This window comes from Schistocerca piceifrons, chromosome 8, assembly GCF_021461385.2.
Source record: "Schistocerca piceifrons isolate TAMUIC-IGC-003096 chromosome 8, iqSchPice1.1, whole genome shotgun sequence".
NCBI classification, from domain to species: Eukaryota; Metazoa; Arthropoda; class Insecta; order Orthoptera; family Acrididae; genus Schistocerca; species Schistocerca piceifrons.
The window spans coordinates 118,972,465-119,260,822 of NC_060145.1; positions in this window are offsets into that span (position 1 = coordinate 118,972,465).

The window sequence follows — 288,358 nt, forward strand, 5'->3', positions numbered from 1 at the left end:
TGAAAACAAGTATCAACTACTTAGCCAAGTATTTGAGGACAATGAAAGTGACAGTGGGTCTGATTCCGATAGTAGTGGTAATGATGATAGTAGTGGTAACGATGACAGCAGTGATGAATGCAGCAGTGATGACAATGATGTATTTGAATTTATAATTGATAATGATGACAATGTGTTAAGTGAAGATAGGATAAAGGAGGACAATGTTAGGCCTACTGAAGAGTTAGAGCTTGAGAGTGGTAACGAGGAAGAGAACCATGCTGTCATTTGACTGTGTCTGATAATTATTTTAGTAAGCAGGAGGATAGTTTTTCCAGGGAAAAGGTTAATAAGGATTTGTTATATGAAGAAGATCACATGGTAAGTAAAAAGGAAGTGTGGCACCCTGCAATAACAGCAAGTGTATAAGGTATACATGTTAAGTGTTTACTGGTCAGTGGTAGTGATTTGATTGGCATTTCACAGGCATTGTTTTAGTGTATTAGGAACACAGAGGTTGTAGTAGTGATACATGTTTCTGGAACAAAAATTATTGGTGCTACTGGTAATCTATCAAAGAGTTTGAAACAAGAGGTACTATTAACCGTGGAATTGGCAGGACAGCTGTTGGAGTTAAATTTCTTGATAATTCAAAATCTCAGCATTGATATAATATTAGGGACTAATTTCTTGTGAAAATGGTGTGTAAATATTGATTTTGTCAGTGGTAAGTTTAGTTTTAAGTGCAACGGCGATAGGTACAAAGTATCATTTTTGGAAGGTATGGACAAGTGTGTGCAAACTGAATTAGACTTGTCTTTAAGAGTTTTGGCCACCAAGCAGGTTACTGAGGAAGAAGAGGAGCAGAGATTAAGGTTGGAAATAATAAAGAGAGTTAAGGATATTGAAGGTATTACAAATAATCAAAGGGGGGAATCAAAAGGTATTCTCCTGAGCAACTTTAAGTCATTTTTGAGAAAGGCCAGGTTTGGTAAAAGATTTTGAGTGAAAATGAAAGTTTAAGAATCATTAACCATTTTTCAAGAAGCCTTATGAAGTAACAGGTGCAAAAATGTAGCTCTTTTGAATTGGTTGTGAATAAATAGTTGTCACTAAGTTCAAATCCTGATGTTATTCCGTTTTCAAAAAAGAAGTGGTGAGAAAAGAAATTCAAAAGATGGTCTCATGGGGGATTATTGAAAGGCTAACCAGCATGTATAATAACCCACTTGTGGTGGTAAAGAAAAAAATGGTGGTGTCAGGTTGGTTCTGGATGCCAGGAAGTTAAATAAAATTGTGGTAGTAGAGAGTGACTGGCCAACTAACATAGATGAAATTTTGGAAAAGTTCCATGGATGTAAATTTCTGACTTCTTTTGATGTGACTTGTAGCTATTGGAGTATCAGTTTGGTCAAAGGAATCTAGGCCATGTACAGCATTTTTACATGTAAGTAAGTGTTACCAATACTGTGTGTGTCATTTGATCTGAACTTGTGTGTGTGTGTGTGTGTGTGTGTGTGTGTGTGTGTGTGTGTGTGTGTATGTGTGTGTGTGTGTGTGTGTGTGTGTGTGTGTGTGTGTGTGTTTATCAGAGCTATTGACAAGGTGCTAGGTGAGATATTAACCAATGAAATAATGGTCTATGTAGATGATATCCTAGTAATGAGTGCAGAATGATTCAGGCACTGTACGATTCTGAATGAAGTACTGGGAGCTATGTATAGGGGACGTATGAAACTAAAATTAAGTAAATCTGAATTTGTAAAGAAGGAAATTTCATTTTTGGTAACTGGATTAATGAGAAAGATGTACAGCCTGTTGCAGAAAAGCTTGCTGCTATTGCAGATTTCCCACCCCCCAGGAACAAGAAGAATATTAAAGCTATGTTTGGCTTTTTTGGCTTCTACTGAAAGTTCATATCAGATCAGTCTGTAACCGTCCTTGCTTTGGTAATTTGTTGAAAAAGAATGTTTTGTGGAATTGGACAGAGGAGTGTGAAGAGGCATTTCAGAGTTTGAAAAAAGAATTAGTAAGTAGGAAGATGTTAGGGCATCCCACTTTTCCGCTTCCTTTCTGTATGAGTACTGATGCAAGTTTTTGTGGTTTGGGGGTAGAAATTTTCCAATTAGTACCTACTGAGATGGGGGTTGACACAAAACTATTGCTTTCACAAGTAGACTTTTACAGCCACATGAAAAGAACTATTAAATTTCAGAATTAGAAAAGTTGGCAATTATTTTTGGATTTAAAAAGTTTTAGTACTATTTGCTTGTGCATAAGACTATAGTGTATACAGATCATAAGACTTTGAGTTATCTTCAGAAGTGCAGGCTGAACACACACCAGGTTAACCAGGTGGGATTTGTATTTGCAACAATTTGATTTCGAGGTAAGATATGTAAAATAAAAAGACAATTTTGTGGCTGATGCATTATCTAGGATGGCAGTATGGAAAAAGGATACTGACAGTATTGATATCTGTGAAGAACAAGTAAGGTTGTTTCATTTGCAGGGAGTGAAGGATGAGAGGCTTATTAGGAAAATTTGCAAGCAAATGAGAAGGGAGCAGAATGAGGATCCTAATTTAAGGTTGGTTAAGCAGTATTACAATTCAGACAACATGCCAAAGGTGAAACAGTACTATACTATACACAAAGGGGTGTTGTTTAGGAGGAAAAGTCGGAATGATCGGGACTGGAAGTTATACTTTCCTGACCAACATGTTGATAAATTTATTGACAACTTGCATGAGAGTTATGGACATTATGGGACCAGGAAAATAGTAGCTAAGAGACAGGAGACAGTTATAATCAACAACTTGTGGAGAAGGGGTAAGCAGAGACTAGAAAGGTGTGATCAATGTCAGAGAGTAAAGACAACTGGTGTGGCATCAAAAGGCTTAATGCATTCTGTCCTTTCTAGTGAACCTAAAGAACTTATAGCAGTTGACCTTCTAGGAGCATTGCCTGCATCTACAGGAGGTTGTAAATATATTTTCATTGTTTTGGACACATTTTCAAAATATGTAAAACTGTATACAATTAAGAAGTCAGATATCACTACTATAATTGAGAAGTTGACATCTGAATACTTTTGCAATGCAGGGACACCAAAATCACTTTTAACTGACAATGGTCCTCAATTTGTTTCAGAGAGGTCTGAACATACTATGGTAATACACTAGATAAAACACATAAAGATTTCTATCTATTTTCCTCAAGGTAACATGAGTGAAAGGCGTATGAAGGGGATGAATAGTCCATGCAGGACTTATTACACTAAAACACGCTGCTTGGGTGGGTCATATTCAACATTTTGAAAACATTATGAACAACTTGTGGAATGAATCAACAGGATATGCCCATTGTGGGCTTATGTTCAAAGAGAGACCCAGTAACGTCTTCATGAAAGAAAAGAATTTCCCTCACGTAAGTGAAGTAGCGCAGGATGAAAAGATCAGATTGGCTAAAGGGATGATGAAAAAGAAAGCAGCAGGAAGGAAGAGAAGGTCTGACAAAGGAGTGAATCTGACTAGTTTCAAAGTCGGTAACCTTGTTGTTGTCAAAACCAAAGAAAAATGTAGCAAAATAAATGATGAGATCAAGAAATTTTTGCGTGTGTATCATGGTCATTTCAGAGTGGTATGCATTGCCCATGACAACTCTTATGAGTTGGCATTCACAAAGACTAACAGGAGTTTTGGATTAAAGAATATTATTGACATGAAACACTATGTATCACCGATTAGATGTTTGAATATCAATCCATGACAGTTTAAAACGTTTCTAAGCTTGGGTAGTATTGATTTTGTTAGGAGAATGGAGTGTGCATTGAACCAGAAGTAAGACCTACAAGCAAGTAGGGTGTTCAAAATTCTGTGTTGAATTCATTGTGTGGCGATAATTCTTAGCCCTGCAGTCTGTTTCAGTTTTTGTGTTTCCTGAGACAGTCAGACTCTTCTCCTATCCTATATGTAGATTGTAAGTGAATCAGAGACATTCTGTCTTCGACTTTCATTTGATTTTGTACAGCAGGATACTTTAGTACAGGAATATTTTAGAAAGGGTTTCTTGAGTGTATCTCTATATATTATGTTGTGTTAGTGATAATTAATGAAATCATAAGAGAAAGGAAGAAAGTAAATTGGTGTCATGGTTAAAGAATTTCTGTCAAACAAGCAGGTAAGGTACACAGAAAATGAAAGATGCCAGCATATGTGGAAGAGAAGGTGCAGATTATCTGAAAACTATAATTGACATCTGAAATAATCAGCTCATGTGTGAAATTAGTATTATTTGGTACAGCAACAGAGGCAGTATGCAGTAAAAACCATCTTGAATACTAGGCCTTAATATTAATTGTGACATAGTAGAAAAGTTCGTGTTCACTGCAAGCAGTATATTGAGATAATTATCTACATATAGAAGTGTGTTGTGGTAAAGCCTTATCTAACATTAAGGAATTACAACTTTAAACATAGTTGCCTGGAGTAATGTGTGGAAAGAATAAGCAAGAGTTGTATGTATGTTGCCTTGCAGACTAGAATCTTAAGCAATTTGATGGGATACAATGAAATAATAGATTTTCTAAGTGATAATTTTGTCTGATCAGTAATGAGATTTAAGTTTGCCTTAGCATAAGGATCTGTTACTGTGGAGTGTTTTCAGGAAACATCAATTTTGCATTGGATCAGCAGAGCAGATATTTATTTATTAGTTAATGCAGTAATAACAAAATAATAAAATAATGAATAATATTAGGGTCTTAATAGTTGGGGAGACTGTCTCTGGAGTAAGGATATTTTTTGAGAATACACTCCAGTAGTCAATGAGATAAGTAAAATAATGTAGCTCACAGACATGATTGAGCAATGAAAAAGATAAATGTATACAAACAAATGTGGAAAACTTCTATTTGTGTTCTGAGGAATTATGGTAATACTGGAACAAAGAAAAGTAATTTTGCTGATTAACTGATACCTGTGGTGCTAGACTGATGTGAGTATCTTTGACATGTAAACTATTAGGTAACATTTTCTGAGGATTTAATTTTCTGCTTGAATGAGAGTGGTGCTCAGAGTTGAGTGGAGAAGTGGGGTAATGATTTGGTACAACTTCCATCCCCTTAATTTTGATTTGAGTAATAATTAAGTTATGTAATGGTAACTAATTTTTTCATAATGTAATAACTAGTAAATCTATGCTACTGCACATCTTGAGTTTTTGCAAGAGGTAATGTACATATTTTAGACACTAAGGCGATATTTTGCAAACGGAAAAGAAACCCTAATCTTCCAAGTTTAACCACTTTCAGACAGAGTTATGACCTAGAATAATGTTTTGTAGTGTAATGTGCACTTGACTTTAAAAATTTTACTAGTCCCCACCTTCTGTACTATAGTCAATTTTAGTGCTAACTGTTGTGATGTTAGAAGACTTATGTAATGTATTTATTTATGAGGAAATGACTGTGATTTACTATTAGTGTGAAACAATTTTTTCCTTATACTTAGTTAGAAGTAAAAGTGAGTGTACTAAAGCAGCGTATTTTATCAAATTTTTTCTTGTACTGTGTCAGAGGAGAACCACCTGCAAGGGAACTGATAGCAGTGCATTTCCGTACTAACTGCCACTTGGACCTGTTGAAAGTATGAACAACCTGATGAGAATGTGTGTTAAAGCTCATTAAAAGAGTGAAAGTGCAGGTGAGAAATACTAAACATTGAAAAGTGAAATTTTATGTCTGAAAATGGACCGTAATGTGCAGTGCAATTTAACTTTTTGCAACCCACGATGATTTATTTATTTTTTTCAAGTAAGACAGAACTAGTATGAAGTGATTTGTATCTTAGAATGCAAGTTTGTTTATCCAAAAAGGACATCACTTACGATTCATCATAATCTTTATTAAGAATATAACTTGTGGATATTTTTTGCCATTATACAGTATGCAGTAGGCCTATGTAAATATTTTGTATGGGGATTTTCATATGTCCAGTTCATATAAGTAGGAATTTGAAAACTATATGTACTGTAGTTTTTGATAAGATTTCTTCTGTAATATTTTTGTGTGTAGATTTTTAAACACAATTTATGGGCTCACGTGCTCATTGCATTGCCCACTTAGGTATTTGCAATATCTCTATCTGTTCAGTCCAATGAGGAGGTAATGTGACAAATCAAGCTGGAGTCTTTTTACTTCCTCTCTTGTTTTGCCATCTGCCTCCTTAAATTCGTTTTTTCGCCTTTGGGTAATTATTATTAACATACATGAGTATACTCTCCATTTTCATAAAGCAGGAAGGCTGGCCCTCAGGCATGAGAACTATAGTAGCAGATCTAATTTTGTGCTTAGTTTCGTGTGTGTACTCAATTTCCTAATCTATTTTGGCTATTCCTAGTTAATATCTTTTGTTATGTGGTGGAATAATTAAATATTCCATGACTTAGATTCTATTTTTCACTTGCAAACAAATATAAATTCTATATTAATTATAAACATTTGGAAGAAGTAGTACTAGTATTCTTAAAGTATTTATTTGGCCCTATTCAAAAATATATTAGCAAAGCCAGCCCTTCATTAATTCAAAAGTAATTACGCCTACCAGGCTTGCCAAAAGCATTGTTTGTATAACTATATCTATTAAATTCACCATTTAAACAAATAATTCAGCCTAACTCTTGTAGTAGAAGAAACTGTTAAAAAGAAGGAACTTTTCTACATATTCAGTTAATTGAATGAATTATCTTTTAATTGTAATTCCTGTAACTTAAACATCAAACAACATATAGTTTCAGTAACTATTATTGTGATGATATATAAAGGCACAATTTTTGGTCCCAAGACAGTCAGTCCATAGCCGAGTTTCAGACACGAAACCTGTGTTGGTTAGAGCAACAACAATGCATCAACTTAACCATGAAATAAGTGTAACACACATGGTCTGTGTATTGAAACAATGGCAGTGTCTGTTCAATAGTGCCACACGCAGTGTATTATTCTGCAGGAACTGTGTGGTTATGTTTTTACTTCTCATAGATGTTCGACGGTAAACTATTATAGCAGTGTGCTGACATATGCATGCAGACTATTAATGAGGTTTATCAAAAGTTAATCAATAGTGAACTGGCCATATAACTGCGTAATATTGGGGAGTTTTGAACAGTGACAGTAAAGAACTGTGAAACGCAACTGTGCAACTGTCAGCTACATCATTTACAGTAAGTCAGTGTTAACCTTCCAACACCCATTTTTCAGCCAGTACAACAACACAGTGCGCCAACACCAAGGGCTATCAACAAAAAAAAAAAAAATAAATAAAGCAGGTGAACATCATGTAATATTAACCCGTTTAAAAAGTTGTAATTATTTTTGGTATCGACTACTTCTGTTGAGGAAAAGTCATGCTAGATGAGGGTGTCTCTATTTCAATATCCCCATCACAGAATTTGGAAACAGTGTGTTTACAATACATATTTTGTGACAAACTATAAGGTTTCCAAATGGAGTACAAAATGATGCCAAAAGATAGAATACAGATGTATAGAAGTATCTGATACATAACATATTACAGAAAAATCTCTACTATACAAGTCATAATTTTACATATATCAGGACACGCCATTCAGATTTTCTGATCCGTGCAACATACCATCCCAAGACAAATAATACAAAGTCAAAACTACAACATTAAAACACTAAACTATAGAAATAAATTGAGAGGCAATGTAAATTACTAGAATCACAAATTGTATGTTTACAATCATAAAATCACACCTTCAAAATCCTCAAAAGAGAAGAGAAAAAATTCAGAGCTTAAGCGTACGACTAGTTAGCCGACTCGAGAAACTCACAATGACAGGTACAGACCAGAAGAATATACTCAATCACAAGAAAGAATAAAGCACAAAATCAATCAGCCCCACAAACCAGATTATTTAAGGATATGTTGACTCATGAAAGGGCAAAATAATGAAAAAATATTAGGGACTAAGCTTACGATGTGGGGAGTGACCCATGAATCCAAATCACACTGGGTAGAAACCAGCAAAAAAAGTTTCGGCACCACAAAATGAATAAGGTTTGTAATCATATCAGTAAATTCAATGATATGTGAAGAGTAATTATAGGAAGTGTCTAGCCTCAGTCAATATTTGCATGCCATCCTTGAGTGCACATATGCAGTCACAGTGACCAGGGGTACCCAAAACAGTGTTAAGCATGAGTTTCCCTACAACTCAAGTTCCAATCAGATACAATATTTCAGTACTCAGGATAAATACAGGTAAACAGAATCATAATTAGCTTTGAATGATGACATAATCAAGTAGCTTGAGGACTAATATCAGTGTATGGAATCAGATATGTATACATTTTGTTATATTGTCTGTATTAGTAAATGTATTCCACACTATTTGCTAATTGTTCATACAAACTAACCTGCATACATAAAGGCTTAGAAAATTCATTTACAACTGCTAAAAATGACCATACTGATTTAATGTTATATGATGTATTTGGAAGTTAATCCCCTTGCTCGAAAAACATACTTTTATGTGGAATAACACTGTCTTTGAGAGTCTTGGCTAACATTTTACAAATCTCAGTCATGACACTGATGTAGTACACATATGCTTGAGTACATTAGTCAGCACCTATGATCTCTTGTAAGTCGACTGGTCCAGCAGGGAACAGCCATACAGCAGGGTGAGGAGCAGATTTACCCACATCTTTCAGTTTCCTCCCTAGAGTTCTCATCACATGCTCCAGTGGATAGGTAACTTCCTGTCTAGCATTCACATCAAATCCTGAAACATCATTTTGTGTAGTAAATATTCTGTTTAATACCTTCCTCAAATCACATTAATTTATATTGCAAAAATAATTATGTAAGATTTACATCAAATGAGATTAAAAAGTGTTCACATATGAAAGATTAATAAACAGTGCTGAATGAAATGCACAAAGATACACTAAGATACTATTCCTAATTTTTACAGTACTAATTATGAACATTTTCCCATTCCAAAATTGTAGAAGGCTCTATTCATTTAGTCTCATGACATTTATGTATCAAATACTAAGGCACAAATCTATTACAAAATATGGTTATATAGTGTCATAGATTTAAATTAAGTTGATATCATCTGACATACTACATACCCAACAAACAAAACACAATTATATAGTCTTATGAATCTGCAAACAAAGTATATATTTCCTTCCAGACTAGGAGTCATTATGCATCCATGTTCAAATCTTATCTTCTATACTAAAAGTTTACAGTACTTGACATTCTACCAATTTGCTTTGCTTCCTACTAGCACTTCTTATCTTTACACCTACAATAGGCATTTCTGTAAAATTCTTGCTATACTTAATCTTGTCTCTAAATTGTTCAGACATACCAGAAATCAGGCTACCACTACCAGTCAAAGAGTTACCTTCCCACTGATCAATATTAATCATAGTGTAAGGACACCCAAAATCTGAATCATCATCTCTGTTATTAGACACTTCAAGATCACATTCAGTTTCATCAAATGCTACATCCACACTGCTTTCACAGGTTTTATAAACTTTGTTGGTATCACAGCATTACTTTGGTTACTCATGTTGTCAGGTAAAGATTGAATACAGTGAATGGATTCCATAGCACAACTAACATCACTTATTACAGAAGAAACACAAAACATATTACTGTCACAATTACACTTCCTGCTTAGACCTTCTTTCACTTCATGCTGACAATTTGGATACAAATTTTGACTAACCATGGCTAACTTAATCCAGAATGCATATTTATCTACATTATCATCAATTTGGTCCCAAACAAATTTCAAAAAGTTTTCACCTTTATTCTGTAGGCGTACAGATAACTCACCTTTACTGTTTGGATCACTACTGTGCATGACATCAATGAAAATCTGCTTTGACTGGACTGGTATTCCATTACTCTCACTTACATCATCACCTACATCATTTACCTTATCTGTATTGTCAACATTGTAACTCTGAATCTTCATTATTCTTAAATTCCAAAATATCTGATACTCATCATCATCATCATTGTTATCATCATCATGATCATCATCATATTCGTCCAAACTTACTTCATCAACAACATCATTAACACCATGTCTCATCTCCATTAAAGTCACTTACCTCACCTACATTCATTTCCAATAAGCTATCAGTCTCAGACTTGAAAATTAGAGAATTTGAAATAAACACATAAGCACTCAGTGTGCTGAAAATCAGTTAAGACAAATGAAGATGATGATAACACCAGGCTCCAATTGGGTTGCTGTCTCAAAGGGTCGAGGTGTCTCAAAGGGTGGGGTCAACAGAGGCGTCCGATCCTAACCGTCGGCTTTGACCCGTGATGTAAGGGTGTTGTGGTGTGTGACATCACAACGGCGTGAAGTTAAGTTTATGAGTGTTTTGTGTTTTCAGATGTCATCTTGTTGCAGTTGGTGGTGTCCTCTGGTGGTGTGTGTATGGTCCGCGTGTTATGTGGTGTATTGCGTTCATTTGGGTGTCAGTGCTTGAAGTGTGCATTTATCGGTCATGACTGCTATAGAAGAATGGAAATTAGTTTCAGTGAGTTAAGAATTAAGTTTCCATTGTGTTTATGTCATTGTGCTGTTGTTTGATGTTATTGTTTGCTGTTTGTCACATGGTAAGTTGTTTAATTCAATTTGTGGCTTCTTTTGTTAGGTATGGATATGACGTCTAAGTTTAATAGTGCATGTCTGTGGGCTGAAATGGGGGACGACATCTTGTCCATCTGTTTCTGCAATGTTTTGGGCTTGTGGCGGAGATAGTTAAATGCGGCATATGCAAGCAGAATATGCGAATTGTGTATTTATGATTTTTGTGTGTGTGTGTGTGTGTGTGTGTGTGTGTGTGTGTGTGTGTGTGTGTGTGAGTGTGTGAGTGTGTGTGAGTGAGTGAGTGTGTGTGTGTGTGTGTGTGTGTGTGTGTGTGTGTGTGTGTGTGTGTGTGTGTGAGTGAGTGAGTGAGTGAGTGAGTGTGTGAGTGAGTGAGTGTGTGTGTGTGAGTGAGTGTTTTCATGCGTTGTTGGGTCAGTGTTATTTACTGCATGTGTTGGTGGTTGATATTTTGGTATCGGCACTTGTGACTGATTTATGTATCTTAGGTAAAGTACTCGATTTCAATTTTTTTTGTATCATCAGTTGTATTTGAGCCATATAGCTCATGGGAAGTGACTGATTCCAATTTGTCGTCGTAGCTATGTGTGTTTTGATGTCGTGAGCTGTTGTTGACATATAGGTCAAGGAAAGTGTTAGATTCCAATGTGTCGTCGTAGCTATGCGTGTTTTGGTATTGTGAGCTGCTGTTGACCTTTTTAGGTGTTGGTTTTGTGGTATCGACAGTTTCAATGAGATTATAATTGTTGGAATAGTCGGTTTTTATTCTGTGGTATCGACAATTGCGGTTTAGCTATGTAACTGATGGGAAGTAACCGATTCCTGTCGATATTGTAAGTGTAGCGGAATTTGGGAATTTTGTGGTGTTTTTATGTCGTCGTTTTGTGTGGTTTGGGATCGTAGTGTGTCTGTATGTGTTTATATTTAGTTTGTCTCCATCCAAAAACTCCCAATTTCCCGCGCTGGTCCCGTTAGTTTGATTATATTTTTGGAGGGAGATGTATGTGTTGGTTTTATATGTGTTTTCGTGTTTGTTGTATTTATGTAATGACATCATAGGCGCCATTCTGAAGACGTTGAGAATGGTCGTTTCCGCCATATTGGTGACGTTGTGGGCCAAAGCAGACGGGTGGAATCGGACGCTTCTGGGGTCGAGGTGTCTCTAACGGTGAAGGTCAAATACACGACGGGGATAGACTTAGGGAACATCGGTATTATAGTTATAAATCACCGTAGCTGTGTTGAGAAAGAAGCAGAGCTCCAAACGCTCGCAGGAAGCACTGAAGCAGAAAAAACTGCATATACCGAAAGCTGGCTAAAACAGGAGGTAAGCTCAGCCGAAGTTTTTACTAAGGGCCTGAAAGTGTTCAACAAGAATAGATAAAATTCAATTAATGGCGATGTATACTCGACAATCAGATCTCGCTGCTCAGTTCTCGTTTTGCGGAAAGATTGAAGCAAAATTTCAGTCTCATTTTGAATAGGTACCGACTCATACAAACAAATATGGTTCGTGATGAATAATCTCCCTGGATATGTTGGCTGAAATACAAGTCAGTAATAGTGCTAAATGCTTTCCTCGGAAATTATTTTGAGCACATAGTTCAGGAGTGATAATAGACCAGTCTTCCCAGCGAGAAACAGTCCGGAAGAAATAGAGAGCGCATTGACGGATAGTGGAATTAGTGACTACAAGATTGTTGTATCGAAACTGAATACCGTAACACCAAAATACTACGAAAAATAAACACAAAAATAATTATTTAACACGACAGATCGAGTTCGCTCGTATTTTTCCAAAGAGGCAGTCTCCACTTCTTTCATAGTGTCCTTTCTGATGTTTGTTAGAGTATCGCGTAAAAATTTGATGTAAATCGGTTAGCAACTTTTCGAGATTTTTTGAAACAACTCATTCGCTTCATATATTAGCATAGATCTAGGAGACAATTTGAGCAGCCCTCTTAGACTGTAAGTAATGCTGCTGTTTACCGTTTAGTGATGTCATCAGAGCATCGAATGGAACTGCAAAATGATTTACACAAGATATCTACATGGCGCAAATAGTGGCAATGGGCCCAAACAATAAAAAGTACATGAATAGGAGAATGTTTCAACTGCAGGATAGTGCGACTTGGAACGCATGACGTTTCGTGGTCGGTTTTGTAGTCTAGTGAAGTGAAATACTCTAAAGACCGCCATGAGCAGTTTCCAGCATTTTCTACTGTTTCTGTTGTGAGACATGAGCTTGTGTTTTGTGTGGTATTTGTAAATATTTTGAGTTCTGCCCTTTAATTACTGCATAATATAGTAATCCTAATTGGAAGATATTGTTAATTCTTCAGTTATGGTGTTAAGTCTTCAGTTATAGAATGTAAAACTGCGTGTATTTCTAAGAGTGGTTGTACACTGATCAGCCAGAACATTATGACTACCTATGCCTAATAGCCGGTATGGCCACCTTTGCTACGAGTAACAGTGGCGACTCATCGTGGCATGGAAGCAATGAGGCATTAGTAGGTCGCTGGAGGGGATTGGCACCACATCTACACACACAAGTCACGTAATTCCCGTCAATTCCGCGGAGGAGGGCGATGAGCTCTGACGCCACGTTCAGTCACATCCCGGATGTGTTCAATCGGCTTCAGGTCTGCAACCAATGTACGATACTCCTTGGCCGTCATGGTGCCTTGCACAAGGTCCACTAGACCCGTCGATACCCAGGTGAATGCTCCCCAGAGCGTAATGGATCTACCGCCAGCTTATCTCTATCCTGCAATACAGGTGTCAAGGAGCTGTCCCTGGAAGACGACGGATTCACGCTCTCACATTGGCATGATGAAGAAGCTATCAGGGTATATCGGACCATGCAACGCTCTGCCACTATGCCAACATCCAGAGACAACGGTAACGCGCCCATTTCAGTCTTAGTAGTCGACGTCATGGTGTTAAGATTGGCACATGCATGGATCGTCGGCTGCGGAGGCCCATCGTTATGAGTGGCTGGTGCACTGTGCGTTCAAACACACTTGTACTCTGTCCAGCATTAAAGCCTTACGTTAGTTCCGCCGTAGTCCACACCCTGTCCTGTTTCACCAATATGCTCAGCTTATGAAGTCCAACATCTGTAATGAGGAGTGGCCGCGCAATCCCATAGCACTCGGACGTGGTTTCACCTTAGTTTCGCTAAGTGTTGAAGCCACTTACCACAACACTCCTCGAACACCCGACAAGTCGTGAAGCTTCGATCAAACTCAGATAGATCGCGCGCTTTCTCCATTCTATACACGGACAGCACGCTTACTGATACGAGGTGCATTCAAGTTCTAAGGCCTCTGATTTTTTTTCTAATTAACTACTCACCCGAAATCGATGAAACTGGCGTTACTTCTCGACGTAATCGCCCTGCAGACGTACACATTTTTCACAACGCTGACGCCATGATTCCATAGCAGCGGCGAAGGCTTCTTTAGGAGTCTGTTTTGACCACTGGAAAATCGCTGAGGCAATAGCAGCAGTGCTGGTGAATGTGCGGCCACAGAGAGTGTCTTTCATTGTTGGGAAAAGCCAAAAGTCACTAGGAGCCAGGTCAGGTGAGTAGGGAGCATGAGGAATCACTTCAAAGTTTTTATCACGAAGAAACCGTTGTGTAACGTTAGCTCGATGTGCGGGTGCGTTGTCTTGGTGAAACAGCACACGCGCAGCACTTCCCGGACGTTTTTGTTGCAGTGCAGGAAGTAACTTGTTCTTCAAAACATTTTCATAGGATGCACCTGTTACCGTAGTGCCCTTTGGAACGCAATGGGTAAGGATTACGCCCTCGCTGTCCCAGAACATGGACACCATCATTTTTTCAGCACTGGCGGTTGCCCAAAATTTTTTTGGTGGCGGTGAATCTGTGTGCTTCCATTGAGCTGACTGGCGCTTTGTTTCTGGATTGAAAAATGGCATCCACGTCTCATCCATTGTCACAACCAACGAAAAGAAAGTCCCATTCATGCCGTCGTTGCGCGTCAACATTGCTTGGCAACATGTCACGCGAGCAGCCATGTGGTCGTCCGTCAGCATTCGTGGCAGCCACCTGGACGACACTTTTCGCATTTTCAGGTCGTCATGCAGGATTGTGTGCACAGAACCCACAGAAACGCCAACTCTGGAGGCAATCTGTTCAACAGCCATTCGGCGATCCCCCAAAACAATTCTCTCCACTTTCTCGATCATGTCGTCAGACTGGCTTGTGCGAGCCCGAGGTTGTTTCGGTTTGTTGTCACACGATGCCTTCATTAAACTGTTGCACCCACGAACGCACTTTCGACACATCCATAACTCCATCACCACATGTCTCTTTCAACTGTCGATGAATTTCAATTGGTTTCACACCACACAAATTCAGAAAACGAATGATTGCACGCTGTTCAAGTAAGGAAAACGTCGCCATTTTAAGTATTTAAAACAGTTCTCATTCTCGCCGCTGGCGGTAAAATTCCATCTGCCATACGGTGCTGCCATCTCTGGGACATATTGACAATGAACACGGCCTCATTTTAAAACAATGTGCATGTTTCTATCTCTTTCCAGTCCGGAGAAAAAATCGGAGGCCTTAGAACTTGAATGCACCTCGTACTACACGCGCCGTGCGCATGTCTAACTGGCAGTCATTCCTCTCCAGATGACGTTGCTATCGCCTAGACCGATTTATATCGATAGTAAGCCAGTGACCATAATGTTCTGGCTGATCAGTGTGTAAAGAGTGGACGTTTAAGCTGTACTTCATCGATAGTGCTCCATTCTGTACTTTGAAAAGGAAGAAGATCTTTTACCATGGAACATGTGATATTTGCAAACTTACTGAGTTTGTTTCATCTATTTTCAATTTTACTCTTCTTGTAAATGAAAATATGTATTAGTTTCCAACAGCTAGTATTTCAAATTTATTTAACTTGTAACTGGTTTTTGACAATACATCTACTTAATTTGATGTCTCTTACTTATTGTTGGTGTGTAATAGAGTATTATTGTAACAGATAGACAATTAAATACAATATTGACAAGCTTCTCTTGATTGCCATGCTTTTAATTTCCAATAGAATGCATGTTGCTATGTATAAGATCATGTTGTACGTTGTCCGCCCCGGTACCTGAGTGGTCAGCTTGACAGACTGTCAATCCTAAGGGCCCGGGTTCGATTCCCGGCTGGGTCGGAGATTTTCTCCGCTCAGTGACTGGGTGTTGTGTTGTCCTAATCATCATCATTTCATCCCCATCGACGCGCAGGTCGCCGAAGTGGCGTCAAATCGAAAGACCTGCACCAGGCGAACGGTCTACCCGACGGGAGGCCCTAGCCACACGACGTTTCCATTTCCATGTTGTACGTTGGAACATTTTTTCACATTACTTTTTGTAATTTCAGAAGCCGTTGCAAATGTGAAATGCTGTACATTAATAACCAATGCGGCCACCAGAATGCTGGAAGTAAGCGTGCAAGTGTGCATGCATTATGTTGTAGAGTTGCCGCATGTGAGTTTGTAGGCTGGAGTCCCATGCCTGTTGCACCTGATCAGTCAACACAGGGACGATTAATGCTGTTTGTGGATGATGCTGGAGTTGTAATCCGATGATGTCCCATATGTGCTCGATTGGAGACAGATCTGCTGATCGAGCAGGCAAAGGCAACATGTAGACACTCTTTAGAGCTTGTTTGGTTACAACAGCGCTAGTTGGGGGAATGTTATCCCTCTGGGATGCTGTTCATAAATGGCAGCACAACAAATCGATTCACCAGATTGACGTACAAATTCGCGGTCAGGGTGCATGGGGTAACCACGGGAGTGCTCCTGTTATAATACGAAATCACAGTCCACATAATAATTCCTTGTATAGGTCCACTATGTCCAGAACGCAGACAGGTTGGTTACAGGCCGTCAGCTCGCCTCCGTGTAACCAACAAAGATATCATGGGCACCGAGACACAACCAGATTTCATCAGAAAACGTAACAGATCTCCATCTTGCCCTTAAACGAGTTCTCTCTTGACGCTACTGAAGTCGCAAATGGCAATGATTTGGGGTATGTGGAATGCACGGTACAGGGCGTCTTGACTTAGAGTTTTCTTGAAGCAACCGATTTATAAAAGCTCTTTGTGAGCTGCCAACTGCTGCTTAAATTGCTGCTGGAATAGGCAGTACGATGCGCCAGAGCCAAACGCCGAACACAATAGTCCCCTCTCTGTAATGCCACGCGGCCGTCTGGACCTCGGTCATCTTGCGACCGTACATTCTTGTAATAACCGCTGCCAACAATCATGTACTGTGGCTACCTTTCTGTAGTATCGCAAAAGGGACGTCCATCTTCTCGTAGCCCTATTACACGATCTCGTTCAAACTCAGTAACGTGATGCTAAAAGGCGTCTCCGTCGCCTTAAAGGATCCTTGACTAACATCAACTCACTGCTTCCAAAGATAACCAACACACATGACCGTTAAAACGTGTATTTAAGGCAGACCTGACTTACATCCTCATAGTGGCGCTACTAGCGTCACTCTTATGTGACTGGTTTCGAAATTTGAGTAGACGTTATCTTTCAGATTGTACTGGTTGTTGTCTTACTCGTTTCTTAGAAAACTGAAAACTGGTTTCTGGAATCTTATACAATATATTGTGGTAGAACAACACTCTCACCGCGTGTTTTTGAATGGGAATAATACAACCAGTTCCAGCACAATTTCAGCAAGAATTATTTTTTTAGTAGCTGCTGAAAGATTACACACTGCAGATCTCGTTTGTCTAGGTGGTTTCCATAGTTTTGTCTGCAAAATAATCTTTCCAACATCAAGCATGGCCTGGGTGTTCTTCTGTTTAAAATAAACTCCACCGGATCTGAAATACTTTCAGCTAAGAATTATATTTATTCGTACTTTTTGTTAGGAACTACACCATTTTCACTATCAACATTGATAATCTAAATCCATTATACTACACTTGTTACAAAAGCACGTCCGTCTTCCTCCAATACTGACAAAGAAGTGCAGGGCGAGGCAACATGTGTCCGGAAGTTGCAGATATTCCTGCTTTCTAGATTCTTTAGTTTACTGACCTTATAAACTCTAAAGATGTAGCACTTAACATCTTAAACAAGTCCATTATTTATCATAAATGAACATATTCATAATTAAATAAATTAAACACGTTTTCTGGCAACATAATACAATAATGAAATTACCTTTACTCTTTACTGTGGGCATCATACTTTTCGCTTCAGATAAACCTTATCTCCGACGCTCGATTACATTACAAGATGTAGAAACACGTCTACCAACTTTCGTTGAGTTCTAGAGATTCCTTTCGCTGTTGCAATTTTTTTCCGTCGGTGGATATTAAACTTCTTTTATAAGGCTGGGAACGATAAGTGACATAGAAAATGTTGTGGAGAATATGGGCCAAAGAGTGCGTTTTATTGGAAGAACAGTACGCTCTTCCGTTCTCTTCTAGAGTACTGCTGTGCAATGTTGGAGCCTTGCCCCATTACATCAAAAAATTTCAAAGAAGGGCAGCTTGTTTTATGTTTTCGGGAACGGGTGAAAGAGTGTCACGAATATGATAGCGAGTTGGGGTGGCAATCATTAAAACAAAGAAATTTTCGTTGCGGCGAAATCTTTTCAAAAAATTTCATTCTTTAGCTTTCTCCGGCGAATGCCAAAACATGTAGTTGGTTTCCTCGTGCATAAGGTGAAATGACCATCGTAATAAAATTGGAGAAATGAGAGCTCTATTTGATATTTTAAGGTAGAACGAACAACAAATAGTCTGAAGCGGTTTTACGAACCCTCTAACAAAAAATTTAAGTGAGAATTTTAGAGCAGTTATGTAGATGTATTCTCAGATTTTGCGTTTGGTACACGGTGGAAGTAGCCTCCTCCTCTTTCTTGTTGTTGTTGTGGTCTTCAGTCCTGAGACTGGTTTGATGCAGCTCTCCATGCTATCCTATCCTGTGCAAGCTTCTTCATCTCCCAGTACGTACTGCAGCCTACGTCCTTCTGAATCTGCTTAGTGTATTCATCTCTTGGTCTCCCTCTACGATTTTTACCCTCCACTCTGCCCTCCAATACTAAATTGGTGATCCCTTGATGCTTCAGAACATGTCCTACCAACCGATCCCTTCTTCTAGTTAAGTTGTGCCACAAACTCCTCTTCTCCCCAATTCTATTCAATACCTCCTCATTAGTTATGTGATCTATCCATCTAATCTTCAGCATTCTTCTGTAGCACCACATTTCGAAAGCTTGTATTCTCTTCTTGTCCAAACTATTTATCGTCCATGTTTCACTTTCGTACATGGCTACACTCCATACAAATACTTTCAGAAACGACTTCCTGACACTTAAATCTATACTTGATGTTAACAAATTTCTCTTCTTCAGAAACGCTTTCCTTGCCCTTGCCAGTCTACTTCGACCATCATCAGTTATTTTGCTCCCCAAATAGCAAAACTCCTTTACTACTTTAAGTGTCTCATTTCCTAATCTACACTCCTGGAAATTGAAATAAGAACACCGTGAATTCATTGTCCCAGGAAGGGGAAACTTTATTGACACATTCCTGGGGTCAGATACATCACATGATCACACTGACAGAACCACAGGCACATAGACACAGGCAACAGAGCATGCACAATGTCGGCACTAGTACAGTGTATATCCACCTTTCGCAGCAATGCAGGCTGCTATTCTCCCATGGAGACGATCGTAGAGATGCTGGATGTAGTCCTGTGGAACGGCTTGCCATGCCATTTCCACCTGGCGCTTCAGTTGGACCAGCGTTCGTGCTGGACGTGCAGACCGCGTGAGACGACGCTTCATCCAGTCCCAAACATGCTCAATGGGGGACAGATCCGGAGATCTTGCTGGCCAGGGTAGTTGACTTACACCTTCTAGAGCATGTTGGGTGGCACGGGATACATGCGGACGTGCATTGTCCTGTTGGAACAGCAAGTTCCCTTGCCGGTCTAGGAATGGTAGAACGATGGGTTCGATGACGGTTTGGATGTACCGTGCACTATTCAGTGTCCCCTCGACGATCACCAGTGGTGTACGGCCAGTGTAGGAGATCGCTCCCCACACCATGATGCCGGGTGTTGGCCCTGTGTGCCTCGGTCGTATGCAGTCCTGATTGTGGCGCTCACCTGCACGGCGCCAAACACGCATACGACCATCATTGGCACCAAGGCAGAAGCGACTCTCATCGCTGAAGACGACACATCTCCATTCGTGCCTCCATTCACGCCTGTCGCGACACCACTGGAGGCGGGCTGCACGATGTTGGGGCGTGAGCGGAAGACGGCCTAACGGTGTGCGGGACCGTAGCCCAGCTTCATGGAGACGGTTGCGAATGGTCCTCGCCGATACCCCGGGAGCAACAGTGTCCCTAATTTGCTGGGAAGTGGCGGTGCGGTCCCCTACGGCACTGCGTAGGATCCTACGGTCTTGGCGTGCATCCGTGCGTCGCTGCGGTCCGGTCCCAGGTCGACGGGCACGTGCACCTTCCGCCGACCACTGGCGACAACATCGATGTACTGTGGAGACCTCACGCCCCACGTGTTGAGCAATTCGGCGGTACGTCCACCCGGCCTCCCGCATGCCCACTATACGCCCTCGCTCAAAGTCCGTCAACTGCACATACGGTTCACGTCCACGCTGTCGCGGCATGCTACCAGTGTTAAAGACTGCGATGGAGCTCCGTATGCCACGGCAAACTGGCTGACACTGACGGCGGCGGTGCGCAAATGCTGCGCAGCTATCGCCATTCGACGGCCAACACCGCGGTTCCTGGTGTGTCCGCTGTGCCGTGCGTGTGATCATTGCTTGTACAGCCCTCTCGCAGTGTCCGGAGCAAGTATGGTGGGTCTGACACACCGGTGTCAATGTGTTCTTTTTTCCATTTCCAGGAGTGTAATTCCCTCAGCATCACCCTACTTAATTCGACTACATTCCATGACCCTCGTTTTGCTTTTGTTGATGTTCATCTTATATCCTCCTTTCAAGACACTGTCCATTCCGTCAACTGCTCTTCCAAGTCCTTTGCTGTCTCTGAGAGAATTACAATGTCATCGGCGAACCCCAAAGTTTTTATTTCTTCTCCATGGATTTTAAACCTACTCCGAATTTTTCTTTTGTTTCTTTTACTGCTTGCTCAAAATACAGATTGAACAACATCGGGGAGAGGCTACAACCCTGTCTCACTCCCTTCCCAACCACTGCTTCCCTTTCATGCCCCTCGACTCTTATAACTGCCATCTGGTTTCTGTACAAATTGTAAATAGCCTTTCGCTCCCTGTATTTTACACCTGCCACCTTCAGAATTTGAAAGAGAGTATTCCAGTCAACATTGTCAAAAGCTTTCTCTAAGTCTACAAATGCTAGAAACGTAGGTTTGCCTTTTCTTAATGTTGCTTCTAAAATAAGTCGTAGGGTCAGTATTGCCTCACGTGTTCCCATATTTCTACGGAATCCAAACTGATCTTCCCCGATGTCGGCTTCTACCAGATTTTCCATTCGTCTGTAAAGAATGCGCGTTAGTATTTTCCAGCCGTGACTTATTAAACAGATAGTTCGGTAATTTTCACATCTGTCAACGCCTGCTTTCTTTGGAACTGGAATTATTATATTCTTCTTGAAGTCTGAGGGTATTTCGCCTGTCTCATACATTTTGCTCACCAGATGGTAGAGTTTTGTCAGGACTGGCTCTCCTAAGGCTGTCAGTAGTTCTAATGGAATGTTGTGTACTCCCGGGGCCTTGTTTCGAGTTAGGTCTTTCAGTGCTCTATCAAACTCTTCACGCAGTATGATATCTCCCATTTCATCTTTATCTACATCCTCTTCCATTTCTATAACATTGCCCTCAAGTACATCGCCCTTGTACAGACCCTCTATATACTCCTTCCACCTTTCTGCTTTCCCTTCATTGCTTAGAACTGGGTTTCCATCTGAGCTCTTGATATTCATACAAGTGGTTCTCCTTTCTCCAAAGGTCTCTTTAATTTTCCTGTAGGCAGTATCTATCTTACCCCTCGTGCGATAAGCCTCTACATCGTTACATTTGTCCTCTAGCCATGCCTGTTTTGCCATTTTGCACTTTCTGTCGATCTCATTTTTGAGACGTTTGTATTCCTTTTTGCCTGCTTCATTTACTGCATTTTTATATTTTCTCCTTTCGTCAATAAAATTCAATATTTCTTCTGTCACCCAAGGATTTCTACTGGCCCTCGTCTTTTTACCTACTTGATCCTCTGCTGCCTTCACTACTTCATCCCTCAAAGCTACCCATTCTTCTTCTACTGTATTTCTTTCCCCCATTCTTGTCAATTGTTCCCTTATGCCCTCCCTGAAACTCTGCACAACCTCTGGTTCTTTCAGTTTATCCAGGTCCCATCTCCTTAAATTCCCACCTATTTGCAGTTTCTTCAGTTTTAATCTGCAGTTCATAACCAATAGATTGTGGTCAGAATCCACATCTGCCCCTGGAAATGTCTTACAATTTAAAACCTGGTTCCTAAATCTCTGTCTTACCATTATATAATCTATCTGAAACCTTTTAGTATCTCCAGGGTTCTTCCACGTATACAACCTTCTTTCATGATTCTTGAACCAAGTGTTAGCTATGATTAAGTTGTGCTCTGTGCAAAATTCTATCAGGCGGCTTCCTCTTTCATTTCTTAGCCCCAATCCATATCCACCTACTACGTTTCCTTCTCTTCCTTTTCCTACGGTCGAATTCCAGTCACCCATGACTATTAAATTTTCGTCTCCCTTCACTATCTGAATAATTTCTTTTATGTCATCATGCATTTCTTCAATTTCTTCGTCATCTGCAGAGCTAGCAGGCATATACACTTGTATTACTGTCGTAGGCGTGGGCTTCGTGTCTATCTTGGCCACAACAATGCTTCACTGTGCTGTTTGTAGTAGCTTACCCGCATTCGTATTGCTTTATTCATTATTAAACTTACTCCTGCATTACCCCTGTTTGATTTTGTATTTATAACCCTATATTCACCTGACCAGAAGTGTTGTTCCTCCTGCCACCGAACTTCACTAATTCCCACTATATCTAATTTTAACCTATCCATTTCTCTTTTTAAATTTTCTAACCTACCTGCCCGATTAAGGGATCTGACATTCCACGCTCCGATCCGTAGAACGCCAGTTTTCTTTCTCCTGATAACGACGTCCTCTTGAGTAGTCCCCGCCCGGAGAGCCAAATGGGGGACTATTTTACCTCCGGAATATTTTACCCAAGAGGACGCCATCATCATTTATCCATACAGTAAAGCTGCATGCCATCGGGCAAATATTACGGCAGTAGTTCCCCCTTGCTTTCAGCCGTTCGCAGTACCAGCACAGCAAGGCCGTTTTGGTTAGTGTTACTAGGCCAGATCAGTCAATCATCCAGACTGTTGCCCCTGCAACTACTGAAAAGGCTGCTGCCCCTCTTCAGGTACCATACGTTTGTCTGGCCTCTCAACAGATACCCCTCCTCTTTCTTAGCGTCTACTTTTTTTTTCCCAAGGATCTCTTGCGCAACGCATCGTTGCGCGTGAATGGAAAAGAGTGCAGGATACTCGTGATTTTATAATGGTAAAATAATGGTAAAAGAATGCACATAGCGCTAAAGACTACTAGCCCTAACTCGTACCTGCTGCAGGATCCTACTGAATTTTCTAAGGTCCTGGAGGAGCAGATACCTTTTACAAACAGTATGATTTCACGAAAACCACTAGTATGTAGCACATCTCGTGTCATTCACTCAAGTTATTCTTCAGGCATTCGGTTCAGTTGAATAGTTAAGATTTTATCCTCCTAGATTTCTGGGAACGTTCGAAGCAGGGCCATACTGTCGTTTAATAATCACGATATGCTCCTAGAGAGTATCTTCATAAATATATGATTTGCTCTAAGAATGAGGACTAATCAAAACCAGTGCGTTATCCTGAACTAAACGTGTTAAAAAGAAGCAAACGTAACATCGGATAAGCTTCAAGGTAGAGTCATAGGACTGCTAATTTTTTTTATAGACAGAGAACTACACTCACTAACGACAGAAAGTCCTGGCGCGTCTGACTGAGTTACGACTTGTAAGCAGCACACAGATTGTTCGTTGATGTTGCTGTTGCCTAGCGACATGTATCGTCGCTGGATGATAGTAAGGAAATGCGGAACGACACAAACAGTGACTGTAATTAGTGTACTAAATGGTAGCTCTCCTTAAATATGGATAAATGCAAGATGACTCTCACAAAAGAGAAAAAAATACTGATAATCACACAGGATAAAAAAGAATCACCCCCAGCAACTACCAAGCTAATACTAAGTAACATCACCTTTAGCTTCTTTAATAGTCTTAATTCGGCGGGGAATAGAGTCCACAAGTTTCCCCGCCTACGCCACATCCAACTGAAGCCACAGTTAGATGATTACATCCCTTAAAACTATCAGATTGGGAGTATGTAGAATATTTGAATGTTAACGTCTCACCCATTGTTTTGATAGTCTATGGGATTAAGATCAAGTTACTTAGCGAGTCAGTCGAGGTGTGCTAGGTCGCCTGAATGTATGTTAGACAAAGAACTACTTGCCCCACCCTTGTCAAACTAGGTCTGAAAGTATGCAAAGGCCTTTATATATGAATAACATTATTTTTGTTATTCTTACATTGCAATACCTAGACGTAACTAATACCCTTGTAAAATGATATATAAATGAATAAAACTATTACTGAAACTTCCTGGCAGATTAAAACTATGTGCCGGACCGAGTTCAGGTCTCGGTCCGGCACATAGTTTTAATCTGCCAGGAAGTTTCATATCAGCGCACACTCCGCTGCAGAGTGAAAATCTCATTCTGAAAACTATTACTACTACTACTACTACTACTACTACTACCACCACCAGGTAAGTATGGGTGCAGCTTATGCCGTGTTACATGGCTACGAGTGGTACACCATTCCTTGTAGATACTTTGGACAGTCCACATTCATACACAAACAAATCGAACAAATCGGGCAACTTCATCAGCGATGCAGTCATGAGCACTTTCAAACACGATAACTGCCTTCTGCAATCGTGCCACGTCCTCATAGTGATCCATATTACTGCACCGATTCCATATAACCAAATGTCACATACACACCACTGTCATCACTTACGTCACCAGTGGAGGGTGACATGACCTGGTACAGGTTCTACACCTTCTATAACCCAACAAAGGAAGTAGTGTGCTCTCTTAAAGGGCTGACTAACATATTGTTTGGTGAGCCTAGTACCTGATTATAAGACCATTGGTAATTTCTACAGTTTTTGACATTGCTTACGTACTGAGGGTTAAAATGTCAGCAAATAGAATGATTGCGTGAAATCTGTGGTACAGATGGTGAGTGGAAGCCTTGCATCTGTTGGAAGAACTCTGGGAAAGTGCAGAACATGAGTTGGAGATACCCGACACAAGACCTTCGTGCGAGAAATTGTAGAGTACAGCTCCAGAGTATGGTATCATAGATCGATACGACTCCCACCAGCGCCTTACAGCTCGCAACAGAAGCGCACTTTTCCGACAGACGCCGATGGCGGATGAGCTGGAACCTGCCGGACCCAATGATCCGCGCCCACTGAGCCACGCCTTCCGCTGTTCCGACTACAAGCGCCCTCTTCCGCCGTGATACAGGTTTGCCGGCAGCAGCTACATGTCCTCGTTTCAGTCGCATTCTGCGACAGTCTTCAGTCTTAGTCAGACTTCGATAGTTCTGTCATGACTTAGTACCAGGGGCCTCACACTGCACGACACTCTTTTGCTTCTTGTTGCTGTTTGCGCTTTTGTGAAGTTTCTCTACAGCGCTAGGAGGAAGCTACAAGTTAAGTAACACTTCTGTTTACTCTATTCACGTGTTCGCTAATCATTTCTACTCCTGTCCAGCTTCCCTACGACGACAGCTTCTGGACCACTCTGTAGCCCACCTCTCCTTACCATTGCATGATACGTAGTGCACAACATAGACCTTGGAGTGTTTATCAAGTAAGCTTGGCATGAGGAACCGGACTAATTTAGAAATGCAGTGACAGGATCGTAACAGCACACTGCAGTCCACACGAAAAGTGTGCCAGGTCTTTGGAAAACTGTTAGGTACTGCACAGCACAACAGTTCTACTACCTTCATCGCACTCAGTGCATAGGGACCACGATAGCGAATTACGAGAAAAATTTTACCGTTTGAGATATACAGACACTCATTTATCCCTAATGCCATAGGTGGATGGAGAAGGATATGAAGTCACTTACACCCTTGCCGAAGATTTTCTTCGTTCGGGGACTGGGTGTTTGTGTTGTTCTCATCTTAATCACAAAGACGATTAAGTCGCCGAAGAGGTGCCAAATACATTCTCCACTCATATGAATTCACCACCTGTCGAAAGCCTAAATAACCACCTTTTGCAGTGTATACCACAGTGAAACGTGCATTAAGAAGGTCAGTGAGGTTCTGGAAGTTACTGACAGGGATGATGAACCATGCCAACACCACTGCCATGGCCAGCTGTGCTAGGTTTCTCTGTTGAGGATCCTTCAAGCGAACGGCCCAGTCGAGATGGTCCCACCCATTCTCGATTGCGTTTAAATCTGGGGAGACTGGTGGCCAGGGAAGTACGGTAAACTCATCCCGATGCTCTTCGAACCACACGTGTACACTGTGACATGTGTGAAACGTTGCATTGTTCTTCTGGTAGATGTCATCACCCTGGGAAAACATGAATTGCATGTTGGATTGGACATGGTACCCAAGGATGGATGCATACTTGCGTTGATGCATTGTGCCTTCCAGAATGATGAGGTCACCCACGGGATGCCATGAAAACATTCCCCAGACCATAACGCTCCGCTCTTATTTGTTTTCAGACGCTTTAAGCCGTACGCCTCAACAGCCATCTGTCTGATGGGGCAGTTGTGGTAATGACTTGCAAATTCTAGTATTCATCATCAATGAACAGCAGTCAGCATCAGTGCATGAACTAGGCGACTGCTGCCGAGGCCCATACGTAGCAATGTTCGCTGAACGCCCGTTGAGGACACACTGTGTAACCTCCCCCTTACTAATCGGCCTATCTTTCTGATTTAATAAGGTTATCTCTCCCGAAGAAGTAATACAGATAAGTAGGGGAAAGTGTACAACCGACCCTTCTGATGGAAAAGTCTACTAAAAACATAAAAAGGAAATAAACCGAACAGGGCTATCATTTGGAAAAAAATTAGTTATTTTGTGCATTCACTCACGAACAACACTGTGCAGAAAAGGGGTACGATGGTCATGAATCCAAAAGTTCCGCTAATGACCGTAAAGGAAGCAATTAACGGTCGCGAGCCCACTAGGGCAATTTACGTCCAAATTCCTGTACAAGGTGATGGGAAAGAAAAGACATATATTATTAAACACTGACGTGGCAAGTGAAGGTTGTCACTTTTTTTACACTAATTTTCAGTGAGTATGTAATGATAAAGAAACCTGAGAAGTCACTCATACGTTATGTTTGGCATTAAATTTTGAAAAGGGCAATCGAGTAATGATTTGAAAATATGCACTTAAACTGTGTGTTAGCACTGAACTTCGTTACGTGAACAATGACTTCCAGCGACCTCAACATAACGTCATGAAAGAAATTTAGAAAAAAAGCAAGTACTTTTTACTTTGCAGTTACTTTTTTGTAAATTGGATTTCATATTATTGTCTGAACAACTGAGCCTTTTTTATTAACTTGAACAGAATTAAATACTAGAATACGTACCAAAGCAAACAGCCATGTGCTCCAAGCTATATGTAAAATAAATAAAACTTCCGTACGCTACTCTTAATCTGTGCATTTCTTTAGATTTAGATTTTTTTCCAGTGATTGATTCTCAAACTTGAAAAATGGAATTGCTTTACTTTAGTCATATACTGAAGCCTCTGTTGTACAACAGTTAATCGAAAGTAGACTGAGGCTAAAATTCTTAAAAGTGTCATTAATAAACTGGCCATAACTATTCAGTTTGTTTCTTATGACACCCAGTTAGCATTGTTGTTTGTTGTGGTCGTCAGTCCTGAGACTGTTTTGATGCAGCTCTCCATGCTACTCTATCCTGTGCAAATTTCTTCATCTCACCGTACCCTCTGCAACCTACATCCTTCTGAATGTGCTTAGTCTATTCACCTCTTGGTCTCCCTCTATGATTTTTACCCTCCACGCTGCCCTCCAATACTAAATTGGTCATCCCTTGATGCCTCAGATCACGTCCTACCAACCGATCCCTTCTAGTCAATTTGTGCCACGAACTCCTCTTCTCCCCTATTCTATTCAACATCTCCTCATTAATTATGTGATCTACCCATCCAATCTTCAGCATTCTTCTGTAGCACCACATTTCGAGAGCTTCTATTCTCATCTTGTCCAAACTATTTATCGTCCATGTTTCACTTCCATACATGGCTACACTCCATACAAATACTTTCAGAAACGGCTTCCTCACGTTTAAATCTATACTCGAAGTTAACAAATTTCTCTTCTTCAGAAACGATTCCCTTGCCATTGCCAGTCTACATTTTATATCCTCTCTACTTCGACCATCATCAGTTATTTTGCTCCCCAAATCGCAAAACTCCTTTACTATTTTAAGTGTCTCATTTCCTAATCTAATTCCCTCAGCATCACCCGACTTAATTCGACTACATTCCATTATCCTCGTTAGCTTTTGTTGATGTTCATCTTATATCCTCCTTTCAAGACACTGACCATTCCGTTCAACTGCTCTTCCAAGTCCTTTGCTGTCTCTGACAGAATTACAATGTCATCGGCGAACCTCGAAGTTTTTATTTCTTCTCCGTGAATTTTAATACCTAATGCGAATTTTTCTTTTGTTTCCTTTACTGCTTGCTCAATATACAGATTGAATAACATCGGGGAGAGGCTACAACCCTGTCTCACTCCCTTCCCAACCACTGCTTCCCTTTCATGTCCCTCGACTCTTATAACTGCCATCTGGTTTCTGCACAAATTGTAAATAGCCTTTCGCTCCCTGTATTCTACCCTGCCACCTTCAGAATTTGAAAAAGAGTATTCCAGCCAACATTGTCAAAAGCTTTCTATAAGTCTACAAATGCTATAAACGTAGGTTTACTTTTCCTTAATCTACTTTCTAGGATAAGTCGTAGGGTCAGTATTGCCTCACGTGTTCCAATATTTCCACGGAATCCAAACTGATCTTCCCCGATGTCGGCTTCTACCAGTTTTTCCATTCGTCTGTAAAGAATTCGCGTTAGTATTTTGCAGCCGTGACTTATTAAGCTGATAGTTCGGTAATTTTCACATCTGCCAACACCTGCTTTCCTTGGGATTGGAATCACTGTATTCTTCTTGAAGTCTGAGGGTATTTCGCCTGTCTCATACATCTTGCTCACCAGATGGTAGAGTCTTGTCAGGACTGGCCCTCCCTAGGCTGTCAGTGGTTTTAATGGAATGTTGTCTACTCTCGGGGCCTTGTTTCGACTTAGGTCTTTCAGTGCTCTGTCAAATTCTTCATGCAGTATCATATCTCCCATTTCATCTTCATCTACATCCTCTTCCATTTCCATAATACTGTTCTCAAGTACATCGCCCTTGTATAGACCCTCTATATACTCCTTCCACCTTACTGCTTTCCCTTCTTTGCTTAGAACAGGGTTTCCATCTGTGTGGTCGTCTTTTCTCCAAAATTATCCTGTAGGCAGTATCTATCATACCCCTAATGAGATAAGCCTCTACATCCTTATATTTGTCCTCTAGGCATCCCTGCTTAGCCATTTTGCACTTCCTGTCGATCTCATTTTTGAGACGTTTGTATTCCTGTTTGCCTGTTTCATTTACTGCATTTGTATATTTTCTCCTTTCATCAATTAGGTTCAATATTTCTTCTGTTACCCAAGGACTTCTACTGGCCCACGTCGTTTTACCTACTTGATCCTCTGCTGCCTTCACTTTTTCACCCCTCAAAGCTACCCATTTTTCTTCTAATGTACTTCTTTCCCCCCATTCTTGTCAATTGTTCCCTTATGCTCTCCCTGACATTCTATACAACCTCTGGTTTAGTCAGTTTATCCAGGTCCCATCTCCTTAAATTCCCACCTTTTTGCAGTTTGTTCAGTTTTCATCTACAGTGCATAACCAATAGATTGTGGTCAGAGTCCCCATCTGCCCCTGGAAATGTCTTACAATTTAAAACCTGGTTCCTAAATCTCTGTCTTACCATTATATAATCTATCTGATACCTTCTAGTATCTCCAGGCTTCTTCCATGTATACAACCTCCTTTCATGATTCTTGAACCAAGTGTTAGCTATGATTAAGTTGTGCTCTGTGCAAAATTCTATCAGGCGGCTTTCATTTCTTAACCCCAATCCATATTCACCTACTACGTTTCCTCCTCTTCCTTTTGCTACTGTCGAATTCCAGTCACCCATGACTATTAAATTTTCGTCTCCCTTCACTATTTGAATAATTTCTTTTATCTCATCATAAATTTCGTCAATCTCTTCGTCATCTGCGGAGCTGGTTGGCATATAAACTTTTACCACTGTAGTAGGCATGGGCTTTGTGTCTATCTTGGCCACAATAATGCGTTCACTGTGCTGTTTGTAGTAGCTTATCCGCATTCGTATTTTCCTATTCATTATTAAACCTACTCCTGCATTACCCCTAATTGATTTTGTGTTTATAACCCTGTATTCACCTGACCAAAAGTCTTGTTCCTCCTGCCACCGAACTTCACTAATGCCCACTATATCTAACTTCAACCTATCCATTTCCCTTTTTAAATTTTCTAATCTACCTGCCCAATTAAGGGATCTGACATTCCACGCTCCGATCCGTAGAACGCCAGTTTTCTTCCTCCTGATAACGACGTCCTCTTGAGTAGTCCCCGCCCGGCGATCCGAATGGGGGACTATTTTACCTCCGGAATATTTTACCCAAGAGGACGCCATCATCATTTAACCACACAGTACAGCTGCATGCCCTCGGAAAAAATTACGGCTCCAGTTTCCCCTTGCTTTCAACCGTTCACAGCACCAGCACAGCAAGGCCGTTTTGATTAGTTTTACAAGGCCAGATCAGTCAATCATCCAGACTGTTGCCCCTGCAACTACTGAAAAGGCTGCTGCCCCTCTTCAGGAACCACACGTTTGTCTGGCCTCTCAATAGATACCTCTCCGTTGTGGTTGCACCTACGGTACGGCTATCTGTATCGCTGAGGCACGCAAGCCTCCCCACCAACGGCAAAGTCCGTGGTTCATGGGAGGTGGTGGTGGGGGGGGGGGGGTTCAGTTAGCATATAAGGAAAAAAAAGGAACAAGGACCCTACTTGGTAATAATTTCTGGGGGCAATGAGGACTTAATCGCCCTGAGTTTAGCTGATTATTATATAAATAAATTTTATCAATCAAATCACATTCAGTTGTACTGCTGGGTTAGCTGTTAATACTTTCTACCAATGAACAGTCATACTTCAGTGCTGTGCATACGACGAAACTCGGAGCCGACAACGAAATTGTGTTGCTGGAACTGCTGCTGTTGTTGAAGATGGTAGCATCTTGTGGAGCCACGGCTAATTACAGGAACGGGCAATCCTAATTAATACAGACTCTTCCGCCCGTCCACTGTCCGTACTCCTGCTACTAGACATCTGGCCGTCGCGCGTACATGATGCCGCCAAAAATGGTACTCTCTTGAGCGAGAGCGCTAACACTATACTTACGCACACTACAAGCACTGGAGCCCGTCTCCCTCTCTCCGCGCGCTTTGCACAACTCCCTACCCAAAGATTTTACAATGCAAAAACACTGCTATTATCGTTGCTAGTCGATGCAAACAACATTTCCTTTGGCTTATTCCCAGAGCTTATAAGTTTCATAGTAAGACGTAGATAAATACAATGAAATGTCAACAGACTTCTACCTAAATTTACACATACAGCGAAGCAACGTCCTTAGTTATTAAAAGAAAGCTTTTAAATTACTAATATTTACATATACTTCAGCACAAAAAAAAAACATTTATGTATCGGTAGCAAGTGCCATGCATCCTGCATTTTCGATGTTACATCTGTTGGTAGGCGCTTGTTTCATCTGAGGGATCAGCTGCTCGACGGATACACGTCTATTCACCCGTACACATTTCTGCAGGCGTCGTTCATTCCTATCATCCATAGCCCCTGGTGCACCACAGTTGCCTCAGAACCGGTTTTGGACAGCACAATTTTGCCATGCACGGTATACTTCAACCACAGTGCCACGGAACTAGTTGACAAACTCACCCGTTTCGAAAAAGGTTCCACCATCGACCAAGAAACCAATGATAATGTCTTTTTGGACGTCAGATGAATCACTCCATTTCTGGATTACGACAACGACTGCACTGTCTTCTGCGTTTTCCCGATAGGCTATACACACCGTCCATTTCTGCAGCAGCCCGCAACCGTCTGTGAGTGGTTCTTACACGTTGACGTCGAACATAGTCGGTGGTCACATTAATGCGAGTGGACCGTGTAGACTTGCATCAGGAGGCGGAACAACTCCGAAGCGGGCCTCTCGGCCAACCGTGTCTAAGGTCACTTAATTGCATCTGCTCTGATGAGTCAAAACAAAGAAAGGGCAGATCGTTGCGGCCTGGCGCCTGGGGACGAGCATCTCAGGGACGGCGAAGCAGTTCGGCTGTTCACGTGCTACTTTCGTGAGCATCTATGGGAAGGGGTTGGAGGATGGTGAAAAAACGAGCTGATGACAATGTGTTTCACGTCCATGCTTCATCACAAAAGTTTGCCCATTCTGTAAACGAAGATAGGTGGCGATCCGTGACAGATCTGATCACAGAATACATTGCTGGCGTAGACACATGTGTTTCTAAGAAATCTGTTCAGCGCACTGAAAGTGGAGCTCCGCAGCAAACGACCCCACGTGTTCCCATGTTGACCCAAGGACATTGACAATTACGATTGTAATCGGCACCTGATCCCCGAAACTGGACTATGCCTTAAAGGAACCGTACTGCCTGCTATGATGAACCACGTTTCTTGTTACTCCGAGTCGATGGTGGCGTCTGGATACGTAAAACTACTGCTGGAAATGTGCACCACATAATGGACAAATCCCAAGGGAGGAATATCGTATTATGAAGGATATCCACCTGGCCTCTATGAGACCTCCAAGCAGCTATAAATGTTGAACCTGATGATATCCACTTACCCTGGTCCGGGAAAAGATCTGGAGACAACGTTACTGGAGCTAACAACGCCGCCCGGAGCCGTGGAATTAACTCATTCACCGGACCGTCAACACTTTGACTTCTGATTGTAAGCTCATATTGCAACTGGGCCTTCATAAGTAAGTCTAAACTGGTAATGATCGTGCCATGATCGCTCGGTGTTCCTGTATAACACACAAAGGAAACTATAAGCAAAAAACGTTCTCAACAAACAAGAGCAAATGGTTCAAATGGCTCTGAGCACTATGGGACTTAACATCTGTGGTCATCAGTCACCTAGAACTTAGAACTACTTAAACCTAACTAACCTAAGGACATCACACACATCCATGCCCGAGGCAGGATTCGAACCTGCGACCCTAGCAGTTGCGCGGCTCCGGACTGAGCGCCTAGAACCGCGAGATCACCGCGGCCGGCAACAAGAGCACATAAATACAATTAAAAAAAATATCACATTCACACTCCACCTACACAAATTAAGGCACCCATGGTCCGGGAAGGAAGGTGCGCTGCTACCACTGTTGTGGTTTACCAACACAAGTACAAGGATAGCGTACCAATAGGGACAAGAAAGGAGGCATGAAGGGCGCCAACAGAAATAACAATCATCCATTTATTGCACCATTACACACGCACATCATGATATATGAGACATTATGACAAACAGTGTGCATAATGAAGGCCGCACAAAATTAAAGTGTCTTGAAGAAAATGTTTATGAGAAGAACACGACGGGGCCGCAAGGGAGGAGGCAACACAATACTTAACTCAGATGCACCAAAACAAACAACGGACACCAGGTCGCGCTAACAACGGACACATAAGGCACGCAACAACTCTCTCCGTTGCGGTTCCGCGCGTTCCACCCAAGTAATAGCTACCTGAAACATTTTAATACTTGGAACAGTACACCAGTGATCAGCAAATATAAAAAACAATAACATGACATAAAATACAATAATTTAAGAAAATCACATCATATGAGTATGAGCTTAAGGTCTTTCGGTAATTAACAGATTACGAAAGGTAAAGGGCATGTGCCACTATTAAGTCTTGCGTAATTACACTACTAAATCTGTCAGTACCCAAGTTGCAATTAACGCAACAAGAATTAAATCACTTAAGTGATAATGTTACTTTAAAATAATAATAAAAATATTTCATACAAAGAAAACCAAGAATGGTCCGATCAGTACTCCCCAGTGAAGCAGTTCACACAAATGGTACTCCACGGCTCCTAGCACACAGCCCCATACAGAATGCAACACAACCACAGCAACCCGGCGTACCACCAGAACTGCCAGGCAGTAAACCAAAATCGTACTAAGCCAAAACAAGGACCGATCTTTAAAGTAACGAGACCTAGCCCGAGCCGGACAACAGACCAAATCCCGGGAAACCCATAGAAAACCTCAGCCAACTTAATACCGAAACAACAATTTATGAACAATATGCAAAACATAAGACCTCTCCGTCCAAAGGCTTCCGTTTAGTCGCGAAGGTGGCTCCGACCCGCCTGCTGAGGTGCCAAGCATCGTACGGTGTGCCGAATCAAGCTTAACATTCGTTGACGGAAAGCGGAAGCACCACAAGACAAAATAAACTCCAGTCTAACTGCGCAAGGCAAACTCTAAGGAGTGCCAGTCGAAGACAATGCACTTGGAGATCAAACATAAGGCACCCAGACTAACGTGCCGCTGACCGACGCACTTCCATCACCAGCGTCTAGTAGAGTACGGAGAGCAGCGTAGCCCATCGATATACATCCATGGGACGGTAAACGAGGATAGCAATCCCAGCGACGGAGAGACAGGAGAACGAAATGACATCCCGCCGCACATAGAAGGTATTTCAAACTCAGGCTGAACAAACTACAACAGGCGAGATTTTGCTCCTCTTGCGAATCAAGTTAAACGGCACACCACGGCGCTGTCCACACTATTAACCGTAAAATCACGGTCCGATCTTCCCATCGGGCCCCACTCGGCGTCCAGACGCAAACAACCCCAGCCGAGCCGAACTGTCTTCACGCCAAGGCAGCCAGCTCTCACCTCCTCACACGCCTCCAGCTAACCCAGGCCAGCGATCACACACGGAAACAGCCGCCTAACGCCAAAGCGCCATCTGAGTGAAAACTCAGCACTAGATCGATACGGACCTGGAAATATGCGAGCACCGTAACAACCAGCAACGTGTGTTTTGAGGATCACGACAGAGAACTCACGCTCATGACTTGGCCACCAAATTCACCTGTCCTGAACCCGATCGGGCGCTAGCTCCACAACCACAAATCACCTGTCATTTACGGGAATTGCGTGACCTGTGCATAGACATCTGGTACCGTCTACCTTTGGGAACATGGTATTTGTTCTTTCGGACATGTCCGAAAGAACAGATACCATCGGTGACCATGCAGCTATCTTAGAATGAAACGATAATTAAATCAAGACCGTAAACTGTCGACAGGTGTTGATGTACATCAAAAGGGACAGTTGAAAATGTGTGCCCCGACCGCGACTCGAACCCGGGATCTCCTGCTTGCATGGCAGACGCTCTATCCAGCTGAGCCACCAAGAGCACAGAGGATATTGTGACTCAAGGGATTTATCCCTTCCCGCGTGAGATTAGCCGAGCGGTCTAAGACACTGCAGTCACGGACTGTACGGCTGGTCCCGGCGGAGGTTCGAGTCCTCCCTCGGGCATAGGTGTGTGTGTGTTTGTCCTTAGGATAATTTAGGTTAAGTAGTAAGCTTAGGGACTGATGACCTTAGCAGTTAAGTCCCGTAAGATTTCACACACATTTGAACATTTTGAACATTTATGCCGTGAGCCCCACATTCTCTACTTAATGTCCACACACTACATTGGTAGTGCTCCTCGCTGCCCATGACAGTCATTACTCGAGCAGACAATTTTACCGAGTCCCGTAACAGTTCGGGCAATCCGTGTGCATCCAGCACGGAAGAAGAAGGTCAATGGCCGGTTAGCCTTAACTATATGAAGAATTTCGGTGGCTCAGATGGATGGAGCGTCTGCCATGTAAGCAGAAGATCCCGGGTTCGAATCCCGGTTGGGGCACACATTTTCAACTCTACCCGCTGATGTATATAAACGTCTGTTGACAGCCTAGGGTCTTGATTTAATTATCGTTCCATACCAGGGAATTTTTCAAGCCATATAACTATGAATCGCTGCTGTATTGCTTTCGAAAGCTGGGCCAACATGCCACTAAATAGAAAACTGTGAACAGAGCGTGCGTGATACTGAGTCCGTCCGGCACACCATCGTAATATGTCATGAAAGTTGTCCACAGAGCTCTTTATTGAAACAGTCGCCTCTTAGATTAAAACTGTGTGCCTAGCCGAGACCGCCGCGCGGGAGTAGCCGAGCGGACTAAGGCGCTGCGGTCATGGACTGTGCGGCTGGTCCCGGCGGACGTTCGAGTCCTCCCTCGGGCACGGGTGTGTGTGTTTGTCCTTAGGATAATTTAGGTTAAGTAGTGGGTAAGCTTAGGGACTGATGACCTTAGCAGTTAAGTCCCATAAGATTTCACACACATTTGAACTTTTTTTTTTTTTTTCGAACCGAGACTCGAACACAAAAATTTTCTTTTCCCAGGCAAATTCTCTACAGTCTGAGCTATCCAAGCAGGGACTCACAGTTTCCTCGCACAGATTTACTTCCACCTATTCCTCTCTGGAGAGTATCTGTGTGTGTGTGTGTGTGTGTGTGTGTGTGTGTGTGTGTGCCCTTGTGCCCGGCCGCTGTGCGGTTCTAGGCGCTTCAGTCCGGAACCGCGCTGCTGCTGCGGTCGCAGGTTCGAACCCTGCCTCGGGCATGGATGAGTGTGATGTCCTTAGGTTATTTAGGTCTAAATAGTTCTAAGTCTAGGGGACTGATGACCTCAGATGTTGAGTCCCATAGAGCTTAGACCCATTTGAATCATTTGTGTGTGTGTGTGTGTGTGTGTGTGTGTATGTGTGTGTGTGTTCGTTTGTGTCAGTCAACATTGGACTCCTGGTATGGTCTGGATAACATAGTCTGTCAGTAGAAGATATGAGAACATTCATATGCAGTTATTCTTCTCTTCAGTACCGTTTTTATCTGAAACACACAGATCAGAACACTACACCTGATTGAGCGTGATTGCTTATCTACTCTCTCTTTCGATGTTGACACAGTATAGCGATAAAAAACATTCCTCATGGAAATACCTGGTACTATCTAGAGGTACAAACAAGACGTGTACGTTACAGGTACACAGTAGCGCCCAGTCACGGGGAATTAAACATGTGTAAATTACTGCACAAGCCACGACAGAAACGCCAGCCTTTCCCGAACTTTTTTCCGACGTGCCGCAAGAAAAGAGATAGTGTTACGGCGGGGTAATTGTGCTGGACTGCCGGCAGTCACGGTCCGTTTCCTGTCTGCGTCGTGTGCTCGTGATACTCCGCACCGGTAGTGGGTGTGGTCCTACAGCAGAGCCGAGCCGAGCCGTGGCGGGGGCACCGCCCCCGCAACAAGAGCCAGTGGTCACCGCCGGGAGGTCCGCGCGGCTCACACGACCGACCGGCCGTCCTGACACATTTATGTTCCGCAAGTCACTTTTCGGTGAGTGACGGAGGGTACTTTGTACAGCTCTGTCACGTTCCCTCTCTGTTACAGTCGCGAATGATTCGCGGGAAGAACGATTGGTGGTAAGGCTCCTTGTGAGGTTGAATCTCTTTAATCTTGCCTTCAAGGTCTTTTCACGAGATGTACGCAGGAGGAAACAGTATATTGGTTGACTCTTCTCGGAAAGTGGGCTCTCGGAATAGTAACAGTAAACCGCATCGTGGTGCAGATCGCCTCTCGTGCAATGTTTGCTGCTCGAGTTGACCGAGCACCCCCGGGGCGCTTTCGCGTTTACTAAATGAACCTATAACGAAATGCGCTGCCATTCTTTGGATTTTGTGTATTTCTTCTTCAATCGTATCTGGTACGGATCCCAGACCGAGGAGCAATCTCATATATTATTTCTCAAGTCAACATCCCTTTTTATCAACACATACTGATCGTACAAGGCTTCTGACAATGCATATCGGTTTTGCGCTAAAACTTACTATTTGTGGAAAATTTTAACATTAAAGAAACTTTTAACTACCACAGGCAAATGGGAATGATAGATGCCCAGCTTCCATATCTACATGGAAACTCTGTAAATCACATTTAATTGCCTGGCAGAGGATTCATCGAACCACCTTCACAATTATTCCAATCTCGTATAGCGCGTGGAAAGAATGAGCACCTATATCTTTCCGTACGTGCTCTGATTTCCCTTATTATATATTGGTGATCGTTCCTCCCTATGTAAGTCGGTGTCAAAAAACATTTTCGCATTCGGCGGAGAAAGTTGGTGATTGGAATTTCGTGAGAAGATTCCTTCGCAACGAAAAACTCCTTTCTTTTTCTGATGTCCATCGCAAATCCTGTATCATTTCTGTGACACTCTCTCCCATATTTCGCGATAATACAAAACGTGCTGACTTTCTTTGAACTTTTTCAATGTACTCTGTCAGTCCTATCTGGTAAGAATCCCACATCACGCAGCAGTATTCTAAAAGAGGACGGACAAGCGTAGTGTAGGTAGTCTCCTTAGTAGGTCTGTTACATTTCCTGAGTGTCTTGCCAATGAAACGCAGCCTTTAGTTAGCCTTCCCCACAACATTTTCTATGTGTTCTTTCCAATTTAAGTTGTTCGTAATTGTAATACCTAGCTATTTTGTTGAATTTACGGCTTTTAGATTTGACTGATTTATCGTGTAACCGAGGTTTAACGAGTTCCTTTTAGCATTCATGTGGATGACCTCACACTTTTCGTTTTTTAGGGTCAACTGCCACTTTTCGCACCATTCAGACATTTTTTCTACATTGCTTTTCCGTTTGTTTTGCTCTCCTGATGACTTTATTAGTCGATAAACGACAGCGTCATCTGCAAACAACCGAAGAAGGCTGCTCAGATTGTCTCCCAAATCGTTTATATAGATAAGGAACAGCAAAGGGCGTATAAAACTACCTTTGGGAACGCCAGAAATCACTTCTGTTTTACTCGATGACATTCCGTCAATTACTACGAACTGTGACCTCGCTGACAGGAAATCGCAAATCTAGTCACATATATGAGACGGTATTCCATAAGCACGCAATTTCACTACTGCCCGCTTGTGTGGTACAGTGTCAAAAGCTTTCCGGAAATCCAGGAATACGGAATCGATCTGAAATCCAATGTCAATAGCACTCAGCACTTCATGTGAATAAAGAGCTAGTTTTGTTGCACAGGAACGATTGTTTCTAAACTCATGTTCACTGTGTGTCAATAGACCGTTTCTTTCAAGGTAATTCATAATGTTCGAACACAATGTATGTTCTAACATCCTGCTGGATATCGACGTTAACGATATAGACCTGTAATTTAGTAGATTACTCCTACTACCTTAATTGAATATTGGTGTGACCTGTGCAACTTTCCAGTCTTTGGGTACGGATCTGTCGTCGAGCGAACGGTTGTATATGGTTGTTAAGTATGGAGCTAATGCATCAGCATACTCGGAAAGGAACCTAATTGGTATACAGTCTGGACCAAAAGACTTGCTTTTATTAAGTCATTTGAGTTGCTTCACTACTCCGAGGATATATAATTCTACGTTACTCATGTTGGCAGCTGTTCTCGATTCTAATTCTGGAATATTTACTTCGTCTTCTTTTGTGAAGGCATTTCGGAAGGCTGTGTTTAGTAACTCTGCTTTGGCAGCACTGTCTTCAATAGTATGTCCACTGCTATCGCGCAGAGAAGGCATTGATTGTATCTTGCCACTAACATACTTAACATACCATCGGAATCTCATTGCATTTTCTGCCAGGTTTCGAGACAATGTTTCGTTGTGGTAACTGTTATAGGCGTCTCGCATTGAACTCCGCGCTAAACTTCGAGCTTCTGTAAAGGATTGCTAATCTTGGGGATTTTGCATCTGTTTACATTTGGCATGTTTGTTTCGTTGTTTTTGCAACAGTGTTCTAACCCGTTTTGTGTACCAAAGAGGATCAGCTCCGTCGTTTGTTAATTTATTTGGTGTAAATCTCTCAATTGCTGCCGATACTATTTCTTTGAATTTAAGCCACATCTGGTCTACACTCATATTATTAATTTGGAATGAGTGGAGATTGTCTCTCAGGAAGGCGTCAAGTGAATTTTTATCTGCTTTTTTTGAATAGGTATATTTTTCGCTTACTTTTCGAGGATTCGTGTCTATATTTTATGAAGCTAACTTATTAATCAGGAATAAGAGACTCCGTCTTCATATTATCTTCTTACAAACTCCATTTTATTTGTTGTAAATTTGTTATTGACTGGATAATTTGCATAGAGCATTGACATAATCGTGACCTCTGCGGTAGTCCATTGTCTCTGCCCATCGTACAAGCTGACTTTTCAAAACACACTTTCCAAAACGACAAACGTATTTCTTATTGTCGCCTTGAACTGTGATTTACCTATTGCTACTACGGCCTAACGTGGTTACGGTAACAGAATTTTCTTCAAAATTACACTGCTGGCCACCGTAAATGCAACACGCTGAAGGAAGCATCCGAATCAAGTGAAATTTACACCATGGGTTTGCAGCGATGAGATATGCAACTGATTAGAATTTCAGCGCAGACGCACATCACGCGCGCCTGTGGCGCCACCTCATAGCGCCATTTAAGGCTTGGCGATTTCGACGAGTGTACGTTCGGCACGTGTGTTTACCTTGTGGTTGTTTCACAAGACGATCAGTTATGCCTCGTAGACAACAGCGAACATCGTTTGATCAAGTATCCGAGTTCGACAGAGGAAGGATAGTGGCTTACCGAGATTGTGGATTATCATACAGAGAAATCGCTATCGTGTTGGACGAAACCAAACAACTGTAATGCGGATATGTGACCGTTGGATGCAGGAGGGTACGATGGACCGACGTGGTCGATCGCATTCACCTCGGTGCACCACTGCACGTGCTGATAGGCAAATTGTGCGCATGGCAGTGACGGATCGCTCAGTGACATCCCGAACCATAGCACAGCACATTGCGTCTGTAACGCATCATCCAGTGTCTGCGCGCACCATTCGACGCCGTTTACAGCAGAGTGGTCTGTCCGCAAGACGTCCATTGCTTCGTCTACCATTGACGCAGAACCACAGACGCCTCCGTCGCCAATGGTGTGATGACAGACGGATGTGGACGGCAGAATGGAATGACGTTGTCTTTACTGACGAGGCACGCTTTTGTCTGCAGCACCACGATGGTCGGATTCGAGTGTGGAGACACCGTGGAGAGAGGATGCTGGACTGCTGCATTATGCACCGCCACACTGGTCTTGCACCGGGTATTATGGTATGGGGCGGTATTGGATATTACTCTCGCACGCCTCTATTACGCATTGCCAGTACTTTAAATAGCCGGCGCTACATATCCGAGGTGCTGGAGCCAGTTGTCCTTCCTTACCTTCAGGGCTCGGCCACAGCCATATTTCAACAGGATAATGCGCGACCACACGTGGCACGCATTGTCCAAAGGTTCTTCGTCAATAGCCAGATTGAATTGCTTCCCTGGCCGACTCGCTCTCCGGATCTTTCGCCGATAGAAAACATGTGGTCCATGGTTGCTCAACGAGTGACCCAGATTACATCCCCAGCTGCCACACCAGATGATCTTTGGCAACGTGTGGAAGCTGCTTGGGCTGGTGTACCCCAGGAACACATCCAACGTCTCTTTGACTCAATGCCGAGACGTGTGGCAGCGGTGATCTCCAACAATGGCGGCTACTCTGGCTACTGATTCTGGCAGGAACCACATGTCACAGACATCTGCAAACGTAATCATTTGATACTTGGTCAACATGTTATCTACAAAATAAATTTTGTTGTGCTAGCTCTTGTCTTTCTTGGTGTTGCATTTACGGTGGCCAGCAGTGTATATCCTGAAATGTATATACAATGATGTATCATAAATTCATGATTATTATTTCACGTCGTTCGGTTCATTTTTAAAGATGTTTTCATTCCTACAACTCTTACCGCAACGACTATACTTATTGCAAATATTGTCATTTACAACTATAAAAGCATGAATGTTTCGCTTGGGTCCCCTGTTTACAATTACTGCTCACCTATTTGAGAGAGGGAAAACTCCACAATGAGATTTTCGCTCTCCAGCGGAGTGTGCGCTGATATGAAACTTCCTGGCAGATTAAAACTGTGTGCCGGATCGAGACTCGACCTCAGGACCTTTGCCTTTCGCGGTCAAGAGCTCTACCGACATTTTTTTTTGTTCGCTACATTTGATCGGGGGTGGACGTTCCATTACATCCATTGAAGTTCTTTGTTGATCCATTCACTCAGTTTTTTTTTTTTATTACAGAGGGCAGCTAATACTCTGACCGAACACACTGAGCTACCGCGCCGGCATACCGTCTGAGCTACCCAAGCACGACTCACGATAGCCCTCACAGCTTCAGTTCTGCCAGTACCTCGTCCCCTACCTTCCAAACTTCACAGAAGCTCTTCTGCAAGCCTTGCAGAACTAACATTCCTGGAACAAAGAATACTGCAGAGAAGTGGCTTAGCCACAGCCGGGGGGATGTTTCCAGAATGAGATTCTCACTCTGCAGCAAAGTGTGCGCTGATATGAAACTTCCTGGCAGATTAATACTGATAAACGTAACGCCATATGATCCAAGCATGTATTTTCAATTGACAAGAAGACAGTCACCCGTTAAAACTGCATTTGCGATCGCTGTAAGCAAGTCGCAGTTAAAACGATCCAATTAGCATAATCATATTTACCAAATGTGGCAAATTTTCGAGGGTAACTAAATCAACTAACATATTTGTATCCATTGAAGAAAATACGAGTAAAAAAAAATAATCACACCGAGGTATTCTAGAGCCCTGTAAAGTATTTTGTTCAATAATTGCGTGTGCAAAAATGGATATACGAGGAAGTATCATAGAGTCATGATTATTATTTCACGTCGTTCGGTTCATTTTTAAAGACATTTTCTTCTCGTAGCTACAACCACCCTTACCCCAACGACCACACTTATTCCAAACATGCCGGCCGCGGTGGTCTAGCGGTTCTAGGCGCGCAGTCCGGAACCGCGCGACTGCTACGGTCGCAGGTTCGAATCCTGCCTCGGGCATGGATGTGTGTGATGTCCTTAGGTTAGTTAGGTTTAAGTAGTTCTAAGTTCTAGGGGACTGATGACCACAGTAGTTAAGTCCCACAGTGCTCAGAGCCATTCCAAATATCATTATTTAAATTTTTATTTAAAATTGTAAAAGTGAGAAAGTTTTGCACGGGTCCCCAGATATTCAAGTACTGGTGAAGCGAAGGTTTCGTAAGCTTTCTTCATTGTGTGTAGGCTGCATTTTCTGAGGATGCTTCCAATGAATCTTATTTTCATATCGTCGTTCTATTTTAAATCGCCGCGTGCGCATACTCCAAGATATTTTGTGGTTGTGCCTGCTTCCAGTGGTTGTTTTGCAACGGTGCAATCGTACAATAATGGATGTTTCTGCGTATTTATGTGCAGTACGTCAAAACTCTTTTTTTTTTTTTTTTTTTTTTTTGTGGGACAGCAGCCAATCCCTGCAGAAAGCATCGACACTCTGCGCGTCTTTCTACATTTAGATAAAATTAATCAGCGTTCTGACTTCTCTGTATACATAGCATCAGCTGGGAAACACCTCATGGAAATTTGGAAATTTGCAGTAAGTTCCTGTGGGATCACACTACTTAATGTAACTTAAACTAACTTACGCTAAGGACGACACATACACCCATGCCCGAGGGAGGACTCGAACCTCCGACGGGGTGAGCCACGCGAACCGTGTCAAGGCGCCTGAGACCGCGCGGCATAGCTCATGGAAGTTTCGACGTGTTCTGATCGGGACTCTGGACGTGCCAAAACTGATGAATTTTGCTGTAGAGAAAATACTCACAACCTTAAAAATCAATGTAAGCTCGTGATCGGCTAAGTTCACGATCTTGACGATGCCGTGTCATACGCTAGACCCTCATCCGCGAATCATAATGAATAATTACGGATTACATTTCTAAAATCAAAAGTCACTTAATATCCACCATGAAACATTTTAATAGATCTGCCAGATGATGGCCTCAAAGACTAAACCAGTTGCAGATTGGTAAAATAATGTCTTTGCATCTTGGGGTGGTTATTTGCCACCAAAAAAATCTTTTTTCAAAGCTGTGAGGCGCGATTTAAGAAGATAAATTCTTAAATTCTTAATGTGTTTCAATAGAAGGACCGATCGAGATGGCGCAGTGGTTAGCCCACTAGTCTCGCATTCGGGAGGTCAACGGTTCAAATCCCCGTCCGGCCACTTTTAGATTTTCCGTGATTTCCGTCAGCTGCTACAGGTACGTGTCGGAATGGCTCCTTTAGAAAGTTCACATCCGATTTCCTTTCCCGTCCTTTCGTAATCCTGACTTGCGCTCCGCCACTAATGATCGCACTGTCGACGGAACGTTATGTTCCATTCTGCCTTCATTCTTTCCTTCAACAGGCGGATGCGAAACACAGTCGATGATGAAAATAAATACGTTGTGAGAGTAAGCCCAGATGGCTAGTGTAAATCCATTCGAGACAAGAAGAATGGGAAGACACGTGGAGATGATGGCGTTTCCACAGAAATGACTGAAGCTGGAGCAAAAGAAATACAAAAGCAGCTTGCAAAAGGCGGTGAACAGTTTCCGAAAACTTGAACAATAATGTAATTAATAAAGGAATACATTGTCCGTTGTAGGCTGTATATACTTTATTAAAATCATGCAATTAGCTAATTTCGGTCGTGAGCTATGATCAAGCACATGTGCTATGTTATGCCTTATACACTACTGGCCATTAAAATTGCTACACCAAGAAGATATGCACATGATAAACGGGTATTCATTGGACATATATATTATACTGAAACTGACATGTGATTACATTTTCACACAATTTGGGTGCATGGATCCTGAGAAATCAGTACGCAGAACAACCAGCTCTGGCCGTAATAACGGCCTTGATACGCCTGGGCATTGAGTCAAACACAGCTTCGATGGCGTGTACAGTTAGAGCTGCCCATGCAGCTTCAACACGATACCACAGTTCATCATGAGTAGTGACTGGCGTATTGTGACGAGCCACTTGCTCGGCCACCATCGACCAGACGTTTTCAGTTGGTGAGAGATCTTGAGAATGTGCTGGCCAGGGCAGCAGTCGAACATTTTTTGTATCCAGAAAGGCCCGTACAGGACCTGCAACATGCGGTCGTGCATTATCCTGCTGAAATTAGGGTTTCGCAGGGATCGAATGAAGGGTAGAGCCACGGGTCGTAACACATCTGAAATGTAACGTCCACTGTTCAAAGTGCCGTCAGTGCGAACAAGAGGTGACCGAGACGTGTAACCAATGGCACCCCATACCATCACGCCGGATGATACGCCAGTATGGCGATGACGAATACACGCTTCCAATGAACGTTCACCGCGATGTCGCCAAACACGGATGCGACCATCATGAAGCTGTAAACAGAACCTGGATCCGAAAAAATGACGTTTTTCCATTCGTGCACCCAGGTTCGTCGTTGAGTACACCATCGCAGACGTTCCTGTCTGTGATGCAGCGTCAAGGGTAACCGCAGCCATAGCCTCCGAGCTGATAGTCCATGTTGCTGCAAACGTCGTCGAACAGTTCGTGCAGATGGTTGTTGTCTTGCAAACGTCCCCATCTGGTGACTCAGGGATCGAGACGTGGCTGCACGATCCGTTACAGCCAAGCGGATAAGATGCCTGTCATCTCGACTGCTAGTGATACGAGGCCGTTGGGATCCAGCACGGCGTTCCGTATTAGCCTCCTGAACCCACCGATTCCATATTCTGCTAACAGTAATTTGATCTCGACCAACGCGAGCAGCAATGTGGCGATACGATAAACCGCAATCGCGATAGGCTACAATCCGACCTTAGCCGGCCGTGGTGGCCGTGCGGTTCTAAGCGCTGCAGTCCGGAACCGCGGGACTGCTACGGTCGCAGGTTAGAATCCTGCCTCGGGCATGGATGTGTGTGATGTCCTTAGGTTAGTTAGGTTTAAGTAGTTCTAAGTTCTAGGGGACTGATGACCTAAGATGTTAAGTCCCATAGTGCTCAGAGCCATTTGAACAATCCGACCTTTATCAAAGTCGGAAACGTGATGGTACGCATTTCTCCTCCTCACACGTGACATCACAACACCGTATCAGCAGGCAACGCTGGTCAACTGCTGTTTGTGTATGAGAAATCGGTTGGGAACTTTCCTCATGTCAGCACGTTGTGTGAATGCTCTGAAAAGCTAATCATTTGCATATCACAGCATCTTCTTCCTGTCAGTTAAATTTCGCGTCTGTAGCACATCATCTTCGTGGTGTAGCAATTTTAATGGCCAGTAGTATATATCGTGCTCATCACATTCTCTTATGAACACGATATACAATGTATGATATTGTAAATATACTTGACAATGGATCACCGCCGAAATTAGCTTGTAGCACGATTTTAATTATGCATAGTACAGCCTACAACGGTCAATGTATTCATTTAGTAAACACTTTGAGGCTGAGGATCCCCACGGCAGCGGCAAAAAAAGTAATTATTTTACTTCAGAAGAAGGGAAATAAATACGAAATAAAAGCAGGTGCAAAACCAATAACGTAAATACCGAAAGTAGAAAGAATTGACTATTAGCGATTCGTATTTTCACACAAAACGACGTTATCCAGCTAACAGACGCTCAGAAAGGGAGGGACCGTCCACACAACATTTAGATATCTGTATCTCTTTGCAGAGTAGACTCAGTACTGGCCACCTAATGCTATGTTCCATTGGCTGTCTCCAACCTAATCTAATGACACATTGCCAATATGTACGCTATTCCGCGACCAACCGCAGCATGTGAACGTCCCTTTGTAAACTTTATCTCAGAATTTTGGCTGTAAAACGAAGTGAATTAAAAAGTAAGTTGTGGTATAAATTCGAATTCCTTATGGTCACAAAGCGGCTGCAACTCGTGAAATACTGCTCTTGTAAATATCTCTTAGATGACCAGTACCAGAGAAGAGTAGTTGTGGAAATTTATTAGTCAACGACAATACATCAGAGCGCGGAAGAATCCACATGAGGCGACGCTGTGTGAGGGTCCAGCTAGAGTTGTCCAGCCTTCCAGAGGCTCCAGACGGTGGACGCAGAGTCACGCTCCAGCGGACAGCGTCGGCGACCCTCGTTTCGCCACCAGACTGTGCTTTCCTTGGCCGAGTGGGCGGCCGTCTCGTAGCTGGACTGCCCCGGCCGTCACGCGTCGCCTAGCAACCACCTCCTCCCCTGCTGCAGGCCGCCTTACGCAAATAACGGGAAAAATCGTGCGCAGGGTGCGGTCGGAAGGAGGTCGATTGCGTACGCACGCACGGCGTAATACAAAAGTAAAGGTGCAACAAAATGGTTATGGCGCCGTTGGGCACTCTATTAAAATCCGGCAATAAAATCCGGCGGCCAACAGAGCTACGAAAGCCAGTATGGACAATGACGTACCCACTATCGGATCTCGTCTGGTACAAGCAGTCACTCACGTGAGACGCAATGGAACAGAACTACGAAAATCAACACGGACTGTGATACTGGAGTAACGAGCAACCAGGTCATGGAAGACATGTTTTGAGAATATACAGGTTAGAACGTAGCATTCAAAGAAATTTAGATAGTTCGCGCCATAAAATCGAAAGTATTAAAAAAAATTTACTTTTATTATGATGCTACACTTGCGTAATTTTTTACTGCAGATTTATAAGCCAACGAAGCCAGTTAATCAGCTGCAAAATGATGCACAGTAAGAGAGGGACTGAAATACAAACATCATACTCCCGACCAAACATTTAGTAACAATGATACATTGATCGACATTTCTTGCCCGACAACATACACTGATAACCCAAAAAGTTATGACCACCTGCTTAACAGCATGTTGGTGCGCTGTTAGAACGCTTTAACCCAGCGGTTCTTTGCGGCACGGATTTGACAAGTCCATGACAGACTTCCGGAGGTTCAAGGGTCACTCCAAAAGAAATGCACACTATTGTTTTTAAAATCCATCTTTTATTCTACATGTTTGAAAGTTTTTCAGTTTGTAGATACATCCTTTAAGAACAATATTTTCATTTCTCCGCATAATTTCCGTGCCTCTCAAAAGCCTTACGCCATCTTGGAACCAGCGCCTGTATACCCAGACGGTAAAATTCTGGACCAACCTTCTGGAGCCACTGTTTGACAGCGTGTACAAGGGAGTCATCATCTTCAAACGTTGTTTCACGAAGAGAGTCTTTCAGTTTTCCAAAGAGATGATAGTCACATGGAGCAAGGTCAGGACTGTAAGGTGGGTGTTTCAGTGTTGTCCATCCGAGTTTTGTGATCGCTTCCATGGTTTTTTGACTGACATGTGGCCGTGCAATGTCATGCAACAGAAAAACCTTTTTTAACGCCAACGCTTTCAGTATTCTTCAAACACTTCCTTCCCCTATTCCAACGTAGCGCGAAAATTCATTCACTGTGATGCGTCTGTCAGCAGTCACCAAATCGTTAACTCCTTGCAAATTGTCTGGAGTGTGTGCAGTATGAGGCCTGCCGCTGCGAGGACAATCCTCAATATTGCCGCACCCGCTTTCATCACATAACCTGCTTGCCCACCGACTATCTGTACTGCGATCGACAGCAGCATCTCCATACACATTTTTCAACCTCATGTGGATGTTTCCCACTGTCTCGTTTTCACAGCACAGGAATTCTATTATAGCTCGTTGCTTCTGACGAACGTCAAGTGTAGCAGTCATCTTGAAGACATGCTCTGACGGCGCCACTCACGGGAACAGATTGAACACATCTACACATTGTAAAACTTCACACATGAAAACTGTATTTTTACAAAAATAGTGTGCATTTCTTGTGGAATGACCCTTGTATGTGGTACCAGATGTTTGGGCACAGGTCAAGCAGTTCGCTTAAATTACAGGCCTGTGGTTTGTGGGCGTTAAACTGGCATCCGATTCAGTCCCAGATGTGTTCCATCAGGTTCTGATCAGGTGGATTTGATAGCCGAAGCATCAACGTGATTTCGCTATGATGCTGCTCAAATCGCTGTAAATCGATTCTGGCCTCATGGAACCGACAGTGATCCAACTGAAAGATGTCGTAGTCGTCGGGGAAGGCGAGGAGGAGGAGATTAGTACTTAACGTCCTGTCGGCAAGGAGGTCATTAGAGACAGAGCACGAGCTCGGATTACGAAAGGATGTAGAAGGAAAGTGGCAGCGCTCTTTAGAAGGAGCCGTCCCGCGATTTGCCTTAGGTGAATCAGTGAAATCACAGAAAACCTACATCAGGATGGCCGGACAAGGATTTGAATCGTCGTCCGCCCGAATGCGAGTCCACTGTGCTAACCACTGCGTTAGCCAACTCGGTCGGACAAGACATCATACATGAAGGGATGCAGGTAATCACCAATAGTGTTCCCGTAGTCCATAGCTGAAAAAGTGCCGTTGGTCACTGCGACAGGTCCCGCAGAATCTCGGGTGAATGCCCCCATAACATAACACTGGCCCCACCGACTGCGTCCGCGGCGCGGTGCACGTTTCCGTCATTTGTTCATTGTATCCAGACATGACCATCGACCTTGTGTAATGTGAAACGGCATTCAACCAGGCAACACGTTTCCACTGATCCGCGGTCTCGTGCCCACTGAAATCGTAACTGCTGCAGACATGGGAACATGTAGGGGCCCTTCATCTACATCCATGTCTACATACATATTCCGTAAGCTACCTACGGTACGTGGTGGAGGGTACCCTGTACCACTACTAGTCTAGTACTTTCCTTTCCTTTCCTGTTCCACTCGCAGACCACTGTCTATATGCCTCCGTATGAGCCCTAATTTCTCGTATCTTACCGTCGTGATCCTTACGTGAAACGTATGTTGGAGGCAGTAGAATAGTTCTGCATTCAGCTTCAAATGCCGGTTCCTAAATTTTTTCAACAGTGTTCCTCGAAAATAACGTCGCCTTCCCTCCATGGATTACCATTTCAGTTCCCGCAGCATCTCCATAACACCTGCGTGTTGCTCGAACCTACCAGTGACAAATCTAACAGCCCACCTCTGAATGGCTTCGACAGCTTCCTTTAATCCGACCTGGTACGGATCCCAACACTCTAACAGTAGAATGAGATTTTCACTCTGCAGCGGAGTGTGCGCTGATATGAAACTTCCTGGCAGATTAAAACTGTGTGCTGGACCGAGACCCGAACTTGGAATCTTTGCCTTTCGCGGGCAAGTGTTTTACCAACTGAGCTACCCAAGCACTTCTGCCAGAAGTAAAGCTGTGAGGACGGGGCGTGTGTCGTGGTTGGGTAGCTCAGTTGGTAGAGCACTTACCAGCGAAAGGCAAAGATCCAAAGTCAATCTGTGAGGACGAGGCGTGAGTCATGCTTGGTTAGCTCAGTTGGTAGAGCACTTGCCCGCGAAAAGCAAAGATCCCGAGGTCGAGTCTCGTTCCGGCACACAGTTTTCATCTGCCAGGAAGTTTCACTGTAACAGTACTCGTCGCACTAGCGTACTATATGTCACCTCCTTTGCGGATGAACCAAACTTTCCTTAAATTCTCCTAATAAACCGAAATCGACCATTCGTCTTCTCTACCACAGTCCGCACATGCTCATTGCATTTCATATCGCTTTGCAACGTTACGCTCAGATATTTAAACGGCATGAGTGTGCCAAACGGGATACTACTAATGCTGCATCCGAAGATGACGGGTTTGTTTTTCCTACTCATCCGCATTAACTTACATTTTTCTAGAATTACAGCTGGATGCCATTCATCTCACCGACTAGAAATTTTGTGTATCATCCTACAGTCACTCAATTACCTTACCGTACACCACAGCATCATCAGCAATAAGCCACAGATTGTTGCTCAACCCGTCTGCCAGATCTCTTGTGTATATAAAAAATAACAGCGGTTCTACCACACTTCTCTGGGCCACTCCTGACTATACGGTGTCTCTGACGAACTGTCGCCGTCGAGGAAAACAAAATGGTTCAAATGGCTCTGAGCACTCTGGGACTTAACTTGTGAGATTATCAGTCCCCTAGAACTTAGAACTACTTAAACCTAACTAACCTAAGGACATCACACACATCCATGCCCGAGGCAGGATTCGAACCTGCGACCGCAGCGATCGCGCTGTTCCAGACTGTAGCGCCGAGAACCGCTCGGCCACCCCGACCGGCGGGACAACAAATTAGGTTGTGTTACTTAAGAAGTCTTAGAGCCAGTCACATATCTGAGAACGAATTACGTTTGCTTGTACCTTCGTCAAAAGTCTACAGTGGGATACCATGTCAAATACTTTTTCGGATATCTAAAAATATGGAATCTGCCTGTTGCCCAGCTCTTATAGTTCACAGTGTATCATGTGAGAAAAGGTCGAGCTGAGTTTCACACTAGCAGTGCTTTCTAAAACCGTGCTGGAGCAGAGCCACGTTTTCACCAATGTGCGCTGAATAACCTTTGCGCCTGCACCATTAATTTACTCCGTCGTTAGACCTGTCACAGATCGTCGCCTCTCCTGGTTTGCAGAGCGGCCAAGCCTCTGACCTTTGTGTACTGTCACGCAACGTAGACGTCCAACACGTTGTCGCCAATTCGTGGTTCCACCGTCCTTCGATCATTTTCCATAGAGGCTGACGGCCGCAGCCTACTAACAATTGACCAGCTTCGGCGTTTCTGAGATTCTCGTTCCCAGACGCTGGGTCACAACACTCTGCCCTTGTCGAAATCGCTTATGGCAGCGGATTTTGCCATTAGCTGCTCATATCGACACCAGAATGAATTCCCACTCGTCTTTGCTCGGCGTGTACAGAGTGGTCAGAAACAGTCTGCAAAGCTTGTAAGGGTGTTGCACGGTAGTTTGCGCTGAAAAATAATTGTTAAGAAAAATTCGATACGCTGTGTCGTTTCCGAGTTAATTAGCTTTGAAGTTAGCCAATCAGGCCGTTGCGCACCCCATTTCAAGCGGGACCCAGCTACAATTAGTGTCAGTTGTTCTCATAGCGTAGATAATAGCGCACGAGACTGCTCAGCCTTTGCCGCGCCTTACCACTGTTCGTGCGGCTTCCCCCGTCGGAGGTTCGAGTCCTCCCTCGGGCGTGTGTGTGTGTGTGTGTGTGTGTGTGTGTGTGTGTGTGTGTGTGTGTGTGTGCGTGTGTGTGTTTGTGCGTGTGTGTGTTTGTGTGTGTTGTCCTTAGCGTAAGACAGTCAGATTACATTGTGTGAAAGCCTGGGGACCGATGACCTCATCAGTTTGGTCCCATAGGAAATTACCACTACCACCTGCTCAGCCTTTGACTCGGGTTCGATCCTTACTACCCCCACACGTCCAATTTTTGTATCGCGCTCTTGTTCGGTCTTAGGAAATCAAACGAGAACACATTTAGCTATACCATCTCAGACAGGACTCTTGAATTTGCGCACACAGTGGCCTGACTGACTAAATTCAACGCTAATGAATTAGGAAACGTCTGAAGGTATCGAATTTTTTCTTAACAGTTATTCCTCAATACAACCAACCCTTAGAAGCTTTTAAGACTATTTCCGACTACCCTACAAACTTTTCTTACCGCGTCGCATGCCCGCATCGTCACCAAGCAGCTTTCAGTCTCGCAGTGGGCAGTGGTAATTAAGTCTTGTTTCATGAGTGTAGGTTCTTTGCCATTACTTATTCAAAGCGTAATTTACGTGATGCATAAACCTGTTCAATAAAAATATAGCCTGTTAAATTGAAAATCCAGTCCAAGCAAAACTCGGTAGCTAAGAGAGAACAGAAATCTGACACACACCAAATTAATTTCAAAGCTGTTCAGTTAATGCAGGAGCACTTAACAGAAACTTTAATAACGATTTATAGAATAAATAATACTTTGGAAATACCAGGACAATGGTTCCACATTTCCCAACCATTTACAGCAGTTTAATCATCATCAAAATATACGCGTTAAAGCATGATAATTAGCAGAACAAATAAACGTCACAAATATCTCTCAAATATCTTCATTCAATTAGTGATTTTGTCTGACACATAATACGTTTGGTCCAGGGGGTAGCAGACGCTGACTCACCGTGATTTATAGAGCAAGGAGTTAAGCATTTGATCCATATTTGTCAGCGAGAACGTTATCCATCAAAATTGTCTTATGTACGCTAGGACCAGCTCTATGTTTTGGTTTGGATGATACAACGTTATTGGCTGCATTTTTTCAATCACTAGAAATCGTATATCAGAGCCGTGGTCCTAATTATGACGCGCTGTCACTGATAAAGAACCGGATTGTTATAATTAAACTGACGGTGTTTCGAGTGCTGTAGTGCAGGCTGCATATATCATAGGACATTGAAAAAATGGTTCAAATGGCTCTGAGCACTATGGGACTCAACTTCTGAGGTCATTAGTCCCCTAGAACTTAGAACTAGTTAAACCTAACTAACCTAAGGACATCACAAACATCCATGCCCGAGGCAGGATTCGAACCTGCGACCGTAGCGGTCTTGCGGTTCCAGACTGCAGCGCCTTTAACCGCACGGCCACTTCGGGGACATTGAAACATCTAAAGTATGTTAATCAGTCGGTGCAGTCACGGACGTTCTTTTTTTTTAATTTTTTTTTAATGTAGTTCCACTTTTCGTCACCAGGTGAAAATTTGGCGCAGTAAACAGCCATCGAATTTCGTACGGGAAACTTCAACCTTCTTAATCCTTCCACCAACAGTCCCTTCACAAATTTAATGAGCATACGTCACCAAGCGAAAACAGCTTACTGACGCCAAAAGAGAAGGAAGGGAGCAACGATCAAATAAATGATAACGGTATTTTTGGCATGTTTATGAGGATATGGCAGCAAATTGCAACATGGGTTGAATATGGTCTCTCTACTCGGCAACATGCTGCATCTGTAATATGGCGTGGCCAACAGTTGCTTGCAGGATATCCAATATATTCAGAGCGATATATCATCGTATGCTATCCTTAAGATCAGGAAGAATTCCGGTATATACCTGATAGACATGAGCTTTCAGATATCACCACCAAGCGAGGTGACTCAGTGGTTAGCACATTGGACTCGCATTCGGGAGGACGACTGTTTTATGTTTTCGTGTCTTCCCTAAATCGCTTCATGCAAATATCGGGATGGTTACTTTCAAGGGCACTGCCGACTTCCTTCCTCATTCTTCCCTAATCCTATGGGACCGATGACCTCGCTGTTTGATCCCCTCCCCCAATCAACCAACCAACCATATATCCCCACAAATAGATGGATTTAGGTAAGGGGATCTGGGAGGCCACGCATCCTGAAACTGCCTAGAGATGATGCGATTATTACCGAAGGTTTGTCGAAGCAAATCTTTCACCTGGCAAGCAGCGTGTGGGGTCGCCTCATTTTGTATAAAAATAGTGGTGGGGATACAGTTGCGTTCTTGCAAAGCTGAAATCAAGTGTAGCACAAGGAGGTCCACGTAGCGCGCAGGTGTCACTGTACACTTAACAATCCCATGAGGTGTCATTTCCTCAAAGAGAAACGGACCGATAATTAAGGATCTCGTGACACTACATCACATAGACACATAAGTTGAGTGCAGTGGGTGTTCCTGCACAAGTGGCAGATTAGAACCCAATAAGCGACAGTTCCGTGAATTTACGACACCGTGCAGAATAAAATGAGCCTCGTCCGTTCGAAGAATATTCCCCCGCCACGTATCAACCATTTCCACGGACATATCATCGATTTCCACACGTGCCAAGAAACGAAAAGCCAAATCACAGCATTGTAGCCTACCACGGGGCCTTATTTGGTGCACAGTCTGACTCTTCTAGGGATGCCAGTGTAAAATACGCCGCAAAACCTTGTGACCTTCTGACCAGTGGAGAGGCAATCCCGATAACACAGTTTGAGCACTGGCTGCAGAATTTGAATCATATACTGCATGGTCAGCTAGAGCTACAGTAACTTTGTCAACAACTACCATGGGAATGAACCATCTCCCTGGTTCTGTTGTGCCATCTAATTCACACGTTTCTTCATATTTGTTGATCATAATCTTTGGTCCTTTTATCGAAATAGGACCTCTTCGCAGCTTCTTCTGTCGGCGACATTCCTGCAATGCACTGCTGCTGCCGCTGCCGTTCTGTTAAAATAGCTTCACCGGCAGCACATGTTCTTTCTTCTCAATAGCAATCGCGTTTCGTACGGGAAATTTCAACCATCTCAACCCTCCCGCCAACAGTCCTGAAATGAACATTCCTCGGCAAGCAAAAACACCTTCCTGACGTCGAAAGGGGAAACGTTTCACCTTCCGACTGCTTACAGCGCCTTATTTTCAACTTGTGGCAGAAAGTGGAGCAATTATTTTTTGTAGCATACTCCGCAAGAGCACCAATTAATGAACATACCTATTATCTATCAGCGTCCTGCAATATTTGGAATCCAAACTGCAGCACTTGTAACACCGTCAGATAAATTGTAATCACCCGAGACTATGTGAGAAACCCTACATTACCTATATACTTATTTCTTACAGTTGTCTATTATTTTATCTGCTCATTCCGCCCTCTCTCTCCACTCTTGCTCTCCCCCTTTTATGTATCTCACCCCATTATCACGCCCACCCCCACAACAGTAAGAGGTTGGCGGTTTTTACCCCCATAGTATTTCTGTCCAGATAGCAAGCAAATAGCACGCGGCTTCTTTAAAGAACTCGCTTGTATAAAACAGCTTCTAATTTATGATTAATTTGAAACTGCGTTAATGTGTTAAATATATGGTGTCCGACATGAAACCGAGAAAAAATATAGAAAGGTTTGAAATTATGTTTCAGGTCTGTTGGAAGCCGCTAACTGTTCTCATTATCAAACACTCAATGGATATATTCTCGGTAATTTGCGCTCTATTTTGAGCAAAAAACTAGTTTTTCAAGCATGCTGCACTATCTCCTGAACAATGTGTTGCACAGTCTTATAATTGTGTAGGTACGTTCAGTGGTATAAGCGGAGACTGTCTGCGAAATGTGTTGCAAATAGAGTGAGTAGCAACGAGGCGAGGTGTCCAGAAGCAAAATGCAGTGAGTGCACTAGAACATTTATTCGGTAAACAGAAAAACTTCTTCCTTTCTTCAAGTGGCGGGTATTCGAAATTTCATTTCATCGTACACTACTGGCAATTAAAATTGCTACACCAAGAAGAAATGCAGATGATAAACGGGTATTCATTGGACAAATATATTGTACTAGAACTGACATGTGATTACATTTTCACGCAATTTGGGTGCATACATCCTGGGAAATCAGTACCGAGAACAAGTCTATGCAGACTGTACCGTATTCCATAGTCAGGAACACGGTTTATACCGCGAGAATTGGGTACTAATGCAGCGGTACTATAAAAAAATGCATCTAAAGCAGAACTGGTTGACGTTGAGAAGGACCGTCAGCATCTACTTTTACAATGGCCTTCTATAGATGACTACTAGCTTATGGATTCGGATAATCAGAATGGATGTGTGCGACTGCATAACGTTTGAGAGAAACGTTTACATCTTCCTCAGATAAAAAGGATCTGGTTTTTAAGCTCTGTTATATAACTGTGGAAATGAACTGTTCGAATTTGACCCTGTATAAATGCTACCGATGCAGAAGTACATTTCAAAAATCAGTGTGGCATGTATATGGTACCGAAGACTAGTTTTAGTGGAACATTTGTTAATTATGGAAGGCCTACACAGCATCACTGAGCTTATATAGCCCTGACAGATCGCTTAGAGATTTGGTTACACACATCTCATTCCATTGCACCGCTGGATTACTGGGTATTCTTTTTTTCTTCTTAAGCAAGTTAGGTTTCGAAATCAGGAGGGGATAATATTCATGTATATGGCATGGAAGCCTGCAATTTTAACGACGCATTTGTTAATGGCAGGAGGGAGCACCACAAACAGGATCATCTTATTTAAACAGCCCTGGCAGATGTTTGGTAACTATGTTATAGACATCTGATTCCATTGCTTCGCTGAATGGGTTGTATTTTCATCGTAAGCAGATTCAATTTCGAAATCAGGATGCATAGGCGTACTACCCAAGTGGATATACTCTGTTCTACACATGATACAGTATCATAGTAGTTCCACTATCTAACACCGTATCTCCTCCTATTCTTGCAGTAGCTTCTAATTCTACTGTAGGTGTGAGGTTGTTGCATCAATGTAAATGATCCAATGGATAGAGGTATGCACCACTTAAAAAAAGTGTGCTATATTTCTCACAAAACATCATGCTGTCAACAAAGACTGACACCATTACATTGTCGCATTTCTTAATCATAGGAATGCGATAAAGAAAATGGGGACATGTACAGGGACATATTTATAGACAATCATTCGATATCGATGCAGATGTATAAGATTTTCTTTGTGCATCCCCCTGTAGTAAAGGTGCAGCAGTAATGCTTCCTTGGCCATAACAAAACAGTGATAAGTGGGGGAGTAGATAACCGTCTAACTAATGGAGCAATGCTGTCCGAACGTGATGGAATTTCGAGAGAGTTAGTGGGGGTCTGTGAATTGGCAGGGGACAACCCTTATTTGCATTCAGGTGGATTCGAATGCCATATATCAAAGAGTGGAATATTTGTCAGAATATGGCCGGGGGCGGGGGGGAGGGGGTGGGGGCAGTAAGCGGTACTCTGACAAAAGGGGAGCTGAGAAGTGAATTCTATACCGCCTCTTCTAAGTGCTGCATGCAAACATATTACAGCCTTGCACATACGATTCGTGAAGTGACTGCAATGAGAAAATTACGGGCTAATACGAAAATTTTTACTGAGAGAGAATCGCCAACAGAAATTTTGTCTTTTGTTTTCTCAAGAAATAACAGATAATATTTGTCCGTGAGTTTTGTATGTCTATAAATGGGTGGAGTGAAATCTTAGTAGGTAGACTAAACTTACATCTACATTGTATACATATTTCTCAATCCGTCGTACGGTGCACGGCAAAGGGTACTCTGTGCCATTACTAATACTAGTCACTTTCTTTCCTATTCCACTCGCAAACAGAGCGAGTGAAATGACTATATTCCTCTGTGTGAGCGTTAATTTCTCGTATCTTATCTTCGTGGTCCTTCTACAAAATGTATATTGGTGACAGAACAATCCTTCTGCAGTCAGCTTCAAATGTTGGTTATCTAAATTTTCTCAATAGTGTTCCTAGAAAATAAACTCGGTCTACCTTCCTGGGATTCCCATTTGAGTTACCTGGCGAGTATAACCCGACTGCAGGAAAAAAAACGTTAGTCACGGTGCAAAAGCGTTCTCATGATCAATTTCATTAATTATTGAATCAATCTTATATCAGTGACGTGCTTCTGGGCGTGTGGAGGTGAGGGAAAGAGTGCCACTGATATGGTTCGTGAATGGGAGCTTTAACCAGTTGTTTTTTCGCTGTTGTGATGGCTTTTAATGAAATTTCAACCCTCCACCTACACAGGGAGAGGTGATCATGGTAACAAAATCTGCTATTTTATCGAATTTATAGAGTGGTACATCGACGCTGAGGCGGGTCTTCACGGCGCAGGAGGCAGCCGTGGGTCGCCGAAGCGTGGCCAATGCAGAGCCGGCAGGGAACCACTGAGTCCCTACGAGAGGCCCTCATGGAGGACTGACTCACATTCGTAGTCTCCTTATTGGCACGCAGTTGGTTGTGCGTACTGAGACTGTGCCATTCCGTCTCCCAAAGCCGAAAAACATGACGACGTAAAAACGAACGCAGGTAAGTTGTTGGAATGCCGATCTCCATAAGCGGTTACCGAGTAGCCTGTTTGGCCAGCCTGTCAGCAAGTTCGTTGTCTGGGATTCCGACGTGTCCTGGGGTCGACACAAACACCACTGAACGACCGGGCCGTTCCCAGGCATAGATGGACTCCTGGATGGTCGCTTCCAAAGCATGACGAGGGTAGTACTGGTCGATAGGTTGTAGGCTGCTCAAGGAGTCAGTACACAGAAGAAAAGACTCCCCAGGGCATGAACGGATGTGCTCAAGAGCACGAGATACAGCCACCAACTCTGCAGCGAAAACACTGCAGCCATCGGGCAAGGAAAGCTGTTGAATATGTCCTCCATGGACAATCGCGAAGCCGACTTGACTATCAGTCATCGAGCCGTTGGTGTAAACCACTTCATGGCTTCCGTACACGTCAAGAATCGAGATGAAGTGACATCGGAGAGCCGTGGGATTAACTGAGTCCTTTGGGCCGTGTTAAAGGTCCAGGCGAAGCCGTGGCCTAGGTGTACACCATGGAGGTTACGTGACTGGACCTCGAGTATAGGCGGTAAAGGCAAGGATTCCAGTTCAGACAGAAGGGATCGGACGTGAACTACAATTGGAAGCGCTGACCTGGACCGCCGATGCGGGAGATGAACCACCGTGGGTGGGAAAAGGAGACGGTAATTCGGATGCGCAGGAGAACTACGAATGTGTGCAACGTGACTGGCGAGCAGTTGTGTACGCCTGACCTGTAATGGAGAAACTCCAGCCTCCGAAAAGGACGCTGGTCACTGGACTCGTCCTAAAAGCTCCCGTCGCTAGTCGAACTCCACAGTGGTGCACTGGGTCGAGTAAACGCAACGCTGGCGGCGCCGCCGAACCATGAACCAGACTCCCATAGTCAAGGCGGGAATGAACAAGGGCTCTGTATAGCTGCAGCAGCGTAGAGCGATCTGCACCCTAGTTGGTGTTGCTCAGGCAGCGGAGGGCATTGAGGTGCTGCCAGCACTTCCGCTTAACCTGACAAAGGTGAGGAAGCCAAGTCAATTGCGGGGCGAAACTCAGTCCTAGAAGTCGACATGTCACTACTACAGTGAGGGGATCGTCAGTAGGGTAAAATTTTGGTTCCGAATGCATGGTATGACGCCGTTAGAAGTGCATGACACACGAATTTGCGGCCGAAAACTGAAAGCCATGGGCTAGAGCCCATGACTGCGCCTTGTGGATGGCTCCCTGTAGGCGCCACTCAGCAACACCAGTACTGGTGGAGCAATATGAAATGCAGAAGTCGTCTTCACAGACGGCCCTACTACTGCTGGTAGACCGTTAATGACCACTAAAAATACACACTCAATACAGAGCCCTGGGGGACCCCATTCTGCTGGATATGGGGGAAGCTATGCGAGGCGCCAACTTTGATACGGAAAGTACGAAGCGACAGGAAATTCTGGATAAAAATAGGGAACGGGAGTTGGATACCCCATGAGCCATGCTGCGGCTCGCGTTGGTGCTGTTGCAGGTTTCCGCCCTCTGTTGGAGGCCAGACTAGTTTAGTTGACATGGTTGCAGTTGTTTGTATTCTTCTTGTGTTGACTGGCGCCACTTGGTTTCACAAGCGTTGTCTGTACGCGAGTGGCAGCAGCGGCGTTATCGATTTGTAGTAACTGTGGCCCTATCTTTGGGGCGACGTCGTCGTTCTTCCGGGTCGTGTGAGTGAGGAGTTCGGTTGGGGACTCCGAAGGAGCCAAGAGGGCAGTGTGGGAACACGCCGGGACCACTGGCGGCACGCATGCACTGCCGGATGGAAGGGCTGCGGTCGCGAGGGTACACGACCTCGTCGTCAACCGGATCCAACAAGCTTTAAGTTTTAATCCCAGCAGCGAAACCTCCACCATTGTGAGATCTCGCGATTCTCCAGTGACTTGGGTTTGTGTTGCTGCTCGCAGTGTCGCCGAGGCGAAGAGCAGCGAGTGGAATGCTTGGGGAAGGCGGATCTAATTTGCTTTCCTCGACTTCTTGTTACTAATTGCTGCATTCTATGTGTTACTGTTTGTTAAGTTCAACCAGCGGTATTTTTCCTGTCTGGTGGCCGCTAACACCCCAGTGACCTGCTCTTGAGGTTAGTGTATCTAACGGCAGTGTACGTTTCCTTTCCTTGCCGCTGCTGTCCAGTAAGGCGTGTAGTTTTGACAGTTTCCTTGATTTGTAGGTCGTTTGGTGCTTCTTCCATTCTGGTAGTAGTGGTTCCTTTCTTCTTTCGGACGCTCTAAACACAGCATTCTGAGGACGTAGTGCTGACCGCCGGTTCCGGCTTTGGCGTCGTGTTCCATCGTTGCCTTGATTATCGGACGTTAGGTAGCTTCAGTAGATTATCATTAGTCATTCGTTAGACTGCCACTAGTCTGAGTTACCATCTTGTGAAGTGAATGCAGCTCTTGGCTGCCTTTCTCATCGGTCGCTAAAGTGTTTTTGGCCTGACCTACTCAGAGGTCCATTCGTGGAGCACCATCAGTGAATAGTGTTTTATTATTGTGATATTATTTTATTATTGTATTACTAAGTTACCATCATTTGTCTCACCGGTTTGGTAATCAGTTGCTTGTCCTTTTGAATTTACCTTGTTATTATATCTGCTGTTTTATTGTATGTTCCTAAATTTTTTAATATAATTGCCATTCTTGGCGTTCCAGCAAGTTTAAACGGTTGTTCTACCAGGTTTACTATCATTTTGTCTCACCTGTTTGGTGATCAGTTGCCTGTCTTTTAAATTTACTTTTGCTAGTGCCTTCCTGTTTGACAGTACGTTTGTTAAATTTTTTTCAGCCGTGACTTTCGCTACTTGTCTTAAAATTCTAATGAAGCAATTGTAGATTAGCAGTTAACCTTTAAGACCTTAGTGATGTGTCTTCAGTATTCTAATAACTGTAGTTCTTAAGTTGCAACAAGTTAAACATTATTAATTCATTACCATTAAGGCCTTCAGCTGTGAAACAATTCTTAATTTATTGCCATTAAGGCCTTCAGCCGTGAGTGTCGTTACTTGTCTTAAAATTTTAATTTGCCAATTGTATTTTTGCAGCGAGATTTAAGACCTTGGCCACTTGTCTTTTATATTTTAATAACTGTAATTGTAAGTTGCAGCAAGTTTAATCAATTCTTAATTTATTGACATTAAGGCCTTCAACCGTGAAATAATTCTTAAATTATTGACATTATTTTAATTTGTTGTTGATTTAAATAAATTGCGTGTGATTAAAAGAAAAGCCAACCAATAGGAACGGATTACGGCCCCGTCCACAAACGTAACCCAATTCTGCCTTCCTTGACCATCAGGTCTCACCCACTCGTACAATGCACCAAGGATATGACGTCGCCAGGTGGTGTAATACGCTTTTCGTAAATCAAAAAAGACGGCAACGAGGTGTTGGTGTCTGGGAAAGGCTGTTCGGATGGCAGACTCGAGCGACCAACATTATCAGTGGCAGAGCGACCCAGGCAGAAGCCACCCTGGCATGGAGCCAGTAGACCACGTGACTCCAGGACACAACCCAACTGCTGGCACACCATACGTTCCAGCAGCTTACAAAGAACGTTGGTGAGGTTGATGGGCCGATAGTTATCCACATCAAGCGGGTTTTGGGCGGGTTTGAGAACTGGTATAATGGTGCTCTCCCGCCAGTGCGATGGAAAGACGCCATCGCACCAGATCACGACGAGATGTCGCTTGTAGTCAGACGAGAGATGTTTAATCATCTGACTGTGGACCCGATCTGACCCACGAGCTGTGTTGGTGCAATGTGCAATGGCACTGAAGAGCTCCCACTCTGTAAATGGGGCGTTATAAGGTTCACTGTGGCGTGCAGTGAACGAGAGGACTTTCTCTTCCATCCGCCATTTGAGTATGCAAAAGGCTGGGGGTAATTCTACAACGCAGAGGCGCGAGCATAGTGCTCAGAAAAGTGCTTGGCATTCGCGTTTGCGTCGGTAGATAACACGACATTTCTGTTAACACCAGGAAAAGCTGTTGGGGTCTGGTAACCAAAAACTCGTTTGATCTTTGCCCAGACTTGGGAAGGTGACGCATGGCACCCAATGGTCGACACATACCTCTCCCAACACTCCTGTTTCCGCCTTTTGATAAACTAGCGAACGCGGGCACGGAGCCGGTTAAAGGCTATGAGGTGCTCTAAGGAAGGGTGCCGCTTATGCAGCTGTAGAGTTCGCCGACGCTCCTTAATTGCCTCAGCGACTTGCGGCGACCACCAAGGGACTGTCTTCCGCCGGGGGCAACCTAAAGAACGAGGGATCGCGTTTTCCGCCGCAGAAACAACCGTTAAAGTTACCTGCTCACCCACCACATTCAATGGTGACAGTAGAGGTGAAAGTTTCCCAGTCAGCCTTGTTTAAAGCCCATCTGGGCAGATGTCTGTGGGCCTGACGCCAGGGCAGGGACAGGAAGATGGGGAAGTGGTCACTACCTCACAGGTCGTCATGTGCTCTCCAGTGGATAGATGGAAGAAGGCCAGAACTGCAGTGGCCGAATATATGCCATGCGCCACACTGAAATGTGTGGCGGCCCCAGTATTTATGAGGCAGAGTTCGAGTTGTGACAGTAAATTTTCGACATCTCTGACTCAGCCAGTAAGAATTGTGCCACACCACAAGGGGTTATGGGCGTTTAAAATCTCCCAAAAGTAGGAAAGGTTTAGGGAGTTGATGAATAGTGCAGCCAATATGTTCAGTGGTACTGCACCGTCTGGAGGAAGATATACTTTGCAGACAATTATTTCCTGCGTCGTCCTTATCGTGACAGCCACAGATTCAAGAGGGGTTTGAAGGGGCACAGGTTCACTGCATACTAAGTTCAGGACATAGACGCTAACTCCACCTGACCCTCTATTATAGTTGCTACGGTTCCTGTAATATCCCTTATAGTCATGGAGGGCAGGGGTCCACGTTGCTGGGATCCAGGTTACCTGGAGAGCTATGCAGAAAGCAGGTGTAAAGCTTAACTGTTACCGTAGCTCAGGCAAGTGGTGGAAAAAAAAACAGCCGCAATTCCACTGGAGGATGACGTTATCGTGAGGCTGGGGAGGCATGAAGTGCGCAAGGAGGCAGGTTATTCCACAGGGCCACATGGTACCTCCGACTGAGTGTTTGCATCCATTTGTATGGTTGATGAGGCATCAGTGAGATCTAGGTCCGTAGGGGACGCTAAGATCTCGACTGCATCCTCAGATGCAGAATTGATAGGGAGTGGTGGCGTTGGGGCCACCAGAGGGTCCTGTTTCTTAGCAGACTTCTTCTTAGTTTGCTTGCTCTCTCGCTTCTCTTTAGGGGCTTGCTGGGAAGATATCTCCGAAGCAGCTTCAGGCATGGAGAAAAGCCGTGAAGCTCTTCGTCCAGCAACTTTTGGCACCTTGAGCCACTGGCGAGTGTCAGCCATGGCATTAGTGGAGACCTTGGGTGAAAGCGCCCCAAGGGACCCCTTCTGCATGAGAGGAGCCAGAGGAGCTCTGGCGAGGGGGGAGGGCACCGTTGTCCCCTGCATTTGAGGGGGGGGGGGGGCTTGCTCCTGAACTAGGTGCTCTGGGAACAACATAGGAAGATTTGGCCCCTACCACCAAGGGGGCGGGAGTATCCTGGTGGCCTGGAGGGCCCACTATTCATGGCACAGAGTGAGGAACCACTGGCACTTGGGATGGTGAAGGTGATGTAGCTGCAGCATATGTCGACGTCAGCCAAATGAGGTGTAATCTTTCGAATTTAGTTTAGCCTCTGTGTAAGTCAACTGGTCCAGTATCTTGTACTCCATGACTTTACACTCCTTTGAAGTACTGGGCATTCTGGCGAGCAGCGGGTGTCACTCTCGAAAGCTGATGGAAGTGGGAGGAGGTGCACATGGTGTATATGGGTGCAGTGGACGCACACAATCTTAACATGTGCCTCTGGAAGTGCAGCAGGAACACCTGTGCCCAAACTTCCACCACTTAAAGCACCGCAAAAAGGAGGGGACGTATGGTTTAACGTCACAGCGGTAAACCATCATCTTGACCTTTTATGGCAAGAAGAAGGCCAAGAAGAAGGCACCAGTAGCAACCCTGTTGTCTTTTGGTCCCCTGTAAAGGCGCCAGATGAAATGAACTCCCTGCTGTTCTAAATTGGCGCGGAGCTCGTCGTCAGATCCCGTGGACCATGTTGAGGCTTTTACTGAGAGTGATGGAAACAGGAATATCACCTGGCTTGTCACAGGTGAGTAACGCTCGGGATTGGGCTGGGGATTCTGTCTGAATCAAGACTGCGTCATTTCGTATCTTGGACAGCGTTGTCACTTCTCCAAACATATCCTCAAGGTGTTCAACGAAAAATTGAGGCTTCGTCTGCAGGAAAGATTCCCCACCAGTTCTGCTACAGACTAAAACCGAGGCTAAAATGGTTCTCTCCGTTCTGTAGCTCTACGTTCCTCCCATGGTGTAGCGAGGGAAGGAAACGATTTAGGGTCATGCGTGTCGGCATTTTGTTCTATCTTGCCCTTCTTAGAGAGATGACTTAGTCCGCTTCATTGCAGGTCAGCCGCCCTGATCCCACCCACTCCGATCAGGGCTCTCCCCATGGGCGCCACCCAGCCACAGCAAAGGCCAACTGGCATGCTGGCCATTGCCGGGAGTCCTGATGCCCCAGAAAGGCAGGCATCTACTCCTTGGCATATGTGGCGAGTTTACAGCTAAGGCATCAGCAGTGCAATCCCTGTGTTGTCAGGGGGGATACCACCAAATATGAAAGCCCCACCACAATGGAAAATGGTTCAGATGGCTCTGAGCACTATGGGACTCAACTGCTGAGGTCATTAGTCCCCTAGAACTTAGAACTAGTTAAACCTAACTAACCTAAGGACATCACAAACATCCATGCCCGAGGCAGGATTCGAACCTGCGACCGTAGCGGTCTTGCGGTTCCAGACTGCAGCGCCTTTAACCGCACGGCCACTTCGGCCGGCCACCACAATGGACTGGCTATCCTGCTGGATATTGGGTGCAGAGAAATTCAGATACATAGTATTAACCTGATATTTACAACTCCTCTCTGCTGTTATTTGGATACCTCAATTGACTTCACAGATGATGAGACATTTGACTACCGTAAGAAAGTTTGAAAGTGAGGTGGAATCCTGTGACAGAGTAGAGCATGCTCGTAGCACTCTATTGTGAGCCAAAAATGAGTTTAATATTCAAGTGCTGTGACGCAGGATATAGCAGATACACTCCTGGAAATTGAAATAAGAACACCGTGAATTCATTGTCCCAGGAAGGGGAAACTTTATTGACACATTCCTGGGGTCAGATACATCACATGATCACACTGACAGAACCACAGGCACATAGACACAGGCAACAGAGCATGCACAATGTCGGCACTAGTATATCCACCTTTCGCAGCAATGCAGGTTGCTATTCTCCCATGGAGACGATCGTAGAAATGCTGGATGTAGTGCTGTGGAACGGCTTGCCATGCCATTTCCACCTGGCGCATCAGTTGGACCAGCGTTCGTGCTGGACGTGCAGACCGCGTGAGACGACGCTTCATCCAGTCCCAAACATGCTCAATGGGGGACAGATCCGGAGATCTTGCTGGCCAGGGTAGTTGACTTACACCTTCTAGAGCACGTTGGGTGGCACGGGATACATGCGGACGTGCATTGTCCTGTTGGAACAGCAAGTTCCCTTGCCGGTCTAGGAATGGTAGAACGATGGGTTCGATGACGGTTTGGATGTACCGTGCACTATTCAGTGTCCCCACGACGATCACCAGTGGTGTACGGCCAGTGTAGGAGATTGCTCCCCACACCATGATGCCGGGTGTTGGCCCTGTGTGCCTCGGTCATATGCAGTCCTGATTGTGGCGCTCACCTGCACGGCGCCAAACACGCATACGACCATCATTGGCACCAAGGCAGAAGCGACTCTCATCGCTGAAGACGACACGTCTCCATTCGTCCCTCCATTCACGCCTGTCGCGACACCACTGGAGGCGGGCTGCACGATGTTGGGGCGTGAGCGGAAGACGGCCTAACGGTGTGCGGGACCGTAGCCCAGCTTCATGGAGACGGTTGCGAATGGTCATCGCCGATACCCCAGGAGCAACAGTGTCCCTAATTTGCTGGGAAGTGGCGGTGCGGTCCCCTACGGCACTGAGTAGGATCCTACGGTCTTGGCGTGCATCCGTGCGTCGCTGCAGTCCGGTCCCAGGTCGACGGGCACGTGCACCTTCCGCCGACCACTGGCGACAACATCGATGTACTGTGGAGAACTCATGCCCCACGTGTTGAGTAATTCGGCGGTACGTCCACCCGGCCTCCCGCATGCCCACTATACGCCCTCGCTCAAAGTCCGTCAACTGCACATACGGTTCACGTCCACGCTGTCGAGGCATGCTACCAGTGTTAAAGATTGCGATGGAGCTCCGTATGCCACGGCAAACTGGCTGACACTGACGGTGGCGGTGCACAAATGCTGCGCAGCTAGCGCCATTCGACGGCCAACACCGCGGTTCCTGGTGTGTCCGCTGTGCCATGCGTGTGATCATTGCTTGTACAGCCCTCTCGCAGTGTCCGGAGCAAGTATGGTGGGTCTGACACACCGGTGTCAATGTGTTCTTTTTTCCATTTCCAGGAGTGTATTAAGCTGATCAGATATTTTTTACTGTTGAAGAGAATACTCTTGAGAGGAAAAATAGCCTACGCCATACTGATGTAGTTTATTTTCACACTAAGAAAGATGCTTTAGAGATATGAAAATGTTTGCGTCCTTCGATTTCTTCTGTCTTCGAAAATAACACATGTAAAAAGGAGAAATCTACATTTTGTGTGAGAATTTCGAGGAGTATGGACAATAACATTCCCATCTCAGTTTGAGTAAAATGGATTTTTTAAAATGTTGAGTCTATGTCATTGTATTGTAGGTTGACTCTACGTCCTGCTTGTCTCGCAGTGTGCTAGGAGTTACCTAGGCCCATCCATGGGGAGAGTCAGGCATGGTCACAAGGGGTCAGCCAACTGAATGCTGTGGCTTAGCCTCTTGCGACTGGCGGACAAAGAGAAATGCTCCAGCTCTTCTGGTACACAATACACTTGGTAAATGGCGCTGGTCTAGAATGGACACTTTTTTCGTCTTGGGATGCCGTTTTCAGGCAAGGTAATGAGAAGTGTGCGCATAAAAATATCATACAATGTATTTCCCACATTTCTGTTGGTTAGGAAATGACTCCTGACTCAAAAATAGGTATAAATGTGTTTCATTCCTCGGTGCTGCTGCTGAATGACTCTTGTATATAGGGGCAAGGTCTTATACTAGCACTTCTGGCTCCAACTTAACTTCCATCGCTCCACCATTTTTGTTTCCTTCAACCTCCAAAATGCCTACGACCACGTATGGCATCCCAGTCTCCTCTTTAAACTCAAAACTTACGCTCTGTCTATCAATTTTGCCCACCTGGTCGCTTCCTTCCTCTCACGCCGTCCTTCCTATGTCACTCTCCACACCAACTCCCATCTCTTTAATCCCACTTCTGGGATCCCCCAGAGCTCCATCCTCTCCTCTATCTCCTGTACACCACCAATATGCCTAAGCCATCAAGCCACCACCACCACCACCACCTGTCCACTTCGTCCAACATGCTGATAACACCGCCTTCCTGGCTCTCAACCCTAACCTTCAATGGCCCCAGTGCATCCTCTAAACCCATCTTGACCAGTTAACCACTTGGTGTAACCAGTGGTTCCTTCATATCAACCCCTCCAAAACCCAGGCAATCATCATAGGCCACACCACCCACTTCTTCCGTCTCCATGATTTCTGTCTCACCACTTAAAGTCATCCCATCCAGCTCACCCCCACCCTGAGATACCCTAGCAACACCCTTGACTGTCACCTCATGTGGACCCCTCATCTCCTGACCATCCAGCAGGAAGCCTATTCCCACTTCTGTCTACTGAAACTCCTGTCTGGCTGGACACGGGGACTGCATCCTTCCACCATCCACCACAAATACAAATCTCTCATCTGTCCTATCCTTTGTTATGCCAACGTTGCCTGGATCTCCACCCCCCCCCCCCTCCTCTTTTATAAGGCACTCTAAATCCTAGAATGCCACGTGCTCTGCCTTGGATTCCATATCCGCCTTCCTTCCGCCACATGACTCTTGTATGACCTCATTCCCTTCCCCCACCTCCTACTTTTCCTCCAACATCTTCACATCCTTTAAGCTTTCTGCAGGCTTGCTCCCCCCCTCTCCAACCCCTGGTTTTCTCCTTCCTCTCCACCCCCTGTCCATTGCCACGTCTTTATCGCTGTATCCCTCCCTCCCTCCACCTCCACATGCTCCTTCATCAGGGCAATTTCCAGCACCTCCCCCTCCCAGATGTTGAACTTCACCTTGAGATCTACCCTTCCTACCAACTGTAGCTGGACCTTGTTCCCCTCTCCCCAGGACCCCCCTTTTCCTCTCTTCTCCTTCTCCCAGACCGGGTTTTCCTCCCTCCCTGAGTCCCTGCACCCCCTCCTCTCATGTCCCTTCCCTCCCCATCTCCCCTTCAGTGGCCCCCCACCTCATGCCCCTTTATGTCCCCTCCTTATCCCCTCCTTTTCCCTTCTCCCTTGTCCCCCAACCCTGGCAGATCATCCTTGGTTTTTATTCATTATCAAGTGTGTTGCATTAGTGTTGTGTTCTGTGCCATTATACAGTGTCATCAAGTGATGTGGTTTTAATTATATGCTCGACCTGTATATAGTCCATGATTTTTCATGTGATTTTTTTGTTCTGTGGCAGACTTTTTAACTCGTGGTTGACTCCAGTGATTTTAAGTGTGCAACGAATTGCCAGCTGTGTTCTTTTAACTTTATGTCGACTTTTTAACTGTCCACCAGTGCATGTCCCCGCATTGGTGTATATTTTAACTCCCAACATCTCCATTTATTACGTTTCTTATATACCTCTTTCATCCCAATTTTTATGTAAGAGTTTCCCTTTCATGTATTTTTGAAAAGCCATTTGGCTGAAGTGTGGTGGACTGTACTGCTGCGAGCGCAGCAGGGGCATGAAATTACGATAAAGAAAGAAAATAGTAGCACTGACCCCCCCCCCCTTTTGGCTTTTTCCTCTCCTTCCCCTTTTTTTTGCCTCATCTCTTTGCTGCCCCAACCCCAATCTGCCTTTGGCTGTGGTACATCATTTTTGTGTCTACTGTTTAGTGCAGTGTATAGTGCATGTTAAGTGTTGTGTGTCTTTTTTAAGTGTTGCAAACAGAAACCATACCGTCACTAGGCGTGATTTCTTATCTCTTGCCAACAGAAACCAGACTGTCACCGTGTTTTTTAATTGTCTGTCTGCTTACTGTGTGTCTTAATTTGAATCACTAATCCTTAGTTTTCTATATTTTAACTTCCACAACTTTCCGCTATTTTATAGTTTAAAACGTCACCGTTTTTATCGCCAATTTTTATTGTATATTTCCTTTTATTCTGCTTTTCAATATTCTGTAGGCTGAAGAGCGGTGTACTAAGCTGCTGCCAGCCCACCTCCCTCCCCCTCCTTCCAGGGTGAATCGAAACCCAAGTAGCAGCACTAGATCTGCATTCTGACTACTCCCACTTCCCCAAAATCCTTGAATGCGCTATACCTCTGTCCCACCGCTCGACCCTCATTTCCAATACTTGGATCAGTTACACCCCTCCTACATCAACTGCCCCATCACTGCACACAACTTCACACTCGTCCTCCACTCCAAACACTTTTATCCTGACCTGTGGAAGACTTCCTGTGTCCTGCTGTTCCCTAAATCAACAAACCCTCCTGTGACACCTCTTCCTATCGTCCCATCTGCCTCACCTCTGTGTTCAGTAAGCTCTTCGAGTCCATCCTCTCCCACTGCATTCATCGCAACCTTACCCAGCGCCACCTCCTTCCCCTTACCCAGTATGGCTTCCAACCCTCCTTCTCAGCTAATGACCAGCTCTTAACATAACCAATCTCTTTACCCTCCAACTTAATTCCCATCGCTCGGCTATCTGTGTTTCCCTTCAACTCTAGAACGTCTACAACCATGCATAGCATCCCGGGCTCATCTTCAAACTCCAGACCTACGCCCTCCCTATCAATTTCATCCATCTCATTGCTTCTTTCCTCTCCCATCGTCCCTCCTATGTCACTATCCACAATTTCAGCTCCTGTACTTTCCGTTCCACTGCCAGCATGCCCCAAGGCCCTGTCCTTCACCCATGTCGATATGCCCAAACCTCTAATGTCTGTTCATCTCCTCCAATTTGCTGATGACATCGCCTTCCTGGCCCTTTATCCTACCCTTCAACGGTCCCAACATATCCTCCAAACCCACCTTGACCAGTTCATCATTTGGTGCAACCCCTCCAAGACCCAAGCAATCATCATGGGCCACACCACCCCCCTCTTCCATCTCCATGATTTCTGCCTAACCATTTATGGTTGTCCTATCCATCTCACTCCTACCCTAAAATACCTTGGCCTCACCTTCACTGCCACCTCACCTGGACTTCCCATCACCTTATGATCCAAAAACAAAGCCCACAATAGACTCTGCCTCCTGAAACTCCTGTCCAGCCTGGCATGGGGACTGCATCCTTCCACCATCCTTCACACCTACAAATCCTTGATCCACCCCATCCTTTGTTATGCCAGTGTCACTTGGATTTCCGCCCCTCCCAGATTCTATAAGGCCCTCCAAATTCTGGAACACCGTGCACTCCACTTTGCATTCTGTATCTGCCTTTCATCTCACATGTGCATCCTCTATGACCTCATCCCCTTCCCCCACCTTTTCCTCAAACACATCTGCTCTCTGTATATAGTCCGCTGACTCGATCTCCCCCGCCCCCTGGTATCCCCCTTCCTCTCCACCCCCAACCCATTGTCGCGCCTTTACTGTTGTGTCCTGCCCTCTATCCGCCTCCACACTCTCCACCTCCTCTCCCATCGCAGCTTCCAGCACCTACCCTTCCCAGATGATGAGCTTCGCCTGACATCTACCGCTCCCTACCAACTCTAATCCCACCTCCTCCCCCTGCTCCTCAGGGCTCCCTCAACTCTCCCCTTCCCTTTCCCTGGGCGGTTTTCCTCCCTCCTACACCCCCTCCCTTTCCTGTGCCCCTTCTGTGTCTCTGCACTCCTTTCTGCCTTGTCTTCCCTCCTGCCCTGCCTATCTCCTGCCTCATGGTGCGCCCCCTGCCCCATTTTCCTCTTCTTCCCCGAAGACCCCCACCCCAGTGCACTGTCTTCCCCTCTTTTTTTGCCTCTCCAGCATTCCATCTCTCGGCAGGTCCCTACCAGTGGTTTTTATTCTTTGTGTGTGCTCCGTCTTTTACAGTGGTACTATTTATGTGTCTCGCTCTGTGTGTTTTTTATACTGTAGCCAGCTTTTAACTTGAGTTTGACTCCAGTGTCTTTTAAGTGTCCCAAGAATTGCCAGCTGTGTTATATTAACTTTATGTCGACTTTTTAACTGTTCCCCAGTGAATGTCCCCTTATTAGTGTATATTTTAACTCCCATTATCTCCATCTACTGTGTTTTGTATATCCCCCTTTTTCCCCCATTTTATGTATGAGTTCTCCTTATAATTTCTTTTTTTTTTTTTTTTTTTTGTAAAGCCACTCAGCTGAAGAGTCGCTAACTGTACCGCTGCCAGCCCTCCCCTGCCCAACTGGGACAGGGGCATGAAATGACAATGAAGAAAAAAAGTTGTAGCACTGGTTAGGCAAAGCCCACAGTAGATTCCACTTCCTGAAACTCCTGTCTGCTTAGAGATGGTGATTGAATCCTTCCAACATCCTTTATACCTACAAATACTTGATCCATCCCATCCTTTGTTACACCACTGTCATCTGGGTCTCTATCCCTCCTAAATTCTGAAAAGCTATCCAAATCCTCTGCCTGCTTTCTCTGTCCATCTCTTATCCCCCATGAGCATCCTCTAAGACCTCATCACCTTCTCACATCTCCTTTTTCCTTGAACACAACTGTATCCTCTACACTAACCACACCTTGATCCCCCTCAACTCATTGTGTCTCCTTTCCTCTCCAGTCCCCCCCCCCTCCCCACCTGCTGCTGCGTCTTTACCAGTGTGTCCCACGCTCTCTATCTCCACACCCTCCTGTCTCAAAGGAACTTCCAATGTCTCTCCATTCCAAACGACATGCTTTGCCCTGATATTTGTCCTTCTTCCCAACTCTGTCTGTCTTTTTCCCTTCCCTTCCTCCCTTGGGCTTCCTCTCCTTCCCTTCCACCTCTGCTGTTTCCTCCATCCCACCCCTCCTCCTTACGAGCATGTTAATCATGCCTCTTTACTGGCTCAGGTGGTGGTTTGATAATTTGTGCAAGTATCGGTCCGTGTGTGCCGGTTTTCGATACATGCTGTGTCTCACGTTTCCGCCATTCCTTGTGATCGATCAGCACATCTGAATATAAAGCGCAGCAAGCGCATGTGAATTTGCATATCATTGTCATACATTGCAAATCTGACCTTTTTTGCAATGAAAGAATTGATACCTAGCTGCTACCACATTCTCACTTCTACTTTCCCACTTGCACTCCCTCCTCAGCTGCTCCCTTCCCACCCTCCCTATCCCCTGCATTTGGTCTGCTACCAGCTCCCCATTCTGCCTGTCCCTGCGCCTCCTCCTCCACTAAGCCTACTTCTATCTTTCCTCTCTCCTTTCTGTCTGACCTCCCCTCCCTTGGCAGGCCCTTCCAACTTTAATCCAGTTACATAATAGTGTTTTGGTGCTCACTGTGCATGTAAGATCTGTGCAGTGTGTGTTCAGTGTCGTCTTGTGTGGCTCTCATTACTGTGATCGCCATTTTTAATTGTGCGCTTCGTGTCATCAGTGTTTATGTGCTCCATAAAGGGGAGGAGGGGAATTCCACTGCATCAATATGCTGGGTTGACAATGTTTCATTGTGGCAGTATTCCCAAGATGATAAAATAAAGAGAACATCGTATGTCCTTCCACACTAGCATTATACAAACAGAATTTTTATAAATAAAGAATATATTATAAATTATTTTTATTGTTATTGTTATGTCCTCTGCAATGCAGTGTAATTAGCATTTGAATTTACCTTGAAATTCGAAATTACCCAAAAATTGGAATTTCCTGCTGATTTTCAATTTCCCTCGGATTTTTTAATTTCTCGCCATTTTTCCAACTTGTGAAGGTTAGAGAAGGTTGGGGATTTCCTGGAGGAGGAGGGCCCTCCTAAGGGTTAGGGATATCACAGAGGGGAAGTGAGGAATTAATTGATCAATTTAATTAATTAGTCAATTTGTTATGAAATGTGTTCCAGAATCTGCAATGGGAAGGAGGAGGTGTGGCGATTTCCCACAGGGGGAGGGATGTAATTAATTGACGAATTTAGTTAGTCAATTGGCCTCAGTGCAGGCTGCACCAAAACGAACTTTACTCCACTACTAGCATCATTCTATTGAAATGGGAACTATGTATGCATTGTAGTTTCGGCCTTGTGACTGTTGATCAGAAAGAGTGGTGTGGTCTTTAATGTCTTGCTTGGCTCCTTGTATGCGAATGTCATGACAGGCATTATTGTATCCCAAACTCTCTGTCTGACATCAACGAACATCAAAAGCATGTCTGCTAGAGTCCTGTTTGACTGTTCTGTGAGACCATTCATCTATCGGTGGAGGCAGTTGTTATCTTGTGGGTTACATTGCAATGTGAAGTTATATCTGACAGTAGTCTCGATTACGAAACTTTTCCAGCAATACGAGATCACCACATAGAGTGTTCTGTAGTTCAAAGACATGTCTTCTACAAGGAACTTTGCAGTTTCTTGAGCTTCGCCAGTAGGCACAGCTTTAGTGACAGCATAGCAGGTCAGTGCAGATTGTCCATCGACTGCTGTTTGTCGACTTCTAGATCCTCCTCAAGAGCTCAAGTACAATTCGTGGAATGCGGTTGATGCATTTGGAATTGCTATCAGATAACCCAGAGGTAAACGTGATCGTGGTCCTGTCGTTGGAATTCTTTACAGTGACTCACGTAGTATTTAATAGATTGGTAGAGACATGGGCAGCGATGTCTGCATCTGATTCTGTCAGTCTTCACATACACCAGGTGATCGGAGGTTGAAGCCTTGTAGAAGAAGTTCAGGATAGCTGCTCATAGATGAACTGGGTTAATGGGCAACAATTTCTGCCCCATTGGATCATAGTTCTTCTACAGTGCTACATTTTTTAATTCGAGTTCTTTGTTCCGTTCCTCCACCTTGAAGGCTTCTACCGTTTTCAACAGTGCGAGATCTTCTCCCTGATCAGCAGCAATGCCATTTGATGTAGCGATGACTGGTATTTCATCCACACTGCTCTCTTATAGCAAAGGATTCCCTTGAAGGCAGTCAGCGCCCTTGGGTTAGTATAGACATTTGCATACCAGTGTGACATTGTATCCTTGAAGCCTCAGTGCCCATGTTCCTAGTTGACTCGACTTCAGGCTAGTCAGCCAACAAAGATAGTAGTTGTCCCCCACAACAGTGAATGATTTGCCATGCACATACAGCCAGAACATGTTGATGGTCCGTATTAATTCAAGACACTCTATCTCAGTTGCAGAGTCGTTCATCTCGGACTTTGAGAGTACTCTGCACGTATAATTTATCAGGTTTTCAGAATGTTCCTGAATTTGTATTAGAACTGCATCTACCCCCAAATCGCTAACGTTGGTATGAAGTTCTGCCTTGGCATTCTCGTCATACATGATGGAACTGGAGGATATATTAGCGTCTTCTTCAGGAGAAGAAAGGGAAGGAAAATTTGGAGTCTCCCTGCAGTAGTTCTTGGAAGAGACGTGCCTTGATACAGAAGTCCTGTATGAATCACTGATGTGACGAGCACATTCTGAGAAGATGTGAAATCTGCGATTACTCTTTTTTATTCTGCATCAGAACGATCTCCATCACCATTCACTAGCTGACTGAAGATTTTTATTTCTTGAGCAGCGAAGAGGCACTTTTTCAGCGTCACACGAAGACCCGCAATCTAGTAACACTTCAATACGGTTATCTGGCTTCAGAATCACACGAAGAGCAGCAATCTAGAAACTCTTCAATACGGGTGTCTGGCGACTTAGATGCTCTTCAAAAGTTTTCGGAAAAACGACAATGTCATCCGTGCAGCAAAGACAAATCGTCCATTTAAAGTGTCGAAGCAGGTGTCTATCGTAAGTTCAAAAGCGGCTGAAGTATTATACATTCGAAACAGTATAATTTTAAAATCACACTAGCCTCAGGATTACGAAGACACTTTTGCAGACAGCCTCTTGAGCCTCATTTTGTCAGCAGCCAGTCTGTATGTCCATAGTTGAGAAATACTTTCCTCCTTGCAAACTGTCCAGAGTGTCGTGAATGCATGGCAATGGGTAGACATCTTTGTTAGCAGTTTTATTTAGTAGTCGGTGTTTGACACAGAAACGCAATGTGCCGTCCTTCTTCTTTAGAAGGCCCAAGGACTCTATGAATGTTCAGTGGCATAATCCTGTAGCATCTTGTCCACTTCCTTGCGGAGTATCCGTTCTTCAGCTGGTGACACACTATACGGGTGCTGGTTAACTGGTGGATGATTCCCAGCGTTATATGGCGTTTTACAATGTGCCACTTAGTCTGCCTTTTCTCTACTCTTGATTTGAAACTATCCGAAAACAGACAATGAATGGCTACCACTCGTTGATGCTGGTTCTCAGTCAGGCCGGATTCGACAGGACCTTCCTGCGCTGCATTATCTTTTGTGTTAGCAGATCGTGATTCTTCATCGAAAATATTAAGCTGCCCTTCCAGGATTAGTTCGCGTGCCTCTACACATAAACCTTCGGGGATGAGTTGTGGCTGCTCGTGACAATGTGTGATCGAAAATTTCCCTTGACCATTCATGCTTATGTTCGTTGGTGGCATTTACATTCCTTTTGTAAGTCTGAGTAGCTTTATGCAATCGAAAAACGCTCCACATTTTAAGTGAGTATCGCGATTGACGATTGGAGCTCGTCTCTTTGATGAGAACAGAGCAACAATGTCTCCAACAGCAAACAACTGCCGCGGATGACTATTCCTATGCCCTCCATGCGGGAGTGTGTACGACTATCAAACGACGGTACGATCCTCCTGCATGAGTGACTTCTTAAATGTGACATTTAAAACTTCAGCTTTCCTTTTGCTGTCATCTATTGAATACCCAAAAGGGGCGTCGAGTGACTCGATAGAAACCTTCGATCTGCTTTGCGATTTTATGTAGAAGCAGAGTTTTCTATGATTCCCGGCAAGACCTTTCCTACGGTATGACGGTGGAAGTTGTACGCTTCACATATTGACCTGTTTACAGATGCTTGAGTTTCTACTAACTTTTATCTGGTGCCGTTTTCGTGTTCTTTTTTGAACCGAGAGTGCAAATCCTCTGCTTCCTTTTACTGTCCTTAATCCACTTACTCGGCCCATACTTCTACAGATGGCGATTTACAATTATTTTAAGCTTTATCCATAATTCGTCCACGTCCGTTCGTATTACAGTTAAATGTCCACTCATTGGCCGCCCCCGGTAGCTGAGTGGTCAGCGCGACGGAATGTCATACCTAACGGACCGGATTCGACTCCCGGCTGCATCGAAGATTTTCTCCGCTCAGGGACTGGGTGTTGTGTTGTCCTTACATCATTTCATCCCCATCGACAGGCAAGTCGCCGAAGTGGCGTCAACTCGAAAGACTTGCACCAGGCGGGCGGTCTACCCGACGGTAAGCCCTAGCCACACGGCATTTCCATTTCCATGTCCATTCAATGTATAAGTGAGATGCCGGCAACGCTTGCTTTTTACTAGCATAAATGCTCTCGTAGCTTTCTTGACAGATTTACTAACTGTAGTAATCATCGTCACTATGATGACATCATGCTCACTAATCACTGTCTCTCTGCTGACACTACGTGTAGTTGGTGGAATAGCTTCGTCAGTGCGGAGATCTGATGTCCCACGGTCTATGACAGCTTCTTATGTCTGCAAGAAGCCCCATCTGGGAATAACATTGTGACTACATTGTGGTAAATCGACAAATTCGACGGGCATGTGTTTGATATTTATTCTTCCAACGTATGATCCTGTCGGCAGAACTTATTTCCCTTGCTTTTCTATCATACAGCATAGTCTTCTTTAGCTGACGATGATAAACATTCGACATTCCTTATCATCGATGTAACTACAAGATGCGGCAAAAGCGTCAAAGTCTGAATCAGGGCCAATCGGAAGTGGTGAAAGCGCGTCCGCATTACCAAGTTGCGTTGTAGGACGATACACGATACACTACAACAATAAAGCTCATCGTTGCAATTTTTGGGCAGTTCGTACAGGAACCGGTTTCGTCGAATGAAATAAGGACTGCAAAGGCTGGTGATCGAAAGCTATAGGCCTGTCTTTATCACCAATTCTGTGTCAAACATTCCACCGATTGAGTAAGAGGAAGTGTCAACTTGCAATACATCTGATTTGCCTGGATCAAAGTGAACTAAGCATCGATCACTGAGCAATGCATTTTTAACTTTTTGAAAAGCTACTTGGCACTCATCTGTCCAAATAAAGGGGATATTCTTGCGTCTCAAGCGATGCAATGGAGCCGCAATTTGCGCAGCATTCGGTATGAACCGATTGTAATTGTTCATTTTCCCTAAAACTGACTGGAATTCTGTGACATTGCGAGGAACTGGCAAATCGCGTATGGCTAACAAATGCTACTTAAGAGAATGTACACCTTGACTGTTTGTGACATGACCAAGGTACTGCAACTCAGGTTAAAAAAATCACGCTTATCCAGTCTGTGCTTTAGTCCTGCATTAGACAACACACGAAACAAAGCACGTACATTTGCAACATGTTCTTCAGGTGTATGACATGTGACGGCAGTATCGTCCAAATAGTTTGAACAGATTGGTACTGGTGCGGCCAGCTGTTCCAAATACCTTTGGCAAATGGCGGGTGCGGAAACATTGCCAAAAGGCAAACGCAAATTTTTAACAAGCTCACTTGAGTATTTGCTACACACACTTTTTGAGATTATTCATCGAGCGCTATTTAAAGATATGCGTCGCGCAAATCAATTTTTGAGAAGTAGCGTCCAGCGCCTAATTTGTCCAGAAGATCTTCTGGGCGTGGCAATGGATAAGTGTTAGTCACAGTTTATGGGTCTACTTTAGACTTAAAGTCAACACCGAGCCGAATGCGACCCGAAGGTTTGGGGAGTAAAACCAGTGGACTTGTCCATTGACTAACTTATATGGACGCAATAACTCTGCTATCTTGCTTCCTTAAATTCAGCTGCAACCCAGTCCCGTTATGCAATGGGAACAGTTCTGGCACTGCAAAATTTCGTCTGAACACTGTCTTTCAGCGTAATACGTGCAACAAGATTGTTAAGAGAAAAGAGTTCCGGAAATTCTTTTAGCAAGCTAGCTACACAGTCTTTTGCATTGAATGCAGACACCGACAAGATATTGTCCTGCATATTAAAGCCAAACAAAACAGAATAATCAAGACCAAAAACGTTCTAACAATCACATAATTGTAGCACTGTAAAAGTCACTGTTCATGTGTTATTGTTGTTGTGGTCTTCAGTCCTGAGACTGGTTTGATGCAGCTCTCCATGCTACTCTATCCAGTGCAAATTTCTTCATCTCACCGTACCCTCTGCAGCCTACATCCTTCCGAATGTGCTTAGTCTATTCAGCTCTTGGTCTCCCTCTACGATTTTTACCTTCCACGCTGCCCTCCAATACTAAATTGGTGATCCCTTGATGCCTCAGAACATGTCCTACCAACCGATCCCTTCTTCTAGTCAAGTTGTGCCACAAGCTCCTCTTCTCCCCAATTCTATTCAATACCTCCTCATTAGTTATGTGATCTACCCATCTAATCTTCAGCATTCTCCTGTAGCACCACATTTCAAAAGCTTCTATTCTCTTCTTGTCCAAACTATTTATCGACCATGTTTCACTTCCATACATGGCTACACTCCATACAAATACTTTCAGAAATGACTTCCTGACACTTAAATCAATACTCGATGTTAAAAAATTTCTCTTCTTCAGAAACGCTTTCCTTGCCATTGCCAGTCTACATTTTATATCCTCTCTACTTCGACCATCATAAGTTATTTTGCTCCCCAAATAGCAAAACTCCTTTACTACTTTAAGTGTCTCATTTCCTAATCTAATTCCCCCAGTACCACCCGACTTAATTCGACTACATTCCATTATCCTGGTTTTGCTTTTGTTGATGTTCATCTTATATCCTCCTTTCAAGACACTGTCCATTCCATTCAACTGCTCTTCCAAGTCCTTTGCTGTCTCTGACTGAATTACAATGTCATCGGCGAACCTCAAAGTTTTTATTTCTTCTCCATGGATTTTAATACCAACTCCGAATTTTTCTTTTGTCTCCTTTACTGCTTGCTCAATATACATATTGAACAACATCGGGGAGAAGCTACAACCCTGTCTTACTCCCTTCCCAACCACTGCTTCCCTTTCATGTCCCTCGACTCTTATAACTGCCATCTGGTTTCTGTACAAATTGTAAATAGCCTTTCGCTCCCTGTATTTTACCCCTGCCACCTTTAGAATTTGAAAGAGAGTATTCCAGTCAACATTGTCAAAAGCTTTCTCTAAGTCTACAAATGCTAGAAACGTAGGTTTGCCTTTCCTTAATCTTTCTTCTAAGATAAGGCGTAAGGTCAGTATTGCCTCACGTGTTCCAGTGTTTCTACGGAATCCAAACTGATCTTCCCCGAGGTTGGCTTCTACAAGTTTTTCCATTCGTCTGTAAAGAATTCGTGTTAGTATTTTGCAGCTGTGACTTATTAAACTGATAGTTTGGTAATTTTCACATCTGTCAACACCTGCTTTCTTTGGGATTGGAATTATTATATTCTTCTTGAAGTCTGAGGGTATTTCGCCTGTCTCATGCGTCTTGCTCACCAGGTGATAGAGTTTTGTCAGGGCTGGCTCACCCAAGGCTATCAGTAGTTCTAATAGAATGTTGTCTACTCCCGGGGCCTTGTTTCGACTCAGGTCTTTCAGTGCTCTGTCAAACTCTTCACGCAGTATCGTATCTCCCATTTCATCTTCATCTACATCCTCTTCCATTTTCATAATATTGTCCTCAAGTACATCGCTCTTGTATAGACCCTCTGTATACTCCTTCCACCTTTCTGCTTTCCCTTCTTTGCTTAGAACTGGGTTTCCATCTGAGCTCTTGATATTCATACAAGTCGTTCTCTTATCTCCAAAGGTCTCTTTAATTTTCCTGTAGGCAGTAACTATCTTAACCCTAGTGAGATAAGCCTCTACATCCTTACATTTGTCCTCTAGCCATCCCTGCTTAGCCATTTTGCACTTCCTGTCGATCTCATTTTTGAGACGTTTGTATTCCTTTTTGCCTCCTTCATTTACTGCATTTTTGTATTTTCTCCTTTCATCAATTAAATTCAATATTTCTTCTGTTGCCCAAGGATTTCTACTGACCTCCGTCTTTTTACCTACTTCATCCTCTGCTGCCTTCACTATTTCATCCCTCGAAGCTATCCATTTTTCTTCTAATGTAGTTCTTTCCCCCCATTCTTGTCAATTGTTCCCTTATGCTCTCCCTGACATTCTGTACAACCTCTGGTTTAGTCAGTTTATCCAGGTCCCATCTACTTAAATTCCCACCTTTTTGCAGTTTGTTCAGTTTTCATCTACAGTTCATAACCGATAGATTGTGGTCAGAGTCCACATCTGCCCCTGGAAATGTCTTACAATTTAAAACCTGGTTCCTAAATCTCTGTCTTACCATTATATAATCTATCTGATACCTTTTAGTATCTCCAGGGTTCTTCCATGTATACAACCTTCTTTCATGATTCTTGGACCAAGTGTTAGCTGTGATTATGTTGTGCTCTGTGCAAAATTCTACCAGGCGGCTTCCTCTTTCATTTCTTAGCCCCAATCCACATTCACCTACTACGTTTCCTTCTCTCCCTTTTCCTACACTCGAATTCCAGTCACCCATGACTATTAAATTTTCGTCTCCCTCCACTATCTGAATAATTTCTTTTATTTCATCATACATTTCTTCAATTTCTTCGTCATCATTGTTTACTCGTTTTGGCTAGCCAAGCTGCCACCGCTGAATGGGCCGTTCGAAACTAAGGGACTCAACCCGACAAATAACTAGCTGCTCAAATTTATGAGCCAACAAGGCACCGGAATCGTACTCATCTAGTATTTGCACTACCTGCTGAAATGATGGATTGAAGTGTTTCAAAATTTGTTCTCCGATTTTGACATCAGGTACATTGTACATGATCTCATGACACAATATAACATCTGAATATAAAGCACTGCAAGCACATGCGAATTTGCATTTCCTTGTCATACCTTGCAGATCTGACTGTTATTTGCAATGAAAGAATTGATACCTTACTCCTACCACATTCACTTGTTGGTCATAATCGTTTATTAGTGACGTTAATACTTGGTCTTAAACAAGTTCACTTGGAGTGGCGTTAGGAAAAAGTGTTTGTATGAGCCTAAAAACTGCACTTCCTATTGTTGGTAGGAGACGGCGAAGTTTCACAGTACCTGGTACATTGTGAGCTAGTATATGGGCCTCATACTGCGCCAACCACTCGAGTCATTCCTCGTCTTGTTCACTAAATTGTCGAAAAGGTGGTATAGCAGCTGTAGCAGGTGGTGCTTGTTCTGTAGGGAGTGCAGTGTTGGCGAGTAGCTGCGGTCTAGAAACGATAGAGACGTAATAACAAGTAACTGATGATGGTCGGGTCAACCAGCGCCAACCAGCGATGCTAATCACTACATCACACTCCGTGCGCTATAGCTCACTCCAATATTAGTATTATGGGTTGTATTAATAATGTTAGTGCATGAATATTAATTGTTAAGTTGAAAATAACATAATTTTGTTTAGAGAACTACTTCTGTAGAACATTTAATAGTTAAAAAGTGAGTTTTCAGGTGATTTTTCCGTTTTTTCCAAATGTAGGGTCGTAAGAACACCACTTCCTCTTCTTCTATTGGCCGATATCGCACACAACTCATTTTAGTGCAATAGATTCAAACCAACTGGTTGGTTCAAATGGCTCTGAGCACTATGGGACTCAACTGCTGTGGTCATAAGTCCCCTAGAACTTAGAACTACTTAAACCTAACTAACCTAAGGACATCACACACACCCATGCCCGAGGCAGGATTCGAACCTGCGACCGTAGCGGTCGTGCGGTTCCAGACTGTAGCGCCTTTAACCGCTCGGCCACTCCGGCCGGCTAAACCAACTGGAAAATGAAAGATAGCCTAATGCGAATGTCTGAACATGAAGCCCCTTGTCCTTTGAAATCCGTTTCAAACAGTAAATAAATAAATAAATACGGCTGACGTATTCTAACACCTAGACTGACGACTAGTTTATTTTCTATTGATATGTAGGTACAGAAAGAAATTGATCGCAAATAGTAGAAGAAATGGAGTGATTTGAACTTAAAATTATAATGAAACACAGTGAATAGTTTTCACTCTCCGTAATAAGCGGTACCTGTATTCTAATCCTAGGCAGAAGAAGAAGCAGGTGGTTACAATTATTATAACTGTTCAATGAAATTCATTCAAAAACCTCCGAAAGTTGATATCAAATCGGTACCTCAATGAAGATGAGCTGGAGATATACGATGCAAAAAAAATGAGCGCAACTCCTCACAAGATGACCGTGGAGAAGCAGCGATAGACGTAGCGAGGCCCGTTTGATGAATGGAAATCTCACACGCACATGCGTACCTCATTACACACAAAGAATTGCACGTGTTAGATACTCCGACAAAATGCTTGTCACCATGGAGGTCTCGTCTTTTATTTGACAAAAAATGTTTTCCATTAATTCTGGAGATCAAATATTGTGAAGGATGAAAAGTGCTTAATTTGTAAGTGTCATGTTGTCAGTGATCTATGTAGTGTTGGTGGGAATGAGATTGGACTGGTAAATGTGGCATTTTGCTGCTGTCTATCGTTAAAAGCATATTTAAAGCCGTTTAACAGTGTGGTGGTAGTCCCTTGTTGGTAAATTAACGAATGAACAAAAGGTAACTGCATTTACCTCACTATTAACTGCCTTACTGGTAGACTGCACATATCTCTTCCATTTAAGAACTGCTGGTGCTTGTGGAGTGGGGATTCACTGAGTGGAGCCATTTGCCACACATCCACAGTATATTTTGCAAGGTGGGTGTCAGTATGTCTGATGGAATAGGAATAGTACTGTTTAAGTCTAGAGCAGTAATATGCTGTAAATCATTGCTTGCCTTGTGTTGAATAACACCTAGGCGACCTGTTTCTGCAACAGAGAGAGCCAGTCTAAGCCTCTGGGTCTCTTCAGATGTTGAGAAAGCTGAGGCTGGCTTGATGTATGTAATAACCTCAAGCTGCCAAACGTATTCCAGTCATTGACAGTGGGTGAAATGAAATCGACAAGGTGCAATCAAAATTGACAGCATGTTACTCTTGCGGTAGGTTCTTCAGTGTGGTAGACAGTTGATAGATCTAGCTGTTGACCGGTTTTACATAATAGCTCTTTTAATAGCGGTTCAAATGGCTCAAATGGCTCTAAGCACCATGGGACTTAACATCTGAGGTCATCAGTCCCCTAAAACTTAGAACTACTTAAACCTAACTAACCTAAGGACATCACACACATCCATGCCCGACGTAAGATTCGAACCTGCGACCGTAGCGGTCGCGCGGTTCCGGACAGAGCGCCTAGAACCGCTAGACCACCGCGGCCGGCTTTTAATAGCGGCAAATACTCATTTATTAAACTGAAATTAGCTCCATTATATAAACAGGTCCACAGTGAAGTTATTTTGTCTGGATAGGAAATTCTGGGGATATACAGTCCGCCTGTAAACTGGAAAGCGAGCAGCGTTCAAAGTGGGGGAAGTTGTCTTACATGAAAGAACAAACAGCCGCCTTACAGGATGCCTAAGAATCAATTTCCAGTCTAGCGGTATAGACCAACATGCAGAAATTTACGTAGATTCTGCTGCGTTAATACTGTTAGTAACTCATACCTATATTCCGTGGTGTGTTCACTCATACTTGTATTCCGTGGGCATATCTGCGCACGTCGTCGCTATTGATTCATAAGGCACGCTGCGGAAGGATCGTTGTAACTTTGCGAAACATCCTGTGACATTTTTTGTGATGAAGTGAGATAGACTCAGTGGAGAATCGCCAGGTCGCTCTTCAGTTTGCAGATCTATGAAAGTGGGAAACACATGACCAGGATCCAGCTAACTGCTTTCCCTCACAATTTTATCTCCATCTCTCACTTCATCCTGTTACACCCGAAGAACAGAATTTATCCCTCAATACTGCTCTACAGCAGTTAGATTATCTGCTCTTAAAAAATAAACAGTCTAACGTTTTACAACAAACATTAATTTTATGCAACTAAAACATTATTTTTAATAATTGCGTGGCAGAGGTTATTGGTCTTAGAGAAAAAAATGGATATGAGCTTTTGTTGTAAATTCAGTGAGGTTTAATTCTGTATTGAGTTATTTAAGAAAAACATAAAAAAGTGACCTTTAAACGTCCCCTCACCGCCACATTCACGCCCCTCTGTCAGGACTTTTAGTATGTTGGTCATGGCACTCTCTCTTACCACTGTACAGAAGTTTTGACTACATGAATCCTTCCCCTAATTTTCCTACGTTGATTGCATCAAAGTCCAGAGAAGCATTTAGCTGTTTACGATAGAATGTTATTGCACGTAAATCATTGCGTGTGACTGGGAACTTATGGTACACAGTGCGTAAGAAAATGGTTTATTAACATGTGGCGACGACTTTTTGTCGAAGAAGGACTGGCTAACAGCATGTTATCAGTACTCACAATTTCCCACATAAATTATGTCTATCATGAAAGCGAGTGCAAATTTCCCTTGCTCAAAACATTACTTCCTTTCTAATGACTAAAGAAGAACAGTTGATTTGGCAGACTAAACGTTTTTCCCAAAAGAAAAATACTTAACAGGAGTCTGGATTGGAAATTTAGAACCAGGGTTAAACCTCTTTATTTATTAGCTTACTTCAGTCGTCATGGTACGAATGCCACAACAGTTCTTAAAACGGAGGCATTTCTGTATAATGGTTAACGCAGAATGAATTAATCCAATCCATAGCCGCAGTTGATTGCATATTTTTACTTTTTGCACGTACACATTCGCACCAACACACTAGGCACACAGAACAAAAACAAAAACTTTAAGTTTGCCGCACCTATAGGCAGAAGAGCTAATGGAGGAAGTCGTAAGTGATAAGGAAATGAATTATATTGTGCAGAAGGCACATATTTTTCTTCAGCCACTTTGACACTACGAGTGCAACTTTAATTTTGACACAGTAACCCTAAAATGTTCTTTAATTTAGTGGTTCTTAAAGAAGGAAGAGACTATCTTATCTGAGCCTTGTGTCAGAGGGCGAGCGGTCAGCAATAAATACACACATTATCTTGAACAAAATAAGCCCGTAAATTCTTGTGACAGTAGTACGACAAGTGAAAACCTCGTTACGAGCGGGAAATGAGTCTTGCTGTACTGTGGTCTGAAGGGTAACAAAGACATAAAGCTGTTGTTGAATTCTCGGCAAAAAAGAATGGAACACTAAGCATAAAATATGCACTCTACACGTCGCTCATATGTCGAGAAGGAATACAAAACATTAAGGAATAAGGCAGCACACACCACTCTTAACTAATTGTAAAAGTCATTGCGGCAAATGGTTGGTTACAATATAGCTATGTTTCAGATCAGTTCATATAAACGTTGCCAATCACAAAAATTTTACGGGCGAAGAAAAATTCCGATTATGTACTTTTTGCAAAAAACCTGGATGGTAATCAGAATGAGACAGAACAGCAGTAAAATGTGAGCCATAGACATCAGCACCGGAACGATACATTTGCCAACGCTCTGCTTCTAGTGTAGAAGCATAGATGTCAAGAGTGATAATTATTACAAGAAGCTAAAGTGAAACACTTTCTGACATCAAAATACAGTATGTCACACTATTGTGCCTTACTATTATTCTTCTTCATCTTCCCTTTATCCTTTTCTACTACGGGGTCGCTATTGTTATATGGCTTGAGGCAATGTTAATGTGTTAATGGTTAAGCGGTGGCCGAGTGCCCTTCTTGAAGCCACCATTGCGTATTTAATTATCATGGCTTTTATTATGAATTATAAATATTTGTAAGGGCTGATGAGTCAAAATCAACAACAGTAAAGGTTTCTTTCTGCGCCAACCTTGCTATAATTTTCAAATAATTATTTACAAGACTTGAATATAGATTTGTAGATCATACAATGACCAGTCACATCTGGGTAGCGCGCACGTTTTGTATAAGAAGAGATGTATTTACACTTGTTTGTTTGTATTTAACCAGGAACCTAGAAACGACGGAGAGGCTTCGTCCCGCCGCAGTGCTCAGTGATTCACAATCCAACAACAGGCCACAGCAGTCCATCTACCCCACCGACGCCCCACACCGAACCCAGGGTTATTGTGCAGTTCGGCCCCTAGCGGACCTCCATGGGAACGTCTCATGCCAAACGAGTGTAGCCCTAAATGTTTGCGTGGCAGGGTATTTATGGAGTACCCGTAAGTGGAAACGAAGTTCCCACAGCAATCGCCGACTCAAGGCAACTGAGGCGGAATAGGGGAAACCAGCCCACATTCGCCGAGGTAGATGGAAATTCGCCTCAAAAACCATCCTGAGGCTGGCCGGCACACCAGACCTCGACACTAATCCGCCGGGCGGATTCGTGCCAGATACCGGCACCTCTTCCCGCTCGGGAAGCAGCGCGTTAGACCGCACAGCTACTTACACAACAGTCCAATAGTTTTCTTGGGCTCAATTTTACCACCCAGTGTTAATCATAATATGTATTCTGAGTGAGATATTCTGACCTCATGTGTATGTTGAAAGCGAGTCGGGTCAAATGTCACGTAGTGACCAGCGGTCTTACATCAAAATTGGGAGGAAGCATGTGGCTAGCGACCTTCTGCGGCAGAGAGGCTGCCGGCTAGAGCTGCGGCGTGAACGTTGCGACCGCCTCAGCAAGCGCGGCTCCATCAGCAGGCGGCTGTTACACCCGGAAACTCTCCAGCGTAGCACTGAATGTGGGCAGCGCAGGTGATGGTGGCGTGCGTATCCAGCCCGGACATCACGTGCATTTTAAAATGAAATTGCAGTTGTTCCTATTCTGTCCTACGACACATACAACGTAAATATTTAACGTGACACAATTTTAAGCTGGTATTTTAAACTTAAGACATGTTTCCATCTTGGTTTTTATACTTAAAGCACAATTTGTGTTGGGTTCGAAACGTAGCGTAAGTGACCTGGCAATCATGCAGGCCATCCCAGTGAACTGTGACGTCACAGTTTTTAACTTAGAAAAAGTGGCCGTCTTCCATCTGACAAGTGGCCAGCTTGATTTCTATAGAAAGCAGAAGTGAACTGACAACCATACAGGCTGTCCCAGTATCCCCTGGTCAGCCATATTGGATTTGACACGTGGCTATCTTGGATTCTGTACTTGGACTAAGTGACCTAGCAGCTGTGAAGGCTGTTCCAGTATCCGCGGGTCCTATATCTTGGATTTGACGAGCGGCTGTCTTGGATTCTGAAGTCACGGGGGTAAATCCAGTAAGACTGGGTGCCTGTATTTGCCATATCACATTTTATACTGAATGCAAGTGACATAATTCCACCATCATGGATTCTTTGAATTTCCTGCCAGTTTATACGTTGGACAATTGGGCTGGGACCACTATCTTGGACTTTTTAATTACCTGTAATTTTTTTTATTTCACGCCATTTTATACACAGGGCAATTGGCCTAAGTCCATTAAGATGTGAAAGCCTTGAAGGGAGATTTGTGGCGAGGAATCTGCTGATAACGAATGACGTCAATGAGTGACATCATTGATGATGTGAGAGGCATGAAGCACAGTGATTTCCCTACTGCAGCTGTACCGATTACGAAATGGGAATGAGCGCACGGCATTGAGGGCCGGGACTACCACATTCGGGGAAGTTCGGAAACCGAGGGCAGGTACTCATTGCATTAGACGTCACATTGGGCGACTTACGCGTCGGAGATGATGATAAGCCGAGAAAATCTCCTGCCTCAGCCGGGCTGAGTAGTCGCTTCATTGGTGAAGCCCTTAAATCATAATCCACTTCATCGTATATGGAGTGCAAATATAACATGTTGATGGGGTCCCTACAATTCTTCATTCGAAAGTAGACGATGTGAAATACACTGATGATTTATGACCTCCACTGAGACCCAAATCAGAGATCCGCAAGAGGTTATGGATAAGAAGTTATGAATTGGGAGGTACGCTTTCTTCCCAATATATCCACTGTTTTCTTGGGGGTCTCCACCACCAGCTGAGCATTGACTCTACCAGGGACGAACGTACACCCCCTCTAAGCTAGTCTGGACTTTGCAGAATAGTCAAAATTAGGCCCAAGAACTGTTTCGTTGAGAGGCTCCATAAGACGCCTGCATATTGGAACTCTCATGCACTGACGTACCCGCCTCCGTGCTTAGTGTACACTTTGCAAGAAATCGTGTAAGTGCTAATAGACGAGACATTCCGTACCGAATTTGATGTGCTCTCTACTTCATACCCTACTGGAGAGGCGTAGGGCGATAGCTGTGTGGCCAATATCCACATTCAATATCCAACCAGAATTTCACAAACCCACTAGGTTAATTAAATAATTACACTAAAACATATGTTAAACTACACAATCGAACGCTAACTGAAGAGCTTCGAGGTCATAACAATAAAATAACAAATTATGTGACTGCAATTCTGCAGACGCCATCAAACCACAATACAAAAGTGGCCGAGCGGTTCTAGGCGCTTCACTCTGGAACCACGCTGCTGCTAAGGTCGCAGGTTCGAATCCTGCCTCGGGCATGGATGTGTGTAATGTCCTTAGGTTAGCTAGGTTTAAGTACACTCCTCGAAATTGAAATAAGAACACCGTGAATTCATTGTCCCAGGAAGGGGAAACTTTATTGACACATTCCTGGGGTCAGATACATCACATGATCACACTGACAGAACCACAGGCACATTGACACAGGCAACAGAGCATGCACATTGTCGGCACTAGTACAGTGTATATCCACCTTTCGCAGCAATGCAGGCTGCTATTCTCCCATGGAGACGATCGTAGAGATACTGGACGTAGTCCTGTGGAACGGCTTGCCATGCCATTTCCACCTGGCGCCTCAGTTGGACCAGCGTTCGTGCTGGACGTGCAGACCGCGTGAGACGACGCTTCATCCAGTCCCAAACATGCTCAATGGGGGACAGATCCGGAGATCTTGCTGGCCAGGGTAGTTGACTTACACCTTCTAGAGAACGTTGGGTGGCACGGGATACATGCGGACGTGCATTGTCCTGTTGGAACAGCAAGTTCCCTTGCCGGTCTAGGAATGGTAGAACGATGGGTTCGATGACGGTTTGGATGTACCGTGCACTATTCAGTGTCCCCTCGACGATCACCAGTGGTGTACGGCCAGTGTAGGAGATCGCTCCCCACACCATGATGCCGGGTGTTGGCCCTGTGTGCCTCGGTCGTATGCAGTCCTGATTGTGGCGCTCACCTGCACGGCGCCAAACACGCATACGACCATCATTGGCACCAAGGCAGAAGCGACTCTCATCGCTGAAGACGACACGTCTCCATTCGTCCCTCCATTCACGCCTGTCGCGACACCACTGGAGGCGGGCTGCACGATGTTGGGGCGTGAGCGGAAGACGGCCTAACGGTGTGCGGGACCGTAGCCCAGCTTCATCGAGACGGTTGCGAATGGTCCTCGCCGATACCCCAGGAGCAACAGTGTCCCTACTTTGCTGGGAAGTGGCGGTGCGGTCCCCTACGGCACTGCGTAGGATCCTACGGTCTTGGCGTGCATCCGTGCGTCGCTGCGGTCCGGTCCCAGGTCGACGGGCACGTGCACCTTCCGCCGACCACTGGCGACAACATCGATGTACTGTGGAGACCTCACGCCCCACGTGTTGAGCAATTCGGCGGTACTTCCACCCGGCCTCCCGCATGCCCACTATATGCCCTCGCTCAAAGTCCGTCAACTGCACATACGGTTCACGTCCACGCTGTCGCGGCATGCTACCAGTGTTAAAGACTGCGATGGAGCTCCGTATGCCACGGCAAACTGGCTGACACTGGCGGCGGCGGTGCACAAATGCTGCGCAGCTAGCGCCATTCGACGGCCAACACCGCGGTTCCTGGTGTGTCCGCTGTGCCGTGCGTGTGATCATTGCTTGTACAGCCCTCTCGCAGTGTCCGGAGCAAGTATGGTGGGTCTGACACACCGGTGTCAATGTGTTCTTTTTTCCATTTCCAGGAGTATAGTTCTACGTTCTAGGGGACTGATGACCTCAGATATTAAGTCCAATAGAGCTTAGAGCCATTTGAACCATACAATACAAAATCTTCTAATAAACAGGAAAGTGAAAACGAGCCAGTTGTCATTTATACGGCGGTAATATGTGTTAAACTCTTGTATAGAAACAAAAGCGAATACTACACAGCTCAAAGGCAGACAGTCGAAAGAAATGACCTTACTGGCGTAAAAAATTGAATAACAGTCGCGACATGTTAGTATGTGGCTGTGCTTCAACCCTTAACTATGTTCTTAAGCTGTCTTTCATGAAAAATCGATCAATCGAACAGGTTACACCATTAGCATTGCTGTGCTCCATTGCAAGGCATAAACGACAGAGTTCTGAGACGTACACTCAGAACCGCCGTACAGATGTGTTTTGAATAGTGAGAAGAACGAATACAAACACAAATGGGCTTACTTTGAAAACAACCACTACAAACTACATTTAAGTGGTAAAATGGTAAATACAAAAATTTGTGGCCTCTCGCTTCTTTTGTCTCAGACCTCGTACCCGATGATTTCCGGTGGAACGAGACGACACGTGTACAGTCCACGTATCGCCCACTGCCGCTCCGTTGATCACTGTTGAGAAAACTTGAAATGCCACAGCTTTAGGACATAGTTTGTAAGAAATTACTGTGGGGTTCTGCTAAAATTGGAACCAGCCTTCCAGCTTCTCTGTCCTGACCGTGGCCTAGGCATTAGGTTTCATTCCCAACCGCCAGGACTAATTTAGCACATACTTTGGATTAGTCACAGTTAAAATAATAAACTGTGCTATTAGAAGTCCTGGTGGGAGATTATACCGCTACTGAGATAAGAGCTGTATTCAGACTCATTTTAGCTAAATACATTATCCCGACTAGAAAGCATTAAAGCGATTAAAATGATTGCTCATCAGCACTCAGTAGTTTTCCTTAAGGTTCTCTGCCTTCAGCAGTCAGGTAAACTTCTACAGACATGGTACCTAAATTTCGGACTGATTTGGCCTGAAAGCTAACTACATTGATGATGGAAGCATGTGTTGCTCCCTCGAATAAGAAAAAGGAGTTACTGTGGCTGTTTTTCTCGGGTGCTATTTAAAACACCAACACCCAAGACAAGACGGTTGACCGATCACTGTGGCACTACGTAGGTTTCCAGGTTCTGGCGACACTTTACTTCAGCTTGCAGGTGTAATCCTGTGCATGGTTGCAGGCGAGTTATTACAAATACGTTATTTTAGCTGAAAACACTACTTTGTCAATAATTTGTACCTTAGTAATGCGTTATGTCTATGCTCACAAAAATCATGAAAAAATACTCCTGTGGAAGACCGTTATATTATTGTCATCTCTCAGTCGTCATTAAAATACACACATTATAACTATGCAAATGCCAGCACTAATTAATTAATAAACAGTTTACATTAATCTGTAACGTCGATAGTTTCTAACAATCCAAACTATGAAACTTAGATATCGTCACACTTTGGGATGTGGTATTACCAGTAAAATATCGAAAAAATATGTCTTGCACTCATACGTCTTGGTAAACAGCCGATTACTAACACGAGCAGCCTTGATTCTTTTTTAAGAAGGCAGAATAAAAAATGAAAGGCGATTACCTGTGCAAAAAAAAGAGAAACACTCCACTGGGTAGGTAGTACCTAAAACATCTGATTTTTCTATTTTTCCAGTTTATGTTATGGATAAAGCTTTGAAGCAAACGTATTCAATACTTTAAGAGCAGAAGCCGTTATTATATGTAATTCGATCTACAGCCATAATACATGGGGTGAAAAACTGAACGATCGTATCCGATGAGTTTAGGTGGAGAAAGACATGCAAGACATACAAGGTGTGTCAGAAAATAATGAGACTGATTTTTTTACCTTCCAAAGTTTTATTGTTTTCGAACAACAGTTTTGATCCTTTTAAAGTGGTTCCCTTCGGCAGCTGTACACAGGCGGAGTCGTTGTTTCCAGCGCTGAAAGGCTTCAACCGGTAGGACCTTCAACATGTCGATCATTGTCCAGAAATGACGAACTTTTAAGATATTTTTCTATTTCGGGAAAAGAAAAACGTCAGAAGGACTCATATCAGGTAAACGAAGGAGCTGTGGAACAACAGGAATGCTTTTGAGGTCACAAATTTTGTGATGGAAGTACCCATTTGACATGGGACGTTGTCATGACGCAGCATCCACATGTCTTTAATGTCCGGTCTCATACGATCCACCATTTTCCTGAGCTTTTCAAGGACATAATTTTAAAATACTTGGTTGATAGTTTGTTCTAGAAGAAGAATCTCTCGAGAACACGACCAAGTTCGAGGTTTTCATCGGTTTTTGAAGTTGAAGGTTTCCCTGGGCGAGGTTCAGCTACAGCGTGTTCTCAGCCATCCAAAAATGATTTGTGCCAGCAAAAAACTTGTGCTCTTGTTGTATAACGAATCTTTCCCATAGTTTTCGAAGACCGCCCCCGCCGAATCCCGTAGTTTATCCCAACACTTGACTGCGTTATGATAAATTTGCAAATTTTATAACAGTGAAATACACTGAAAAGCCAAAGAAACTGGTACACGTGCCTAATATCGTGTAGGGCCCCAACGAGGACGTATAAGTGCCGTAACACGATGTGGCATGGACTCGACTAATGTCTGAAGTAGTGCTGGAGCGAATTGACACCATGAATAAAGAGCACAAGGTGTTGGAGATCCCTTCGGAACAGCACGTTGCAAGGCATCCCACATATGCTCAATAGTGTTCATATCCGGGGAGTTCCGTGGCCAGCCGAAGTGTTTAAACTCCGAAGATGTTCCTCGAGCCACTCTGTGGCAATTCTGGACGTGTGGAGTGTCGCATTGTCTTGCTGAAGTTGCCCAAGTCCATCGGAATGCACATTGGACATGAATGGATGCAGGCGATCAGACAGGATGCTTACGTACGTGTCACCTGTCAGAGTCGTACCTAGACGTATCCCGGGTCCCATTATCACTCCGACTACATACGCCCCACACCATTACAGAGCCTCCACCTGCTTCAACAGTAACCCGCTGACATGCAGGGTCCATGGACTCATGAGGTTGTCTCCATACCCGTACACGTCCATCCTCTCGATACAATTTGAAAAGAGACTCGTCCGACCAGGCAACATGTTTCCAGTTATCAACAGTCGGGCCCAGGCGAGGAGTAAAGTTCTGTACCGTGCAGTCACCAACATTACACCAGTGGGCCTTCGGCTCCGAAAGCTCATATCGATGATATTTAGTTGAATGGTTCGAACGCTAACACTTGTCGATGGCCCAGCAATGAAAACTGCTGCAATTTGTGGAAGGGTTGTACTCCTGTCACGTTGAGCGATTTTCTTCAGCCGTCGTTGGTCCCTTTCTTGTAGGATCTTTTTCCGGCCGCAGCGATGTCGGAGATTTGAAGTTTTACCGAATTCCTCATATTCTCGGTACACTCGTGAAGTGGTCGTACGGGAAAATCCCCACTTTAACGCTACCTCGGAGATGCTGTGTCCCATCGCCCGTGGGCCGACTATAACACCACGTTCAGACTCACTTTTGATAACCTGACCTTGTAGCGGCAGTAACCGATTTAACAACTGTGCCAGACACTTGTTGTCTTATACAGGTGTTGCCGACCGCACTGCTGTATTCTTCCTGCTTACATATCTCTGTATTTTAATAAGCATGGCTATAGCATTGTCTTTGGCGCTTGAGTGTTTTACGGTTTAGTCTCCTGCCATCACAATGAAATGCCATTAGCAGCCACGGACATGCCCTACAGACGGCAACGCAGCTACTTATGTTTAAAGTTCCGCCAAATCATAAGTGGGAGGATAATGAAACGCTAAAAGTTTCCATCGAAGCGGACCTACACATTCGATGAGACTGAAATGGTTCCGTATCTTTCGATCAGCAACAGCAGGAGGCGGACTGCTAAATATAACAGGTAATTCCGATCGGCTGCCGGCGTCAGGCGGTGCTGTCGCTGAATGAACAAAGACTTCCGCCCAGCTGAAGGCCGGCCAACGGTCCGCGACACCAGACGGTACCGCAGCTACTGGAGGCCGCGACACGCGGTGACGTCACCCACAGAACGGACCTACGGAGACTGACCACGTAGAGGTGCACAGCTACCCCGTCACCAGCCATTTCAGACAGTTCCCGACTTTCGCCATCACTGATGCCTCCATGTAACCCCCAGATACTTTTCGTTTGCAATCTTATACGACCTTACACTGACGCAAATCGTTACACCACAAATACGTTGATCGAAAGCTACCAAAGATCATTATTTCCATACCTATGGGTTAAGTTAGTGAAAATTTCATTCTTGTGTGAGCTCATTTTCAGTATTTTCGATAGAAAAAAAGCCCTTTCTACAGATGAAGATTGGTGTGATCACGTGGTAGCTACTAGGGGTTCATCTACGGTACTGGAAATTTTCAGCTGGAATCGCAACCCAATTGTCACACTGCTCACATATCGGGGAGCAATTATGCCAAGCGATATGAAATGGCACAAGTACAAGCTGTCCGAGGCGCACCTCCTTAATTAGAAACACTTACACTGAACATAATAAATTATCCAGACTATTTTGTTAGGTGTTAGATACTAAATTATCTGTGGCATTTTAGTATTTATAATACCTGGTAGGTAGGTGCTCAGAGAGTGCACAAAACAAAGTTACGATTGTGGAGGGGCCGTAAGCAGTTACTTTGAGTTGCACAATCAAACACACAACTTCATTTTTGTAAGAACCACTTATTTACACATTGCTTTAAGAGATCAAAATTAGACAATACGGATGAAGGCCTAGTTAAAGAAAACTTGAGATGCTTTCTGGGCTGAAGGCCCAAAACCACCCCAAAAACAATAACGGCTGAAGGCCTGGCTTAGAAATAAAAAGTAATTAAAAATAGAAGGTAAAATTTAAAAAAACCATGCAATTGAAAATAATTAGAACTGAAGGCCTACACCACACGTCAGAAGGACAAATATAATTAAAACACATTAATAAATAATTTTTCTAAGCAAGAAATTTCTTTTTCAACGAAAGCCTAATTAAAGAAATATTAACTTATTGCATGGCTGAAGGCCACAAACAAATTTGAAACAACGGCTGAAGGCCTGAACAACAAGTCAGACAAACAGTTTAAAATAAACCCCTTCCTTCTTATAAAAAATTTTCCTTTAAAGAATACACATGGCTGAAGGCCTTGCTGAGAGGGGTTCACGTAAATCCTTGGCTGAAGGCCACACATTACACATCGAACAACTAATGACTTAGGGCCTGGATTACAAACAATTTCAGATAGAACAAATTTTAAGGAAATTTTATTTAAATAAAATCAATCTTCAAAATTTTAATTTAAAATGGCTGAAGGCTTTTATTTAAAATTTAAAGAGAACTAAATTAATAAACAGCCGAAGGCATTGCACAATACTTCAAACTAAACTGAAAATCAGAATGTAAAACAAACAGAACAAGTGGTGCTCAGAAGTGTTCCAAGGGTCGGCCTGAGAAGGTAGCTCAAACGTAAGGGGAGGTGAGACAGGCAGCCAAGAGTTGAAGTTAAATAATCCGATGGCAACCCAAACTAGGGACGGCCCAAGGGCCAACGAACAATTTACCAATTCCCTTCCGTCCCACCAACGGCACAACGATGGAAAATATCGACCGAGGACTAGGGTACGAACAGCACTACGTCTTCAGAAATTGGCGTCTAAAAACACCCAAGGGAACAATAACCACTTTAAGAAAAATATGAACCATACAACTTACAAGGTTGTCGAACTACATGCCGTGCCAGACAGCATCAACACGAGAAGGAAAGTTACAATGTCGGAAAACTAAGCTAGCGACCAGGGCAGGTAACTGGGGCGTTAACTGCGCAGAAAATACCGCTAGTGCAAGTAACAGTCAATTTAATAACTAATCAAAATATAGGAAGATTTCGCGGACTGCAACACATCATACGTTGCTGCTAGCCCGAACGGCCCAGGGAGCAACAACCCGCAAATGAACGAAGAGATGTCACAATAGTTGAGGTTTCATAACAGGTTAACTGATCACTCAACTTCAGTGTCCAGGTTGGGTGGGCAACGAACTTTATCGCTCTCGCAGCTAGCGCTTCACAATCCGACAGCGCGCGCACGCCGCCAGCAGTCTCGGTCTGGCCACGAGCCACGGAGACTTCCTCGCTGCTCCGTCCCAACCGACTGACCACACACACACACACACACACACACACACCACCACCACCACCACCACCCGGAAATACTAGAGGTCACACCAAAGACAGTACGACAGTACTCAAGGAGGCTAGACAGCAACTTTGTTACGCCAGTAAGTAACGAAGAAACAAGACGCCACTCGATGTGACAAAATGCCAAAGAACAAACGGCATGAACGCTATCCGCTCACTGCTCAGTATCAAGTTAATGTTTTTTTCATGAGCTGAAAATCCGAAGAAACTGAAAGATCTCCAAATAACCGAAAATCGCAACGAACGCTTAAAAAGTATAAACCATATGGTGGTATGCAGAACTAGGGTCCATTACTAAAGTTCATCATTTTCGTACAGAACAGCACAGAAACCTGCCCCTCTCCTCAACCCCCAATGTCAAGAGAATTTATGCATGGAAAGCAGCGTTTCTACAGAAAGGATCTATCCCTAAAAGAGATGGTGGATTATCAAGAACATCAAGGAAGACTGGAAATCGCGTTTCAGGTGCGTTTGGAAGAAGTCACAAGACATCCGTTCGTATTGCGTAACCCGAGCTTGGTGTCCCAAAATCAACTATACACGATGTGCAACACAAGAGCCTAAAATTTTATGCAGACAGAGGACAACTGTTATATGAGGCGAAACTCGACGATAAACCCAAATGGGAGCGTATGCTGAAGACATTCTTCAGCGCATCCGATGAGGCAACCTTTCACCTCAGTGGAAAGTTCATCAGACACATAGCGTCAATTTGTGGTAGTGAACGTCCTCATGTGACCATGGAGTATTTGCGAGACAACCCAATAGTTGACATTTAATGTGACTTAACGGAGGATGAAATTTTGGATCATCATCTTTACAGAGACAACTATCACTGGTAACTCGTATCTTTATATGTTAGTTAATTTTGTATCGCCTCAGACACACTGTCATTTGGAAATATCATAATGCATTGAGTGACGAATTCCCACAAAGTTGGTGTGGGAGATCTGTGATTCCTCTTCTTAGAGATGTCCATTCTTCTCATGAAATACATACTGTGTTATTCCTTAATGCATTAGCCACGTATTTAGCGAACGTCAAGTACGTCTCATCCTTCCTCAGTACTTCAGTATTTCACTTCCTTTCAAATTGATTCTTCTGTAGAAACTACTTCTCATCATCACTAAATTGTGATCTGAGTCTATATCGGTTCCTGGGTAGCCTACACCTTATAATCCAATTACTGAATTCGGTGTCTCTGTCTTACCATGCAATAATCCAACTGGAATGTTCCCGTGTCTCCAATACTTTTCCACGTATAGCTGCTTCTCTCTTCTTTTTTTTTCCTTACAGAATATACGCTACTACTAACTGAAATTCATTGCAGAACTCAGTCTTTCACCACACTAATTTCTACTAACAAGCCCATATTTTCCCGTAATCCTTTCTTCTACTCCTTCTCCTAAAATCGCATCACAATCCCCCATTATTTTCATCTCCCTTTACATTCTGAACTGTCCGTTCAGTGTACTCATAATACTTTATCTCTTTCTTCATCTTCTACTTGAGGTGCCGGCATATGTACCTGAACTTCTGTCGTCAGCGGTGGTCTGCTGTCGATTGTGATGGAAACCACGCAGTCACTGAATCGTTCACAGTAACTCACTCTCTGTCCTACCTTCCCCTTCATAATGAACCCTACTGCCGTTTTCTGCAACTGTTTATGTTACCCTATACTCATCCGACCAGGAATCCTTGTCTTTTTCGCGCTTCACTTCGCTGAGCCCCACTACAAATATATTGAGACTTAGGGATTCATTTTTCGTATTTTTTAGCTTCCCTACCACGTTCAAACTTCTGATATTCCAAGCTCCGACCAGTAGAATATACCCTTTCGTTCATTATTGCATCTTTTTTTCATGGTCACCTCCCCAATGGCAGTGCCTTCCCAGAGATCCGAAAGGGGGAATAATCCGGAATCTTCATCGATGGAGAGATGATCACTACACTTTTTCAGGTCACATATCCTTGGCTACACATTACGTCTCTTCGATGAAGTGGTTTCCATTGCCTTTTACATCGTCATGCTGTTGATCATTCCTGATTCATCCGCCTCTTAGGGACAGTTTCCCACCCCAAGGGCAAGAGTGTGCCCTGGACCTCCGTCCGCCAATGACACAAAAGGCTGACTTCTTATGCCGTAAGTCTTCGGCCGTAATTGCTAATAATATTCATTCAGGATTAAAGCTGTGAGGACCCAGTACATATTGATTACTAGTCAAAGCCACTACCACTTCACCACTGGTCCAACTCCTTCAGCTTTCAGCTTAAGGCGACAGATTTAGATGACAAGTACCATAAATGGTGTTAAATTTTTAAAAAGCCAGAAAGAGATATCGTGATCGATAAACCGGTAGTTATAAAATTTTGAAAGAATATTGGTGTACATGAATACTGGGATATAAACTTCTAGGTACACGGTGATAATAAAAACACAATTATCGCGATGTATAGTCTTCTCTTGTCGTGATACCACCTGAAGCACGGAAAATCACTCCAGCAGATGGCGGTCCGACAGGAGAGATGGTAGTTTATTGTGTATATTCAACATAATCCGCTCTAGGTCGCTATATCCCGAAGTATCTCGAAGAAAATTAAGAATCGGCTTGACATAAATAATCCTTGATCTTTCCGTTCTGAAATACTATTTGGAATGTATGAATATTGGATCTAGATCAAGCGTTTTGAAATTCTGTGAAGATCTGCGTAGCCTTATGTGTTCCTATAGGTCTTTTTTTCCTCAAAAAAGTTCTCAAAATGATTTCATGTGTCTGATGTCTGCAAAGTAAACACATGCGATCTTTTTTTCTAAAATGATTTCACTCAAAACATGCATCTTAAAGTGTCCATATTTTACGCCGTTTTGTCAAAAGCTAATGTTTTAACATAGAATAGAAAACACTGTTCAGTTACACTTTCATTGACAACGTTGTCAGTTCTTTTCCGTATTGCGTTAAACCACCAAAATATGTGTAGGATTACCAATTCCGAATGACTAGTGGATCTTCGTCTTCTTTCATTTTCATATACATTTACGTGAAAATGTATATTATATGTATGTAGAAACGTAATGTACTGAATTATTGTATTTCACATGCGATTCACTCTCGCCTCTTCACGCCTGGCGCTATTTGCAGAAACGCCCTCTTTGAGACATAACTGGTGATCAGACCCATGGATGCACCCTGTCTCGCCTTTTAACTGTTGACTGATAAAAAACTTCTGATCAATAGTAATTATATTCCCGGGATTACCATACACGATGCCTCGCATGGAATTGATGGCATCTCCAACAAAGTACTAAAAGCTTGTTCCTGACAGATAAGTGGGATTCTCAGCCACATATGTAATAGCTCACTGAAAAGGAATATTTTTTCTGATAACCTAAAACATGCAAGTGTTCAACCATTATATAAACAGGTGGTAGGTCTGATGCCAGCAACCATTTTACTTCTGACACCGTTATCCCAAATTGTTGAAAAAGTATTGTATTCAAGAATAGCTTCACATATTTGTAAAAAAATAAAGTACCTACTAACAAAATGTAAGTTTGGTTTTACAGAAAGGCTTTTCAACAGAAAATGCTGTATGTACTTTCAATGATCAAATATTAAATGCTCTGAATAATCGAACATCAGCCATCAGAATTTTTTGTGATCTCTCAAAGGCTTTTGACTGTGTGAAAGCTTAAGCATTATGCTACAAGTGGGACAGTGCACAAACAGTTTAATTCATATTTAACTGGAAGAAAGCAAAACGTTCAAATTAACAGAACAGATAGTCTGAAAAAATCAGTTGAGTCCTCTAATGGGGGAATTATCAAGAACAATGTGCCACAGGGCTCAGTCTTGGATTCCTTATTGTTCTTAATATATATTAATGAACTGTCACTTGTATTCACCAAGTTGCGAAGCTAGTTCTTTTTCCTGTTGATATTAGTGTAATCATACTCAACAAAAAAAGGAAATTGTAAATAATGCCTTTCAGAAAATTATTAAGTGGTTCTCTGCAAATGCGTTCTCATTACATTTTGATAAAACATACTATATACAGGTCTGTACAGCAAATGGCATAACACCATTGATAAATATACAATTTGAACAGAAGTCTGAAGCTAAGGCAGAGTACTCCAAATTTTTGAGTGCGTGCTTGATGAGACACTGAACTGGAAGAAACACACTGGTGATCTGCTGAAACGTTTGAGTTCAGCTACTTATGCTTATTTCTTTAGATTATATCTTGCAGAGAATCAGGAGAGGCTTCTCTCACTTAAAGAAGTTTTTCTTAATCCAGGCCTATCACTCTATTACGTGCAATGACACACGTTGTTAGAGAAATCTAACGCCTTCCTTTGTTTCTCCGTTTAGGAGTTTCGAGCACGACATAAAACCTATATACAGGGTGACTTTGCCATTTGGAGTCAAACATCAACATTATGTCATTTACTAGCTATTTCTCTCAGAGTGTTTCATTTTCGACTACTTTATACATTGTCTTCCTGGATGTCTACATCTGTTGTTTCGTTGACCACAAGACATTTGTGTTGGTGTGGTTTCCAGCTTCCGAGCTTTCGTGCTAATGGCGTACGATGTTATAATCAGCTCTGCCCCACAAACTAAATCAGATTATCGTTGATTACAGTTGATTTTTAATGAAGCCTTCAGAAGTAGTTAATTGCAGTAACGCTCGCCTACCTCTACCCACCCCTCCCCGTCTCCTCACCACACCCTCCATTCCTTAAGGAACTGAGTCTAGTGCATAAAATGTCACATATTCCAAAGATATAATTTTGCAGGTACCTTTAGTGGCATCATGGGCGGTGTCTGCAAAATGTGTTGCGAATAGAGTTAGTAATAAAGAAGAAATAAATTGAAACGTCATGCCTCAAACGACAGTTTTACTGCATGAACAGCGAAAATGTAGTAAGCGTTAAACATTTTTCCTTTCATTATCTTGTGGGTGTTTCTTCGAGAATAAGTATCAAAAAAGTTTACAGTGATGCGTGTCAACGGATTCATACAGTTTATAACATAAATACTTAACTTACATTTGTTAAACCTTTAAGTTTAGATTGTACCTCTTAATGAGCAAGTTATGAAAGCATTTCAAGTTTTTAAGTTCGTTCGATAATTATATTAAATACTGAAAACGAAATTTTTGTTGGCGGTGACGCAAGGAACACTGGGACTGGACGAACGAAGAGTGGAGTCGCGTGTTCTTTTCAGATGAGAGCAGATTCACTCTGAGCAGTGGTTTTAGACTTATCCTAATATTGTGAGACGTTGGAACACGTCATGCACCCAGGAATATTGTCGACCATGGTCATCTTAGTAATCCAGGTGTTATTGTGTGGAGATGCATAGTGTAGTGACCTCCAAATGTCTGAATACGGTACACTCAGCGATCAACGTCATCCTGATACTAGACTCCTTCCCTATATGCACCTTTTCAGGAGCGCACTCGGTTCTCCCGTCATTTTTATGGATAACAATGCGCGGCCGCTTCGAACAATGCAGGTGGATCAGCGCTTGCAGCACGAGGATATCTGCATCTAAATCTACGTGGGGGAGTTGGAAAACAAATTTCACCTGTCAAAATGGCTCTGAGCACTATGGGACTCAACTGCTGTGGTCATTAGTCCCCTAGAACTTAGAACTACTTAAACCTAACTAACCTAAGGACAGCACACAACACCCAGCCATCACGAGGCAGAGAAAATCCCTGACCCCGCCGGGAATCGAACCCGGGAACCCGGGCGTAGGAAGCGAGAACGCTACCGCACGTTTCACCTGTCGACTGTGGTTAGAGTTGTATGTGAAAGGAAAAAATAAGAGAATGAGACATTAAAAATAATACATATCTTTATTTTTCTACGTAATGTCCAAGTTCATTGAGGCATTTGTCATACCGCTTTACAAGCTTCAAAAAGCCTTCAAGGAAAAAAATCAGGGCGTTGCATACGGAAGAAGCGTTGAACAGTTTGTTTGACGTCAGCATTGCTGCCAAACTGCCTTCCTCCGAGAATCTTCTTCAAAGCAGGAAACAGAAGGAAGTCACTTGGAGCGAGATTCGGATTGCAAAGCTGATCTTAATCAAGGCTCCCAACCAAGAGTTGCAATATGGTTTTGCGTTGCCGTCGCCGTGTGTGGTCTCACATTGTTATCCAGCAGCAGAACGCCAGATCTGAGAAGGCCAGGCCGCTTTTTCCGAATCACTTCTTTCATTGTCAACAGAGTGGCACAGTACAGCACAGCATTGATGGTTGCATCCTCTAGAAAGTCCAGCAGCAAAACTCCTTTGGCGTCCCAGAAAACGGTGAGTAGCACTTTACCTGCAGACGGAGTGCTTTTGAACTTCTTTCGGACAAGTGATGACGGATGTTTCCACTCCATGGATGCGGTCTTCGATTTGGGCATGTGGCGGTGTACCCACGTTTCATCCCCCCTCACAATCCGAAACATGGTAACGCACGAGCTGTTCCAGGCTGAACGTCATGTGTTGTTCCATGTGTGTTGGGGTCAGCTGGCGGGACACCCATCGTGCTGACACCTTCCTGTATCGAAGAATGTCGTGGATGATCTTGCGAGCTCGCTCATGTCCGATTCCAAGTTCTGCCGCAACTCCATCGATGGTGATACGCCGGTTCGCTTTAATCATGTCATCCAGCTTCCTGACATTTGCATCTGTAGTGGCCGTGCGCGTCCGTCCAGGTCTCGGTACGTCCTGCACTTGCTGACGTCCATCACTGAATTGCTGGCACCATCTCCGCACCATTTGCCTCGACATCACACCTGACCCATACATAACAAGGCGAATATGAACTTCTGTGCCTGATACTCCACGTGCCCATTCATAGCGGATAACAGCACTCACTTCCGCCATTGACCACGACTCCAAAACGCACCTTCTCTCCATAGCTCCGGGAAAAGATTGAGTGGCTGACCTACGCTTTGCGCCGGCACTGCGACAGCGCCATCTGCTTGATCGCGGTCGGCCTCTACTCAATGGTGTCTCGGTGTCTTGCACGTGCACGTTCACCTGCAGTGTCGTCTTTCGCCAGTATCACACAACTCTGCCCACAGTCGACAGTGAAAACTTACTTTCCAACTCCCCCTCGTACATAGATACTCCGCAAGCCACCGTACGGTGCGTGGCGGAGTGTACCCTATAGCACTGATGGTCGTGTCCTTTCCTGTTCCTTCCCCAGACACAACGAGGGAAAAACAGCTATCTGTATACCTCCATATGAGCCCAAATTTCACATACCTTGTCTTTTTGGTTCTTACGCGAAGTGTACGTTGGCGGTTGTATAATCGTTCTGCAGTCAGTTTCAAATGCCGCTTCTCTAAATTTTCTCAATGTGTTCCCCGAAATGAACGTCACGTCCGTCCTGGGATTCCCATTTGAGTTCCCGAAGCATCTCTGTAACACTTGCATCTTGTTCGAACCTACCGATCACAAATCTAGCAGCCCGCCTCTGAATATCTTCTATGCCTTCCTTCCTGTTGCGGGTATTTAAGAATGGGCACAGTAGCGTCCTGTATGCAATCTCCCTTACAGATGAACCGCATTTCCCCAAAATTCTCCTTGTCGACAATTCGCCATCGCTACCACAAAACTCACATGTTCATTCCATTTCATATCACTTTGCAACGTTACGTCCAGATATTCAAACGGCGTCACTGCGTCAAGCAAGATACTACAAATGCTGTATCCGAACTTACGGGCTCGTTTTTTCTACTCATCGGTATTGACTTACATTTCTCTACATCAAGAGTAAACTGCCATTCATCACACCAACTATAATTTTTTGTAAGTCATCTTGTAACAACTACTGTCATTGATCTTCGACATTTTCCCGTAAGCCACAGCACCATAATCAGACAACCACAAGTTATTGCCCACCCCGGCCGCTAGAACATTCGTGTACGAGTATGTAGGAAATAATAGCGGTCCTATCACAGTTCCCCTTGCACTCAGCCTAGCGATGCCAATTGAGGAGCTACTCGACCGAATAGTAGCGGCTCCGGTCACAAAAAACCATCATAGCGACCGGGAGAGCGGTGTGCTTACCACACGCCCCTCCTACCCGCATCCTCAACTGAGGATGACGCGGCGGTCGGATGGTCCCGATGGGCCACTTGTAGCCTGAAGACGGAGTGCTTTTTTTTATCACAGTTCCTCTGTGTGAATGGACTGGCCTGCCTGTTCCCCTCCATTTAAATCCCGTCGACCACGAATGGGATGCAGCGGGGAGATGTATTTCTTCACGTACACGTGCACCAAATGTGGTGTCCTGCCCCGTCGCCACGTATAGGGCGCCTAAAGGATGCTGCTTTCTCGGATAGCTAAACAACAATTCAACCAAATCACATTGACGGTTTTTATTACAATGTGGCTACGGCCTCCACTCGAGTCGACCGTTCGCCTGATGCAAGTCTTTCGAGCTAACGCCACGTCGGCGACTTGCGTGTCGATGGGGATGAAATGATAAGGACAACACAACACCCAGTCCCTGAGAGGAGAAAATCTCCAAACCAGCCGGGAATCGAATCCGGGCCGTTAGGTATGACATTCCGTGGCGCTGACCACTCAGCTACCAGGGGCGGCTTTTATTACAATCAAGTAGATTGACAATATAAGCAAATGGCGACACGCAAATAATCAATGTCTTTCGCTGTATACAATGTCCATACAAGTAAATCATAGAAGGTCGAATGCATCACTAATGACGGCTGCTCTAGTGCCGCTCTTCTAGTGCGTGGTTTCTAGTCCGAGTCTGCTACTGCGCGTCTGCTAGTGCCCGGCTTCTACTGTCCGGCCGAGGCCTTCTTTTTGTGGCAATGTACTATTACACAGTGTCACCGGTTCAGATCCCGTCCAACCGTCTCAGTGAGCAAGTAGTAGGAGACTCAAAGAAACGGCTGAATAACAGCCGAGCACAACATATATCGAGAGGTTGTAACAATGGAAAATTGTACTGAAATGCAGGAGGATCTGCAGCGAATTGACGCATGGTGCAGGGAATGGCAATTGAATCTCAATGTAGACAAGTGTAATGTGCTGCGAATACAAAGAAGGAAAGATCCCTTATCATTTAGCTACAATATAGCAGGTCAGAAACTGGAAGCAGTTAATTCCATAAATTATCTGGAAGTAGGCATAAAGAGTGATTTAAAATGGAATGACCATATAAAATCAATCGTCGGTAAATCAGATGCCAGACTGAGATTCATAGGAAAAATCCTAAGGAAATGCAGTCAGAAAACAAAGGAAGTAGGTTACAGTACACTTGTTCGCCTACTGCTTGAATACTGCTCACCGGTGTGGGATCCGTACCACATGGGGTTGATAGAAGAAATAGAGAAGATCCAACGGAGAACAGCGCGCTTCATTTCAGGATCATTTAGTAACCGCGAAAGTCTTACGGAGATGATAGATAAACTCCAGTGGAAGACTCTGCAAGAGAGACGCTCAGTAGCTCGGTACGGGCTTTTGTTGAAGTTTTGAGAACATACCTTCACCGAGAAGTCAAGCAGTATATTGCTCCCCCCTACGTATATCCTGCGAAGAGACCATGAGGATCAAATCAGAGAGATTAGAGCCCACACAGAGGCATACCGATTGTTCCACGAACAATACGAGACTGGAATAGAAGGGAGAACCGATACAGGTACTCAAGATACCCTCCACCACACACCGTCAGGTGGCTTACGGAGTATGGATGTAGATGTAGATGTAGATTTGTGTTACCTAGGACGATATTTAATATTTTAGTCATTGGAGTTATTGCAGCGTTTTTGCTTAAATCATCATAAACTTCTGCCCGTGTCCACTTTCGCTGTTGATTTTGACAATGTGCATGCAAAAATGTGTTTCACATCGCTCTATGGTCAGCACATGTGAATAAATGCAATTTCAAACTATAAGTGTACTTATAACTACACGGCTACGTCAACTCTCACCTCGAAGGAAAACAAGAGCATACAGTCCTCAATAGTCTCACGCCTAGAAAAAGCAAAGCGTATTCTAGCCAACTTTCGAGTTGTTGACTGACTTAATAGATTTTCTAGTTACGAACTTGACGTCACGTAGTGTTTCAATGACCCAGGCCTGGCTTTCGTGCCTGGTGTGGGCCCCGTATTATGTAACTGGGTGGATGGTCCGCGGACGGATCTTCGCCTGGCGGTGTCGTCTTTGACGCAACCTCCCAGCTGGTCTGTTATGTGTTCGCCCGTCCCGCGACCGCTACCAGCGCGCTGCGCAATGTGTTCAAGGAATTCTCGACCCGCCGCAAACGGTATATCACGCTCTACTTGTTCCCCGCGTTATCTCGGCAATACCTCACTTCCCCACTTACCGGCAGCAGGCCGAAATTAGGGCAAGTCTCTTGCTACATTTTCCCTCATGCCGAGCCTGTTTCTTGGTTGGGTGTCACGTACTCGACCAGCAACAAACACAAACATACATTTACAGAATACCAAATTGTGAGAAAGTAACTGAGATACTCGAAATAGCTCCCTCAGCACTACTAGTCCTCTGTCTTCTACATTTAGAACATTTATATCTGAACTACTGAGAGCTTGGCTTAACAACAAGCAGAAGTCGATCCCTCCTAGAGGAACCTTTTGAACTGGAAATAAAATGGACTGCAAGACCTGGAAGAACAAAACCTTCTTCAGAATCAAATCGGTGTCTGTAACTGTGAGAAACAGTAAACAGTCCAGAACTTCCACTCTTGTGCATTGCCCTCTTTTGCCTGGAGAAGATACTGTTGAGATTGGGGCTGGAGAAAATGCTACTCAGATTGCATTCTCTTCTGTGAAAGCCTTTCAGATGAACATTAATAATTGAGATATCTAATAATGCTTTTATTAATGATATTAACTTCCTGTTTGATCATGGTGATTTGAATATTGAGTTAAGTATCGTTTTTCCCGTAAGATTTCGCGTCACAATGGCAGTGACTCTTACTAAAAAATGTAGAAGAGGTAGGAAGATATATTTGCTCAGCAAGGGTAACAGGCTACAAATTTCAGAATATCTCAGCAGGCAGCATCAGTATCCGGTGATGAGGACGAAGATATGGAGAACAAATTGAAGAAATTCAAAGGTATCGTTTAATATGCCCTAGAGAAGTATTTTCAGAGTGAGGTTTTAAGGGATGGGAAAGATCGACCATGGTTTAATAGCCGTGTTAGAAAAGCGCTGCGTAAACAAAGAGCACTTCATCTCAGATTCAAAAGAAGTAAAAACCTAGCTGACAACCATAGCTGAACGAAGCGAAAATGAGCATAAGGAGAGCAATGAGAGAAGCGCTCAATGATCTTGAACCGACTTCAGTAAATACCCTAAGAGATTTTTGTCGTATGCAGAACCAGTAAGTGTGTCAAAATCATCTATTCATGCTCTCAGCGAACGCACCGGCACCGAAACGGAATATAACAGAGAGAAGGCCGAAATACTGAACTCGGCCATCCGAAGTTGTTTCATGGCGGAAGACATTAATGCTGTCCCTTAATTCAATCGCCATACGAACGTCGAAATGACAGATATTGAGATAACCGATCGCGGAATTGAAAAGCAGCTACAATCGCTTAGCAGTGGAACGGCTTCAGGACCAGATGAGGTACGTACAAGATTCTATAAAGATCATGCGAAGGAACTTGCTCCCGTTCTAGCAGCAATTTATCGTAGATCGGTTGAGCAACGAAAGGTACCTATCGACTGGAAAAAGGCGTAGGTCATTCCCGTTTTTAAGAAAGGCGGTAAGACTCACAGAATTATAGACCTATTTTGTTGACGTCAATCTGTTGTAGAATTATGGAACATGTTTTATGCCCAAGAATTATGACGTTTTTGGAAATGAACATTCTAAGTTCTAGGGGACTGATGACGTCAGAAGTTAAGTCCCATAGTGCTCAGAGCCATTTTGAACGAAATTCTAGCATGAGAAGTTGTACACAGATTCCATCTCAGTGTCACTTGGCTGTAAGCATCAAGCACAGCTAGAAGGAACTTACCTGGTGAGTAAAGCGGTTTCTATGTGGGAAAGTCTTAGGAAAAGTTACCAACGAGTGTATGAGTGGAAACAGAAACATTCAGCTGCGAAAGACTGAGCGCTGGCGATGTAGGTAATACGTACAAACAAGCTGGGGCAAGTTCTTAGCGGCGGACTGCCCACACATGCTGGCGCGGCCAAAGTCAGGAGGAAAGCTTGCACAATCACGTACTGAGCACTTCCAAACTTTAGATTCCAAGTTATTAACAGTGAGATGAGAATTAATCTTAGACGCACTGTATAAAACATTATTGCTTTTATTTCCTCATCCCTTACGTAAAAAGGAAGTCTTGTGGAGAAATCTTCCGAAAATATCTGACTATAGTTCTAAGGTGAGGAAATATGCAGAGTAAGCAAATTATTAATGGTACCATTAACTGCACCTTAGTAGTAACTTATTATTGTAATTTCTTGTGGTTGAATTTATTTGACGTGAAAGGACAAACTTAGCGATGTTGCAGACTATTGATTTAACATTATGTAAGAAACAATTGAGTATTCACAAAATGAGTAACATCAAATTAACGTGCGTTTTGGCACATTTCATCCAGGATGGAGTGCGGTAAATTCCTTTTTTAAAATTCACTTTCCGGCGACACTGTTGGTCGAATCGAGGGGAGAGTGGCAAGCTTTATAGTGACCGACGGGAGGTTTCTATTCAATTGTTGTTCAGCTGCGATAATGCAATGGACACGTGAGAAACGCTCATTTTATGTTGAAGTGTATTTCTCGAATTCCCACGTGATCATTGCAGTGCAGCGTGCTTTTCGTTTGCGATTTGCAGTACCCCGCGTGGACGTGTTCCTGGATGGCAATCAATTTTAAATTGGGTAAATGCATTCAGAACAACAGGGGATGTGTCACGTGTACGAAGAGGACCATAGAGAAGGGCTACGACACCACAAAATGTCGAACGAGTTAGAGCAGCAGTATTGCAACCTCCGAAACGCTCAGCTCGGAAACACGCACTTGCTCTTGGCATTTCAAGACGTTTTCTCCACCGGATTCTTCATAACGAACTGAATTTTCACACGTACAAAATTTGCATGATCCAGCAATTGTCAGTACCAAATCGTGTAACACGAAGAACGTCTTCTGAAGACATGCTTGCAACCATACCCCGTGACGCAAATGTGTTCTTTTCTGATGAGGCACATTTTCACTTCGGCAAGTGTGTAAATAAACGGAATATGCGGCATTTGAGCGACACAAACCCCATACAAATTCACCAGAGACTCCTACACTCAGACTACGTCCCTGTGTGGCCCTTACTTTTTCCAGGAAACTCGTCGTGCTGTAGCTGCGAATTCGGATCGTTACTTAACTATGCTGCAAGCTTTCGAGGTAATGCAATTACATGATATCTGGTCTCAACAAGACTGTGACACTGCACACACAGCGGGCATTACTATGAATTTTTTGAGGCAAACGTTTCCTGGAAGGCTTATCTCTTGATTGGGGAATCTCAATTGGCCCGAACGATCAACGTAATTAGCCCCATGCGATTCGTTCTTTGTGGATACCTGAAATCTAAGGGCGTATTGCAACCGTCCCAACGCCTGGAAGACCCACAGAACAATATTGAGGCTGAAATTGCAAGAATACCAGACGACATGCTTGAAAGAGTGCATGAGAATTTCAGAAAACGACTGCGGCAGTGAGTGTATTGTGAAGGTACACATTTTCCAGGTATGCTGTTTAAACAACGCAATTACCCGGCCGCGGTTCTAGACGCTTCAGTCCGGAACCGCGCGACTGCTACGGTCGCAGGTTCGAATCCTGCCTCGGGCAAGGATGTGTGTGATGTGCTTAGGTTAGTTAGGTTTAAGTAGTTCTAAGTTCTAGGGGACAGATGACCTCAGATGTTAAGTGCCATGTTACTCAGGGACATTTGAACCATTTTGAAACAAAGCAATTAAAAACTTCCATTATTGTCCAATATGAGAAAAATAAAAATGTACATTTCTAAGTGTTCATTATTTTGCATTTCATTCCCAAATCAGCAATTTACCGCGCTCCACCTTCAAATGGCTCTGAGCACTATGGGACTTAACATCTGTGGTCATCAGTCCCCTAACTTAGAACTACTTAAACCTAACTAACCTAAGGACATCACACACGTCCATGCCCGAGGCAGGATTCGAACCTGCAACCGTAGCAGTTGCGCGGTTCCGGACTGCGCCCCTAGAACCGCTAGACCACCGCGGCCGGCAATCGGTCAATAGGATCGAAAACTGTCAATGCAACATTATATTAAGATGCTTTAAAAGTGATGGTGCGGCTGGAAGGGAGGCAGTAAAAACAACAGCCAATGACAGGCTAGATAGTTATGGTAGTGGGGGAACATGCAGGATGGGGGAGCTGGAGGAGAGTTGTTGTTGGGGAATGAAAAAGGAGGTGGCAGATGGTGGGATGAAGACTTCATGTGGCGACACAGGACAGACGGGATGGTGCCCTTCCTTAGTCGAAAGCCACAAAGTTTGTGAGAGAAATCATTCCGGGCTTAAATATTTTTACAATGCAGAACTTAAAAGCTTGCGTCAGGCATCGTGACTAAAGGAGTAATAGGTGAAGGAAATAAACCTGTTTATTCATTTAGAAAGATATGAATGAAGCAGCTTTTAGCCGCAAAACGACGTGTTGTCTTTTAAATAAACATTTTGAATTGAAGCTATGAACTGATTCCACCTTCACACTGCGTGAATCCGCGATGATGTTTCAAAGTTTTAGGGATGATGGTGAATAGTAAATACATCAATTTACGGCAAAGGATCCTGGTCCAGAAACGCTCACGTCGAAGGTTATAAACGAAAACTTCCTGATACCTCTGACTGTAAAATACATGTACCGGCACTGTTTCCTGTGACTGCAGAGTGGGCACCTTTCAGAGCTGGTAGTGTGCACCATATCAAGAGTAAAATGTCTAGTAAACATGGGTTCACCCAACAAGTGTCCATAGTTCTAAGGTAAGCATTTCATGGCCCATATACAGGGTGGTCCATTGATCGTGACCGGGCCAAATATCTCACGAAATAAGCGTCAAACGAAAAAACTACAAAGAACGAAACTTGTCTAGCTTGAAGGGGGAAACCAGATGGCGCTATGGTTGGCCCGCTAGATGGCACTGCCTTAAGTCAAACGGATATCAGCTCCGTTTTTATGAATAGGAACCCCCATTTTATTACATATTCGTGTAGTACGTAAAGAAATATGAAGGTTGTAGTTGGACCACTTTTTTCGCTTTGTGATAGATTGCGCTGTAATAGTCACAGTCATATGGCTCACAATTTTAGACGAACAGTTGTTAACATGTAGGTTTTTTTTTAATTAAAATACAGAACGTAGGTACGTTTGAACATTTTATTTAGGTTGTTGCAATGTGATACATGTACCTTTGTGAACTTATCATTTCTGAGAACGCATGCTGTTACAGCGTGATTACCTGTAAATACCACATTAATGCGATACATGCTCATAATGATGTACGTCAACCTCAATGCATTTGACAATACGTGTAACGACATTCCTCTCAACAGCGAGTAGTGCGCCTTCCGTAACGTTTGCACATGCATTGACAATGCGCTAACGCATGCTGTCAGGCGTTGTCGGTGGATCACTATAGCAAATATCCTTCAACTTTCCCCACAGAAAGAAATCTGTGGACGTCAGATCCCGTGAAAGTGCTGGCCATGGTATGGTGCTCCGACGACCAATCCACCTGTCATGAAATATGTTATTCAATATCGCTTCAACCGCACGCTAGCTATGTGCCGGACATCCATCATGTTGGAAGTACATCGCCATTCTGTCACGCAGTGAAACATCTTCTAGTAACATCGATAGAACATTACGAAGGAAATCAGCACACATTGCACCATTTAGATTGCCATTGATAAAATGGGGGCCAATTATCCTTCCTCCCATAATGCCGCGCCATACATTAATCCGCCAAGGTCGCTTATGTTCCACTTGTCGCAGCCATCGTGGTTCTGCCCAAAAGTGCATATTATGCCGGTTTACGTTGCCGCTTTTGGTGAATGACGCTTCGTCGCTAAATAGAACGCGTGCAAAAAATCTATCAGTGTAGCGTAATTTCTCTTGAGCCCAGTGGCAGAACTGTACACGACGTTCAAAGTCGTCGCCATGCAATTCCTGGTGCATAGAAATATGGTACGGGTGCAATCGATGTTGATGTAGCATTCTCATCACCGACGTTTTTGAGATTCCCGATACTCGAGCAATTTGTCTGTTACTGATGTGCGATTAGCAGCGACAGCAGCAAAAAAAACACCTACTTGGGCATAATCATTTGATGCAGGTCGTGGATGACGTTTCACATATGGCTGAACACTTCCTCTTTTCTTAACTAACGTAACTATCCGGAGAGCGGTCCGGACGTTTGAATGATGTCGTCCAGGATACCGAGCAACATACATAGCACACGCCGGTTGGGCATTTTGATCACAACAGCCATACATCAACACTATATCGACCTTTTCCGCAATTGGTAAACGGTCCATTATAACACGGGTAATGAATCACGAAGCAAATACCGTCCGCACTGGCGGAATATTACGTGATACCACGTAGTTATACGTTTGTGACTATTACAGTGCCATCTATCACAAAGCGAAAAAAGTGGTCCAACTAAAACATTCATATTTCTTTACGTACTACACGAATATGTAATAAGAAATGGGGGTTCCTATTTTAAAAAATGCAGTTGATATACGTTTGACCTATGGCAGCGCCATAAGCGGGCCAACCATAGCGCCATCTGGTTTCTCCCTTCAACCTAGACGAGTTACGTTCTTTGTAGTTTTTTCGTTTGATGCTTATTTCCTGAGGTATTTGGGCCGGTCACTATCAATGGACCACCCTGTATACTGGATACTTTTTTCTTGTTTTGGTCCATACTAGCACCTCTGAAAGTTGGCTACGCTAAAATCTTAGCAGCAACAGTATCGGTACATGCATTCCACCGTCAGAGACAGGACGAGGTTGCGCAGTGGTTAACACACCGGACTCACATTCGGGTAGACGACGGTTCAAATCCAACTCCGGCCCTCCAGATTCAGGTTTTCCTTTATTCCCTTAAATCACTACAGACAAATGGCGGGATGGTTCTTTTCAAAGGGCACGGTCGATTTCCCTCCCCATCCCTGACACAATCTGAGCTTGTGTTCCATCTCTAATGATCTCGATTTCGAATGGACGTTAAACCCGAACTTCCTTCCTTCCACTATCAGAGGTATCCGAACAATTTTCCCTTGTAGCTTTAGACTAGGTCCCTTCCTGACCAGGGTCACTTACCTCAAGTTGATATAGTATATTTACCGTTCTGCATCAGCCCTGAAAATTTGTAACATCATCACAGAATCACCCTGAATATATAATAGTAGATACCGTCTGCATGAAACCAGTTGGCGTCTACCGGATCTTATAATACAGTATATCCTACGTGGAGTTAACCGGCAAGGTATTTTTCATTTTTCAGTTTTCTTCCATTCTAGACATTTGGTTCTGTACTAGATTATTATTTTTGGGATAATATTTCCCATGTACTTACAGTACTTTCTCTAGTGTTAGTTATGTTTAGGCATTTTATCCCAGTCCACAGCAATTTCCATTCATTATTAGTTTTCCCCCGGCCTGGCTAATTCAGCAGTCATCCTTTGTACATTTTTACAAGCATCTTGGTTGGTTGGTTGGCTGGTTGGTTGGTTGATTTGGGGCAGTGGACCAAACGGCGAGGTCATCGGTCCCATCAGATTAGGAAAGCGTGAGGAAGAAAGTTGACCGTGACCTTTCAAAGCAACCATCCCGGCATTCACCTGAAGCGATTTAGGGAAATCACAGAAAACCAAAATCAGGATGGCCGGACGCGGGTTTGAATCACCGTCCTCCCGAATGTAAGTCTAGTGTGCTAACAAGCATCTTTTGGGAGTAGTCAATTTTGTTATGATAACCGATTATTGTGGTTTGACTTTTAGCGTGGAAAACTTCTCGAATTCTGGGACTTCGTAATTGTCCATTTACGTTTTGGAAATATAAACGTTGTGAGTAATCGTCATTGTTTCTTGTTGAATGACAACATTACGGTCTGTATTTCTACCATTTCAAAAATTTCATAAAGTTATGTATATTTTTGACAGATAAACCAGAAGATGCGTGTGTACTGACGGGATACCTGTAGTTGGAAACAGAGCACCTTCATACAGCTATGCGGCTTTTGGAAACACCTAATCACTTTTGGATTTTTATTTGTTGTAATTTTTGCGATATTTTGAAAGGTTACTGAGTGTTGAGTGTTTTTATTGTTATTCATAATGTCTCTGAGCTGTGGGTGCCCTCTCCAGAAAGTTGTTTGTACTTATTAGTGGACTTTGTAATATTGGGTGTGTTCACATTCGTCGTTTATGAAGACTTCAGCTGTGATGGCGGCACTTGCAACGAAGTATTTGAATATCCGTGAAGTAATGGTAGTCCATTCTTCCTCAAGAGCAGAAACCGTCGAAGGTGATGCTGTTGGACCCTGGAATCTGGATCGATGTTTGTAACTCATCCTAAAGGTATTGTCTGGGGTTCAGATAGGGACTGTGAGCAGACCAGTTCGTTTAAAGTATGTTACTGTCTACAATCCATTCCCCGAAAGATGCTGCTATATGATAGGGTGCAATTTCACGGCGATGCGAACTATCATCGCCACCGAAATGCTCCTCTACTGTCATCAGTGCACAAGGCAGTAAAATATGTTCTTATGCTTATTTTTAACTGAGCGGAAGAACGGGGCCACCTCCTGACGACGAAAAACAGCCCTATACCGTAAAACCACCTCCTCCTTTCTTCACTGTTGACACTACACATGATGGCACGGAAAGTTCTACATGCACTGGTGAAACCCAAACCCTTCCTACTGACTGCTGTAGGGTACAGCGCGGGTCATCACTCCAAATCATTCGTTTCCAGCCATCCACAATCCAACGGCGTCGCTTTACACAATCTCAAGCGTAGCTTAGTATTGATAACAGATATTTCAGACTTACGAGGAGCTGTTCCACTATTGTAGCACACTCTTTTTAAGTCCATACGGACAATCATTATACTTGCTGGACAGCTGGTATCACTTTGGAACTCACGGGTGATGCCCTGAGTGCATTACATATGATTTTTTACAGCCAACTTGCACGATGCCCGACAGATCCTGTCCGTCAGTAGATGAGGTCCACTTGGTGCTGGTTTAGCTGTTGTTGTTCGTTTGCGTTTCGACTTCACAATCTCAACACCAACAGTCGGCCTGGGCAGCCTTAGGGGGGATGGAAAAATGGAAATGAGCGTTTGGCGACATTGACCGGAAGACCCCTTATGGGGCAGGTCCGGCCGCCTTGGTGTAGGTCTTGTTACATTCGACGCCACATTGGGCGACCTAGGCGCCGGATGCGGATGAAATGATGATGAAGACAACACAACACCCAGTCCCTGAGCGGAGAAAATCTTCGACCCAGCCGGGAATCGAACCCGGGCCTGTAGGAGAACAACCCGTCACGTTGAACACTTTTTTTTTAATCTCATTTTGTTCGCTTGTGTTCGTTGAATCTGCTCGGGGTGGACGTCGTAAGACATCCGTTTAAGTTCGTCGTTGATCGATTAACTCAGTTTTTTTTTTTATTACAGTGGGCAGCTAACCCTCTGACCGAACACGCTGAGCTACCGTGCCGGCTTCCACTCAGCTGTCGGGGCGGACAAGCGGGATTAACTGTCCCTAATGGATTCATCACGCAGGTAGAGTCCAATGACTAATCCAACATCAAAGTAACAGAATTTTCCTGGACGATCACTTCTGTTGTTATTCCTTTTCTACTGACAACACGTATTCCTCGCCTCCTTTTAGTTTGGTTGTTGCGCCTCTCTTGACATATAATGGTCAATTCCGCGTCATGTAGGAGTGTCTGGTTACTTTGCATCAGACAGTGTGCATTGACAAGATAACGTAGTACTGCAGGTATTTATTACAGGTCAAGAAACATTTCTCATTACATCTGAAGAGCAACACGTCGCGCAGTTTTCCTCGAGTGCCGCACATCGAAAAGAGTGAGTTAAGGCTGAGAGCGATTTCGCGCGAGTCTACGGAATCTCCAAAGCACGGATCTTTCAGGAGGTCTAAGTACACCCATGCTCACAAATTAAGGATAATTGCAAAAAATGGTTCAAATGGCTCTGAGCACTATGGGACTTAACATCTGTGGTCATCAGTCCCCTAGAACTTAGAACTACTTTAAACCTAACTAACCTAAGGACATCACACACATCCATGCCCGAGGCAGGATTCGAACCTGCGACCGTAGCAGTCCCGCGGTTCCGGACTGAGCGCCTAGAACCGCTAGACCACCGCGGCCGGCGGATAATTGCAGAATGTTGTGCCACACAACGTGGCATTAAACAAAACTGGCGCTAATTGCATACGCACATAGGTAACACACACGACACGGGTCTGTAAGTCCAGGGTATTGGTGATGAACAGAGAGAACCGTCCCGAAACACACGTGCTTCAAAAGCGCCACTGTTTCCTGCGCATATAACCCGACATCAATATGGGATACTATCACCTTGCGCACGTACACAGGCCGTACAACTGGTTCGCATACTCTGGATCAGGTGGTCGAGCAGCTGCTGGGGTATAACCTCCCATTCTTGCACCAGTGCCTGTCGGAGCTCCTGAAGTGTAGTAGGGGTTTGAAGACGTTCAGCGCTACATCGACTGACGGCATTCCAGACGTGCTCTATAGGTCTGGAGAACAGGCAGGCCACTCCATTCACCTGATATCTTCTGTTTCAAGGTACTCCTCCACGATGGCAGCTCGGTGGGGCCGTGCGTTATCATCGATCAGGAGGAAGGTCAGACCCACTGCACCCCTGAAAAGGCGGACACACTGGTGCAAAATGACGTCCCGATACATCTGACCTGTTGCAGTTCCTCTGTCAAAGACTTACAGCGGTGTACGTGCACCAATCATAATCCCACCCCACACCATCAAACTACGGCCTCCTTACAGGTCCCTTCAAGGACATTAAGGGGTTGGAATCTAGTTCCTGGTTCACGCCAGATGAAAACCCGGCGAGAAACACTGTTCAGACTATACCTGGAGTCGTCCGTGAACATAACCTGGGACCACTGTTCCAATGACCATGTACTGTGTTCTTGACACCAGGCTTTACGGGCTCTCCTGTGACCTGGGGTTAGTGGAATGCACCTTGCAGGTCTCCGGGTGAATAAACCATGTCTGTTCAGTTGTCTGTAGACTGTGTGTCTGGAGGCAACTGTTCTAGTAGCTGCGGTAAGGTCCCGAGCAAGGGTACCTGCAGTACTCCGTAGCGTCTGCGGGCACTGATGGTGAGATATCGGTCTTCTTGTGGCGTTGTACACTGTGAACGTCCCGTACTGTAGTGACTGGACACGTTTCTTGTCTGCTGGAATCGTTGCCATAATCTTCAGATCACACTTTGTGGCACACGGAGGGCCCGTGCTACGAGCTGCTACTGCAGTCGCCCTAGTATTCTACCCCTCATAACGTCATCAATATGTTTCTCTGAGCCATTTTCAACACACAGCCACCATTAGCACGTCTGAAAACGTCTACACACTTACTCGCTGTACCGTATTCTGACATGCGCCAACACACCTTTGCGTATGTGGACTGCTGCCAGCGCCACCGTGCGACGATCGCAGGTCAAATGCACCGCATGGTCATACCCCGAAGTGATTTAAACCCGCAAATTGCCCACCAGAGCGTTGTTTCACGATGTATCAGCATTATCCTTAATTTATGAGCATGAGTGTAAATACAGCCTAAGAGGACAAACGACACTTTCATTTACTAAATTAGTGGATGTGGTGCCCAACAAGAAGACGACCTTTTAATCCGCCGACAGATGCCACCTAATAGACGTATCCACAAACTGAGAGCGGTCTCTTATGCTGACAGTGTCTCCGGCGGTCACGTTGCTTTCATCAGGTTGCCCGTGACCTCGCCCGCGCTAGGGACGGCGACGCTTGACAATCAAGGACGCGCGTCCGGCGCTCCTTACGCAGCGACGCAGGTGCGTGGGCGGTTGCGTGCGCGTGCTCGTGCCGCACGGTGGGGAAAGTGAATTAGGGCGATGATTGTCAGGTGGCGGGCCACTGCTTATGGCGACGAGGAGAGAGCGCGTTGCTTTCTTCTCCTTGTTGCCTGTAGTAGTCCTGTTTTGTTCACGGGGAAAGGAGGTGCGATATGCGCTACCACTTGCATAGCTAATCTGACGAGGGCCACATGGGAGCCATGAAATACTCGCCAGTGCCGATTACTTCAACAACTACTTGCTCTGGACACCAACACATTGGTTCAGATGGCTCTGAGCACTATGGGACTTAACGTCTGAGGTCATCAGTCCCCTAGAACTTAGAACTACTTAAACCTAACTAACCTAAGGACATCACACACATCCATGCACGAGGCAGGATTCGAACCTGCGATCGTAGCGGTCGCGCAGTTCCTGACCGTAGCGCCTAGAACACCAACACATTCTTTTATAGTACAGGGTCTATAAGACCTTACACTTAGAAGGGAAGAAAAAAACATAATAATGTTACCGGTCGAGAAAGTATCTATTTCCTTATCACAATTTATTTTCCACAAATCTTCATAGAGGACAATGGATCAGTCACCCCCCAGCAGTCATAACGCTAACAGTATGTAACTACCGTCTCTACCCCTGATAATTGGACGACGGTTCAATCCCGCGTCCGGCCATCCTGATTTAGGTTTCCGTGATTTCCATAAATCGCTTCAGGCAAATGCCGGGATGGTTCCTTTGAAAGGGCACGGCCTACTTCCTTCCCTATCCGATGACTTCGCAGTTTGGTCTCTTCCCCAAAATCAACACCCCCCCCCCTCCCCCCACTGTTAATGACCTCAATTCGGATAGGAAGGGAGTCGAGAACTTTACTCAGATGCACTATATACAACATACTACCTAACAACACAATATTTTGTATATTGTCTCGTACCTTTGTCATTGTATTACCATATCAGTTACGTCCTATGTTCAGGCTTTCTACATCTACATGTACATGGTTACTCTACTGTTCACAATGAAGTGCCTGACAGAGGGTTCAATGAACCACTTTCAAGCCGTCTCTCTACTATTCCACTCTCGAACAGCGAGCGGGAAAAACGAGCACTTAAAGTTTTTCCGTGCAAGCCCTGAGTTCTTTTATTGTGATGATCATTTCTCCCTACGTAGATGAGTGCCAACAGAATGTTTTAGCAATCGGAGGAGAGAACTGGTGATTGAAATTTCATGAGAAGATACCGTCGCAACGAAAAACGCCTTTGTTATAATGATTGCCACTCCACGTATCATGTCTGTGGCAGTATCTCCCCTATTTCACGATAATACAAAACAAGCTGCCTTGAACTTTTTCAATATCATCCGTCAGTCCCACCTAATGCGTATCCCACACCGCACAGCAATACTCCAGAATAGGGCGGACAAGTGTAGTGTAAGCAATCTCTTCAGTAGATCTGTTGCACCTTCCAAGTTTTCTGCCAATGAATCGCAGTCTTTGGTTTGCTCTACCCACAACATTATCTACGTGATCGTTCCAATTTATGTTACTTGTAGTTGTAATTCCTAAGTATTCAGCTGAATTTACAGCCTTGAGATTTGTGTGACTTATAGCGTAATCGAAATTTAGCGGATTTCTCTTAGTACTCATGTCAATAACTTCACACTTTTCTTTATTCAGGGTTAATTGCCACTTTTCGCACCATACATATATCTTATCTAAATCATTCTGCAATTCGTTTTGGTCATCTGATGACCTTACAAGACCGTAAGTGACAGCATCATCTGCAAACAATCTAAGACAGCTACTCTTTGCGTCCTATGTCGTTAATATTGGTCAGCAACAATAGAGGACCTGTAACACTTCCTTGGGGTACGCCGGATATTACTTCTGTTTTACTCGATGATTCTCCGTCTATTACTATGAACTGTGACCTTTCTGACAGGAAATAACGAATCCAGTCGCACAACTGAGGCGATATTCCATAGGCACGCATTTTGGCTAGAAGACGCTTGTGAGGAACGGAGTCGAAAGCCTTCTGGAAATCTAAAAATATGGAATCAATTTGACATCCTCTGTCGATAGCACTCATTATTTCATGAGTATAAAGAGCTAGTTGTTTCACAAGAACGATATTCTCTGAATCCGTGCTGACTATGCGTCAATAAATCGTTTTCTTCGAGATACTTCACAATGTTCGACACATTATATGTTCCAAAACCCTACTGCAAATCGACGTTAGTGATATTGTCCTGTAATTTTGCGGATTACTTACTTCCATTTTTGGGAATTGGTGTGACTTGAGCTGTTTTCCAGTCTTTAGGTACGGATCTTTCTGTGATCGAGCGGTTGAATATAATTGCTAAATATGGAGCTATTATATCAGCATACTCTGAAAGGAACCTGACTGGTATACAATCTTGGCCGGAGGCTTACCTTTATTAAGTGATTTAAGCTGCTTTGCTACACCGAGGATATCTAGTTCTATGTTTCTCGTCTTGGCGGTTGTTCGTCATTGGAATTCAGGAACAACTTTGCTTTTGTGGGACTGTCATAAGTGATTTCACCGTTGTTATCGCGTAGTGGAGGTATGGATTGCGTCTTGCCACTGGTGTGCTTTATGTATGACCAGAATCTCCTTTGGTTTTCTGCCAGATTCCGAGACAGAGTTTCGTTATGGAAATTATTAAAGCATCTCGCATGAAGTACGCGCTATGTTTAGAACTTCTGCGAAACTTTGATAATCTTGGGGGTTTTACGTTTTTTAAAATTTGGCATGCTTTTTTTGTTGCTACCGCAACAGTGATCTGAGTCACTTTGTATACCATCTTGGATCAGTACCATTTATGTGGTATATACCTTTCAACTGCCATCAATAGTATCTTTTTGAAATCGTTCCACATCCTTTCTACGCTTACGTGATCAGATCGGAAGGAGTGAAGACTGCCTCCTAAAAAGACATTAAGAGTATTTTTAGCAGCTTTTTTTAAATAGATATACTTTGCGTTTCTTTTTGATGGTTGCAGGTGTTACGATTTTGAGCCTAGCAGAAACTGCCTTGTGGTCGCTAATGCCTGTATTCGTCACGATACTCACTATTTGTCCAGGATTATTTGTTGCTGAGAGGTCAAATATGCTTTCGCAACCATTTACGCTTCGAGTGGGGTCATGAACTAACTGTTCAAAAAAATTTTCTGGGAGAGCATCATCAATAAAAGTAAAATAATGGTAATGGAATGCAGCTTACTCATATCAGAGAATTGTGAGGCAAATTAGGAAAGAATATACTGAAAGTGGTTGACGAATATTCCTTTCCGGGGAGCAAAATAACTGCCAATATCTAAAGTGAGGAGATAAAATGAAGACTTGCAATAGGAAGAAAAATCTTTTGGTCACAGAGAACATTTAACAAAATTTTGAGTGTTAAGTAAACTGTCTGGAGTATAGCTTCGTGCGGAAGTGAATCGGGGATGATAAATAACACCATCAAGAAGAGAGCAGAAGCATTCGGAACGTCGTACTACATTAGAACGTTGAATCTTAGATCAGCAGGTCAGATAACTAATGAAGAGATGCTGAATCGAATTGGGAAAAAACTATAACACATCTCGACAAAAATAAGTATTTAATTGATAAGTCACATTCTGAGGCGTGAAGATATCCTTAATTTGGTAATGGAGCCAAAGGGCGGGATAATAATTTGTAAAGGGACACCAACGTTTGGCCACAGTAAGAAGGTTCTATTGAATGTAGACAGAGTCTAGGAGGGCTGCATGACACCAGTCTTCGGAAAGAAGACCAAAAATATAACAACACATTTTGAGGAATCTAATGTATTATGAAGCTGACATATCGAGGTGTCGGGTCTTCTGCCAGATATCAGGGTCGCTCATATAAGATATTTCGACAATGTATTTCATTATTTTCATCAAGGGCTATTTGAGACTGCTCGTCGACTGGAAGGACTCCAGTATTTATACCTAAGGGCTTCCCCCTCCAACGTCGGTTCCAGGCGATCCGTCTGCAATTTAACCGCAATAGTAGCGTTCTCAGGCATTCCCTCCTCGGACCGCTGCACCACGTCGAGCGCTGGCGTCCCGTTTTCCGTCCGGTGGCGTCCGTGTGGCGTCGGTGTGGTCCCAGCTGTTCCCTCTGCTGTCCGCTTCCGCTAGACACGTTGTTAGGCGCTCCCTCTTCGTTCCAGTGTAGTTGCCCGCACGCTGGTGTTCCACTTTCGGTCTAGTGGGGTCCTAGGTGTTTCCTCTGCGGTCTGCTTCCGCTAGAAGCATCCTGCGACGTACCATCTTGGTCATAGAGCTCTTGGTTCCCTGCCTGGGATCCGTTTCCCATCTCCACACTCCAAGTTCTTCATTTTGTGGAGCTCTGATGCTGTCCCCGTTGCGTTTGCAGCAGCTCCAGTGCAGGATCCCAAACTCTACTGAGTTGGTGGTGAGTGTCACGTTTCGTGGGGTTTTCCATCACCATTATCTCTAAAGACTGTCTTATAACACTGTCCCAATATTTCGCATGCTGTGCCGGAACTCTCGTTTCATCATAGTTCATATAGTGATTGAGTTCCAGACAGTGGTTGGCACGGCTGATTTAGTTGCCTGTCTTAGTCGGGTGTGCCTCTGTCATTATTTGTATCAGATGTCCACTGTCCTAGTTGTTGGGGAAATATTTGGTATCCAATATTGGCGAGGTATATTATAAATACGTGGTTTTCGAAGTCCGATTAGTCCTCTTATTTTGGTAGCTGGACAGAGCGCAAACCTGATGTCATTCTTCCTGAGAATTTTTCTGACTTTGGCACAAACCGAACCCACATATGGCAGGTATGCCACAGTCTTTGCTTCATCTTGCTCTTCTGTTAGATATATGATGGAGTGCCTGGTTGAATGGCCTTCTGAATCTCCTTGGCTGTGTGGCTGTGTATTCATTCTTGCATAACGCTGGTCGTAGATGCTCTATTTCTGCTACAGAACTATTTTTGGGATCCGACGAGGTGTGTACCCTTGAACTGAAGTCTCCAGAATTCTACTCCTCTGCGCTGAATGGTGACAGCTGTTGGCTTGCAGGTATAAACCAGTGTACATAGATTTGTGATACACACTGTGGCCAAACGACCCATCTGGTCTCCTTTTCACAAGTGCATACAAAAACGGCAACTGGCCATCCTTATCCAATTAAATGGTTAACTTAACATGTGGTGGCGTCAGTTAAGATGTTCTAGAAACCCAACGAGCCTGTCCCTACGATGAGGCCAGATCACAAAGGTATCATCCCCACACCTGAAGAAGCATGTGGGTTTGCATGTAGCCGTCTGTAATGCATCATCTTCAAAACTCTGTATGAACATATTGGCAACTATTGGAGACAGAGAGCTGTCCATGGCTCCTGTCTGCTCGTAATATCGGCCCCCATACAGAAAGTGATTACATGTCTGAACGGATCCAAGAAGGCATTAGTGGATCAATGCTCACAACAGCCAGGTATTTGAAGGAAATGCTGTCCCCGTATGTGGGTAAGAGAATTCAATACATCCGCAACTGTGAGGACTTCTTGCAACATCTCAAGCAGCTATATATCGGAGAACCTGATATAATGGTCAGTTTCATTATTGTATCACTGTTCAACAGGATGACATAGCAACACTCACTGGAACTCTTTGCTGAGAAATTTGACGATACTCTGTTAGACCAGTTCAGGCGTATGGTGTCCTCAATTTATTTTCTGTATGGTGGCCAATATTACGAGCAGACAGAAGAAGTAGCCATGGACAGCACTCTGCCTCCAGTGGTTGCCAAAATATTTATGCAGAGGTTTGAAGATGGCGCATTAGAGACAGATAGACACAAACACACATTCTTTTTCAGGTATGTGGATGATAACTTTGTGATCTGGCCTCATGGTAGGGACAGGCTCACCGAGTTTCTGGAACATCTTAACTTCCACCACCAAAATATTAAGTTCACCATTTAACTGCATAAGGATGGACAGCTGCCACTTCCATATGTGCTTCTCAAACGGAGGGCAGACAGGTCGTTTGCCACAGTGTGTATCGCAAACCCACACACTCCGATTTATACCTGCAGTCCAGCAGCTGTAGCCACCCCGCATTGAAGAATGGAGTTCTGGAGACTTTGGTCCAAGGGCACACACCCCATTTTGTAGCACAGATAGAGCACTTACGATCAGTGTTATGCAATAATGAATACCCAGCCAGAGAGATTCAGAAGGCCATTCAATCAGCTGCTCAACCATATAATCTCATAGAACAGCAACAGGGAGCAAAGACTGTTGCATACCTCCCTTTGTGGGATCAGTTTCTGCCAAAGCCAGAAAAATTCTCAGGAAGAATGACATCAAGGGTGTGTTGTGTTCAGCTGCCAAAATAGGATGACTAATGAGGAATATGAAAGATGCCCTGGGACTATGAAGACCTAGAATTTATAATATACCTCGCCAGTGTGGCATGTCATCCGTTTCCCCAACAAATGTGTATGTTCTGTTCAGCTACCAAAATAAGAGGACTAATGAGAAATGTGAAAAATGCCCTGGGACTATGAATACCAATAATTTATAATATACCTCGCCAACGTGACACATCATCCATTTCCCCAACAAGTAGGACAGTGGACATCAGATGCAAATAACGTCAGAGGTAAACCTGGCTAAGACAAGCAACTAAATCAGCCATTGACAACCTCCGTCTGAAACGCAATTACTCCACAAACTGTGAAGAAACGGGGGTTGTGGCGCAGACTACCAGACACTCTGACGTGTCATAAGAGTGTCTATAGAGACAAAGGTGATGGAAAACCTCATGAATCATGAGACTGGGTACCATCTCAGTAGAGCCTGGTATCCTGCACTGGAGCAACTGTATACGCAACGGGGGTAGCAGCAGAACTCCACAAAATGAAGAACTGTGGACCCCAGACACACCCGGCCGAAAATGGAACGCCGCAGGACGCTTCTAGCGGGAGCGAACCGCAGAGGGAGCACCTAGAATCGCACCGGACCGAAAATGGAACACCAGAGTGCGGTCGGGTACACTGGACCGAATACGAGACACTAGTACCAGACCTGCTAGACCGGACCAAAGAGGGAGTACTTGAGGACGCTGCTAGCAGGAGCGGACTGCAGACAGAACGCCTGGAATCGTCCGTGGAGGAGGAAGGCCGTACGTCTAATTCTGGACCCATTCCACTTGACGATGAAGATAACGAGTCATTTAGCCGATGTGTGGTGCATGAACGACGCTGATGTCCGGCAGAAAATCCAGTACTTCAAGATGTCAAAAGATCGCCGAGGAAGTCTGTTAGGAATTATACTATGAAGCTGTTGTTAAAATAGTTTTAAATAGTTTACTTTTCTAGGATGGTGTTGAAAATTGCAACTGAAATTTCAGTCGTGGACTTAACAGATAAATAAACAGTTCTTTGTTAAAAGGGCAAATGTTCATTAGAATGAATTCTCCCATTCTCCCATTCCCATTCCAGAACACAGAACTGCCACTCTTAATGAAGGCGGTTGATCTGATTTCTCTTGATTGAGTAGAATGATAATGATAATACATTTGAAAAATTTTGGGTTTGTGCCCTTTAAATAACTTTTGAAAAAATGAGAAACTTATAAATTTGAAAAGAACTATTTTATTGGCTTTTTAATGCTTCTACGTGACCCCACTTACTTATTAAGCTTGGAAAGGGAATTAAAAATAAAATCGTGTGTAAAATGTTCATATTATTTCTCAAATTCGGTACTTTCTTCCACTATAGCGTATTTCAGACTGTTTGCATAAAATTCGCTGCAGCTATCTTCTTCATACTGAATTATCATGTGGAAGTCCTCTGTCTTCTGCTTCTTTAGGGCACTTTACCAGAAGGACAGCATATGTTTCTAGGTATTTCAACGTGCTGACTTAGGCCAACATGAAAGGTGTGTTTGACCAGACGGTTGATGCATAGAATAGTGAACTTACGCAGAAATGAATTCACTCATTGCTCTGTGTGGATGAGGTGCCTAGGATTCCTCTTGTAGAATTTAGGACATCAGTGTTTCATGTTCAAACCATCATTTGAACAGTCTACTTCTTTTACTGTGATATTTTGTGTGGTGCTACCTTGCATTATTAATTTAATCTCCTATCTATAGCATTCTTTTCACTAGCACACTGTCATAGGAAAGAAAACTTTGACAACTTATGGGGAAAATGTGATGAAACTTTTTAAATGTTTTTGTCTCGATAATGCTAGGAACATTATGGACAAAGGGTGATTTCATTTTTATCCAGCACAATTGTCACTGAGCAAGCGGACTTCGTCAATATAAATAGACACTTTATATTGTAAATAGTCCAGTAAAAAGGAACAGACTTTATCAGGGACCATCTTGGTTAGTCCTTTATGGTATAAGTAAAATACATATTTGTTTTTCATTATATCGGGTAAGCAGAAAGAAATTGACTGTTGTCTTTCTGAGACAGAAGAGCTCTTCGACTGTAACTTTTGGAAGTGTAATGTTCATCATAAAATCAAATGACAATGGAAGCACATTTGCCTTCTTCCAGTAATTTACCGTTAAGTGCGGTGAACAATTTTTAACTTTTTCTGTTATGCACATCAAGTTGTTCTACAGTACGTTTAGCTGATGCATCAATATGGGGAGATTTTATTTTAAGTTTTTAATTCTTCGCAAATGCAACAGCAAACAACTTAGGTTGACCAAATTTATAGTTGAAATTCTCCATAAATATTTTACAGAAGCCGCCGTCGCTGAGTTTGACATCAGGATATTTCTGCCCAAACATCTCATACATAATTTTGACATTTAAATCTGCACTTTGATGATGATGTACTTTTCCACTGTAGTGAGTTTCTTTCCATGGGAATGAGTTTATATATTCATGCAGTTTTAGTTTTATAGCCATAGGTATGTTTATCTCTGTTGTCTGTCGGGCTCTGTCCATTAAGCTTTAAATTCCTCAGTAGTCTAATTCGCTTCGCTGTCACAGCATATAGTGAGAGAAATGACTTAAAACCTGCCTCATTCCGTTCAGTACCCATTAATGTATGATATTTAAATGTGTTACTTCTACCTAGTTTTCTTTCTCCTGGCACAATTGTACCTGTGCTGTCAGTCAACAAATGGAGACAAATATCTTTTCGTATTTGTTTTAAAAGTTTACAGCTAGTTAAATAATTCAGATTTGTTACTGTCTCCTATAGTTCGGGTACATTTCATTCTGCATCTACAAAGAGAATAGCAATACCTACAAAAATTTACTAACACTTTTGCTTCTATTTACACAATCATCAAACTGATTTGACTTATGAGACAAAACTACTAAATAATCTGAAATTACCTGAATTCTCCTCCAATTATTTTGGCATCTACATTCTTTTCAGAGTAGTTCTTATAATTCACTTCTCTCTGCCTTGCTTGCTTTATTATATTTCTCTTATAGCTTTGGGGATTTGATTTTATTTTCCTCCAAGGACACAGTTACCTTCATCTGAAAAAAGCATGATGCTTATTGTGCTTTCAAAAAGAAAAATTTATACACAATAATTCAGATTTATAATGGTTTGGTGTGGTCTGAACTAACAGGGGCCAAGTGTTGTCAACTACAATGCATTTTTATGCTCTTCACTAACAGATGCAAAAATATATTGCCGACTCGATAACAAGGCAGCATGAAGTATTTTGTTGAAAAGGCAGATATCAAGGACATTTGATCTTTTAACAAAGTACGAAGGAAATAACATGATTTTAAACGCCGGCCGCTGTTACCGAGCGGTTCTAGGCGCTCCAGTCCGAAACTGCACTGCTGCTACGGTCGCAGGTTCGAATCCTGCCTCGGGCATGGATGTGTGTGATGGCCTTAGGTTTAAGTAGTTCTAAGTAAGGGGACTGACGACCTCAGATGTTAAGCCCCATAGTGCTCAGAGCCAGTTGAACCATTTGAATTTAAACATACTTGCAATTAAGATATTGCTGTCCTTTTAACATAGAAGTTGAATGTGACATAGTACCGAATGCAGTATAATTCCGCAATGGAAATTTTCTTTCCTAACAATGAACGTTTCCAAAAAAATTGACACATCACTGCTAAATAAAAGTATTCAGGGTGTGTTACGTTAATGTATGATTCTCTGAAAGACCTCCAATGAATTGAAATTCAAATGTTGTCACTGCGTAGATTATTTCATCAATATGTACGCTCCAAAACTTCGATTTCTCTACGTTTTGGTAAAGTACAGTACTTTCAGATGTTGAGTTTCTCTTTTTTGCTCAAGCGAACAGTGCATGACAGACATACACTAATGAGCCAAAACATTATGACTATTTGTTTAATAGCATGTTGGTCGACTTTTCATAGTGCAGCACCCATTCTGCTTGGCATGGATTCCGCAAGTCGTTGATCGGTTTCCAGAAGTATGTGGCACCACATGTCTGCTCACATGTAACTCATTTCCCGCAAGTTACGCGATGGAGGTTTGTGGGCACGCAGCTGGCATCCGATATGTGATCCAGTGAGTACAGATCAGGAGCATTTATTAGCTACGACATCATTGTGAGTTCACTATAACGCTCCTCAAACCACTGCAGCACAATTCTGGCCTTTTGTCCTCCTCGAAGATGCCCTCGCCATCAGAGAACACTTCAGCTGTGAACGGATGCAGATGGCCCACAATAATGTTCACGTAGTTCGCCGCTGTCACGATGTCTTCGAGTACTACCATAGGTCCCATAGAAGGCCAGCTCAGTGTACCCAACAGCAAAGTTCTGGTCTCGCCGGCCTGCTTCTGTGGCGTGGTGCTCGTTCCAAGAAGCCATGTGCCTGGATGACGGCTTAAAATAACCCAGTCATCGACGTGGTATAACAAGAAATGCGATTCATTCGACAGACGACATGTTTCTATTGATCCACGGTGAAAACTCAGTGATGCTGTGTCAACTGCAATCATGAGTAATGATGTATTTGGGTCGTCTGATATGGAGCTCCATGTTTAACAATGGCCTTTGAACGGTGTGCTCCTAAACACAGATTTCAGCCTGTCCTGGATTACAGAGTAGGGGATCCTGCAACCTCTATGTTTCATGATGAGATGTAAATGTCCAGTACCATATGGCCTACGTGCTATTCCACCATCCTTCAACCGTTTTCCATTGGTGCCCACGAAAGTAGTACGCAAACAGACGACCGTGTTTGCCGTTTCAGAGATTCTAATTTCCAGCCGCAGCGCCACGACAATCTGCCCTTTGTCAAAACCGCTTATGGCAGTGGATTTCCGAAGTTTCGGCCCCTACCTTCGCTATAGTGACTTGCCATTCGCCTGCGTCCTGTGCCCACAAAACCACCAGGAGGGATTCAATCTGGCGGTGGGCAGTGGTCATGATGTTTTGGCTCACCGGTGTATGGTGGCGCAATGCCGGCAAGAACCCTAGAATGGCGCAGTAGCAGTACGTATGTGTTCTAGTCTAAGGAAAACCGCAGTTCTAGGAATATTCTGAAGAAGTCTATGTTACACAAGAGCTCAAAGTAACTTGTAATAACCCAGTAATACGATTTTTAATTACCGAATGGTAAGGAACACGTTCATCAATTGGACTCCTTGCTTTTAGTTCAGGACAATTAACAGCAATATTAAATTGATTGTAAACTAGGAATTAAAAGAGTAACAGATTACTGTAGTGAGATTGACTGCCCTAAGGCATTGCAATACGTGTGTTTACGTCCGTTCGTCCATAGAGATTCCATCAAAGCTGTGGTAGTCGCGTCTGCTTTGGCTACCTATCATGAACAATCACACAACGCGATTATGTTTTCGTTTCTGTAGCAACACCACAGAATTGTCACAGTTCTAGCCGAGTATGGTTTTCAATCAGAGTTTTGATCCGCTTTGCTCGAAAAGTTTGTATATATGTATTCCATGGATTCTGTAGGCGAATTTGTTTATGTTTATCGTAAAAAAGGCCACCTGTGGCACAGGGAAGACGAGGTCTTAAAAGAAGCTACGCTTTAAGGTAAATGCTCCAGTTTATATATAGACTTACGCCTATACTTCGAAGGGAACAATGGAAGTTCTTTGATACTAACTAGTAAAGTAATCGATAGTGTGTTAGAAGCACTGAATATCTCTGCAGTAAAGAGAGAAAAGTGAAAGCAGATTGCAAATTCAGCTTAAGCTCTGTGTTTATGACGCCAGGAGAGACAAGGTCGAGGTAATGTACTAGCTCTGTGTTTATGACGCCAGGAGAGACAAGGTCGAGGTAATGTACTAGCTCTGTGTTTATGACGCCAGGAGAGACAAGGTCGAGGTAATGTACTAGCTCTGTGTTTATGACGCCAGGAGAGACAAGGTCGAGGTAATGTACTAGCTCTGTGTTTATGACGCCAGGAGAGACAAGGTCGAGGTAATGTACTCGCTCTGTGTTTATGACGCCAGGAGAGACAAGGTCGAGGTAATGTACTAGCTCTGTGTTTATGACGCCAGGAGAGACAAGGTCGAGGTAATGTACTAGCTCTGTGTTTATGACGCCAGGAGAGACAAGGTCGAGGTAATGTACTAGCTCTGTGTTTATGACACCAGGAGAGACAAGGTCGAGGTAATGTACTAGCTCTGTGTTTATGACGCCAGGAGAGACAAGGTCGAGGTAATGTACTAGCTCTGTGTTTATGACGCCAGGAGAGACAAGGTCGAGGTAATGTACTAGCTCTGTGTTTATGACGCCAGGAGAGACAAGGTCGAGGTAATGTACTAGCTCTGTGTTTATGACGCCAGGAGAGACAAGGTCGAGGTAATGTACTAGCTCTGTGTTTATGACGCCAGGAGAGACAAGGTCGAGGTAATGTACTAGCTCTGTGTTTATGACGCCAGGAGAGACAAGGTCGAGGTAATGTACTAGCTCTGTGTTTATGACGCCAGGAGAGACAAGGTCGAGGTAATGTACTAGCTCTGTGTTTATGTCGCCAGGAGAGACAAGGTCGAGGTAATGTACTAGCTCTGTGTTTATGACGCCAGGAGAGACAAGGTCGAGGTAATGTACTAGCTCTGTGTTTATGACGCCAGGAGAGACAAGGTCGAGGTAATGTACTAGCTCTGTGTTTATGACGCCAGGAGAGACAAGGTCGAGGTAATGTACTAGCTCTGTGTTTATGACGCCAGGAGAGACAAGGTCGAGGTAATGTACTAGCTCTGTGTTTATGACGCCAGGAGAGACAAGGTCGAGGTAATGTACTAGCTCTGTGTTTATGTCGCCAGGAGAGACAAGGTCGAGGTAATGTACTAGCTCTGTGTTTATGACGCCAGGAGAGACAAGGTCGAGGTAATGTACTAGCTCTGTGTTTATGACGCCAGGAGAGACAAGGTCGAGGTAATGTACTAGCTCTGTGTTTATGACGCCAGGAGAGACAAGGTCGAGGTAATGTACTAGCTCTGTGTTTATGACGCCAGGAGAGACAAGGTCGAGGTAATGTACTAGCTCTGTGTTTATGACGCCAGGAGAGACAAGGTCGAGGTAATGTACTAGCTCTGTGTTTATGACGCCAGGAGAGACAAGGTCGAGGTAATGTACTAGCTCTGTGTTTATGACGCCAGGAGAGACAAGGTCGAGGTAATGTACTGATTCATGTTGAATGTTACTTAACTTAAGTTTCTTCTGCCTGCTCCATTGATGAATGAATGCGAAATTTTAATGCTTCACAAAATTTATTCACATTAATTGACATCCGAACTGCACACTCGTCATGTAAACAAAACACGGATAGACTTCACTGATTTCTTTGACTTCCAAAAGTAACTTCAAAACTGACCTGTCGCAGCATCGCTACATTGCTTTATATAGAATTTTAACAATATCTTCCAAAATAAAGCACTATTAATTTTGTACAATTTTGGTGTTACAATTAAAATTTACAAAACGTAAATAAACTGATGTTACAGCCGAATAAGGAATAAAATACAATATAGAATGACAATCTTTTACATTAATATCCTTAGTTTTCCATGAGAAAATCATTCTGAATTTTAATTACAATAATGTCTCTCGTATTTTTCAGTTACTTAATTAATTACAGGTTGGATTTGGTTACTAACATACAGTGGTAGTACAGAGCTGGTGCTTTATCCTATTACATACAAAAAATGCATATTTAAGGCCTCAAATTCTGGAAATTGGAAAACTGTGAGATGTAAAAAATTGGAAAGTTAATTAGAAATGTAATTACAAAGTATATTAATTGCAGAGGAAGACTTAAAAGTAAATAACAAATGAAAATTCATCTCTTGGTAATAACGTTTAAGCTGTTTCTCAAGACAGTGTGGTCTTCTATTACTGGATTCTTAGATTACCATTTTGTTAATTAGAAGCATTGATTTTTCATGCTAACATCTCTGCAGTCTCTAGTTATTTATTGCTGAGGACGTATTACTTCAATTTCTTGATTAGTCACTTAATTTAGTGTATGTACATAATTTTATCAATGACTACAATCCACCGGTAATTATGACAACTCACGTCCTTCCAGAACATCCCACACGCCTTCGCAATGAATACCAAGTTTTTTATCATATAGGACAGAATTATATATATTATTATTATGTGCGATTGGACCCATATGGATCACGCAAAGCTTTTCCGATTCAATTTTTTAATTCTCCAAACTTCTCTCATTCTTTCCCCATGAATTCTCTTTCTTTCCTCTGTCCATTTTGTCCCCTGTCTCTTGCAAACTTCATTCTCGGGTTGTACTTTCCAACTATTGATTTTTTGCCTGTATACATTTCTGTTTATAACTTCTGAAGAATTTATTTGTGCATTTGCTAGATCTGTTTTGGTTTCTTGTATCCAGGGTATGGTTTTCAATTTTTCAATGTATATTAAAATTTGGTGGGAGAGTCTGGGTGTTGGGAGTCTGTGGATATGACTGTAAAATTTTAGTCTTCTTTTCCGGATGTCTGCGGCGAGGTTAGATAATTTTTCTGTTGTTTTCCGAGACTGTAACCTGTATCCATCTTCAGTGCTCTTTGGGCCAAGAATCTTTCTGATAATTTTGCGTTCCTCTTTCAGGATGCCTTCCAGGTCGCCTTTTCTATGGAGTGTGAGTGTTTCGCTGGCATATAGTGCTTCGGGCTTGATTACTGTATTGTAGTGTCGTATTTTTGAGTGAATGGAGAGACATTTTTTATTGTAGATGTTGTGGGTTTTCCAGTATGCTCTTTTCAGTTTTTGCAGTCGAACTTTTTGTGCAGTTTTCTCTACCCCTGTGGGTTCTAGGACCTCGGCTAAGTATTTAAAGAATGGAACTCTCTCAATTTGTCCATATTTTGTAGTCAGTTTTTGAGTTTCAAATTTTGAGCAGATGAATTTGGTTTTTTGGAAGGAAATTTGTAGCCCAACTTTTTCGGCGCATTCTTTGAGAATGTCTATCTGTTTAATTGCTGTGGTCTCGTTTTCTGCTAGAATGGCCACGTCATCTGCAAATGCCAAGCATGAAATTTTAATACCATCTTTAGATCTTCCTAGTTGTATAGGCTTCCAGTAATTTTGATTCTTCAGTTCTTTTCCCCATTCTCGGATGACTTTGTCTAAGACAAGGTTGAAGAGGAGTGGAGACAAGCCGTCACCTTGTCTGACGCCGGTTTTGATCAGGAAGGGCTCTGATATTTCACCCAGGAATTTTATCTTAGAAGTTGTGTTTGTGAGCGTTTCTTTGATAAGGTTTAGGGTTTTCGGATCGAGTCCTAGCTCCTCAAGGATAATAAAGAGAGATTGCCTATCGATTGAATCATAAGCCTTTGCGAAATCAACAAAGGAACAAATGATCGGACTGTTTCTGACTGCTTTGTATTTTAGTGTTGTCTTCAAATTGAAAATTTGTTCTGCACAGGATCGGTGAGGGCGAAAGCCAGCTTGGTATTCACCAATACTGTGTTCGAGTTGTTCTTGTGTTCGTTGAAGAAGACAAGCTGAGAGGATTTTATAAGTGACTTGGAGAAGGGAGATTCCTCGATAATTGTTTATATCTGCCATGTCTCCTTTTTTATGCAGTGGATGAATTAGGCCGCATTTCCAATCTTCTGGTAGTTTTTCTGTCTGCCAAATGTCTGTGATGATTTGAGTGAGTTCTTTGAGGGAATTTGGTCCAAGATTTTTAAGTAGTTCTGCAGTGATATTATCTTCTCCGGATGCCTTGTTGTTTTTCAGTCTATGAATATGTCTTTGGATTTCCTCTAGTGTAGGTGGTGGGGATTCTGGATTTGTGTAGATGGCAGTTTCTTGAGGGAATCTTGAAGAAGGTTCAGGGCAATTGAGGAGTCCGGAAAAGTATCTTGCCAGCTCCTCACAATTTTCCCGATTTGTGAGCGCTAGTTTTCCATCTTGTTTTCTGAAACATAGATTTCGTGAGCCGTATCCATTGATTCTCCCAGCAAAGGTCTTATAGAAGTCTCGTACATTATAGTTACGGAAATTTTCTTCAATAGACTCACACTGTTCCTTGAGGTACTTCCTCTTGACTTGTCTGATTGTTTTTACCACTTGTCTTCTGGTGTTGTGGAAGTGATCTAGATTTTCTGGGGATTTTTTACTGTTATACTTCAGAAAGGCTTTCTTTCTTTCTTCCAGCGCTTTTCACATCCAGAGTCCCACCAGGGGTGTTTTGTGTTCTTTTTCAATGGGATCAGTTCTTTTGCCTTCTTTGTAATTTTTGTTCGAAATTTTTCCCAAGAGTCAGCTGGTTCCTTTTCCCACTCCTCCTTCAGATTGGTTTCTTTGATTGTTCGTGTGTCAAATTTCATCATGTGTGTTTTCCTCGGATAGAATTTTTTTGGGGTGAATTTCACTTTAATGCGTGTTAAGTAGTGGTCTGAGTCAATGTTCGCCCCTCTGCGGACTTGGACATCACGGATCTCTTTCTGTATGAAATAGGAGATGGCAATGTGGTCAATCTGATATTCGCCGATCTCTTGTATGGGGGACCTCCAGGTCTTTTGTTTTCTAGGTTTTTTTCTCAAAGATGTAGACATTATTTTTAGATTATTTTGTTGGCATAGTTCAATAAATCTCAGTCCGTTTCTGTTGGTGAATCTGTGTGCTGGATATTTTCCTACAGTTTTTTGGTGTTCTTTCTCTCTGCCAATTTGTGCAATGAAATCTCCCATTAAGATTTTGATATCATCCCGGGGAATTTTGGCCATGACATCTTCAAGTTCAGTCCAGAATTTTTCAATTTGTAGTTGGCGTTTTTTGTTGTCTATGTTTGTGGGTGCATGAACATTTATCAATGTGTATTTCTTGTTGGCGCACTGGATACGCATGGTCATGAGGCGATTATTTATGGAAGAGACCTCTCTAATTGAGCCTAATATATTTCTGTGCACCGCAAATGCCATGCCCAGGAGTGGCGTACCATTGGCAATTCGTTTGTCAGTCTTGCTCTTGAAGATGCGATAGTTTCCATAGTCTATTGTATTTTCATCCGTGAATCTAGTTTCTTGTAACGCTAAGATCTTAATTTTTTGTTGGTCTAGCTCTGTTACTAAGTTGTGTAATTTTCCAGGTTGAATTAGGGTCTGAATGTTAAAGGTACCAATGTACATGGGAACCTTGGGACGAAGTTTGCTTGAGAACTCTGATCGTGATGGCCCGGGTTCCCCAGAATCTGAAAACCCAGTTGTCGTCTGTCGACGAGTGGATTGGTTACCACCTGGGGTAATTCTGTCATTACTCTCACGAATCATGATAGCTTGTAAGTTTTGGTCCAGTGTTTCCACTGGGTGTTTAGAACCAGGGATTGTCAGTTCCTGGAGCATATAATACAGCCGCACCTACTAGATGAACAGACGCTGACCTCGCTGCCGCTCGACTCGAGTACAGACGCATTGAGGATTTGGAATGTGAGATTTTTTTTCAAGGTTTTCTCCTATAGATCCGCCGTGTTCTGCGTTAACAGGGTCACCTCGTGTAGGATGTGGCTCTTCACCACGCACGGACGGTCTTGGACGTAGCTTCCTCAGAGGCAAAGGTCTTGCATACCTCCTCAGCTCATCCCTGGGGTGGTGAGGACCAGTACTGAGTCAATCCCAAGCAAAGGTGCTACCTCTACCAACCACCTTGACCCCAGAATTATATATATATATATATATATATATATATATATATATATATATATATATATATATATATATATATATATACAAGCATACAAGGCCTTAGGAAGCACTAAATTGTCTGATAACTATCCGGATGCATGCAAAAAAAGGTTGTATCGGACATTTCATATGAGACCTGGGGGATTCTGTACAGTTATAGTAATAAGTATTCACAGCTTTGATGAATGAACCATGGACCTTGCCGTTGGTGAGGAGGCTTGCGTGCCTCAGCGATACAGATAGCCGTACCGTACGAGGGGCGTTCAGAAAGTAAGCTCCGATCGGTCGCGAAATGGAAACGACTATGAAAATCCGATAAAGCTTTGCACAGATGTGTTGGGTAGTGTCTCTAGTATAACCCCAGTTAGCATCACGTCGCTCTTCTCATTTCTGAGCCCGCAGTGAGTGCGTAAAGATGTCTAGAAAATAGTGTCTGCCGCCAAGTACGAGGGCCTGGTGAGAAATTTCGCCTGAAGCTATGCAGCTAACATTACATAACTGTCGTGCTGTTTCTTCTTCAAGACAATTCTCAGCCGCATTCTGCAGGGGCAATGAAGACGCTCCTGCATCGTTTTCAAATGGAAATGTGAGATTACCCACAATACAGTCCGCAATTGTCTCCCCCTGAGTTTCATCTCTGGTCACATGAACCGCTGTCTTTGACGACAACATTTTGACACAGACAACGAGGTGTAGGCCAGCGTGGAGAATTGGCAGAAAGCACTGGCGGCTGCCTTCTATGATGAGGCTATTGAAAAGTTGGTACAACGCTGTGACAAAAGTCTAAGTCAGAACGGCGACTACGTAGAGAAGTAGCTGAAAGGTGTAGCTAATTGTTACAAGTAAAACATTTCTGATGTTCACTGTGGTTTCAATTTGGCAATCAATCGGAGCTTACTTTCTGAACAGGCCTCGTAGGTACAACCACAACGGAGGGGTATCTGTTGAGAGGCCAGACAAACGTGTGGTTCCTGAAGAGGGGCAGCAGCCTTTTCAGTAGTTGCAAGGGCAACAGTCTGGATGGTTGACTGATCTGGCCTTTTAACAATAACCAAAACGGCCTTGCTGTGCTGGTATTGCGAACGGCTGAAAGCAAGGGGAAACTACGGCCGTAATTTTTCCCTAGGGCATGCAGCTTTACTGTATGATTAAATGATGATGGCGTCCTCTTGGGTAAAATATTCCGGAGGTAGAATAGTCCCCCATTCGGATCTCCCGGCGGGGACTACTCAAGAGGACGTCGTTATCAGGAGGAAGAAAACTGGCGTTCTACGGATAGGAGCGTGGAATGTCAGATCCCTTAATCGAGAAGGTAGGTTAGAAAATTTAAAAAGGGAAATGGATAGGTTATAGTTATAGTGGGAGTTAGTGAAGTTCGGTGGCAGGAGGAACAAGACTTCTGGTCAGGTGACTACAGGGTTATAAACACAAAATCAAATAGGGGTAATGCAGGAATAGGCTTAATAATGAATAGGAAAATAGGAATGCGGGTAAGATACTACAAACAACATAGTGAACGCATTATTGTGGCCAAGATAGATACGAAGCCCACACCTACTACAGTAGTACAAGTTTATATGCCAACTAGCTCTGCAGATGACGAAGAAATTGAAGAAATGTATAATGAAATCAAAGAAATTATTCAGATAGTGAAGGGAGATGAAAATTTAATAGTCATGGGTGACTGGAATTCGAGTGTAGGAAAAGGGAGAGAAGGAAACGTAGTAGGTGGATATGGATTGGGGCTAAGAAATGAAAGAGGAAGCCGCCTGGTAGAATTTTGCACAGAGCACAACTTAATCATAGCTAACACTTGGTTAGAATCGTCAAAGAAGGTTGTATACATGGAAGAACCCTGGAATTACTAAACGGTATCAGATAGATTATATAATGGTAAGACAGAGATTTAGGAAGCAGGTTTTAAATTGTAGGACATTTCCAGGGGCAGATGTGGACTCTGACCACAATCTACTGGTTATGAACTGCAGATTAAAACTGAAGAAATTGCAAAAAGGTGGGAATTTAAGAAGATGGGACCTGGATAAACTGACTAAACCAGAGGTTGTACAGAGTTTCGGGGAGAGCATAAGGGAACAATTGACAGGAATGGAGGAAAGATATACAGTAGAAGAAGAATGGGTAGCTCTGAGGGATGAAGTAGTGAAGGCAGCAGAAGATCAAGTAGATAAAACACGAAGGCTAGTAGAAATCCTTGGGTAACAGAAGAAATATTGAATTTAATTGATGAAAGGAGAAAATATAAAAATGCAATAAATGAAGCAGGCAAAAAGGAATACAAACGTCTCAAAAATGAGATCGACAGGAAGTGCTAAATGGCTAAGCAAGGATGGCCAGAGGACAAATGTAAGGATGTAGAAGCTTATCTCACTAGGGGTCAGATAGATACTGCCTACAGGAAAATTAAAGAGACCTTTGGAGAAAAGAGAACCACTTGTATGAACATCAAGAGCTCAGATGGAAACCCAGTTCTAAGCAAAGAAGGGAAAGCAGAAAGGTGGAAGGAGTATATAGAGGGTCTATACAAGGGCGATGTACTTGAGGACAATATTATGGAAATGGAAGAGGATGTAGATGAAGATGAAATGGGAGATACGATACTGCGTGAAGAGTTTGACAGAGCACCGAAAGACCTGAGTCAAAACAAGGCCCCGGGAGTAGACAACATTCCATTGGAACTACTGACAAAACTCTACCATCTGGTGGGCAAGATGTATGAAACAGGCGAAATACCCTCAGACTTCAAGAAGAATATAATAATTCCAATCCCAAAGAAAGCAGGTGTTGACAGATGTGAAAATTACCGAACTATCAGTTTAATAAGCCACAGCTGCAAAATACTAACACGAATTCATTATAGACGAATGGAAAAACTAGTAGAAGCCGACCTCGGGGAAGATCAGTTTGGATTCCGTAGAAATACTGGAACACGTGAGGCAATACTGACCGTACGACTTATCTTAGAAGAAAGATTAAGGAAAGGCAAACCTACGTTTCTAGCATTTATAGATTTAGAGAAAGCTTTCGACAATGTTGAATGGAATACTCTCTTTCAAATTCTAAAGGTGGTAGGGGTAAAATATAGGGAGCGAAAGGCTATTTATAATTTGTACAGAAACCAGATGGCAGTTATAAGAGTCGAGGGACATGAAAGGGAAGCAGTGGTTGGGAAGGGAGTAAGACAGGGTTGTAGCCTGTCCTTGATGTTATTCAATCTGTATATTGAGCAAGCAGTAAAGGAAACAAAAGAAAAATTCGGAGCAGGTATTAAAATCCATGGAGAAGAAATAAAAACTTTGAGGTTCGCCGATGACATTGTAATTATGTCAGAGAAGCAAAGGACTTGGAAGAGCAGTTGAATGGAATGGACAGTGTCTTGAGAGGTGTATATAAGATGAACATCAACAAAAGCAAAACGTGGATAATTGAATGTAGCGGAATTAAGTCGGGCGATGCTGAGGGAATTAGATTAGGAAATGAGACTCTTAAAGTAGTAAATTTAGTTTTGTTATTTGGGGAGCAAAATAACTGATGATGGTCGAAGTAGAGAGGATATAAAATGTAGACTGGCAATGGCAAGGAAAGCGTTTCTGAAAAAGAGAAATTTGTTAACATCGAGTATAGATTTAAGTGTCAGGAAGTCGTTTCTGAAAGCATTTGTATGGAGTGTAGCCATGTATGGGAGTGAAACATGGACGATAAATAGTTTAGACAAGAAGAGAATAGAAGCTTTCGAAATGTGGTGCTACAGAAGAATGCTGAAGATTAGATGGGTAGATCACATAACTAATGAGGAAGTATTGAATAGGATTGGGGAGAAGAGAAGTTTGTGACACAACTTGACCAGAAGAAGGGATCGGTTGGTTAGACATGTTCTGAGGCATCAAGGGATCACCAATTTAGTATTGGAGGGCAGCGTGGAGGGTAAAAATCGTAGAGGAAGACCAAGAGATGAATACACTAAGCAGATTCAGAAGGAACTAGGCTGCAGTAGGTACTGGGAGATGAAGAAGCTTGCACAGGATAGAGTAGCATGGAGAGCTGCATCAAACCAGTCTCAGGACTGAGGACCACAACAACAACAACAACAACAACAACATTGATTGGTTGGTTGATTCTGTGGAGGGGACGAAAGAGCGTGGTCGTTGATCCCATCGGATTAGGGAAGGATGGGGGTAGGAAGTCACCCGTGCCCTTTCAGAGGAACCATCTCGATATTTACCTGATGTGATTCAGGGAAATCACGGGAAACCTATATCAGGACGTCCGGACACGAATTTTAAACGTAGTCCTCCGGAATACGAGACCAGTGTGTTAACCACTGCACCACCTCGCTCGGTTGACAGCTTTGATGGAAATGTGATATATAAACGTTCTAGAACAGGATATCTAACTCGACAAACGGAAACCTAATAGTTTGATAGTCGATAAGTGATTTTTGAGATAAATTCGCTATGGATGGAAAACATTCTCAGCGTGAAACCCTTTAATGAAGCGCAGAAACGTGATGGGGAGGAGTCATTTTCTTCGTGGCGTGCCAGTACAATTAGAAACAGCGTGCGTACATGCAATCCGACGCGTGGCCAGGAGATGCTCGTCATAGAATAGTGAGCAAGGCGGACAACTGTCACGGTCCATGCGTACTCTAAGAACGCTTTTGTGCCTCGTGCTATTACTATTTCTCAGTCAATAATAAGTGTAAATTACCATGTAGTGATGAACGCTGATGGCAGTGAAACTTTTTATTCTGTAAGCGCAGTTTTATTTTTATTTCCATATGAACAGTAAATGTCTAGGCATCCTGATACTTGTTTTTGTGACAAGTGTTGTTTCTTCGTTGATATAAATTGGGACACAAACCTAGAATGGTGCTGCTGCTTCAACTGATATCCGTGCCGTGAAATGCCATCGAATATTTATGCTTGGCAATGGCTTAATCTTGAAATTATAATTAAATTCAGACGCAAATTAGTCCCCTACTAAGAGAATGAGAGTAGGGGAGCAGATGTAGGAGTCTTACACCTCAGTTCTAGATAAGGTCCTAGTGGAATTGATTCGCCATGCTGTAGTGGTAGGGGGGTCAATTCTAGTGTCCGATGCCACCCATCGGCTTTGACTAATGACGTAATGTGTGATGTTATTTTGTTTGTGCCGCAGATTGCTGTAGATGAACGCTAAATGATTTCTCTGGATTTCCTCGTTACGCTCGTATATTAAAAATTCGATGTAGATTGTTTTGTTTTCATTTCGTAATTTGTTTTTAGGCATCTTTTGTTAATGAAAGTAGTCATGATGTATAAGTAGTACTGATTTATAAGGTCTTGATTTCTCACGCTGTTCGTTATGGATGAGTCAGTTGTTTTTACTGCGAAAATTGTTCTCCAGAAAATGACTGACCGTAAATCAACTATAAAATTTTTGCAATCATTTTCTGAATTTTGCAAGTGCTGTGTCAGTGGAAATTATATGGTTTTGACGAAGGTTACGTTATCACAAACTTCCGACAACTACATGTGGAGGTGTAGAAAAATAACGTGTGGAGATCCATATGCTGGGGGACGTGGTTTAAAGATCGAGGCTGAATTTAGAAGTAATTGTCATGCTAACCTACTATATTTGCTATGAATATTCTTGCAAATCTGTCATGAACGAAGCAGGGGTTTCGTGTGGCTCTGTAGTCGACTCTTTCTCGTTTTGTAGAGAAGTCTGCGGGGAATTTATGAAGTATAGATGGTCATTGGGGGGGGGGGGGGGGGGGAGGGAGCCAGGGGCTATAGTTGAAGTAGGTGAGTCACTTTTTGGAAAGAGAAAGTATGAAATGGAGCACGAGATTGTTGGGTGTTGGGGTTTTGGAGTAGTAGTTTCTGGAGTAGATTGTGCTGATGTTGTATTTAGAGTCGTACCAAATTGGACAAAGGAAGTCTTTACATCTTTAATAGAAGGATGTAGAAGAAGGTTCTGTAGTCATGTCGGATGGGTTTGCTTCGTACAAGGGGTTATCATCATTTGGTCGTCAATCACAATATTCACTTTAAAGATTATAAGACGGGGGCATGTATTATACTATCGAGGGGTATTGGGGAGCTGTAAAATCTGTTGTCGAGCGGGGAAAGCGAAGGATTTCAGTGTTGCAAGGCCATTTAGATGAATAGCGTTGGAGGAAGAGTATTGCTAAAGGTTATTGTTTATTTCTTGCATTTATGATAGTAGTCAGCAAAATGTACAAGCCTCGGTTTGTTAGTTAGGTGTTGGTGGGTCTGATACTTTTTTCTTGTTTTACGTTGCGTTTTTTTATGTTACTGTATTGTGCGACTGCTACTTTTTTGCTTTCTCTGGAGGAAGGTTTGTCTGTCGTTTTAATAATTTCTGGTTACAATGGTGGACCGAGGGGTATTGCTGTGTCTTTGCCGGAGGGTTTATGTGATTGACTCGTGGTTTCATTTTTTTAATTATTATTTTAAAATTTTTCGTCTGATCGAGGGCGGGTGGTAGCGGAGAACTGATTAGGGTGATACCTCATTCATGCCTGGCAGTTTGTGTTTCTTACTATTTTTTATTAGTTCTTCATGATTTTGCTTCTTCCGCTACAGTTTGACCTTCTAACAGTATTATTTCTTGTTATGTCCTTATTTCGTACTTGTCAGGCTCGATCTTTGACTCCTTTGGAAGTTCGTACGCGGTAAGTTTCTTTTTATGTAGCCATTGTTATGTTTTCCATTTCAATGTTGCTGCTACACTTCTCTTATTTTTACTGCCACTTCCGGTATATCGATTTTACTGAGTGTTACTTTAGCTACTGTACCTGGTGAGACTTTCCTGTAGTGTAGTAATCTGTTGCAAGCTTTGGTCATTTTTGCGTTTTATTTCTTTGCGTGTGCAGTAATGTGTGTAAAGATTTTCGGTTTTTGAAAGTCTAGTCGTATTCTGTAGTTCACTAACAAGATCATTCTCAACCACGTTTCTGATATGTTACAAGATTTTTGCGCACCGAACAGTAATATTGGAATCGGTAATTAGAAATGACCTCCAGCATAGGTTGCTTCTTGTTACCAATTCCAGCTATTCGACGGTTCATTATTTAGATCGTTTTTGCAGAACGTGTGGAAAATATAGTATATGCACTCGTAATTGCTCGCGTGTTCTTATTTATTTCAGTCATGTTTAACTCGTATAAATGAAATTCGAGCGTAAATAATAGTCGCGTTAAATGTATTGTTTTACGTCATGCTACATTCGTTTGCTTACGAGTATGACCCGTTCCATTCATAGACTGTCCATTGCAGCATCTTTGCCTCACGTGTGACGTCATTGGTCAAAGCCGAGGGGTGGTATCGGACTCTTGAATTTATCCGTGATAGGGAGCGGGCAGGTAGTAGTAAAATGCTGGAGTGACTCTAAATAACTCACTTTGACAAAGATTTTATTACATTCAGTTTCAAAACACAATAAAAATATTATGAAAACTGGGAAAATGATAGCTTTAAAACATTGTACAAAATGATCAAAGACTATCCAAAACCATTGACCTGAAGATTCAAGCTATCTTCCTTACAATGGAAAACTTCGATACTCTATTCTTAAGTAAGCATAGTTTTAAGAAAATAAATTTAAAAAATTCAGTTTAATGTGGCCAGCCGTAGCTTGGAACTCAAGGACACAGCTTGTAAATCTAATGAATCATCAACATAACCTGAAATTCACTTAAAATTTAAATATGTTTCTATAAAGCCAATCTGAAACTGTAGTTACGTAAAATTTCTAGATTTTATAATTTTCGACGACATCCTGAACCAACACTACAGAAATGTGCTGTTCAGCTGTACCAAATTTTAATTTCGACACAAGGCTTGAAACTCAGTGACATATTCTGAGAGTAGTTCACAATAATTTATACAAATACCTGCTCCTGAAAGCCAAATTTTATTGCTTAAAGTTAGTATCAAGACCCAAGCAAACAAAAAATAGGTAATGATAAGAATTACGTAATTACAAGTGAGGCAACTCGCAAGAGAGTAAATGAAGTTAACAACAAATTACTCGACTTATGTAGATTGTATCGTATTCAGCCATTAATGGTACGGGAATCGCCTTGTATTAAAGAGGCCACTATCACATACTCTGCCGCGTTCTATAGCGCAGACTGAAACTGCAAAATTTTGCCCAGAGCGAAACAAGTTTACAACAAATTCCTCCAACATAAAACAATTGCTACAAGCAACTAATCATAAACCATAACATGCAAGAAACATCATTTACAAGTTTAGCAAGAGCAGGCATTGCCTGCAGGGGGAGGGACTGTTAAAATTAAAATTTTGGAATTTAGCGGTTTCGCTCTTCAAATGAACGAGAGCATCATCAGAATACATAGTTTAACGCTGGCTGACAGCATTAAAAATTGCGTTTAAAGTAGGTCGACACTTCTAACATTGAACTCGCTGTACTATAGAACTTAAACTTACGTTCAAAGTACGATGACATCGGCAGAGCCAAAGATAATATTTCATCTTTGGGTGCTGTCAGTGCCATCATTTACTACTGTGCTTTAAACGTTCTTTAATCTTTACAGCTATCAGTCAACATTACACTGTATATTCTGAGGATATTCTTGTTTATTTGATGAGCGAAACCGGTGAATAAGAAATACAAAGTGTGGCTTGTGGCTATTTTCACAGACTTACTTACAAGTTTAAAACGGAATCTTAAGTTATCCGCAATCCTGTATTCGCAACAGCTCAGTTTATACTAGAAAAAAAAATGAAGTGACCGGCAAGCAGGTTACTGTAAAGTGAAGCACTACTTAGAACACTGCAAGTTATACTACTGGCCATAAAAATTGCTACACCATGAAGATGACGTGCTACACACGCGAAATTTAACCGAGAGGAAGAAGATGCTGTGATATGCAAATGATTAGCTTTTCAGAGCATTCACACAAGGTTGGCGCCGGTGGCGACACCTACAACGTGCTGACATGAGGGAAGTTTCCAACCGATTTCACAAACAGCAGGTGACCGGCGTTGCCTGGTGAAACGTTGTTGTGATGCCTCGTGTAAGGAGGAGAAATGCGTACCATCACGTTTCCGACTTTGTTAAAGGTCGGATTGTAGCCTATCGCGATTGTGGTTTATCGTATCGTGACATTACTGCTCGCGTTGGTCGAGATCCAATGACTGTTAGCAGAATATGGAATCGGTGGGTTCAGGAGGGTAATACGGAACGCCGTGCAGGATCCCAACGGCCTCGTATCACTAGCAGTCGAGATGACAGGCATCTTATCCGCATGGCTGTAACGGATCGTGCAGCCACGTCTCGATCCCTGAGTCACCAGATGGGCACGTTTGCAAGACAACAACCATCTGCACGAACAGTTCGACGACGTTTGCAGCAGCGTGGACTATCAGCTCGGAGACCATGGCTGCGGTTGTCCTTGACGCTGCATCACAGACGGGAGAGCCTGCGATGGTATACTCAACGACGAACCTGGGTGCACGAATGGCAAAACGTCATTTTTTCGGATGAATCCAGGTTCTGTTTACAGCATCACGATGTTCGCATCCGTGTTTGGCGACATCGCGATGAACGCACATTGGAAGCGTGTATCCGTCATCGCCATACTGGCGTATCACCCGGAGTGACGGTATGGGGTGCCATTGGTTACATGTCTCGGTCACCTCTTGTTCGCACTGTCGGCACTTTGAACAGTGGACGTTACTTTCAGATTTGTTACGACCCGTGGCTCTACCCTCCATTCGATCCCCGCGAAACCCTACATTTCAGCAGGATAATGCACGACCGCATGTAGCAGGTCCTGTACGGCCTTTCTAGATACAGAAAATGTTCGACTGCTGACTGGCCAGCACATTCTCCAGATCTCTCACCAATGGTGGCCGAGCAACTGGCCCGTCACAATACGCCAGTCACTACTCTTGAACTGTGGTATCGTATTAAAGCTGCATGGGCAGCTGTACCTATACACGCCATCCAAGCTCTGTTTGACTCAATGGCCGGGCTTATTAAGGCCGTTATTACGGCCAGAGGTGGTTCTTCTGGGTACTGTTTTCTCAGGATCTAAGCACCCAAATTGCGTGGAAATGTAATCACATGTCAGTTCTAGTATAATATATTTGTCCAATGAATACCCGTTTATCATCTGCATTTCTTTTTGGTGTAGCAATTTTAATGGCTGGTAGTGTAATTAATCTTTCTGAAGTTTTACATAAATAAATACTCTTTCACCAAGGAACATAAATAGTCTATCAATATACAAGGTGTTACGGAATCAATGTTACACACTTCTAGAGGTTGTAAAGGGTACTTAGTACATCAAATTTTACGTAGAAATCCCCCTCCGGAAACGTCATCCAGTGACGCTCTACGGCGTTAAACTTATAGGCTCAAGTGCCAGTATACGTATGTGATATACAGGATGATTCCGTGATGAAGTTACAAACTTACAGGAATGATGGAGAGAGATAAGTGTATCAATGAGAGGTAATGGTCTCTGGTTCAGAAACGAACGAGTCGAAAGTTAAAAGCGAAATCTCAGACGGTGGATTACTTGTACTGGTACTTTTGTTGCTAAGAATGTATGGTATGAAACTTTCAGAGGTGATAGTATGGACCAAAACAAGAAAAAATGGGCTCTAAAATGGATACCTGAGTAGCTATGAGCCCTTGTTCATCTTCATTAGTATGAAACACATCTCCTCTCTCGAACAAGTACTCATAGCTCTTAAGGTATACATTTTAGAACACATATTTAGTAAACATTTTTTTCTTAATTTGGTCCACATCACCACCTCTGAAAGTTGCCTACTCTACAATTTTAGCAACAATAGTATCGGTACATGTATCCAACTGATAACTCGTTCGTCATCAGTACAGGGAACCTATCCCCAGGTTGATACATTTATCGTTCTCCGTTGTCCTTCAAAGTTTGTAACATTATTACTGAATCACACTGTATATACATTCATTCACAGGCGCCGGCGTCGGCGCCTGTAACTTTAGCGTTCTGTAGCGTCGTTCAATGACGTTTCCGGAAATGGGATTCAACGTAAACCGTGACCTACATACTACCCTCTACAACCTCTAGAAGTGTGTAACATGGATTGTGAAACATCCTGTAGAACGATTATTCACCGCTTGTTGGTGGATCAGAATATTGCGGAACACAGTTTGAATACTACATTCTCCTCTTACTGTAACTATAACAACTTCGTGGCGCCATATTACCGGAGCCAGGAAGTAAGGTCACGTCTCCCGTGATTATCTTGTCAAAATGTTGAGAACGTGCCACAGTTCTGGTCAGAATTCATCTCTGATGTACGAGATGACAATTATTGAACTACATGGAAAAGAAACGTGAATTAATTACAAACTACGCAGTGCACACACTTTATTCAACATGTAAACATCACTACAGATATTCAGATTTAGGTTTTGACATGTTCGATTTGTCTGCCATCATTGGTGACGATGTGGCACAGACGAAAAGCGAAATTCTGCACGACCCGCTTATGTGTAGGAACATCGATGCTGTCGATGACCTCCTGAACGGCTGTTTTCAGCTCATTAATGGTTTTGAGGTTTTTGATGTACACCTTGTCTTTAATATAGCCACAAAAAGTAGTTGAATGTGTTCAGATCCGGAAAACATGGTGGCCATTGAGGCCTCTGTGATACCCCAGAGCTAGAATGCGGTCCCAGAGTGCTCTTCCAGGACTCAAACACTCTCTTGCTTCGATGGGGTAGAGCTCCGTCTTGCATGAACCACATCTTGTCGGAATCAGGGTCACTTTGGATGATCTTCCAAAACCTTCACGTACCGTTCGGCTGTCACTGTGCCATCAAGGAACATCTCACCCATTATTTCGTGAGTGGACGTTGCACACCACACAGTCACCCGTTGAGGATGAAGAGACTTCTCGATCGTGAAATGCGGATTCTGAGTCCCCCAAATGCGTCAATTTTGCTTATTGAAAGTGGGCTCCGTTGCTAAGCGAAACCATACAACGCATACTAATTCCCATCATGCGCAGCGGCCAACGCTGCGGTTCGAGTGTCCTAACGCAAATCGTCCGGAAATTATGACGATTTTATTCCATAAAGTTCAATAATTGTCAGCCTGTATGTTCGAGAATGACGGCCTATCCGCACAAATGCGACTCACAGCGCTGTTAGGGCACCACCGAGATACGTCCACCATTCGCATGTGTGAAGACTACCCTCAATATCACAACAGCTTATATTCGCAGGCTGACACAAACATTGCGGTCCAACGGTACCGCCATCGGTAGCAAACTTGAGGCCTTAGCCGTGTTACTTATACAGCGTAATGCTGGGTTTGTGTTGTTATGGATGGAGGAAGAGATAGATGAAACCTGGTGCCAGCATACAGTCAACTCCTATTGAATAGCCCCGAGAGGGCTGCCGAGCTTAATGTACCCATCCGACTGACAGACTGGCATCAACAGTGTCTCATGCCCGAACTCCACGAGTCACTGTGGAGAAGTTTCGAATTTACGTCGGATATTTTCGCAAAGACTGGTGATCCGGGACTGTACGCTACTATCTGTTCTCGACTTGCCGTCCAAATACAGACTGTGAAAAATTTCCACCACCAGGATTCGAATGAGTTTACCTCAAAGTCGAGAGCCACTGCATAGGTGTGCATGAGCGACCTCTGTTAAGGAGGCGGGTGAAGTTGCAATATCGGAATAAAAATAGCCACCATCGGACAACGACGTCCTTTAAATAGCTTATTCGTGCTGTGGATTCACATTACAAGAAGTTGGTTAAAAGACTCTTTCATTATTCTTTTCCCACCATGTGTCAGTGTTTTCGTAATGGGTAACGCGCCGCAGCGCCCGTACTGTTAAATAAGGAGCTTACTGTTTCTACAAGGAAAGATAAAATTTTGTTCTAATACAAGGAAAATAATTAAAATTAGGAACAGAATACGCGAACTGCCTAATCTTTAGAAAGCCACAGAAAACGAAGTATGTAATTGGTTCGTTAGCATAATACCGCAGCTACAAAGTTATAAGGTTTTTTTAGTCGTACTAGTGCCCCTTGAGAGCCTTGATCGTAATTGTAAAGCAAAGCTACTGCATTCTTTTATTTGTCGTATTTCATTCACTTAGAGCTGAAAGGGCTGAGGTCCTTCTTTTCAACCAAATATACCAGAAGGCTTGCCTTAGGGCAGAGGAGCTCCCAGTCAGGAGCACTTTGGAGAAGGAGATATCCATTTCAGTAAGTCGTCTAATCATCAAGCCAAATCTCCAGAAAACCTTGGTCGGAGCCATATGACTGCGACTTTTGTGTTTACAAATATGAACAAAAGTCGCAATAGCAAGGAGCTGTGCGACAAAAACGAAAGTTGGAAGGCGTGTTTTTACATCTGAAAGATCATGTCTGTTCAAATCTTGCGCCAGTCGCATAAGATTGGCGCCAGTATTGCCCCTATGAGAATGATTTAAATACGGGCTGTACCGGTCGTCGGCGTTAGTTACCTTTGAGACCAGACCGGAAATGGTGAGTTGCTGACGGTCAAGAGTGCCTTTCAGACGACAAAGACGCCATTATTACGCCACTGTGTTCGAAAGAGGTTGTGTAATACGGCTACGAGTTGCTGGATGTTCCTCCTTTGATACTGCAGAAAGACTTTACAGGAATGTAGCCACTGTACATGCCTGCTGGCAGCGGTGGTCACGAGAATGTAAAGTCGCAAGAAGACTGGTTTCCTGACGGCACCGTGGCACTACCGAGAGAGAAGATCATTGTATTCGGCGTATGGCTGTGGAGCATCGTACTGCATCTACAGCAGCAATCCGAGAAGCAGTTGGCACCACAGTGGCAGAACGAACTGTTGCAAATCGGTTACCTCAAGGACAGCCCCTAGCCAGAAGCCCTGCAGCGCGCATCCAGCTGACCCCAAATCACCGCCATTTGCGACTCCAGCGGTGTCAAATGAGAGCTCATTGAAGGGGAATGTGGAGACTTGTTGTGTTTTCCGATGAAAGCTGGTTCTGCTTCGGTTCTAGTGATGGTCGTGTGTCGGTTGGAAGGAGGTCAGTTGCAGGTCTGCAACCAACCTGCCTGCGTGCTAGACACATTAGAATACACCTGGATTTATGATGTGGGCTGGGAATTTCGTGTGACAGCAGATGCACTCCCGTGGCTTCGGGGCTACTCTACAGTAGTTATTTTTTGGAGTTGCGATTTTTTTCTCTGTCAGTGTGTTTCTGGGACAATTTTCACGCCATAAATTAAAATTGAGAGTGTGTCTGTGTATGCAGTGTGTGTATGTGTGTGTGTGTGAGAGAGAGAGAGAGAGAGAGACAGAGACAGAGAGAGACACAGAAACAGAGAAAAAGAGCACACGCACGTGCAACAGATTACTGATCTTGTTTGCGCTCAGATTAAAGCAGTGTCGCGCATTTTACACTTTGAGAGACATACAGACTGTTGTACGGCGACGTCAGAGGAATGGCTCCGTATAAGTTACAGAACGACGTGAACCACGCTGGAATTATATCAAAATATCGAAGAGACAATAGAAGGGAAGGAACAATACCAAATAGAGTAGTTTCCATAAATTAGGACAAATGCAGAAAAGACAGCGATACCAGTGAGGTCGTGATAACAGAATGTTATGACGACGATATTGGTTTTCCCATTTTCCCACAAGAAAACTGAAGGTAAGTTCTTCATTCCTAACTTCCTAATATTTGTGGATTGTAGATCTCTGTATTTTTATTTTCTTGTGAGTTTTGAAAAGCTATTTTGTTTGTATGACTAGGCGTGTAGGGAGTTGGGAGTCGGAGTGTGGTGGGAGTGGCTGCAATGACCGAAGCTCTATTAGCACATGACAGTTTCATTCGCAGACAATTACCTCGACACTGTCGTGAGCCTTCTGCAGTTCGCGGTTGCAAGATGACAATAGCGTTGCCATCTGTCACGTAGCTTCTCTCGCCGAATGGAGTTAACGGGTACGCAGAGGCGCCGAGAGAGTCGCAGAAGTAGTCGCCGCCACTTGCGCGTCTGGAAATATAATCAATAACGAGAAGGCAGCAGAAAGGGCCTTCATCTTTGCCGTTTAACCGCGATTTAGAAAAATAATTGCAATGATCTGGAATGTGGAGCTAAAAACCCACAAATCTGAACCACTACTTCCAACGATGAAATCACACGAAATTAAGATCTCTTGCGTAGCACTTGCATCTCGCTTTGTCGTACTTTTAGCAAATCTAACAGAAGCTATTGTAAGCACTGAAACAAACTTTTTTAGATAAAATTTAAACTGGAACATGACAATCATAAAAATGTATCAAATTGTATGAACACACACAGGTAGTGGCGGCTCAAGTACAGGCCCTGTGGTACCACAGCACCCTCTATTTCCTCCTAATATTATCGATAACAGTTAATATAATGAGTCCTTTTTCTTTAATTCTTTATTTATACTTGTACAACATACACTGAGGCGACAAATGCCATAGGATACCTCCTAATATTGTGCCGGACCTCCTTTTGCCTGGAATAGTGCAGCACCTCGATATGTCATGGACTCAGCAAGTCGTTGGAAGTCTACTGCAGAAGTATTGAGCAATGCTGCCCTTTTAGCCGTCCATAACTGCGGAAGTGTTGCCGGTGCAGGGTTCTGTGCACAGAATGATCTCTCGATTATGTCCCATAAATGTTCGATGGGATTCATGTCGGGCGATCTAGGTGGCCAAATCATTCACTCAAACGATCCAAAATGTTCTTCAAACCAATCGCGAACAACTGTGGCCCGATGACATGGCGCATTGTCATCCATAAAAATTGTATCTTTGTTTGCAAACATGAAGTCCATGAATGACTGCAGGTGGTCTCCAAGTAGACGAACATAAAAATTTCCAGTCAGTCATTGGTTCACCTGGACCAGAGGACCCAGTCCATTCCATGCAAACACAGCCCACACCATTATGGAGTCAACACCAGCCTGTACAGTGCCTTGTTGACAACTTCGGTCCGTAGCTTCGTGGAGTATACGCCCCTCTCGAACCCAGCCGTCAGTTCTTACCGACTGAAATCTGGATTCATCTGACCAGGCCATGGTTTTCCAGTTGTGTAGGGTCTAGTCGAGGCCAGGAGATGCGCTGTACGCGATATCATGCTGTTAGCAAGGGAACTCGCATCGGTCGTCTGCTGCCATAGGCATCAATCCCAAATTTCGCCGTGCTGTCATAATGGGTACGTCCGTCGTACGTGCCACATTGATTTCAGCGTCATTTCAAGCAGCATTGCTTAACTGTTAGCACTGACAACTCTACACAAACACCGCTGTTCTCTGTCGTTCAATGAAGGCCGTCGATCACTGCGTTGCCCGTGATGAAAGGTAATGCCTGAAATTTGGTATTCTCAGCACACTTTTGACACTGTGGATCTCGGAATATTGAATAACCTAACGATTTCTGAAATGGAATTTCCCATGCGTCTAGCTCCAAATTCAAAATCTGTTGCCGGCCGCTGTGGCCGAGCGGTTCTAGGCGCTTCAGTCCGGAACCACGAGACTGCTACGGTCGCAGGTTCGAATCCTGCCTCGGGCATAGATGTGTGTGATGTCCTTAGATTAGTAACATTTACGTAGTTCTTAGTCTAGGGGACTGATGACCTCAGATGTTAACTCCCATAGTGCTTATAGCCATTTCAACCGTTTGAACCAAAATCTGTTGATTCCCGTCGTGCCACCACAATCAGGTCGCAAACATGAATCACCTGAGTACAAATGGCAGCTCTGTCAATACACTACCTTTTTATACCTTGTGCGCGCGATGTTATCGCCATCTGTATATTTGCACATACAGTAGTAGAAATGAGTGTAAAGGCAGGGTTCCTACGAAAAAATGGTTCAAATGGCTTTAAGCACTATGGGACTTAACATCTGAGGTCATCAGTCCCCAGTACTTACACCTAACTAACCTAAGGACAGGACACACATACATGCCCGTGGCAGGATTCGAACCTGTGACCATAGCAGCAGCGCGGTTCCAGACTGAAGCGCCTAGAACCGCACGGCCACAACGGGTTCCTACGAAAGTAACATACAACGTGTAAGGCATAGATGTATCAAATCTATTATGAAAGTAGCAGATACATACAAGCCATACACAGTCATGAAAAATGACATAGTTTCTTTCATAACACGAGTAAAAAACAGGGCGTTTGCAGTTCCTAGATGGAAATTGGTATAAAGGCACACACTGTATTGCTAGTATTTTGTCCAACCTCTGTAAGTCCATCAAAATTTCTCTTCGGCATTGATTTTGTTAGGGTTTGTAGTTTTTGCAGTGAAATTGTCGCCCTGTCTTCTCGTATCGCTCTTTTCAGCTCACATACGGCCTCATATTGGCTTCCAATGCGATAAACACGCCTTTCAAGTATTCCACAGAGGTTTACCACGGGTTTTAAATCCAGGCTACGTGCAGGCCAGGACAAGCCATTGATATCTCTATCTTAAAACTATTTTTTGGTTGGAACAACATGGACAGTAGCATTATCGTGTTGAATCATTATACTTTCGTCCTCTAGGTGCTCATACATTCTAATCCATTTTGTCTGTAGCCTATCAGTGTACGTATTCGGGTTCACTCTAGTGATCAACCAAGTAATACGTAATTTTGCTTTAGTCCAGAATGTTTCCCAAATCATAACATTTCCAGCACCAAAATTTCTATTCATACTTACCTGTTGCTCTGTTCTCATATACGCAAATAATACTTCTCATCACTGAAGATCACTTTATTCCATTCTCAAGTCAATAACATACACTACTGGCCATTAAAATTGCTACACCACGAGGATGACGTCCTACAGACGTGAAATTTAACCGACAGGAAGAAGATGCTGTGATATGCAAATGATTAGCTTTTCAGAACATTCACACAAGGTTGGCGCCGGTGGCGACACCTACAACGTGCTGACATGAGGAACGTTTCCAACCGATTTCTCATACACAAACAGCAGTTGACCGGCGTTGCCTGGTGAAACGCTGTTGTGTTGCCTCGTGTAAGGAGGAGAAATGCGTACCATCACGTTTCCGACTTTGGTAAAGGTCGGATTGTAGACTATCGCGATTGCGGTTTATCGTATCGCGACATTGCTGCTCCCGTTGGTCGAGATCCAATGACTGTTAGCAGAATATGGAATCGGTGGGTTCAGGAGGGTAATACGGAACGCCTTGCTGGATCCCAACGGCCTTGTATCACTAGCAGTCGAGATGAGAGGCATCTTACCCGCATGGCTGTAACGGATCGTGCAGCCACGTCTCGATCCCTGAGTCAACAGATGGGAACGCTTGCAAGACAACAACCATCTGCACGAACAGTTCGACGACGTTTGCAGCAGCACGGACTATCCGCTCGGAGACGGTGGCTGCGGTTACCCTTGACGCTGCATCACAGACAGGAGCGGCTGCAATGGTGTACTCAACGACGAACCTGGGTGCACGAATGGCAAAACGCCATTTTTTCAGATGAATCCAGGTTCTGTTTACAGCATCATGATGGTCGCATCCGTGTTTGGCGACATCGCGGTGGACGCGCATTGGAAGCGTGTATTCGTCATCGCCATACTGGCGTATCACCCGGCGTGATGGTATGGGGTGCCATTGGTTACACGCCTCGTTCACCTCTTGTTCGCATTGACGGCGCTTTGAACAGTGGATGTTACATTTCAGATGTGAATGCGCAGGCGTATCAAGGCCGTTATTACGGCCAGAGGTGGTTGTTATGGGTACTGATTTCTCAGGATGTATGCACCCAAATTGCATGAAAATCTAATCACATGTCAGTTCTAGTATAATATATTTGTCCAATGAATACCCGTTTATCATCTCCATTTCTTCTTGGTGTAGCAATTTAAATGGCCAGTAGCGTATGTATTTCAACTAACTCCAACCCAGTCTGCTTATTTTTGGGTGTTAGAGTAGGTTTCTGCAGTCGTTACTTGAATTCGAGAAACATTCATTTGACAAACACAGTCGTACACGTCTAGCAGTTACTGGCAACTGTAAATTAGCAACAAATTGAGAAGCGTAACGGTGTATGGCCCTTTCTTTGAGCAAAAATAACCGTTTCGCTGCCTCAGATGATTTTCTACTTGGCCCATATTTTCCGTTGCATCATTATCGTGGGCCGAATCTAACGAAATTATAAATCATACTTGAACGGTTCAAGTTCTTGGCTATTTGACGGCTAGAGGGTCCCGCTTCCGCCTGCGCATCTACACTCCTGGAAAATAAAAACGAACACACTTGCACTGGACACTACGAGAGAGCGGTGCATGTGACGATCAAACGCGCAGCGCTGCTGACACACCAGGAACCGCGTTATCGGCTGTGGGATGTTACTAGCTGAGCAGCGGTTGGTCACCGCCAGAGCCAGTGGCAGCCAGTATGCCGTGCCATACGGAGCTCCGTCTGCGTCTGCAACGTTGTTAGTACTCCGCGGCAGCGTGTACGTGAACCGTTCGTAAAACTGACGGAGTTGGAGCGAGAGCATATAGTGGGCCTGCGGGAGGCTGGGTGGACGTACCGCAGAAATGCGCAACACATGCTGTGTTAGATCTCCACAGTGCATCGATGGTCCGCCCCGATAGCTGAGTGGTCAGCGTGACGGACTGCCGTCCTAAGGGGCCAGGGTTCGATTCAGGGAATGGGTGTTGTGTTGTGTTGTCTTCATCATCATTTCATCCCCATCCAGCGCGCAGGTCTCCCAATGTGGCGTCGAATGTAATAAGACCTGCACCAAAGCAGCCGGACCTGCCCTGTAAGGGGCCTCCCGGCCATTGACGCCAAACGCTCATTTCCATTTCAGTGCATCGATGGTGTCCCCTGTGGTCAGCAGAATGTGCACATGCCCATCGACCTAGGTCCGGACAGTGGCGACACACAGATGCAAACCAAAACCGGCACATCCTACGAAGAGCCGTACTGGACCGCATCGTCGCTTCACATCAACTGAGGGACACCGTTGTTCCAGGGGTATCAACGAGAACCATTCGTCACCGTCTCCATGAATCAGGACTACAGTTCCGCGTACCGTTAGGGTGTCTTCCGCTCAGGCCCCAACATCGTTCAGCCCACCTCCACTTATTTCGCGATAAGCCTTTATGGAAGGAGGACGAATGGAGACGTGTCGTCTTCAGTGATGAGAGTTGCTTCTGCCTTGGTGCCAATGATGGTCGTACGACGTATACCACAGAGGCACAAAGGCCCAACACCCGTGGGGAGAAATATCCCACATTGCCTGTATAACTCTGATGATCGTCGAGGGAACATTGAACGATGCGCGGTACTTTCAAACCATCCTCCAACCCATCATGCCACCGTTCAAGAAGTGTCAAGGTGATGGGCTTTTCCAACAGGACAATGCACGTCCGCAAGTATCGCGTGCCACCCAACGTGCTCTTGAAGGTGTACGTCAACTACCCTGGCCATCACGGTCCCCGGATCTGTCCCCCATTGAGCATGTTTGTGACCAGATGAAACGTCTTCTAGAGCGATCTGCACATCCGGCACGAACTCTGGCCCAACTGAGGCATCAGGTGGAAATTGCATGGCAGACTACATTCAGCACCTCTGCAATCGTCTACGCAGAACTGCAGCCTGCATTGCTGCGAAAGGAGGCTATACACGGTACTAGCCATCGTGCACGCTCTGTTGACTGTACTCACGTGCGCATGGAGCTGTCTGTGTGATCGCGTGTTGTATACGTCCTCAAGAATGTGTCATTAAAATTTCCCCCTGCTGGGGCAACGAATTCATGGTGTTCATTTTTCATTTCCCAGTACTGTATTTTTGTTTTTCCATCAAAATGGTTCAAATGGCTCTAAGCACTATGGGACTTAACATCTAAGGTCATGAGTCCCCTAGAACGGAGAACTACCTAAACCTAACTAACCTAAGGACATCACACACATCCATGCACACCTAAAAGACTTTTTCTATTTTGTTTGTTTCTATCAGGATTAAGAAACCAAACTAGGAGGTCAGCAGTTACCATCCCTCCTTATGATGTGGAACGAGTCAGTTAGTTTCCAGTTACAATGCTCTTTCCCTGTGAAACAGTTTGTGCTTGACGTTAATTACATTGTGTGTTATGTTTTTCACCTCACTGGGAAGAAGTTACAGCTACTAATGGGTCAGGATTCGAACCTGCGACCGTAGCAGCAGCGCGGTTCCGGACTGAAGCGCCTAGAACCGCTCGGTCACAGCGGCCGGCGCTTCTTCATCACGTGTAAATGTTTTCCAAGTGGCTATGTCACAATCGTGGTTAATGAATACAATACACACTGTCACTAATGGCGTCTGTTTCCTCTCTGCAGAAGAGACACGTAGACACACATTAATACCGCATAGAGCTGTCTGCGTTTATTCCAAGTTCCACCCTCCACCACCTGAATCGTTTACGTCTTATATACTGAACTACTGACATCAAATGCTTACTATTTGACTGCATTTGTCAGTATACGGGCTCTCATGCTATTGCACATACACTGTCCTTAGCTATTCCAACCGACAATGTTAATTTTCCCAAAAATATCCAAGCCGTTTACTGATTTCCAGTACTGTAGCTATCCCACGACTTTGTCACCTACGTGTCTAATACTTAACGTCAGTAGCCATCACCCAATTCATTAAAAAGACTTTAAAAAATGTTTGCGTGGAACTGTGCGTTTCACAGTTCATGCAGCGTTGTGTTTGGCTGCTGTACGCATGCGCACATAGAAAGCTGCACGCAAAGCAGCAAATTTTTGTGTTTTTCCTCCGTATGTGTTGTTCTTCAAACAACACACTTGAAAACAATGGCCTTTCATGCACAAGGATAACTTCCGTGACTGTGAGCGATCAGCTGATGTTTTCACAGCTGCCTCTCCGTGAGAAAGTTACAGTTACGAAAAGAGATCTTTCAACAAGAAATAAATTCGTAGCTTTAAGTGTCAGTGGCACCAACGGAAAAGTTTACTTAGCGTCTGTGGAACAGACACGGCTCCCATTCACCAGCATTCAGGCCTAGTGCGGCGCAGAATGGACTGAAGTATTGAGCCGTAAGTACCTGCAACATATTCCCAGTGAGGTGAAAAACATGACGCACAATACAATTAACATCAAGCACAAAGTGTTTCATCGAGAAGGTGCATTGTAACTGGAAACTGACTCGTTCCACATCATAAGGAGAGATGGCAATTGTTGACGCCCTAGTTTGGTTTCTTGATCTTGATACAAACAAACAACATAACAACAATCTTTTAGGTGTGAATCTACATATGTTAGCGTTACGAGCATAGTATACCACTGTGTTTGTATTTCAGTCTCCTGTGACACTATACCATCTTACAAAATCTTGGACGTGTAGGTTAGTGATTTCTATGTTACGAACGCATCGGACACCGAAGGCTCGTGGCGTGTGGAGCCTTATTTTTTTTTCCTCACACGGACAGGTGTTCTCCTGTGCATTTGCATCTGGCCGACTGCCAACCTGTTCTGAAGGTGACGAAAGTGGTCTCTACAGACCGGTTGCTTCCTCCGATCCATTACTCATCTTGTGTGGTGATCAAAGCAATTTAGCTACTGCTACCAGTAACACTGACGGTTGGTCGTGCAGCAATCTTCCTCTAATGAAAAATGTAATAAGTAGCCTCTCCGTTCTCGGTCTGCTTAAACATACCCGTGACATTTTAATTCCCTACTAATAGAGTGCTTTTCTAATGAGGAACCCGCCTGAAAACCGAAACAGCTGCAAACTAAGGCTACCAATCACTGTACCTCTGACTATAATTATGATATGTGCTCCTGCACTTTATCATTCACCTATGTTAACGACGTGACATACGTTCATCTTATCTCTTTCCATCGCCCGTCTTTCCACACCTCATTAACTTCTCATTTCAGCATCGTACATGTTACTCAGTATACGGTCTCTTCTAAAACGAAGTTTCTCCAATAATTCTTCAAGTCTATGGATATGTTAATTTACTCATTATCTTATCGTTATTATCTCTCTTTAACCGTGGTCTGGGAGATGCGTCTTTAACTAGTAAACAAACGATACGAGCGTGAAAAGCTCCGCGTTATAGTCTAGCAGGTCGACCGCCTCTACCAGTGACGTCACTCAAACGCGGTACGGAGGGGCGTGGAATCATCACGCCGCCCTCACAGCCGTTGACGGCTTCCTTGACAATGGATCCACTGTTTCTCACTCAAGTAGCTCCTCAGCCGGCTTCACGAGGTTGAGTGCATCCGGCTCCAGTCTTTCCACGAATAAAAATTCCCTAGCAGAACCGGGGATCGAGTACCGATCCCCTACATAGCAGCCTGACATTCCTACCATTTTTTTCGGTGATGTGAGGGGGACTGGTTTATTTTTTAAGCCTACTGCTCTACCGACTTTTTTTATTTGTAATTCAATTTTTCAAGAATCTTTCCCTAGCATTACAAAGTAAAATATTTCAGTTAGGAATGTTGGTAACAAAACAAATTTATGGTATGTACATTAACATAATAATCATTGTTCTACATAAAACGGTACTAACTCTAAAATTAACTTTTATCCATTAAGCAGAATTTACAGAATACAGGTAACTAAAAAACAATATTGTACATTAACGTAGTAATCATTGTTCTACATAAAACGGTACTAACTCTAAAATTAACTTTTATCCATTAAGCAGAAATTACAGAATACAGGTAACTAAAAATAATATTGTATGAGATTTTTTATTTTTTTAAAACTTTTTTTAGTTGTACAGTGTAAAAAGAATAACAGAAAATTCCTTTATGTAACATAGGAAACAGGAAAAAGTAATTCAAAAATGGTCCTGCTGCGCGAAAATGAACCGGCGACCTTTCATTTCGAAGACGCCGGTTGGGGACATGCCACTAGAAAGTAAACGCCGAGCTCTTGATTGTCATGAGAATAGAGCTATACCTGTCAACCCTACGCACGGGGGAAGCTCCAGCTGAGGGGCAGTTTGGAGAAAATGATCCCTAAATAGTTACAAAAGTAGACTGGTATTAACGTGTCGTGTCATTACCGGATGTCTTGTTAGCAAAAACTTCCAAAAAACGTTCACGTTCTCGGATCTATTTCTGAAAAGGCAAAAGACGGCCATCTAGGTGACCGCAAGCATCTTTGATGGTGAACAGAAGACAGAAAAGCGTACTGGGGACGATCATATGCGCTGGCACCCAGAGATAAAGACCCAGTATCTGCTGGAGAAGAAACCACATGTCCACTGTCGCGCCGCAGAGGACACGGTGTTCGTCCGTGTCGTTTGCATTAAACCTCAGGCAGGGGCGTGTGTCTGCCACGGTCATGACACGGAGTTTGAGTCGCGTAGGGTATTTACCGGTAACGATGATGTACTAGGTGGCGCTCGTTTCCATGGTGAAGTATGGTTGATGAACTGTCCGCTACATCGTCGGTCACGTAAGTTCTGGGTGACGTCCTTCGACAGCGTTCCGGAGGTAAGTGAGCATAAGAGGTGATAAATATCTCGCATAGTAAAGTCCTAGTTCGAGGAAGTCTTCACGGACATAATTGTATTCCAGAAGAAAAGTCTGGGATTTGATAGCGCTGGTGCAATGTCGGCCAGAGCAATCGGCGGTTGACATTAACTAGGCATGAGTTCGTCAACCGAAAGTCCACCGGTACTGTTGAGGCTGCAATTCCATAACTTCAAGATTGTAGCTAGGTAAAGAGCTGTAGCGCGCGCATGAACATTGACCAGAGCCAGACCCCCTCTTCGCTTAAGGATTGTGCGTGTCATACTTGACTTTGAATGTATGACCAGTACTGACAAAATAACCGAAGGCTGCTTGAGTCCGACGCTCCATCAGTGTAAAGAAAGGAAGAATTTGTGTGATGTGAGTTATGCAGGATCACTTGTAAATTTTAATAAACTGCATCATTTTTGAAGAGCTCTTTGCTCGTAATAACTGATTTCGAACGCCCGTCCTGATGTTATGAAGAAGACGCCGGAAGTTCTTCTCCATGCTGCAACGGACGTCTCAAGTACAGACTATTATTAGACAGCGTAGTCTCCATCGCCCTGAGGGGAGCCACATTTTCATCAGGGAGTCCCCGTCCTGTACTCATCACGCAGAATTTGGCGACATTCATGTGGCTGCCCACTCCGCTTCCGCATTGCTCAATCCGCTCTGTAACCTCTTGGATCTTCTCGTTGGCATGTACGATGAAGATGAGGTCGTCTCCAGAGGCGCAACATTTAATGTGTGTCCTCGTACGGTGATCTCTGATAAGAGATGTTGCAAGCCGTAGAGAAGTGGTTCACGTGCGATGGCGTACATGATCATTGAAAGGGGACAACCTATCAGACTGACCGTGCCATCGATATTGGTGTCGTCACCCGTCCATTGGCCATCACCGTCGGCGAAGCTTCACGAAATAGGCTTATGATTACGAGAACGAAGGAAGATGTGGTTTACCCTATCGAATGCCTGATCGAAGTCAACGGAAATCATTGATCCCTGCAGTCGATAGACTGTTACAAAGGCGATGACGTCTCTGTAAGCAAAAATGGTTAAAATGGCTCTAAGCACTACGGGCCTTAACATCTGAGGTCATCAGTCCCTTAGACTTATAACTACTTAAACCTAACTAACCTAAGGACATCACACACATCCATGCCCGAGGCAGGATTCGAACGTGCGACCGTAGCAGCAGCGTGGTTCCGGACTGAAGCGCCTAGAACCGCTCGCCCACAGCGGCCAGCTGTCTGTAAGCACAAAGCATTGATTGAACAATACTATCTGCGCCCATGAAGGTCTGTGCGGGCGACAGGACCTGATGTAGGACTCGTCTGAGACGCATCGCGAGGAGGCGCTCAAAACTCTTGAAACGAAGTTGAGTAAAGTGATTGGACAGTAGCTGTCAGGTCGCGTGTCTCCAGAGGGTTTACGTATCGCAATAATTAAACCTTCCTGAAAATCTTGTGGTGGTGCAGTCGTATGGGATAGTAGTTCTTGGTATATTTCCCTCCATCACGGAAACATTAAGTCTTCGAAAGCTTGTAAAATTCTAACGGCAGGCTGTCTGGTCCTAGCGATCGCCTGAGAGCGCACTTCGTGAGCGCGTCAGTGGTGTGTTAAGTGGAGGTATTTGCTAAAAGAGAGTCCGCTATCTGGCCATCATGGGTAGGATGGACCGTCTGTGGTATGTCTATAAGTGACTCAACGTTAGAGTCTTCTTCACGATAGATGTGACGATAGTGAGCTCCGAAGACTATTGTGATGTCCGTCTGTGATACCAGCCATCGACCGTGAGCAAATCTAAAGAAAGGATCAGTGCTTGTCAACGGTGTCTGAGAACGGCGACGACATGATCCATTGAGGACGTTTCTCCGTTCATGCTGTCTTTACACTTTGTATCCACCACAGAAGAATGGAAGCATCTTTCGTAAGATTTCCTTGTGGGCCGGCCGGTGTGGCCGAGCGGTTCTAGGCGTTACAGTCTGGAACCGCGCGACCACTACGGCCGCAGGTTCGAATCCTGCCTCGGGCATGGATGTGTGTGATGTCCTTAGCTTAGTTAGGCTTAGGTAGTTCTAGGGGACTGATGACCTCAGAATTTAAGTCCCATAGTGCTCAGAGCCATATGAACCATTTTTCTCCTTGTGGTTGTGATCATTCGTCGACATTCTTATTCTTGTAAGTAGGATACGTTAAGTTTACAATAACCCCGACTGCGCCATACTGTTTCTTGTCGGAGATTGCAGTGCACACATAAACGCTATGGTCTGAGAAGGCTGAAGGCCACCTGTCCGCGTTGAGGACGTTAGAAGCGAGCGGAAACGTCGCGTAGACACGATTCGATCGACTAGCTGAATGGCTCGTGATGTATGTATATCCCAGGCTTTCGTCACGTACCACTTCCTAGGTGTCTACAAGATTGAGTCGACGTCCTAAGTAACGGAGTTCGGGACAGGTGGTAAAATTTGGATAGTGCTCCTTCCTCGCGAGAACACAGTTGAAATCTCCGCTGCAGCCCGCTGTGGCCGAGCGGTTCTAGGCGCTTCAGTCCGGAATCGCGCTGCTGCTACAGTCGCGAACCCTGCCTCGGGCATGGATGTGTGTGATGTCTTTAGTTTAGTTAGGTTTAAGTAGTTCTAAGTCTAGGGGACTGATGACCTCAGATGATCTTGAGTAAAAGCCTGATAAACCAATGAAAGGTTAATATTCCACTAGTCGGAGCGTTAGAAGTTCGTACGTGACAAGGAAACGAGAAAATCTGAAAAGGAAAATGTAAAGGCTGAATCGCAATGTAGTGCGGGTCAGTGAAGCGAAATGGGAAGAAGATATGTATTTCTAGCCATCAATAGCATCAGAAAACGGTATAAATGGAGTAGAATTCGTTATGAATTGGAAGGGACGGCAGAAAGTTAGCTACTTAGAATAATTCAGTGCCAAGATTATACTTACCAGGATGGACAGTAAACCAACATCAAAAAAATGGCTCTGAGCGCTATGGGACTTAACATCTGAGGTCATCAGTCCCCTAGAACTTATAACTACTTAAACCCAACTAACCTAAGAACATCACACACTTCCATGCCCGAGGCAGGATTCGAACCTGCGACCGTAGCGGTCGCGCGGTTCCTGACTGAAGCGCTTAGAACCACTCGGCCACGGCGGCCGGCTAAACCAACATCAGCAACAATATTTCAGGTATACGTGCCGACCTCACAAATAGAATACGAAGAGACAGAGAAAGTATATGAAAACGGGTAAATCGGTGTGGAGAGAGTGGTGACGAACTAATAATCTTGGGGGACTGGAAGATGTCAGCAGGAGAAAGAACAGAAGACAGAGTTAAGTGAGAATATTAACTCAGCAGTACGAATGAAAAAGAAGAAAGATTAATTGAGTTCTGCAGTAGATTTCAGTTAGTGACAGCAAATATGATGTTAAAAAAATCACAAAAGAAGCAAGTATACTTGGAAAAGGCCTGAAGTCACAGAAAGATTTCAGCACGATTACGTCATGCTCAATCAGAGATGCCTACATCAGCCACGCCATTGTAAGGTGTACCAGGAGAGATGTAGCATCAGGTGGTGAATAGTAGATTGAAGTTTAAGAGAATCGCGTGGAACAATCAGTGTGGAAAGAAATGGGATACTGACGTTATGAAAAATGATGAGATGCATTTGAAGTTCTCTAAGGCTGCAGATACAGAAGTGATGAATATAACAGTAGACAGTTTAATTGAGGAGCAATGAACATCTCTAAAAATGATAATCACAGAAGTTGGAGACACAAATATACTGTAGGTACGAGGAAGCTAACTGCGAAGAAACAACAGGTAACAGAAGAAATACTTCAATGAATCAACGGAAGAATAAAGCATAAAAAGTCCAGGGGAAGACAGGAATGTAGCAAGATAAGCCTCTTTAGCATGAAATGAATAGGAAGTGCAGGGAAGTAAAAGTGAAACGGCTGCAAGAAAAATGTGAAGAAATCCAAACATAAATGGTCAGTGAACAGACTTGTTCAGTATATAGATAAGTAAAAACAACCTTCTATGAAATTAAAAGCTCGATTCCAAAGGTTATCACACGTAAGAAGCAGATGTACGGAAATATCACATTGGTGACCACTAGGAGCGGGTGTAAGAATAAGAGTATATGTGAAAGACACAGGGTATTCAGTATTAAGAGTTTCGGAAGATTTGCATTCGCGTAAGACAGAAGAGATAGACAACAGGCCTTAGAAATTCTAAAATCATTGAGAGAAGTGGTAACTAAAAGACTATTCAAAAAATGATTCAAATGGCTCTGAGCACTATGGGACTTAACTTCTGAGGTCATCAGTCCCCTAGAACTACTTAAACTTGACTAACCTAAGGACATCACACACATCCCTGCCCGAGGCAGGATTCGAACATGCGACCGCAGCGGTCGCGCGGTTCCAAACTGTAGCGCCTAGAACCGCTCGGTCACTCCGGCCGGAAAGACTATTCAGTTTGATGTGTAGAATCTATGAGATTTGAGACATACCATCAGACTGTTGGAAAAATATCATCGACGTAATTCGGAAGATACCAAGGGCGGGTAACTGTGAGAACTATCACACAATCAGCTTAACAGCTAATGCGTCCAACTTGCTGACAAACCTAACGTGCAGTTGAACGGTCTATAAGATTGAGGATCTGTTAGATGACAGTCAATTTGGTTTCAAAGAGTTAAAAGGACCAGAGAGGTATTTCTGACGTTGTGCTTGATAATGGAAGCAAGACTTAAGAAAAATCAAGATACTTTCATAGAATTTATCGACCTAGAAAAAGCGTTCGACAGTATAAATTGGTGCAAGACGCTCGAAATTCTGAGAAAATTAGGAATAAGCAGCAGTAGGAGACGGATAATTACAACAACCAAGAGGTAACAATTATAACGGAAGACCCAGAACAAAGGATGTAAGGCAATGATTTTGTCTTTCGCCCCTACAAGCGCCGAAGGAATTAAACGTCTAGTGAACACAGAATATGGACTGGAAAAAAACCTGAGGAAAGACGAAGTAGCGAGTAATAGCAGGAATGAGGTTAGCGATACGTAACATCAAAATAGGTGGCCACGAAGTAGATGAAGTTAAGGAATTTCTCTACCATGGTATCAACAAAACACGCTATGGACAAAGCAAGGAGGATTTGAAAAGTAGACTAGCATGGGCGAAGTGGATATTCTTGACTAAGGGAAGGCTGCTAGTACCGTACATAGGTATTAATTTGACCAAGAAATTTCTGAGAATGTACTGTACGTTTGGAGCATAGAATTGTATGGTAGTGAATGATGAAGCTTGGGCAAACTGGAAAAGAAGAGAACTTGGGCATATGAGATGTGGTGCTGCAGAAGACAATTGAAAATTAGGTAGACTGATATAATAAGGAATGAAGAGATTCTCCACAGAATCAGTGAAGAAAGTAACAAGTGGAAAACATTGACAACAAAAAGGGACAGGATTATGGTAAATGTGTTAAAAAAATAACGAAATGACTTCCATCATACAAGAGAGAACTACAGAGGGACCGTAAAAGCTGTAGAGGAAACAGGGAGTGGAACGCATCCATGAAAGAATAAAGTGCAAGTGATGTTGTGAGATGAAGATGTTGGCACAAGAGAGGAATTCTTGGTGGGCCGCGTAAAGCAGTCATGTGACTGATGACGAATACATAAATATTTATTACGTCACTTCTGTGTCGTGTACCAGAATTGCAATCCACGTATAGTACTCAGCGAGGGCCTCGTTCTTTTTCTCCCAGACAGCACAACACTACAGATTCAAAAAAAGTATGACAATCACCATGCAACTACGGATGAATACCTTAAATGCACAGAAAGTACTATTGCAGCGTGCAGAAAAGCTCCACCGTGTTCTTTAGATTTGCGACCATTTCGAGTCGTGTGTCAGTGATAAAAACTAAACTCCGTCCGAACAGGCCATGAAGGGCCAACGGCACCGACCAGCCGCCGTGTCACTCTCATCCCACAGGCGTCACTGGATACAGATATGGTGGGGCATGTGGTCAGCACACCGCTCTCCCGGCCGTACGTCAGTTTAAGAGATCGGAGCCTTTACTTCTCAATCAGGTAGCTCCTTAGTTTGCCTCACAAGGGCTGAGTGCACTCTGCTTGCCAACAGCCCTCGGTAGATCGGATGATCACCCATCCAAGTGCTAGCCCAGCCCGACAGCACTTAACTTCGGTGTATCTGACGGGAACCGGTGTTACCACTGCGGCAAGGCAGTTGGCCATATCAGTGATAGTTATTCGTATTCAATCACCCTTCCTGATGATTTTTCACAATCAGGCACACTGGACAAAAAAAAAAAAAAGTCAGTTCCAGGGTGCATCACCCCAGTCCCGTGTAATACCACCTATAGCTTTGATAATGACCGCAGCTCGGATAGCAACGGAGTCCACAATTTTCTGCAGGTATGCCATAAATAGCTGAACCCTGTCACTGATGAAGAGATGCAGTATAGCTACCCAGCTGTGGAAGTGCTGACAGCTACGTTTTTCACCTGCTGCTACAAATAGCAGCGCACATTTCCTGTGGGTTTAAGATCGGGCGACGGAGCGGCCGGTCGAGGTTTGACAGGATGCCTGAGTGTTCGTTGAACCAGAAGATTTGATTTTCTGTGTGTTTCTCAGTATCTCAGATTGGAGACCATTATTTGAGGATCCCAAAGATAATTCTTCCTTTCTTTATTTTTGAGTCTAAAATAGTTTTTTTTCTGTGATGATCTTGAGTATGGCGGATACTTCTTGTATATTTATCACAGATGTGTTTCCTTGTCGCTGCAGATTTCTCCCTTTTTGATAGTTTTTTCTGTTAGAATGTGTGTGTAAATGGAAATTAAGTTCAATGAAATTAATATTGCTGTGTTTGGTATGTTTCCTTTTCTTACTTTTTCTATTGAATCACTTGAGTTCTTCAGACATGTGTGTGTTTACATATTGTCTGTAGCAATGTGTGCGTATGTTTGGCTAAGTGATTGCCTGGTTCACTTATGAAGCTGATGTTTGGTTTGTGAGTTTTAGGTAACGATTTCACCGTAGAGGATGTGGAATTTCTTTGAACCATTCTTTTAATCTGAAGATTCTTTCTATGTTTTTCAGAGTTTCATGTAAGTTTCTTTGGTAATTGCTTGTTGGGTCACTTGCTAGTTCTGTAACGTTACTGTTGTGGATGAATTATAATGTTTCATTAATGTATTCCTTCTCCTCCATGATTGCAATCGTATTGCCCTTTACATCTTTAGTGATAATGGCATTTTCCTGCTTTAGCTTTTCTACAGTCTTATGTAGGTTTTTTTGTTTCAGCTGTTTTGCTGTTTCCTCCTATGGTGGTTTTTCCTCTCATTGATTGTGTGTTCTGTTTCTTCAGTGACTATATGTGCGATCAGATTTACATTGAATTCAGGTGTTTTGAGTCTTTCTTATTGCTGCATTATGTGTTCAGTTTCTTTAATGGTGTTCTCTACTGTTCTGTGGGACACCATTGTGTTATACCTAGGACCCCTTTCAAGCAGGCTGCTTTATTGTTCAGATAATTTTTTTAGATTAATCACTCGCCTATAAAAGATATGTGTATTATCCTGATATTATGATCGGCTAGCCTTTGAGTGATTTGTCATTTTGGTGAGTTTCTTTTGTAGAATTTTCTGTTTTTTTTTGTATTACAGGATCTGCGTATGTTCTAAACCTGTACATTAATTTATAAAAAAAGACGGTTATTTTACATGGTTTACTAGTTTTATATGCAATTTGTACAGATCGATAGTCAATATCTTTTTTAGTATACAGGCCAAATTCCTGCTATATTCACATGGTTTCAGCTTTTGTTTACAGTTATCATCACATTGCTGGAAATAATTTTACAGGCCAAACATAGTCTGTTAAATTTTATATTAAATGTTGTTTTGTCGAAGAGCTACAAGCAAAATGTCTGGTTCGGCATACCCATCTACATCTACATGACTATTCTGCAATTCACATTTAAGTGCTTGGCAGAGGGTTCATCGAACCACAATCATACTATCTCTCTACCATTCCACTCCCGTACAGCGAGAGGGAAAAACGAACACCTAAACCTTTCTGTTAGAGCTCTGATTTCTCTTATTTTATTTTGATGATCATTCCTACCTATGTAGGTTGGGCTCAACAAAATATTTTCGCATTCGGAAGAGAAAGTTGGTGACTGAAATTTCGTAAATAGATCTCGCCGCGACGAAAAACGTCTTTGATTTAATGACTTCCATCCCAACTCGCGTATCATATCTGCCACATTCTCTCCCCTATTACGTGATAATACAAAACGGGCTGCCCTTTTATGAACCCTTTCGATGTCCTCCATCAATCCCACCTGGTAAGGATCCCACACCGCGCAGCAATATTCTAACAGAGGACGAACGAGTGTAGTGTAAGCTGTCTCTTTAGGGGACTTGATGCATCTTCTAAGTTTCCTGCCAATGAAACGCAACCTTTGGCTCGCCTTCCCCACAATATTATCTATGTGGGCTTTCCAACTGAAGTTTTTCGTAATTTTAACACCCAGGTACTTAGTTGAATTGACAGCCTTGAGAATTGTACTATTTATCGAGTAATAGAATTCCAACGGATGTCTTTTGGAACTCATGTGGATCACCTCACACTTTTCGTTATTTAGCTTCAACTGCCACCTGCCACACCATACAGCAATCTTTTCTAAATCGCTTTGCAACTGATACTGGTCTTCGGTTCACCTTACTAGATGGTAAATTACAGCATCATCTGCGAACAACCTAAGAGAACTGCTCAGATTGTCACCCAGGTCATTTATATAGATCAGGAACAGCAGAGGTCCCAGGACGCTTCCCTGGGGAACACCTGATATCACTTCTGTTTTACTCGATGATTTGCCGTCTATTACTACGAACTGCGACCTTCTTGACAGGAAATCACGAATCCAGTCGCACAACTGAGACGATACCCCACAGGCCCGCAGCTTGATTAGAAGTCGCTTGTGAGGAACGGTGTCAAAAGCCCTTCGGAAATCCAGAAATACGGAATCAACCTGAGATCCCCTGTCGATAGCGGCCATTACTTCGTGCGAATAAAGAGCTAGCTGCGTTGCACAAGAACGATGTTTTCTGAAACCATGCTGATTACGTATCAATAGATCGTTCCCTTCGAGGTAATTCATAATGTTTGAACACAGTATATGCTCTAAAACCCTATTGCAAACTGACATCAATGCTATAGGTCTGTAGTTCGATGGATTACTCCTACTACCCTTCTTAAACACTGGTGCGACCTGCGCAATTTTCCAATCTGTAGGTACAGATCTATCAGTGAGCGAGCGGTTGTATATAATTGCTAAGTAGGGAGCTATTGTATCAGCGTAATCTGAAAGGAACCTAATCGGTATACAATCTGGACCTGAAGACTTGCCCGTATCAAGCGATTTGAGTTGCTTCGCAACCCCTAAGGTATCTACTTGTAAGAAACTCATGCTAGCAGCTGTTCGTGTATCAAATTCTGGAATATTCCATTCGTCTTCCCTGGTGAAGGAATTTCGGAAAACTGCGTTCAATAACTCCGCTTCTTTAGCGGCACAGTCGTCGGTAACAGTACCATCGGCACTGCGCAGCGAAGGTATTGACTGCGTCTTGCCGCTTGTGTACTTTACATACGACCAGAATTTCTTCGGATTTTCTACGAAATTTCGAGACAATGTTTCGTTGTGGAACCTATTAAAGGCATCTCGCATTGAAGTCCGTGGCAAATTTCGCGCGTCTGTAAATTTTAGCCAATCTTCGGGATTTCGCGTTCTTATGAACTTCGAATGCTTTTTCCGTTGCCTCTGCAACAGCGTTCGGACCTGATCTGTGTACCATGGGGGATCAGTTCCATCTCTTACCAATTTATGAGGTATGAATCTCTCAATTGCTGTTGCTACTATATCTTTGAATTTGAGCCACATCTCGTCTACATTTGCATAGTCAGTTCGGAAGGAATGGAGATTGTCTCTTAGGAAGGCTTCTAGTGACACTTTATCCAATTTTTTAAATAAAATTATTTTGAGTTTGTTTTTGGTGGATTTGGAAGAAACGGTATTGATCCTAGCTACAACGATCCTGCGATCACTAATCCCTGTATCAGTCATGATGCTCTCTATTAGTTCTGTATTGTTTGTGGCTAAGAGGTCAAGTGTGTTTTCGCAACCATTTACAATTCGCGTGGGTTCGTGGACTAACTGCTCGAAATAATTTTCGGAGCAAGCATTTAGGACAATCTCGGAAGATGTTTTCTGCCTACCACCGATTTTTGCCAACATATCGAGGGAAGGTTGAAGTCCCCACCAACTGTAACTGTATGAGTGGGGTATTTATTTGTTACGAGACTCAAATTTTCTCTGAACTATTCAGCAACTATATCATCGGAGTCAGGGTGTCGGTAGAAGGAGCCAATTATTAACGTAGTTCGGCTGTTAAGTATGACCTCCACCCATACCAATTCGCAAGGAGTATCTACTTCGACTTCACTACAAGATAAACCACTACTGACAGACACAAACACTTCACCACCAATTCTGCCTAATCTATCTTTCCTGAACACCGTCTGAGACTTCGTAAAAATTTCTGCAGAACTTATTTCAGGCTTTAGCCAGCTTTCTGTACCTATAACGATTTCAGCTTCTGTGCTTTCTATTAGCGCTTGTAGCTCAGGGGCTTTCCCAGCACAACTACAACAATTTACAACTACAATTCCGACTGTTCCTTTATCCAAGCACGTCCTGTATTTGCCATACACCCTTTGCGATTGCAGCCCACCCCGTACTTTCCCGAGGCCTTCTAACCTAAAAAACCGCCCAGTCCACGCCACGCACGCCACACAGTCTCCGCTACCCGTGTAGCCGCCAGCTGAGTGTAAAACGTTTTATCTCATTTGAGTATTTGGTTTCCTTCTACCTATTTCTGGTTCTGCTATTCTACAGGAGTGAGGCAGGTTGACACACTTTCGCATAACTCAAAACATTTGAAGCACGGGGGAGGTTCTCTGAAGATGCAAAACATTATTACCACCCACATAGGAGCGTATTCGTCCACGATTGGAATGTAATGCGGCAGAGATTCCGTGCGGCGTGGATTCGCCAAGTCCTTGGTAAGTTTCCGGAGGTATGTGCATGTCTACGCATAGATCACGCAGTTCCCATAAATAGGAGTCCAGTGATTTGTGGGTATTGAGCTGGAGCCCGATAGCGTGATATTCGTTCCATCGGACTCAGGTTTAGTGAATTTGGTGGCCAAGTCATCAACGTGAATTAACTGTCACGCTCTTCAGACCACTTTTTCACGATTGTTGCATTATGACATGGGCGGTTATCTTTCTGAAGACGCCGTTGCCACGGGGGAATAAATGAAGGACGAAGGGATGTCATCATCGTCTTGTGTAAGTGGTATAGTGCATGTTTCGAACAGCCGTTCGCCTATGGGAAGGCGCTTCTGGACATGATCATCGACATGGTGTAACAACAGACGCTATTCATCCGATCAGGCGACACGTTTCTAATCATCCACGGTCCATACCGTGAACCTGCAAAAGTAACCAAAGATGTTGTCGGGGTCGTCTGGTTGCAGTGCATCATTTTCAACAGTGTGCGCTGATCGGGGTGCTGTGAAATACTTATACCGGTGCCAACACTTCCTCTGTCGTCAGATCTGTCACAGGTCAGTGCCTACCGATTTCTGCAGAGTAGAGAAGCCTCTGACCCTCACGTAATGTGATGAAGAGTGAACATCCAACATCTTGTCCCCTATTTGGGGTTTTACTGTGCTTCGACGACATTCCATAGATGGTCAGGACAGTAGTTGGCGATCATCTGCCCAGATTCCCCTTTTCCAAGCTGCTCATTATCAGGCGCTGAGCCAAAACACTCTTTGCCAGACAAGTTTATATCACTGGAGTTCCCCATTCGCGACCCGTATCGTAACTATAATCATCCCCCTTCGCCTCTGTTCTGCTCTAATACTTTTCTTATCGCATTCCATGCCGCATCACCACCTGGTGGCATTTAGTCTCTCGTTGAGTAGCAGCCATAAAGTTTTCAGTAATCGGGGTATTTGGCTTCCTTCTAAAATCGACTGTATTTCACCATGAACTCTCCTAGGTGCAGTTGATAGACACAAAGTGATTAAAGAGATTAACTGCTAGTGAGTATTGATTTATATGAATGGAGGGAGTTGAAAATTTGTGCCAGACAGGAGTCTCGCGTTTGCTAGGCAGATGTGTTGACCACTACGCCATCCGGACACACTGATCATCACACCCACAAGGCCTACCTAGCACGCCTCCCACAAGGCCCAAATTCTCAACTTATACCACACACTAATGATGTGGTAAATGGAAATGCCGTGTGGCTACGGCCTCCCTTCAGATAGTCCGTTCGCCTGGTGCAAGTCTTTCGAGTTGACGCCACTTCGACGACTTGAGTGTCAATGGGGATGAAATGATGATGATAAAGACAACACCCAGTCCCTGAGCGGAGAAAATCTCCGACCCAGCTGGGAATCAAATCCGGGCCGTTAGGTATGACATTCCGTCGCGCTGACCACTCAGCTACCAGGGGCGGACAATGATGTGGTGCCCCTGTTCCTTAGCCTCATTACTTGCGGAGTTTCGCCGATTTCCACAAAAGTTCAAGCTAGGTCCTGCAGCCACTAAGGAATTGGAGAAATTTTCTGCCAGTGGGCATTGATTTATATCAATGAGGCAAGTTGAAAATTTGTGGCAGACCGGGATTCGATAGAACAGACACCACAAATATAATTAAGCCAACGATGGCCAGTGACCTCTTCAGTGCAGATGCAAACCAAGCTCGAACTCTTACGGAGATAGGCGAGATGCTGCGACTAATTAGACTAATGAGCAGGACCACTTCATCAGTGGTGCGTGGTGTAAGTTGAAAATTTGGGTCTGACGGGAGATGCGCCAGAATAGCCTGTTTGGTTGTGGTAACCATTATGTCCGAATGGCACAGTGGTCAGCGCATGTGCCTAGCAAGCAGGAGACCCTGGTTCGAATCGTGATCTCATAGAAATTTTCAACTTCACCCATTGATGTAAATCATTCCCCACTGACAGGTAACGTATTTAATTCCTTTGTCATAGTGTCATAGTGGCTGCAGGATCAAAAATGGTGTCTGTTCTTTTGGACACTTCTGAAAGAACATAACATATACGCAATTGATTGATAAGACATTACCTCGTGCAATGCTTAAAGGGGATGCGTTTGTTAACTGAGCTCATAAAAGCTGTATATATCCTGCTTCGAGTCCACCACTTGCGACTGTAAAGTAGATCAGTTACACTTCTATTGCTGGATGCTCACACGTGCGTGGTTCAAATCCACGACCGACCATATGGATTTTAGCTCTCATTCACTCCCCAAACTTCTTAAACCGTATGCCGATATGCCTCCACCTTAAAGAAATGGCCTATTTTCTTCCCCATTGATCACCAACTCTACATTACGTTCTATCTGTCTTGAGCTTCTCGTCGTATACTTCTTCAAATTTTTTTCGTGTCGGCTTCCTGATCCCAAATATGTAATTAAGCCAACGATGGCCAGTGACCTCTTCAGTGCAGATGCAAACCAAGCTCGAACTCTTACGGAGATAGGCGAGATGCTGCGACTAATTAGACTAATGAGCAGGACCACATCATCAGTGGTGCGTGGTGTAAGTTACCACGCTTCACGATGTGCAAATTTCCCCAGGAAAATTGTATTGTAAGTAATACTGGTATTGACACAGTAGAGAAAGGCTCTACTCTTGCAAGGGCTGCATTGAATTCGCATGACAGCTCTTGTCAAATGCAAATGTAAATGTTTTACAAAAACGTGATAACAATGAATAAATATCGTCAGAAGTTGATGTTATGCACCAGAAGAAAGCATAGTATTGTTTAAGAGAATAATACCTTGATTTCAGGGTGAAATAAGGTTATGATGGCACTTTGATCATTTCGAGTTCCTTGTGAAATATATCAACATCATTAACGTATCGAAACGTATTTCAGGGAAAGTAAGTAAATACGACACTCAGTTTGACGATTACACTGTGCTACTCGTGCTAAGAACTCTTACTGATGCAATATCACGTGCGATCACACTAGGAGAACGCAGGCGATATAATCGTCATACTGTATCTTTCAGTTTCTCCTCTATGTTTACCTTTTATTCTCATCGTATGTTTCATTAAACATTCACTGATCTCGACTGTAATTTCGTAAGTACCACTAGGACGACAGTAGAAGCTGTTCATAGTTTAACGACCCCTCCATAAAGGTAAATTTCAGTAATTCTTGCAACATATTTAACTATCCTGAATAAATTAAATAAATAAATTTTAAGTCATCAGTCAATTTCGGAAACCATAATTCCTGAAAGGAGAGAACCATAGCACATGTTTCCTGGCGTGCAGGAACCTTCCGTCGGAAGGACGTTGTAATTTGGCAATGAATCAATATGAACGCCAGAGAAATAATAGAAGAGGACAGCGAAATACTACAGTCAACTACATTCTCAAAAATTTCACAATTTATTCAAAATAATCTATCAAGCAGCGGTAAACGATAAATGAGAAACATACCATGTATAGACGAAAACGAAATTATTTTGTGCATAAATCACTAGAAATTGTGAGCTTCTACATCTACATACATATACCTCAAACTACCGTACGGTGCGTGGTGGAGGGTGCCCTGTACCATTACTAGCCTGTTCCTTCCCTTTTTCCACTCACAAATAAAGCGAGGGAAAAACGACAGTTTGTATGCCTCCGTAGGAGTCCTAATTTCTCTTCTTTTCCTGGCTCTTACGTGAAATGTATGTTGGTGCAATAGAATCTTTCTGCAGTCAGCTTCGGTTCTCTAAATTTTCTTAATAATGTTCCTCGAAAAGAACATCTACTTCCCTCCAGAGATTTCTATTTAAGTTCCTAAAGAATCTCCGTAATACGTGCTTGTTGTTCGAACCTAAGTGTATCAAATGTCGCAACCAGTCTCTGAGCTGCTCCGATGTCTTCCTTTAGTCCGACCTGCCACGTGTACCAAACACTCGAACAGTACTCAAGAATACGTCGCTCTAGCGTCCTATATGCGGTCTCCTTTATATATGAACCATAATTTCCTAAAATACTCGCAATAAACCGTAGTCGACTTCACACCTTCCTTACTGCAATCGTTACACGCTCGTTTCCTTTCCTATCACTTTTTCACCTTACCCCTAAATATTTAATCGTCGTGACTGTCTCATGCAGCACATATCTAACATTACAGGGCTGTTTCTCCCACTCATGTGCATTAACTTACATTTTCCTACACTTAGTTATTTATCACACCAACTACTAGTTTTGCCTATGTCATCTTGTGTCCTTCTATAGTCACTCAATGACCACACCATACCGTGCACCATATTATCATCAGCAAAAAGGCGTATCCGGTGTATAGTATGGTGATATCATTTAGCTAATGTTATGTTCAAATTTTTTTAATTGATGGCAATGAAAGCAGAGAACAATGTAGTAACTGAAATTATTTAACATCTCATCACTGATTGTAAGTAGCGTGCAGTCCAAATAGGTCTGTTACTTTCACTTATACTAGCGTTAGATAAATCTATCTTTTAATTACAATCATTTCCATTAATTAAACGGTCACTTGATTTTTATCGCCGTATTGTGTTGGTAGTCACGTCATACGACGATACGCGTGACTGCTCGTTACGATACTCAACCTCTGCAAACATACACAGCAGGCACTAGGATATTTCAGATATGTGAGGCATCAATACTATCCCAGAAACATTTATCTTCAATTTTGTTGAAATTCACAACTTCTTTACTAAAAATTTCTTGGGCCTGGCAGAACAAGTTTGTTTTTCAGATTGAGACTAGCCTGCTATAACATTGTCGCACGTCATCAGGGTATATTATTTGTTGTGGAGTTTATATTTGGTTGACTGTGTGCCTCTTTGCCTTATCGATACAGAAATTCGTTTGCTACACTTTGTCATTTGCTAATTTTTTGGCCTAACCGCTATTAAAGCATTGTCTAGTTGTTGTCTTTCCCAAAAGGCGTATCTTATCGAAAATCATTTTAGAGACAACTCTTGTTGTTAATGGTTCTCTCATGATAGAAATGTATTTCAATAAATAACTTGTCCACTAGGCACTGTATTGAGAACAATCACTATTATTTTATTATTATTATTATTTGATAAAGGACATCATGTTGTGCACAATGAGCTCAACTTCCAAAATATTTATTTGCCAGACCGGTATTCGGGAATACAGACCATCTTCAATGGCACATAATGTGTAATTGTGTATGTCTACGCCAGACTACATGCCTATCAAGTGTAAAATCATTGTGATGATTATCAATGTCGATACTGATGTCGGTCTGTGGTGTACAATTTGATGTCCTTTATCAAATGCATGCAGGCTATTGAGCAAACAGCGTACATGATTATTATTATTAGTATTGGCAGTAGTAGTAGTAGTAAATGTGCTCAGTAATGTTGTCTGAAATCGCTCTAGTGATACCCAGTCGCCCACATAGAAATGGCTCTAAGCACTATGGAACTTAACATCTGAGGTTAGCAGTCCCGCACACATAGAATAATTTTTGTTTTTACACAGGTAGAGTCATTTCCATATCGAAGTACGTTATATACAAGGTACGATGTTTGTTTAACATGAGTAATGGTTAGAGTGTAATACGAGTCTGAGAATAGTGTAGTACCAAAGTCGCCTTACTGACGACGCGCGAAAGGAAAGCGTTGTTGATGCTGTCGGGACATATTTTATTTCTCTGGAGTAGCCGAGCTTCAAGTCCCAATCTAGCGGGCGGGTAACGGGTAACCGTCAGCATTGTCACACATCCTCATTGTGCAAGGTTTGGAATTTAGCTTAGGACACTACTCAACCTCCACCACTTGCAGGCCAAGTGCTAATTGTTGTCGATGAGAATTTTTTACTTCCAGAGGATCCTAAAAAGAAATACCTCTGGCCCCGTTGCCAACGAAGTGGAGTGCGTTAGCGACCTCGGTGACACAAGAGTCATACTTTTAGAAATAGAAGTGTCACATACAACTAAAGGGAGCTGAGTGCCCGTCATTGACCGGGCATATATTTATTTCAATTTTCTATTAGTCAGTCTTTTCCTTTCCCCTCTCTCTGTCAAACTCCCCCTTCCCCTCTCTCCGTCGTTCTCCTCTTCTCCCTCTCTCTGTCCACCTACTCCATCCCATAACTCTTCCCATTTCCTCCTCTCCCTCCCTCTGTCCATTTGCTGCTCCTCTTTCCCTCATGCCATATGCTCCTCCTCCTATCTGTCCATGCACTCCTCTGCCCTCAGTGCATCGCATCCTCCCACTCTAAGCCCTCTAAGCCCATTTTCTCCAAACCCATCTCTCTGTCCATCTCCTCCTTCAACTCTCTCACTCTATCCGCTACTCTCCCTCCCTCTGTCCATCTCCCCTCTCCCCCTGCCCCTCTCCCCCTCTTCCCCATCTCTGTCCATTTGTCTCTCCTGCCCTCACTGTCCATAATCTCCTCCCTGCCGTGTTCATCTCCTGTTTATCCGTCTCTGTCTGCCAGTCTTGTCCTGTGCCATCTCTCTCCGCATTATCACTCTCATCCCAAGAGAAGGCTGCTGGTCCCCCAGTATTTCTATAGACACAGTAAGGAGTAGAAGAGAAGGTTACGGGGGATTTTGGGCTTTGTACTAGGGCCGAGGGAGGTGAAATACTAATTGAGTTCTACAATAAATTTCAGCTAGGAATAGCGAATACGTTGTTCAAAAATCACAAGAGGAGGAGGTATACTTGGAAAAGGCCGGGACATACGGGAGGATTTCAGTTAGATAACATCATGGTCAGACAGAGATTCCGAAATCAGATTTTGAATTTTAAGGCGTACCCAGCTGCAGATATAGAATCATATCACAGTGCAGTAGTGATGAGAAGTAGGCCGAAATTTAAGAGATTAGTCAGGAAGAATCAAAACGCAAAGAAGTGAGATACATACGTACTAAGGAATTGAAAGATACGCTTGAAGTTCTCTAAGGCTACAGATACTGCAATAACGAATAGCTCAGTTGGCAGTACAGCTGAAAAGGAAAGGACATCTCTAAAAAAGGCAATCACAGAAGTTGGAAAGGAAAACATTGGAACAAAGAAAGTAACTGCAAAGGAACCATAGGTAACTGTAGAATAGATAACATTCTATCAGAATTTCTAAAATCATTGGGCGAAGTGGAAATAAAACGATTATCCACGTTGATGTGTAGAATGTATGAGTCTGGCGGCATACCATCTGACTTTCGGAAAAAGGTCTTCCACACAATTCCGGAGACTGCAAGAGCTGACATGTCAGAGAATTATTTCACAACCAGCTTCACAGCTATGCATCCAAATCGTTGACAATAACAGTATACAGGAGAATGGAAAAGAAAGGTAAAGACAGCAGAGAGGAAAATCTGACGTTGTGGTTGAAGGAAGATCAACAAAAAATCAAGACACGTGCATAGGATTTGTCGACCTGGAAAAAGCGTTCGACAGTGTCAAACGGTGCAAGATGTTCGAAATTCTGAGAAAAATAGGGGTAAGTTATGGGGATAGGTTGGTAATAAACAACATGTACAACAGCCAAGAAGGAATATTAAGAGTGGAAGATCAAGAACAAAGTGCTCGCATTAATAAGGGTGTAAGACAGGGATGTAGTCTTTCGCCTCTACTGCTCAATCTATACTTGGAAGAAGCAATTATGGAAGTAAGAGAATGGTTCCGGAATGGGATTAAAATTCAAGGTGAAACGATATCAGTGATACATTATGTGATCAAAAGTATCCAGACACCTTGCTGAAAATGACGTACAAGTTCGTGGCGCTCTCCATCGGTGATGCTGATATTCAATATGGTGTTGGCCCACCCTTAGCCTTGATGACAGCTTCCATTCTCGCAGGCGTACGTTCTATCAGGTGCTGGAAGGTTTCTTGGGGAATGGCAGCCCACTCTTCACGGATTGCTGTACTGAGAAGAGGTATCGGTATCGGTCGGTGAGGCCTGGTACGAAGTCGGCGTTCCAAAACATCCCAAATGTGTTCTATAGGATTCAGTTTTGGACTCTGTGCAGGCCAGTCCATTACAGGGATGTTATTATCGTGTAACCACTCCACCACAGGCCGTGGATTATGAGCAGGTGCTCGATCGTGTGGAAAGATATAATCGCCATCCCCGATTTCCTCTTCAACAGTGGGAAGAATGAAGGTGCTTAAAACATCGATGTAGGCCTGTGCTGTGATAATGACACGCAAAACGACAAGGGGTGCAAGCCCCCTCCATGAAAAACACGACCACACCGTAACACCACCGCCTCCGAATTTTACTGTTGGCACCTCACACACTGGCAGATGTTCACAGGGCATTCGCCATACCCACACCTTGCCATCGGACCGCCACATTGTGTACCGTGTTTCTTCACTCACACAACGTTTTCCATTGCTCAATCGTCCAATGTTTACGCTCCTTACATCAAGCGAGTCGTCGTTTGGCAGTTACCGGCTTGATGTGTGGCTTTGAGCAGCCACTCGACCATAAAATCCAAGTTTCCTCACCTCCCTCTTAACTGTCATAGTACTTGCAGTGGATCCTGATGCAGTTTGGAATTCCTGTGTGATGGTCTGGTTAGATGTCTGCCTATTACACATGACGACCCTCTTCAATTGTCGGCGGTCTCTGTCAGCCAACAGACGAGGACGGCCTGTAGGCTTTGTGCTGTTCGTGTCGCTTCACATTTCCACTTCACTAGCATATGGGAAAGAGTGGATCTAGGGATGTTTAGGAGTGTGTAAATCTCGCGTACAGGCGTATGACACAAGTAACCCCCAATCACCTGACCACGCTCGAAGACCGCGAGTTTTGCGGAGCGCCCAATTCTGCTCTCTTACCATGTCTAATTCCTACTGAGGTCGCTTATATGGTGTACCTGGCAGAAGGTGGCAGCACAATGGACCTAATATGAAAAATGTATGTTTTTGGGGGTGTCCGGATACTTTTGATCACATAGTGTATGATTCGCTGATCACGTTGCTATCCTCAGTGAAAGTAAAAAAGACTTACGTTATCTGCTGAACGTAATGAACATTCTGACGAGCACAGAATATGGATTGAGAGTAAATCAAAGGAAGACGAAAGTGATGAGAGGTAGCAGGAATGAGACCAGCGAGAAACTTAACATCAGGATTGATGGTCACCAAGCAGATGAAGGTAAGGAATTCTATTACATAGGCAGCAAAATAATCAGTGACGGACAGAGCTAGGAGGACATAAAAAGCAGACTACCAGTGGCAAAAAGAGCATTCCATATCAAGATAAGTCTACTAGTAGCAAACATAGGACCTAATTTGAGGAAGAAATTTCTGAGAATGTACGTTTTGAACATAGTATTGTATGGCAGTGAAATATGGATTGTGGTAAAACCGGGATAGAAGTGAATCGAAGCATTTGAGATGTGGTGCCCCTGATGAATGTTGAAAATTAGTCGGACTGATAAGGTAAGGTGTGAGGAGACCCTGTGTGGAATCGGTGAGGAAAGGAACATGTGCAAAACACTGACAAGTGCTCTCATTCTAAAATACTGGATGAATATTGTCTGGCTGTTTGTGTGTCGTGAGCAACGATAGTTGTTGACATCCACCTCCATCCCTTTGAAAGGGAGCAGTTCTTAAACCCAAAGTGGTTCTCTCCAGGCAGTAACTGATATGTGTACCAAGTTTGGTACAAATTGATACAGTGATTTGTAAGGAGATGACACACTATGTATGTTAGAGGCAACCGAGTCCTTCTGCAGACAGCTTCAAATGCCGGTTCTGTAAATTTTTTGAATAGTGTTCCTCGAAAAGAACGTCGCCTTCCCTCCAGGGATTCTGATTTGAGTTCCCGAAGTATTATCGTAACACCTGTGTGTTGTTCGAACTTACCGGTAACAAATCCTGGTATGGATACCGAACATTGGAGCAGTACTTAAGAATAGGTGGCACTAGCGTCCTATATGCGTTCTCTTTTGCAGAGGAACCACAGATTCCTTGAATTCTCCAAATAAACCGAAATTGACCGTCCACCTTTTCTACCACAATCCTCATGTGCTCGCTCCACTTCATATCGCTTTGCAGCGTTATGTGCAGATAATTAAACGACATGACTGCGTGAAGAGGACAATACTAATGCTGTATCTGAGCATTACTAGTTTGTTTTTTTCTACTCATCCTCCCTAACCTACATTTTTCTACCTCTAGAGCTATCTTCCATTCATCAAAACAACCAGAAATTTTGTCTGAATCATCTTGTATCCTCCGGCAATCACTCAACTTCGACACCTTACCGTGCACCGCAGCATTATCAGCAAACAACCGAAGATCGCTGCCCACCCTGTCCGCCGAATCATTTACGCATAAGGAGGAGAAGAGTGGTCCTACCAGACTAACCTGGGAGACTGCTGCTGATACTCTTGATTCTAATCAACACTCGCCGTCGAGGACAACATACTGGATATTTTAACTTAAGAAGTCTTCGAGCTACTCACGGTGCACCGTGTGAAACGCTTTCCAGAAATCTAGACAATTGTAATATGCGTGTTGTTCTTCATCCATAGTTTGCAGTATATCATATGAAAAAAGGGGAAGCTGAATTTCAACGAGTGATGCTTTCTAAAACCATGCTGACTCACCGGCATAAGCTCCTCGATCTCAAGAAAATTTATTATTTTCGAACCGATAATATGTTGAAGGATTCTGCAGAAAACCGATGTTAGGGATATTGGTCTGTTCTTTCACCCTTATAACACACAGGAGTCACCTACCCTTTCCTCCACTCTCTTGAGACTTTGTGCTATACTACAGATTCGCGATAAATGCAAGCTAAGTGAGAGGCCAGTGCCGTAGAGTACTCTTGAAAAACCGAATTGTGATTCCGTCCGGACCTGGTGACTTATTTGCTTTCAAATCTTTCAGTTGTTTCTCTACGCCAGGGGTGCTTATTACTATTTCGTCCATACGGGAGTCTTTTCGATGGTCAAACGATGATATGTTTGTACGATTCTCCTGCGTGAACGACTTCCTGACCGTGAAATTTAAAACTTCGCCTTTCGTTTTGCTGTCTTCAGCTGCTACACCAGACTGGTCAACAAGTGACTGGCTGAATGCTTTACATCACTTAGCGATATTACGTAGCACCAGAATTTTCTCGGGTTCTCTAGTAAATGTTTTGCTAACGTATGACGGTGGTAGTAATTGTATGCTTCGCGCATAGATTTTTTTCACAGACGCACGAATCTCTAGTAACCTTCACTTGTCGCCATTTCCGCGTTCTCTTATGAACCGAGAATGCAACAGCCTCTGTGTCCTCAGCATTTTCCGAATCTCATTATAAAACTACGGTGAGTCTTTTCTGTCCTTAATCCACTTACAAGGCACATAATTCTCCAGATCATGATTTACAATCTGCTTAAATTTTGCCCATAATTCCTCTATGTCCATCTTACTGAAATTAAGCGATGTTAATTCAATGCCTAAGTGAGATGTTAACAAATGCTTATCTGCTCTTTCTAGCAGAAATACCCTCCTAGCCTTCTTAACTGATTTATCAATTTTCGTAACCATAGTTGCTATAATGGCATCATGATCGCTAATCCGTATTTTTATACTGATGTTGTTCATAAAGTCCGGCCTTTTTGTAGCTACAAGTTCTAAGATATTTCCATTGAGTTTGGGCTGCCGAGCTAGCTGCTCAGGCAGTTTTCAGAAAACGTGTTTAAAAGTCTGTACCCCCCCCCCCCCCCCTCCCTCCACAATGGATCCGTAGACATCCCTGTCTATACTCGGTAGGTTAAAGTCGCCTCCAACTAGTGTATCTACATCTACATGGATACTCTGAAAATCACATTCAAGTGCCTGGCAGAGGGTTCATTGAACCACCTTCACAATTCTCTATTATTCCAATCTCGTATAGCGCGCGGAAAGAATGAACACCTATATCTTTCCGTACGAGCTCTGATTTCCCTTATTTTATCGTGGTGATCGTTCTTTCCTATGTAGGCCGGTGTCAACAAAATATTTTCGCATTCGGAGGAGAAAGTAATGAACGAGCTGGATGTTTGCGCGCCGCTGACAATATATATTGTTTGAATGACCATAGAACTGTCACAGGAGAATCGGGTGGCAGATAAAATCATCCAACTATTAACAAGGTTTCACCTAGACTTGTTACACGTGTCAAATTCAACTTCGATAGTAGTAGAGACAATATTTTTGTCTACTGCATGAACCACTTCGTGTTTCAGCCAGCTCTAGGTCCCGAGAATAATTTGAGCGCAAGAACTTTCATGAAGGGCAGTACATTCTGGATCTTTGTTAGGAATACTTCGACTATTTACGGATAAAATTTTTACAGCTGAAGTGTCTTTACTCTGAACGCGGTTGGACTTCCCTTGCTGCATATTGACTGGCGAGTGTTCATTAGAGTACCTTAAACTACCGGTTAACGGTAAAATCCCTCACGAGCACTCCTTAAGTACTCTGCTACCCGGGCAGCTGCCTCCTTTATGTAGTGCACCTCTGCCTTGTGAAGGGAAGCTCTACAAGTCCCCAACACATAACACAGGGCTAGAAACCTATAGCTCCAAACCAGAGGACCCCTATCAACTCGATAGCCGCAGGCAAGGCCACTTCCACGTCTCCACATCTTTCTTTTCAGCCATGAACGCTACCTGCCTAAGGGCCTCCATTACTGTTGGAGTGCCCGATAAGTAGTGAACCCCCCCGTGTGCCTGCTCGGACGCGGCTGAACGAGCGGCCACCAGTCCACTCACAGGATGAACAGGCGAGACGACGCGAACGCCTTACCACCCTTCACTTACTCTGCTGTGAGGACGGATTCACCGCGTCGGGTAGACTAGGAGATGCCTCGGTAGCAGAGCCCATGGGCGAAACAAGCGACATCTAAGGTGTTCCATGCGACGTGCCAGATTGTCAGCCACCGGTACAACCCGAGGCTGGAGTCTGAAGGTGACTGACCGTAGCCAAAAGTGCATTCAGCTAGCCGTGAACTGACGCCAACTGTTCCTGCGTCCGCACACAGCATGCACATATCCTACCCATCCCAGCAACACTAACTGAAGAAGTAAACTACAAAAGCAGACAGAATCCTAGACATACAACTTACTGCCCTCTTGACGTGTCACCAATGGACGCTGATACGCCGGCCGGTGTGACCGTGCGGTTAAAGGCGCTTCAGTCTGGAACCGCGTGACCGCTGCGGTCGCAGGTTCGAATCCTGCCTCGGGCGTGGATGTGTGTGATGTCCTTAGGTTAGTTAGGTTTAATTACTTCTAAGTTCTAGGCGACTGATGACCTCAGAAGTTGAGTCGCATAGTGCTCAGAGCCATTTCAACCATTTTGACGCTGATACCTCAACGAGCTAGGTAGCTCTCTCTTCAGAAGAAATGAAAACTGCGCTACAGACTACCCGAATTATGCTTACAGAATGCAAACTTACTCCTCTTAAACGGAAACACGCCCGAAATTTTAGAGATACACTACGAGGAAAAGACAGGAAAAGATAAATACATAACTTGCCGCTCTGTAGATGAGTATCAGCCAAGAGCTAGAGCCTCTACGTCTACATCAACATCTATACTCCGCAAGCCACCTTTTGGTGTATGGCGGAAGGTACGTCGTTTACCAGTGTGATTTCCCCCTTTTCCTCTTCCAATCGCGTATGGTTTGCGGTAAGGACGATTTCTGATCAGACTACGTGTGGACTCGAATCTGTCTAAATTTAGCTATATGGCTGTTTCGTGAGATATACGTAGGAGGAACCACCTATCTTTTGACTCTTCTAGCAACGCACGCTCTCTGGATTTTGAAAGTAAAGTGCACCGTGATCCAGAACGCCTCTTTTTCAGCGTCTGCCACTGGTGCGACTTTTCGGCGCTTACTAAACGACCTGTAACGAAACGCGCTGCCCTTCTTTGTACCTCCTCTATCAGGTATGGATTTCAGACTGACGAAGTGCATTCAAGAATTTGTCGAACGAGGGATTTGTAAGTTAACTCCTTAATGATAATTTTTCCAATGAATCTCATTGTGGCCTCCACCTTACCTGGGATTAGTTTCATATTGCTGCTCCGCATTAAATCACACTTCAGGCATACTCCCATACAACAGCATCATCCGCGATTAACCTTGTGGAAGTTACGACGTTATACACTAGGTAATTTATATACGTACTGTGAAACGTAATGTTCCTATAACGTTCTCTCATCATATGCTCAAAGTTACATTTAATTCTGAAGATATCTCTCCGTTAAGAATGACATACCGTGATGTCTCTGGTAGTAACTCCGCAGTCAAGTCACACAGTGTTTTCTCCACTTGACCACAGAGGGGAATTATATCGAACGCCTTCTGGAAATCAATGAACATGGCATCAACTTGAGCGCCGGTATCCGCTGCTCATGGGTGAACAGAGAGAGCCGGATTTCACACGAACATTGTTTGCGGAATTCATACTGATACCTTCAGAAGAGATTTATCCGTCTCCAGACATGTCATAATATTCGAGCTTTAAACTGCTTCCAGACTTCTACACGCCGGCCGAAGTGGTCGTGCGGTTAAAGGCGCTGCAGTCTGGAACCGCGAGACCGCTACGGTAGCAGGTTCGAATCCTGCCTCGGGCATGGATGTTTGTGATGTCCTTAGGTTAGTTAGGTTTAACTAGTTCTAAGTTCTAGGGGACTAATGACCTCAGCAGTTGAGTCCCATAGTGCTCAGAGCCATTTGAACCAGACTTCTACAACATAATGACGTAAGTGATACAGATCTATAGCTTTGTGTGTCTATTCAGCAACCCTTCTTGCAAACGGGAAGAACATGCACATTTTTCCCAAACTTTAGCAAAGCTTCACTCCTTCGGCTACCTATAGCGAATTACTGTTAGAAGAGGAGCAATTTCTTTCGCAAACCCTATATACGATATGTAAGGGTATCGAGTAAAGTCCGGTGCCCTATCCTCTACTGAGCAATTTCAGTTAAGATTCATTTATTTCGATATATGGCATTTTGATGTTCGTCGGGCATTAAAAGTACGATCCTTCACGGTGACACAGTTTTGGAGAAAAAGTTTTAGTATTTCGGGGCCTTCTCTCTGCCTTCCTGCTATTATGGTCAAAGAGTGTCTGATCCGTTTACTGATTTGAATAAAGAAAGAAAAACAGACACAAACAAAGACCACCCGAACAGGCCTTGACGGACCAAAGGTACCGACCAGCCGCCGTGTCATCCTCAGGCCTTAGACGTCACAGGATGCAGATACGGGGGAGTATATCGTCAGCACACCGTTCTCGCGGTCGTTTGCTTATTTAAGATAAGATTAAAACTACTTAGGATTTTCTGTCAAGTCGGCTGATTTTCCGTTAGAACTCGTTAAAAGCTTCACATGTGACTTACACTCTAATTTCGGCTTCGTTGAGCTTTTGTCGCTCTCTGTGGCTATGGCCGCGTTTAAATCTTCAGCGAAGCTCTCTTGGTTTGCTGAACAGTTTTGTAAATGGCTGTCGAACCACGGCGGCTCCCTCCCGCCCCAGGCAACTTCGATCGGCACATACCGGTAACTGTGTAAGAGGTATCGGTATTCATGCGACAGCTATCCTACAGTACAGAGTAATAGTGTGAATATTACACAGTTCCTCCTGCATATGTAAATAAACCGAATCGATTCACTTTTTATTTTAAGTGGTCTACGGTGGGCACCATTACTTCATGGGCGGTTCCTTGGAAATCCCCCAAAAGGTTGGTTGATATTTTCATGATATATTCCTAAGATCCCGATCTCGTACAGTCTTTTGATATTTTTATCTTTTTCCCAGATAGAGAGGTTCAAATTTACCCTGCTCGTGCACGTAAAATATGCACGTAAAAATTAAATTGGTTAATTGATGACTCGTATACCCCTTACAAACCCGTGGTTTAATTAAATTGGCAGGTATACCAATGAATGAATCAATGAATGAATATTTTCGCGATATATACCTAAGTTCCCGATCTCGTACTGCCTTGAAAATTTTCTTTATATCCTTATCCGTTTCCAAGGCACAGAGTTTCAATGCTACACTACTTCTATAAGTAAAACATGGACGTAACAATTATTAAATAATTTGATTGATGACTGATGATGACAGCTAAACCTGTGATATTCTCTGATTTAAATTGACGGATACTCCAGTAATGGATGAATTAATGATGCATTTGCATAAATTTTGCGGGTAAAATTTGCCAAAATTGTGTTACCTTTACGCTTAAAAAAGTGTTCAAAACATGATATTTTTGGCACCAAACCCCAGCCGCGAATTCCAAGGCGGCTATGCACAGCAAATGGCTGTAATTTTTACTATACTTTCCTAAAGTCTGGATTCGAAAATTTTGTATATATATATATCATTATCCGTTTCCGATTTCCAGTGGTTCAAAGTTACCTCACTTGTGCATGTAAATGCGGAGTGAGGCGGAAACGTAGTTCAAAAGGTGAGGCATCAGGGATAAGTATGATGTAAAGAGTCTCCGTCATCATCAAAAATGTTCTGGGTGCCCCAAGCTGTAGTATTGAAGCACATACAAAATTTTGTGCATGCAAAATACTGTCTGAGGAGTAAAATTAGTTTTGCTTTATTTCAATTTCACGTACGTGAAGTACCAAAATTTTACAGACTCATTAAGTTCTTTTCATGGTTGTGCCATGCCCTGCTGAAGCAGTGATAATGAGGGAATTAGCGAGAAAACCTTCCTATCAGAGCACAAAAGAGCGAATATGCTCGTCTTCATTAAGGCTCTGACTGATAAGTGGGCATCAGTTTCCTTGTTCTCCCTCCCTCGACGTTTTAAAAATTGTCGCAAAAATGTTGGTACAGAAACGTATTCGCGCTGTTTGATCATGAGAGGTAAGGAGACAGTGGCAGTGCGAAATATACAGAGCAGTGGTAAATACCGAAGGTAGTAGCCAGTGGTTGTGGAATAGAAAGAGCGAAGGAGACAGTGGCAGTGTGAGGGAAATAGATAGACATAGTGGCAGTGGAACGTAGTAGACAATGAGAGAATAATGTTAGCAAAAGAGTGAAGGAGATAGTGCCAGTGGGAGAAGAATAAAGAGAAGAAGAGAGGGGAAGTGGGATAAGAATAAAGTGAAGAAGAGAGAGGAAGTGGGTGCGGCCCACTGATAATGAGAGACAGTTTATGACAATAACAGTGAAGAAGAGAGAGATGGCGACAGTGAGGGATGGCAACAGTGGGAGGGATTGAATGAGATAGTAGCAGTAAGAGAGAACAAGAGAAAGACAGTGACATTGAGAGGAGACGGTAGTAGTAGAACAAAACGAAGGCAACTGTGGCTTTTAGGCAGGAGACAGTGACAGCTGAAGAGCCACAAATAGCTAATGACAGTGAATTGGGCCGAATGAGTGGGTGACAATAGGCAGTTGGGAGTGGAAGGGAATGAGAGTTACAGCGATGGACTAGTGGTTGTGAGCTAGTTACAATTAGGGCAGCTTGTGTGTGTGTGTGTGTGTGTGTGAGAGAGAGAGAGAGAGAGAGAGAGAGAGAGAGAGAGAGAGAGATGCATGTTAGAAAGAGAACGAATACGTTCACATGCAAATATTTTTGAAGGTGCTATCAGTATGTTCAGATCCTTGCCACCACATCGACGTCCTGCCGCAGGTTCATAATATGCTGCGCCCACAGCGTCTAGTTACTTTGGTACCTCCTGCTGTCAATTGTCTCTGCATCATGACGCTCAGCTGCTGACACGGCAGAGATATAAAGAACTGAAACAATACAAGCGTAATACATAAAAAGGAACTAAGGATTTCATAGCATATTTGCGAAATACAAACAGGAAAGACGTACCCTGTACACTTCATTTTAATGAGTAAATTCTGTAACACAGCCATGAGCTACTGTTAATACTATCGTCCAGTTAAAATTAAGTTGTGTAGGGAGATAAAAAGTTCCTAAACCTCCTTACGGATAGTTAACTGCAGTTGAGTGAGATAGGATTATGATAGCGAAGAGAAAGACGAAAAATTTAGGAACATTTTTAAGAAAAACTTACAATCAGTTTGTTAAGAAGCTAGTAACATAGTCGATTTACTTGTAGGTACGCATTATAAGAATAATATTTCTATTTGTATTTTGGCATACTTTACCTGTTTTGAATGGATTACATTGTTTCGTGGTAGTTTGTGTATATTTCATGTCAAAATATTGACGGCTAGTCCCATTAGGTGTTTCCGGTTACCATTTTTAAAGATATAGACCTGTTGGTTTATAAAATTATTATTTTTAATGGATATAATATATATAAAAAATATTCTTTCGCCAAAAAGACAGACTCAGACAATTATGTGACGATTTTAGATGTGGGTTTCTTAATTTCCACTATCGGTTGGTGAATTGTAGACTCCCCCCTTAATAGGCAAAGCATGCACTACGCGCATGAAGCGTAATCTAGAGTAGCGCAGTACGTGTGGCGCGTGTAATTAAGTTCTTAAGTTCAGAGAAAACGCTCCATTGGCCCTAAACGATACGATTCAATTTCAGACAGCTAAGGCTATCACTCCCATTAAATAAACAAAATGGCAGATACGAAAAAGAAAATGTTAATACAGTATTAGTAAACTGCAGGAACGTCCATGAAAATTAGAGAGGACTAGAATGGCTTACAAACAGTAACAATGCCCAGAGAGTACCAGGGACAGAAAGCTGGCTAAAACTAGGCGTTAATAGCAGTGAAATTCTAAATTCCCATTGGAACGTGTGCCGCAAAGGCAGTTTGAGCGTCGGTGGTGGACACGTGTTTGTAGTCGTAAATAATACAGCAGTATATAGTGAGGTGAGTACAGATACTGTATGCGAAATACTTCGCGTGAAGGTGAGTGTTAAAAGTGGATAAAACATAGTCATCGGGTCTTTTTATAGTCCCGCTGCCTCTGGAGCAGTAGTAGCGGGACATCCGAGGGGAAACTTTGATAAGGTTTTGCGTAAATTTCCTTTATAGCATTAGCATGAGATTTCAACTTACCAGCTATAGACCGGGAGACGCAAATGTTTAGAGCGGGTGTATTTATTACCGGTAGGTTCGATCAGCACACGAGTGTTACGGAAATGCTTCATGATTTCATATTGGGGATCACTGAAAGGAAGGCGACGTTCTTTTCGTGAACCACTGTTGAGCAAATTTAAATAACCACCATGTGAAATTGATTCCAGATCGATTTTACTGCCGCCAAAGTACAATTCGTAATGCGCATGGCAAGAAATAGTAACACTGTAGTGTACCAGATATCGGAAAATCATGTGATAAAACATACATTTCACTTCAAAAATCTGGATCAGTAAGCAACGACCTGCTAGAATTCGCATTTATGCTGAAGTAATAACCTGCATTTAATTGTGAACAACAGTCATGGGGAACTTTTTGTAGTAGGCCTACGTAAAATAAACGGTAACCAGTGACCGACTGTCTTTTGTTCACAAACTAAAGTACTTTCTTTTAGTTACCGGTACATACTTAATCAGACATTATGTTTGTGACGTAGCTCAAAGGCATATGTCTAATAATCAAAATGGCCTAATTTTACCACCAGAATGGTCGCCGAGGCGCCGTTCAAACTGTCTGCTGTAAACCACTTACAGCATTGTGGGCCCTTGGGACTTAAAATATGACTCTGGAGTGCCGGCTACTTTGAACGTCCTATAGCTTTTTGCATAGACGAAACGCATTTATGAAAGAAATAAAATGAGCGTATGGCATCGTTGGCCGGGAAGTTCGGCCGCCAAGCGCAAGTCTTATTTCAGTCGACGCCACATTGGGTGACTTGCGCGCCGGGGACGAGGCTGAAATGGTGATGAGGACAAAACAACACCCAACCCCCAAGCGTAGAAAATCTCCAACCCGGCCGGGAATGGAACCCAGGCCCGGTTGCATGAAAGGCAAGCAGGTTACCAGCCAGCTAAGCAGGCTGAAATCTATAATCCTCCCGTTTGTCCACTCCTCTACTACAGTACATTACAAAATCATATCAAGAACTAACTAACGAGACAGGTGGCTACACGTACATGCGCAAATCTTCGAACACAAGCGAAATGATATTGTTTTTTTCCCCTCAATGACATGATTATGAGCTCTCGTTGAGAGAAGTATGAAAGAAAGGTGAGAGCGAGAGGGAAGCATTTACAGACAAGGATAGATATAGATATTGCCCTACAATGCGAAATGTCCTCCAACATTGTTGGCTAACACTGGCAATCCCGCGGCACTACGTCGGCAACATCAACCTCCAACAGCCTGCAATATTGCCTGACAATACCGGTGCTGTGTATTGCAACCACATTGCAGTATTGTTAACATCAACACTATTGCGACAAAATATTGCTGTAAAATGTGACCTGGATAAACGCACGTTAATAGTGTCAGCGCAAGAGTTGAGTCCCCAAACGCGGCCCCTCTGGGTATGGTCCGATCGTTGCGACAACAATCTCCGTAGCGGGGAAACTTCCCGCCGAGATTGTCTAGTGTTGCAGCAACAGGCGTCTGGCGCGCGTGCGACACACAATGAGATGTGTGACGCGCGGCACAGCAGTGGGAAAAGATCTGCCAGACCCGTGCAGAGATAGCGGCCGCTACTGCGAGGTCAAGTCGTTCCTGGGGTAAGCTACAGAGCGCGGCGTGCGTTGCTACAGCTACCCTGCTGCCGAACGTTGTTCTGAACAGAGGCCATGCGACGACCACAGGAGAACAGCCCGCCGTCCCAATAAACCATGGTGCTGGTGTACTCGAGTCTGCCACAACAGTTCAACAAGTCCAGCTGTGATATGATATCCTAAATAGACAGGATATGTTCGCAGGCATGCTGATGACAGTTACTCGGGAAGGATGTATATGAATTTTTTCGACATAATCGCAACTAGACTGGTGTCGATTCTCGGCCTGTAGCTGTTTCTGATCATTATTGTTTTTAATTTCGCCACGAGGACAACAAACAATCAAATTATGAATATACATGCGGACAAGTACACGAACTACACAGTGCGGTTCATTAATCTGCTGATTTGTATCCTTATCGTTATATGAAATTATATTAGTCATATTCTACCGATTCTGATGGGAAGTATGTCTAGCATGAGGAGAGAAGTCAAGGGTGAACTTTTTACAGAACAGAAATACAATTAAATGACTTAGCATAATGAAATGTTATCATTGTTGTCCTTCTGATCTTCAGTGTGAAGACTGCTCCACTCCATCCCTGAATAACTACCGCAACCTACATCCATCTGAACCTGCTTGCGTGTTCAAGCGTTTCTCTCAGCAGTTATAAAGCTGTCTCACATCGAGTGTAATCAGACATTTTCTCTCGTTACCAAACCGATGATTCACTGGGACCTCACGATGTATTTTATTAATCGTTCCCTTCTATTAGCCAAGTCGCGCTACAAATTTCTTTCTTCATCCAGTTATGCTTAGTGCCGCGTCATTTGCTATTCGATAAATTCATTTAATCTTCAACATTCCTCAGTAACACCTCACAGAAAAGCTATTCTTTTCCTGTCTGAACTGCTTATCGGCCACATATCACCTCCGTGTAAGATTACACTTCCTAAAAATACTTTCAGAAAGGTTGCCAAACAAATTTATATTGGTTATTAACAAATTTCTCTTTTACGGAAACGATTTTCTTGCTGTTTCGAGTCTGCTTCTTTTAATTCCTCTCGTCAGTTATTCTGTTGGGCAAATTGCAAAACTCACCACTACTTTTAGTGTTTCATTTCCTAATCTAAATCTATCAGCTTCGCTTGATTTCCTTCGGCTACCTCCTATTTCCCTCGGTTTATTTTTGTTGATATTCGTCTCGTAACTTCGTTTCAAGATACTATCTATTCCGTTCAATTGTTCTTCCCAGTGCTTCGCCGTTTCCAATAGAACTGTCGTGTCATCGACAGACTGCAAACCTGTTATTTCTTCTCCCTGAACTTTAATTTCATTTGCGGATTAAAAAAAAAAAATTACAACTTGCTCAATGTACAGATTGAAGTACATCGGGGAGAGGCTACAACCCTGGCTGACTCCCTTCTCAACCCAACCACTGCTTCCCTTTCAGGACCTTTGACTGTTATAACTGCAGTCTGCGGGCTGTAGATAACTTTTCATTCGCCGTATTTTATCCGGCTACCTTCGAATTTGAAAGAGGGTATTCCAATTAACATTTTCAAAAACTTCCTTTAAATCTACAAATGCTATAAATGTTGGATAACCTTCTCTCTCCTAAGTTTTGGGATCAGTACGGCCTCGCATGTTCCTACATTTCTCCGGAACACAAACTGAGGTCAGTTTCTACGAATTTTTCCATCCTTCCGTAAATGATTAGTGTCATTTTTTTGCAATTATGGCTTATTAAACTAATGGTTCGGTAATATTCGCACATGTGATAATTGTACACTGAGCAGCCAAATAAACTGGTACACCTGCCTAAGATCGTGTAGGGCCCCTGCGAGCACACACAAGTGCCGCAACACTACGTGGCATGGACTCAACTAATGACTGAAGTAGTGCTGGAGGGAACTGACACCATGAATCCTGTAGGGCTGTCCATAAATCCGTACGAGAACGAGGGGATGGAGATCTCTTCTGAACAGCATGTTGCAAGCCATCCCAGATATGCTCATAATGTTCATGTCCGGAGAATCTGGTAGCCAGCGGAAGTGTTTAAACTCAGAAGAGTGTTCCTGGAGCCCCTCTTTAGCAATTACGACGTGTGGGGTATCGCATTGTCCTGTTGGAATTCCCCAAGTCCGTCGGAATGCACAATGGGCATGAATGGATGCAGGTGATCTGACAGGATGCTTACGTTCGAGTCACCTGTCTCAGTCGTATCTAGATGTATCAGGGATCCTATATCACTCCAACTGGATACTCCCCAGAAGATTACAGAGCCTCCACCAGCTCGAACAGTACCCTGCTGACATGCACGGTCCATGGGTTCACGAGGCTGTCTCCATACCCGTACACGTCCATCAGCTCGATACAATTTGAAACGAGATTCGTCCAGTCAGGCAACATGTTTCCAGTCATCAACACTGTAATGTCGGTGTTGAAGGGCCCAGGCGAGACGTAAAGCCTTTGTCGTGCAGTCATCAAGGATACTCGAGTGGGCTTTCGACTCCGAAAGCCCATATCGAGGACGTTTCGTTGAATGGTTGGTACTCTGACACTTGGTGATGGCCCAGCATCGAATTCTCCAGCAATTTGGGAAAGAGTTGCACTTCTGTCACGTTGAATAATTCTAATGAGTCAATGTTTATTATTTATTTATTTATTTATTTAAATGTCAAGTTCCGTAGGACCAAATTGAGGAGCAAATCTCCAAGGTCATGGAACGTGTCAGTACATGAACTTACAACATAAAAAGTAATAACAGATAAAAATAAATGTTCATGAACCTGAAAGAAAATCAGTCCATAAGTTTAAGCAAACGCTATCAGCAATACAATGAGAATCATCTTAATTTTTCAAGGAACTCCTCGACAGAATAGAAGGAGTGACCCATGAGGAAACTCTTCACTTTCGATTTGAAAGCGCGTGGATTACTGCTAAGATTTTTGAATTCGAGTGGAAGCTTATTGAAAATGGATGCAGCAGTATACTGCACATCTTTTTGCACAAGAGTTAAGGAAGTCCGATCCAAATAGAGGTTTGATTTCTGCCGAGTATTAACCGAGTGAAAGCTGCTTATTCTTGGAAATAAACTAATATTGGTAACAAGAAACGACAATAAGGAATATACATATTGAGAGGCCAATGTCAAAATACCCAGACTCGTGAAAAGAGGTCGACAAAAGGTAAGTGAACTCACACCACTTATTGCCCGAACCGCCCGTTTCTGAGCCAAAAGTATCCTTGTAAAATGGAAAGAGTTACCCCAAAACATAATACCATACAACATAAGTGAATGAAAATAAGCAAAGTAGACTAATTTACGTGTCGAAATATCACTCACTTTCGATACCGTTCGAATAGTGAAAATGGCAGTATTAAGTCTTTGAACAAGATCCTGAACGTGGGCTTTCCACGACAGCTTACTATCTATCTGAACACCTAGGAATTTGAACTGTTCAGTTTCACTGATCATATGCCCGTTCTGTGAGATTAAAACGTCAGGTTTTGTTGAATTCTGTGTTAGGAACTGTAAAAACTGAGTCTTACTGTGATTTAACGTTAGTTTATTTTCTACAAGCCATGAACTGAGGTCATGTACTGCTCTACTTGAAACCGAGTCAATGTTGCACACAACATCCTTTACTACCAAGCTAGTGTCATCAGCAAACAGAAATATTTTAGAGTTACCCATAATACTAGAGGGCATATCATTTATATAAATAAGGAACAGGAGCGGCCCCAACACTGTTCCCTGGGGCACCCCCCACTTGACAGTACCCCACTCAGATCCCACATCACAGCCGTTATCAACATTGTGAATAATGACCTTTAGCTGCCTGTTGCTAAAGTAAGAGGTGAACCAATTGTGAGCTACTCCCCTTATTCTGTAATGGTCCAACTTCTGGAGCAATATTGTGTGATCAACACAGTCAAATGCCTTTGTTAAATCAAAAAATGCGCCAAGCGTTCGAAACTTTTTGTTTAGCCCATCCAGTACCTCACAGAGAAAGGAGAATATAGCATTTTCAGTTGTCAAACGACTTCTGAAGCCGAACTGTACATTTGATAGCAAATCGTGTGATATAAAATGATCAATTAACCTTACATACACAGCCTTTTCGATAACTTTTTCAAACACTGATGGCGTAGAAATAGGTCTAAAATTATCTCCATTATCCCTTTCTCCCTTTTTATAAAGCGGCTTTACTACTGAGTACTTTAATCGCTCAGGAAACTGACCATTCCTAAAGGAAAAATTACAAATATGGTTAAATACAGGGTTAACATGTGCAGCACAGTACTTTAATATTCTACTAGACACTCCATCATAACCATGAGAGCCCTTAGTCTTCAGTGATTTGATTATTGTCTCAATCTCCCTCTTGTCTGTATCACAGAGGAGTATTTCAGACGTCAATCTCGGAAAGGCATTTGCTAAGAAATTTATATGATTTCCTGTAGATACTAAATTTTTATTTATTCGCCAGCAATGCTCAGAAAATGGTTGTTAAATACTGTACATATATCTGATTTATCAGTAACGGAAATATTATTACTGCAAACTGACTTTATATCGTCAACCTTGTGCTGCTGACCAGACACTTCCTTCACAACTGACCATACGGGTTTAATTTTATCCTGTGAATTAGCTATTCTATTTGCGTACCACATACTTTTTGCCTTGCTAATAACATTTTGAAGCACCTTACAATACAGTTTGTAATGGGCTACTGTAGCTTGATTGTGACTACTTCTAACATTTTGATATAATTCCCACTTTGTTCTACATGATATCCTTATCCCACTAGTCAGCCAACTGGGCTGTCCATTACTGCTAGTACCCCGTTTAGAATGTTCTAATGGAAAGCAACTCTCAAAGAGCATGAGAAATGTGTTATGGAAAGCATTGTATTTATCATCTATATTATCGGCACTATAAACATCTTGCCACTCTTGTTCCTTGATAAGTTTTGAAAAACTCTCTATTGCTGTTGGATTAACTTTCCTACGTAGTTTGTAATTAAATACGACATTGGTTAGAGTATAAAAACCCTTTAGTGTTAAAATTTGTGCATCATGGTCTGAAAGGCCATTCATCCTTTTACTAACAGAATGCCCATCTAGTAATGAAGAATGAATAAAAATATTGTCTATGACTGTGCTACTGTTCCCCTGCACCCTAGTTGGAAAAAACACAGTTTGCATCAGGTCATATGAATTTAGGAGATCTACCAACATCCTTTTTCTTGCACAATCATGTACAAAATTAATATTGAAGTCACCACATAGAACTACTTTCTGGTACTTCCTACAAAGTGAATCAAGAACCCTCTCTAGCTTAAGCAAAAATGCTCTGAAGTCGGAGTTAAGGGACCTATAAACAACAGCAATTAGAAGTTTAGTTTCCCTAATTCAACTAATGCTGCACAACTTTCAAATATCTGTTCAGTGCAGTGCCGTGATACGTCTATGGTCTTAAATGAAATACTGTTTTTTACGTACAGAGCCACTCCCCCACTCCGCAAGGAACTCCTTGAGAAACAGCCAGCTAATCTGTAGCCTGGTAAAGGAAGCCTCTGAATTATCAAATTATTTAAGTGGTGCTCAGATATACCAATAATTTCAGAGTTAGCATCTATTAGCAGTTCACTAACTTTATCTCTAATACCTCTTATATTTTGATGAAATGTGCTAATTCCTTCTCTACTTGGAAACATTACATCCTCTGGAGGTGAAACCTTAGTTAGAGGCACTTCCTTTAAGCAGGTATACCTATCAGCTGACTTCAGTCTAAAAACGGTGCAGCTCTAACACCAACTACTATAGGAATTTTTCCATGAGGGATACCACTACCACCACCACCACCCACTACACTGTCACCTATAAGCTTAGCCAGTCTCCCCTTCCCATACCTATTGGGGTGCAGGCCATGCCTAGTGAAACCCCATCTACTGATAGACCCAACTGGCACCACTGAGATGTGGTCCATGCCCTCCGCCATCAGTGCCCTCCCCAGCCCCACATTAACGCGCCTAACAGCCGCATTAAAGTGAGGCCGATCATGACGCTGAAACAGTTGCACGAAATGCACATTAGTACCACCAGTTTGAGTAGCTATCTTAACCAAGTCACCACTGACATCATATTCCCCGTCCCTATCGAGACTGTTCCCTGCTCCACCCACTATCACTACCTGATCCTCTTTCGTAAAATTCTTACATAACTCCCCTATGCTTTCAGTCACCTGAGCCAACCCTGCACTAGGCTTCACAATGCTGGTGACCTGATACTCACTCCCCAACACTTCCTGCAACTACTGGCCCACACCTCTACCGTGGGAACTACCTAGCAGCAGAACCTTCTTTCTGCTAGACTTTGCAACTAACCTAGGGCTCCTAATTGCTGAGGACTGCTGCAAGTTACCTACATCTACGGCTACACGAAGCTCCTCTCCACTCAACTCTGACAGTTGGTCGTATCTATTGCATGTATGCAAAGTAAAACTGTCTGAGTACCTCCTCTACCTAGCTACATTCTTGCCAAACTGCCAGTTCCCATTCCCCATCACCCTTCACCCTACTCAACCTATCTAGTTCCTCCTTTGCGCATTGTAACTGCGCCTGTAGGACACAGATCTTACGCTCCTGCTCCTCTATTAACTTTTTTCTACTACAGATTCTACATTCCCAGGAGAGGATCTCCCTAAACTGACCACTGGCTTCCCCACTGCATCCCCCCCCCCCCCCCATGAAAATACTTTGAACAAATCCCACACTGTAATCCACTACTCACAAACCTACGACAGAGCCCACACTTTTCACTCATGGTAAATTTTACAGTTACTGAAAAAAAAAACTATACGTCTACGTTACCAAAGTTCAGTTACACCAGTAGAACTATTTAAGAACTAACAATAATGGTCTCGAAATTCTCTGTCTACTAAGAAAGCAGCTACTTGGATTTATAATACTACAACACAGCCGATACCAATACCAGCAAAACTTCACAAAATTATTAGCTACAACGAAAAAATTAAAACTACCACTGTAACACTAAGCGAAGTTAAAACACTATATGAAAATTTTACTGAAATATTTCACTAGAAAGAATAATAAACGTCAGTTGAAAACTAAAGCACGAAAATTACTAACGACTTCAACACACTGAAAACTCTCTAAAACACAGCGAGCGAACGATTACAAAAGTTTATTAAGTCGTTATTTCGCCAAAAACGGCACGCAACACCGCTGAAATCTATTAAATTTAATAACTGTATTACAGAGCACAAATAAGTTCGTCAGTACTTAGCTTATAACCGCTACAGCTGTTCTTCCCGTTCTTGCATAATCTTTTTCCGGCCGCAACGATGTTGGAGATTTTTGATGTTTTACCGGATTCCTGATATTCATGGTACACTCGAGATATGGTCGTACGTGAAAATCTCCACTTCATCGCTGCCTTGGAGATGCTGCGTCCCATCGCTCTTGTGCCGGCTATAACACCACATTCTAAAACGACTTCGGAAGACACTTGTTATGTATAGGCATTATCGGCGACAGCGCCGTAGTCTACCTGTTTACCTATCTCTGTATTTGAATACGCATGTCTATATCAGTTTCTTTGGCGATTCATGGTGGTGATGGTGTTGATATTAATCATAAAATATCCTTTGATCTTAAACGCCATAATATTGCCCATAAAACATTCATTTCCTACTATGTATGCGAATCGATAATCCGTATGTTCCGAGGGGCCAAATCTTATGTCCATGCTCCAAATAACAAATGAGTGGAAGGTGGTCAAAGAATTTGTCGGCGTAGCAATCTAATCAGGCAAGCAAAATACTAGTTGGCTCAAGAGCTCTTTAAATGAATATTTTAAAGAAAGTGTGCGAACTCTGTTGAGAACATGTGACGGACGCGCCATACTTTTAAGTACACTGAAGCTACTGTATGCCGATATAGCTATCAACAGCTCGGTGTAACGTTCAGCAACAGGTAACAACTAGAAGTAATTTTGAATTATTAGACTATTATGAGACTGGTGCACAGGTGCCTGCCGCTTATAACATCCTTCTGGCTGTTTTCACTGGTCGGTGGCCACGAGGTTCTTCGTGGTACCGATGTTGAAAGCTCCACTTGCGGGGCCCGCAGGAACTTTCGAGGCGCCATCTCCGGCAGTATCGATAAGGTACGACATTAAATTTCCTGACGTTCAGAAAGCTTTTAACTGACGTAATGAGAAAATATCTGACAGTTTGGGCCAGCCGAGGAGCTCGAGCAAAAGTGCTCAGCAAGTGCTGGTCAGAACACTGTTGCAGAAACAAAGAAAACAGCGTAACAAATATAAAGGAAAGCAAAATACCCAAGACTGGCGGAGTTTAACAGAAGCTCGCATTGTAGCACGAACTTCAATACAAGATGCTTTTAATAATTTCCACAACGAAACTCTCTCTCGAAATCCGATAGAAAAGCCGAGGAGTTTGTGGTCGTATATAAAATACACCAGTGGCAATACACAATCAACACCTTCACTGCTCGATAACAATGAAGACGTTATTGATGATAGTGCCATAAAGCAGTGGTCGTATGTAAAATACACTAGCGGCAGTACACAATCAGTACCTTCACTGCGCGATAACAAGGGTCAGGTTATTGATGGCAGTGCCACTAAAGCAGATTTACTGAACACAGTTTTCCGAAATTCCTACACAAAAAAGACGAAGTAAATATTCCAGAATTCGAATCAAGAACAACTGCCAATACAAGTAGCTCAGAAGTAGATACCCTCGCTATAGCGAAGCAGCTTAAAGAAATAAAGGGAAGGCATCTAGTGGACACTGTATGTCAGTCACGTTCCTTCCAGAGTATGCTGATACGATAGCTCCATAATTAGCAATCATACACAGCCGCTCACTCGTCGAAAGACCCGTACCTAACGACTGGAAAGTTGCACAGGTCACACCAACCCAGAGTAACACGCTGAAACACACAACTAACATCGATTTCCAGTAGGTTTTTGGAAGTTATACTGTGCTCGAACGTTATGAATTACCTCAAAGAAAAACATTTATTCACAAATAGCCAACAAAAATTCAGAATGTATTGTTCTTGTGAAACACAACTAGCTCCGTTACCACGAAGTGCTATTTACAAGGGACATCAAACTGATTCCAAATTTGTAGATTTTCAGAAGGTTTGTGAAACCGTTCCTCACAAGTAACTCCTAAACTGAAGCGCAAAAATAACTGGTATAGGCATGCATATTCAAATACAAAGATATGTAAATAGGCAGAAGATGTGGCGCTGTGGTCGGCAACGCCTATACAGGGTGTTACAAAAAGGTACGGCCAAACTTTCAGGAAACATTTCTCACACGCTAAGAAAGAAAATATGTAATGTGGACATGCGTCCGGAAACGCTTACTTTCCATGTTAGAGCTCATTTTATTACTTCTCTTCAAATCACATTAATTATGGAATGGAAGCACACAGCAACAGAACGTACCAGCGTGACTTCAAACACTTTGTTACAGGAAATGTAAAAATGTCCTCCGTTAGCGAGGATACATGCATCCAGCCTCCGTCGCATGAAATCCCTGATGCGCTGATGCAGCCCTGGAGAATGGCGTATTGTCTCACAGCCGTCCACAATAAGAGCACGAAGAGTCTCTACATTTGGTGCCGGGGTTGCGTAGACAAGAGCTTTCAAATGCCCCCATAAATGAATGTCATGAGGGTTGAGGTCAGGAGAGCGTGGAGACCATGGAATTGGTCCGCCTCTAGCAATCCATCGGTGACCGAATCTGTTGTTGAGAAGCATACGAACACTTCGACTGAAATTTGCAGGAGCTCCATCGTGCATGAACCACATGTTGCGTCGTACTTGTAAAGGCACATGTTCTAGCAGCACATGTAGAGTATCCCGTACGAAATCATGATAACGTGCTCCATTGAGCGTAGGTGGAAGAACATGGGGCCCAATCAAGACATCACCAACAATGCCTGCCCAAACGTTCACAGAAAATCTGTGTTGATGACGGAATTGCATAATTGCGTGCGGATTCTCGTCAGCCCACACATGTAGATTGAGAAAATTTACAATTTGATCACTTTGGAATGAAGCAAAAGTGTACCCGTGGAGGCCAATCAGCTTCTGATAGTGCCTGCACACGCTGTACACGGTACGGAAACAACTGGTTCTCCCGTAGCACTCTCCATACAGTGACGTGGTCAACGTTACCTTGTACAGCAGCAACTTCTCTGACTCTGACATTAGGGTTATCGTCAACTGCACGAAGAATTGCCTCGTCCATTGCAGGTGTCCTCGTCGTTCTACGTCTTCCCCAGCCGCGAGTCATAGGCTGGAATGTTCCGTGGTCCCTAAGACGCCGATCAATTGCTTCGAACGTCTTCCTGCCGGGACACCTTCGTTCTGGAAATCTGTCTCGATACAAACGCACCGCGCCACGGCTATTGCCCCGTGCTAATCCATACATCAAATGGGCATCTGCCAACTCCGCGTTTGTAAACATTACACTGACTGCAAAACCACGTTCGTGATGAACACTAACCTGTTGATGCTACGTACTGATGTGCTTGATGCTAGTACTGTAGAGCAATGAGTCGTATGTCAACACAAGCACCGAAGTCAACATTACCTTCCTTCAATTGGGCCAACTGGCGGTGAATCGAGGAAGAACATACTGACGAAACTAAAATGAGCTCTAACATGGAAATTAAGCGTTTCCGGACACATGCCGACATAACATATTTTCTTTATTTGTGTGTTTCCTGAAAGTTTGGCCGTACCTTTTTGTAACACCCTGTATAAGACAAAAAGTGTCTGGCGCAGTTGTTAGATCGGTTACTGTTGCTGTAATGGCAGATTATCATGATTTAAGCGAGTTTGAACGTGGTGTTATTGCCGGCGCACAAACGATGGGACACAGCATCTCCGAGGTAGCTATGAAGTGGGAATTTTTCCGTACGACCGTTTCACCAGTGTACCATGAATGTCAGGAACCCGGTAAAACATCAAATCTCCGACATCGGTGCGGTCGGAAAAAGATTTTGCAAGTACAGGAACAACGACGACAGAAGAGAATCGTTCAACGTCACAGAAGTGCAACGCTTCCCAAAATTTCTGCAGATTTCAATGCTGGGCCATTAATAAGTGGCAGCGTACGAACCATTCAACGAAACATCATCACTATGAGCTTTCGGAGTCGAAGGCCCACTCGTGTACCCTTGATGGCTGCACGACACAAAGCTTTACGCCTCGCCTGGGCCCGTCAACACCGACATTGAAGGTTTGATAACTGGAAACATGTTGCCTGGTGTGATGAGTTTCGTTTCAAATTGCATCGAACGGATGAACGTGTATAGGTATGGAGACAAACTCATGAATCCCTGGACCCTGCATGTCAGCAGGGGACTGTTCTAGCTGGTGGAGGCTCAGTAGTGGTGTGCGGCACATTTAGTTGGATATGACTCTGACAGATGACATGTACGTAAGCAGCATGTCTGATCACCTGCGTCCATTCATATTCATTGTGCATTCCGACAGACTTGGGGAATTCCAGCAGGACAATGTGACATCCCACACGTCCTGAATGAATGGCTAAGGAGTGGCTCCAGGAACACTTTTCTGAGCTTAAACGCTTCCGCTGGCCACCATACTCCCCAGATATGAACTTTATTTTGCATTTCCACGATGCCTTGCAACGTGCTGTTCAGAAGAGATCTCTACCTCCTCGTACTCTTAGGGATTTATGGACAGTGCTGCAGGATTCAAGGTGTCATTTCCCTCCAGCACTACTTCAGATATTTTTCGAGTCCATGCCACGTCGTGTTATGGCACTTCTGCGTGTTCGATAGGGCCCTATACGATATTAGGCTTTCGTTTTTCAGTCTAGCGAATTGCGTACCTGTGAAGTATCACCTCAATTGTGCAGTGAATTCGTGACTTTCTGTCAGAAACATCACAGTTCGTAGTAATTGACGGAAAGTCTTCGAGTAAAACAGGAATAATATTTGGCTATCCCCAGTGAAGTGTCATAGGCCCTCTCCTCTTCCTGATGTACATCAACGATGTAGGCGACAATCTGAGTAGCCCTCTTAGATTGTTTGCAGATGATGCTGTCATTTACCAACATGTAAAGTCATCAGATGATCAAAACGAATTGCAAAATGATTTAGACTTCGGTTGCATGATAAAACACGCAAATCTAAAGGCGGTAAATTCAGCTAAATACTTTACGATTACGATTACGAATAAATTAAATTGGAACGATCACATTGATAATACTGTGGCTAAAGCAAGTCAAAGACTGCGATTTAGGTGGTTCGCGTAGAAAACATAACAATCTGCCAAAGAGACTGCTTACACTATGTTTGTCCGCTCTCCTCTGGAGTTCTGCTGTGTGGTGTGGGATCAGCATCAGTTAGGAATGACGGAGGACATTGAAAAAGTTCAAAGAAGGACAGCTCGTTATGTATCATCGCAAAACAGGGAAGAGAATGCCATGGATATGATTCGCTAATTAGGGTCACTATCATTTTTTAAAAAGGCGTTTTCCGTTGAGGCGAGATCTTTTCATGAAATTTCAATCACCAACTTTGTCCACAGGGTGTGAAAATATTTTATTGGCGCTCACCTACATAGGAAGAAATGATCACCATAATACAACAAAAGAAATACGAGCTTGCACGAAGAAACATAAGTGTTCGTATCTTCCTCCCGCTGTTCGAGAGGGGAGCGGCAGAGAAGTAACTTGAAGGTGGTTTGATGAAACGTCTGCAGGTACTTAACTGTGAATTGCAGAGTAATCGTGTGTATGTAGATAACAACATCTCTGAAGTCACTCTGCACTGCTGCATGATAATACACCACATTCCTTAATGGTGTAAGGTTTTCTGCTATTGTAAACAATTCACTTATACTGAACTAAGATAAAGATGAATGAGCCCACTACACTAGTAGTGAATAAGATCCTTGACTCTGTGTTTAGTTTTATCTGTGGTTCACTTGCTTGTCGGTCAGTTGTGAAGACCTGGCGCATTCTTATTTGAGGCATAGAGGGGAGCACTCAAGTTTTTAGAAAAGGAGATTTTATACATGTGAATCTAGGGAGATGAAAACTTCTTTTTAAACGTACATGACTGCTTCTTTTGATGGAGAGCTTTTTCAGAGGAATTTTGCATCGTAACCAACGCGCAGACTTCAAGAAGAATCTAATAATTCCAGTCCCAAAGAAAGCAGGTGTTGACAGATGTGAAAATTACCGAACTATCAGTTTAATAAGTCACAGCTGCATAATACTAACGCGAATTCTTTACAGACGAATGGAAAAACTGGTAGAAGCCGACCTCGGCGAAGATCAGTTTGGATTCCGCAGAAATGTTGGAACACGTGAGACAATACTGACCCTACGACTTATCTTAGAAAATAGATTAAAGAAAGGCAAACCTACATTTCTAGCATTTGTAGACTTAGAGAAAGCTTTTGACAATGATGAATGGAGTACTCTCTTTCAAATTCTAAAGGTTGCAGGGGTAAAATACAGGGAGCGAAAGGCTATTTACAATTTGTACAGAAAGCAGATGGCAGTTATAAGAGTCGAGGGATATGAAAGGGAAGCAGTGGTTGGGAAGGGAGCGAGACAGGGTTGTAGCCTATCCCCGATGTTATTCAATCTGTATATTGAGCAAGCAGTAAAGGAAACAAAAGAAAAGTTCGGAGTAGGTAATAAAATCCACGGAGAAGAAATAAAAACTTAAAGGTTCGCCGATGACATCGTAATTCTGTCAGAGACAGCAAAGGGCTTGGAAGAGCAGTTGAACAGAATGGACAGTGTCTTGAAAGAAGGGTATAAGATGAACATCAACAAAAGCAAAACGAGGATAATGGAATGTAGTCGAATTAAGTCGGGTGATGCTGAGGGAATTAGATTAGGAAATGAGACACTTAAAGTAGTAAAAGAGTTTTGCTATTTGGGGAGCAAAATAACTGATGATGGTCGAAGTAGAGAGGATATAAAATGTAGACTGGCAATGGTAAGGAAAGCGTTTCTGAAGAAGAAAAATTTGTTAACATCAAGTATAGATTTAAATGTCAGGAAGTCGTTTCTGAAAGTATTTGTATGGAGTGTAGTCATGTATGAAAGTGAAACATGGACGATAAATAGTTTGGACAAGAAGAGAATAGAAGCTTTCGAAATGTGGTGCTACAGAAGAATGCTGAAGATTAGATGGGTAGATCATATAACTAATGAGGAGGTATTGAATAGAATTGGAGTGAAGAGGAGTTTTTGGCACAACTTGACAAGAAGAAGGGACCGGTTGGTAGGACATGTTCTGAGGCATCAAGGGATCACCAATTTAAATTGGAGGGCAGCGTGGAGGGTAAAATTCGTAGAGGGAGACCAAGAGATGAATACACTAACCAGATTCAGAAGGATGTAGGTTGTAGTAAGTACTGGGAGATGAAGAAACTTGCACAGGATAGAGTAGCATGGAGAGCTGCATCAAACCAGTCTCAGGACTGAAGACGACAACAACAACAACAACAACAACAACAACCAACGCGTGCTCAAGAGTGAAATTTTTGTTTGTCATAACTATTAATTGAAGTCTTTCGCCCTTAGATAAATGATAAGTTCCATGATGACAAATGATAACGTCCATCATTACTGTTAACTTGTTCTCTTTGTTTTTTATTATGTCACAAATAATTCACTAGGTTGAAATGTTTGTAGTTTCTTTTTATTATGGGAGAATTTTGTTATTCTTTGAGTCTTCTTATGTCGTGCAGCCTTTTTATCAATAATCCGAGTTTGATTTCTCAAGAACGATTTTCTTCAAAGTTTGGTTAAAGTAAACCCAACTTCCACATTCATAGTAAAGTTTTGAATATTTCGTCGTGTATGTGTTGCACCTTACACCACACGAAGTTACAGGTTGTTTCTGACAAGGAAAAAGAAAGAAATTATTAGTGAATAGTTTATTTTCCTTCAGCTGCTGCATCTGCTGATTTGTATTTGCTTTCGAGGACGTCAGTACACCAGACACAAAATAGCATGCTGAGCAAGAGATAAATCCTTTTATTTCAGGACATATCTCACCTTGCATTCTTGAGCAAACAGCGTGCGTAGTCGGGATTGTTAGGTGTAGTTCCAGCTAGCAGATTAATTTTCGGTAAATAGTGTTGGTAGTTTCAAAAAGTAGTTTTTTACGAGTAGAGCAGTAATTTACACTCCTGGATATTGAAATAAGAACACCGTGAATTCATTGTCCCAGGAAGGGGAAATTTATTGACACATTCCTGGGGTCAGATACATCACATGATCACACTGACAGAACCACAGGCACATAGACACAGGCAACAGAGCATGCACAATGTCGGCACTAGTACAGTGTATATCCACCTTTCGCAGCAATGCGGGCTGCTATTCTCCCATGGAGACGATCGTAGAGATGCTGGATGTAGTCCTGTGGAACGGCTTGCCATGCCATTTCCACCTGGCGCCTCAGTTGGACCAGCGTTCGTGCTGGACGTGCAGACCGCGTGAGACGACGCTTCATCCAGTCCCAAACATGCTCAATGGGGGACAGATCCGGAGATCTTGCTGGCCAGGGTAGTTGACTTACACCTTCTAGAGCACGTTGGGTGGCACGGGATACATGCGGACGTGCATTGTCCTGTTGGAACAGCAAGTTCCCTTGCCGGTCTAGGAATGGTAGAACGATGGGTTCGATGACGGTTTGGATGTACCGTGCACTATTCAGTGTCCCCTCGACGATCACCAGTGGTGTACGGCCAGTGTAGGAGATCGCTCCCCACACCATGATGCCGGGTGTTGGCCCTGTGTGCCTCGGTCGTATGCAGTCCTGATTGTGGCGCTCACCTGCACGGCGCCAAACACGCATACGACCATCATTGGCACCAAGGCAGAAGCGACTCTCATCGCTGAAGACGACACGTCTCCATTCGTCCCTCCATTCACGCCTGTCGCGACACCACTGGAGGCGGGCTGCACGATGTTGGGGCGTGAGCGGAAGACGGCCTAACGGTGTGCGGGACCGTAGCCCGGCTTCATGGAGACGGTTGCGAATGGTCCTCGTCGATACCCCAGGAGCAACAGTGTCCCTAATTTGCTGGGAAGTGGCGGTGCGGTCCCCTACGGCACTGCGTAGGATCCTACGGTCTTGGCGTGCATCCGTGCGTCGCTGCGGTCCGGCCCAGGTCGACGGGCACGTGCACCTTCCGCCGACCACTGGCGACAACATCGATGTACTGTGGAGACCTCACGCCCCACGTGTTGAGCAATTCGGCGGTACGTCCACCCGGCCTCCCGCATGCCCACTATACGCCCTCGCTCAAAGTCCGTCAACTGCACATACGGTTCACGTCCACGCTGTCGCGGCATGCTACCAGTGTTAAAGACTGCGATGGAGCTCCGTATGCCACGGCAAACTGGCTGACACTGACGGCGGCGGTGCACAAATGCTGCGCAGCTAGCGCCATTCGACGGCCAACACCGCGGTTCATGGTGTGTCCGCTGTGCCGTGCGTGTGATCATTGCTTGTACAGCCCTCTCGCAGTGTCCGGAGCAAGTATGGTGGGTCTGACACACCGGTGTCAATGTGTTCTTTTTTCTATTTCCAGGAGTGTATTTTCGTGTATATTACAAGTTAGACATTGCAATTCATATCACGCAACATTCATAACGAGTTTGTAGTTTCCATTGAGCACATTGTTAATTTCTTTTGGCATTTAATTAGATTCATCTTCTTTATTTCAAATTTTGCAATTAATCAAGTGTGAAGTTTTATTTCATGACGCGGTACAAATGCCCAACACAGGGACAATCAACAGGCAGTTTTTCTCAGCCATATCTAAAGCACACGTTAAGACATTTTTTTTATAGAAAGCATGCTACGAGTATCCGCAACCATCTCTCCAGTTCCATTGAAACGTTACGGAAGAAACCTGTCTTGTTCTCAAAATTAACAAACCAAACCACAACTGCAGCGTCCTTTGTGCGACGCTTATTGACCATAAAACCACTTCCCGAACTAAAACTTGAATCACTAATTTGCTGTTGTGAAAGGCCGTTTCCGATAGGCTGCGAAACGGTGCGATGAAAAGCATGTTGTGGTACGGTTTGTCAGGGTACGAGTACATTTACGGTAAGAAAATAGATAGGTCAGGGAGCAGCTCTCCCCTAGCGAGTGGGTGGCCCCCTTGGAGAGAGATGTTCCTTAGTGGACGTCGGCTCCCGCGGTGTCGCATATCTTCTCAGTACCTGCAGACAGCTCCCTCCTGGCGACGATCTGAGCTGCAGGCGACGGGCGACAAGTGGGACGGGCAGACACGGTGATGCACTGCGGCCCACATACTGTAGGCAGGTAGGGCCCAGCCATCCTCGCAGCTTCTCGTACCCGCTGAGAGCGCAAAATATGGCGTCTGCTCAATGAGGTCAGAGTATTTAGGTTCGTACCGATAGTTATACGAGGTATCAAAACTGCATAGGAGGTAAAAAATAATTTGTGCACCTGGAAAGACGACGTCGATTTCGATCCGATGGCGGCATACGCCACCTGGGGGATAGTAAACTCATGCTCACGAATTAAGGATAATGCTGATACATGGTGAACACAACGCTCTGGTGGGCGGTTTGCGGGTTTAAATCACCTCGAGGTATGTCCATGTGGTGCATTTGACCTGCGGTCGTCGCACAGTTGCACTGGCAGCAGTCCACATACGTAGAGGTATGTTGGTGCATGTCCGAGTACGGTGCAGCGAGTAAGTGTGCAGACGTTTGCAGACGTGCTAATAGTGACTGTGTGTTCAAATGGTTCAAATGGCTCTGAGCACTATGGGACTCAACATCTTAGGTCATAAGTCCCCTAGAACTTAGAACTACTTAAACCTAACTAACCTAAGGACATCACACACATCCATGCCCGAGGCAGGATTCGAACCTGCGACCGTAGCAGTCGCACGGTTCCGGACTGCGCGCCTAGAACCGCAAGACCACCGCGGCCGGCACGAACAACTTCAGTTGGAAAGGCCACATAGATAATATTGTGGGGAAGGCGAGCCAAAGGTTGCGTTTCATTGGCAGGACACTTAGAAGATGCAACAAGTCCACTAAAGAGACAGCTTACACTACACTCGTTCGTCCTCTGTTAGAATATTGCTGCGCGGTGTGGGATCCTTACCAGGTGGGATTGACGGAGGACATCGAAAGGGTGCAAAAAAGGGCAGCTCGTTTTGTATTATCACGTAGTAGGGGAGAGAGTGTGGCAGATATGATACGCGAATTGGGATGGAAGTCATTAAAGCAAAGACGTTTTCCGTCGCGGCGAGATCTACTTACGAAATTTCAGTCACCAACTTTCTCTTCCGAATGCGAAAATATTTTGTTGAGCCCAACCTAAATAGGTAGGAATGATCATCAAAATAAAATAAGATAAATCAGAGCTCGAACAGAGAGGTTTAGGTGTTCGTTTTTCCCGCGCGCTGTTCGGGAGTGGAATGGTAGAGAGATAGTATGATTGTGGTTCGAGAAACCCTCTGCCAAGCACTTAAATGTGAATTGCAGAGTAGTCATGTAGATGTAGATGTATCGAGGTCGTGTTTTGATGGTGTGGGGTGCATGTACACCCTTGCATGTCTTTGACAGAGGAACTGCAACAGGTCAGGTGTACCGGGACTTCATTTTGCACCAGCATGGCCGCCTTTTCAAGGGTGCAGTGGGTCCTACCTTCCTCCTGATGGATGATAACACACAGCCCCTCCGAGTTGCCATCGTGGAGGAATACCTTGAAACAAAAGATATCAGGCAAATGGAGTGGCCTGCCTGTTCTCCAGAGCTAAACCCCATCGAGCACGTCTGGGATGCTCTCGGTCGACGTAACGCTGCACGTCTTCAAACCTCTACGACACTTCAGGAACTCCGACAGGCACTGATGCAAGAATGGGAGGCTATACCCCAGCACCTGCTCGACCACCTGATCCAGAGTATGCCAACCCGTTGTGCGGCCTGTGTAGGTGTTCATGGTGATCATATCCAATATTGATGTCGGGGTGCATGCGCAGGAAACAGTGAAGTTTTATATCACATGTGTTTCGGGACGGTTTTCTCAATTCATCACCAATACCGTGCATTTACAGATCTGTGTCGTGTGTGTTCCCTATGCACCTATGCTAATAGCACCAGTTTTGGGTAGTGTCACGTTGTGCGGCACAACATTCTGCAATTATCCTTAATTTAGAAGCATGAGTGTGGCAGCACTGATAGTGGTTTCAACACCGTCTGGCAACAGAGAGTGTAGTGGCATAGCAACAGTGCGCCATTTGTGTTTACCCTTTAACAGGGAATGCTCACAGCCAGCAGGCTCAGTGTGGTGCAAACGTGTGAAGCAAGCAGGTAACCATGCCACGGAGACGCATCGTCTTTTCTACAGCCAAACTGACAGAGTTTCGAAGGTGCCAAATTGTGGCCTTCCGATTTGCTAGGTGGTCCTTCTGGAAAACTGCCACACAAGTTGGACGTGTGCATGGGGGCTTAATTAAATATTTATGATTGAAAATGTTTTTTTTTATTTTCGTTGCTGTATGTCCGATTACGCTGTGTCTCGTAATCGGTTGGCCCAGACTAGTATTATTACGCTATCTGACTGCAACAAACAATGTAAGAAAATGTTCGTAAATACAGTTAATTAATTAAGTCCCCAGCAACTATAAAACCTACAAAATCCAAGCACAAATGTAACTGTTCTGTATGTGGGAGTGTGACTCAATGTCCACATCTGGCACGGTTCTTTTCCAACAAGACAAGAATTTTTTTAAATACCAACTATGCTGACGTGACAAAAGAAATTTAGAAAAACTGTAATTGCGTAAGAAAACCAGAATTCACTCTAATACAAGAACACAAGCCAGATGCTTTGTTGACTGAACCTGTAGTGACGCATTATTTCAGATACACAATTAATAAAAGAGCATTGTAAGTTTTACCTTCATATATATTGACGAAATGCACACAATAACATCTGCTATCTCTCCCATCAAATAACTGCATAAAACATGGAACAACACTCTTTACTACAACATCTTACTCCAACTTCACGACAACCACCAGCTCTTAACACACACTGTCCTCTACGAACTCTCAACAACCACTGACTTCCACGAACTCTCAACAAGCACTTACTGCTATAAACTCTCGACAACCACTGACTTCTACGATCTCTTCACAAGCACTGACTGCTACGAACTCTAAACAGGCACTGTCTTCTACAATCTCATAACAAGCACTGTGGAGGCGGCTTAATAGTACTCTTTGGCGCAATCTCTGGCGCAGTGGCACAGTGTAGCCACCTTTCATATGCCCCTCCTCCACAGGCCAGAATTTGATGGTATTTTTGCCAGCATTGGTGGTGAAAATACCACCAAATTCGTCCACAAAAATACAGACAAAAATAAAAGATAATATTAATACCTAAATATTACATAATTAGTTAAAAATTTTGGCTTTGCACTGACCTTTCACTAACCTAACATATGAAATACAGTAAGCAATACAACTTCTTTTCATACATGTGACTTTACATAATAGTTTACACAATATACAAAAAATCAGTTTATACAAATGTTCACATAAAATGCTTTCAATGATTAGTTTATACAAAAAAGAACACCAACAGGTAACATCTTTTCAGTAAAAGCAGTCCATCAGTTGCACCCAGTAAAGTTTAGCAGGTACACCCAGCAACAAGTCACATTAGTTCAGTAGAAGCAATCCATCAGATGCACCCAGCAATGTTAAGCAGGTGCAGACGCCAACAAGTGACTTCATTTCAGTAAAAGCAGTTCACCAGTTGCACCCAGCAATGTTGAGAGCAGGTGCAGACACCAACAAGTGATACCATTTCAGTAAAAACAGTCCATCTGTGGCACGCAGCAATGTTGAGTAGGTGCAGACAGCAAAAAGTAACATCATTTCAGTAGAAACAGTTCTACCAGTGGCACCCAGCAATGTTGAGCAGGTGCACCCAGCAACAAGTGACATAATTTCAGTAGAAACAGTCCATCAGTGGCACCCAGCAATATTGAGAGCAGGTGCAGACACCAATAAGTGACACCATTTCAGTAGAAGCAGTCCATCAGTTGCACCCAGCAAAGTTGAGAGCAGGTGCAGACACCAACAAGTGACACCATTTCAGTAGAAGCAGTCCATCAGTTGCACCCAGCAATGTTGAGCAGGTGCAGACAGCAACAAGTGACTTCATTTCAGTAGAAACAGTTCATCAGTTGCACCCATCAATGTTGAGCAGGTGCAGACACCAGCAAGCAACATCATTTCAGCAGAAACAGTCCATCAGTTGCACCCAGCAATGTTGAGTGCAGGTGCCAACAAGTGACACCATTTCAGTAGAAGCAGTCCATCAGTTGCACCCAGCAATGTTGAGCAGGTGCAGACAGCAACAAGTGACATTATTTCAGTAGAAGCAGTCCATCAGTTGCACCCAGTAATGTTGAGCAGGTGCAGACACCAACAAGTGACATTATTTCAGTAGAAGCAGTCCATCAGTGGCACCCAGCAATGTTGATCAGGTGCACACAGCAACAGGTGACACCATTTCAGTAGAAGCAGTCCATCAGTTGCACCCAGCAATGTTGAGCAGGTGCAGACAGCAACAAGTGACTTCATTTCAGTAGAAACAGTTCATCAGTTGCACCCATCAATGTTGAGCAGGTGCAGACACCAGCAAGCAACATCATTTCAGCAGAAACAGTCCATCAGTTGCACCCAGCAATGTTGAGTGCAGGTGCCAACAAGTGACACCATTTCAGTAGAAGCAGTCCATCAGTTGCACCCAGCAATGTTGAGCAGGTGCAGACAGCAACAAGTGACATTATTTCAGTAGAAGCAGTCCATCAGTTGCACCCAGTAATGTTGAGCAGGTGCAGACACCAACAAGTGACATTATTTCAGTAGAAGCAGTCCATCAGTGGCACCCAGCAATGTTGAGTGCAGGTGCACACAGCAACAGGTGACACCATTTCAGTAGAAGCAGTCCATCAGTTGCACCCAGCAATGTTGAGCAGGTGCAGACAGCAACAAGTGACTTCATTTCAGTAGAAACAGTTCATCAGTTGCACCCATCAATGTTGAGCAGGTGCAGACACCAGCAAGCAACATCATTTCAGCAGAAGCAGTTCCATAAAACTCACTAGCACTGATCACACTGTTCATCAGAGTTTATGAGCAGAAATTAAACATGTCCTAGTGGTACCAATCATGTAGAAAAGGTACCAGTAACAGTCCATGATTTTTTTAGAATCACTGATCACACAGTTCTTCAGCAGAAATTAAACACGACCAAATGTCACACATCATGTTGAAAAGTGCAGGTAACAGTTCAGAATATTTATCTTCACTAATCAGACAGTTCAGGCATGAACAATAGTTTGAATGCACATACAAATGCTTTTACACTAAACATACAAATCATAACAAACACACAAATGATGCCAGATAATTGTCATATTAACTATTACAAATACACAAATATCAGTAAACCTATAATATTTATGGGTGTCAGTGCAGGCCACTACAACAAATAAAATAATATTTAGGAGATAGGTGGGTAGGATTAGGAAAGGAAAACACACAAAACACACTCACTCATCTTTCATCCACATTAAGTACTACTGTGTAATTGAATAGTGTTAACTGTGTAAATGCAATTCTGTCAAAATGTGATGTTCGTCATGTGTATCAAGTAGTAGTGGCAGCAATGTATAACAGTCAATAATAGTTAGTCAACGTCATAGTCATCATGTCAAGACCAATGTTTGCCAAGCCAGATCAAATGTACTGTTGCTGAACAACTGTCAGTGAACCAAGGTATGCAATTACTACCTCTCTCCAAAAAAAAGTATTTACTGCTTAGTGATTTAACAAAGTGTGTGTGTAGACAATCTTCCTTCTACTTGAGTGTTCTAGCCTGCTATCTTCATCCTCCTTGTTCCATATAGACCAACAAAAAAAAAAAAAAAAAAAAATATGCACCTCACTTACTTTACCTCTTATACACCAAAACTCCAATAATCATCAGCATCACATAATCTCAATACTTCAATAATACCTCTTACGTCGATACATATAAACCTTATCATTAATAGCATTTACCTTACCTCTTGTCCACCAAAACTCCAATAATCATCAACTTCACATAATCTCAATAATACCTCAATAATACCTCTTCAATACGTCGATACATATAAACCTTATTACTAATATCATTTCACTTCCATAACAACTCTTTCCTCTAGTCAGTCTCCTCGAACAAGTACAGATAAAATCCTAATGCAAACCTCATCATCCCATACAATCCGAAGACACATTGTCAACACACAACCTCTGTGTAATCCATCTGACCCAAATCTTCTGCTCATTATGAATTATAAACAAAATAAATGCATACATGACCTCTAACAGACTTAGTTCGAATAACTCTCAGTAATTAAGTACGGTTACAGAGTGTGAATGATCATAATATTTCACAGTGTGTACACCACTCAAGAATTATGACAAACAGAAGCAAACATATGGAGTATTTCTTGTGTCAAGTGTCACTTGCTATTTCAATTGCTCACGAAAAATGCAGTGTAATAACTGTCAATGGTCTAAACCTAGTTTTGGTATGTCATGTCGTTAGCTTCCTTCCTATTAACATACATTTATACAGATTCCATAAAACCTCCAGCTCATGTGACTTCTATGAAGTTTCTTATATTAATGTCGTTCGTCGAATTATAGCAGGTCATTTTCTTATCTTAAAATATAAGGCACTGAGCGTAAGCAAAACATGCAATAGCGAGTAAATATACCAGTAGAGAACAGAATGTCAACAAGTGGATGCAGCACAATTCCTACAACGAGGCTCTGCCAAGCGAACAATCTATAATTGATACAGTAGTGTGACCTAAACTCTATGTTTATACACTGTACATCAGCATTGCTATACACCAAATTAAAGAGTAGTTATGACAACAAAACAGAAATGTATAAATATACAATATATACGCATAGCAGCAAACATGTCATAAGCAAATAAATGTTCATATGTCGTCTTAATAAGTAAACATGAAGGCGCAAGCAGATAAATCACAAAGTATAACCTACATACATAACCACAGTCAGCACAATTAATCAGGTGACAATTATAATTTAAATAAATAAGCACAGCAGGCACATAATAGAAAAATATGACATCAGTGAAAAAGCATAGCAGCCAAGCGATGCATAATATATACAAGTCACAACCCAGTTCATTAATAATCATTGTCAAAATCAGTTAACGTACGCAAGCACGTCGCTTCACAAGTAATTTCATAGCACATGAAATTTAGCGCAAAGTATGAATCACGTAATCGCGAGCAGCAAATTACGTCTAAAGTACGTACCTAAGTGGAAATAGGTTACCTGAAAATAAACTCAATTAATAGTTACCTTTTTTTTTTTTTTTTAGTTAATTAGTTTCTTCTTCGAAATTACATTCTTCCTGAAATTTTCTCGATAGCAAGTCGTCTTAACGTCGGAGACACACAGAATTTACCTGAAGGTCTTAAATACTTTATACAACCGTATCCTGCAAAATACTGAATGTTAATAACACAATTCAACAAGTCCTTATAGCTTTATACAGAATTTAGTCGGAGAAATTAGACTGTGTATTTGTTTACGGCTGTCAGTGCATTTCCACTGAGCGCTCGATCAGCTGTAGGCGCGTGACGTAGGAAGTAATTGTTTGCGGTCAACGACTGCCTCGTGCGGCGCGCAGACTTCACTGTTGCTTTGAGTATGTGCCGCCGCCAAAACACAGCGCGGTATCCTTGTACTCTCCGAATGTTTACATGTAGCTGTTAGTTTCTCTAAAGTATGTTATTCCACAAATATTTTTACGTTAGATATGTGATGTATTCCCTTAGAGCGTCGTGATTTAAGAGTTTCTACTTCGACAGTGTTATCATGAATAATTTTGCGAATTCTATATGGACCGTTATAAAGCAGAAAAAATTTGCGACACAAGCCTTTTCCTTTGTGAGACAAACGGTGGGACTTAATTAATACCTTCTGACCAACTGACAAGAATTTTGAACGACCAGGACGTTTGGCTGATTTCTCTCTTCTAGCAGCCGCAGATGCAATATTTCGTAGAGCCAGGTTGACAACTTCAGAATGCCGCAGTTTCCGTGAAGGCGGAAAAGGAATGATTTCAGATATGCGATTTGTCGGTGCTTTGTTTTTTAATACCAGTATAGGCGGTAAAGAAGTTGAATCATTAGAGAGTTCATTCAGAATGTTTTGAAAAATATGAAGATACTGATCCCAAGTTCTGTGATTCTGATGACAAAAAAGACGGCACAATTTATTGATTTCCTTCATCCATCTCTCTGAAGCGTTAGATTGCGGGTGAAAAAGTGAGATGAAGATTGGTTTAATTTTACGACGCTGTAGAGTACGAAGCCAAATTTTAGAGCGAAACTGTGATCCATTATCTGATATAACCTTATCAACATGACCAACTTCTTTAAGAAAATGTTTGATGAAAGCGTTAGATACTGAACGAGCTGTTGCTTTGCGTAATGGTGTAAAACACACATATTTTGACGTCAACTCCACTGCTACGAAAATGTACGCAAAACCATTAGTAGATCGAACCACTGGACCAAACAAATCGACTGCAGCCATCTCCTTTAATTTCGCTGGAATGATGGGAAACAACGGTGCTCTGTGAGAAATCGTTGGAGGCTTAGCCATTTGACATAATTTACATTTGGCAAGAACAGATCGAATACGTTTTTCCATATTACTGAAGTAACAATTTTCTCGTAATTTATGAAAGCATTTTCGGGGACCAAAGTGCGCATAACTGAGATGCGTATACCAAATCAATTTATTGACCCACTCATCAGGAATACAAACTAACCAAACAGAGTTGTCGACCGATTTTCGTTTAAAAAGAATGTCATTGCGAACTGAATAGCATCTAGTTTCTCTGAATCAGGAAGAATACCTTCTGTAGCAATAATGTGACCGAGAAATTTCACCTGAGAACGACCAAATTCAGATTTTTCCAAGTTCACTGTCATGCCAACTCGTGCAAAAATACGTAATAATGAATCCAAAATTTTGTTGTGCTCACTCCAAGAACGTTTAGCAATAAGAAAGTCGTCAACATACGAAGTAATATTGTCACGAAGATAAACAGGTAACATTTCGTTTAAACTACAATGAATGCTGCAATAGGTACAGTAAGTCCAATCGGTAATTTCCAAAGTCACTTTTGGGTAAAACAGTCATATCCGGTTATAGTTCACTTACTCACTATATAGATCGATAGTCGAAGAGCTGGTTTGACAGATGCAAAGAATAGTAAAAGAGTAGGCAGCGGTCCGGAAAACTAAAAGAGAAATAGCACCACTACAGCTCGGGGCCCTATGCTCGCTACCGCACATATTCACTTTAGAGTAGTGAATCCCCTGAGGACTTTAATAAGTCCAAACAGTAATTTTCGAAATCTCCTTTAGGTAAATAGTCAAATCCGGTTATTGTTTGCTTACTCTCTAGATAGATTGATAGTCGAAGAGTTGTTATTGACAGATGCAAAGAATAGTAAAAGAGTAGGCAGCGGTACAGAAAACTAAAAGAGAAATAGCACCACTACAGCTCGGGGCCCTATGCTCGCTACGGCACATATTCACTTAGAGTAGTGAATCCCCTGAGGACTTTAATAGCTGCACATAATTTCTAGTTTATGACTTAGTGGCACATCTGGCGGAAGTGCGTACGTAAATTGAGCTAACCATGCACATGGATGTATCTCATTCTTAGAATTGCGGAAGATCTTAAATGTCCGAACAGTTAAAAAGTGTTTATAATCAAAGTTTTCGCCTCGTGGCGACAAAGACCTACCGCGTCTGTCCCAGTCCGAATGTCGATTATTGTAAAGTTCGCGCGCCTGGCGCTCTCTTGTTGCTTCTCGTAAAAGAAATAAATTATTTTCTTCAAAGCCTTCCGCTAAACTAACACTTGTCAATTTATCTGAGATCTCCTCAACTCTTTCCGATGAGTCACTTAATTGTCCTTTCTGTTTATTTACGTCTTCTGTAAGTGTCGCGACTCTGGTTTCGGTGTTGTCACTTTTAGTAGTTAACTGTTCACACTGTTGCGTTAAGTTATTTATTCTGTCATTTGGTACGGATTCCTCGATTCTTTCAATTATTTCTTCCTTATCGTTTGCACGTTGTAAATTTAACTCTGAAAATTTTTGTACTATCACGCGATCTCTTTCTTCCTGTTCTCTATCCTGTTCCCTTTGTCTGATTTCTACTGCAATTAATCTATTACTGTGAGAATTCAGAATCGGTTGTACTTCTTCCCTGATTTCTTTCTTTAATTCATCTTTCATATTTTTGAAACATGTCCCTATTCGTGAATCTATCCGTGTTTCCAAAGTTCCCATCTCTATTTTAAATTCAGTTCCCATCCGTGTTTCCATTGTTCCCATATCAGTTTTAATTTCAGATCCCAAAGTTCCCATCTCTGTTTTAATTGTTCCCATCTCAGTTTTAATTGTTCCCATCTCAGTTTTAATTGTTCCCATCTCAGTTTTAATTGTTCCCATCTCAGTTTTAATTGTTCCCATCTCAGTTTTAATCGTTCCTATTTGTGAGTCTAACCGTGTTTCCATACGTGCTCCCAAATTTAATATAGCACCCATCAACTGCTTTATCTCTTCTGTCGTTAATCTCGTAACCTGTGAATTTTCTGATTGAGAAACATTTTGAACTGTTACCGGACTATTTTCCTTGCTTATTAAATTGTTTTCCACTACATTACTCATGACACTGTTTTCCTCTGTTGGCGAGTTCGCCATGTTAACAATTTCGTGATTCTGACTATTCATCATTTTTGCCTGTTTCATTGACCGCGTAATCATTTACAAAACATAAAAAAAATTCGTCACTGTTCGAAAATCACACAATGCCTCCTTATCTCCAACAATACCATTCACATGCAATGTCTCCCTCAAACACGATCAATCGAGCAATTGAAATAATTGCACTAATTTGTCAAACGCGTATACAAGGCAATAAAATTAAATTTTGAAAAATACCATTAGAAGAATGCCAATTACCAAATCTACACATGCAATATAACCTACACTTACTAAACTACAAATTGCTACAACAATACTACAGTCTACAATTTTCACAATCAGAAGAATCCAAGGGACGATCCGAAGCAGCGGTCGCCACGTGCATGGGGGCTTAATTAAATTAATTTGAAAATATTTTTAATTTTAGTAACTGTATGTCCGATTACGTAAGTCTCGTAATCGGCTGGCCCTGACTAGTACTATTTACGCTATCTGACTGCAACAAACAATGTAAGAAAATTTTCGTAAATACAGTTAATTAATTAAGTCCCCAGCAACTATAAAACCTACAAAATCCAAGCACAAATGTAACTGTTCTGTATGTGGGAGTGTGACTCAACGTCCACATCTGGCACGGTTCTTTTCCAACAAGACAAGAATTTTTTTAAATACCAACTATGCTGACGTGACAAAAGAAATTTAGAAAAACTGTAATTGCGTAAGAAAACCAGAATTCACTCTAATACAAGAACACAAGCCAGATGCTTTGTTGACTGAACCTGTAGTGACGCATTATTTCAGATACACAATTAATAAAAGAGCATTGTAAGTTTTACCTTCATATATATTGACGAAATGCACACAATAACATCTGCTATCTCTCCCATCAAATAACTGCATAAAACATGGAACAACACTCTTTACTACAACATCTTACTCCAACTTCACGACAACCACCAGCTCTTAACACACACTGTCCTCTACGAACTCTCAACAACCACTGACTTCCACGAACTCTCAACAAGCACTTACTGCTATAAACTCTCGACAACCACTGACTTCTACGATCTCTTCACAAGCACTGACTGCTACGAACTCTAAACAGGCACTGTCTTCTACAATCTCATAACAAGCACTGTGGAGGCGGCTTAATAGTACTCTTTGGCGCAATCTCTGGCGCAGTGGCACAGTGTAGCCACCTTTCACGTGATGCGTTAGTTGTGTAACGATGCTGGTAGCAATGCCCACGTGAATATTCTCACAACCGTAGGCGAGATTCTGGAAGTCCACGCAACACAGACGCCTGCCAACATCGCCGTATTGTAGTTGCATCCGTTTCAGATCGTACCGCTACCACAGCACAGATAAGAAAGCTTGTGAGCCCAGACGTGTCAATACGAGCTGTTGCGAACCGGTTATCAGCAATGGGACTACAGACACGCGGACCTCTAGATTGTCTTCCACTCACCCCACAGCATCGACCCGCACGGCTCTTGTGGTTTCGTCAAAGAATCACTTTTAAGATGGAATGCCACGCCGTGGTCTTCAATCGTGAAAGCAGATTCTGCCTGTACTCAAGACATGGTCGTTTACATGTACAATGTAGACATGGTATGCGCTGTCTCGTAGAGTGCATTAGTATAAGACACATTGGCAGTACACCAGGCCTTATGGTCTTGGGTACGATAAGCTACAACTCTCGTTCACCTTTGGTGTTTCTGGATGAAATGATAGCCAGTGCTCGGTACGTACAGAATTCTGTCAAACCCGTTCTAACAATAGGAAAGTGATGTGATTTTCCAACAAGATAATGCTCTCCCACACACTGCCCGTGAAATTCAACGTGCTCTGCGAGACGTGCAGCCCCTTCCTTGGCCAGCACGATCTCCGGACTTATCTCTAGTCGAGTACCTGTGGGATATGGTGGGACGAGAAGTGACTAGTGCGATTCATCACCGAGCAACTCTTGCAGAACTACGTGAAAATGCCGAATAAGAGTGGCATAACGTATCCGAGGACCGTATTCGCTGTTTGTGCGATGACGGTGGTACGGTAGATAATCGCGTCTCGATTGTTAAAACGTTGAAGGTCACCAGTGCGCTCAACGCCTCCACAGCGGACATTAGCTACCGTAAGCCATCCAGTACCATGGCCAGTTTTATGATTACTTGTTAGTGTAAAATAGAAAATACCGCTAAAAAACAGAAGGACCATCAAGTACAACATGTAAGCCAGTGTTAGCGCCTGCATTGCCGCCCTCGAGGCTGCGCCACGTACCAACAACCGTGTTTCAGACTGGGTTGATGTTTGGTACCTCACAACTGCGTATTCCATTGATCTGTAAATGTAATCATTTCATGCACTCCATATGCACTGTTGTAACAAGGTTTGAAAGGGCAGTGCATTGGAGGAGCTGTCATTTGTACTCGGATTATTCGTGTTAAAGGGTTTTCGACGTGATTATGTCCGCACGAGGGGACTTACACTACTGGCCATTAAAATTGCTACACCACGAAGATGACGTGCTACAGACGCGAAATTTAACCGACAGGAAGAAGATGCTGTAATATGCAAATGATTAGCTTTTCAGAGCATTCACACAAGGCTGACGCCGGTGGCGACATCTACAACGTGCTGACATGAGGAAAGTTTCCAACCGATTTCTCATACACAAACAGCAGTTTCCCAGCGTTGCCTGGTGAAACGTTGTTCTGATGCCTCGTGTAAGGAGGAGAAATACGTACCATCACGTTTCCGACTTTGATAAAGGTTGCATTCTAGCCTATCGCGATTGCGGTTTATCGTATCGTGACATTGCTGCTCGAGTTGGTCGAGATCCAATGACTGTTAGCAGAATATGGAATCGGTGGGTTCAGGAGGGTAATATGGAACGGCGTGCTGGATCCCAATGGCCTCGTATCACTAGCAGTCGAGATGACAGGCATCTTATCCGCATTGCTGTAACGGATCGTGCACCCACGTCTCGATCCCTGAGTCAACAGATGGGGACGTTTGCAAGACAACAACCATCTCCACGAACAGTTCGACGACGTTTGCAGCAGCATGGACTATCAGCTCGGAGACCATGGCTGCGGTTACCCTTGACGCTGCATCACAGACAGGAGCGCCTGCGATGGTGTGCTCAACGACGAACCTGAGTGCACGAATGGCAAAACGTCATTTTTTTCGGATAAATCCAGGCTGTGTTTACAGCATCATGATGGTCGCATCCGTGTTTGGCGACATCGCGGTGAATGCACATTGGAAGCGTGTATTCTGGCGTATCACCCGGCGTGATAGTATGGGGTGCCATTAGCTACACGTCTGGGTCACCTCTTGTTCGCATTGACGGCAGTTTGAACAGTGGACGTCACATTTCAGATGAGTTACCACCCGTGGCTCTACCCTTCATTCGATCCCTGAGAAACCGTACATTTCAGCAGGATAATGCACGACCGCATGTTGCAGGTCCTGTACGGCCCTTTCTGGATACAGTTAATGTTCGACTGCTCTCCTGGCCAGCACATTCTCCAGATCTCTCACCAATTGAAAAGGTGTGGTCAATGGCGGCCGAGCAACTGACTCGTCACAATACGCCAGTCACTACTCACGATGAACTGTGGTATCGAGTTGAAGCTGCATGGCCAGCTGTACCTGTACACGCCATCCAAGCTCTGTTTGACTCAATGCCCAGGCGTATCAAGGCCTTTATTACGGCCAGAGGTGGTTGTTCTGGGTACTGATTTCTGAGGATCTATGCGCCCAAATTGCGTGAAAATGTAATCACATGTCAGTTCTAGTATAACATATTTGTCCAATGAACACCCCTTTATCATTTGCATTTCTTCTTGGTGTATCAATTTTAATGGACAGTAGTGTAAAAGGCTTAGAACGCGGAATGGTACTCAGAACTACACGCATAGGACATTATTTCGGAAATCGTAAGCGAATTCAATAGGTAATTCAATATTCCGAGATCCACAGTGTCAAAAGAAACATCATTTCTCACCACGGACAATGCTGTGGCCGACGACCTTCGCTTGAGGATCGAGAGCAGCGGCGTTTCTGTAGAGGAACACTGCGTGAAGTAACCGCAGAAATCAACGTGGGACGTACGACGAACGTTTTCGTTAAGACAGTGCTGCGAAATTTAGCGTTAATAGGCTATGGCAGCAGACGAGCGAGCTGAGTGCCTTTGCCAGCAGCACGACATCGCCTGCAGCGCCTCTCCCGGGCTCGTGACCATATCGGTTGGACCCTAAACTACTGGAAAACACTGACCTGGTCAGATGAGTCCTGATTTCAGTTTGTAATGTGTGATCGTAGGGTTCAAATATGATGCAGCCCAATTGATCCATGGACCCAAGTTGTCAACAAGGCACTATGCAAGCTTGTTGTGTCCCCATAATTGTGTTTACATGGAACACACTCAGTCCTCTGATCCAACTGAACCATCGTTGATTGGAAATTGTTATGTCCGACAACTAGGAGTCCATTTGCAACCATTCATGGACATCATGTTCCCAAACAACGGTGGGACTTTTGTGGGACCACAATCGTTGACGGTTGGTCTGAAGAACATTCTGGACAATTCGAGCGAATGATTTGGCCACCCATCGAGCATTTACGGGACATAATTGAGACATCATTTCGTGCACAAAATCGTACACAGGCAACACTTTCTCAGTTACGGTCGGCTACAGAGGTAGCATTGCTCAGAATTACTGCATGGGACTGTCAACGACTTGTTGAGTCCACGTCACGTCGAGTTCCTGCACTTTTCCGGGAAAAAGGCGATCCGACACGATATCAGGAGGCATCCCATGACTTTTGTCACCTCAGTGCAATGATGTTCCTTGCTTTCTACAATTCCAAAATATCTACATACAAATCGGATATCAAAAAGCATACGTTTTCTATGTAGCGTCGAATATTACATACATCCTACATCGTCTTGAACTATCCGCAAAACATCAATAGTAGCACCAATTTTACTACACTAGCACCACTGAGTCTATTTCAGCACTCAAAATAACCTACCACCACTACACCAAAAGAGAAAAACAGTCACCCTTCTCCCAAGAGGCGTTGTTGTCTGCGACTCAATGGATCAGCTGGGAATTCGGGACAACGATGGACGCAATTACCTGTCCAATAACTTTACTTGAAACTTATCTCCAGATCCGTCCGAGATGTAATTTACTTTGCGATGGACTAATAATCATTATATTTTCGCCAACAAAGTACTCCATTACCCGTATTAAATATTAACGTTGTAAGTAACGGTTTTGACTCTTCTGTCGTTAACTTGGTGAAACTAGGAAACAGAAAACGGTATTAAATAGAACTCAGCTAGATGTACCCTATTTGTCCCAATGATAATCATCTTCCTGTTACCAATTAGATTATCTTACTCCTCCGACCCAAATCCAAAAATCAACTAACAAACCATTTTGATCTTCAGCACAAACCGCAAAGAAAAGAGAAGGAGCACCGTTATTGGTACTTTTTAACTGTGCTCGATCTAATTTTATGGCCGTCCGTCGGTTCTGCAGCGGACAGCCTCGATTCTGTGGGTGTTATTAAGCATCCGTGGGGTGTACTGCGGCATTTATTAGTTCAGGCAGGGTGGCTGCAGTAACATTATAATTAAAGTTTCACTGTAATTGATAATATATAAAAAACACAGTTTACATCATGTCGTTGTTGTTGTGGTCTTCAGTCCAGAGACTGGTTCGATGCAGCCCTCCATGATACTCTATCCTCCGCAAGCTTTTTCATCTCTACTGCAACCTACATCCTTCTGAATCTGTTTAGTATATTAATCTCTTGGTCTACCTCTACGGATTTTACCTTCCACGATGCCCTCCAATACTAAATTGGTGATCCCTTTATGCCTCACAACATGTTATACCAGCCGATCACTTCCTCTTGTCAAGTTGTGCCACAATTTCCTCTCCTCCCCTATCCTATTCAGTGCCTCCTCATTAGTTACTTGATCTACCCATCTAATCTTCAGCATTATTCTGTAGCACCACATTTCGAAAGCTTCTATTCTCTTCGTGTCTAAACTAGTTATCTTCCACGTTTCACTTCCATACATGGCTACACTCCACTTTCCAAAGTGACTTCCTGACACTTAAACTTACAATCGATGTTAAGAAATTTCTAGTCTTCAGAAATGCTTTCCTTGCCATTGCCAATCTAAATTTTATATCCTCTCTACTTCGACCATCATCAGTTATTTTGCTCCCCAAATAGCAAAACTCATTTACTACTTTAGGTGTCTCGGGATATTGAAGACCTAACGTGCAATTTGGACGGGACGTGGCACGATATCCCTCAGAACGACATCCAGCAAATCTACTAATCAGTGCCAGCTGCTTCCATAATGGCCAGAGGTGGTCCAAAGCGTTACTGACTTGCTGAATTTGTGAAGCACTCTCTGCGGATTAAATCATCCAATTTTTCTTAAATTGTAATCATTTGACTCTCTGTATGTAAATCACATCTGCTGATTTCCGTCCCAGCCGGATAATTCCTTCGTGGTGCACTCCTTTTCTTTTTTGATTTAGAGTGTGTACATAGGGTGTCCCATTTATCCTGACAATCACAGGTAACTATTTATGCAGAAGCAAAATACAAAATTTATCATACAAATGTTGTTTAACTACCAGAGGGCCTTTAAGCGGCATGATTGCCTTTCTCGTATCTTTGTTCGTTACGATGATGTGACCAACAGTACGTCTTCTGTTTTTATATAGCTCCCTGTATTTTTATTCCTTAATCTATACTTTCTCCTCAAGAAGGTACGTAATGCTACTAGGACATAGGAACTCAATAGAGAGCGATATGTTGGCAAGAACACTCCTTCGTGATGAATGTTTCCTCATCTTGTCGTGACGCTTGAGGAAACGGAAAGTTTCAACTCAAGGCGAAGTAACCGTTGTAGAACACGCAAACAAGAAGCTGCCGAAGTGACTGTTCTCGCTTTTGTGGCAATGAATCCACACGTAAGCACACGCCAGCTTGAAGAGTAAAATGACATTGCATTCTAACACGTCGCTAGTACCATCCTTATCGCGTACACTAACACCAAGAATTTGCGTGGAAATAATTTCTAGAACAGTATACAGCAAAAAAAAATGTCGCAGAAGAACGTCTGGTTGCCGAGGGTTTACTGCTATGCCCACTGATAGAACCATAGGATCGGTTGGTATTTTCCTCTTGCTTTTGCATTCTTCCCACCACTCCCCTTCCTAGCTGGACTGGGCTCTAGCAAACGAGCAACACAGTGCATTGAGGATAGACCGGGTGCAATTTCATACCAATAAGTTCCAAGTTGTCTAAGAATTTGAGAGAGAGGGGGCGCAGTCGTTATTACAGTGCCCTCGCATTCGGGGGGGACAAAAGTTCAAACCCGCGTCCGACCATTCTTATTTAGTTTTTCCGTGATTTTCCATGGTTCCTTTGAAAGGGCATTGCCGATTTTCTTCCCCATCTTTCCTTTTTCCGATGGAACCTATGACTTCGCTGTTTGGTCCCTCCCCCAAATCAACTAGCCAATCAACCCAGTTCTGTAATAACTGAAATAACGTCAAGTATCATTCCAGCATTAATCTATTTTAGTTATTACAAAATAGGATTGATTGTTTGCCTGAATTTGGGGGAGTGGACCAAACTGCTAGGTCATAATATATCCCCCCCCCCTCCCCCATGAACCGTGGACCTGGCCGTTTGCGGGAGGCTTGCGTGCCTCAGTGATACAGATAGCCGTACCGTAGCTGCAACCAAAAGGGGGGGGGGGGTTATCTGTAGAGAGGCCAGAAAAACATATGCGTCCTGAGGAGAGGTAGCAGCCTTTCCAGTAGTTGCAGGGGCAACAGTCTGGATGACTGACTAATCTGGCCTAACAATATTAACCAAAACGGCCTTGCTGTGCTGGTACTGCGAATGACTGAAAGGAAGAGGAAACTACAGCCGTAATTTTTCCCGATAGCATGCAGCTTTACTGTATGGTTAAATGATGATGGCGTCCTCTTGGGTAAAATATTCCGGAGATAAAATAGTCCCCCATTCGGATCTCCGGGCGGGGACTACTCAACAGGACGTCGATATCAGGAGAAAGAAAACTGGCGTTCTACGAATCGGAGCGTGGAATGTCAGATCCCTTAATCGGGGAGGTAGGTTAGAAAATTTAAGAAGGAAATTGGATAGGTTAATACAGAGATATAAATACAAAATAAAATACTGGTAATTCAGGAGTAGGTTTAATAATGAATAAAAAATAGGAGTGCGGATAAGCTACTACAAACAGAATAGTGAACGCGTTGTTGTAGCCAAGATAGGCACAAAGACCACGTATACCGCAGTAGTACAAGTTTATATGCCAACTAGCTCCGAAGGTGATGAAGAGATTGAAGAACTGTATGACGCGATAAAAGAAATTATTCATATACACTCCTGGAAATTGAAATAAGAACACCGTGAATTCATTGTCCCAGGAAGGGGAAACTTTATTGACACATTCCTGGGGTCAGATACATCACATGATCACACTGACAGAACCACAGGCACATAGACACAGGCAACAGAGCATGCACAATGTCGGCACTAGTACAGTGTATATCCACCTTTCGCAGCAACGCAGGCTGCTATTCTCCCATGGAGACGATCGTAGAGATGCTGGATGTAGTCCTGTGGAACGGCTTGCCGTGCCATTTCCACCTGGAGCCTCAGTTGGACCAGCGTTCGTGCTGGACGTGCAGACCGCGTGAGACGACGCTTCATCCAGTCCCAAACATGCTCAATGGGGGACAGATCCGGAGATCTTGCTGGCCAGGGTAGTTGACTTACACCTTCTAGAGCACGTTGGGTGGCACGGGATACATGCGGACGTGCATTGTCCTGTTGGAACAGCAAGTTCCCTTGCCGGTCTAGGAATGGTAGAACGATGGGTTCGATGACGGTTTGGATGTACCGTGCACTATTCAGTGTCCCCTCGACGATCACCAGTGGTGTACGGCCAGTGTAGGAGATCGCTCCCCACACCATGATGCTGGGTGTTGGCCCTGTGTGCCTCGGTCGTATGCAGTCCTGATTGTGGCGCTCACCTGCACGGCGCCAAACACGCATACGACCATCATTGGCACCAAGGCAGAAGCGACTCTCATCGCTGAAGACGACACGTCTCCATTCGTCCCTCCATTCACGCCTGTCGCGACACCACTGGAGGCGGGCTGCACGATGTTGGGGCGTGAGCGGAAGACGGCCTAACGGTGTGCGGGACCGTAGCCCAGCTTCATGGAGACGGTTGCGAATGGTCCTCGCCGATACCCCAGGAGCAACAGTGTCCCTAATTTGCTGGGAAGTGGCGGTGCGGTCCCCTACGGCACTGCGTAGGATCCTACGGTCTTGGGGTGCATCCGTGCGTCGCTGCGGTCCGGTCCCAGGTCGACGGGCACGTGCACCTTCCGCCGACCACTGGCGACAACATCGATGTACTGTGGAGACCTCACGCCCCACGTGTTGAGCAATTCGGCGGTACTCCCACCCGGCCTCCCGCATGCCCACTATACGCCCTCGCTCAAAGTCCGTCAACTGCACATACGGTTCACGTCCACGCTGTCGCGGCATGCTACCAGTGTTAAAGACTGCGATGGAGCTCCGTATGCCACGGCAAACTGGCTGACACTGACGGCGGCGGTGCACAAATGCTGCGCAGCTAGCGCCATTCGACGGCCAACACCGCGGTTCCTGGTGTGTCCGCTGTGCCGTGCGTGTGATCATTGCTTGTACAGCCCTCTCGCAGTGTCCGGAGCAAGTATGGTGGGTCTGACACACCGGTGTCAATGTGTTCTTTTTTCCATTTCCAGGAGTGTAGTTAAGGGGGATGAAACTGATGAGTCAAGGGGAACTGTAATTCTATATTAGAGAAAGAAAGAGAAGGAAAGGTAATAGATAAATATGCACTGGGGATAAGGAATGAAAGGGGAAGCCGCCTGGTAGAATTTTGCACATAGCGTAACTTAATCATAGCTAACACTTGGTTCAAGAATCATGAAAGGAGGTTGTATACGTCGAAGAGGCCTGGAGACACTGGAGGATTTCAGATAGATTATATAATGGTAAGACAGAGATTTAGGAACCAGGTTTTAAACTGCAAGACAGTTCCAGGGGTAGATGTGGACTCTGATCACAAATTATTGGTTATGAGCTGTAGAATAAAACTGCAGAAACTGCAAAAGGGTAGGAATTTAAGGAGATGGGACCGGGATAAACTGAAAGAGCCAGAGGTTGTAGAGAGTTTCAGAGAGATCATTAGGGAACCATTGCCAAATACAGGAGAAAGAAATACAGTAGAAGAAGAATGGATAGCTTTGAGAGATGAAATAGTGTAGGCAGCAGAGGATCAAGTAGGTAAAGAGGATCAAGTAAGTAAAGAGACGAGGGCTAGTAGAAATCCTTGGGTAACACAAGATATATTGAATTTAATTGATGAAAGGAGGAAATATAAAAATGCAGTAAATGAAGCAGGCGAAAAGGAATACAAATGTCTCAAAAATGAGATCGACAGGAAGTGCAAAATGGCTAAGCACGGATGACTAGAGGAGAAATGTAAGGATGTAGAGGCATATATCACTAGGGATAAGATGGATACTGCCTACAGGAAAATTAAAGAGACCTTTGGAAAAAAGTGAGCCGCCTGCATGAATATCAAGAAATCAGACGTAAAACCAGTACTAACCAAAGAAAGAAAAGTGGAAAGGCGGAAGGTGTATATAGAGGGTCTATACAAGGGTGATGTACTTGAGGGCAATATTATGGAAGTTGAAGGGAATGTAGGTGAAGCTGAAATGGGAGATATGATACTGCGCCAGCCGTGATAGCCGAGCGGTTCTAGGCGCTACAGTCTAGAACCGCGCGACCGCTACGGTCGCAGGTTCGAATCCTGCCTCGGGCATGGATGTCTGTGATGTCCTTAGGTTGGTTAGGTTTAAGTAGTTCTAAGTTCTAGGGGCTAATGACCTTAGAAATTAAGTGCTCAGAGCCGCATGATACTGCACGAAGAATGTGACAGAACATTGAAAGACCTAAGTTAAAAAAGGCCTCGCGAATAGACAGCATTCCGTTATGGCTACTGATAACCTTGGGCTGTCCGCCCCTCGTGGTCTCGCGGTAGCGTTCTCGCTTCCCGAGCACGGGGTCCCGGGTTCGATTCCCGGCGGGGTCAGGAATTGCTCCTGCCTCGAGACGACTGGGTGTTGTTGTGTCGTCTTCATCATCATCATTCATTCCCATGACGGTCGGAGGAAGGCAACGGCAAACCACCTCCATTAGGACCTTGCCTAGTAAAGCGGTGCGGGTCTCCCGCATCGTTCCCCTACGCTCTGTAAAGAAGCATGGGACTTCATTTCATTTCACAACCTTGGGATAGCCAGCCATGACAAAAGTCTACCATCTGGTGAGCAAGATGTATGAGGCAGGCGAAATACCCTCAGACTCAAGAAGAATATAATAATTCCAATCCCAAAGAAAGCAGGTGTCGACAGGTGTGATAATTACCGAACTATCAGTTTAACAAGTCATAGCTGCAAAATGCTACCACGAATTTTTTACAGACGAATGTAAGAACTGTTAGAAGCTGACCTCGGGGAAGATCAGTTTGGATTCCGTAGAAATGTTGGAACACGCGAGGCAGTTCTGACTCTTCGACTTATCTTAGAATATATTAAGGAAAGGCAAACCTACTTTTCTAGCAATTATGGACTTCGAGAAAACTTTTGACAATGTTGACAGGAATACTCTTTTTCAAAATTCTGAAGGCAGCAAGAGAAAAATACATGGAACGAAAGGCTATTTACAGTTTGTACCGAAACCAGATGGCAGTTATAAGAGTGGAGGGGCATGAAAGGTAAGCAGTGGTTGAGAAGGAAGTATGACAGGATTGTAGCCTATCCTCGATGTCATTCGATCTGTATATTGAGCAAGCAGTAAAGGAAACAAAAGAAGAATTCGGAGTAGGAATCAAAATCGTTGGAAAGGAAATAAAAACTTTGAAGTTTGCCGCTGACATTGTAATTCTGTCAGACACAGCAGAGAACCTGGAAGAGTATTGAACGGAATGGACGGTGTCTTGAAAGGAGGATATAATATGAACATCAACAACAGCAAAACGAGAATAATGGAATGTAGTTGAATTAAATCAGGTAATGTTGAAGGAATTAGAATAGGAAATGAGAGACTTAAAGTAGTAGATGAGTTTTTCTATTTGGGGAGCATAATAACTGATGATGGTCGAAGTAGAGAGGATACAAAATGTAGACTAGGAATGACAAGGAAAGCGTTTCTGAAGAAGAGAAATTTGTTAACATCGAGTGTACATTCAAGCGTCAGGAAGACCTTTCTGAAAGTATTTGTGTGGAGCGTAGCCTAGTATGGAAGTGAAACATGGACAGTAAATAGACAAGAAGAGAATAGAAGCTTTCGGAATGTAGTGCTACAGAAGAATGCTGAAAATGGGTAGATTACGTAACTAATGAGGAGGTGCCGAATATAATTGGGGAGAAGTGGAATTTGTGGCATAACCTGACTAAAAGAAAGGATCGGTTGGTAGAACACGTTCTGAGGCATCAAGTGACCACCAGTTTAGTATTGGAGGGAAGTGTGGAGGATAAAAATCGTAGAGGGGGACCAAGAAATGAATACACTAAGCAGAATCAGGAGGATGTACGTTGCAGTAGTTGCTCGGAGATGAATAAGCTCGCACAGGATAGAGGAGCATGGAGAGCTGCATCAAACCAGTCTCTGGACTGAAGACCACAACAACAACATCCTTCTAGCCTGTGTAGTTTCACAATTTTAGGTTGCATGATTTATAGATGACTTCGATCTATTATAAATAATGAATTAATAAAACAGTAAGGATTGAAATAACCATTTATTAAGAATGATAGCCGGTTTCTGTCTTTATTTTGCCATCCTTTTGCATTCAGTACCAATTTTATTACTTTAACACGTGTTCCCTTCAATCTACTCGTAACATGTCAGTTCCAGGCCGCACCCTTCGGGTATTGGTCGTCGTAATTGTGAATGCCAGCGCAGGTTTCCTGGTTTCCTGATTATTCGCTAGCGTGGAAATTAAGCTGAGTGGTGGTAGTCTGGTCCGGAACCTCTGTTTTCAAAGGCGAGTGAATTTCGGGATGCCCTGCGTTTCCTAGTTCTCTTTGGAAACCCAATCTCTCATAGGGCTGCTAGAAAGCTGCACCTTGCTGCAGGTACTCCCGCGTGTTACCACGAAATGGTCATTTGAAATTTCAAGACTCTTCTCTGGAGACTGATTGGATTGCTTGTTAAAATACGAGGGCTATTCGGAAAGTAAGGAACGATAGGTCGCGAAATGGAAGCCTCAGTGAAAATCAAAACTGTTTTATTTGCAACGGTTAGCTACATCTTCCAGCTATTTCTCTACACAGTCTCCGCTCAGTCTTAGATATCTGCCTTAACGTTGTACCAACTTTTCAATTCTCTCATCATAGAAGACAGCCGCCAGTGCTTTTCGACAATTTTCTACTGTTGACTGCTCATCGCCGGCTGTGTGAATATATTGGCTTCATATCCAGCGGTTCATTTGAGCAGAGATGAACCTCAGGGATAGCCAATTACGGGCTATGTTGTGGGTGATCAAACACTTCCCATCGGAAACGCTGCAGAAGTTTCTTCATTGCCCCTGCAGAGTGCGGCCGAGAATTGTCGTGTAGAACGAACCGCATGACAGTTATGTTATGTGGATTGCATAGCTTCAGACAAAACCTTCCGCCATGCCCTCGTACTTGACGGGAGACGCTGACTTCTAGCCATCTTTACGTTCTAACTGTGAGCTCAGAACTGACAAGAGTGACATGATGCGATCGACGGGCGTACTAGACACAGTGCCCAACGCATCTGTGCCAAGATTCATCAGATTTTAACTGTATTTTCCATTTCACGACCGATCGTTCTTTACTTTCCAACTAACGCTTGTAATTTTGTGGAGCGAATTTCGGCAGCTGGCAATATCGGGGAGTCACCCGGTAGTCGTCGCGAGAAGAACGTGGGTTTTTTGCGAAAAAGGCAGCGACTTAATGAGTGATAATTTGGTATCTGGACAGAGGTCTCATATTTGAAAGTGGAGGTAGCAGGTAGCTGTAGGTAGTATTTGATAACAATGAGGCACGCTTAGTGAGTTCTTATGGAAGACACTTATGGAGAACACTTATTACAGTGGAAACTTAAGGGTTTTTCGTGCGCATCTTTCTCCTTTCTTACTTTAGATTTTTATTCAGTTTTGTTTATGGTAACTGTAAACCGGTTGCAGCCGGTATAAGGACTGTTAGTGGTGTTCGTTTTCAAAAGCAGAGTCCATATCTGAGAGTCTATTGAAAATAGTTGGATTGATACAGATACTGATTAGTCGTATAGAAGAAGATAGTACACTTGTGTCGTTAACTTAAGGAGGAGAGTAACATCTGCGTGATGAGTCACTACCAAATAACACAGCTCGATGAAACTTCGACCGTACACAGAACTAACTGCCACAGTACAGTACACAAGGTAGCGGAAAGAAATAAGCAGTTAGACGAATAAAAATGACATTTTTATTTAGAGACAATAATTATACTGATGGCACCGCGATTTATGATGGTCTGTTGGATATTACAAAAGATGGGGCATGTTTCTTAACGCTAGATTACTATACCCTCATAAAATTTACAACTGCAGTAGGGTATAAAACAGGACATTTTGTACTTAATTTTGTATATCACGTACCATTGGAGATCTAGAAGTTGTAATTAACTAATGCATAACCTATAAATTAGGACTTCGCGCGATCTAGGGCGTCTTGTCACGGTTCGCGCGGCTCCCCCCGTCGGAGGTTCGAGTCCTCCCTCGGGCATCAGTGCGTGTGTTGTCTTTAGCGTAAATTACTTTAAGTTAGATTAAGTAGTGCGTAAGCTTAGGGGCCGATGATCTCAGCAGTGTGGTCCCATAAGACCTCACCACAAATTTCAAATGACTTCCTTTGAATAAAATGTGGAGTAGGAAACTTTACACTGGTTTAGTAGCAATGTAACATTTTCCTTCTTCAGCATTCTAGAGTTAATATGGTGTACGGTAACCGCGGACGGTAATGCCACCTCTGCTATGTGCTCCCATGCTGACCACAAAGTTGGTAAGGAGTTCTTGTGATAGGGTGTCTCTTTCTTCCACCAACTCAGCTGACAATTTTTGGTTCGTCTTTGGTGCATGTGGACGTGCTGCAGTACGTCTCTTCAACGCTTACACACAATTAATGAAATTGCGTGCATATGGAGTATCGTCTCAGTTGTGTGACTGGATTCGTGATTCCCTCTCAGAGAAGTCACAGTTCGCAATGATAGTCGGTAAATCATCGAGTAGAACAGAAGTGATATCTGGCTTTCCGCAAAGTAGTGTCGTAGGCCCTCTGCTGTTCCTGATTTACATAAATGATCTTTGTGATAATCTGAGCAGCCCCCTTAGATTGTTTGCAGATAACGCTGTAATTTACCGTGTAGTAAAATTATCAGACGATCAATTCGAATTACAAAATGATCTAGAGAGAATTTCTGTATGGTGCGAAAAGTGGAAACTGGCACTAAACAAAGAAAAGTGCGAGGTCATCCACATGGGTATTAAAAGAAATCCGATAAATTTTGGGTATACGATAAATCGCACAAGTCTAAGAGCTGTCAATTCGACTAAATATCTAGGAATTAAAATTACGAGCAACTTAAATTGGAAAGACCACACAGATAATATTGTGGAAAAGGCGAAACAAAGACTGCGCTTTGTTGGCAGAACACTTAGAAGATGCGACAAACCCACTAAAGAGAGATCCTACATTACGCTTGTCCGTCCTCTGCTGGAATATTGCTGCGCGGCATGGGATCCTTACCAGGTAGGATTGACGGAGGACATCGAAAAAGTGCAAAGAAGGGCAGCTCGTTTCGTGTTGTCGCGCAATAGGTGTGAGAGTGTCACTGATATGATACGCGAGTTGGGATGGCAGTCACTGAAAGAAAAGAGGTCTTCTGTGCCGCGACATCTATTTACGAAATTTCAAGCGCCAACTTTCTCTTCCGAGTGCGAAAATATTTTGTTGACACCCACCTACGTAGGGAGAAATGATCATCATAATAAAAAAAGAGAAATCAGAGCTCGAACGGAAAGATTTAGGTGTTCCTTTTTTCCCACGCGCCATTCGAGAGTGGTATGGTAGAGAAGTAGTTTGAAAATGGTTCAATGAACCCTCTGCAGGCACTTAAATATGAGTTGCAGAGTAACCATGTAGATGTAGATGTAGAATTGTAGATGCTCTGTGGACTGAAGTCTGGGCAACGGGCAGGCCAGACCATTCGCCGGATATGCTCTCGTTCCAACAGCTCATACACGTGTACTGTTTCATACGGTGGCGCACTGTCACTCATAGAAATGAAGTCAGGGCCGAATTCACCCTGAATAGTCGCATATGAGGAAAAAGTATAGCGTCACAACAACGCTGAGCAGTGAATGTACCGTATTCAAAGATGTGGAGGTCAGTACGGCGATTGAACATTACGTCTCCCCACACCATAACACGTAGACCCCCAAAACTATAATGTTCGACAATGTTTCTGGGTTCATTACATGTTCCCACGTCCGGCGTATGAGGTCAGGTCCAGAACCACTAGGTGGCCTGCATCGGCTCTCATCCGAGGAAAGCACTCGAGTGCACCACTCTTTGGTGCCGTCCTTGTGCTCCTGGCACCGTTGCAAATCTTTGAACATGGTACACTCATCGGTCAACGTTAGTGTGACACTGTACTCCTTCCACATGTGCATCTTTTCAGAGATGCATTCTGTCTAGACTCCGTTTTTATGGATGGCAATGGGCGATCCCATTGAATAGCGCAGGTAGAGGAGCTGTTGGAACGAGAGGAATGGCGCGTAAACTGGCATGCCTGTTCGCCTGTCTTAATCCCATCGATTACCTCTGAGATGCATTGGAGAGACATATTACAGGATTTCCACATGCTCCAAAGATGATGCAGCAATTGTTAACCGCACCGCTGCAGGAATGGAACGTCACACCACACCAACTTCTTACGAAACTTGTGGCCAGCTTGGGCGCATGACGCAGAGCTTGCATTGCTGATCTTAGTGATCACACGCACTATCAATTACTACGTCCCGCCTTTTGTAATCGTCAGGCGACCTAAAGAACTCGGCGCCTTCGGTGTAATTACTGTTTCTTACAAATTTCTGTTCGTCTCTTGCGTATTTATTTCAGTTACCTTCTGTACTACCTTAGCAGGTCTTTCTATATGTGGTCCAAGTTTCCTCGAGCTACACTTCATTTCTGTGACCCATCATATGAAAGTTACTTTCGTGCTTAAGATTTGCACATCGATGTACTTTAACCCTGTCTCGCTGTCGAAATCGAAACTGGCTACCCTTATTTAGCATGACAGTGTATGTGGAGTAGTCTGCAAAAATAATCCGCTTGCTCCAACAAACCCTCTGCAGAAATTCTACGGAGTAATGCGTCGTTTGGTTCGTCTCGCGCAACCCCAGAAGCTGCGAGACGACGAACGAGAAGGAACGTTTCATGGTTTTCAATACTGCACTAATGCGTCTACACATGACGTGTGCTCTTCTTCAGCACTTCTCAGCAGTCGAACTGATGAGACGCTGAACCATCCAGATGGCTCTGAGCACTATGGGACTTAACATCTGAGGTCATCAGTCACCTAAAACTTAGAACTACTTAAACCTAACGACATCACGCACATCCGTGCCCGAGGCAGGATTCGAATCTGCGACCGTAGCAGTCGCGCGGTTCCGGACTGAAGCGCCTAGAACCGCTCGGCCACCGCGGCCGGCTGAACCATGCACAAACGAGCTTATTTTCATCGACTTCCCAGTGTCTTACACCGCCGTGCCCAGTGGCCTTTGGCAAAACGATACCAACATGTGCTGGTCGGGTCATTTCCGCTTGACGTCGAAGGCGACGCCAATAGCCGCTGATTAGCCGGCGGTTTAGCGCCGGCGGTTCAGCCCGACGGTGGCGGAGATCCGCCTTTTCCTTCGGCTTTGTTAGACCTGGGGCACGAACGCAAGGTCCCGGCGGAGACAGGGCAGCCCAAAGGCGGTGACTGTAGCGCCTGCCCGCCATCACGTAAGCCCGGGGCGCCACGCAGACGTGGGCTCCGGCGCTGAAGGAGGTCGCCAAGGACACACGCCGCCGCGCCGTCTGAGAAGGTTCCGCAACCTCCGGACGGGACGCTGGCACGAGTAGCGTGTCGCACAGTGCAGCAGATATTGCAGGGTGAACGGCTGGATACACATCTGCGTCATACACTGAAAAGCCAAAGAAATTGGTATAGGCATGCGTATTCAAATACAGAGATATGTAAACAAACAGAATACGGCGCTGCGGTCGTCAATGCCTGTATAAGACAAAAAGTGTCTGGCGCAGTTGTTAGATCGTTTACTGTTGCTGCAATGACAGTTTATCAAGATTGAAGTGAGTTTGAACGTGGTGTTACAGCCGGCGCACAAGCCATGGGACACAGCGTCTCTGAGGTAGCGATGAAGTGGGAATTTTTCCGTACGACCACTTCACGAGTGTACCATGAATATCAGGAATCTGGTAAAACATCAAAACTCTGACATCGCTGCGACCGGAAAAAGCTTATGCAAGAACAGGTACAACGACGACTAAAGAGAATCGTTCAACGTCACAGAAATGCAACGCTTCCCCAGATTGCTGTAGATTTCAGTGCTGGACCATCAACAAGTGTCAACGTGCGAACCATTCAACGAAATATCATCGATATGGGCTCTCGGAGCCGAAGGCCCGCTCATGTACCCTTGATGACTGTACGACACAGGCTTTACGCCTCGTCTGGGCCCATCACCGACATTGGAGGGTTGATGACTGGAAAGAAGTTGCCTGGTCGGACGAGTCTCGTTTCAAATTGTATCAAGCGGATGAACGCGTACGGGTAGGGAGGCAACCTCCTGAATCCATGGACCCTGCATGTCAGCAGGGCACTGTTCTAGTTGGTGGAGGCTCTGTAATAGTGTGGGGCGTGTGCAGTTGGAGTGATATAGGACCACTGAAACGTCTAGATACGACTCTGACAGGTGACACGTTCGTAAGCATCCTGTCTGATCACCTGCATTCATTCATGTCCATTGTGCATTCAGCCGGATTTGGGATATTGCAGCAGGACAGTGCGACACCCTACGAGGCCAGAAGTGCTACAGAGTGGCTCCAGAAACACTCCACTGAGTTTAAACACTTCCGCTGGCCATCAGACTCCCCAGACATCACCATTATTGAGTGTATATGGGATGCCTTGTAACGTGCTGTTCAGAAGAGATCTCTACCCCCTCGTACTCTTATTGATTTATGGACAGCCCTACAGGACAGTGGCAGTCTCACCGTTAAATACTGGAGGCGAACATGCTGGAAGTTACCTATATAGGCATCAGTCTGGACGGTTGGTGCAACGTGGGGTGGCGGGGAGTATGGGGGAGGGAAGGGGGAGGAGAGACTAGGAGAAGGAATCACCTGTGTATGCGTGGGAACCTGTGTATGTTGGCATGTTTTTACATCAAGAGTGGCTAGAAAGTAAAAGCACCTAATGGGAAAACATGAATTCCGACAACAACTTAATTTTTCGTTAAAATGGAAACACGTTAACAGAAATGTTGAGGCAAAAGAACTTTAAATTATTTTCTGAAGTTAATAAGACATCTGCATAAACTTATTCAAGGTACCAATACTAGCTGAAAATTAAAAACCGTTCAGAATATTAATAAATATTGAAGCAATATAATTAAAGATAATTTAATGTGATATAACGGTATTTTACAAAGCACAAATACATTTTATGAAGTCTAGAGGGTATTGTATCGCTGCTGACGTTAATGGACGCGGTTTTTAGTTTCTGTGAAACAGCTAAGGAAGGGTAGTCACTCACGTGTGTTCACAATTTCAGTTCCTCTTGCATCTTTGAGTCGATTTCTGCATCTCCTACACACTTTCAGATCCTGTGTACGTTTTTGTTTACTTCAGCTGAAGTTGCAGTTATATGAGTCCATCTGCCATTATTATCTCCATGCTTTTATAAATTTTCTTATCACTTATGATTTTCCACTCAACTTTCGTGTGTACGTCAATCATTTTTTCTTGCAATTTTTCGCTATTAGACTATGGATAAATTGTCAGTGCATTACTCGGGAGAAGAAATAAAAACTTTTAGACCTGACGATGACGTAATTCTGTCAGGGCTTGGAGGAGCAATTGAACGGAATGGACAGTGTATTGAAAAACAGAGTAGGTTATAAGACGAATATCTACAAAAATAAAACATGTCTAATGCATTATATTAGGAAATGAGACGCCAAAAGTAGTAGATGTGTTTTCCTATTTCCGGTTTTAAACATGGCTTCCTATTTCGGCAGAAAAATAACTAATGATGGACGAATTAGAGAGTAAATAAAATACAGGTTGACTATATCAACAAAAACATTACTAAAATAGATGAATATATTAACACCTAACATAAATTTAAGTGTTAGGAAGTTTTTTCTGAAGTTATTTTCCTCGAGTGTCTAAGTGCTTCAGAAATGAAGATAATAGAAGATTTTGAAATGATGGTGCTACAAAAGAATTCTAATATTAGATGGACAGATGCAGGTAAGCAATAGCAAGAAAAGCATTACTAAAATAGAATAATTTATTAACATCTAACATAAATGTAATTGTTAGGAAGTAGTTTCTGAAGTTATTTCTCTTGAGTGTAGCCTTCTACGAGGAAGTACTGAATACAATTGGGGAAAAAAGAAATTTACGGTACTACTTGACTAAAAAAACGAGAGCACTCTAAGGCATCAACGAATAGTCAGTACGGTAACGGAGGAAAGTACAGGGGGTAGAAATTGTAGAAATTGACCTACAGTAAGCAAATTGAAGTGGATGTGTGTTGCAGTAGATATTCAGGGATGAAAAGGTTTGGTTGGGATAGAGCAGCGCGGAGAACGGCATCAAACAAGCCTTTGGAAAGAAGACTGGGACAAACAGCAATGGTTTCGTAGAGTTCTTGAAATATGTAAGTAGCGATTCTGTGTTTCTTAATGTTTATAGTAAACCTTCGGGTTGGAAGTAACGTTGTCGGTTACAAATGTAGCAGCGTAGTTTCGTGAATATTTTCACGTACCTATCGCATAATGAAGTAGATCCTGTGATGCACCCGCAAACGTAGGCTTGGGATTTTGGCCGTATCCCAATTTTCTTACAAAATTTATCGTTACAAACGTTTTGCAAAAGTCATACCACTAGACTCCTCTGTTTTAAAGTTCTCTAAAAAACGTGCATCGGTAAAGTTGCCATTAAAGGTATAGTTAGTTGCCTCATACGTCGGTAGAAATATTATTTCCAGCAACATTCTGAGTTACCTTTGTAGTATCAATTGGTTTACACCTCAGTTAAATACCCCAAATCAGTGACGAAATATTGCCGTGTCCTCATTTTGTCTGACACGATATAAATTTTTACTTACAGCTCCCTCCAGCAAATGAAAGCTTATTAGGCAAAATTGTTATTGAACGGCCTTCATAGAGCCTACATTCCTCAACACGAGAAGAGATACGATTCAAAATCTCATGGTATCCTTCACAGGTTAACCGATAAAGAACAAAGGATACAAGTAGATTTCGGCTATTGCCTCTCATAATTTCTAATATAGACACTGTGTGGCGCCATTTTATACTATGAATACTGTGATTTATGTTTGCGCTGCTAAAAAAAGAACCACAGTCTGTGAAATAAGTTGCATCTCTGGAACCACTCGGTACAGAGAATATGCCTGGGCCAGCTTTCCTTTTGCAAACTACCATTTCTCTCGTACTTTTGCCTTTTACTCCTGAGCATTCTGTTTCTCTCGGCATGACTTTGATCTGGTGAAGGTGTTTGCCAGCCACCCGCGACCAGCATCCTTTCTAACATCTGAGATCCCACTGGAGCTCTCACGCAGCTGTGAAGCCGTCACCGTAATCTTTTCACAGTTGAGTGTCCACGTTATCTGATGCCGACATGCCGCCACTTCCTCATTGCCTCTTTGTTGGAAGAATAGCCCACTTAGAAGCCGGTGTTATGCCAGAAGGAGTGGTAACGCCTCGGACTGTATGGACCTCAGAATGCATCCGTCCGTGCACAGGGAAAGTAGCACTGACAGAGGAGATAGCGTAAAGTCAAATCTCTTAAGTAACTTGTCTCGCAAGACATTTGGAGACGGGGGGAGGGCTGGTTGCAGTAAAATAACTTATTTCATCAATACGCGAATCAGTTACTCTTTTTTCTCACTCAAAATCTTTTGTAGCAGTGGACAAAATTTTCGCCTTGCACCGCCTGGGAGATTTATTACTGGGTCTGTCGTATAAACTCGACATCTACGTCTACATTTATACTATGCAGACCACCTTACGGTGTGCAGCGGACGGTACTATTGGTAGCGTTATATGTTCCTCCTTTCCTGTTTTATTCTCGAATGGCGTGTGGGAAGGGTACCTGTGAGTAAAACCCCGTATGAGTTCTAATGTCTCCGGTTTTCTCGTCATTGTCATTTCACGGGTTCTATGTGAAATTTATTGGTTATGAACTATAGGTTAAAACTGAAGAAGTTGCTAAACGGTAGAAAATTGACATGATAGGACGAGGATAAGGTTTTTTATTGGCTTTTGGTACGTGCCAGCCTCCTCAATACTGGAAATATGATTCCACAGTTTGTTTCGACAATACAGATTAGACATTAGTTTAACTTGTATCACAGTATGAATTGAACCTGAATAAGCCGAAAGAATGAAAGGTTGCTGAGAGTTTCTGAGCGAACATTAGGTACGACTGACTAACTGCAGCAGGGGAAAGTAATACAGTGGGAGACGAATGGGAGGTTTGAGAGATGAAATAGTGAAGGCAGCAGTGGATCGTATAGGTAAGAAGACAAGGTGTAGTAAAAACCCTTTTAAATTACATGAGATATTGGAGTTACTTGGTGAAGGGAGAAGATGTAAAAATGCAGGAAATCAAACCGGCAGAAGAGAATACAGACGTTTAGAAAATGTGATTAACGGAAATTGCAGAATGGCTAAGCAGGAATGGTTAGCACAAATACAAGGCTATTGAAGCATGTGTAACTAGGGGAAGAGAGTTGCCACCTGTAAGAGAGTTAAAGAGGTCTTTGGAGATAAGAAATCCAGCTGTATGAATATCAAGAACTGACATGGAAAAACAGTACTAAGCAAAGAACGCAAAGATGAAAGGGGGAAAGAGTATACAGAGTTGCTATATAGAGTAAATGAACTTTAAGGCAATATTATAGAAAGAGAGGAGGAAGTAGATGAAGATAAGATGGGAGATGTAACACTACGAGAAGAAATTGCCAGAATATTGAAAGAAGTAAGTCGAAACAAGGCCCTGTCGTAGACGACATTTCGTCAGAAATACTGATGTCCTTAGGAGAGGCAACCATGACAGAACTATTCTATTTGGTGTGCAAGATATATTATACAGGCGAAATACCCTCACGCTCAAGGAGAATGTAGTGCTGACAGGTATGTATACCACCGAACTATCTGTTTAATAAATCATTGTTACCAGATATTGGAATAAATTACGAGGCGTGTTTTTCAAGTAAGTACCGTTTTGAAATTTAAAAAAAGACGTGCTAAGATATCTCTATTTTATTTTTACATGAAAGCCTGTACCTTAATATACTTTCCTACATAATTTCCGTCAATATCGAGGCACTTGTCATAACATTGTACCAGTTTTTGAATATCCTCCTCATAGAAGTCTGCCGCCTGACTTGTTAACCACTGCATCACCACTGTTTTGAGTTCGTCATGAGGACGCCGACCGCCCAGGTGTTTCTTCAAGTGAAGGAACAGATGGTAGTCACTGGGCGCAAGATCGTGGTTGTACGGAGGATGATCTAGAGTTTCCCATCGAAAGGATGTGATGAGATCTTTGGTCTGATTCGCCACATGCGGACGGGCATTGTCTTGCAGCAAAGCGATGCCCTCGCTCAACTTGCCACGTTTTTTGTTCTGAATTGAACTGCGCAGATTGTGAAATGTCTTACAGTAAGCTTCTGCATTGATTGTCTCATTACGAGGCAGAAATTCCACAAGCAGTACTCCTTTTCTGTCCCAAAAAACTGTACACATGATTTTCCGGGCAGAAATTGTTTACTTAAACTTCACTTTTCTGGGTGAATCTGAATGCCGCCATTCCATGGACTGTTGCTATCATTCTGGTGTGACGTAGGCCACCCATGTTTCATCTTGAAGAAACACCTGAGTGGTCAGCGACTTCAATACGATGACGAAGTCGAAACAGTGGTGACGCAGTGGTTAACAAGTCAGGCGGCAGACTTCTATGAGGAGGGTATTCAAAAACTGGTACAACGTTATGACAAGTGCCTCAGTATTGACGGAAATTATGTATGAAAGTAGATTAAGGTACAGGCTTTCATGTAAAAATAAAATTATTCAGATATATTAGCACGTCTTTTTTTAATTTCGAAACGGTACTTAGTTAAAAAAAACACGCCTCATATTTACAGAAGAGTGTAACAAATGGTAGATGCCAACCTCTGGGAAGATCGGTTTGGTTTCAGGAGAAATGTAGGAACACGCGATGCGAACTGACCCAATTACCTACTTTAGCAGGCAAATCTACATCTTTTATAGAAAAAGCAATTGACAATGTTCTCTGGAATACACTCTTCGAAATTCTGAAGGTAGCAGAGGCAAAATACAGGGAGTGAAAGGTTATTCATAAACTGTACAGAAACAAAGCGAGGCGGCAGTTATAAGAGTCGAAGCCCACGAAAGGGAAGCAGCGGTTGAGATGGGAGTGAGAGGGGGTTTAGCCTATCCCCGATGTTATTCAACGTATACACAGAGGAAGCTGTGAAGGAAACTAACGAGAAATCTGGAGAAGGACTTAAAATTTAAGGAGAAAAAGTAAAAAAAAAAAAAAATTGTGGGCTTTGCCGATGACATTGTAATTCTGTCGGAGAAGGCGTAAGACTGGGAAGAGCAATTTAAAGGAATGTACAGTATTCTGGAAGAAAGATATGACCACCAACAGTAGCAAAACAAGGGTAATCGAACGCAGTCGAATTAAACCAGGAGATGCTGAGGGAATTAGATTAGGAAATGAGTTACTAAAAGTACTACATGAGTTTTGCTATTTGAAAAGTAAAATAATTGACTTTGGCCGAAGTAGAGAGGATATAAAACATAGTGGCATGAAAAGCGTTTCTGAGGAAGAGAAATTTCTTATCGTCGAATATTTGTGTTAGTATGTCTATTCTGATGTTACTTGTCTGGAGTGTAGCCATGTACGGAAGTGAAACGTGACTGATGAACAGTTCAGACAAGTAGAGAATAGAAGCGTCAGGAATGTAGTGCTACAGATGAATGTTGAAGAATTAATGGGTAGATCGCCAAACTAATGAGGAAGTACAGAACGTAGTTGGAGAGAAAAGGTATTTGTAGTTTAACTTGACGAAAAGAAGGGATCGGTTGGTAGAACACTTTCTGAGACGTCAAAGAATCGCCAAGTACTAGAGGGAAGTGTGAGCGGTAAAAATTGTATAGGGAGACCACGAGATGAGTACAGTAAGCAGTTCCAAATCGCTGTTGGTTGCAGTAGTTCTTCAGATATGAAAAAGCTTGCAGTAGAGGCTATATTACAATGGAGAGCTGCATCAAACAGTCGTCCGACTGAAGGCCACAGCAGCAGGTGGAAGAAAGTAATATGTTACCCGACTCTTCCCGAAATGTATGTGTGGGGTCTTGCCCACTCGTCTCGTATAGGGTGCCTAAAGGAAGCTGCGTTCCCGGAAAGTTATACAACAATTCAAGCAAAATCACATTAATAGTTTTTATTACAAATAAGAAGATTGACAATACCTAACTTTATATATACAACAAGTGTCGCAAGCGATTGGAGACATGCGAACACTAATGTTCTTCGCTATAGGCAACGTGCATACAAGCGATGGATATGGATCACTCGTCACTGCAATCGTAGCACTCTCTGCTAGGCCGTGCTAATACTGTCCGAATATTGAGCTGCCGAGCTGGCAGGAGCGGCGCTTATATTCTCCTCTTGTAGAGGTGAAACTAACTCTTTAATTATTTTTTTATTAAACACTGGCCTACAGAATTTTCCCTGATAAAGACAACTCAAACTTAATCTATTCATTTATTACCCACAATATACAAGCCCAACGTAATCTAATACAAATCCAAAAAATATGAAATTAAAGAAATATGAAACTACCTCCAACTCTGTTAATTGCCCAAACTCATTTCAATCTCAAATTCCGATACTGGAAATCCCTTTCATTTTCATAAATCACCTACCTCAAAGAAAATTTTCATAACACGAACTACAGCAATTACAGCAAGTAGCAACAACAGCCAGCTAAATAAAAGGATTCTACCTACTAGGAAGCATACGGGTAGCAAAAGAAAGTTTTTGTTGTAGAGCAAACAATGTATTTAGCAAATTTTCCCTTATTCATGTGACATCCAGTTCCTAAAATCATTTTTCTTTTCTTTTGTCATCAGTCCTCTGACGGGTTTGATGCGGCCCGCCACGAATTCCTCTCCTGTGCTAACCTCTTCACCTCAGAGTAGCACTTGTAACCTACGTACTCAATTATTTGCTGGATGTATTCCAATCTCTGTCTTCCTCTACAGCTTTTGCCCTCGAAAGCTAACTCTAGTACCATGGAAGTCATTTCCTCATGTCTTAACAGACGTCTTATCATCCTGTCCCTTCTCCTTATCGGTGTTTTCCACATATTCCTTTTCTCTTCGATTCTGCGCAGAACCACCTCATTCCTTACCTTATCAGTCCACCTAATATTCAACATTTATCCGTAGCACCACATCTCAAATGCTTCGATTCTCTTCTGTTCCGGTTTTCCCACAGTCCATCTTTCACTATCATAAAATGCTGTACTCCAGACGTACATTCTCAAAAAATTTCTTCCTCAAATTGAGGCCGATATTTGATATTAGTAAACTTTTCTTGGCCAGGAATGCCCTTTCTGCCATTGCTAGTCTGCTTTTGATACTCTCCCTTCTCTGTCCGTCGTTGATTGGCAGCAAAATTCCTTAACTTCATCTACTTAGCTGGTGTTAAGTTTCTCGCTGTTCTTATTTCTATTACTTCTCATTACCTTCATCTTTCTTTGATTTACTCTCAATCCATACTCTGTACTCATTAGACTGTTCATTCCGTTCAGCAGATCATGTAATTCTTCTTCACTTTCACTCAGGATAGCGATGTCTTCAGCGAATCTTATCATTGATATCCTTTCACCTTGAATTTTAATTCCACTCCTGAACCTTTCTTTTATTTCCATCATTGCTTCCTCGATGTACAGATTGAACAGTAGGGGCGAAAGGCTACATCCTTGTCTTACACCCTGTTTAATACGAGCATTTGCTTCTTGGTCGTCCACTCTTATTATTCCCTCTTGGCTGTTGTACACATTGTATATGATCCGTCTGCCCTATAGCTTACCCCTACTTTTCTCAGAATTTTGAACATCTTGCACCATTTTACATTGTCGAGTGCTTTTTCCAAGTCGGCGAATCCTATGAACGTGTCTTAATTTTTCTTTAGTCTTGCTTCCATTATTAACCGGAACGTCAGTATTGCCTCTCTCGTGCTTCTAATTTTCCTAAAGCGCATCCTCAGTTTTCTTTTCCATTCTTCTGTATATTATTCTTGTAAGCAACTTGGATGCATGAGCTGTTAAGCTGATTGTGCGGTAATTCTCGCAATTGTCAGCTCTTGCCGTCTTTGGAATTGTGTGGATGATGCTTTTCCGAAAGTCAGATGGTATGTCGCCAAACTCATACATTCTACACACCAACGTGAACAGTCGTTTTGATGCCACTTCCCCCTATGATTTTAGAAATTCTAATGGAATGCTGTCTATCCCTTCTGCCTTATTTGATCTTAAGTCCTCCACAGCTCTTTTAAATTATAATACTGGATCCCCTATCTCTTCTAAATCGACTCCTATTTCTTCTATGTTTACATCAGACAAATCTACCCGATGATAGAGACTTTCAATGTATTATTTCCACCTATCCGATCTCACGTCTGCATTTAACAGTGGAATTCCCGTTGCACTCTTAATGTTATCACCCTTCCTTTTAATTTTTTTTTTCTTTCCTGTATGCTGAGCGTCCTTTCGAGAATCATTTCTTTTTCGATGTCTTCACATTTTTTCTGCAGCCATTTCGTCTTAGCTTCCCTGCCCTTTCTATTTAGTTCACTCTCTCAGCGACTTGTACATCTGTATTCCTGAGTTTCCTGGAACATTTTTGTACTTCCTCCTTTCATTGATCAATTGAAGTATTTCTTCTGTTACCCACTGTTTCTTCGCAGTTACCTTCTTTGTACCTATGTTTTCCTTCCCAGCTTCTGTGATGGCCCTTTTTAGAGATGTCCATTCCTCTTCAACTGTATTGCCTACTGAGCTATTCGTTATTGCTGTACCTATAGCCTTAGAGAACTTCAACCGTATCTCGTTATTCCTTAGTACTTCCGTATGCCATTTCTTTGATTATTGATTCTTCCTGACTGTCTTTAAATTCAACCTACCCTTCATCACTACTATATTGTGATCTATGTCTGTTCCTGGGTACGCCTTACAATCCAGTATCTGATTTCGGAATCTCTGTCTGACCATGATGTAATCTAACTGAAATCGTCCAGTATCACTCGGTGATTCTTGAACAGACTATTTGCTATTACTAGCTGAAACTTGTTACAGAACTCAATTAGTCTTTCTCCTCTCTCATTCCTTGTCCCAAGCCCATATTCTTCCAGTCTCCTATGACTATTAGATTTTCATATCTCTTTACATACTGTATTACCCTTTCAATATCCTCATACACTTTATCTCTTCATCTTCAGCTTGCGATGTCGACACGTATACCTGAACTATGTTGTTGGTGTTGGTTTGCTGTCGATTCTGAGAAGAACAAACCTATCACTGAACTGTTCACAGTAACACACTCTCGGCCATACTTTCCTATTAATAACGAATCCTACTCCAATTATGCCATTTTCTGCTGCTGTTGATATTACCCTATACTCATCTGACCAGAAATCTCTTTTTTCCCACTTCACCTCAGTGACCCCTACTATATCTAGGTCGTGCCATTGCATCAGCCTTTTCAGATTTTCTAGTTTCCCTACCACATTCAAGCTTCTGACATTCTACCCTCCGATTGGTAGAACGTTATCTTTCCATTGATTATTCAGTCTTTTTCTCACGGTAACTCTGACTTGGCAGCCCCCTTCCGGAGATCAGAATGGGGGACTATACCGGAAACTTTTGCCAATGGAGAGATCATCATGACACTTCTTCAAGTACAGGCCAAATGTCATGTGGATACACGCTACGTGTCTTTAATGCAGTGGTTTCCATTGCCTTCTGCATCCTCATGTTAAAAATTATATAGTTGTCAATAATTCCACTACCAAAACATTATTAATCATACATCCATTATCATACCTTTCTTTGCATCTTTTCTTACAAGAAATTTCATCTCACTTTACATTGCGTGTCCTACCAACATAGAGTCTCCACTAAGAAAAACGTGTCAATACATTTCTCTACCCACTCGCGAACTGCTAGTCCGTCCAACCACAGAATCTCTTGCCGAGGGCGCAGAGCGCTGACAGCAAAATTTAACGCAGTCCATAGCGCTACCAACATACAAGCAGGCTACTTACAGAGGCCGCTCCTGTCGTGGTGCGGTCCTAATCAGCGCGCCATTTGCCGACGTCATTTCACCGCTTTATCTTCTCTTGCGCTCTTCATCTTCGTTTCGGAGCTTGTGGTTACGACAGAACAGTATGATCTTGGAATTTCCACAGAAAATCTCTCTGTGATGTACAATGACTCGTAGCGTTTCTCCCCGTGGCTTCTTTCTTTCCTTTGTTTTTAGCATCTCGGTAACGCCCTCGCGCCGATTAAACGATACCCTGATGAAACATACCGCTTTTCGTTGCTCTTCTCCGTCTCTTCAACTTTTACTAATCCAACGAGGGTTTTGCAAACCACTTGTTTGGTGGATGAATTATATTTCCTAGTATCCTTTCAATTAATCTCAGCGTAGCTTCTGCTTTTCGTAGTATTTGTTTAATTTGTTCATTTCACTTTACGACCCTCCTGTTGGTTACTCCCAGATATTTTACGATAGTTACTGCTTTCATTGGTTTGTCGTTGATAGTATGAACGAACGGTAATGGATAAGTTTGACGCACAATGTAACTGTCACCCGGCGTTTCAAATCTATCAGTATATGTGTCAACCTGATGGTGTTGCTTAGAAGAATCGTTAGAGGATCCGAAAAAACATACGCTGAACGTGCATACACAAAACTGTTTATGACTGTTTCTTCTTCAGAAATTATTTCTTGATGGCTCAGGATATGTCTCATCAGCTATCCCCTCTTTTAGCAAAGTTGTGCTATAAAGCTCCTTTCTCCCTAATTCGATTCAATAACTCTTCATTAGTTCCTCCAGATAACCATATAATCACCAGTGTTCTTCTGCAGGACCACATTCTAAAAGCTTCTATTCTCTTCCAGTCCGTACAGTCAGTCTTCGACATTTCACTTTCATATAAAGCTTAATCCAAACAGAAAACACATTCCAAAAAAGTCTACCTGACATCCGGACTTATATTCATAGTTAATGTATTTCTCGTTTTAGGAAACATTTTCCTGCTATTGCCCATCTACATTTTATAACTTTTTTACTATGGCCGACATCTTTAATTCTGCTACCCGACTTTATCTAATTCCCTCAGAATCACCTAATTTAATTCGAGCACAGTCCGCTACTCTTATTTCTCTTTTGCAGCTATTCATCTTACAGCCTCTTTCCAAGACACTTTCTTGTTCTGTTGAAGACCTGTTCCGGATCCTTTGCCTTCTCCAATAGGATTTTTAATTTCATGGAAAAATCTGTAAGTTTTTTGTTCTTGTCAATGAACACTAATCCATTTCCAAATTTCCTCTTAATTTCCTTGCCCACTTGCTCTACTCACAGGCTGAATATCATGGAGAATAAGCTTCAGCTCATTCCTCTCTAAGTTCTCTCTCCTTTTCCTTTCCCTCGACTATTAGAGCTGCAGAATAGTTAGTACACATTTTGTAGGTAACCGTTCGCTCCCTGTGTTTAATCCATGATGAAAAAAACACATTTATACACTTTAAAATCAAATCAAATCCATCCCAACTGTATATATTGTGACAGTCTGTTGTCGCTGAAACAAACAGATAGCTTCATTGGACGAGCAGTTCATTATCTTTGGAATCATTCCACGGTTTAGCAGGCGTAGACAATATAGCTCACATCCCACATACGTACACTTTTTCTCATTTATCCATAAAATTTCTGAGATGACGCTCCTTTTGTTTGTGTCACCTCATCAGGTGTTACGTTGTGTTGCTGTTGTTGTGGTCTTCAGTCCTGAGACTGGTTTGATGCAGCTCTCCATGCTACTCTATCCTGTGCAAGCTTCTTCATCTCCCAGTACCTACTGCAACCTACATCCTTCTGAATCTGCTTGGTGTATTCATCTCTTGGTGTCCCTCTACGATTTTTACCCTCCACGCTGCCCTCCAATGCTAAATTTGTGATCCCTTGATGCCTCAGAACATGTCTTACCAATCGATCCCTTGTTCTTGTCAAGTCGGTGTTACGGAATGATCGCATATTAAGTTAATCAAGTATTATACGAACCCCCCTCACTCTGATTTCAATCCCTTTGTAATTCACTTGACATGTACAATGCGTGAACCCCAACTCACTAAATCTGATAAGGTGAAAGACAGGGAACTAAAATTTTGTACGTAGGTTGGAACTTAAATAGTGCCAACTATTTATTCACAGCCGATACGAAAGAGCTACACGTTTGCACCTGCTGCTGTCATTCAAAGTAGTCACCAGCGTTGTGTAGAACCCGTTGCCAGCGATGTGGAAGGCGTAGTATACCGTTTGCAGAGACTGTTCTGTTGATGGTGCGAATGGAGCCGTCTACTGCCTATCGAATCTCTGGAACTGTACTGAAGCGAATGCCAGGAAGTAGTTCCTTCATCGTCGGATTCAAATCAAAGTCACAATCACGTAAGCCCAGGGAGTATGGTGGACAGTACAGTACTTTTCAGTCCCATCGACCAAACAGAGCAGCCACAGCTTGCGCGGTATGCGCCCGCGCATTGTCGTGCAAAATGATGGGTGGGTTTTGCAGAAAGTGTCGCCGCTCCTTTCGAAAAGCTGGTCGTTTTTGGAGCATCACCTGTGACCAGCTTTGGGAAAGAAGCGGTGACACTTTCTGCGCAACCCACCCATCATTTTGCACGACACTGCGCGGGCGCATACCCCGCATTCGTGGCATTCACTTCAGAACTGTTCCAGAAATTCGACGGGCAGTAGACGGCTCCATTCGCACCATCAACAGAATGGGCTCTGTTAACGGTATATTACGCCGTCCACATCGCTGGCAACGGGTTCTAAAAAACGATGGTAAACTTTGAAGGACAGTGACAGGTGCAAGCATGTAGCTCTTTTGTATCGGTTGTGAATAAGTAGTTGGCACTATTTAAGTTCCAACCCTCGTATATGGAAGCATTGGACCTTTGCCACATAACCAGCACGAGATTTCTTCAAATCTTTCGTTGCAATGTTTTTGTATATCTTACACAGTTTAGTCCTTGTAGTACATGATACCGGACCAAAACATGACAGACCCACTAACCTGCTGAAGTCGTGGAATAGCCTGACATGTGTAATGACCTCACGCCGCCTCAGGTGTCAAAGAAATATTGCTCGAGAACGAAGTCTTTCGCGACTTCACTTATATGTAAAACATTCTCGGTTTACTTGCCGCATCAATTCGGGATAAAATCTCAAGCTTTAGACGATAGCCTCCATCGTCAACGTGACGATGACGAAGGAGGCTATCGACGAAATCTTGAGATTTTATCCCGAATTGACGCGGCAAGAAAACCGAGAATGTTTTACAAATCTTTTTCGAGTTGGTGAAGAGAACCCGATACCATTCGTCCAGGTTCCATTCCACCTTCTGACGAACAAGGGAACGGAAAGGCAAGCGAAGACTTGACAAGGCGAATGGCAGACCAGTGATAAGGAATCTCTGGGTGGTTAAGACTCATACACCCCGATCCTAGCCCATGCGTGGGTCATTCCTCAACTGGACACGGACCTTATCCATGCAAATAAACCACCTGAATGTAAGTTAGACACTAAATTGCATAGATGGGCAATCAGGAATCCCAGGACACAGTTGCTGTTCTCTAGGAATTGCGGAAGCATCAGAGATTCACAGCATATCCACTGAAGGCCAAATTTTCGAAGCCACTAGGAACGTTGGTCACTGGACGCGTCTAAGAGAGTTAGTAGAGGAAATCTCTAAAACAATTTATAAAGAACATCGACGCACTAGGCCACACAGAGGACAAATCGATAAGTAACAAAACGAAAGACGAGATAGGAAGAAGGAGAAGAAGACACTTAAATATAGTGTGTAGAACTTAAGGACGAAACTAAATTTTGCATGTGATGTCATTGCAAAATATCATAACTCGATGACATTTTCTCCATATATACAGGTAGAAAGAATTGCTGCGGTGCGGCACAGAGGGTAACTGAAAGATATACGCAATGACACTTTTGTTCAGAGAGAATAATTACAGTGAAGTCACCGCGATTTATGACAGTCCCATAGGCATTAAGAAAGGCGGGACATGGTTCTCAGTAGGGTGTGTGATCACCACGGACGGCAATGCCTGCTCTGTCCACGAGGTTGCTAAGTAGTTCTTATGGTAGGGTGTTCCATCCTCCATCCATTGACAACTGCTGGATGGTCGTTGGTGCTTGTCGACGAGCTGCAAAACGTCTCCCCAACACATCCCACACTCGTTCTATGGTATATAATCGGGCGAACGGACAGATCTGCCCATTCAGCGAATATTCACTCGTACCACGAGTCCTGAAAGGACGCACATGTGGAAGGAGTACAGTGTCACAAGAACGTTGATCGGTGAGCCTATAGTGTTCAAAGATTTGGAGGCCAGTACGTCCACACAACATGCCTCCCCACACCATAACATCCGAGCCTGCTGTGGCTCATTCAAGCTCAGCTGACAGAACATAGTGGTTAAGAGGACAAAAAGGACCCACCATGAGAACTTAAGAGGTAGGTCTTACACAGGAAACAACCCAAAAAAGTGTGTCCACTTTCTTCGTACACAATGGTAGTGCGTGCTTTATATTCTAGCTTGTAATGGACTCCTACATTGACCTTTGCGGACGTTTGCGTACTGTCTGAGTCAACACAGATTTCCCAGTAGCCTACAGATAGGCACAGCGCAGATCACTTGCATTCTCCCCGGAACACCTACGGACCACTGTTATAGGTAGCGGTTCTCGACTGTGGTTGTTAGTAGCTTTCGATCATTACAGGCAGACCTCCGATGTTCCATGTCTCACGATGTTCAAATCTCGTCGCTGTGCTGTACGTCAATCCGGAGAGCAACATTCATTGTGTACAAGCCTTTCTGGGGTTAAAACATTTTAAAGTACTGTCTTACACTTGCAGATCATGTTTCAATATTGCTCGGCTTAATACGTTTAGTGTACTTAGACTTTTTCGTTTCTAAGAAGCTTGTAAAATGTATGATTACAGTTTTTGTTTCCTATACTAGTTGAGTACCTTCCGTTGTCCATGTATGTATTTATTCGATTCTTCTATTAGTCCATCTCCTCCTTCCCCCTCTGTCCATCTTCAAAACGCTCTCTCTCTCTGCCCGCCTCTCCCACCCCCTCCCTCTCTGTCCATCTCCTCCTGCCCCTTTCTTTGTCCATCTCTTCGTCCTCCCTCCAATTCCATCTCCTCCTGCCCCCTCTAATTCCACCTCCTCCTCCCCAATTCGTTGTTAGTTTTCTCTCTGCTCTCTTTGTCCATCTTCTCCTGCCCTCTCCATCTGTTCATCTCCCTCTCTCCCTGTAGCTCTTCTCCCTTTTTCTTTCTGTCCATCTCCTCCTCTCCCCTCTCTCTGACTATCCCCTCCTCATCCCTCTCTCTGTCCATTTCCTCCTTCCCTTTTGTTTGTTCACCCCTCCTCCCCAATCTCTCTGCCTATCTCCTCCTCTTTCCTTTCTCTGCACGTCTCTTCTTCTTTCCTTCCTTTATCCATCTCGGTGTCTCCCTTCTCTCTGTTCATATCCCTCTCCCCGTCTCTGTCCATCTCCAACTCTCCTCCTCCAATCTGGTGCCTATCTCTTCCTTCCTCCCACGTTGTCTGTCCATCTCCTTGTCCTCCCTTGTCTCTCTACGTTATCACACTCAGCCCAGCAGGCTGCTGGTGGTTCTTACACTTACAGTATTGCTCTCCAGGTTTTAATCTCGTATGTGTACTAAATATCATTGAAATCGTTCCCAGGGCTTAGGATGAGCTTTTTACCTGTGGGTTTGCCCACATACACACATCTCAAATATATTTCACATGTATCCACACATATTATAGAAATGTGTGAATGTATATAAATATATGTTCCACACCTCTTCCTGAACCACTTGACCGATTTCAACCAAACTTCGTATACATGTCACCCTGAAGAGAATCTCTTTGGTGGGAGGAACCATCTACCAAAGGTCGGGCGTTGGGTTGAAAGACAAATGTAGCTCACGACACGCAATTTCACAGACTTAATTCATCTAGTATTTGAGAATGAGAGCACTTAGTGACTTGTAAAAACCTTTACACGTGACTTCAAACTTTTACGAATTTTTTTCTCGTTGATAACCACCACAAAATGATGAAGGGAAAAAAGCTTGTATATTACTACAGTTCCGCTATTAATGCAATGAGACACGCACATGAAGCATTACTTTTTAATTTATTACTTATTTACTACTTGCTATACTCACGACGCATTTTGCAGACAGTGTTCATACATATCACTGAAATTACCAGCAATTGACCAGCAAAATCATATCACTGTACGTCACATACTTTAAGATATATGACGTCATAAACACTGCGATGCGTGCAAAACTGCTGCACCATTCATGGCGCTAAAGTTATTAATTCTTTGGTACGAAATATATTTACAATAAAATTCACGGACAGTGTCTACATAGCCCGCTGAATGTAACTACAAAATTATATCACTATACGATAGTGGCTTATAAGGCGCTTGTTCGCCCGATTATTGAGTATTGTTCATCTATCTGGGATCCCTATCAGGTAGGGCTGATAGAGGAGATAGAGAAGATCCAACGAAGAGCGGCGCGTTTCGTCATGGGATCGTTTAGCTGGCGAGAGAGCGTTACGGAGACGCTAAACAAACTCCACTGGCAGACGTTACAAGAGAACGTTGTGCACCATGGAGAGATACTATTGAAATTTCGGGACAGCACTTTTCAGGAGGGGTCAAACAAGATATTACTTCCCCCCCCCCCCCACATATATCTCGCGTATTGACCACGAGGAGAAAAGTCGAGAAATTAGAGCCAGTACAGACGCTTACCGACAATCATTCTTCCCACGCACTATTCGCGAATGGACAGGGTTTGAGGGATCAGATAGTGGTACCGAAAGTACCCTCCGCCACACACCATTAGGTTGCCTGCGGAGTATGATGTAGATGTAGATATAGTTCAGCAAATATGACATCATAAACACAGAGATGCGTGAAAAATTGCTGCTTGACGTTTCATTTTATTTATGTTCTAACTACTTATTCTATTCGAAACGCTTTTGACAGACAATTCAAATGGTTCAAATGGCTCTGAGCACTATGGGACTTAACTTCTGAGGTCATGAGTTCCCTAGAACTTAGAACTAATTAAACCGAACTAACCTAAGGACATCACACACATCCATGCCCGAGGCAGGATTCGAACCTGCGACCGTAGGGGTCACGCGGTTCCAGACTGTAGCACCTAGAACCGTTCGGCCACTCCGGCCGGCTCACAGACAGTGTAAACATATAGCACTGGCTGTACATGCAATGTGTACGACACAGTTTTCGGGAGGTATGACGTCATAGAGATTGAGATGCCTGAAATAGAAACTGTAGGACCAAATTCGCTAGACACAGCAGTGAAATTTGCATTCAAATAGGAGTGAAATTTTTTAAACTAGCTGGGTACCCGGCGTTTCCCGGGTACGTGTTTACTCCAATTCCATTAGGCCATCTCCTGCTACCCCTCTCTTTGTCCATCTCCTCCGCCCTTCTCTCTGTTCACCTCCTTCTCCATTGTTACAATTTCTATGGATGTGCACTGGTTAATGCATCTATGCAACCCGTGAAAATGTTTAATGAACATCGTTACCAAGAACTGTGTATTGCAGATCTGACAAACACGACGCTGATGGACTCACTGTAGTGGTTAAGAGCTACTAGTTATCATTGTTACGCACATGTCCGAACACCTGGTAGGTAATCCATACTATTTCAGATCTCACCATAACTTCCTAAAGTACTTCTGGCCAGTGTCCGAGATGTGTCCTTGAATAATACCATAGATGATTTCTTCCATTGTTCCTATATATCTTAAGTAATACTACGGCCCCATTCAATTAGATGCTGACCAGGCGTTTAGCTCTAAGTCTACTCCTCTACATAGTTTCCTACAACTAAGTGAGCCCTTAGTTTTGGAACGCGTAATTCACGTAACTAAGGCAATTATAGTGGCGTCCGTTACTGGGTCACCACCATCTCAGGTGCCGTAACTTTCCCTCGCATGATACCCTTAATTGTGCTGTTATGACAAGATCTCTCTCAGACAACGTAATTACTTCTTTCTTCCCAAGTTACACGTAACCGAGAGAGAATCACTGTACTAAATACCGTTATAAAAGTGGTGACAATCAGCTAAACTATTACTTAATCATCTCAAATTGTATCCGGTCATATCAAAATACAGATATAGTGATACACTTCTAAGAGTCAAACATCGAATTCAGTTACCTAAGGGAAACACAGGAAATGGTGCGATTCGACTTGTTCATATGAAAACAGTACTAGAGAAGGCACATGGCCGACATAAAATTCTTTCTTCAGTTCTGGAAACATTCAGTGTAAGTCTTATGCATATGGTATACAAGTATGTCGCTGAAACGACGTTATTAGCGGGTAGTTTTTCTTCGACTGCTGTTGGAGTTCTTATCGAGTGTCCCCAACGGAAAACGGCCTAGGAGCGCAAAATACCGTTGCTGACTCACTAAAAAGTCGGCATTGTAGCTTGTACTAAAGTTTAACAGAAATGCTGACGGAACCGAAGGGAGAAAATTCGATATTTTTTGGCGTAATCCTAACTTAAGTAAATTAGTGAACTGGTAATGTAGGTAAACAGCGCAATGCCGGCCGCGGTGGTCTAGCGGTTATAGGCGCTCAGTCTGGAACTGCGCGACTGCTACGGTCGCAGGTTCGAATCCTGCCTCGGGCATGGATGTGTGTGATGTCCTTAGGTTAGTTAGGTTTAAGTAGTTCTAAGTTCTAGGGGACTGATGACCACAGAAGTTAAGTCTCATAGTGCTCAGAGCCATTTGAACCATTTTTTTTAAACAGCGCAATAATTCTATCGGACATCCACAGAGCACGGTGGCGCAATGTCCAGCATACTATAATTACATTCGGGAAGACCGGAGTTTGACACCTTTCGAACATCCACATTTAGCATTTAAGTAATTTACCTGAATCATTGACGAGCAAATGTCAGGATAGTTCAATAAAGGAAATGTATTCACCGTTGCGAATAAGGAGTTCCGTCAGCTATAGAATGGAATGACGACAACGAAAATTTGTGGCGGGCCAGGACTCGAAGCTGGATTTCCCGCTTATCGCAAGCCGTAGCTTTACCATTTGGCTACCCGAGCACGACTCACGGCCAGACCCAAAATCTATATGTCGTCAGCTACGTGTCTGCAACCAGTACTCGTGCATTCATTATGTATATTCCCGTACAGTGCAGACGTTTTACCTGAAAGTCGATTGCCCGGTGATGGTTCAAATGGTTCAAATGGCTCTGAGCACTATGGGACTTAACAGCTTAGGTCATCAGTCCCCTAGAACTTAGAACTACTTAAACCTAACTAACCTAAGGACATCACACAACACCCAGCCATCACGAGGCAGAGAAAATCCCTGACCCCGCCGGGAATCGAACCCGGGAACCCGGGCGTGGGAAGCGAGAACGCTACCGCACGACCACGAGATGCGGGCGCCCGGTGTTGGCTGCGGGCTTTCAAATAATAATGAATGAAATGGCCCTCAACTACGTACCCTCCGACTCAACGTTGAAATATTAAAAGTTTTGGTTGGTTTCGTTGCCTAGGGGCTGGGATACGCAGTTGCTGCATTACAGGCCAAATACTGCTGAGTATACGATAAGAATGCACACATGAATTGAATGGTCGAAGGTTTCTATCACTTGGAAATTGCGAATTATGAGTTAACATATAAATTTATAAATGAAAAATTACAATAAAGTAAAATCTGCAGGTACTATCTTAACGACTTTAAATGATGAGTACGACAGTAGAAGTACTTTTGAGAATTCGTTATATTTCTGCAAAACTCTTATTGGTGTCGATGGTACAGCAATTAAATAAAATATAGATTCCTACTTCACGTAATTAGTTATGAACAACAACATAGCTCGCGAGATATTCACTTCTGAACGCACACTACGAATTCACTGCAGAAGCCACGGAAATCACACAAGAACACAGATCGGCACTCCGAAACATTTCTATCCTCAGCGACCACACGCTAACTCCTCCACTGCCCAAGTCCTTCCCGTGTCCTGTGCCGTACTCCCCAGAACTGCCCTGTTTTCTCCTCTCCCGAACTAGCTTCCATCCAGTCTCCCCATTTACGAGGGCTGTGATTGGCTAGAGCGCTCGCGCCATGTCTTCAATCCAACGTACACTCACAAACATATTTTAACACATACGAAATATTGGAGTTACATTTAAATAACTTGAAATTAAATAAATACTCCTATGGCTCGACCATAAATACGCTGTAACACACATTATTAGATGCATACACAAATTAAATAAACATATATCAAAGGAATAGAACAAAAGGTAGGTCAGTAGCCTAATGTCTCTGTGCTTTCTAAAAAACAGTAAATATTTAACCAATTTCTTCGTGAATAGAATATATTGCATATAAACAAAGACACAGGTAAATAAATATATTTATAAGCATGCTGCCACCGTTTCTTCGTGTAACTGTACTTATGGCCTGACGGGATCGATAGTAATCGACCACTTTGACCTCCAATAACTCATGTATTATTCGAGCTACATGCCTGTAATTCATACCAATTTAGGTTTACACTAATAACTTTCTAAAGACATGGCGATCGACAAAATCGGATGAAGCGTTTATATTTTGGAAATTCGTTGCTGCGTGTCACTTGTATAATTTACAGTCAGATACTAAACTTTAATAAAGATATTGAAAATATAATTACACCATAAGAATCGTCATGCAAATAATGGTAATGTACATGTTTCTTTTTGAGGTATCATGATTCATCTGTCTACTATTAATTTCTATACGAACTGCGAAATGTCTACCATTAAGGTTTCTAGCATTTGTAGGCTTAGAGAAAGCTTTTGACAATGTTGACTGGGATACTCTCTTTCAAATTCTGAAGGTGGCAGGGGTAAAATACAGGGAGCGAAAGGCTATTTACAATTTCTACAGAAACCAGATGGCAGTTATAAGAGTCGAGGGGCATGAAAGGGAAGCAGTGGTTACGAAGGGAGTGAGACAGGTATGTAGCCTATCCCCGAAGTTATTCAATCTGTATATTGAGCAAGCAGTAAAGGAAACAAAAGAAAATTCGAAGTAGGAATTAAAATCCATGGTAAAGAAATATTGCTTTGAGGTTCGCCGATGGCATTGTAATTCTATCAGAGACAGCAAAGGACCTGCAAGAGCAGTTGAACGGAATGGACAGTGTCTTGAAAGGAGGATATAATATGAACACCAACGAAAGTAAAACGAGGATAATGGAATGTAGTCGAATTAAGTCGGGTGATGCTGAGGGAATCAGATTAGGAAATGAGACACTTAAAGTAGTAGATGTGTTTTGCTTTTTGGGGAGCAAAATAACTGATGATAGTAGAAGTAGAGAGGATATAAAATGTAGACTGGCAATGGCAAGGGAATCGTTTCTGAAGAAAAGAAATTTGTTAACATCGAGTATAGATTTAAGTGTCAGGAAGGCGTTTCTGGAAGTATTTGTATGGAGTGTAGCCATGTATGGAAGTGAAATATGGACGATAAATAGTTTAGACAAGAAGAGAATAGAAGCTTTCGAAATGTGGTACTACAGAAGAATGCTGAAGATTAGAACAGTAGATCACATAACTAATGTGGAGGTACTGAATAGAATTAGGGAGAAGAGAAATTTGTGGCACAACTTGATTAGAAGAAGGGATCGGTTGGTAGGACATGTTCTGAGGCATCGAGGGATCACCAATTTAGTATTGGAGGGCAGCGTGGAGGGTAAAAATCGTAGAGGGAGACCAAGAGATGAATTCACTAAGCCGATTCAGAAGGATGTAGGTTGTAGTAGGTACTGGGAGATGAAGAAGCTTGCACAGGATAGAGAAGCATGGAGAGCTGCATCGAACCAGTCTCTGGACTGAAGACCACACCAACAACAACAACAAACAAAGTGCCAGAGGTGGAGCAAGGCGTTATTGACTTGGTCAAATAGTGAAGCTCTTTCTCACGAATAAATCATCCAATTTTTCTGAAATTGTAATCGTTTGTTTGTCGGTACATGTACATCATATCTACCGATTTACGTCACTTTCGGATAATTCCTTGATTGCTAAGGCATCGATTGTTCTTCTTTTTTGTGACAAATGCCCTGTTTACAGTCACTGGGAACATAATGCTAAAGACTTAAGGTAATTTATACAGAGAGTCTGGCATACAACGTGCTAGGGACTCATTCAGCTTGGAGACCTTGTTGAGTTTTTGCGGTTTAAGTTTCTTTTCTACGTTCTTATTCATTGCTGATTAGGAGTGATTAGCTAACGCAGTTAACACAAATATCTGCTAATTTCGGTTAGACAAACTACAAAAAAGGATATGACCATACTGTAGCGATGGTCAAGGAACGCCCGACTACGCCCTCGATCGTCTGAAGATATTTCTAAATGTTTTTAAAAACCAGTCTTCTGTTGTTTTCTCAAAAGAAATGTATGGTCTGTACTTCAAGTTTATGGACGCGTGAGTACGGTGTTTTATTCAGTATGTCGTGTGCAAGTGTAGGAGCAATGTCAAGTGCTGAAGAAAGATCTAACGTAGAAACGCATGGGTGTGAAAATTTAATATACTTGGAAATGGCACAAAGACAATTAAACGAGAAAACCAGTAGTCTGATGGCATGGAAATGAGACTGTCGATTACAGGAAATATATTAATAAAAATGAGTCAGTCAATTCAAGGTGGAATTATTGAGTTGTTTGAACAAACTAAGCAATATCTTGATCCAAGAATCTCGATTTCTGGATCTCTCAGTATGAAACGGCAGATCTCGCAGATCTGGGACCAGACGTTAAATATTACAAAATTCTTTGGACAAAATTAAACATCTTTCAAATTTGAAACAAAAAGTGAAAGAAGTAATCAGTGAAGTTAATGAAATGACGAGCAAAACAGCAATGGTAGTACCGACAACACTAACTGTAGAATCCAGCGATAGTGTTAAAGTCAATTTAACAAACTTGCAAACTTACAACGAGAGTGTACGTGTTGAAAATAACGATGTAATTAAAGCACTATCTGATTTGGTAATTGAAGTAAAAATCGTTGATAACGAAATGAAATGCGTGAAATCAGCGAAGTAAATTAAATGACGAACAAAACTGCAATTGTACTACCAACAGCTCCGACTGTAGCATCCAGCAATCGTGCCGAAGTCGATTTAACAAATTTGAAACCTTTAAGTAATAAGTGTGTACATGTGGTAAATAACGATGTAGTTAAAGCGTAATTTGATTTTGTAGTTGAAGTAAAATGCGCTGATGACGAAATGAAATGAGAGCATAATGTAAAAGACGAGGTCTTAGTATCTGAAAACTATGAAATCTGTGACTTGTGAGCTATCAGGGCACACAGAAGCATCTGAAATTTTCAAATTCATCCTTCTTTGAAAAAATTTTAAGATTTTGTAGTTGGTTACAGCTTCACAGGTGGCTGATGTATCAAGATGAATTTTGTTGTCAGTTTAGAAGTAATATTACAAGTCTGAAATGTTTACAGTAATACCTAACTTTGATGTAAAATCTTACGTTTAATTCGCCAATTCTAGCGACTGATCGAAAATTTTGTAAAATTACACTGAAGTAATTCTGTAACAATACCAATTCTGTAACCAGTTTGCATAGGTAGTTGTTTAGTGCTGATGACAATTTCAAAATGATGATCTTATACTTACATTGAAGGAAAGGATGTCAGTCTGTAAAAGTAAAATCATGTTAATTAGTGGTCAAAAAGGATGCAGTTTTGGTTCACCAGTGAAAAAAATGCATGTAATATGTAGCGGTATCATTATGTGTAGTTATGGATAATGTAATAAAAATTTAATTTTGAATTACAAGCTGAAAAGGAAAAAACTGTAGAACTTAGAATAGATGAAAAATCATAGTGACTTTCTGACAGGTTGATAATTTGTACGCAAAACAAAAGTGATATAACAATATTTTGTCTCTTATTGAGAACCCAAAGACATCTCTTTATTATTGCCTATATTTGAAAAACCTTAAGAAAGTGGATTCTGAAATTTTTTACTATGATGTGCACAATAATGTGGATGGTCTTAGAATGTACATTGCATAGTGCACTTAATTATTTTACTAAATACTATCTGACGAGTTATTATTATTTTCTCTTGAAACTTTGTAGTGATTTTGAATCTTTCAAATATTTCCTACTTTTCTGTTTGATTTAGCTATACTGAGTGATTTTCAAATGCATGCATGTAGAGGGCCATATACGAGAGTTAAAACTATTCTGGAGTAATTAGTGAAGCTATGTTCATTATTCGAAAGACAGGGGGTTAATTAGTTTCGGTTTCTACTGGAATGCTATAACAAAAAAAGCTATAATAAATGAAAAAATACAAAAGTTATTTGAAATAAAACTGGAAGCAGAAATTTGAACGGAAATTTCATATGGGCAATAGCTATTTACAGCCATTCTACATATAACATGGAATATTTGCCAGACATCGTAGAACAACTACTTTATGAGAAGTCAGTATGATCTTGCATTAAAAATTATAATTATTATCTATACTAATTAAATAATTGCACCAAAGCAAAGTAGATACCAAATATTGTAGGTAAACTGTAACATACAGTAAGATATTAGAGATGAGATGTCACAAGTACTTGTGATGTGGAAAATATAATTCAAACATAAAATATGTTTTGTATTGGGGAAATGGTTCTTCACTGAAAAACATTTACATTTAACTGTTTTCGATAAAAGAAAGATGTCCTTTTAGATGAAATAATCTTAAGTGTATTATCTACTCCCATTCTATGTTTGTGTTTTGTTTTGAGAAAGTCTGTAGGCATATTTTTTCTCTGTTTGAAAGATACTATGCTACTTTAAAATGGAATATGCAATTCCTAGTTTTTATGAGTAAATATTACTTACAGTTTTTATCTTAGACGTGCTTTATGCTATGTCCTGTGTAGTTGGTGTGATAGATGTGCAGATATAATTTTAATGCAATTTGGAATATTATTATTCTTTCTTATTCAACCTGAGAAAACCAGAGAAATACTATATGCAGGCAGGTAGTTGTGGGGCTAAAATACAGGGAGCGAAAGGCTATTTACAATTTGTACAGAAACCAGATGGCAGTTATAAGAGTCGAGGGGCACGAAAGGGAAGCAGTGGTTGGGAAGGCAATGAGACAGGGTTGTAGCCTCTCCCTGATGTTATTCAATCTGTATATTGAGCGAGCAGTAAAGGAAACAAAAGAAAAATTCGGAGTAGGAATTGAAATCCATGGAGAAGAAATTAAAACTTTGATGTTTGACGATGACGTTTTAATTCCATCAGAGACAGCAAAGGACCTGGAAGTACAGTTGAACGGAATGGACAGGGTCTTGAAAGGAGGATGTAAGATGAACATCAACAAAAGCAAATCGAGGATAATGGAATGTAATCGAATTAAATCAGGTGATGCTGAGGGAATTAGATTAGGAAATGAGCAAAATAACTGATAATGGTCGAAGTAAAGAGGATATAAAATGTAGACTGGCCCTGGCATGGAAAACGTTTCTGAAGAAGAGACATTTGTTAACATCAAGTACCGATTTAAGTATGAGGAAGTCTTTTCTGGAAATATTTGTATAGAACGTAGCCATGTATGGATGTGAAACATGGACGATTTATAGTCTAGACAAAAAGAGAATAAAAGCTTTCGAAATGTGGTGCTACAGAAGATTTCTGAAAATTAGATGGGTAGATCACGTAATTAATGAGGAGGTGCTCAACAGAATAGGGGAGAAGAGGAATTTGTGGAACTACCTGACTAAAAGAAGGGTTCGGTTGGTAGGAAATATTCTAAGGCATCAAGGGATCACTAATTTGGTACTGGAGGGGAGCGTGGAGGGTAAAATCGTAGAGGGAGACCAAGAGATGAATTCACAAAGCAGATTCAGAAGAATGTAAGTTGCAGTAGTTACTAGGAGATGAAGAAGCTTGCACAGGATAAAGTAGCATATAGAGCTACATCAAACCAGTCTCTGGACTGAAGACCACAACAACAACAACAACAACATATGCAAGTGATACACACTGACCGGTAGACATATCTTAGACCTTCACGGTCTGGTCGTCAATGGTATTAAAGTGCTCACTAAGACGTTTTGGAACTGCTCTTGGTGTGCCGAGAGTCACTGGGTCCATTTTCACTGGTTCACGCGAAAGCCCCTGTAGCACGATTTTCAAGCCCTTGTATATGGCAAGTTTCTTGACGATCCACCTATCACCTGAGTTGACAATGTCAGTCATTGTTGTGGAGAAAGAAATTCATTATTTTTAATGTTAATTTTATTACTATTATTGTTGTTGTTATATATTGCTTATGTAGTGTTCATAGTTTAATGGTCACTCTCTGTTAGATATTAGAGGGTATGAAAGCCCCAGTCTTGCCAGGTGAAATAAATTCACAAATAAATATATAATATCGTAGAGCAGAAACAACGTGGATCATTTCTGTATTTTCATATCATTACTATCCATCGGTTACTGAAGTTCAGCATACTAAATTTTTAATTTTCTCCAATTTTAAGTATCCTGGACTGCGTTGTTTTGTTCTTTTCCCGCGAGGGAAACGTCTAGTGAGTTGACAGCAAAGTGTGTTTACGGTACTTGTTGACTGCAGCAACAGTCCTTCCATCGTATTGTCGATGAAATTGGGTACTCGCTGGTCCGTTTGCTGTTATTCCAGAAAACAGGACAAAACATCAGTTCGTAACTTATTAATTCCAACAACGTAAAGTTAAATGGAATCTGTTCTTACCGGCCGCAAGATTACCTCAGAGAAGTGGCAGAAAGATAGTTATTGGGCTGTTTCGTTATTATGACTTTCGATGAGAAAACAGAAATATGTGCTTTCCACGATCTGCGACTTTCAGACTTCGCTGAAAGTGGGTCGTTCTCCGGGGTCATGTTGCAGGTTACGTGTGTTCAGTTGAGTTCCTGGGCGGTATAGGCGGCGCAATTTGACGAGATTGGGAAGAGCGGTGGAGAACCGCCAGTGATTCTCGTTAAGGAATTACCTCCACTTTCACCGCCAGTTCAGGGGGGGCACAATAAGCCACAACAGAAAACGAGGCTAGGTGTGTGATTCAGATAAGATAAGTCTCCGGCGAACAGCACGGAATGCAATTTCCAGCTATTTCGCACATTACGCATCGAGGTTGCTTACCTTTCACAGTGATGTAGAACACAGAAAATTAACTCCACCTTTCACAAATACACATACTTGCTATCCTCGTTACTGTGGAAGAAAATGTTCGGATGACAATACTAGGCGTACCCTTATTTGGCAATCATTCGCTTTCAATAGCGGGATTTGTAACCTTCTTGTCGCTTCATTTTGATCATTCTTAACTGAAACAATTTTCTTGGCATCAGTAGGACATCGTAGTAAACCTGACAGTGTTAACTACAACTTAAACACGTCTGTCTCCTTTACGAATAGTAAAGTTCTTCATTTTAAGTGAGTAGGGTTACTTTGTAGGGACAAAAGTTCCTAGCGTTTAGTTGGTTTATGGAGGTCGTAGCACACGTACGGACAATAAATAGTCCCATTCATTCTCATAGTAGCTGTTAAATTTGATTCCATGTTCACAATGAAGTTTGTCATTGCTGTATTGCTTTTAGAAATTAAACTATCGAACTATAGCAGTTCACAATAGTATTAATAATTGTTCAGATAATAATATAGCCCACGAATCAGTAGCGGATACAGAAAAACCTCAAGGAGAAGGCGCTAAAGATACCTTCAGCTACCTTTACATTTACCATAATAAAAAATACTCATCATTTTTGCTGACAAATTAAGATGAATTATTATTATTAATACTTCACAATCAACTGATCACTCTCACTTACACTTGACTAATCTTCACACTTCCACTTGCTACAACTGGGACTTTTTACTTATTCATTCTTCGGTCTTAATATTTCTGCTTCTGGGTGTAAACTAGCTTCCTATTCGGTGAATAATCCGTATTTATAACGCTACGTATAGAAGGTTCTCTGTACAAGAAAACAGTAAAATATTCGCAACTTTCCTCGAACAAATGCCAGACAGAATAACGATCGACACTCATGCTCATAAATTATGGATAATGCTGATACATGGTGAAACAACACACTGGTGAGAGATTTGCGGGCTTAAATCACCCCGGGGTATGACGGTGTGGTGCATCTGACCTGCAGTCGTCGCACGGTGGCGCTGGCAGCAGTCCACATACGCAGAGGTGTGTTGGTGCGTGTCAGAATACAGTGCAGCTAGTGACTGTGCAGACGTTTCCAGACGTGCTAACGGTGACTGTGTTTTGGAAATGGCTCAAAGAACACATATTGATGACGTTATGAGGGATAGAATACTAGGGCGACTGGAGGATGGTCAAACATAGCAGGTCGTAGCACGGGCCCTCCGTGTGCCACAAAGTGTGATCTCACGATTATAGCAACGATTCCAGCCGACAGGAAACGTGTCCAGGCGCTACAGTGCGGGACATCCACAGTGTACAACACCACAAGAAGACCGATATCTCACCACCAGTGCCCGCAGACGGCCACGGAGTACTGCAGGTAGCCTTGGTCGGGACCTTATCGCAGCCACGAACTGTTGTCTACAGACTCACAGTCTACAGATGACTGAACAGACGTGGTTTATTCGCCCAGAGACCTGCAAGGTGTATTACACTGACCCCTGGTTGCAGGAGAGCCGTAAATTCTGGTGTCAAGGACACAGTACATGGTCACTGGAACAGTGGTCCCAGGTTATGTTGACGGACGAGTCCAGGTGTATTCTGAACAGTGATTCTCACCGGGTTTTCATCTGGCGTGAAACAGGAACCAGATACCAACCCCTTAATGTCTTTGAAAGGGACCTGTATGGAGGTCGTGGTTTGATGGTCTGGGGTGGGATTATGATTGGTTCACGTACACCCCTGCATTTCTTTGACAGAGGAACTGTAACAGGTCAGGTGTTTCGAGTACCACCTTTCGCCTGATGGATGCTAACGCACGCCCCCAACCGAGCTGCCATCGTGGAGGAGTACCTTGAAACGGAAGATATCAGGCGAATCGAGTGGCCTGCCTGTTCTCCAGACCTTAACCCCATCGAGCACGTCTGGGATGCTCTCGGTCGACGTATCGCTGCACGTCTTCAAACCCCTACGACACTTCAGGAGCTCCGGCAGGCACTGGTGCAAGAATGGGAGGATATACCCTAGCAGCTGCTCGACCACCTGGTCCAGAGTAAGCCAATCCGTTGTGCGGCCTGTGTACGTATTCATGGTGATCAAATCCCATATTGATGTCGGGGTACATGCGCAGGAAACAATGGCGTTTTGTAGCACATGTGTTTCGGGACGGTTTTTTTCAACTTATCACCAATACCGTGGACTTACAGATCTGTGTCGTGTGTGTTCTCTATGTGCTTATGCTATTAGCGCCAGTTTTGTGTAGTGCCACGTTGTGTGGCACCACATTCTGCAATTATCCTTAATTTATGAGCATGAGTGGAGATCGCTACAATGGCCGCGACTTTTCTCGTAGATATGTGTTAGCTATCTATGTACCAGACAGAAACACTTAAAGTACGATGACGCTGACGCACGTGCTACATAGGAAAGTAAAACTACTCGATAACTCGATTCAGTCGAGTCGATTAACAAAAAAAACGAACGAATATCGTGCGGGCTGACTGGCGGTGGCGGTGCGGGTGGCATTACGCCCCCCCCCCCCCCATATGTATCAACCACTGCCACCAATGGATGCTACTGATTTATCCACTTATTTGGTGCATAGTTGCGCTCGCTCTCCGTTAATAAATCGATTGATCACTCGCTGCTGTCCTACCATTTCGACGGAAAGCTTTCAAACTTCAAACTGTTCATATCATTCATATCATCGTTACACGCGAAAGCTTCCCTCGTGTCGCATGAAGGTGCATGAACGGCAGCGTCTTTGCACTGTCGAACGAAACTGCAAGACAGTGCTTCCTGTCCGAAAAGACTCGCTCAGCTGCGAATGTTCCAGATAACAAGCGATGCGTAAGTGGTACGATTTATCAGTAAAAGCACTATTTTTGAAGAAAGAGTAACATTAGTTGTTATTATTATTAGTTTCACAATTATCACTAACTATAGAAATATTGTGCATTTAACGTAACAAAATAAAAATCGCAATTTACACATGAAGTTGTTTTTATCTGCAACTATCGATGTTAATATCAAGTAGTATCTTTGTATAGCCCGGCGGATCTTCGGCCGCTTTGGTGGGAATGTGTTGTACAGAGGCAACACAGTTGTAATCTGTTGTGGTTTTGAGATGTACATGTTTGATGGATAGACTTCTTTTACACTCATGCTCATAAATTAAGGATAATTGCAGAATGTGGTGCCACACAACGAGGCACTACCCAAAACTGGCGCTAATAGCATAGGCACATAGAGAACACACACTACACATATCTGTAAGTCAACGGCATTGGTGATAAGTTGAGGGAATCGTCCCTAAACACATGTGCTACAAAACGCCACTGTTTCCTGCGCATGTACCCCGACATCAGTATGGGATATGATCACCATGCACAGGTACACAGGCCGCACAACGGGTTGGCATACTCTGGATCAGGTGGTCGAGCAGCTGACGAGGTAGCCTCCCATTCTTGCACCAGTGCCTGGCGGAGCGCCTGAAGAGTCGTAGGGGTTTGAAGACGAGTATTGATATGTCGACCGAGAGCATCCCAGACATGCTCGATGGGGTTTAGGTCTGGAGAACAGGCAGGTCACTCCATTCGCCTGATATCTTCCGTTTCAAGGTACTCCTCCACGATGGTAGCTAGGTGTGGCCATGCGTTAGCATCCATCAGGAGAAAGGTGGGATCCACTGCACACCTGAAAAGGCGGACTTAGTGGTGCAAAATGGCCTGTTACAGTTCCTCTGCGAAATACATGCAGGGGTGTACGTGCACTAATCATAATCCCACCCCAGACCATCAAACCACGACCTCCATACAGGTCCCTTTCAAGTACATTAAGGGGTTGGTATCTGGTTCCTGGTTCACCCCAGATGAAACCCGGCGAGAATCACTGTTCAGACTATACCTGGAGTCGTCCGTGAACACAGCCGAGGACCACTGTTCCAATAACCATGTACTGTGTTCTTGACGCCAGGCTTTAGGGGCTCTCCTGTAACCAGGGGTCAGTGGAATGTACCTTGCAGGTCTCCGGGCGAATAAACCAAGTCCGTTCAGCCGTATGTAGACTGTGTGTCTGGAGACCACTGTTCCAGTGGCTGCGGTAAGGTCCCGAGCAAGGCTACCTGCAGTACTCCGTGGCCGTCTGCGGGCATTGATGGTGAGATATCGAACTTCTTGTGGTGTTGTACACTGTGGACGTCCCGTACAGTAGCTCCTGGACACATTTCCTGTCTGCTGGAATCGTGAGATCACACTTTGTGGCACACGGAGGACGCGTGCTACGACCTGCTGTTTTTGACAAGCCTCCAGTCGCCCTAGTATTCTACCCCTCACAACGTCATCATTATGTGTTCTTTGAGCCATTTTCAACACTTAGTAACCATTAGCACGTCTGGAAACATCTGCACACTTACTCACTGCACCGTTCTCTGACATGCAACACAACTCTGCGTATGTGGACTGCTGCCAACGCCACCGTGCGACGACCGTCGGTCAAATGCAGTGTGCATGATCATACCCCGAGGTGATTTAAACCCTCAAACCGTCCACCAGAGCGTTGTTTCACCATGTATCAGCATTATCCTTATTTTATGAGCATGAGTGTATTTCGATTCAATGTATATCGTGAGCAATTATTCTGAAAAGCTTATTGCGGTATGTATGGTCAATACAAAAAAGGGTGTAACATTTCATTCTCGATAACGTTTGTAACCAAACACGACAGTGGATTTATTTGTAAAAGCTGGCTCGAGTGGCTGGGACGTTGATCGTCAGAGACAGGAGATGCTGGCCATCTCCAGCTGCTAGCAGCATTCTGTTTACTTGGAGCAGAGGTGAATTGTTGCAATCCGTGATAGCGCGATCCGAAATCGAAATCGTTCATTTTTCACATGTTTGAATGTGCAGTCTGAGTTGCTGATGTAACTCCAGTTCAAATTTAATTTCCGTAATCTTGCGTCAGTGAGCTTCACAGTTGGGGACATATTGGAGCTGCTGTTCTCATACAGTATTTCTTCATAGTGACTCTCCCACGGTGTTAATCTTACCTAGTTAGTTAAATTAACTCGAAGGCCACTTGATTTTTTCTTTCATTGGCAAAGTTTGTTTAACATTTACCCAGTTTAAGTACAAGATCAGATTCTGCGGGGAGCATATTAATTGTAGCTTCCACTGTCAACAATGGTTTAACACTTCCTCAGCTTAAGAGAAAAATCAGATTCTGCTTAGAGCGGAATTATTGTAACTAACCTGTTTCAATAAAAAGTATAATTTAAAAAAATGTGTTATAAATAAATAACTTTTTTCATCTTGTCCAACTTTAGAATAAGTGAAAAATTTATTTAAAGCTGAACTGACTTCCCTTACAAAACCCTTACTTTGTCCCATAGCTTTCCTGATTAGAGAAGATAGAGATAACATAGTGCACTGTCAAGCTGGGCTTTACTGTGTCGATGTTGTTCGTTGTATACGGTGGCCATATATAACGTTAGGATGTTATTTCACTAGCTGCAGCGAAAGCAGCTTGAGTGCACGCGCTCTAACAAACATTTAAAGTTTTAATTTAAGGCGCTCTCCCTTCAATTAGATGTTAATGAATCCCTCCGCTTCAGGACTACTTTTCCAGCTAATGCAAGCCTGCATTTCATATCCTCTCTACTTCCGCCATCATTATTTATTTTGCTGCCCAAATAGCAAAACTCATCTTCTACTGTCAGTGTCTCATTTCCTAGTTTAACTACTTTTGCATCACCTGACTTAAATCGACTACATTCCCTTTAAACTATGTTTGTTTAGTTGATGTTCATATAATCTCTTTTCTAGACACTGTAATCCGTTCCGTTTACTTTATCTTCCAGTTCAACTGTCGTCTCTGACAGAATTACCGTGTCATCAGAAAACTTATGACCTATTTCTTCTCCCTGAACTTAAATTCCCTTTGTAGCTTTCTATTTGGTTTCCGTTACCGATTGATCGAAGTAGAGATTGAATAACATTTGTGATAGACCACAGCCTTTTCTCAGTCCAAGCTCATCTACTGACTCCCATTCATTTCCTTCGACTCTGCAGTCTGGTTTCTGTACATTTTCCTGGTCAATTTTCTCTCTTTGTACTCTTTCCTTTCTACTTTCAGAATTTCAGACTGTATTCCAATCAGCATTGTCAAAAGCTATCCATAAAGCTACAAGCACTATAGGTTTTGGTTTTAGAGTTCTTCAGTCTATCCTATAAGAAAAGTTTTAGGGTCAGGAATGGTTCTTGCATTCCTAAATTTCTCTAGAACCCAAACTGATCTACCCCGAGCTTGGCTTCAACAGTGTTTCCAATCTTCTGGAGATAATTCGTGTCAGTGCTTCGCAATCACAACTTATTAAAATAAAAGTTCTTTGACATTCACTTGTGTCGGCACATACCTTCTTTGGAACTGGCATTTTTGGATTCTGAGGGTAGCTGATGGCTATTTTACTAATGAGTTCCGAACCCCTATGCAGACTTAGCAGTGTTGGTTCTCCTGCCTCACCACTGGCGACACAGGTACACAAAGTCCCATCTATTACACAAAGTAAGTTAGCTGGCAGAGTGTGGCTGTAGAAGTAAAAGGTTTTGTGCTTTCCCTTAGAAAGCAGGAACATGTTCTTTAGACAAGGTATTCTTTGTTAGTTCGGGATACTTATGAAATACGATGAACAGCAGAAATAGAAAGGATCCAACGGCACGTTTCATCACGGGATCGTTTTGTAAGCGCGAGAGCGTTACGAAGATGCCCAATAAACTCCATTGGCAGTCGTTACAAAACATCCGTTTTGTAATACGGAAAGGGGTACTATTGACCTTCCAAGAACCTATGTTCCACGAACATCCGCCTTCGTAGAGGACTGATTAGAGTTGCTGACTGTCATGCGGAGGATCCGGATTCGATTCCTCGTACTGCCGGGGATTTTTCACTGGTGGGAGAAGTAGTACAGGGCGCACTCAGCCTCATGCAGCAGCTGAGGAGCCACTCGACCGACAAGCGGCGGTTTCAAGGTGAAGAAAGCCAATAATGAGCGGGAGGACGGGATGCTGACAGAATGCCCCTCCATACCGAATCCAATGACGACACTGGCGGAGGATGACTCAGCGGTCGGTCGGGTACGACTAGACCGTCTAGGTCCATAATGCAGAACTTTACCTTTATCTACCATTATTTTCAAAACGAGTTGGAATGTTTTATTTACTCTCACACATTGAACGTAGTTCTAACCTCGCACCGTTCGCGACTGGCACAGAGAAGGGGGAAAATTATAATGGTACCACAGCTACCCTTCGTCACTGACCGTCAGGTGGCTAACGGAGTGTCGGAGATGTCGTGGTACTCAGCAGAAATAAGAAAAACAAATTTATTGCACAGCTTGACTTAAATAATGGATCAGTTGACAGGACACATCTTGAAGCACCATGGTAATGCAGCGAAGTGACTTGGGGGAAGAAGGGCCACGGCTTGACTACAGTGGTCCAACACTCAGGAAATAATGGTAGGAGGTACATGAAGGAATTTTTCACCACACTGTATACGGCATCTTAGTGGAGATGGTTCGCCATTGTCTTACTACAGCCTAGCATGGTGTCGAGAGCGTATCTGTCGTAGACATGACTATGGCGAGTGCTCGTACAGTGTGGTGTTGGGTTTGTGTTGTGGATTAAGGGAAAGAAGAGGGTGAAACCCAATGCTGGCACATAGCCTTCTCCTCTCGAACAGAAGGAAGGAGGCCTACGAGCTTAAGGTCCCTATCGGACGGACGGATTACCATCAACAGAGGTCACAAGCCCTCACTTAGTGAGACACTGCGCAGAGTTAATCCAGTACGTGGGTACAAAGACTGCTGATCAGAAACTTTACAGCATCACCTTTCCATCCCCCCAAATGGTTCAAATGGCTCTGAGCACTATGGGACTCAACATCTTAGGTCATAAGTCCCCTAGAACTTAGAACTACTTAATCCTAACTAACCTAAGGACATCACACACACCCATGCCCGAGGCAGGATTCGAACCTGCGACCGTAGCAGTCCCGCGGTTCCGGACTGCAGCGCCAGAACCGCTAGACCACCGCGGCCGGCTCCATCCCCCCCCCCCCCCCCCTACCGGCCAGTACTAGCTTACCTCCGAGTCGAGCATTACCACAAATGCGAGCGTTAGCGATCTCGACTACAGAGGCGGGTTGGCAACAATGGAGCTGTCTTCAAGCGGGACAAGTTAGCTAACGTTAACGTGGCGCTGTGCGAGTATTGTGACGTCACTTGCAGCTATTTCACGTTGAGGAGCCATTTCACAATATGAAACAAAATAAGTTCTGCAATATTTCGGCGAAGTGCCAAATAGAGTAGAATCAACAAGAAGCAAGAACGCCCTCTAAGCCACAAGCAGAAATTGCAAGACCCTATCTTGTATGTTTTGTGTTCAGTTGAAGGCCATGTTCGTTGGGATTCATATTATAACTTATACCCTATGAATGTATACTCTTTCTAAGCACCAATACAGTGAATATCTCGAAAAAGCATCGTTATTGGAACGAAAAGACGAAAATGTCTTATTGGTGTTTAAAGAATTTTCGTATTTAGTTGTTTTCGTGTTGTAATTCACGTGTTATGAAAGTACTCTGTTTAAAGACAACGATATATTGAACCCGTAGCCATCAAAAACTCGTCGTTCTTGGCAATATTTCTTACAACTGAACGTCAGTTAATAACATTCGACTATTAAAGCGTTCAGAATATCGGAACATGAAATAAAACGTCTTTCATTGCAGAACATCAGCATTGCGTTGTTGGTTGAACAATTTGTAGCGAATTCGCGTCCCATTGCGTCCATTTTTTTGCCTTCACGTTTTCAAAATCGTGATGTGACTTTCTTATTAAATTAATGGAAGAAAACTCTGTAATATTCGATGTTATCTACACGTAAGAGCGCTGTCTCTCAAGAGTGTCTGGTTTTGTGAAATTTTAAAACATGGTGTCCTTACTGAATGGGCATGGAGCTTTCCTTTTTTTCTTATGCGAAGTGTGTTCAGAAAGTAAGTTGCGAACGTGTCCAGACATGGCATGAGTAGTCGAAAAATTTTTGGAAATTTGTGGTAGGGTTCTATGCGACAAAACTGTTGAGGTCATCGCTTCCTAAGCTCACACACTAATTAATCTAACTTAAACTAACTTACTCTAAGGACAACACACACACCCATGCTCGAGGGAGGACTCGAATCTCCGACGGCGGGAGCCGCGCGAACCACGACAAGGCTGCCGAGACCGCGCGGCTACCCCGCGCGGCAGGAGTCGGATAGGAACGCGCATGCGCAGATACAGAGAGGAGTTACGTTGGAAAAATGCACTGCAGTTTCAGTCTTGTGACGGTAGTGGTCACCGCACATTGCTAGGATTAAATGGCTGCTCTCCTATTGTCTCCTCACCAATTGCTAGATTTTTGCAGTCATCCGAATTTTGCACGCTCAGAAGTAATCCTCGGCAGACACACTTCGCCATTTGCACCGTGTGTGTGGGCACAACATTATGAGCGTAACTATGGTCAGACGATGTTGCAGACAGTTTACTGGGGGATGAACCAGTACTCACGACGAGGAAAGTAATGGCCGATCGTCGCTGGTGACAACAGGACTGAAGGAAAGTATGCGGCAAGCAATTTCGCAAAATCGGCGCTTCACAATTTCAGAACACTCTCGTCAGTGCCTCCAGATGTCTCGCCCGCTGTTGCACCAAATTGTCTCCTAGTAACTTGGTTTTCATAAATTGTGTGTAAGATGGGTGCCAAGACAACGGGCAAATGATTACAAAGCCGATTGTCTGGCTGTAGCAGTGAGATTTCTACAGCAGTACACAGAGAAGGGTGACGAGTTTCTCAACCATGTATCCACTGGCGATGAAACACGAGTGTCGCATGTCACACCAGAAACAAAGTTACAATCCATGTATCGGCGGTCTAATGGTTCACATGTGAAGACCAAATTCAAGCAGACAGTCTCTGTCAAAAAAATCATGTGAACTATCTTATAGGTTTGACGTGTTCCGTTACTATGAGAGTTTTTACGGAGACCCATAAATGCTGATCAATATTGTTAGACACTGAAAAATCAGAGAACAAGAGAATGTGCGATGTTGACGAGAGGCATTACACTTTGAATAGCAATGCAAGATACAAAACAGCTAACGTTACACGAAATGTGTTGCATACGTTTGGATGAGATCTTCGACCATCCACCGCATAGTCCCGACCTCGCCCCAAGTGAGTTCCATCTCTTCCGTCTCATGAACTTTCTCAGGCAGAAAGCGTTTTTCCAACGATGCGGAGATGCAGATTGAAGTGAGTTCGCCGGCCGTTGTGGCCAAGCGGTTGTAGGCGCTTCAGTCTGGAACCGCTCGACCACTACGGTCGCAGGTTCGAATCCTGCCTCGGGCATGGATGTGTGTGATGTCCTTAGGTTAGTTAGGTTTAAGTAGTTCTAAGTTCTAGGAGACTGATGACCTCAGATGTTAAGTCCCATAGTGCTCAGAGCCATTTGAACCATTTGAACTAAGTTCATGGCTCCGGACGTTGGCGGCAGACTTCTATGATATAGGCTTACAACTGATGGTTGCCCGCATCTCGTGGTCGTACGGTAGCGTTCTCGCTTCCCACGTCCGGGTTCCCGGGTTCGATTCCCGGCTGGGTCAGGGATTTTCCCTGCCTCGTGATGGCTGGGTGTTGTGTGATGTCCTTAGGTTACTTAGGTTTAAGTAGTTCTAAGTTCTAGGGGACTGATGACCATAGATGTTAAGTCCCATAGTGCTCAGAGCCATTTGAACCATTTGAACTGATGGTGCACTGTTACGACAAATGTCCCAACAAGGGTGGTGCCTAAGTTGAGAAGTAACCATGGAATCTATGTAAATATCCCAATACATATTATTGATTAGTGGTGCATTTGTTTTCTTTATCGATCATCGGATGTTACATTCCGGATCTCCTGTTAACAAATTAATGGATATTAAACGTTTTATGTATACCACAGGCAGAACAACATGGTTAGCAGATGGACATGGTAGGAAACTGCATTTTAATAGAGGTATCGCAGGAATTTTACGAGCGCCCTTTTTCGTAAACACAGTCGGTGGTTTGCGAACGAAATATGTACTACTGCCGATGGGAAAGCGCTGAGAGCGCAAATCACGTGAACCAACTTTTCTCACGTGCCAACGGCACCGCGTGATATGAGGTTGGATGTCCCGTCCGTGTCCACGTTAGCGTTGGCTACCTTGTCCCCCGTGAGGACGGCTTAAGTGTTCAAATGGACGTGGGTTGCATTAGTTGTAGAGAGATAAGAGGTCTGCGCAGAGTGGAGAGCAGTATCGAACCAGTCTTTTTATTGAAGACCACAAGAATAACAGGAGGAACAGGCAGCCGCCGAATAGGTTCTAAGTTGAGTTGCGCTCTATCAAAACAACAGTTCAGTAGTTTTAGTACGCTACTTAAATGTTATAGTAGAAGGTAGGATTTCCTCTAATATTGGTAGCATTATATGGAAAGAAACATAAATGAATGTGTAATGGGAGCCGACAGTTTCCCTTCGGTTTTTTTATTGTTTGGTTGTTTGTTTTACACATACTTAGAAATACACATCATTCGGTGTTAGTCCATTGTGTATTTTATTGCCTCACAGAATACAAATTCCATTTTATAAATAATAAAAGTTCGTTGATCATGTAAATTCTGCGCTTTTTTGTAACCAAGACAATTACTTTTGATACAAGTAGAGTTTACAAGCACAAACATAATATACACAGGGTGATTTTTTTCCAACGTGTACAAACTCTAGGGACTGATCGATGAGAGGATACGGAAAAAAAAGAGATCTAATGTCCGTAAATGCATCGTTTCCACGCTAGAGACCATTTATTCAGTCATACTTTGTTACAGAGACTGCGGTCTTATACGTAATGTACCATGCCACCACAGTTACAGTATGCATGTGTAATTTTTCCTCCTATCTGTGTAATTATGTAGTTATGTAGTTCTCAATTCGTTGGAGCAATCAATCATTCATAATAGGAAACACAATCATAGCTCAGTCACTCAAAATGATTCTGAAATTTTACTTGTTAGAATGAAATCAGGCGATCATTCTTCTTCTCTGCAGGCTCGTGCTTTGCGGCGGTCTGCTAATCTGTACAAATAAAATGCCTCGTAATTTTGGGAGCGTTTTATAATCAGTCGGGAAACCTCAGATCAAGCGGATCTTTGGCTTTGATGAAGTTTAACCTTCCGAAGAAGTAATGGAGCTCTTGGATTATTAAATGCAGGTTCGTATCCAGTCTTTCGGAAGTTCCATTCTGATTAACAACTACGCAATATATCGATGAATATCATTAATTCTCAAATGTCAAATAATGTAAATTGTTACACACCTTTTGTATGAAGGAGCAATATATATATATATATATATATATATATATATATATATATATATTTCACTTTTAATCGTACAATTTCGTATCAGTTATCTTTTGTCATAAATCTCAATATTCAGATTACAATTCTTCAAACAATGCTCAGGCTCATCGGCACGAAGACAATCTCGGAAGCTTTTTTGTAACAACTACCAGAGGGAGTACTACAAAGAATAATTATGCGCTCATGGCATAGCTATTGTATGAAACTACTTTGCGCATGGATTCTTCGAGTATGAAGATAGAAAATTAGTAAACGTCATTTAAGGGTAGAATTGTATCAGAATAATTCATCCAATATAAGGAGATATTACACATGGTTTTCTTCCTAGAGAGTAGTACTGTTCCTCATACGTCATGCCCTAGCGCCCTCTCCTGTCATAATAATTAGTAATGTTATGTCCGATTCTCTTCCCTCGCTGGCTCGCCTTGTAGTGGATATGATACAGCGTTATACACAATGATTCCGTGTTAAAAAAAATGGTTCAAATGGCTCTGAGTGCTATGGGACGTAACATCTGAGGTCATCAGTCTCCCAGAACTCCTAGAACTTGAACCTAACTAACCTAAGGACATCACACACATCCATGCCCGAGGCCGGATTCGAACCTGCGACCGTAGCGGTCGCGCGGTTCCGGACTGAAGCGCCTAGAACCATTCGACCCCAGCGGCCGGCAATTCCGTATTCGAATCGAGAGTTACCGACTTGTTGTTTATTCATAGAATGGCAGACTGCAATGGGCAGCGAGGTTTTGTCAGGAGACCTATCCCCGTCGACAACAACCACAGAATTCAATGTTTGCAACAGTGTTTCGCCGTTTGTCTGAGACATGGTCGTTTCAGGAAGCCGGACATCATGAAGGAGTACCCGAAATGTTTGGACACCAGACTTGGGGGGAAATTTATTGACACTGTCGAAGGCGACCGCCGTGTCAGTACCAGGCAGTTGGTCCACTAGCACAGCGTAAGCCGGACGACCGTATGGAATATTCTTCATGACAATTGTTACTATACTTATCACTTACAGCGTGTTCAGGGCTTACTAGCGACAGACTTCCCACATCGGACGCAGTTTCCTCACTGGATTCTTCACCAGATAACCACGATTCCGGGATATGTGTCATCCATCCTATTCACGGATGAGACCACCTTTACGCAGAGCGGTATCTTCAACTTCCATAACAGTCATCTGTGGGATAGTATGCAAAACCCCATGGAATGGTGACAGCGAATTATCAGCATCGGTATAGCCGGAATGTGTGGGCTGAGATAATTGGCGACCGTATGTTGGTACCAGTCTTCCTCCCACATCGCCTAACACACCGGTACTATCAGTGTTTCTTGCGAGTGACTTTGCCTCCCCTGCTGGCAGAAGTGCCATTGAAGATCCAAAGGGTTATGTGGCTGCTGCATAATGGTGTTCCAGCTCACTTCACCATTAACGCCTGGACGAATCTGAATCGGGTCTTCCCTGTTTGATAGATCGGACGAGGGGTCCAGTTACGCGGCCTCCGCGTTCACCAGATCTCAATCCGTGCGATTTCTGGTTGTGAGGCCATCTCAAAAGTATCGTGCATGCAGAGTCCATCCCGGATGTGGAGACACTGTAGTAGGGTATTCATGCTCCCTTTGACACTGTTCGGATGAAACCTGGCCGATGTGAACATGTGAGACAAAACATGCGTTGAGGCACATGGAAACCATGTTCAGCACATTCCGTAATTGTGGCTGCACAGTACAGGGCGTATCAGACCGCAGTCTCTGTGATAATGTATGATTGAGTAAATGGTCTGTAGCATGGAAATCATGCATTTCTGGACATAAGTTCATTACACCTTTTTTGTTCTGTATCCTCCCATCGATCAATCCGTAGAGTAGAGAAATGGTGTTAGTTTGTACTCAATAGGTCGTTATTCTTCGTGATCGAAAGCAAGAGTTAGCTGTTATTGTCGATGAATGCTAAAATTATTTACGAACAATAGAAAGATGTTTTGTATAAGTCTGCCAAAGTAATGGAGCGATGTTTTACATATTTCTGTTTTGAGGTTTTCTTATTTTACCGTTTAGTTGATGAAATTGCGTTTTCCAGGTCTATGTGATAAATCTGTATTGTTTTCTTTACTGTTAGCAAAACATACCTCTGTTTCACGTTGAAAATAAGCAATTTTCTAATAAAACCTGAATTAAACATTAACCATTTAAATTTTGTTACGCATACTGATTACTTTTAAGTAACAGACAGAAGAATAACTACGTAGAACAAATATGTTCCACAATCTGGCTATCCTTTATACATTGAATCGCCGAAGAAACTGGTACAGGCATGCATATTCAAATACGGGGATATGTAAACACGCAGAATACGACACTGCAGTCGGCAACGCGTATATGAGACAAAAAGAGTCTGGCGCATTTGTTAGATCGATTATTGCTGCTACAATGGCCGGTTATCAAGATTTAAGTGAGTTTGAACGTGGTGTTATAGTCGGCGCACAAGTGATGAAACACAGCATCTCCGAGGTAGGGATGAAGTAGGGATTTTCCCGTACGACCATTTCACGAGTGTACAGTGATTATCCGGTAAAACATCAAATCTCCGGCATCGCTGCGGCCGGAAAAAGATCCTACGAGAAAGGGACCAACGACGACTGAAGAGAATCGTTCAGCGTGACAGAAGTGCAAGACATCCGCAAACTGCTCCAGATTTCAATGCTGGGCCATCAACAAGTGTCAGTGTGCGAACCACTCAACGAAACATCATCGATATGGGATTTTGGAGCCGAAGGCCCAATCGCATACCCTTGATGACTGCAAGAGACAAAGCCTCGCCTGGGCCTCTCCAACCGACATTGGACTTGATGTCTGGAAACATGTTACCTGGTCGAACGCGTCTCGTTTTAAATTTTATCAAGTGGATGGACGTGTACGGGTACAGAGACAACCTCGTGAGTCCATGGACCCTGCATGTCAGCAGGGGAGTGTTCAGTCTGGTGGAGGCTCTGTAATGGTGTGGGGCGTGTGCAGTTGGAGTGATGTGGGACCCCTGGGTACCTCTAGACACGACTCTGACGGGTGACACGTACGTAAGCATCCTGTCTGAGTGCCTGATGCGGCGTATTTCTTTTTTAAAAAATATATTGATATTTTGATGAAATTATTATTCTCTTTTGAAGATTCAGAAATCTGTTGTGAGTTTTGCACCACTACTTGGCGGGAAGAGCAAAGACTTTTCAAAAAACTTAACTACTGTATGTGATAGTTTCCCGAATTCGTTTGCAGAAGTCGTAGCGTTCTCAAGATCAAGAACAGACTTCGCATTTCCACTTAATTTTTTTGTGTCGTGATCATGTTCGATCACAACCGGATATGAGACAGCAACTACGAACAGAGAAACCTAAGGGACCAGACATAGCTGGGAATTTTCTTCGCTATACTACGCCACACATTAAAAGAAGTTGGATCTAAATCCCAAATAAGGTAAAATAGCAATGCGCCTTCTGCCTTAACTACGACGTTTGCCGACATGCAGTCGGTCCCTGGTAGCTGTATGAAAACTATAACAACACCGTTATTTCTCTTCCTATTAATAGGAGATGGTTAGCATAGAAATACTTTAAGTAATAAGCAGGCACTACAGCATTTGAGAGCACAATAACCAGTTTAATTATCTTAGTCAGTATTTCCAACAATAGGCTCCGTAAATTTCAATTTTATATCTTGCTGGTTGTTTCTTTAAATAAAATCCTTTAACATTTTCGGCATTTCATCTTAGCTGCACACATAAATTCATACATAGTACTGCACAATTATAACTAATTAGGGATTGCGGACTACGCCATATACGCGTCCGCCGTCTTTAAAATATGTGACGACTGTGGTAACAGAAGAGGATTTCAATTCTTCAGCTGTCAAAAAATAAGAAACACAAAATATCTCTATCGATACAATTTGTGATCAACTGTATTCTGCGCCGTGGCGCATACGGTATTCTTTGAAACATCAGGTGGTCGCTGCTCAGCGGCGATCTAAGAAATTTTTACACAAATTCTGTAGCTATTATGAGCGTGCATGGTTAGATTATCGAATGTAAGTTTACTTAAGCCATCGAAACAGATACTAATATCACACTGATCACCTGCATCCATCGTGCGGTAGCGTTCTCGCTTCCTGCGCCCGGGTTCCCGGGTTCGATTTCCGGCGGGGTCAGGGATTTTCTTTGCCTCGTGATGACTGGGTGTTGTGTGATGTCCTTAGGTTAATTAGGTATAAGTAGTTCTAAGTTATAGGGGACTGATGACCATATATGTTAAGTCCCATAGTGCTCAGAGCCATTTGAACCATTTTTGAACCTGCATCCATTCGTGTCCATTGTGCCTCCGATGGACTTGGGCAATTCCAGCAGGACAATGCGATACCTGGCCGGACGGTGTGGCCGAGTGGTTTTAGGCACTTCCGCCTGTTCCTGCGCGACCGCTACTGTCGCAGGTTCGAATCCTGTCCCTGGCATGGATGTGTGTGATGTCCTTAGGTCAGTTAATTTTAAGTAGTTCTACGTTCTAGGGCACTGATGACCTCAGATGTTAAGTCCCATAGTGCTCAGAGCCATTTCAACCATTTTTTTGAATGCGACACGCCACACGTCCAGAATTGCTACGGAGTGGCTCCAGGAACATTCTTCTGAGTTTAAGCACATCCGCTCCCCACTAATTTCCCTTGACATGAACATTATTGAGCGTATCTGGGATGCCTTTCAACGTGCTGTTCAGAAGCGCTTCCGATTTTTAGGAGAATCTAGTAAGACACTAATCGCATACCCAAATAAAGCATTCGTTGTGAGGAACACTGGGTAGATATGCAACACACCTAACGTACTGGTAACGCGGGTACGACCGTAACTGACCAAATCTTCTTGGAAAGCTACCGTAGTCTACGCCTACTTACGACAGTACCGTAATCTACGCTTACTAACGATAGTCTACGGTAGCTTAAGTCTGGTTTCAAAACCCTAGTTTTAAGATGCTATGGTAACACTCTGCAGCAGACAGAGCGCAGGCCAAGTGAATTGTGTGTCGCGCAGCTGAGCCGGCGCGAGCGACCGTGAGAAAACAACGGTAGGCCGCCTAGCCCGGCCGGGCGCGGTTGCCCAACCGCCGGTCTGCACCAAAAACGCCGGGCAGCCGCTGACCCGCCCCACGCCGAGACGCGGCCTTCACGGTTGGCGGCGCCCCTCCTGCACCACAGCCGACTCAGCCACTCGCCCAAGTGGCCCGTTCGCGGGGGCCATTATGTCAGGCCGACTTTCGAGAGGAGATCCTCCGCGATAGCAGCCGAATTTATGCGCACCAATCGCAACTGACGGACATTTTCAAAGCGAATAAAGATGTAGTCTTGGCTGAGGTCGCGTTAAAGGCGGCAAATGAACTACAGTGATCGGCGCTAAAACTGAAAATATAGCGGCCATTTCAGCCGGAGTCTTCAAATTTCTGCGACTGAGAAGAGAGAGTGAAAACTTGTGGTGAAACGGGCCCCTACTGCTTATAAAATCACAATAAACAATATAGCTTCGACATGTTCAACTTTATCAAATAACCGACACCCCTATGGAGAAAATTACGAAACAATAAAGACAAAAAAATTATGTATGTTATATTTGTGTTACTTTAGCGTCACAATAATCATATACTGATAAAAGATCCTCTAAGTCATGTTTATATATTTTGTAGAGTTTCATATTTGTTATGTTAGGCATTGAAGGATACAGATGAATTAAATTTTGTTTGTGCGTAATTGTATTATATATATTCTTTTGTGACACATGAAAATATATAAGAATACGAAGCTTTTAACCTTCACAATATTTGCTCTTTATGAAGGTCCAGAAAACAGTTCCTTTTCTTCTCGATACACGAATTAACGTCACACCTGTGGCAGACAATTGATGGACCTACTTTGATCTTTGGCAGATTGGATCTGTCCCTCTTCTCAGACTCGACTGGACAATGTTCAGCATTGTCCTGATGAACATCCATTCTGGGGGATTTGCTTTGCTGCATGCCCTGTTTTCTTCTTGTTTGCGTATTGAGTATCTACACTCGAAGAAAGTGTTCCCCTGTTTCTCCCACTTACGTCCTTGTTCATTTTGAGAAGGGCATCAGCTGTTTCAGCTTTGAACTGACAATGGGGCATCTCGTAATTTTTGGGCATACCAGTCCCTCCTGTGCAA